Source organism: Aythya ferina (assembly GCF_964211825.1).
Source record: "Aythya ferina genome assembly, chromosome: 21".
NCBI classification, from domain to species: domain Eukaryota; kingdom Metazoa; phylum Chordata; class Aves; order Anseriformes; family Anatidae; genus Aythya; species Aythya ferina.
In genome coordinates, this window is record NC_140319.1 from 721,978 (window position 1) to 948,192 (window position 226,215).

Here is a 226,215-nt window from a genome sequence, read left to right on the forward strand (position 1 = left end):
AGATGCTTTGGGGGGGACACACAGGTGCTTTGGGGGGGACTGTGGGCGCTTGGGGGGGCACCCGGGTGCTATGGGGTGCCGCAGGGGTCTGAGGGGGTCCGGGGAGGACCGGGGTGCGGGGGGGCTGCCGTGGGGTGCGGGGGGGGGCTCGGGGGGCACGGCTGGGGGCGCTGAGGGGCTGGGTACAGGGGGCGGGGCCGTGCGGGCACAGACGCGGGCCCTGCCACCGCCCCCCCACCCGCCGCGTAATGGCGGCCGCGCGGCAGGCCCCCGCGCCGGCCCCGCCCCCCCCGCGTCTCGCGGCGCGCGGCCGGCGTCAGCGCCTCGCGCCCGCGGGCATCAGCGCGGCGCGCGCGTGACGTCAGCGGCCGTGACGGCGGCGGCGGCGGCGGCAGCGGCGGGAGGGAGGGGCCGGGGCCGGGGCCGGGGCCGGGGCCGGGGCCGGGGCCGGGGCCGGGCCGGGGGCGGCGGCGGCGGCGATGGCGCCGCGGCTGCAGCTGGAGAAGGCGGCCTGGCGCTGGACGGAGACGGTGCCGCCCGAGGCGGTGGCGCAGGAGCACATCGAGGCGGCCTACCGCGTCGGGCTGGAGCCCTGCCAGCGCGGCGCCTGCCGGTACCGCCGCGGGGCCCCGGGGTGGGCGGGCGGCCCCTCCGGCCTTCCTCCGCCACCCTCCTCCTCCTCCTCCCCCTCCCCCACCCGTCCCGCTGCTCCGCGGCCCCGAGCCCCCCCCAGCCCCCCGGCGGTTGATGGCAGCGGCCCCCAGCGCTGGGGCTGCCCCCGTAGCGCCGGGCGGTGCCGGTGGTCGCTCCCCGTGCCCCCCCCCTTCTCCCCTCCTCGCCCCCCCCCCACCCCACCCCATCCCCGCCCGCTGACGGTTGTGCCCGGTGCCGGTCCCGCAGGAGGAACTGCCGGGGGAACCCCAACTGCCTGGTGGGCATCGGGGAGCACGTCTGGCTGGGCGAGATCGACGAGAACAGCTTCCACAACATCGACGACCCCAACTGCGAGCGCCGCAAGAAGGTAACGGGCGGCCCCGCGCCCAGCTGGGGACAGGGGGAGGCGACGCCCCGTGTGCCCCCTCCCCGGGCCCGGCAGCTCGGGGTGCGGCGTCTCCCCGGTGCTCCGGCTGCCGGGCCCCCGCTCGCTCCTCGGCCGCGGCGAGTGACAAGTGTTGCTTTCTCTCTCACGCTAGAACGCGTTCGTGGGCTTAACGAACCTCGGCGCCACGTGCTACGTGAACACTTTCTTGCAGATGTGGTTTCTCAACTTGGAGCTCCGGCAAGCCCTCTACTTGTGTCCCAGTACCTGCAGCGAGCGCACGGCCGGAGAGGGCGTCCCAAAAGACAAAGGTCAGTGGGAGCGCATCGCAGTGGCCTCTCCCTGCTGCGAACAGAGGATTTGCTCCTTTTCTCCTAAAACCTTACGTGGAGGTGTTGGCTTTGGAAGAGTGTTGTCGTGGGAATCTATGGCTGGTGCTACCGTTGCCCGTACGACCTCTGTGCTGCTCTTTTTGAGTCCTTCACCCAGCTTTTAGGAACAAGTCAAGCTAAGCCATCCTTTGCCTGAGTTACTTCAAACCAAAGTGATCTGATCTGGCTGAAAGCTTGTTTTGGTTTCGTTCTTTGCTGGACTGGTTCCCAGCTTAGGGATGGTGCTGGGATGGGAACACACAGGCTGGGGCTGGCTGAGCTGTGCTGTGTCCCACAGGAGGGCAAGGGTGTAGGTGCTGGGTACAACTGAGACTTCTAGCACCTGCACAACGTCCCCGAGGGGCTCTGGTGCCACACCTTCTGTGTAGAGCGGCGCTGGAGGTGTGTTCTGAGCTGCCTGATTTCTTTGGTCCTGTTTTATGGTACTTCGGAAAGAACGTCTTGCTGTTTGGCTTCAAATAAGAAGCTGCTACTCTGTGGTAACTGGCGCATGTTGCTGAAGCTGTTGACTAGCAGCTCATGTTCGGCACTGTGGGATATTTGGCCTGTACTGGGACTTAGCTGTCATCGCTGACATTAACCGCTTCAAATCTAACTATAATTCAAAACAGGAAAAAAGTGTAATTTCTAGACATTAAATTTATCTGTACAAAGAACAAACAAATTACTTTGAACAGGTCTCTCTCCTCTTGAGAACTGGCTGTAACTTGAACTTTTTTTTTTTTTTTTTTTTAAATAGACTATGAGCCTCAAACCATTTGTGAACATCTCCAGTACTTGTTCGCCTTGCTGCAGAACAGCAAAAGACGGTACATCGATCCTTCTGGGTTCGTCAAAGCGCTGGGTTTGGATACAGGACAGCAGCAGGTAGGCTTGAGTTGGGCCTGTAATTCCCTTTTCTAAAGAAGTGTGAAACGACCTTTTTGTTGTTTTAGCACCTCTGAGCTGGGACCTGGTGCTCGGCTCTGTTTGTACGAGCACAAAGGGAGGAGCAGTGCTCAGGGCCCTTCCTGCCTGGGTGGGAGGTCAGGAGGAGCCGGGCAGCAAGGGGACGAGTGCTGTTAGCGCCTGATCAGCTACAGCACTGCACAGCAGGCTGTGGGGTGGCAGCTGGAGCTGCCACAAGGCTCTCTCGACAGGTCCTTTATGGGCTGCTCCTCCCGGGGCTGGGGAGCGCTGGGAAGGGCTTGGTGCTGCGCACTTAGGTAGGGGCTGAGGCCTGGAGGGCTCCTGCAGGAGGAGAAGCTGTTGGCAGTCTGCAGGGCAGAGAAAGCACGTTTTGGGAAGGGTGAGCGCCACAGGCAGCTCCTGCAGGACTGTCACAGAAGCTGAAGAGGGCTCAGGACAAGGGCGCTGCCTGAAAATACAGCTTGGGAAGTAAGAGGGGGCAGCTGGAGGAAGTGTGGGAGTGCTTGGCCGCCTTTCCTCAGGATGATAAGCGAGGGGAAAGTCGCTCCTTGTTCCTTGGGAAGGAAGCAGTTGTTAGCGACTGGTGACGTTACAGGACAGCAGTGTGTCCTGCTGGGCTGTGACAATGGTAGGAACTGGAGAGAGGAGCTGCAGGGCAACAGCAGAGGCACTGTCAGGCAGTGAGAGGGGAACAGGTTGGGCTTTGGTGCCAAGGCCGGACAGGAGAAGGAGCAAGGAAAACAGGGTGCTCGGAGGAGAGGGAGTCCCTGAAATGTGTGGAGAAGATTCTGGGCCTTGCAGGAGGAAGGGGGCAAAGTCAGAGAGCGGCTTCTCATTTTTTTTATCTATTTTTTTTCCTTCTCACATATGGTGCAAGCAGGGGCATGCCGAGGTTTTGAAAAATGAGTGTTAATGGGACAAAACTGTGCAGGAGTGGTAGGCTGGAGAGATTGACTCTCCCACCAGGCTGTGCTGTGGCAGAGGATGATTAATGCTCTGCAAGCTACTTCTGCATGCTCTTTGAGGTGGTGTAGACCTGTTGAACGCAGCAGTGATCAAATGAGGGCAGAGGAATGGTCTGTGTTGTCACGTCTGGGCAGCAGAAGCCGCTGTCGATGCACCAGGTGGAGTTGTGAAGGGATTTACGCGGTTAACAAGCTGCTATTTCCCATCCAGAACCCTGCGAGCAGCGGGGCAGAAGTCAAAACCACCCCAAGCTGCTGGCCGGGAGCCAGCTTCGTTCATGCTGTGGTTTCACGCTGGGGGCCTTGTGCTCCTTTTAGGCAAATTCCTCTTTTCTTTAGTTCTCCTGACTGGTCTTTTTCTATTCAGTGCACGCCAAAGTCTCCGTGCAGCCTGTGTGTAGGGCTGTGTGTAATTTGCAGTAAATTAGCAGCGAGGCTGTGATTGCGCTTTGTGCTGTGGGGTATTGTTAACCGGCTTGGCTTTCTGTTCTAGGATGCCCAGGAATTTTCAAAGCTGTTCATGTCACTGCTGGAAGATACTTTATCCAAACAAAAAAATCCAGATGTTCGAAACATCGTACAAAAGCAGTTCTGTGGAGAGTATGCGTATGTCACAGTGTAAGTATGTGGTCTTTGGGAAGAACTTTTCTGTAAATATTTAAACATTTTAGAAGAATTTGAGGGGACGAGATCTCTAACAGCTGGAGCAGGCAGGTAATCTCATGAAATGTTGTGCAAGAGGTTTTCAGTTTTTAGGTTTCCAGATTCCGTGTGCCTGTTGTTGTTGTTGTAGTTTGCCAGATGTTTTCAATCCTTTAATGAAAATTTACTAATTAAATGTGCGAGTGAGCTAGTGGAACGTTAAGTCCTCGAGACAGAAAATGGAGTGCTTGGGTGTTGTTGTACTCAATTCATTCCTGAGTTCTCAGAGCTGTGGATTTCACCTCAAAAATCACCTGATGGAGAATGGTATATAAGAGTTGTAAGCAGGTGCTCCTTTTCCAGGTAGATGTTATCCTGTGCACACCATCTTGCACAGCGTTCTGTAGATGTCTGTACCATAGTAGCTCTGACTTATGTTTTTCTCCTAGTTACATAGCTCAAGGAGTAGTTAATGATTGGGGAGTTAATGAATCAGTGAACTTGTCTCATGCATTTTTGTCTTTTTTCTTTTTTTTTTTTCCATCCTAGCTGCAACCAGTGTGGCAGGGAGTCCAAACTTGTGTCTAAATTTTATGAGCTGGAGTTAAACATCCAAGGGCACAAGCAGTTGACAGACTGTATAACAGAGTTTCTCAAGGTACAAACTTGTTGGTTTTTGAGTCCTGCTTTTCTTAGCAAGGTGTTTCAATTCCTTTCTTCAGTTAACAGCTTCTGAGGTTGGTGTTGGACCGAAGTGGGCAGCTCAAACAGTTCTATCAATGGGATGAATGCAAAAGGAAATGCTTTTCTGTGGACCCAGAAAATTAGGACTGAGTCACGCACTCAGAAGTCAGGGAGCAAGGAGTGGCTCTGAGCAGGAGTGTTCAACATGCGCATGAACAGCTTTAAAAAGCACTTGGAAGTCGCATATTTAGTCAAAATGCTTTCCCAGGAAAGTTGAGAAAAAGTGCCCAAAGCCTGACAAGAAGTCCCGGCATGCTTTGTCATGGATAGCACCGGGAGAATGGCTGCTTTTTGTGTTTTCTATATTGGTGCTCATCTGCATAGCAACAGGAGACATTCCCTGCTCTAAAATGTGCTCTCAAAAATACTAGCAAGGACCCGGAATAGCTGCAGGAACAGCTGCGAGTGCTCTTAATTCGACTTCAAAATTTGCCTAGATCTATAGTTGCTGGCATGTTAAAGGCTCAAGGTGGGGATTCAACTAAGAACATTGAGGGCAGAACTGACCTGAAATGTGACCGTACCTGGGGTGCCATCTGGCTGCTGTGCAGTGCCTTCAGTGATGTGCTCAGCAAACCGGTTGCTCTGCTCCTGGAAGGTCTGCTCTGAAAAAAGACAGGCTTGTGTATGCCCATTAACAGGCTGCATTGCTTCTGCCCTGGCACAGTGAACTTTGTCTGGTCTTCCTTCAAATGAAACAGCGGGTGACCTTGTTGAGCACAGTTGTAGTTCTCTGGCCTGATCCTGCCACTGGATCTGCATAGACTCTTCTTTTTCCCTGGTGATGTTTGTTTTGCCAAGCACAAGAGGATTGTAGTTCCCAGGTTAAAATGCCGCTGTACGTTAACTCGGTCCGTGTGATCTCGTAAAAGGGCAATTTGTTTTCTTTTTCCTTAACCCTAATGGTAGAAACCAACTCCAGGCACTTCAGTCAAGTGGAGAGCAAACTTGACAGTCCTGTAAGCAGCCTGAGAACTGGGAGCAGGGCTAAGTGCAGGCTGAAATGTTCCTTGAAGTGACAGCACCCTACCACGCTGTGCTGTAAAGCATTCCTGTTAGCCCAGAGAACTGTGAATTTTTAACCTGGAGATTATTTTGGAAAGCAGCTGGGTAGAGACTGAAATGGTTAAAATAACTTCTATACTTTTCAGTCCAGTGGGCAGCTCGGTTGGAGTGGTTGACTTTTCAGAGGTAACCTGTTCTCAAGATCTTTCTTTCTGCCCCCTGGTCAGGAAGAAAAATTAGAAGGGGACAATCGTTATTTTTGTGAAACTTGTCAGAGTAAGCAAAATGCCACAAGGAAGATCAGGCTGCTAAGTCTTCCGTGCACGCTCAACCTGCAGCTGATGCGTTTCGTGTTCGACAGGTAAGCCTCTCACTGGAGCGTGTGCTGTAAAAGCAGGAGTGCCTTGGGTTGCGTGGAAGCTCTTTGGAAAGCCATCTGCTCTGCTCTTTCTGCATTGATTTGAGATATTGAAGATTGAGTGCATGCATGAGCTTCTCTTGGGATGCTCGGTGGGTTTTGAGGGAAGTTGCTGTGAGATGTGAACAATTATCGTTGTCCCCTGAACTGAAGCTTGGCCATTTGCCTTTGTGCAGGCAAACTGGCCATAAGAAAAAGCTGAACACCTACATCGGCTTCTCTGAGCTGCTTGACATGGAACCTTTTATGGAGCAAAAGAGTGAGTTGCATGCTGTGTTTGTTAACGGTATCCTCCGCCTCTTGTCAGACAAGAGGAGGTCTTGTCTGAATCCACTTTTTGCTGGAAAGTTACACTAAGACTTGTATGAAGCCCTTGTTTCAAGTAACAGCTGTGTCCACCTATCTGAGCAGGCTGTGGAAGCTACCTAAAGCTGTGTAGGGGTCTTGGAGAGATGAAAGTTCAGGTGCAGTCTTCGTATGCTTAAAAAAAAAAATGCAAAAAACTTAAGTACTAGGAAAGAAAACGTCTGTTTCATCCAGAGAGCTAAATAACTTCCATTTCCCTTCCAGGTGGTGTCTATGTATATGAACTCAGTGCTGTCCTCATACACAGAGGTGTGAGTGCGTACTCTGGGCACTACATCGCCCATGTGAAGGATCCGCAGACGGGCGAGTGGTACAAGTTTAATGACGAAGACATAGAAAAGATGGAGGGGAAGAAACTGCAGTTGGGAATTGAGGAAGATCTAGGTAAAACCTTTAAGTTGTGAGTGCCCTTTTAAAATAACTCTTTTCACCAAAACCACAGAGGCTGAGTATGTGGAGGCCCTGATACTCTTAAAAAACAAAAGTACTCCTACGCATGCTGTCACGTCTTAAGAGTAATGTGTGAAACAGCAGTTCTGTTAATTGCAGCCAGATTTTCTTCATTTCAGCCCTGTGTGAGTGTTTACGCACACCTCGTGATCATTTCCTCTACTCTAGTATTTCTCTTGCCTGCCGCATGGCAGATAACATGCTGATAACCCAGGATGCCTATCAGGATGAAACAGGCGAGCTGCTGCTTCCTTGGCCAGTGTGCCAGATGAGGCTTAGGAGCAGATAACGAGGTTGTTTTCAGTTTCCTTAACATGTTATGTTTTCATTTCTAATGAGGTGTTTTACTTTAGGAGGCAGTAAAGAGTCTTCATAAAAATCCTGATCCCAATAATCTCTCGAAAGCCAAAACTGCCTTTTTAGTTAGCTCTTTTTACTTTTCCTTTGCAGTCTTTTGTTCTTGCCAGCTTGCCTCATGCTGATGTTCTGGTTTAGATAACCTGGGCAGTACAGGGTCTTGACGTCCCTGTGCTGGCTGGAGGGCTTAGGATGAGCTTAGGACTGTGGGTTTCTCAGCCTGCAGTACATAGGAGTGGATCAGTTTTAAATTGACAGCTTAAGTGCTCGGTTTTGCAGTTGCTTAGTGTTCCTCAGCGCACGTCAGTGCAGAACACTTTGTGGTGTCGGGAAATGGGGAAGTTAATGCCAGAAATTTCACGTAAAGTGCAACTAACCCATTTCCAGAAACACTGATCCACCATGCCACTTGTTCTTTGCTGTGTCTCCAGCACCAATAATTTGACTTTATGATATGTTGCCTTTCTTTAAAGCATCTTTAAATAACAGCTTAATGAAAAAGACACCCTCAGATTTATTTGCTCCCTAAGAGTGTTTTAAAGCCACATCAGCCTGAGCACACCCTTGAGCAGACATGGGGTGTTAGTCTGCCTTTCCTGTTTCCTCCCATGCACGCATCTGCATGATGCCACTTTATTTTCAGCTCTCTCGCTAGCAAACACCTTCTTGAATTTCATCACTACATGCATAAATGCAGGCTGCCACCGGAGCAGCTTTGTCATCCTGTTAATGTTTGACTACCGCTAGCTTTCAACCAAATTGTGAAACTGGCTAGACATCTAGTGGTGTAAGGTAGGAAAATAAGCCCTGAGAATAAATAAAAGGTTCTAAGCCTTTTCTTTCTAACCTCACGAGTTACCCAGAGTATCAAAAATCATATGCAAATAAACTGCTGTGGCCTTAATCCTGTAAAGGTTTATGCTTAACTGCAAGAAAGTATTCTTGCTGAAACACAAGGCTGCTCGAAGAATGTAAGTAAAGCATGTTCAGAAGCCTCTGCAAGCTGGAAGCCGTAATATGCTAAACAAAGTTCTGAAGTGCTGATGTTATTTGCCAACTCCAAGCAAAACTGGAGTTTGAGAGTCATCCTCTTCGTTACAAACACATGAAACAGCAGGAGAAGGTTGGTAATGTAAAGCAGAGGTCTGTTGTGGGGGGAGTCCTGAGGCCAGGCTGTGCAGATGGGAACAATTTGTAAAATATTTGGAGAAACTGCAAATAAAGACCGGCTAGGAAGTCCCTTGGATGGTGTGGTGGAAGATGCACATATTTTTTTTCCCAGAACTGGAAAAAAAAAATACACTAAAAAAAATATCAATATTCCATTCGTAGTTCAACCTACAGAGGGCTGTTCCTTTTTTTAAAATTAAAAAAAAAAAAAGTTGATTTTTGAAACTGCAGCTGTATGTAAGTGTGCTTTCCTTGCCTGGCAGTCTGGAAGGAGTCACTCTTGCAACATGAGTTTGCATCATACAGCCAGCTGCTCTGAAATCATTTCCATGTCTGTTTGCCTCATAAAAGCTGCCCAACTGGTCCATATTTTTTGCATCCGTGGTCACATGTAAATAGATTCTCTTCACTGAGGATCTGACTTTGTTCTTTGGTGTCAGGACACCAACTAACAAGAGGCAGAGGGAAGAAAGGATGTTTTTGCAAAAGCTACTTCTGGCTTGGCAAGGCGAAGCTAGGGAGAGAAGAAAGGCTCTCTTATGGAGAGTGGTTTACAGCAGGGTCCTAATTTAGTCCCTCTGAATCGTCCCGCCTCCAGAAATGCTGGAAGGATTTGGGTCTTGCTGTGGGATAAAAGTTTGGCTGATGCCAAGCCAGCGCCTGCAGAGAGGCCTGGCAGGGCACAGAACACAGGGAGTGGGAAGCCGGCTAGGTGGCAAACTCAGCCTGTTGGAGAGTCAGTAAGGGAGCTCGTGTGCTTATTGTGTTTTCCCTTTACCACAGCAGAGCCTTCTAAATCTCAGACTCGCAAACCTAAGTGTGGGAAAGGGACTCACTGTTCACGCAACGCCTACATGCTGGTGTACAGGCTGCAGACCCGGGAGAAGTCCTTGACAGTCGAAGTACCAGGTAAGGGAGACTTGACTCTCCTGGCCTCTCCGTCTCTTCTCATGATGCTCCGAGCCAGCTAGGAATCAGGGCTCTGCTCAAAGCACCTTTTGCTGCCTGGCAGGTTCAAGGGCACCATATGGCAGCTTGGTGTCACGACCTGGGTCATATGCAGAAAAACCCTTCAACTTCCGTAGCACTTGAAATAATATTAACCTGATAACACCGTCTCTGTGCCTGTTCAGGGCACCTGACCAGCGAGATCAAATGGGGAGGGGGATAGGAAGAGATAATCCCACTGGGAGCTATCATCTGCAGCATGTCCCGCTGCTGGGACGGGAGTGTTAGCGTTTGCTGGATCCCACCGGAGCTGCTCGGGTTCCCAAAGGCGAAGGAGAACAGCGTGGTTAAATGTCATTGGCAGTGCACGTACTGTGCTGCAGGTGAATAATCCTGACACATGTCAGGTTTCTTCTACAAGTGCTTAATCTCTGTCGTATCGAGAATAAACGGCATAAAAATAAGAGGATGCAAGCCCTTAACAAGAGTTTTGTACTAGCACGTTCGTGTCTTGCTTTAGAATTGCTGGGGGTGGCAGAAATCCCTGTAGGTTTGGCCTGTGGATTTAATGATGCTCAGCATTTGCATGCTACTGATTCAAACTATTAATTAGGGCTCTGGTGCTGACGGGGACGGAGGTGGGTTCCACCTTCTTCCCTTTTCTGTCAAACAGGGGCGAGAGGTGTTGGTTACCCTTTGGACCTGAGCTGTTTGTCAGTGATGGGTGTCGGTCAAGTTATCTGGATACAAAGGGTGGTGACGGGTGAATTGTACAGCTTTCTCCAATGCACAAGGACCCCCTAAACACAGCATCAAACCTTTTCCAGCCCCTCACCTCAAAAGCCCACCCTCTGAGCCGTGCAGCTCTGGGAAATGGTGCTAATTCATGCCTCGAATCTGTCTTTTCAGTCTCTTTGCTGAGCTCTTTTACGCTCCCTTCCCTCCTACCCCTCTGCCCAAAACAATACTCGGCAAAGCTTCTCCACCCAGCTTCAAATTCCTGAGCAGCCCTGCGGTTGCCTTTGTTTCACATGGAAGCGTGCCAGGTACACAGAGCAAAGGGCAGCAGTCAAGCCAGCGGTTTTGGGGAGGCTTCATGCAACTGCAAATTTGTGGCATTTTGCTTTGATGCTGTTAAAAAACAGCTTTCCAGGTCGGTGGAGAAATGTAACTTGGCTCCCTAGCCCATGACCAGGAGGGTGAATGGGTCAGGCTGCTTTTTTCTTAATACTGTATGTTCTCCCAAGGTGGATACTAGGCTCTCTGGCTGCACAGGCGTTAACCTTTCGGAAATATTTTAGCTCTTCAAAATATTGTTAAATGGGAAAAGGCTTCAGATAAGCAGCAGTGCTTTACCCACCAGCACTGCAAAGGAAGTATTTTATCTTTTTCCATGCTAAGTTTTTTTCCGATGGTGACAGCGAAAATTCCTGTTGGCCTCACCTTCCTGTCAACAGGAGGATCTGCCCCAGCTTATTTCCATGTTCATGAGGGCTTTGTGCCCTTGTGCTCAAAACGCACTTGGTCCTTCTCGTCAAGATCACGCATACCCGTGGGACTGCGCGCTGGGACTTGTGCGGCAGCATCAGGTGTACCCGTGGTGTGTGAGGCCCTCGTTTCTGCCCTGAGAACCAGAGCTCCTTGGCAGCACAAGGAGCCGCTCTCAGTGGGAGGCGGAGAAGTGGCTGGAGCGAGAGGAATAGCAGGGAGGGACTGAGGCAGGCAGCAAAGCATCCTGCTGCGCTCCGGCTCTGCAGCCTCTTGCCAAGCCCCGTTGCACTTCACACGACTGCCAGCACTCGGCGTAGGCTTATTAGCAAGCAGGGGATTTCTCTAACGCAGCAAGCATCGCTTCCCCCCCACAGCCCTGAGTAAATTATTTTCTTGGGTGCTGTTGTATCCCACAGGACAGTTGTGTTTAATCGTCTGCTGCCATAAATATTGGAGAGAGCGATATCCGTGTGTTTGGCTTTCAGAAAGACCTTGTATGTTGGTAGCTGTGGGGGGGAATTTTTAGGTTTGCTTGTTATCCCCAGATAACCGATCACAGGGATAATTACCATAATTGGCATTTTTCCTTGAAGTGACTGGTGGGTTTTGCTTTTTTCCTTTCCCAACAGCTTTCCTGCAGGAGCTGGTGGAGCGTGATAACTGCAAGTTTGAGGAGTGGTGCAATGAAATGGCCGAGATGCGCAAACAGAGTGTGGCCAGAGGCAAAATCAAGCATGAAGAGGTGAAGGAGCTCTACCAAAGGTTACCTGCTGAAGCTGGTCTGTAAGATATTGTGGTAGTATTTTGTAGTAGACCATTGTTAAGATTAGTAATGTTTTGTAACTAACCTGCAACGTGGTTCTGTGGCCAGAACACTTCACTGGAAGGCATTAGCTGTAGCCCTCTCTGAGGAAGAAAGCAATCACTGTCTGTTGTTGCTGTCTGCATGCTTAGGATTTGCTTTCCCTCTCTTGTTTATCTGCCTTAACCTATTTTTCTCCTTTTTTTCTCATTTTGATGGCCTCTGGCATCACTAATTCCCTCTTGCTCCTTCCCCATCAGTCAGTCTCCTGTGTGCTTCCATGCATTGTGACTGTTTTCTTCTGCCCGGTGAGCAGCTCATCTCGTTAGAGCTTAGTAGCATCGAGGCAGAATAACTGTCCTGTCTCAAATTGCTAGCTCACATCAAATTTCGGTGCTGTTGGTCTAAATTAATCAGCAGGTAGCAGAGTACAAGAATGCTTGGCCTCCAGCAGAAAATGATTTGATTCATCCTTGCTGAGGCTTCGAAGCCCCATGTCTAAGCTTCACAGTCCATGTGATGAGTGACTGAGGTTAATCCTTTCCTACTCCTCCTTGCGTCTTGTTGCTTTAACATGTCTGAGTACTAAGATTTTTATCCCCCTGCTGCCTCTCCTGTCTTTTCTCAGAGCAAGCATACAGGAGCTTTCTCTGTATGTCCAACACGGGGAATCTCCCTTCATTCTGCGCATCTCCTAAAAACTCCCCAAAACTGTAAAGAATTTAAAATGTTTGTGTGGCCTGTTAAACAATTCGATATTTAGCTTTTAATATCTTTTACTCACTTCTCAGAAATGAGGGTCCAAAGCTCAGAACCAGCAGCAAGATTTAAGTGGTTGAACAGCAGACTATTGCTGAGAACATAAACATCTCACGAGCCTTCCCGAGCCGTGAGAGCTTGGCTCCCGTAAATGTCTGCCTCTTCAATTTATGAACCCAGCTTTGAGAACACGGGCGCTTAACTCACGAATAGGGGGGTGTCACAGCGCGGCTTGCCGAGTCCCTGCAAGTCTGAGGGGTGTTAAAATGTCACCGTTAAATCAAAGCCACGGTGAATGGTTGTGGTGGAGATATGAATCTGCCATGAGTCACCATTAAAAAGGAGCAGCAAGCACAATCCTGGTGTGTTTTTATCCCCTTTAGCAGAAACAAAGTAGTTTGCTTTTGACATTCCTAACACGATAAAGGAATAAATCTCAAATATGTTTTTACAAGTGCAGGCACAGACAGACCCTAGCTCCTCTGCCCCCATCTGTAGGTGGCAGGGCCTGAAGCACTGCCCTGGGGGCACCCACTGCCTGCCCTTACTGCTGGGCACATCCTGGGCATAGCAGCTTGCTAGCACAGCTTGGAAGCAGCATTATCCCAGAGCTGCTGCACATCTAGTCCCTCAGGAGCTTGGGACTCTCTGCAGCTGTGCAGACACATTTTCTGCCAGCTTTGTAGAGCCTGCCCCAGAAAAAAAAAAAGTGTACTTTCCGGGGAAGGCAGCTTTCATCCCAAACTAGCAAACCATTTCTGACAGCCTTGCAATTCTCTGGAGGTCATGGCTGTGGAACTCTGATGTTGCGTAAGATGAAAATACTGCTGATTTATCCTGCAGAGGAGAGGATTTGACACCAGGTCTTGTGACGATCCAGTGCAAGTTTTAGGACAAAGTATTTTGCTGTAGCTTCTCTGTTGCTCCTTTGTATGAAACATGTTTTTGTGCTCCTTTGATAAATGTAACTAACATTACTCTTCCCCTCGGTTTCAGAACTGTCCTCCTCACATCAGCAGTATGTGTTTAATTTCCTGCCTATCCTGCTAATTTCCCAGTCATCTCCCAGAAGCTGCAGCATTTGTTTTGCTGGTATTGGCTGGGCTCTATGCGCAAAAAGAAAGCTGCTTTGTTGTTCTCACACCCTTGTTTGTTGCTCAGTGTGTCATTATGAACCTATCTAGGAACTCAGATTGCCATTAATGGAAATGGGCAAAAGCACTGAGATGAGCTGCTTTGCCATGGTTGCATTTCCATTTAATCCCCGGCAAGCAGCTTCAAAATGCACAACTGTCTTAAAACATAGTCATGCTTGTTCTTTGGATGTGTGCATCGTTTCAGGGCCTTGGTATGAAAATATGGGGATTTCATACAAAGCCATTTCACTGCTCATACTGATCTGACCTGCTTCTGAACCCAGGCTTTGTGTGATGTGCTTCACCTTCAACAAACAAGGGCGAGCCTGCTCTGCTTCAAAAAAAAAAAATAAAAAATCACACTTGCATAAAACATTTGAGCAAGTTAGTATTTGCACTGTAAATTTCACAGTGCTTCAGTCTCTCTCACCCAGAGTTGTAAGCATATTCCAGAATAACACTGAAATTTTGGGCTCTGTGGGGTACAGATGAACGCCGACCTCATCTCTTTGCTGTGGTTGTCTTTTATTTTTAAATCTACCCCAATGAGCTCACTCTGTTATGGAAAGAGCCTTTAATGTGTGATTGCAATTTAAATATTATATTTGCCCCTCAATGGATTATAGGAAGACCTTGCCTTTTCCTTGACTGCTCTGCAACAAGCCCCTAAAGGCTTTGCAGTCTGAAAATGCTCCCTTTGCTGCTCTGAGTGCTCTGCTGTTTGCTATTGATTGTTTGAATTCCCAATGACCGGTTGTTCTCACGTATCCAGTTTCATGTAGCTTCTGCTACAAGATGCCCAGCTATAAATCTGCAGTGCCAGGATGAGAAGTGGACAGGGGAGCTGTATCAAATGTTTGAAAACTTGTATTGCGGGGATTTAATCAACGGTGATAGCCTGTTAATTTTTAAAAGTACCATTGAAATCAGAGTAATTATAAAATACCATCTGCCATATCACAAACTCGCTGACGTGTATGGGCTTGTTTCTCTTCGTGTTTTTCCCTCCCAGGTTCCCCATACGACTTCATCTCTCTTGAATGGCTGCAGAAATGGCTGGATGAGTCTACTCCTCCAAAACCCATAGATAACACAGCCTGCCTGTGCTCGCATGGGAAACTCCATCCTGACAAAATCTGTATTATGAAGAGGATATCAGAGTACGTGGCTGACTTCTTCTACAGGAGATATGGAGGAGGACCCCGGCTGAATGGTAAGGTGGCAGACAGAAACCCCCCTCTCCGAGTCACTTTCTTGTGTGCTGAACACGTTAGGGCCTTGTTCTGATCCCAGCCCCTTGTTGGGTCATCCTTTGTTACCATAACTTTATTTCTGCACATAGCTTTTGTGCTGTGCTGCTATCTCTGGGTGCTTTGTTTCATTTTAAATCACTTAATTGCATTAGCATTCAAAAAAATACAGTTAGTCTGATTGCAGGTTCTGTTTCAGACCTGAATTCTGCTCTGTCTAGAAAGAGCTGTGCATGGAGTAATTTCTAAGAAAGCAATGGTGCACCTAGGTTCAAAAAAAAAACCAACAAAACTACCACCACCTTAGTGTGTGGAGTGTTTTATGAAGTTGGCTGTATGAAATAGCACAACTTGCACATGCAACCCCCCTGACTCTTCAAAACAATTTTCCATGCCTGCAGCACCTGCAGATCCTGCGTGGGCAGTGTTTTGTGTAGCATGCAGATCTGTGCTGCCTGTTGCCAGCAGCCTGCACTCTGGAGCAGCGTGGATGTGTGCAAGCCAAGGAAATCATTTACCCTCTTTCCCCTCTAGCCTGTCCTAAGCTGCCTCATTTGACAGAAGCACACACCTGTTACTGAACATGTTTGTGTTGCACACATCTGCAGTGCGTGTGATTTTTGGGGTAAGCCCTTGACCTCTGCAGTCTCTGGGTATCCCTTAATCAAGCCCCAGGCTTGCTTTCTTTTATAAAGGAGCTCAGTAACTCCCACTGAGACCAAATTAGCTCAGCTGCTGCTAGACCCTTATAGGGAAGAAATGCAACCAGCAGAAACTACTGCAATGTAGGCAGCCTCTGTAAAAGCAGGGCAACCTTTATCAGTCAACTGGAAGAATCTCCTGCAGGTTTCTTCGTTGGGTATGACTGAGAGGGAAGGATCGTGCGCTGGATGATCTCTCCGGCTCCTCTTGCTCCCATGTGGTAATGTAAGCCCAGCCCCAGGGCTTGCACTCATGTTAGTCCAGCGTAGCTTTGCAGGAGGTTTCTTTCTGGGTTTAGCTGGCTAAGTGCCATGCGGCCACATTCAGGAGCTCCCCAAGCTGAGTGACAGGGCTCTGCTCTCATCCCAGTGTACAAGAAGCAGGGATGGCCACAAGTGGTATTTTGTACCACCATTTAGATGTCTGTACAGCATCTTCCTGCCACGTAAGAGCAGCAACACAGTGGTTTTGGCTCATGCCTAGACTGTCCTGCCTTTTGACTCCTGGGTCTGTGTTGGTGTGAGCTTGCTTGCAGCTGTGGCTGCAAACTGTTGATAGCGGCTTTGCAGAGCTGTGAAGGTAGCGGAACAGATCACACCTCATCTGAAGCGTTTTATGCTTATTAAACTTCCAGCGGGGCCTGAGCTGGCAGTTACCCCAGGGACCTCATTTACATGTGAAATCTGAGGTCGTGAGACAGGATAGTTGGTGTGTACCTTACACCTGTCTAAGCACTTCTGAACAGCGGTGCATGAACCAGTGAGATGCTCAGCTGTGTGTGCTGGAGTAATTACATTTCTTTTTTCCCCCTCCCCAGTCAAAGCACTTTGCAAGGACTGTGTGGTAGAAAGGTGTCGAATCCTGCGACTGAAGAACCAGTTAAATGAAGACTACAAAACCGTTACAAACCTGCTGAAGATAACAGTAAAGGGGTACGTAAGTCCTGGTGCTTTCAAACATTGTCAGAGCAGTGCTAACAATGTTTGAATAGCTTTTTCCCAAAGATTTTACTCTTCGGTTCCTGAAGGAGAACAGAGTTGTGATCTGGGTTGCCAATGCTGTTCTCTCTCTGCAGGAATGATGGATTTTGGGTTGGAAAGGCATCCTTGCGGAGCTGGCGTCAGTTGGCTCTGGAGCAATTAAATGAGCAAGACGAAGACGCAGAGCACAGTAACGGAAAAATGAATGGAAATGCACAAAACAAAGGTAGTTCTGCTGCTGTAGAGCTCCACCAGCTCTGACTGATACCTCCTAACAAAAGACACATCAGGTGTTCTGGCGTGTGCTGTTTTGCTTCCCTTGTATGAATAGGGAGGGAAGGCACTTCAGGTGGTTTGATATAACGCAGCCTTAATTTAAGGAGCTTTTTATTTGATAAGCTTCAAAACTGCTGGGTGATCTTCATACAGAGAGAAGATGAGGTAATAAGTAGTTTTACAGAGCTGTGTAGAATTACCGCCCCAGACACATGATCTTTTTCATCTACTTTTATCTGAATGAGAGCGCGCAGGGAAGGAAGAAACAGGGAAATTATCTTGGAGAAGGAATGAAGATGTTTATTGCAAAGGCCTACAGATGAAACAGCACAGCTGGTAAAGCAGCACTGGCAAAACACAGCTTAGGAAAAAAAAACATGAATTGGGTTCTCTTCTATGCCTGTATTATATGTTTGTGAGAATGTATGGGGGTTTTTTATTTGCCTTCTGTTCTCGAACCTTTGGAAAATGGATTTTATTGAGCTTTTTGTTTCTTAACTGGGATCAAGAAGCTTATTTGAATGGAAGTGGGGATGATAAGCTAATTGCCTTGATCCTGGGTTTGAAGGCTTGGAACACCACATACACAAGAACACAGCCCTTGTGATATCTATAGGCTGGCACTGCTGATGGAGCTGGTGGCATCCATTGAGAAAAGGGCACTTCTCTGCATCAGCAGCTGAGTTACTGTCCCACTTGTGATTCCTCAGGGGTCACCTTGGTTTCAAAGCAGGTTGCACCTCCCAGAAGTACATTTTAACTGCTCACAATCCAGCTTGCTCATTAGCTGGCTTGTTGCAAACTGTTACTAACATTATTGTGTTGATAGTGCTCCCATTCGATGGGCAGTGCCTCTGCCTATAGAGCTACAGTTCTGAACTATAATTTGTAAATGTTTGTCCTGGCTGTGGGAGCACAAGCGCAGGGCAGATCACTGAGAGCCTGGCTGCAGTTGCCAGCTCACGTGCCGGAGCAGCAGTGTGCTCTTGGTGGCGCAGCCTGCCCTTCGCTGCTCACACCAGGGGAGTGAGCTCTGCTCTCACACCCGCTGCTGGAAGTGCCCGTGTTGAAAACGTAGAAATGAGCTCTGCTAGTTGGATCATCATTAATTATAGCTAATGATGTGCAGGTTGTTTAATTCTCTGCCGAATAGCTAATGGACGGGCGCAGCGCTGGCTCTCCCTTGTCTCATCAAGCACGTGCAGCTCCAGCTCGTGGCTGGCATTGCTTGGTCCCAGGCAGTGTGCAGTGAGGGAGAAGCTCAGGCTCGCTCCCAGGTTTTCCCACCAGCTTTTCCAAGCCACGCAGGTCTGGGCTCATTCATGTGATTCCCTCCCAACGCTACAAAGGGAGCATCTGGCTTAGATTAGTATCCTCAAGGCAATGAGCTGACTAATATTTTGCCAGTAAGGTTTCTGCTCGTTCTGCTCTCACCTAGAGGCTTTGGTTAACTCTGATCTGAGATCTTTGGGAGCAGCGAACCCCTGTGGTGCTTTAGCCGGAACAAATGCATCCTTTGTAATCTCACAAAGGATGGTCTTGTGCTCCACACACTTCAAAGCACTCCTACGTGTAATCCAGCCTGGCCTCTGGGCAAGCAGGCCATGCATTGAGAATAACATGCCTCCCTTGGGTTAAGAGTTTTGCTGTGATTTGAAGGGAAACCGGCCTTCAGTCCCCTAAAGATTTTGCTTTTCCTTCAGAGAGGAACTCTGCAATCTTCTTCTTTTTTTTTTTTTTTTTTTTTTTTTTTAATTAGATGAATTGAATGAAGAGAAGAGAGAGGAGGAAGAAGAGTTAAATTTTAATGAAGACATTGTTTGCCCACATGGTAAGTCTCTGCGGGGGATGGAGATGAATATGTCTGTTGTTGCCCACTGCTCAAGACATTAACCTTGTAACCTTTACTGCAGCTAAGACCAGCATAAGTAGTTACTGAAGAAGTGTACTTTATTCTCGTTTGCTTGGTCTTTCTTGACACTTAAAAACTTCGAGCTTTCATGTAATGGCACTACTGTGGTGCAGTCCACCAGATCATGTAAGTAGTGAAAAGGGTGTAAATAAACACAGACAGGCTGCAGAAGTGTGGCATCTCTTTCTCTCGCTAACAAAGCGATGTGATGGAGTGGGGGTGGCACCAAAGGTTTGCAGCCACGTTAAAGCTCTGAAAGTCTTAGGATATTCTAGAAAAAATAGATGGTGTAAATCAGTCAAGGTTGGAGCTGAGAGCGTCAGTTTGTTCTCTCAGTTTATATTAAACTCTCAGAGTACAGAATTACTGACCTAACGACTGGAGAAACTCGGGCAGATCTGAGTGGCTGGGACTCCTAAGCATATTGATTTACCCACCTGCTGTGCTTTGGTGTCTGTTTACATAAGGTTTTGACCTGATGTTGGTTGTTTTGCTAAGTGATGGTTGGTTAGCTACATCCTTGGCTACGCTGTTGTTTGAGTCTCACTTCTTAGCTTGTACGTCACTCTCAAACATAATTGTGTTCTACTGTAGGCTGCTGTTTGGAAGCATTGATTTCCCTGCCAGCTCTGCCTGGGACACTTGGTCTCATTCCTGCTAAGAGAAAAACATGCCATAAATTAGCAACACATCTCCTGTCATTAAGGCTAATCAAAGATGTAGAGTAATGGCTTGATAAAGCCTCATTGTAAAGCAGTTGAAGCACTTTGTCATGGTGTTACCTGTTTTTCACAGAGCCTTTGCACCGTATTTCCCAGTGCTGCAAGGCTGCTGCTTTTAAATAAAAACATGGTGTGGTGGTGAAACATTTAATGCAGCCAGACATCATAAAAACATTACGCTGGTAAATTGCTAGTTTATCTGTTACTTTGGGCTGTACTGGAATAAATATTAAGTATGGGGGCAACTGCCAGGTCACTTCTCATCAGCTTGAGCTAACCTTCAATTACTCATTGAAAACAACCTTTCCACCTCTACACACTTAAAATTTTCCTCTGGAGTGTATCAGCAAATCTGTAGTTTCAGTAATTCAGCCTTAATTTTGCTGTGGAGGAAGGCACTGCCTTGTTGGTACTCTCTGGAAAAGGCAGCACTTTATCTGTGAAGTCTGGCTTGCCTCCAGCCATACCATCCGGGTGTTCCCTTAAGAAGTCTCTTTACGTCTTTGCTGTGATTTTTTGCTCTCTGGTAGTTTCCCAACCCTGGCAAATGTGTATATATATATGTATATACATATATATATATTTATTTTTTTTTTACATAAGTTAAGACTTCTTTAATGTCTGTGCCCAAAACATGTCCCTGGAGAGAGACTGTAGGAGGGGGAAGCAGGGTCATCAGCGGTTAGGGTGGTCATCTTCCAGATGGCAAAGCACTTCTTCCCCACGCGTTCAGATCTGATTTTTCCACCTCTTTCACTCTGCAGCATATTAGTCTGTTTTCATTAATCACATGGTGTCAGGGCCCTTATTTGTACAAGCTCATTTTCCCATCCTTGCTGGCTCTGGAAGGCAGCCTGGTCCTGCCTCCTCATATGGTAAAGCTGGGCCACTTGGTCGTGTTTGATGAAGAACAAGGGGCCAAGCACTGCTTCGAAGCAGTCCAGCCTGACCTTTGTTTATTAGAGGAAAGGCAGGAGGGGAGCATTGCTATTTTTTCTTCGGGGGCTGGCAGAGGTCCAGGCTTAGCTAGAAGGAGGAAAGCTGCCGGTCTGTGGGGCTGAGGAGCTGCTGTAATGTTAAAGAGCTGCCAGAGGGTGGGGAGGAAGGAGCCTTTTATCCGTGTCTTCTGCCTGCTGAGCTCTCAGGCTATAGAAATGCAGAGCAGATAGTAGGACATCACCTCCTTTTCTGGACCCTTCTTGGCACCGGCACCACAACTTTGCGGTTGGTGTTTTGCCTCCCCCTTGCTGATAAGATCCCCGCTGAGGCACGAATATTCCTGTACCGCATCCGAACCTGGTTTGCTCTCATTTCTTGTGCGTGCAGCGCGGCTGAGCCTTGACTTCCCAGCAGCTGTCGTGGAGGCTGTGTTTTCCCCTTGGCAGGCATCCACCATGCGGGCGGCCGGCCGTCAGATCCCCGAGCCGTTGTGCTCTCGGGTTTTCCCAAGCCTGGCTCGGCTGCTGGAGCACGCCTGGTCACGCGTAAATGTGGTGCCCAGATGCGTTAGTGTAACCTCTCTGGTACTGCTGTCGCTAAAACGACAAGCAGAGATCCCTTGCCCTAAACCATCCTTTATTGTTCCTTGAGCATCAGTCGCCTGGATAAATGAGGCGAGGAGTCTGGGTGCTGGCTGGTAAATCTTGCTTGCTGTCCTTGCCCCCCCAGTTACTCCCTCCCAGCTGTGGGCAGCAAAGTTCTTCCCAGCTCTGCAGGTGCCCTTCAGCTATTTGCCTTTTTCTCTTGTGGTGGGTGTTACTGCAAGGAGTCTCTGCAGCTGATTGTGAACCTGGGCTGTTTGAACATCCTGGTGAGTTCCTCACACTACAGGTGTAGCTGAAATGAGGCGTCTGAGTGCAACCATGCTTTGGGAAGGGTGGCTCTCAGGTGCAGGGGGAACATGTCCTTTCAGGATTCCGAGGTGCTTGAATAGAGCATGTGAGGCAGTCTGAGGTTATATACAGTGGTAAATTTGTTTTTCATGGGCATGGAAAGCAGTTGGCTCCTGTTTCATGGGGCACAGTGTTGGTCTGCAGCTTAGAAAGTGGAATCACCATGAAATCATAGCTCCAGATAGCCAAGATCAGAAAACATCAGCCTAGTGCCCTCTCTGGCTTGTCCTTCTCCTGGCATCTGTCACTGCCTCATCCTGCTTTGTGTTTGATTGGCTGCTTGGTTCACAGGCTCTGAGACCTAAAGGACATTTATGTGAATTAAAGTCATATTATTTTTTTGCCTGTCTGAACAAGGAAACAATATAGAAGTTGAAGGTGACTTTGTGTATTAGTTGTGGTCTTTCTGCTGACATGGTGTTGCCTGATAAGTGCATGAATATCTTCCCCCACATTTATACCCTGTAATCTCTTAAATCTAGTTAGGGCTGCAAAACATTGCTGAGCACGTCAAGAGCAAAGTCCTTGTCTTGGCTCTCTCTGTGCAGGTGACCTGTGCATATCTGAAAACGAAAGGAGGGTGGTTTCGAAGGAAGCCTGGAAGAAACTCAAGCAATATTTTCCAAAGGCCCCTGAATTCCCAAATAACAAAGAGTGCTGTTCCCAGTGCAAGGTATTTGACTAGCAAATAATATTACCCTTTTGTTGACTGTAGATACGTGGTCATGTTTCTGGTTTTCACTACCTAATGCAGTGGAGAAAAGCAATATCGCCTTTTAATAGCCACAAGGAACTGAAGCACAAACTAACTGTTTCATGCAGATTTTGGAGCGTGAAGGAGAAGAAAATGAAGCTCTGCATAAGATGATGGCCAGCGAGCAGAAGACCTCCCTCCAGAACCTGTTTCATGATAAATGCAGGCCTTGCCTGGGCAGCTGGCCTCAGGTAGGGGAAAGGGAACGCTACTGGGGCCTGGGGGGAAGGCTGTCACGTGGAAGCTGGCGTTCCCTGCTGCTTTGCCTGAAATCTGCTTTTTGGGAGCTGTATCCCTGGGAGCAGCATCCCCAGCTGAGCCATCCTGCCTGCCCCGTCTGCCTGCCTGGAAGCTCGCAGGGCATGCCCTGCACAGCCTGTGCCATCTCTTTGCAGACAAGTGGTGGCAGATGGGTAGCAATTCTTTAAGTTTTTATCCCTCTCCTATGAAATTTTATTTTGACTGCAAGAGACACTGGCTGATGATCATTCTCTCAGTCTGAGTGAGACCATGCTTGCACCAGGGTTTCCTGTGCCAGTGGAGCTCACAAGTATGCTGCGCCGAGGTGTGATTTCCTCCGATTAGCTGCGCTGGCACACAGCCCTGCTGTAGATACATGAGAATTGCTCATGTGCCAATATAGCTGTCGCTGGCCTGGAGTCAGCTAGATAAGCAGGGACAATATTTCTGCAGTGGTTACATCCGTCCCTAGAAGTACCTACGCTGTGCAGCCGTGCCAGTGGAGAGAGAGGACTATCCACTGCCCTTAGTCTGCCTTCCCACTGGTCTTTTGCTGATGGTAGGACAAAATTCACATGTGCACCAGCTTCTCCAGTGTTCTTTTCTGTCTCAAGCCTGGCAGAGGGTGCAGGGGGCTGCCCTAAATGCTGAAGCCATGCAAATAGGAGCAGCAGTCACACAGGACCTGTTGCAGTGGCCTCTCTCCGGTTCAGGTGTGTGGCTGTCCAGGACCTTCTTAAGAGCTGTTGGCACGTCAGGGCTTTGAGTCAGTTTGAGAGAAATGGCACAAGCTGCTGGCCGGGCTCCATGCCTTGGCTCCTGGGTGTCTCGCAGTGCTGATTAATGATTGACTCTTAGATCCTGCCAAGCTGCTTTGGCAGGTGTCCGCCTCGGTTGCTCCTACGTGTGAGGGCAGCCTGCTGCTCCTGGTCCCTTCTCGGGGCCACCAGCAGCTCTGGCCAGGAATAAATACTGAGATCAGCATGGATCTGTGCTCCCGAACGCAGGAGGGACTAAACGGGCAATGCTCTGCTGAGTCTCCAAAGGAGAGCTGTCAGGTCCTACCAACAGTATTCAGGGCTCACAATTTTTGTGAGGTTTCTTGATCCATAACAGTTGAGGTCCAGGAAAAAAAGGAAAAAAAAGCGCCAAATTGGAGCAGTTTTAATCTAGGAAATATGAAGGGACATCAAAATTATATCTACACATGCACACATTAGGAGTTTTCCTGCGGAAAGATGGGAGTGAGCCCTTAAATCTGCATTGGGGAAAGCAGACAGGTGAGCACAGAAATCATTTTGTCACTCAGCTCTTAGGATCTCCGTGGTTTCTTGTCTGGGAGCTGCCAGCAGCAGACTATGTAATAGCAAATCACTAGGGGAAGTTAAAAAAAAAAAAAAAAAAAAAAAAAAATGGTTTGTCCCAAAAATGCTGCATTGTGAGGGTGCACATCCCTGGTTCTGAATATGTGCATGCTATTGCTGAAAGCAACCACTCGTAGATTTTGCTCAGTGAGGAAAGGGAGGACAGGATGGGGTGATCTCTCACCCTGTCCCCGTGGGAGTATGTAGATGTGTCTGCTCTAGACCCTGAGTACACGAAGGAGTACCCGGTGACAGAAACACACTGCCAGAGAGCCTTAGCTGCTCTAGGGAAAATGACCGTTTCCTGCTATGAATTAAAGGTAATTGGATCTAAAGCTAAATTAACTTTGTAATAAACACGAGATTAGTAATGTAAGTACTTAGTGCTTGATCTCAAATTATTTTACTTGGCTCTCCCAGTACGCTTGGGTGGAGTTGTCATGGTAAAATCGCTGAGGTCTTGAAAAGAATGAGTGCTGCAGAAAAAGCTGAACAGTCATTGCCTCTCTATTGTTGGATTAATTAACAGAAGATTTGTTTTATTGTTTTTTTTTCTCTTTCAGGAGACAGATGAGCTGTATATTGTTTCACAGTTCTTTGTAGAAGAATGGAGGAAATTTGTCAGGTAACCACCTTGAGGTTTTTGGTGCTTTTAATTTCTTTTTTTTTTTTTTTTTTTTGGGGGGGGGGCGTGCTGCAGATAGCAATTTCACTTTTGAATCAGCATTTGCCTGGTGTGTGTAGTTACCTATGCTTTGCCTTTGCGGAAACAAGGAAGCTGATTTTGTGGGACTTGGACTGTGTGCTCATAGCAGTTGTAATACATTGTAAGAAACTGAATTTCCTTGTTTACCGTGTCTTAACCAGATGGTCAGATTAGATAGTAACCTGATTAGTTTTTTCATCTGTCTGAAGCTGTATCCTAGGCAAAGGTCACCACTCAATCCCGTTTCCATGGGCTGCTGGTGGTACGAGATGGAAATCTCCGCTAGGTATGAGAGCAATTTTGCAGCGCACAGGAACGCAGATCTGATTGCCTTGATGGTGGTAGTTTAATATTCTCCACTGGAATGCCTTCTGTAAATACCCACCTATGATTTCCTCTTCTCAGCTGCCTGCAGACTCGTGATTTTTTTTTTCCACATGAAATAACCTGACCATGCTTACAAACCACTTACTGTTCCTTTTCTTTGCCTGAGCAGGAGGCCAACACGATGCAGCCCTGTGTCCTCGGTAGGAAACAGCGCTCTTCTCTGTCCCCATGGGGGCCTCATGTTCACCTATGCTTCCATGACCAAAGAAGACTCTAAACTGTGAGTTTCTTTTACTCATGCATCTGCCTTTGCCGGGTGCTGTTGTCTTTCATGGGCCTCAGGGAGCATTCCCAGAGGCTTGCTGAGCTGCAGCAACACGAAGAGCAAATGCTGTCCCTTGAACAAAATTAACACAGATGCTTTCTCAGGCCTACCTTCGTATAAATCTTCATATAGGTCAAGACCCAAATTGTCCAAGGATGCTGTCTCAGGAAAAAAGAGCTTACTTAAGCTTGGCTAGTTCCTAACAATAAACTACCCTGAATCTGACTGGGGCATTAGAAACATGTAGCTTCCTTTAAGATTTGCTTTCCACAAGACTTACCCCTGGAGCTCTGGACGCTGGGCTGGAGTTTATGCTCCATAGCCTTGCTTCTGCAGTGATGCAGAACTAAAAATGTAGCAGATCTTCCACTTCTCTCCTCCTCCTTCCTCCCTCTGCCTGTGCGTGCTGGGCATGACTGGAGCATAACAGTGTCACTAATAACACACTCCTCTTCCCTGTTATCTTGGGCATACAAGCCCTCTCATGTAGCTGGGGTTATGTATTGGTTTTGTTGCCCTTCTTTCACCCGCAGACTAAAATGAAAAGGAGAGGCTGTTCAGAAGCTCAACACTGTTTTCACTGCATGCTCGGGGCTTGGCTTTTCCATGTCATAAAGCATGTTCTTGTTTCTTTGCACAGTATAGCTCTAATATGGCCCAGCGAGTGGGAGAGGATTCAAAAACTGTTTGTTGTGGATCACGTCATCAAAATCACCCGAACAGAAGCTGCTGGGGCAGACCCCGAGAGTGCACTTTACACCTCTGAGCCCAGTGAGTAAATCTTTTACTGCTGTCTGTGCTCTGTTGTGTTGCTAATTGGTGCTGACTTCCTGGGAAAAGGCTCTTTTTGGATAAAGGGTCAGATCTAAGGGGATCCACGGCAGCCGCAGTAAACACTGAGCTTGGCAGATGCCCCTTGTTATGTGAGCTGCTCTGGGTTAGCAGTGAGAGGCGTTGGGCAGGTGCGTATACTCAGTGTCTCCAAGGAGCTGAAGCAATTAAATGCATTTTCCTTTGTGCCTCCCCAGAACTCTGTCCAGAATGCAGAGAAGGGCTGTTATGCCAACAGCAGCGGGACTTGCGTGAGTACACCCAAGCAACTATCTACATCCATAAAGTGGTGGATAATAAAAAGGTACGGATCTCTCCCTTGGTCCTCACTCCTCCTGGCACCATTTCATTTAACAGAAACTGCACCAATTGGGAGCCCAAACAGCTAAATAAACAGCCATCTGAACACAGTGACGAGGCAGCTATCGCAGCCTGCTGTGTCCCTACAAGGTGGAACCTGCTGGTGGGAATGGTGGTATAGTGCAGGGCGGCTTTCAGTGGGCAGAAAGCACCTGGATCTGGTTCATGAAAGCTATTGCTTTGGCAAAAATGGCAAATGGGAACACTGGATGCAGTTGCTCTAAACACTTGGCTTCCTCAAGGCTTCATTTTGCCAGTCCAAACCCTTTTGGTGGTCTTTGTGTTGTCAGGTATTTCTATGTATGCCAATTCTGATTATTTTAGGCAGCGTCGTAACCATCTCTGTCTTCATAATCGTGCTATCAGGCTCTACCTGTTCTCCTCCCCCTCCAGTATTTGTCATTTCCTTTCTTGGTTGCTAAAGTGACGTTTGTTCCTAGATAGAAATAAGCTCTTCAATCTTCAAGCTGATAAAATAGCAGTGAACACAGATGTGGTTTTAAAGATCCCTTACAAAGTTGTGAATTGTGTCGGCTTTACTGCTGTCTTAACGGGATCAGTGTGAGGTCCAGAACTGGACTGGAAGTGGCTTTACAGGTATCTGAAAGCTGGATACAGTAAGTTCCCTTTCTTAGGGTTTGCTTTAAGAGGGAAACCAAGGCTTGTGGGTAAGCTCAGGTAAAGATGCCAAAATCCAGCTAATGACAGGAGGCCGCTGAACCCAAGACAGTCACAGCAGCATAGATCTGATAGAAACATCCCCTGACAGCTTCCAGGATGGGGCAAAGTGCAATGCAGCTATGTCACAGTAGTTCCAATCTGAACTGGTGCTTAAAGGGTTTCAGAGCACTTAGACGCATGAGTAGCCGGTTGCCAGCAGCTTCCCGAAGTGCCTTCAGCTCCTCCATCCTCTAGTGATTGCACTCAGGCACACAACAGGTCTGCGAAGCTCAGCATGGTCGGATCAACTTAATTCAGGAGCATCAAGGCAAAGGCTTCCAGGCCTTCCTTGTAGAATCAAAGCTGGAGGGAGGTAAAAATCTTCCATCCACATATGCAGTGTGAGATCAGTGAGTTTTTTTTGTTTTTTTTTCCCACCCCCAGCCTTATTTTAAATGGAAGAGATGGAGCCTAGAGAACTGCAGGGTGCTGGAGGTTTCTGCCTCAGCTGTAAGACATAGAGCACAGAGCATGGTCCTGAGCCCCTGCTGCAGGTTTGCAGCCTGTCTGGAGGCTGAATCCCAAGGCTGTATCTTGGCACTAGCGCAGAGGAGGAGTTTTCCTCTTGGTGCTGGACAGGACCACACTAACACACAGGGCTGCTGAAAACAGGCAGCTATTCTTTGCCGAGCAGCTGGAGACGGTGAGAGGGGGCGAGAGCTGGCACACGAGATCCCTCATTAGCGGGGCAGCCCCAGCAAGAGGCGAAGTGGTGACGGTGCCCACAAGCAGCACGTCAGCTGCGCGGGCACCAGGCTCTCACCAGCAAGTACTGCGAATGGCGGTGCTCAGAGCCGCTGCTTCCTTCCTGCCAGCTTTGCCTCACAAAGTCAGGGAGTGTTTTCCCAGCCCCTCGCCACTGCTCATCCCTCCTCTGCAGCCCCTGAGTTTCTCCTTGGGCTGACGCTGCAGGAGGGAAGTCACGGCTCTATAAAATCGGTGCAGGGAGGTTGCGGACGGCGCCTTCTCCGAAGGGCGGCACTGCTGGAATCCAGAGGGCTCTGGGGACGCTGTGGTTGGCGCTGGATGCTTGGGAGCTGTGATTGCATCTTTAATTGCAAATACATTGATGGAGAAGTGAGCTCTCAGGCATCCGGGATGGAGAGTGCGCCAGCCTCCTGGGCTCCCTTGCAAACCCCAGCCCCAGCCGAAGTGTAGACGTGTGTACACGCCCAGCGGATCCACGCTTCCTGTAGAGTGACTTATAAATAAAAAGGATGTTCAGTTCTGTATATGTTTGTGTAAATTATTTAGATTTCATTTACTTACGAACTCCAGACCCATAAATAACGGCGGTGAGTGCCTCTTGTCGGTCTGCTGCAGGGATGGATAAGTATATAATTTACAGATAATATTCCTTTCTCTGCGTTAGGGCTTTCGTAATACACTTAGTCGAACAGAGAAGCAGCCAGCTAATGGGAAAGAAATCAGTCCAGGCCCCTGGAGACTTTCCTTTTGCCTGGAGAGGAGGGTAGGTCTTGAGCCGCAGGAAGCAGGATGTCCCCACAGTGGGGTTTTGATTTTTAGCCAACACCTGCAATTCAGCAGAGAAGCTTGACAAGCTGCGTGTGTTCTCCTGAGCTGAGTCCCCCATGGTTTGATGCAGCTGGGAGGGGGGAAGTCTGCAGAGCATGTGGAACAGATCCCTGTTTTTTTCTGCTTTACCTCGGCTCATTTGATCAAGGTGGCATCCTAGAAGTCTCTGAAAGCTGTTTGCCATGATGTGACAGTCTGGGTTAGTTACGCAGAATGATTTTTATGACTTCAGGTAATGAAGGACGCTGCTCCAGAGCTGAACGTGAGCAGCTCAGAAGCTGAAGAGGAAAGGGAGGAAAACAAACCAGAGGGGGAGCAAGACCCAGATTTTAACCAGGTAGAGATCAAAAATACAGCAAGGTTCCTCAGTTTTGCACCAACCTCTTGAGTCAGCATGATGGAACAGTTCTTTTCCTCTGTTTACATCTAGCAGGCGAAAGAGAAGGCAACTGTGTCTTAAATTGTGTTACTGTCATGGTCATACTGCACATTTTGTCTGACTTTGCATTACCAAGGCCAGTTTTGCACCCATGCTCTTTGGTTTTAAACCTAGCTGTAGGAGCAGTGCTGGCTTTCCTCTAGCTTCCTTGCCAGCGTGCTTCACGGTCGCAGCATGGAAGCATTCTCCAGGGCTCGTTCCCAATCAGTGCTTTGTAAGTTAGATATCTTTGTTAGAGATCTGCCTGCTCCCAAATGTCGGTCACTTGGTGTTCAGGCTACCTTAAATACTCTTACTCCTAATACCAAATCCCAAACAAGGGCCAGCACTGGGAAGCCGTGTCTCCTGGGAAAAGCAGCAGTACTCATCCCCTGATGTGAATGCACTAGTGTACATCTTCCTGACACGTCAAGTTCTTCCTTGCTCCCTTTTTGGAGAGCAGGGGTCACTGCTGCATCAAATACTGACAGTGACTCGTACACTTGGCTGACAGTAAGCACTGTGCTGGTGTTAGGAGCAGGGACAAAGTTTCAAGGCAAGTCCTTTTGGTCCTCTCGACCTCTTGGTGATACTTGCATGCGTCATTCACTTTCCAAGGGGCGTTTCAGTGCTTCGTGCTTTCCCTCGCATGACTGACCTGCCTGAAATGCAGTCTGGGGGAAGGGGAGGTTGTATTTTCCACAAAGGCTAGAGCTGGGCTCCTGATTTCTGACTTGTTTCCAGACCAATGGTGGTGCAAAGCGCCAGAAGATCTCGCACCAGAGCTACATCACTTACCAAAAGCAAGGCATCAGGCGGAGCACCCGGCACCGAAAAGTCCGAGGGGAAAAAGCACTGCTTGTTTCTGCTAATCAGACGCTGAAAGAGCTGAAAATACAGGTAAGGCGTTTTTGGTCCAAGGAGTGTTTGTTCATGAATAAGGAAACATGAAATGAATAGTCAAGAGAGTACAGCTGGGAGGAGATGGAGAGGGAAATGAGTATAAAATCCCAAGTGGCATCAAAAGGCATGTGTTTGTCTTCTAAACGCGGTATTTTTGCGTAGTTCAGCGGTATGTTTTTCCTCTGCACAAAATCAGCGTGTCTCATTGTGTTGGCACAGATCATGCATGCATTTTCAGTTGCTCCCTTCGACCAGAATTTGTCGATCGACGGGAAGATACTAAGTGATGACACCGCAACGCTTGGCAGCCTGGGAGTCATCCCCGAGTCTGTCATTTTATTAAAGGTAATGTGGGAGTGAGGTGGCTGCTAAAGGAAGTCGAGTAAAGCAGAGAATTGAACAAAATTTTGTACAAAGAGAAACACATTATGGTGCACATGAAAACTGCCACGCCCTGGACATGCCCACCTGTGGCTGGCCATCAGCTTAATTTAAGTAGCTCTTCCTGGAGCTCCTGCCCTTCTTGGGGAAGGAAAAGTCTTTTTTTTTTTTTTCTTTAAAGAACACTTCTTAGCTGGCCTATACTGCAAAACTCTGAGCACCAGCCCAAAGGAGAGCAAAATTACAGCAGTTCTGCCCTGTTATCCCCAGTCCATGCCAGAAGGTGTTCTGACAACAGTTCCCCGTTCCTCTCCAGAGCAGGACTGACCTGTACAGCTGATAACACTGCTAACATCCAGCGAGGTGCTCGATAACCCCTCGTCTGTTCTGTTTTCCAGGCTGATGAACCAATTGCAGATTACGCAGCGATGGACGACGTTATGCAAGGTGAGGGGGACCCCCAGGCACTGCTGGGGTAGATGAGGGATTTGGGGAAGCTGAATGCTGCTGCGCTTCTGGCAGGAATGGTGGTGGCCATATAGGGCTGTGTCGGCTTAGGGCTGAAACAGTAGAAATATGAGAGGAAAATAGAGATGTTGAAGCTTTCCTGTAACTGTCAACTGAAGATACAGCTGAGCGCTGCAGTATGCTGCTGATCAGACAAAAGATCCTTTTAGAAAATGACTGTCAGGAGACTTCTAACATGATGCCTCTTTCTTTCCATCCCCAGTTTGTATGCCTGAAGAAGGATTTAAAGGTGAGAGTCTTTTTTTTCCTTTTTTTTTTTTTTTCTTCTCCCCCTTTCATTTTAAGCCCACGCAAAGTTCAGCTCCACCTCGCAAGCTTCGTAATCTTTCGGTGGTTGTCTTCTTGCTCCTCAGGGACTGGTTTACTTGGACACTGATGGTTTTATAAGTGCTGGCAGCAAAGGAGCAACCAGAAGGGAAGAGGATTTTGACACGGTAGGGCATTAAAAGACAAGGTGGATACAGGACAGAACTCTTGACTCTTCCAGAAGGCAGAAACACATTCTGAAATGACTGCCCCCAAAATGCCTTATGTCAAAGCAGATTGCACTGAAGGACATCCTGACTTCAAAAGAACGTTCCCAATTTTATATTTAATAAAGCAACAGTAAGGTTGGAGAGTTTAGCAGCAGTAACAGTGTTATCATGTTTACAGGCAGACGTTTCTAGCAAGGGAGATGGTGGCATTCTCGTATATTCCCTGATGCAGATCCCATACCACCTTCGTCTGTCCAAAAAGGAGTTGTAATTCAGTAGATCAAAAACATCTCGATCTGTTCTCCAGTAACTCTTTAGGCATAACCTGCTTACAGATAATCCTGTCTTTGATCCACTATTATTCTTTCCGTACAGCATGGAAGTAAAGAAATTGTTAATTGTGAGGAATGTCTATCTCTTTCAAAACTTCATATATTTACCCAAAGTGTAAGCTGTGGTCTGCCTACGAAAGCCTTCCATCAGCGACTTGGAGCCCAGGGGTGCAGAGGGAACAGGGAGCTGCCTCCCTGCTGTCCCCGCAGGGCTTCCCTTGCTCAGCCACTCGCCTTCTGCAGTTTCACTTCCAAACATGATGGTCTTTAATAATCACATGGTCTTTCTCTGTGAACTGTGTTTTTAGAAATGTGGGATATTTTAATGACTTTTGATAACATCTTTCTCCAGTACGTTACTGCCAAGAGCGCTCTGCCGATCACTGGGGGAGCTTTGAATCTAGAGCACCTGAGCCAGAGCTGGCAAAGGGGCTGCGCGTGGGTGGTGTGTTTCCCATGTGGAGAGGTTTTCCCTCTGTTCTCCTCGTTTTCAGGAATGCACTAATGATTTTTTTTTTTACATCTCCTGTAGCTCCCAGAAAGGATCTCTCCCTCTCCTGATTGCGTATTCATAGCAGGAAATAGTATACCACTTCCAGACAAAAAAAAAAATAGAAAAAAAAAAAAAAGGGCACTGTCAAGGTATCTCCATAATAAAGTTAGACATTTCCTGTTCTCCTCAGAGTTTTAACTTGTTTCCACAACCCCAGTTCGTGCACTGGCGCTTGATGTGGATGCGGAGGGCTGGGTTGCTGCGTTGGCAGCTTTAGTTCTTACAGGACTGGAGGAGCTTTGCAGGTGAATGGCAGGGTTTGGGCTTCAGGGAGCAGTGGCGGAGTGTGTCCCTTCCCAGCAACCATGGTAGCCTGTTCTTTTATAAATGTACCTTCTATCTGAAGAATTACAGCTGCCCTGTGCCAAGCGCTAGGTCTTCACACTGCATCCTCCTCCCTGTCCCTTTGTCCCCAGCAGCAGAGGGGCTGGATGGCGAGTTGGCAAAGCAGCTGGCACGGGGACTGCAGAGCTGCCCCGAAGTGATTTTTTTGGTATAAGTTGGGGCTGGACCCGCATGGGGGAGCGGCGCGGCAAAGCGGGGTGATCTTTCCCAAGGTAAAGACGTCAGCAAGAATTCAGCATGCCCTCGGTCACGCTTGCCAATGCCCAAAGCGGCTCCACTCTGAAAACGGGCAGGTTTTAATTCTTCTCAGACTGAAGCACTCGCTTGTGTACATACTCCTTGGAAATTCCATATTTTTTTTCAACCTGCTGTTAATTTTTTTTTATGTTATGAGAGTCTCTTCCTTGAGCTTATAACGTTGCAAAACTAAGTCTCTAAACTCGGCTGGAAGCAGCGAGCTGGGCTGTAGCGGTGTTCCCAGCAGCAGGGTACTCCTGTACCTCAGCATCGCTGTTTCTTAGAGCCAGGTGGTGGACACAGGTACAAGATGTGATTGAAGGCACATTTACTGTTTTGTCTGTATTTGCAAACATATTGGACTAAAGTTGTCATTTGAGCTGTGGAAGCCTTATTAAAGCGCATACACGTCTGTCCGCTCATGTTTTAATGCCGCAGCGAGGGCTGGGGGCTGTCTCTGGGCCGTGCACCCCTCAGGCAGAGGTGCAGATGCTCTGAGCTCAAGATACCCACGGAGAGGCGCGAGCAGGATTGCGCCAGCGTGGGAATAGTGCAGGCGCTGGCAAAGGGGCACGTTTTCCCCGAGCGAAGCCTCGATGGCTCCCAGCGCCTTGGCTGTGCCCTGTGGTGCTTGGCAGTGGGCCCTTGGCGGAAGCAGCAATGACTGGCGCTGCCTCGTGCTGCAGCACAGAGGTGTTTCTGTCGGGGAGCCGGTGCCCACGCAGCTGCAGGGCCCAGCACTTCGGTGCCCCCATCCCCGTGCTGGCGGGTCACGTCCCCCTCATCCCCGCACTGGCACAGGGCCCCAGGAGCACTCCCCAGGGCTGTGGCTCGGTGCCAGCCCATGGCTCCTGGCACCCAGCGGCGGGGAACCCGTGCCAGCCGTTCCTCGAGCATCCCAAGTCACCGAGCCCATCCCACAGCCCCAGTGGGGAGGTGGGTGCTGGGGGGGCAGCCCTGGCCCTGGAGGGGTTCTGGGGAGCTCAGCTGGGGGCTGGTGGGGAAGGTCTGGGGTGTTTGGGTGGGGGGTGGGTGGGGGGATGGATGGATGGATGGATGGATGGATGGATGGATGGATGGATGGATGGATGGATGATGGAGCTTCTCTGGGTACCAGGGATGGGTGGGAGGATGGATGAGGGGGGAGAGCTCTGGGTGCCAGGGAGGGACAGACGGACAGACAGATGGACAGATGGGGGTACTCTGGGTGCTCAGGGCTGGCTTTGTGGTGGTACGCTGAGTACCAGGGATGGATGCAGGGGGCCCCACCAGTACATGGCTGGGGAGGATGGGGGGATGCTGGTGATGGTTGGGGGGCACCTGTGTACCAGTGAGGGGCAGCAGGAAGGAAAGGGCTCCCCGGGGACCGGGGCGGGGGCTTTAGGAGCTTCCCTGGGTCGTGGAGCGGGGGCACCAGCGATGGGTGCAGGGGGAAGCTGGGGGGGACCCGGGTGCCAGGGATGCAGGAGGGAGGGGGGGGGCCCGGTGCTGGCAGCGGTAATGGAGGGGGGCGAGGGGGGATGGAGGATCCCCGTCCTGGGGGCGCTGCCCTGCCCGGTTCCCGGTGCCAGATCCCGGTTGCCGGTGCCAGATCCCGGTTCGCAGCGCCGCTTCCTGGAGCTGCCAACCGGCTCCGGTGCCGTTTGCTCGGTTCCCGGTGCCGGGGTCGGGTCCCGGTGGCGGTGCCGGTCCCGGTGCCGGTTCCGGTGCCGGTTCCCGGTGCCGGCCGCCCCCGGTGCGGGCCCGCCCCGCCCCGCCGCACGTGACGCGGCGCGGCGGCAGCGAGCAGCGGGGCCCCGCTCCGCTCCGCTCCGGTACCGACCCCGGCTCCGCTCCGCTCCCGGCCCCGCCGCCCCCCCGGTAAGCGCCGCGCCGCGGGGCTCCGCCGCTGGGGTCCCTCCGGGTCCCCCCCCCCCCCGCCACGCCAGGGTCCCCCCTCCGGTGCTGCGCCGGCCTCGGGGACACCGGGGGGAGGCTGAGGGACGGGGGGGCCGGGGCGGGCCCGTGCGTCCGTGACCTTCAGCCGGTACCGGCAGCGGGGGGGGGATGCTCCGGGCCTGGGCAGAGGGACCCCGGCGGGCGGGCAGGCCCGGGGGGGGCCGGGGGGTGGCATCAGGCTCCGTGCGCTCTCCAACCCCCCCATAATGTATTCCCCCAATTGCCCCCTCCCCGCCCTGCCCCCCACGTCCACCGCAAAATCTGCCCCCTCCCCAAATCTGCCCCCCCTTCACCCCCGGCATCTGCCCCCCCCCCCCCCCCCCCACCTTTCCGGGCCCATTCCGGCCCCGCAATCTGCGCCCCCCCCATCCGCGTCCCTGCGATCTGCCCCCACCGTGCCCCCACCGCGGGGCTGCCCCCCCTCGGGTGCTGGCGGGGGGGGACACGAGGACGGGGCGGGGGGCGGGGGGCGGGGGGCGTGCTTGCACGGGGCCGGGGCAGGTGTGCACGAACCGGGGCGATGCCGGCACGCGGGCCGCGGTTGCACGGGGCCGGGTCACATTGTGGCGTTTGCACCAGGGGCGCGTTTGCACGGGGCCCGGTGGCGTTTGCACCGGGTTGCGCTTGCACCGGGGTGGCGTTTGCACGCGGGGCCGCTCGCACGGGGCCCGGTGGCGTCTGCCGCGGGTCCTGTTCTGCCCCGGGTCCCGTTTCTGCCCCGGGTCGCCCCCGCACGATGCCCGTGTCGCGCTGTCGCCGTCCCCGCGGTCCCCGGCGCTGTCCGTGGTGCTGCCCCGCGCCGCGCCGCCACCCGTCCGCAGAGGGCGCCCTTAGGGGAGGGGGGCACTGGGGGGGGGGTGACGGTTCGGGGGGGTCCCAGCGGCCACGCACCCCCCGTGTCCCCACCCGGCCCCGGCCGCTCCAGTCCCTCCGGCTCCCGGCGGCCGGCGCTTGGCTTGCTGCCATCAGTAGGCTTCAGGGGTAACGCCGCCAGCCGAGCGGGCAGGGGCTGCGGCGGGGGGCTCCGGGGGTGTGTGTGGGGGGGCGAAGCGGTGCCCCCCAGGCTCCTGGCCAGCCCTCCCCGCTGCAGCACCCCTCCCTCGCCCACCCTCCCCCTGGGTCCGTGCGGCGGAGGCAGCTCCCGGCCTCCCACCCCCCCCCGCTCCTCTCCCCCAGGAAGTGCCATGGGCCCCCCCGGACCCCCCCGGGCCACCTAGACGTGTCCCCAGCGGGCGCCGCCACTCCCTCGGCCACCCCACCCCGAGGTAAGGCCCCGCAGGTGCTCCCCTGCTGTGACGGGGGAGGCACGGGGGGGGCACCCAAGGGTGCCCATCCCCACCCCCGGGAAGGGGTGTGGGGCACCCACGGCCCCTGCCTCCCGCAGGGCAGCAGGATGGCCCAGCAGCGCCACGCCGCGCCCCCCCCGCTCAAGGTAGGCATCGCTGGGGTGGGTGCCCGAGCAGCACCCATAGGTGCCAGCATGCCCTTCACCCCCTCCCCATTGTCTTGCAGACAGAAGAGGATTACATCCCCTATCCCAGCGTGCACGAGGTAGTGTGGCTGTTCCCCCCCCCCCAGGGAGGGTGCCAGGGGTGGGTGAGCAGCTGGGGGGGGACATGGGAGGGGGGCTGGGGCACCCACCTCGGCTGTGGGTGCAGGTGCTGGGCCGGGAGGGGCCATTCCCCCTCATCCTGCTGCCGCAATTCGGGGGCTACTGGATCGAGGGCACCAACCACCAGCTGAGCGGGGCACCCGAGCCCCCCCTGACCCCAGCACCCGGCACCCGGGCCAGGCTGGAGGGCAACCACACGGCCAAGATCTACCGCAAGCACTTCCTCGGCAAGGTGAGCACCCAAGGGTGCTTGTGGGGAGGGTGTCAGCAGTGTGTGGGGTCCCCATGGGTGTGCATGGGCATGGAGGCCCCATAACCATGGGTGCATGTGGGTACAGATGCCCATGGACATGGGTGTCCGTGGGTGTGGGTGCTCAAGGATGGGGTTCTCCGTGGGTATGGGTGTGCACGTGGATGAGGAGCCCATAAGGATGGGTGCCTGTGTGTAGGGGTGCTCAGGAACGTGGGGGCCCCGTGCATTGGGTGTTCTGAGGTGTGGATGCCCCATGGCATGGGTGTCTGTGGGCATGGGGACCCTAGAAGGAGGGGTGCCACAGGCATAGGGAGCCACATGGGCAGGGGTGTCTGTGGGATGGGTGGCCCTGAGCATGGGTGCTTCAGGCATGGGTGCCCCATCATCACGGGTGCTCATGGGTATCGGTGCTCGTGAGCACAGGGATGGCTGGAGATGGGTGTCCTGTTGCGTGTGTGCCCATGGGTATGAGTGTCCCATGGGTGGGGGTGCCCCATAGGTGTGGGTGTTCATGAGGATGGGTGCCCAGTGGGCATGGGTGCTCCACGGGCATGGGTGCCCTGTAGGAACGGGTGCCTCCAGGCAGAGGTACCCATGGACACGGGCATCCCATGGGCATGGACGCTTGGATGTGCGGGTGCCCCGTGGGTACCGCCAGACACGGGTGCCTCACGGTGTGGGACACGAGCGCCCCTTGGTGCCCTCATGGGTGCTCGGCCCCTCCTCGCAGGAGCACTTCAACTACTACTCCCTGGACCCAGCGCTGGGCCACCTCGTCTTCTCCCTTAAGTATGACGAGCAGGAGCACCTCCACCTGCTGCTGCGGTGAGCTGGGTGCCAGGGGACCCATGGGTGCTGGCTGGGGTGTGGGCGACCACCTTGACCCCCCCACCTCACCCCGCAGCACCCGCACCCGCACCCTGCACGATGTGGTGCCCATCTCCTGCCTGGCCGAGTTCCCCAACGTGGTGCAGATGGCCAAGGTGGGTGCACCTCCCCCCCCCATTCTCCAGCAGCACCCATGGGTGCCCCCCCCCCCAGCCAGGGGCACCCGCCGCACCGCCCCTCCCTCCCGCAGCTGGTGTGCGAGGACGTCAACGTGGATCGCTTCTACCCCGTGCTCTACCCCAAGGTGAGCGGGGTGCATGGGTGGGGGGGGAGCACCCATGGGTGGGGGCACCCCAGGGTGCACCGCACCCAACCAGCACCTCCTGGCCTCGCAGGCGTCCCGCCTCATCCTTGCCTTTGATGAGCACGTGCTCAGCAACCACTTCAAATTTGGTGTCATCTACCAAAAGCTGGGGCAGGTAGGGGGCTGGGGGGGGAAGGGGGGACCAGGGGAGTGTGGGGGGTTGGTGGGAGGGGGGATGCTGGGGGGGGCACCCACGGCTGCCCCACTGCAGACCTCCGAGGAGGAGCTCTTCGGCACCACGGAGGAGAGCCCAGCCTTCGCCGAGTTCCTCGATGTCCTGGGCCAGCGGGTGCAGCTGCGCGACTTCAAGGGGTGCGTGATGGGGTGCTGGGGGTGGGGGCACCCCCATGTCCTTGTCCCTGTCCCCCTTCGTCCCCTCAGTCCTCAGCATCTCCCCCCCCTGCCCCGTGCAGGTTTCGGGGGGGGCTGGACGTGACGCATGGGCAGACGGGCAGCGAGTCGGTGTACTGCCACTTCCGCGACAAGGAGATCATGTTCCACGTCTCCACCAAGCTGCCCTACACCGAGGGTGATGCCCAGCAGGTGGGGCACCCATGGGTGCTGGGGGGATGTTTTTGGGGTGCAGGCTGATTGTGGGTGTTTGAGGGTGTATGTGGGGTGCATGGGCTCCTAGGGCACCCCTGAGTGCTGGGGGAGTATCTGGGAGGCACAAGAGCTGGTGGTGCACCCCTGGGTGCTTGTGGGGTTTCTATGGGGTGCAGGGGCTCCTGGAGCACCCCTGGGTGCTTGTGAGGCATCTGTGGGGTGCATCCACTCCAGGGGGACCTTCAGATACTGGGAAGTCATCTTTGGGATGCAGGAGCTGCCAGGGCACCCGTAGGTGTTTGGGGGTGTCCATTGGGTGCAAGGGTTCCTGAGGCATCCCTAAGCACCGGGGGAGCATCCAGGAGCCTCAGGGGTTGGCGGGGCACCCCTGGGGTCTTTTGGGGTGTCCATGGGGGCGCAGGGGGTGGCAGTGCCCAACCCCTGCCCACACCCCCGTCATGTCCCCGTATCCCCACAGCTGCAGCGGAAGCGCCACATCGGCAACGACATCGTGGCCATCGTCTTCCAGGACGAGAACACCCCTTTCGTGCCCGACATGATCGCCTCCAACTTCCTGCACGCCTTCGTGGTGGTGCAGCTGGAGCAGGGCGGCCCCCAGGGCACCCTCTACAAGGTCTCGGTCACTGCCCGTGACGACGTGCCCTTCTTTGGCCCGCCTCTGCCCGACCCCGCCATCTTCAGGAAGGTGAGCACCCATGGGTGCTGCTCCAGGGTGGGTGGGGGGATCCCACGGCCGGCACTCACCCGGGGCCACCCCTCGCCCCGGCAGGGCCCCGAGTTCCAGGAGTTCCTGCTCACCAAGCTGATCAACGCCGAGTACGCCTGCTACAAGGCCGAGAAGTTCGCCAAGCTGGAGGTAGGTTCCGGGAGGGGGCCTAAATGGGGGCGCTGTGTGTGGGTGCTGGGGATGCTGGTCCAGCAGCAGGACCAAGCCTGTGGGTGCTGCGCGTGGGGCTGTTGGCACAGGGGTGCTGCGTGGGAGGGTGCTGCACGTGGGGTGCTGCACGCACCGGGTGCTGTGCATGGGGGTGCTGCACGCAGCATCCCAGCGGTGCACGTGTGGGTGCCGGGCTTGCAGCGGGGGGGCACCCGTGGGTGCTGGGGGGGCACCCAGGGCAGCGTGCGGGTGGGTGCGCAGGAGCGGACGCGGGCGGCGCTGCTGGAGACGCTGCACGAGGAGCTGCAGGGCCGCAGCCAGGCCATGCTGGGGCTGGGCCCCGACGACGAGCGCCCCGACAACGGCTCCGCCGCCCCCGGCTTCTTCGAGTCCTTCAAGGTGGGGGGCGGGGGGGAGGGGGGAGCAGCACCGGCGGGGGGGCAGCGGGCACGGCGGGGCTCGGCCCGATACGGGCCCCCCCCGCTGCCCCCCCCCCCCCCCACCGGCCGCCGCCGCCGCCGCCGCCCCCCGACGGCGCCCCGGGGTCGGGCTGCGCGATGGCCACGCCCCCGGCCACGCCCCCTCCGTTTGCCCCGCCCCCCCAGCGCGGAGCCGCCCTTTGCTCCACGCGCTTGGCCACGCCCCCACCCCAAGCCCCGCCCCCAAGCAGGCCGTGACCACGCCCTCACCCGGTGCTGCCGCGTAAACCCCGCCCCTCCGCCAGCCTGACCACGCCCCTCGGGTGGCCCCGCCCCTCCCGGTATCTCCCCGGTAGCCCCGCCCCTCCCGGTAGCCCCGCCCCTCCCGGCGCCCCGTGACGCGGTGCCGCCCGCAGTCGCTGCTGGTGCCCGGGAGTCGCCGGGGACGCCGCGGCAGCGCCATCGGGCTGGGCTCGGTGGAAGAGGTGGGTGCCCGGCACCGGGACCACCGGGACCCCCCCCCCGGTACCGCCCCCGCCGCTGACCGCGCTCCCGCAGGCGCTGCTGGTGCCCGGGAAGAGCCCGTCCCGGCGGCGGCCCGGCCCGCTCGGCTCCCGCCGCTCCAGCGCCATCGGCATCGAGAGCATCCAGGAGGCGCCGCCCGGCAGGTGCGAGCCGACACCGGGCGCGGGGCTGCCCCCGGCCCCGGTGTCCCCTCACCGCCCGCCGCTGTCCCTTAGGGACGGCCCCGCCGCCAACACCGACGGCGCCGGCTCCGCGCACAGCTCCCCCGAGAGCCGCCGGCACCCGGACAGGTCCCGCGCGGGGCACCGGGAGAGGGGACACGGGGACACGGGACATGGGGACAGGGAACACATGGAGATGTTGGGACATGGGGACACGGGACATGGGGACACATGGACATGGGGACATGGGGACACATGGACATGGGGACACGGGGACACAGGGACACATGGACATGTTGGGACATGGGGACATGGGACATGGGGACATGGAAATATGGGGACACATGGACGGGGGACACGGGGATACTGGGACATGGGGATACAGGTGCATGGAGACATTAGGACATGGGGACACAGAGACATGGGGATATGTGGATGTGGGGACATGGAGACAGAGTGACATGGAGACATGGGAACATGGGGACACAGTTATGGGGACACAGGGTTACAGGGACATGGGGACACAGGAACATAGGGACACAGGGTCATGGATGCATATGGATGGGGTGGCACCAGCGTGGCACCAGGACAGGGCACGGGGACGGTGTGATGGGGCAGCAAGGGGCAGGACAGCAGCGGGGGGGTGGCACGGGGACAGGGTCACAGCAGCAGCCAGTGGCACAGGGATGTGGCAGCACGGGGACAAGGTGGCACACGGATGGGGTGGCACGGGGACTGGATGTCACGGGGACAGGGTGGCACGAGGACAAGGTTGGGGATGTGGTGGGGTGGGGACAGCGTGGTGCTTGGGTGGCCCAGGGATGGGGCGGCATGGGGACAGGGTGGTGTGGTGACAGTGTGGGGACAGGGTGGCCCGGGGATGGGGTGACACCGGGGCGGGGTGGCCTGGGGACAGGGTGACAGGGGGCCAGGTGTGTCCCTTGGCAGGGCGGAGAGGCCGGAGCCTCCGCGGGACTTCTCCCGCTCGTCCTCCAGCGCCAGCAGCTTCGGCAGCGTGGCCGAGGAGCCGGACGAGCACCCCGAGGCCGAGCCGGGCAGGGTACGGGGGGGCCAGGGGGGGCCTAAAGGGGGGGGTGTTGGTGGGTGCTGGGTGTTTGGGGGGGGCAGCACCCCCTCACCCACCCTGTGCCCGCAGGACAGCCGCTCGCCCTCGGGGACGCCCCGCCAGTGTGACGCCTTCGCCGACCCCCCCTGGCCGGAGGAGCCCCTCGGCACCCCCCCAGGTAGCCCAGCCCCGGGGCGTCTGGGGGGAGAGGGGGGGCACCCATGGGTGCTCACAGCCCCCCCACCGCGCCCCGGTTCCCCGCAGGCAGCGCCCGCCGCCCCGTCGAGCCCCCCTGCCCCGAGATCAAAATCCAGCTGGAGCGGCCCCCCCCGACCCCGGTGAGGCTGTGCCCCCCCCCCCCCTTTAACCTCCCCCAGCGCACCCCGATGCGGGCGCCCCCCCTGATGTCCCTCGCGCAGGGCTCGTAGCCGTGCCCACCCCTCCCAAACCCTGGGGGGCCACCGCCGGAGGAGGGTCCCCGCCGTGTCCCACCCCCGCCGTGCCGCCCGCCGCTTCGCCCCCCCCGCCCCCATCGCTCGTGTGCCAGGAGCCGAAGCCATCGTCCCCGGTGCGGGATCGGGGCCCCCCCGTGGGGTGTCCCCCCCGCCCCCCCTCCAGACAATCTCTGTCACCCCAAATGCCTCTTTTGGGGGTGACGGGCGCTGGGATGGGCCACCAAGGCCCTCCCCCAGCCGGTGTGAACGCACAACGCAACGTGGGACCCCCCCCCAAAATGCAGAGTGGGGCCAGACACAGCATCGCCGCCCCCCCCGTGTCCGTCCCCCCCCCCCCCCCCCAAAAAAAAGTGGGGGCTCAAATCTGGGGCAAAACCGAGCTGGGGCCGGACGGCTCCGTGTCGCTGCCAGCCCCCTGCTTCCACCTCGCCTCCCCCCCCCCTTTTATTTAAGGAAAAAAGCTCCGGAACGAGACGGACACTGGGGGGGGGGGGGGGGGGACATATTTTTTTTTCAGAACCCGTGTGTTTGTGTTTCCCGTGATCAATGTTTAAAATAAAGGTCTATTTATCGCTACGGCCGATGCTGCGGGGTGGGGGTGGGGGGGGCCACTGCCCGGGCGGGGCGGATTTTGGGGTCCCCCGGCAGCCGCTGGCACCAGGGGGGGCTGACGCTCCGCACGGCGGCGCCATCTCAAGGTTCAAAAAAGAAAGCAACAAACACCCAAAAAACCCCAAATGCTCCCGTTTTTGGGTCCCCACCGCAGCCCTCCTCCTGCAGGAGCGGGGCCAGGGATCGGGTGGGGGCAGCCAGGGCCCAGCTGAGATTTTTTTTTGGGCCAGCCGCGCAAAAAATTTGGGGATTTTTTTTCCAAAAAATCCCCCAAAATTCGGGGATTTTTTCCCCATGCCCGCTGCCTGCCTCCCATTCCCCTCCACATCGTGCTTTTGTGCCTACAAACCCCACATTCGCCTCGCTGCTGCCCCCCCCGAACCCCAAATACTTTTTTTTTTTTTCTTTTTTTTTTTCTTTTTTTGTTGTTGTTTTTTCCACCTCCAGCCCCTGCGGCGGGGCCTTGGCAGAGGCAGAGCTTTGGCCCTGGCCCCGGTGCCAGCGGTTCTTGGCCGGGGCCCTCGAACCCCCAAAACCGCGCGGACCCCAGGGCCGGTTAAACATAGCGCGGCGCCCGCCCGCTGCTGGGAAGCCCCAGCGCCAGGGGTGGCCACGGCTCGGGGGGGGAACCTCGGCCAAACCTCGTGCCGAAGCGACGCCAACCCCTTGCCAACTTGGGGTGTCCCCCTTGCCTCCCCCTCACCCCCCCAAGCCGATGCTGTTCGGGTCACCGCCTTCGCCCACTCCAAAGTTTGCTGCTGGGTTAATAGGAAAACGAAGCGAAGGTTTATTTAAAAGGTCGGGGGGAGGCGAGGCGGGGAGGCTGGTAAATAAATAAAGAGGCTGGCAAGAGGCTCGTGGCGCCCGCTGTGGTTTTGGGGGGCTGGGGGTGCCAATCCTGGGGTGCTCGGGGGGGGGGGTTCAGCGCCGCAACCCGCTCAGGGGCTGCATCTGCACGGCACCGCTTGCTGCAAAGCTCCGCTCGGGCGTGCGAGGGGATTTGCATGTGCACGGTTGCATATCTGAGCAAGCAGCTGCACGGGCATGGTGCTGCTCGTGCAGCCAGGGCACTGCCTTGTGCACGGTGCCATCTGCGTGTGCATGGCCCCCTTCGCTCATCCGGGACACCGTTTGCACTCGTAGGGTGGAATTTGCATGCACAAGGCTCCATTTGCACATGTAGGGTGGCATTTGCACGTGCAAGGCTGCATTTGCACATGCAAGGCCTCATCTGCATGTGCACGGCCCCCTTTGCTCACCCAGGGCAGCAGCTGCAGCGGTCAGATGTGCACACTCAGAGCACCCCTTGCACACTCAGAGCAGCTTTTGCTCACCCTGGACACAACTTGCACACACGGGGCACCATTTGCACACCCAGAGCCGCTCTCTGGGGTCTCCCCCTACTTCTCAACCCCCCGACTCCTCAACAGCCGCCCCTCAAAGTGCACCCCGAGCCCCCCCCCCCCTCTCCCAACGCGGCCCCCTCCCCAATTACCAGAGGCTAACAAGGGACGAGCAGCACCGGGTGCTGCCCCCTAAATCCATCTCGGCTCCGCTCTCCGTGCAGTGCTGAGTCCCCAAACTGCTGAGAAGGCCCCGGGCAGCAAATGGCCTCAAACCAAAGGATTTTTCAGGCCAAAAAGAGAGGAGAACAAAAAAAAAAAAAAAGCCACAAAAGAGGCAAAACAAGGCAGGGAGCGCTTGGTGAGTTGCCGCTTCCCCACCCGCGGGTGCCTTCCAGTTGCCCACTCACTCGTGCGATGAGTTGGGTGCCGGGGTTGGTCTCAGCCGTGCTGGCACCGCACGTTTCGGGGCTGACCCCGCTGCCTCTCCCCCCTCCTGCTTCAGGAGGGCTCCGGCCGCAGCGCTGAGCCCGAATCCCACGGCAGCGCTAATGACAGGGAGGAACGGTGTATTTACAGGGGCAGAGCCCAGCACGCGGTGGCCACCGAAACCGCGGGCGGCTGCTTTTGCTCTGCTGAGTCTTTCTTTTTTGCCTTTTCCCGGGCGCCGCTACCCCAGAAAAAAAAAAGGGGGGGGGTGGAGAGGAGAGAGGATTAAAAAAAAAAATCCCCCCCGTCGATGTTTTGCAAGAGATGCTCTAGCAGAGGAGGAGGAGGAGGGTGAGGAAGGGCAGGAGGAGGGGGCTAGCGGCGGCGGTGCGCCCGGCGGCGTTGCAGTGGGCTCGGTTGGGGCCAATGCAGGCAGCGTACGCCATGGCGTGGGGGATGTAGTTCTGCTCGTGCACCCCGTGCAGGAGGTGGGCCATGGGGCCACGGGCGAAGACGGCCACGTCCTCACCGCCGTGGGTCTCCTGGCGCAGTGGCACGGCTGACTGTGCCTGGTAGTTGGCGTGCGCTGGGCAGGGGTAAATAAATAAACAAAATGAAAACAACAAGTTAAAAAGCAGCAATAGTTTGAACCGCCGCCACTGTTTCTGGTTGTTTTGCCCCCGGTGCACGTACCAAAATCCACGGCTGAGACATTTTCACGCTCACCCCCCACGATTTTGTAGCCAGGGCCGTTGCCATAGAGGATGGAGGTGAAGGGCTTGCGGTCCACATCGCTCTGCATTGGTGCCAGACCTGGCAGCGGCAGCACCGTCAGCACCGCGGGCACATCCCCAGGGTGTCCCCATGCTGGGGCTGGGGGGGGAGGGAGGTGTCTCACCAAAAATGGGGTTCCCGCGGGGGGTGTAGCCGCCAAAGGTGAAGACGTGCGAGTGGTCGGCGGTGACGACGCTGAGCGTGTCCTGGGGCGAGGTGAGGCGGGCAGCCAGCCCGATGGCACGGTCCAGCTCCACCGCCTCGTGCAGCGCCTGCTTCGCCTTGCCCTCGTGGTGCCCGTGGTCGATGCGGCCGCCTGTGCCCGGCCCAGCTCCGCTCAGCACCCCTGTGCGCCCGCTGCCCTCCCTGGTCCCCCCGTGGTACCCCCAGCTCCCTCTTTATGCCCGCTTTTCGCATCCCCCATCCCATCTCTTCTCCCTTTCACCTCCCTTTTGCAATGCCCCCATCCTCCTTTCTCCCTTTACACCCCCCATTGCCTTCCTTTCTCCATTTCTGCACCTCCCCCTTGTGCTCCCTCACCCCCCTTTTTGCACCCCCCCCATTGCTCTCCCTTTCACCCCTTGCACCCCCAGTGCCCTCTTTATTTCTTTATTCCCTGCTTTGCATCCTCCTCACCCTCCTCATTCCCCTTTGGACCCCTGCGTTGCCTCCCCCCTCCCCTTTACCCCCCACCTTCAACCAGCAGGAAAAAGCCCCGGGGGTTTTTCTGGAGCATCCTGATAGCCACGGCCACCATCTCAGTGAGGGACGGGTCCGTCTCGTTGTTCCTGTCCAGCTCGTACACCATGTCGCCGGGCTCGAAGAGACCTAGGGACAGTGATGCTGGGGGTGGGAATGCCCTTTCCCAACCCTGTGCTGGGAGCTTTTTGTGCTGGCTCAAGTGTTTTGCCCAGCGCCGGATCCCCTTCCCCGGGCTGGCGATTAGATAGGAGCCGAGGGATGCTCCCGGCCCTTCCTTCCTCCCACCCAGCCGAATCCTGCATCCCCAAGGGGCTGGAAAATTGCACGGAGGAGGTAGAGACAAAAAAAATTACATGCTGGGGGCGGGGGGGGGGGGGGAGGGGGCAGAAATCCCATCCTCCCCGGGGTGCTGGGGGCCTGGGGGCACCCCGGGACTCACCCAGGAGGAAGTCGACGCGGCTGAGGTTGAGCGCCAGCAGGTCCCGCCGGTGCCACACGTACTTAGCGACCTGTGGGGGGGGGACAGAGCCCCACAGCTCGTCACCTCACATGTGGGACCAGCCCCCGTCCCCAGCCCCGCAGCCGCCTTTCACCCCCTCCCCAAAACATTTCCCGCTGAGGAGCAGCAGCAGCAGCTCTACGGGTTTGGGGGGGGTTGGGGGGGACACCCTAGCGCGGCCCCCACGTCCCCGTCACCTTCCCCGGGGGCTTGGTGTCGTGCCACGCCTGCACCAGGTCCCGGCGGTCCAGGCGGGTGCCCCGGTGCTTCTCCTCCTGCGGGTACTCCACGTCGCTGGCGTTTTTGGGGAACATGTATTTCCGCCCGCCGCCCAGGATCACCTGCGGGGAAAAACCCACTCCCAGGCTTAGAAACGCAACTACAGCCTCTTTTTAAAATTATTTTTCCCCCTACAAAATAAGAAAAAAAAAAAAAAAAGGAAGGGAGGCAAACCCTGAGGAGACGGAGCTGGGTTGGTGGGAGGCTGCTGGAGCATGATGTCCAGGAAAACCCTGGCGGTGTGCAAAGCCAGGAGAAAACACCCGAGGAATTTCACCTCGCTAGAAATAACTCTGAATCTCTTACTATTAATTACACTGAGGACAGAAATAACCATTTCCAGCAGTAGCTTTGGCTTTTTTTTCCCTCCTCGCCAGGGGCGGCGGGCAGGGATGCTCCCTGCCGGGGTCCCCGCATGAACCCGCCGGGACGGAGCCTCATCCCGTGGCTCCGGCTGTTTGCTTTGGAGCCCAAGTTATTTGGCTTCCGTTATTTATAACTAGGCAGAGATTTATTTTTTTTTTTTTATTCTCTCCCCCCCCACACCCCTCGCCCTGCAGAAGGTGAATTATAAAGCAGCAAAACAACAACACCAAAATTATTAAGGGAAGAAGAGGGAGAAAGGGAAAAAAAAATTCTTCCCCACTATATAATTATTTCCAGCCTGGGACAGAGTTGAAATTATATTAAAGGGAAAAAAAACAGAAGAAGAGGCTATTAAACAGCCAAATAACAGGCTTAGATGTTTTGCTTTGGGGCTATTTTGAAGTACAGAAGCGTATTTATTTACAGGGCTGAATTTCTGTGCAAATCCACAATGAGGGGCAGAACTGAGGGGAAAATGCAGCTTTTTGGGCATGGGAAGCATGAGAAAGGGGTTTGTGTCTCAGCGTGAGATCGGGATGCCTGCTGCGGTGCTGGCACCCTGAGCCCATGGGTGCAGCTGGGTTCTGTGGGAAGCTGGGGTTGGGCACTGGGGGGCCCGGCTCCCCATCTGCTGGGGGTCCTGCCTCTGTGCCCGTCAGTGCTCCCAACCCAACAGCTACCGGGGATGCTGGCCCCATATCTTCCTGGAGGTCCTGACTCTGCACCCAGTGGTGCTCCTGGCCCTGTATTTACCCACAGTCCTGGCCCTGGACCCTTTGGTGGTCCCAGCCCAGCACGTGCCAGGTCCCAGCCCATCACCCATGGGTGGCCCCAGCCCCTTGCCCCCTGGAGCCCCAGCCCTGTGCCCAGAGGTGGTCCCAGCCCAGCGCCTACTGGGGATCCTGGCTGCTCACCCACCTCCCAAGGGTCCCAGCCCTGTGCCCAGAGGTGGTGCTGAGCCCACACCTCTTCCCTCGGGGTGGCCCCAGCCCCGTGCCCACCTCGATGTCGGGGATGTTCTCCACCAGCTGCCGCGCGATGTCCTTGCAGCCACCCTCCAGCGCGTCCGGGGGCATCTCTCCATCCGAGTACCAGTCGCGGTTGGCAGAGTGGGCGTAAGCGGCGCTGGGCGTCGCGTGCGTGACCCGCGTGGTGGTGACGATGCCCACTGCCTTGCCTGCGCCACGAGGTTCATGGGGCAATGGTGGAAACGGCCCCAAAACCCAGCATTCCTGCCCCATCCCCACGCCCACCAGCAGCTCACCTTCATCCTTGGCCCAGCGGAGGATGGAGGTCACCTCCTGGCCCTTGGTGGTGTTGCAGCGGTCGCGGGTGACGCCGGCGCTGACACCCACCGTCCCCTCGTTGGCTTTGACACCGCAGAGGTAGGCGGTGGCCGTGCCCGCGCTGTCGGGCACCTGAGCGTTGGTGTTGTAGGTCTGGGGGGGGGTGGCAGGGAATAAAGCGACCCTCTGTTGTTATCATCATCCTCACTGTCATCATCCTCACCATCACACATCCCAGGGCTTCCCTCCTGCATTGCTCAGCCGCATCATGCCCGAGCGCCCCTTCTTTTGCCCCTCACAGCCCTTGTTGTGTGTGTGTCATCCCCTCGCTGTGTTTTGATGGTTTCAGCCCCTTTTCAGCCCATTTTTAGGCAGGGAGAGCAAAGCCAGCAACTTTTGCACTGTCACAAGAATCCCTTGCAGAGATGGGGTGAAAGGAGGCAACCGGGGCTTGCAGTTTAATAAAAAAAAAAAAACTTTTTTTCAGCAAAATAGCCCCAGGGGAAGAAGGGGGGGGGGATTCTGGCTCCCATGGCTGGGCAGCCTCGTCCTTCCCCCCCGTTCCCACAGAGCCAAGCCCTGGCACGGCGGCCGGGCATGGGGCGTGAGCCAGCTCCACTTGCCCGCCCGTGACCTAATTTCGGCTCCGGTCGATGACGGCCGCCTGCCTGCGACCTTGTGGCGTGCAGCCCCCATCCCGCAGGAGCCAGGGTCTGGCCCCGGGGGCTCACCTTGGCCAAGGCAACGTAGGGGAACTTGTCCATCTCCAGCAGGCTCTCCTCGCCCTTGCGGTTCTGCAGCTGCCCCTTGAGGATGCGGGCGGCCGTGACGGTGGAGACACCCATGCCTGCGGGGTGGGCGCCCCGTCACCGCCCCGCCAGCCACGGGCCAGGCGCCAGCTGGCGGCGTGCGCCCAGTGCAGCCCAGCGTATTGCAGCACCCGGTGTAGTGCAGTGCCCAAATTATTGCAGTACCCGATGCATCACAGCACCCAATTCGTTGAGGCACCCGGTTCATCACAGCACCCAGTTCATCGAGGCACCCAGTTCATCGAGCACCCAATTCACTGCAGCACCCAGTTTATTGCAGCACCCAACTTATCGCAACACCCAGTTCATCGCAGCACCCAAGTCATTGCAGCACACAACTTATTGCAGCACCCAATGCATTGTGGCACCCAGTTTATCACAGCACCCAGTTTATCACAGCACCCAATGCATCACAGCACTCAACACATCCCAATGCCCTGCTTGTTGCACCCGCTTTGTTGCACTGCCCCATCCTTGCAGCCCTCTGTTGCCCCACACTGCACCCCATAGCCCCCCGCTGGGGGGTCCCCATCTCACCATCGCCCAGGAAGAGGATGAGGTTTTTGGCCACGTTCTGGTTGAGGCGCTGGAGCCGCAGGGCGTCACGCAGTGTCTCCTGCGCCTGCTGCCGCCAGTACTCGGGGTCCTTCTCATTCTCTGCCAGGGTGCAGGGAGACCAACAGGGCTCAGCGGCACCCAAACGCACCCACTACCGGGGCGCAGCCCCCCCAAACCCCACCTACCGGGGACCAGCGATGCCAAGCAGAGCTGGGCCAGGAGGGTGAGGAGGAAAGCCTTCATCGTGCCCTTCAACGCTTGTCTTCCTTGCACCAACAGCAGGGGCTGGGTGAGAGAAAGCTGCGGGGGCTCAGCACCCTCCCCTCCCTGTGCCTCAGTTTCCCCGCTCTGCTCACCCAGACCTTCGCCCCCGGGATTAACCAAGCGAGGACAGAGGGGACTGTCCCCTCCCTGCACGGTCACGGCTGTGCCCCCACTGGGACAAGTCAGCCCCCTGCCGCGGGGCGTCACCTCGCTGGCACCAACCGGGTTGGGGGACGGCGGCACACCCCCTCCCTCACCCCCACAACCGGTGCCCCATTGCTGCGTGTCCATGTCCCAGCCCCGCTGCACGTGGTGTGCTCTACACATGTTGGGGTCCCCTCCACACGGCTGTGTCCCTATCGCGTGTCCCTGTCCCCATTGTGTGGCTGCGTCCCCATCACGTCTGTGTTCCCATTGCACACTGGGGTCCCCGTCTTGCGTCTGTGTCCCCACGGCATGTCCCTGTCCCCATCACACCTCCCTGTCCCATTACATGTGTCCATTCCTACACACATTGGGACCCCATCGTATGTCCCTGTCCCCACCGTGTCTGTGTCCCCCTTTGCATGTGTCCCCACCACATGCATGCCATGTCCCCACCTCATGTCCCCAGCATGTGCCCGTGTCCCATCGCATGCCTGCATCCCAGTGCACATCTTTTTCCCCATCGCGTGTCCCCACTGCACATCCACATCCCAACTGCGTATCCGTGTCCCCACTGCCCCTCCACGTCCCCACTGCACACCCCCGTCCCCATTGCACACCCAGGTCCCCATTGCACGCCCGTGTCCCCATTGCAAGTCTGTCCCCACCACATGCCCGTGTCCCCACCGTATCCCTGCATCCCCCTGGTGCCCCCGCATCCCCTCCGCACGCCCGTGTCCCCATCCCGTATCCACATCCCTGTTGCGCTCCTGTGTCCCCACCGCGCCCCCGTGTCCCCGCCACACGCCCCCGGCCCCCCGGCCCTGCCCGGGGTCTCTCCCGGTGGCCGCGGGGGTCCCTTACCGCCAGCCCGGGGACGTCCCCGCACAAACTTGGGCGCTGTCGCCCGTGTCCCTCCCGGCCGGCGGAGCGGAGGCGGGCGGGGGACAGCGAGCCCTTAAATCCCCCCGGCCCTGGCCTTCGCCTCCTCCTCCTCCTCCCCTTCCTCCACCCTCCACCCGCTGCCAGCACGGAGAGTGGTGGGGGGGGGACGCGTGTGGGGGGGTGGGAGGCAGCAAACTGGGCTTACTGGTGCCCTCTGCCGGGTTTTACTGGGAGGACTGGGAGGACTGGGGGGACTCGGGGGGGGATAAGCGCTGCTGGGGGTGCTGAGCCCCTTGTGCGCGAGGGGGCGTCGGGGGAAAGAGGGGTGCGGGGGGAGCAGATGTGTCCTGGGGGGTGCCTAATTCCTCCCCCCAAACCAGCCAGCGAGGGCAGGCGTGTTGCAACACTTTGGGGTTCCCCCCCCGCCCCCAGCTGTGGACTCTCTGGTGTCTGCTTTAGGGTTGTGCTCGGCTTCCCCCTCCCCTCGCCCCCCTCCCCTTTTGAGCAGACCCCCCCCAGCTGCCCCGCTCTGTCCCCGCTCACCCATGCACACCCTCTCCCATTTTGGGGTCGGGGTGAGGGACTCGGGGCACGCTCTCACCTCCGTGCCCCCACCGGCCGCCTGCACCCCCGCAGGGTTTTGCGGTAGGTCCTACAATAAACAGGAGGCTGTTTGCAGCCCGACACGTCCCGGCTCGCGGCTCCTCTTGCAAACGGTGCACGAGGACGGCGTGCCAAGGCCTGGCCACGCGCCCCGGCATGCCGGGACACGGCTCGGGGTCGAGGCCCGGGGCCCTGCTTTCGGCCTCGGGAGGCTGCCGGCCTCCCCGGCCTCAGTTTCCCTCTGGTGGGGATGGAGGCGGCTACGTCGTGGGGGGACCCGTGGGTGGCCGTGGAGCTCTTGGTGGTTTCCCAGAAGGTGGCGGCCTCAGCCCAAAAATCCGCTCCCTGAAGGCTTCGGGGTGCCACCGGGACTGGCCTCATGCATGCGCTGAGAGTGTGGGTGCTCAGCCCCCCGGCTGGGGCAGGGGATGGGGGCAGCAGCGCAGCCCCGTCCCCGCTGTCCCGTGGGAAGCCGTGTGGGACCGCTAACGAGGGACAGCGCGGCGGAGAGCTCGTTAGCCCTGCGCACAGAAAGCCGCACGATGGGGAACTCCTTGATGCGAGCACAAAACCAGGCTCCGAGTGTGGGTGGGAAAAAAAATACAAACCCTTCAAGGGGCTGCTAAACATATAATACAAACCCTTCAAGGACAAGGCTGCAGCCAGGGGCTGTGGGAGTGCTCAGGGTACTGTGCTCACGTCTGTGCAAAATTGAACGCTTGCACACCTGTAAGGCTGCACGCTCGCATGCACACAAAATTGCAGGCTGACATCCTTGCACCATCATGCACTTGGATGCTTGCACAACTGTGAGGTTGCATGCAACTGTGTGCTCGTGTGCTTGCACAATCGTGTGTGCACATGCCGGACCAATTGCACGCTTGCCCCCTTGCACAACTGCAAGCAACACCTGGCTGGCTGCAAAACCGCACTGCACAGCCTTCCTTGCACGGCTGCATCCTTGCACCCCTGTGCAATGGCTGCTTGCACACGCGGGTGCTCGAACAGCTGCACGCCCACGCACTCACAGCGTTGCGCGCTTGCACACTCGTTTATTTTAATTCCCAGTTCTCCCGCTAATTTCGAGTTCCCCCCATAATTTCGAGTTCCCCCCATAATTTCGAGTTCCCCCCCAGTTCCCAGTTCCCCCCCCCCGGTTCCCAGTTCCTCCCCCAGTCCCCAGTTCTCCCTCTCCCCATCCCCGCGCTGGGAGCACCCCACTTCGCAGCGTTCTCCCCGGAGGGTGCTCGTCGCCCGGCGCCCCCCCGGCGCCCCCCCGGCCCCCGAAGGAGTTAACGGCGTAGCGGAGGCGCGGCCCCGCCGCCCCATTGGCGCTGCCGGCCCAGGTGCATCCTCGCCCCGCGCCGCCCCGGGGCCGCAGCGCGCAGCAACGGGGCTCGGAGCCATGGTGAGTGCGGGGCCCCCCCGCCACAAAGTCTCCCCCCCGGACCCCCCGCTTCTCCTTCGGGCTCTGTGGGTGCCCCCCCCCAGCCTTGGCTCTCAGGGGGAGGCGCAGGGAGGTGCCCCCCCCCCCTCCCCTCCAGCAGCTGGGGGGGGGCACAGCGCGGAACGGGGCGGGTGGGGGCGGCCCCCCCGCGCTGCTGCTGCTGGTTATTTGATGGTTAATGATATTTTCCCGCTTTTCAGCCCCTTTTTGCTCCTTTTCAAAGCTTTTCAAAATTTTCTTCCCCGCACCCCCCAGCCTCAGCCAAACCCGGCGGCTCCCCCAACCCCCCCCGACTCCTCCTCGCCCCCCCTCATTAACGCAAGCAGCTGCTAATTAACCCCCCCCCACCACCCCTTCGGGCATCCCCCGTAACGGGGCCGGGCCGGCCGCAGGCCGCGGCGGCGCCGGGGGCACCCCGGGGTGCGGGGAGGGGGCGGTGCCGCCCGCGGGGGGGGGGGGGCGGCGGAGGGAGCCCGGGGGGGGCCGCTGGGGACCGGCACCGGGCCGGGGACCGGGGACCGTGGCCGGGAGCGGGGCGGGGGCGGCGCGGAGCGGAGGCGCCGGGGCCGGCGGGGGCAGCGCTGGCTCCGAAATGGCGCCCGGGAGGCGGCGGCGGCGGCGCCCCGAGGCCGCGGTGAGGGGCCCCCGGCCCCGAGCACGGGGCTGTGGGGGGGGGGATAAAAGCGAATTTTGGGGAGTGTCGGGGGTTTTTGAGGCCTTGCGGGGAGTTTGGAGGGTGTGGGGTTTAAGCTTGGTCCCCCCTACCCCCCCCATCGCCCTGCACCCACCCCCCCCCTCAGCCCGTGTGGGTTTGTGATGCGATTTCGGCAAACTTTGGAGCTGGGACATCCCCCCCCCCCAAAAAAAAAATAAATTAAAAAAAAAGACAAAATAATAAAAACACCCCTTTTTGACCAAAAAAAAAAGGGCGTTCCCCATCTCTGCAAGCAAAGGGTGGGAGCGCCTATGGGTGCTGCTTTATGCTGGGGGGGGTAATGTGGGTGCAGTAAATACCTAAAAACCCGATTTTCCACAATTTGAGGCGGGGGGGGGCGTTGTCTGGCCACCCCCTGAGGATGTGCTGTGGCAGCCCCCAGGGGGGCTCTAGGGGCTGAAGCTCGGCGTGGATTCTCTGATGGTTAATACGGGATTGAGGCAGCACGGTACAGGGAGCGATGCGGGGGGGTCGGATGTGTTTTGCCCTTTTTCCTGCTGTTTTCGGACTGGGCTGGGCTGGAGCTGCTCAGGGGGCTGCAGGGACAGGCAGGCGGGATGGGGGATTGCCGAAAAGCCTCATTTCCTCAGGAAACGGAGTGAAAGCGTTGGCTGAAGGCTCGGACTCCAGGAATTGGCCCACGCCGGTGCTTTGGAGCCCCACTGGGGATTCACAGAGCCCCGTGACCAGACCCCCCCTGCATGAGCCTGGAGCTGTGAATTCCAGCCATGTGCGAAGTGCAAAAACAAGGAGAGAAAGGGAGAGGGGAGGAATTAAAAAAAAAAAAAAAAAAAAAAAAAAGAAAGAGAGAAAACAGATTTCGCCAGCGATAAAATCCTGCAGTTGAAGCTTTTTCTCCCTGCACAGTTCTCAGGCAGAAGTGCAGCCTCGAGGCGAGTGCTCGGAGGAGAATTTGGGTCTGGAAACGGAGCTTTTTGCACAAGCCAGGAGGGAAAGGGCCTTTTGCCTTCAGCGCTTTCCCATCCCCAGGTGGGTGCTGCAGGGTGCTGCCCTCGGCCGCCCTGGTGCACGCGCTCGCCCTCGTGCCTGCGGCTAATTAAACCCAGGCTGCGATTTGGGATCCGGGCAGAGCCCTGGGCTCAATTAGTGGTTGTGCAACGGGCGGGCTGGGAAGCTTCACGGCGGCGTTGTCGTCATTGGGCGTTATTGGGGCCGGGGCATGTTTCCACCCCCGGGCCTGTTCGTCCTCTGGATAGCTGGGGACTGACGCTTTCGTTGCACTCGCCTTGCCACAAAGCACACTCCCCATCTGGGCAACCCCCAAAATGCTGATTTTTGGGTGGTTTTGTACCATTTCTGTCCAGAGCGGCCTTAGCACTTTGGCTCTCCCCAGTTCTGGCTGCTTTTGTCGCTCTCTGAGCGATGGGGAAACTGAGGCACAGCTGTGCACTTGGGTGCTGCCAGATTCATACTGGCTCCGTGTCCCTTTGGACGCAGTGGCAACGGGATGGCAATGTCCCTACCTCCACCCAAACGGGTACAGACCCCTGCTCCCACCTCCCCACCACACAGGGTTTGATGCCAGGGAGTGATGGGACCCAAGCGGCACCGCGGGGCCGGGGAAGGTTTTGGGGTGCCTGCTGTTGTCCCTGTGGGGACAATGCGGCTCAGTGCGCGGTGGCAGGGCCGTGCCAGGGGGGAAGGAAGCGGCGCCGCGATAAGGGCTGTCTGCCAGCCTGTGAGGTTTCCCCTTGTTTTTCTGCTGGGGGCTGAGATAAGAGCTGGGCCCCCCCTGCCTCGGCACGAGGTAACGCCCTGGGGACGCTGAGCCGGGAGGGAAGCGGCGCTTTGCCCGTCTGCTGAGCCTGTGCGCAGCCCAAACACAAGGTGCCATCACCTCTGAGCATCTTTGGGTGCTCAGAGGGACCCCATGGGGTGTTTTGGGGGATGCTGTGGGGCAGGGGGCATGTGGTTTGCGGGGCAGGCAGGAGGGTGCAAGCGAGCTGTTAGTCTCTGGGTGAGAGGCTGGCTCCCTGCTGCCAGCACTGCCCGAGTCCATGGTGAGCCTGGCACAGGGACCCTCTCCCAGTCCTGGGGCCGGGAGCCGATGGAGGAGGAACCAGCATTATTCCTGGCGAAGGGGAGGTTGCACAACCCATCCCTAGGGGAAGCGAGGCGGGTTCGGGTTCACTCAGCTTTTGGCTCCGGCCGCGCCGCTTTCTGTAACGTTCCTCCGGCGGCTGCTCGGCGCTTTGCTAGCCCGGAGCCATTCAGGGTCCAGCTCCCCGGAGCAGAAGGAGGAGGCTCTTAGGCTGTGTGTTCCCCTGCCGCCGTCCTTCCTCCTCCTCGGCATAGCTGGGGTGCCGGCCCCCCGCCGCTCAGCCCCTCCGTTTCCTCACCACCCTCGCAGATGTCGACCTACAAGCGGGCAACACTGGATGACGAAGACCCCCTGGACTCCATCAGTGAAGGCGATGGGTACCCCAACGGCTTCCAGGTGGGGGCTCCGTGCGAGTGCTGGGGGGGGGGGAAAGGGGAGAATTCAGGTCCTGGCAAGCAGCAGAGGGTTGCCTGGGACGGGTTGTTCTCACCGGGCTGGGCACTTTCCCTTGGGGCAAAGTCTGGCGTGGGCAGAGCTGTGCTGGCTGCCAGCCGCTGCCCTTTGCTCCTCTCGCCCCTGGCAGCCATCGGGGCTGTGCCTCGGGGCACCGGGGCTGTCCCCACAGTCCCCGTAACCCAGAGCAAGTGGTGGTGATTGTGGGAGATCCCGCGGGGATCCTGTGGGGCCGGACCCCTCTGCTGTTCACAGCGCTCGGGCGCTCAGCTTTTCTGCTGGCCGAACCCCTTCCTGGCTGGACTAGGGCTGGGCTGAGCAATTAGCACAGGATGGGAGCTTTGTCCCCGCACAAAGGGGATTAGGCTAATTCCTCACCGAGCAGCGGGGAAAGCGGCTTAAAAAGGGCTGCGGGTGGCAGGAAAAGAGCCCGTGGCCGCCAGCGTCCAGCCTCGCTGGTTAAACCGCCCTCGCAGGGAAAGATTTGGGGCTGGAGCAATGCTCTTGGTGCTCACCCTGCTGGCAGCCCCGTAATCTCTGCCCAGAACAGCGTTTTCCACACCAAAATCAGGGCTCTGCTGCTGTTTTGCTGTCCCCAGCGCGGCCGTGCCACCGCAGGGAGCTCCACTTGCCATCGTGTCGGCTCGTGCTTCCTGGGGATGTTTTTCAGCCGAGCAGGAGTATCCTGTTACGGCACTTCCCGACATCTTGTCCCCCACCCTGTCCCAACTCGAGGGGGGGGACAGGGACGGGGACCACCCGAGGTGGCGGGGGGGCTGAGGGTTTGGGTGGCACAGGCTAGCAGGTGATCCCGCTGGCCGGCCGAAGCGCTCACCCCGCTCCCTTTCCTGCCATTGTGCCGCCCTTCCTGGCGCGTTTCTGGAAGGCAGCTGCGGCTTTTCCCAGCCGAAAACGGCGTGTTTTAGCGGGCCCGATCCGTGCCACGGGCTGTAGGAAGCAAATGGATTTGTTAAGGGGGAGGATGGAGGATGTGCTGGTGGGCTTTTCCCTGCGTGCCGTCGATGGGGAAATGGCGCTGCTTTTCCCGCAGGTGAATTTTTGCGGCCCGAGGAGCAGCCTGGGGTGCTGGGCTCAGCGCACACGGCCTGAGAAACAGCTCGTGGTCCTGGTGGCCGTGCTGGCAGCCGTGCTGGCGGCGTGCCTGCTGGGCCTCATCTTCCAGTACAGAGCCCGTAAGTCCCCGCGCCGCGCAGGGACCGAGCCCCTTGGGCAGGGCAGGGTGCTCGGGTGGGGGTTGGGACGCTCGCCTGCATCCCTCACCCTAAGGTGGGAGGCTTGGGTACTGGGCAGGGAGCCTGTGGGATGCCCAGACATGGGGTGGGATGCTCACCTACATCTCTTGCCCCCAGGCAGGGTTCTGGGGCATGGGAGGGGACACTCACCTGCAGCCCTCAGCCTAGGGCATGATGCTTGAGCACCAGATGGGATGCTCGGGCACCAGACAGTGCTCGCCTGGCTCCCTTCCCCCAGGGTGAGGGGCTCGAGTGCTGGGCAGGATGCTCGTCTGCATCCCTCTCCCTGGGGTGGGATGTCTGGGCACTGGGCAGGATGCATGGGCACAGGGGGAGATTCTTGGCCACATCTTTTGCTCTGGGGGAGGATGGCTGGGTCCCAGGCAGGATGCTCTCCCACATCCATCACCCTGGGGTGGGATGCTTGGGCACAGGCTGGGATCCTTGCCCATGCTTCTTGCTCCAGGGCAGGATGTGTGCCCACATCCCTTGCCATGGGGTGGGATACCCGGGCGAGGGGCAGGATGCTCCCTTGTCGTGCTGCAGCGGCAGAGCTGAGCCTGTCGTGCCCACCCCCAGGGCCATCCGCCGTGTGCCTGTCGGAGGCCTGCATCTCCGTCACCAGCTCCATCCTCAGCTCACTGGACCGGGCTGTGAACCCCTGCGAGGACTTTTTCGGCTACGCCTGCGGAGGCTGGATTAAGGCCAACCCTCTCCCCGACGGCCACTCACGCTGGGGCACCTTCAACAACCTCTGGGAGCACAACCAGGCCATCATGAAGCATCTGCTGGGTGAGCAGCAGCAGCAGTGGGACGCGTGGTGCTGAGGAGTCCCGCTAGGTCTGGGGGTGCCAAAAATATGCCTGTAGGGATGTAAGGTTGGATTTAAAGGCCAGCATCAAACCGGTCTGCGAGGCACGCACTGCAAGGACGTTGGAAAGCAGGTCCCGGGGATGTTTGCTCTCCTGGATGCCCTTGGGATTTTTGAACGTGGTGTTGCAGCTCCTTGGTGCAGGGAGCTGAGCAGGGGAAGGGTCTTGGCTCTGCAGAACCTGTGCTGGTGTCCTTGGGAGCGTTGAAATGCAAGGTTTGTACCTCAGACTGCACACGGAGACCATAGCACCTTGATAGCACCCTGAGTAGAGGAGCTTTCCCTGCTGGTGGAGCTTTTTTTGGGTGGAGCTGGCTCCCAGTCTGGTTATTTTGGGGGCTGAAGCCCCCCAGTAGAGGGAGGGACCCCCGGGCTCAGCCTCTGCACGCAAACACCGAAGTGGGGCAGCTTATCCGAGCAGCCGGCAGGAACGGTTTGTTCAAGCTCTGAGCAAACAACTGGCTCCTTATCAGCACTTTCCACTGTGCTGGGCACTGGGGCTGATTATCTGAAAGAGAAGGCTTGGGAAGAGCGTTGTCTTTCGGGAGGGGGGTGGCGCGGGAACGGCTTCGTCCCCAGCTCTTCCCGCAGAAATCTGGCGCTCGCTGCACCGGGAGAAGGGACCGGGCCTCCAGCCAGGCGGTCGCGCTCGGCATTTCCTTGAATTCCTCGTAGCCGAGGGACCCGGTTAATAAAACCATGCAGCTGGGAAGCCAAAGGTGCAAGCTGTGTCATGAGGAAAGAAAAAAAACTCCAGGGAAGCAGGGCTGTAGGGGGGGGGATGGGGAAGAAAGGATGGTTTTGGAGGCGGAGGAGAAAAATGGGTTTATTGTTCTTTCTTGTAGAAATAAATAATACAGGCCTGGGGAGCGAGCCGGGAGTGCCAGCACAGGGGCAAGGGCAGCACAAGGGGCTGGGTGATGCTGGGAACGGCAGAGCTGCTGGAAAAGTGCTTTTTGTTTTTCTTTCTTTATCATTCTCTTCCAAAGAGCCGGAGCAGCTGCTGCTGGAGGGAGGGGAGATGGGGGCAGGAGGCCAGACGGGGCCAGGGGAACCGGCGGGGAGATCCTTTGGTGCCTCTTTGGAGCCATTACCCAAAACGGGGCTGAGCATTTCTCTGGTGGAAGGCTGGGGGCTCTGGCATCCCCTACGGGTTCCGTGAGCCCCCCGCGAGCCACCCCATGCGCCTCCTTGCAGAAAACACCACAGCCAACGTGTCGAGCGAGGCGGAGCGCAAGGCGCAGCGCTACTACCAGGCCTGCATGAACGAGAGCAAGATCGAGGAGCTGCGAGCTGCCCCACTCATGGAGCTCATCCAGAAGGTTCGGCCCTTCCCCAGTTGGCTGAGTCCTCTGCAAAATGGGGGGAAGAGCTCATTTATGGGCAGCCCCAGACTCTCTTATTTCTGGGGCAGAGCATCACGCAGGGCTGGCTCTCCCAAGGGAGGCAGTGATTTATCGGATGCATGGGCAGGTCTTTCCCTTCCTGGGCTTTTTAGCCTCATCATAAGATTCTTCCTTCCTGGATGGGCAGCGGGAGGATATTTAATCAAGGGCACGCAGTCATTCCTTACCCGAGCCCTCTCTTCCCCAGCTGGGCGGCTGGAACATCACGGGCCCCTGGGCCGAGGACAACTTCAACGCGACGCTGCAGAAGGTGACGGCGCACTACCGCACCTCGCCCTTCTTCTCCGTCTACGTCAGCGCCGACTCCAAAAACTCCAACAGCAACGTCATCCAGGTGGATCAGTCGGGGCTAGGCCTGCCGTCGCGGGATTACTACCTGAACAAGACCGAGAACGAGAAGGTAAGGGTGGCAGAGGGTTGGGGTTGTCAGAGAGGTGCCGTGGGTGGGTGACACTCCCGTCCCCCTGTAGGTGCTCGCCGGGTACCTGAACTACATGGTGCAGCTGGGCATGTTCCTGGGCGGCACCGACGAGGAGTCGACACGGCAGCAGATGCAGCAGATCTTGGATTTTGAGACTGCGCTGGCCAACATCACCATCCCCCAGGAGAAGCACCGGGACGAGGAGGTCATCTACCACAAAATGACGGCTGGAGAACTGAAGGTAGGAGCGGGGTGAGGCTTCTGGGCACCTGAGGTTGGGAAGCGGGGCTGGTGGAGGGGGTGACGCAGCTCCTCCAGGGAAGTCCTAATGCTGGCCGAAACCATCTGGGAAGTGCTTGTGCAATAGTTTGGCCCGTTCTCAGCAGCCGGGTCCCTGGTGGGGACATCCCACCCTGACCTGCTCCTCCCAGCCTCCAGACCGGGGCTGGCGGCTGTCCTGCTGAGGCGCTGACGCACTCCCAGCTCTGCTGCCCGCTGTCCAACTGCAGACGTCAGCCCAGCCACCTCCCTGTGTCCCCAAAGGGGCCATAATGTGCCCCCCCCCACCCCGTTGTCAGCGTTTTGACACCCGCTCGGCTTTCTTTTCCTTTGTGGGAGGAAATTGTTTAGTCCCCTCCGACCTTTGGAGGATGTTGCTGCTATGGGAAGTGGCCTCTTCAAAATCAGCCAAATCCATCAAACCGGGGCCGATGTGACAGCCACCAGCTTGGGAGGCGGCTGCCACCCCCGATGGCTCTTGGGTCCGTCTTTGAGCTTGTAACCGTGGCGTGGCTTTTGCAGGAGCTGGCACCGGCTGTGGACTGGATGCCCTTCCTCTCCATGGTCTTCCACCCCGTGGAGCTAAACGAGTCGGAGCCCATCGTGGTCTATGCCAAGGAGTACCTGGAGCAGGTCTCTGACCTCATCCTGGCCACAGATAAATGGTGAGAGCCCCCAGCCCACCTGGAAAGGTGCCCAGGGTGGGCCGGTGTGTCCCACTGCCCGCTCACTGCCTCTTGCCACAGCCTCCTCAACAACTACATGATCTGGAACCTGGTGCGGAAAACCAGCCCCTTCCTCGACCAGCGCTTCCAGGATGCTGAGGAGAAATTCATGGAAGTGATGTACGGGACGAAAAAGGTGAGGGGGGAGCCCCAGTGCTTCCAAATACCCAGACTCCTACATCAACGCAGCATTGGCAGTTTTTAGCAATCACATTGCATCCAAGACCAGATGTAGGGCAGGTCTGGGGCTCACATCTGTGGTGCAGAGCATTGTGCAAGCCTGATCCCGAGGCAGGGTGATGGGGTGGGAAGCGGGGAGGGTGCTGGCTGTGCCGTGCCACCGCTGACAGCCACCTCTCGCCCCGTGCAGACCTGCCTCCCACGCTGGAAGTTCTGCATCAGCGACACAGACAACAACCTGGGCTTTGCCCTGGGGGCCATGTTCGTCAAGGCCACCTTCGCCGAGGACAGCAAGCAGGTGGTACGTCTCCACTGCCCCTGCAGCACGCAAGCCCTGGTGCTGGGAAAGCTGCTGCGGTGGTGGACCTGTTGGGGCAAGCCGATGTTTCTGTGTCCACATTACTGTGTTTGCTGTGTGCTGCTGTCCGCCGGGTTTTTCACTGGTCCCTGCCCTGTGCCATCTTGGCATCCCAGCCTCTTCCTCCCCTCTGGTGCGAAGGGTTTTGAGTCGGTCCTTGAACTCGCTTGGGTGGGAAGCCAGCTCTCCAGGCCAAAATGCACCGCCTTGTTTCCTCTAGGCGGAGGAAATGATCGCAGAGATTAAAACAGCCTTCGAGGAAAGCCTGGAGACCCTGCAGTGGATGGACGAAGAGACGAGGAAATCTGCCAAGGAGAAGGTGAGGCGCTGGGAGCAGCGGCGGGGAGGCGAGCCAGTCCTCCCACCCCTGGCACCAAAAGCACCTCAGTCCTTGTCACCCCCAGGCGGACGCCATCTACAACATGATCGGCTACCCAAAGTTCATCATGGACCCCAAGGAGCTGGATAAAGTCTTTAATGATGTGAGTCGGGTGGATGATGTCCCGTGGGTCTCTTTTTTTCCCTTCCCCCCACCTCCACCAGGATGTGCAGGATGTGTGTGCCCATGACCATGGCCCAGGGGCAGCCTTGAGCCCTGCGTCTCCTCCGGAAGGGTCTCGCTTCTGTCCTTGGCCCCTCTCTGGGGACTTCCTGAAGAGCTGCAGCCAGTCCTGGGGTGGCCAGGGCCCTTGGGATCCCTGCCTGGACATGGAGTTCTGTAGCAGTGATTCATTGTCCTCCTGAGGCTCCGCAGCTGTCGGAGAGGAGGAGAAATGAGAGCGGGTGTAGCTTGGCCTCCTGCTGGCTCCAGAGGCTCAGACACGAATGCACCGGGAAGAGCGAGGCCGGGCAACCACCGTGTGCCACTCACACTTTGCTCTTCCACAGTATGAGGCCGTGTCTGACCTCTACTTCGAGAATGTCATGCAGTTTTACAACTTCTCGGCCAGGGTCACTGCTGACCAGCTCCGGAAACCACCAAACCGGGACCAGTAAGTCCTCTTCCCTGCTTGGCACAGCCAGGCTCTGTTGTGCTCAGTGGGAATATTGTGATATCCCCTGTCCACTGTGTGGAACGCTGGGGTTTGGTTTTGCTGGAAATGTGCCCGTTAGACCATGCTGGTTTGGGGGAGTTAGTTTGGGCTGACAGCTTTGTGCTACTGTAAAGGAATGGAGCTGGAGCAAACCTCGGTGCTGGGTTTTTGTTGGCCATGTCCTTGTCGCCACAGGTGGAGCATGACGCCTCCGACGGTCAACGCCTACTACTCTCCCACCAAGAATGAGATCGTCTTCCCCGCTGGGATCCTCCAGGCCCCTTTTTACACCCGCGCATCTCCCAAGTGAGAGCCTAGGGAAAAAAAGGAGGGCAGGACTCCCAAATTTCCTCCTATCCCCAAACTTGATGCTGAATTTCACGGCTGTGGGGAGCAGTGGCTGCTTGCTAAATCTCAGCATCGCCCTCCCACAGGTCGCTGAATTTCGGTGGTATTGGTGTGGTGGTGGGCCACGAGCTGACACATGCCTTCGATGACCAAGGTATGGGCAGGCCGGGTGGGCAAGCTGGTGGCAGGGAGGCTGTGGGAAAGGCAAAGGACACGACGTGTTTTTGGCAGGCCGGGAGTACGACAAGGACGGCAACCTGCGTCCCTGGTGGAAGAACTCCTCGGTGGAGGCCTTCAAGCGGCAGACAGCGTGCATGGTGGAGCAGTACAGCAACTACACCATCAACGGCGAGGCTGTCAACGGCAAGCACACCCTCGGGGAGAACATCGCCGACAACGGGGGCCTCAAGGCTGCCTACCGGGTAGGGCTGGGGGGCCGGGGCCAGGTGGCAGGGGGCGTGGGGTGGCTGGGGCCGTGCCATCCCCTGAACCCACTGTGCTCCTCGGCTTCCAGGCGTATCAGAACTGGCTGAAAAAGAATGGGGAAGAGGAAACCCTCCCGACCCTCGGCCTCACCAACCACCAGCTCTTCTTCGTTGGCTTCGCACAGGTAGGTCTCTCAGCCACAGGCAGTGAGGATGATGCTGGTTTTTGAGGTTCCTTCCACCTTTGGGGTTCCTTCCATCTGTGGAAGCACGCTTCCAGATGCTGTTGGGAGAGCACGACAGCAAGGCTGAGGTCTCTGGAGATGCTGTCTGGTGGGTGGAGAACCAAGTCAGGGTGGTGCTGGTTAAAAAGCAAGACAAAGCTGGAGCTGTGTTGGCCCCTGTCCCACCAGCGGGGAGGTCGGCTTTGGCACTGAGCAGGGTCCTGCAGTTGCAGACATCAGCACCTGTGTCTCTTGCCCCCTGCCTGCAGGTGTGGTGCTCGGTTCGCACGCCGGAGAGCTCGCACGAAGGGCTCATCACTGACCCTCACAGCCCCTCGCGCTTCCGTGTCATTGGCACCGTATCCAACTCCTGGGAGTTCGCGGAGCATTTCAGCTGCCCCCTGGGCTCCCCCATGAACCCCCCCAAGAAGTGCGAAGTGTGGTGATGGGCGAATGCCCGAGGGAACCAGCTGCTTCGTCCTCTGCTGGCAGCTGAATTTCCCTGGTCCTTTCAAGAGGCTGAAACCACTTCTCTGTGCAGCGAACTGCCCAGCTCCCCGCTGGAGCGGCGCCCCACGTCCCCGGTGTTGTCCGAGGTTCGATCCACTGTGAAAACTTCTCTTCCCCTCGCTCGCTGGTGAAATGACTTCGATTTGAGGGTTTTTCTTTCCCACCGTGACCAGGCCATGTGTCGAGGCACGTGTCCGCGGGCACTGCCTGTATTTACACACGCAGTGCTCAATCTTGATCTGCTGCCCCAGCAAATACCTCTTCCGAGGCGATAAAGGGAACGCCACGGTGCCAGCAGGTTTGGCTGTGTGTCTAAATACACCTGGCATACCTTCCTCTCTCCAAAGATGCGCACACAAGAATGGAAAGTAGATTAAGATATATTTTGGGGGGAAGTATATATATATATTTTTCATGCATTTTGGAATACACTGGAAAATTTCAGGGAAAATGCATTTTAAAGCTTTTTTTTTTCTTTTGTTTTTAGCAAAGGATTAGAATATTTATTAATTATCTTTTTTACTTAGTGCAGCTGCAGGGCACAGCACCCTGTGGGGATGGTTCCTCAGCTTGGGGAGCCAGATGTGGCTGCCCGGGCTGTGGATGGAACCAGCCGGCCCTGGAGCCCGGGTTCCTCCGGGAGGGACCATCCCCAGAAGATGCTGACGGGGTAAGGGGGACAGGGTCTGGGGACAGAATTGGTGGAGCCCCCTTAGGGACTCCTGTCAGGTCGCAGAAGGGCTCTGCTGGGATGCTGCAGCCCCTGGGATTAGCTTTAATTTCTGAGTGCAAAGGGAAAAGTTGACGTGCCAAAGATGTAACTGAGGTGGTGATGGCAGGGATGAAGGGCCCGGCTCTGCCTCTGCCCATGGGCATGGTCTGGTTCTGGCCATCCCCAGGTTCGCAGAGCCCAAGGCTGGGTGCGCAGCAGCACACAAGGACTGCACTGATCCTGTGTCCTGCCAGCGCCTTTCCCAAGGGCTGTGGCTGCATCTCGGCCAGAGAGGAAGGAAAAGGGAGCCCAGAAAGCAGGAGCATGGCAAGAGCAGCTGCAGGAAAGTCCCTGCATCCCTCCTGTCCTCACAAGGGGAGGTTGGCCCCAGCCTGGCCCAGAAGCTTCTCCAGCCAAGCACAGGCAGTTCTTGCTGCTGCTTTGCTTGCTGCCGTGCCCAGCCCCTACGCCCAGGAACTGCAAGCCTCAAAATCACCGTGTGGCCCCAAACCTCCATTCCTGTAGCGCTGGTTTGGTGCCAGTGCAGAAGCTGGCGGGGATGGGGGCGAGGTGCCTCCTCGGGGGCTTTTAATATTCTTTTTTGCGGTTTAGAAAAGAAACCACTGACAGTAACTCAGGTGCTGCGTGTTGTCTCATGGGGCACCTTCTTGCTCTAGACAGAAAGCAAAGATGTAGAGGGATTTTTAATATTTATATGTAAAAGGAGGGGTATGGGGGGATTTTTTTTGTAACTATTTTTTCACCCTACATGTGGAGCTTATCATAATTGAAATAAATACTTTTTACTGGGTCTGGAGTTGCTCATTACTTTTTTTTTCTTTTTTCTTTTTTCTTTTTTCTTTTTTCTTTTTTTTTTTTCATATAGCAGGGAATGTTTTGTGTCCCCAGCGTGCTTTTTTCTTTCCATCCCAGCTGTGGGATCTGCATGGATGGGCCCCCCTGTGCTGACAAAAGACCAAGCTGAGCAGGCTTTTCCCAGCCTGTGCTTGTGTCTTCCACCTCTCTTGGAGGCTAAAGCCAGAGTTTTGTGCCCAAAAAACTCACTCTCGCTGTGGGTGGCTATGTGCGTTCTACCTCAGTGGCACAGCCCCACACATCTCCCCAGCAGGGAAACCTTTCCCGGATGCTTTTCCTTCCTCCCGCGTGAGATTCTGGCCAGCCAGGCTGTGCTGGGATCCAGCAGCGCTGCCCTGCACAGGTTGCTCTCCAAGCAGCCTTATTTATAGCTCCGCGATGCCAGCTGGATGCTGCCAGCTCCATAGTGCAGGCCAGCACTAGCTCCCAGGCACCTTGAGCGCGTGCTCGGTGGCTTTACTGGGCTCTCCCCAACATGAAAATAAAGACCCTGGCCATGGAGAGAGGCCAGCAGAACCATAAAGCAAGCAACTGGCTGAGCACTTGTTTGCCATTTAGCCCTGGTTTGTTATCTGGGGCTGGACTCGAGCTGTGGCCACCTGGTTGTGCCCCATCAGGATGTAGCGGCAGCCAGGAGCTCGTGGAAATGCTCGCAGGGTGTTTTTGCTGCAGGCAGGTGTGGAGGCAGGATGGGCAGCTCAGCCCTGTGGGGGACATGGGTGCTGCTCTGGCTCCTGGCACTGCTCACTGCACGTCCCTGCAATCGTCACCCCTGTGGTAAGGCAGTAAAAGTTCGCTTTTGCTGTTTTTACTGTGTTGCCTGTCCCAGATTAAATAAGAATGTAATAAGAGAGCTTGCTTTCAGCTCGCGGGACTTGGTGTGAGGCCCTTGATTTCCTGCAGAGCTGCGAGACCAGCTGAGATCTCACTGGAAATGGTAGCGCAAACCCGCAGAGGGCGGTGGAGCCGAGAAAATCACTGCCTGCATGCTGCGGCTGGGCTGCAAGGAGTTAGCGATGCCTGGAGCGACACCGGGGTGAGGATGAAAATTTTTGGCCTGGATCTGGCCCCAGCTGCTGTGTGTTTAAAATGCGGTGAAATGTCGGAAAAGAGAGGAGCAGGAGTGCCATGGGTGTAAGGCAAAGAGGATTTAATCTGGGAGAGCAGGGCTGGGCGAAGGAGCCATTGCCAAGCTGCAAGAAACACAGAGGAGAGCACAGCCGTGCACCTCTGCCTTTCCCACCCTGCATGTCGCAGGGAGGATGCTGTCAGAGGCAGTTTAGCCGCCTGAAAGGGAAATAATTGGCCTCCGAGGGATGTCCGTGCTCTCTGGGGCTCTTCCCATTTATCCAGGAGTTATGGCAGCTTAGCTAGGTGGTCCCTGCCAGCCCGGCGCTGGGCACAGCGGCTCGTGGGTGCACAATCTTCCTTGTGCACCCCTAAACTCATCCCAGGAAATTATTTTCCAGTCCCCAGCCTGGTTATATCTGCTGTCTTGGCCTCCACTGAGGGGACAGCCCCAGTGCAGGAAGGATTTGAAGGGCAAGAATCAGCTTGCACCCTTGCAGGGTGAGGGCCTGGCTGGGGGGATGCTGCGGTCAGGGCCCTGGGCCCGGCGGCAGAGGCCTGCCCATCTGGGAGGCCGCCGGGGTAGGTGCAGCCGGCAGGAGGTGACTCATCCCGCTCACGTGCCGGTGCCCGGCGTGGGCTTGCCCGATCCTGGGTGGTATTTGCCTTATTTCACGCTCAGCCGTGCCCTGGAGGGCTGAGACGTTGGCCGAGGGCTGAGCCCAGGCAGGAGAAGGAACTGGCACGTGGGCCTGGCCATTCCTGAGGAAGGAGGGGAGGCTCCAAGTGTTTTTGCACTTTTTTTTTTTTTTTTTTTTTTTTCCTGGGGGATATTGGAAAGGGATCACTGGGGGGAAAGCAGGAGAAGCCCGAAAGGAGAGGTGCTGTTGTGCCATGCCGGGTGATAGCGGGTACCCAGAGCGTGCGGGAGCCTCTGGAGCAAGCTGGGAAGGGCGGCCTGCGGCAGGGCAAGTGCCGGCTTCGGTACGGCCAAGTCCCAAGATGCTGACCCCAGCTGTCTGAACTGCTCGTCTCCTTCTCTGCCTGCCCTCTCCAAGCAGGACTGAAACCCCAGCACATTGTGATAGTGCTGGGGTCACTTGCTGGGACCATCAGGTTTTGGAGCAGCGAATGGGCCAGGAGCTTCTCCTCCTGGCGCTGCTGAAGGAAGGAGGAGAGCAAGCAGGAGGTGGTGAGCAGGTTTCCAAGTCCCACCACACAGCTTGGAGCAGACCTGGGACCTGATCACACAGGTCACCATGGTGGTGGTTCTTACTAAGGGCCAAGCAATAAAGAAGTTGCTTAACTTTGCTTGCCCCCGGGGCCATTGCTTTGTTCATTATGCTCTCCCCTCCAGCAGGACCTCTGCAGAAAACCAGCCTTTTTCCAGTGATACCCCAAGCCCTACACTCTCTTTTCCCAAGCTCACCAGCAGCTCTGCAGCTCTTACACACTTTGCCACATGGGTGTGAGCACATCTGCCTCTGGCTTATTGATTTCGGCAAAGAGGTATGTAAAAGACTGGTGGGACTGAAGAAAGTGTTGGTGATGCTCTGGGGCTAGTGCTGAGCGCTGTAAATTCGAGCTGCCCGTGATGATACATCAGCTCCCAGGTGCTAATGAAGCAGCACAAAAAATAGGAGGAAAAATTCAGTGGAGAGGAACCAGAGGCAGGAGGAAGGGCATGGATCCAGCCAGCACTTGCTCAGGCTCACCAAAACTGCAGGTTTAGTTGGCCAAATAGTCCTATGCGGGGTAGTATGAAAAAGAGACAAAGTGTCTGCTGTTAGGAAAACAAAATAAAACAACAAACAAAACAAAAAACAGAAGTGTCAAAGAGATGTCCTGGGGAGGCATCAGTTCTGTAGGAGCTCTAAGGTAGAGCCAGGAACCTGGCTCCTTTGCACGGCTAGCACACTTTGGAAGACAATATGGTGAAAATTATGTTTTTTTGTTTTGTTTTGTTTTGTTTTTTTTTTGTTTGTTTGTTTTTTAATTCTAAATGGGCAAAAAGGAGTGATATATCTAAAGATACTTGAGCTAGAAGGCTCGTTCACAACTGTGTTTACAGGCAGCTGTTTCTGTAGACCAGAGGAGCAGTGCTGGGCACCAACCCCCATGGACCACATGGCTTTGCTTACACCCTGAAAATTATCACAGCAAACTCTTTGCGAATCTTCAAAAAGGTACAGAGTGGGATCTGTCCTCCCAGCTCCCTGCAGACAGGAGGGAAGTGCTGTGAGGGGGACAGCTCTCCAAGATGTCTGGAGATCTATCAGTTCTTGGGCAACCATGATAAAAATCTCTGTGTGGATTTTAAAAACAACAAAATGAATAAACAAAAACCAACCAACCAACCAACCAACAAACAAAAACAACAAGTTAACCAATAAAATGGTGAAATTACAACCTTTATCTCTGTGTGAGATTTGGGTTTGGGATCTTGGGATTTTGTGATCAGCAAGCAGTAAGCTGCAGACGAAAGCTTGGTCTGACAAAAATACCCAGAGCCCCCTCTTGTAAATAAACATTTGTTCCTTGCTGCATATGGAAACAGACAGAACTGCAAGTTTCCTTGTTCAGGACTTCTTTACAAGCTGTTTTGGTTTGTGCTTTTTGCTTAAAAAAAATTAACCAGTCTCCATTTTCCCATTCCCTGCAAAGCAGTTTGAGGTAGATGTGAGCTCAGCTCATCATGGGCATTTTTCTCTCACCGTCCCTTTTACCCTGTGCGGAGATATCAGGTGCAATTGAAAGCACAGGGCTGGGGAGGGAAAATAAATAGCGCGCTCGTCATCCTCCCTCTGCCACCAGCTCCAGTAATAACTTCTGGTGCCACGCAGCGCGCTTGTTTGGCGTGGCTGCGCTCTGTAGATAGTACCTTAGTAAGTAAGAAACTATTCCAATTGCAGAGCTACTCCTACTGGAGGCCTGCGCGGCAGCTTCAGCAGCGCGGCAGCTAGCAGGGGCTTTTCTTCCAACCCCACCTTGGAGCACTGGCCCCGGTGGAGCCTCACGGTACGCTGCAGTCCTCTCGCGTGGGTGGGCACAGATGGGTTTCCCATCCCACAGATGACATGCACAAACCACAGTGTTTTATAATTCAGAGTCTGGGTGAGATCTGACCCAAAAGGAAAAACGTAGTCAAGACCCTTTTACTCATTTTTTTGAGTAAAAATGTGCTAGTCAGGGTTTTAACCCTTACAGGCCATGGGTCAATATGATGCTGGTGCTTGTGGGAGTAACAGAGTCCAGCCTCTCTCCCTTGAGATTCAGATTAATAAATAAGACATTTCTGCTTATTCTGCTTACATATTGGGCAGTTGCAGAGTGGATAGCTGTGTGTGACTTACTGGGTAGCTTTTCTGCAGTGACCAGCCCCCCCCCCCCCGATATTTCTTGTTGCACAGCTGGCTTTCAGTCGCAGCACCAGTTACTTGCTAAGTGCCTGAATATACCACCAAGAGAGCTGTTTACTTTAATCAAAGAAGCTTTTCACTTCTAAGAGTTTATTTGTGATTGCTTTAAAGTATTATCTTCCTCCTCAGCTCGCAGCGACACAAAACACACAGCAGATGGGATGCAAACAACCCACGGAAAACTCTTCCTAAAGATCTTTCGTGGTTGGATTTTTAACCTGGCCTAAAAGGTGGGCCACGGCACACGCCCTGAGGAGTGGGAAGCCCCCCTCCTAACCCAAGGCGCCTGTGCAGGTTCAGCCCGGCGGGGCACGGGGGCGTCTCCGCTGGCAGAAGGCAGCACCCGCCCAGCACGGGCAGCGCCTTTGGGAGCGTTTCCCCCTCACAGCCGCGGCCCCGCCGCCGAGCGCTGCCGAAGCTCTCCGGAGCCGCTCGGCCGCCGAGCCGAAAGCGCCCGAAGCTGCGGCCTCGGCTCGCCCCGAGCGGCTCCGAAGAGCCCCGAGCGGCTCCGAAGAGCTCCGAGCGGCTCCCTCCTGGGCGGGGACCCCCTCCTCCGAGCCCGCCCGAAGCTTCCCGAACTCCCGCACGTCCTCGGCCTCCGGAGGGAGCCGAAGTTTCCCGAGCGCGGGGGTCACGGGAGGCGCCGGGCCGCGCGGGGCGGGGCGGGAGGCGGGCCGGGCCGGAGGGCGCGTGCGCCCCGCGAAGGCCTCCGGAAGGAGCCGAGGTTTCCCGAGCGCGCGTCGCCAGCGAGCGCCTCCGGAAACAGCCGAAGCTTGCCGAGCGCCGCCGGGCCGAGCGGCTCCGGAGCGGCCCGAAGGCGCCCGAGCGTCCGTCCTGCCGGACTGCTGGAGGCGGCCGCGGCGCCATGTTTGATGCTCCGCTGCTCCTGTGAGGAAAATCCGCCGGCATCGCCCGACAGCCGCCGCCGCGAAGGGCGCCGCTGCCCCCGGGGAGGGGCGCCGAGACCCCCCGCCGCCGGCGGCTCATGAGCAGCGCGGCCTGAGCCGCTCCCCCCCCGCTCCGCCGTGCCCTCCCCGCCGCGAGCCCTCCGGGAGGCGCGTTGTCACGGAGACCGGCGCCGGTGCCGGCCCGCCGCGCTGCCCCGGCCGCCGCCCCGGCCCCCGGCCCGCTCCCCCCCGCGCCCGCGGCCCGGCTCCCGGCCCCGCTCCCCGCCGGGGGGTGGTGGCTCCGCTTGGCGATGAGTTTACCGCAGAAGGCGGCTTTGAAACCCGGCGCGGCGGCGGCGGCGGCGGGGACCGGCCCCGGCAGCGGGGCGGCGGCGGCGGCAGCGGGGCCGCCTCCCCCCCCGGCTCCCCCTCACCCGGCGGCGGCGGCGCCCGCGCCTCACCCCACCATCAGGGCCTTGCCGCCACAGCCGCCCCAGCAGTATCCTTTCCCCGGGGGGCGAGGGCCCCCCCGGCCGGTGGGGGGGGACGGGAGGGGGGTGGGGAGGGGTTGTGGGGGGGGAGGGGGTCGGGGCGCAGCCCTTTGGGGCCCCTTTTTGTGTGTGTGGGGAGGGGGCGGGCCCGCGGCCCCCCCCCGCGCGGAGGGGGCTGCACCTGCTGGGGCAGCGCGGGGAAGGGGCCCCTGGCCCTCCTTGTCCCCCTTGTCCCCCCCTGTGCTGCCCTGTCCCTGTCCCCCCCCCCCCCGTGGGGTGCTTCCTGCGTGGGGGCTTCAGCCCCGATCTCCCCCCCCCCCCCCCCGGTGAACTTTTAATGTGAAATCGCTTGTCACTTTGTCACTTTTGCCTCCGGTCCTGCCCAGGTAAGTGCTGGGTTTTTGTTGTTTTTTTTTAAAGGCGAGTTTCAAGGCCGGCTCTCCAGCCAGGGCCGATTTTCCTGGGGTTTTACTTTGCTCGTGGAAATAAATCTAAGGTGGAATGTGGCGCTGAGCAGCTTGCCCCGCGAGGCCGTGTGTGATGGGCAGGAGAAGCTTTCCACCCAAAACCCCTCCGCCAGAACGGCCCCGCTACAAAGGGAGGCCGGCGCTCGGGGAATGTTTTTAAAGGTCTCCGGTTCTCTGCGACTAGGCCCCGAGTCAGGAGGTAAATACTGCAGGGATCAGCAGGAAAGTGGGGTGGCGAGCGAGCGTGCCTGCCTGGGTTTTGTTTCCAGCGTTGGACAGCATCCCCTGGCGAATTGGCGTTCCTCCCCCTGAAGTTTTTTTTTGGGGGTGGGGGTGTGGAGCGAAAAGACATGCTTGGTGAAATCCAGTGTTGTCCTGGAATGGTGTCGCATGCTGTGCAGGGGACAGTCAGGAGTACGCGTCGCTGTTTGTTGGTGGTAACGACTTATATTTTAACATGGAAGCAGAGGGTTTATTTATTGTTTTTGGTTAAGATCCGTTTCAGCTGTGTGATGCGTGTGTTCTTTAAGAAACGTGTTCCCTGTGTATAAGCATTTTGCTGCTCTCACTTTCAGTTTTGAGGTGGGAAAACCAAGCCCTTTTATGATCAGTTTAGGTCCATTGTTTTCTTGAGCTTCCGGCAAGAATCATTCTTTCCCTGACCACAAATAATATTGCTTAAATCATGGGACTGTTGACGTTACGGGTTTGTTTGGGTCAAGTGAAACCTCTGAAGAATGAAGAGTGCTGAGGAGGGACATACCCTCTGCTGGGTGTTTCTGGCTAGCTTGTGATACTCTGTAATTCCAGCATGTGCTTTATTTAGGAAAACAGCGCAAAGGTGCTGTCATTACCAAGTCAGCAGGGTGGTGGTGAGTAAAACTGTTGCTCAGGGGGAATTTGCTCACTTTGGAGTGTTGTGCCAAGAGTTACAGGGGGGACGCTGGCCGGCACGCACACGGGGAGTCGGTGCTCAGCCGATCCTTCCAGCAAGGTGCTGGCTTGTCTGGGAAGAGCCTTGTCCGTGCGGGATGCGATGCTGGTTGCCTTGACGGTTAAATGGCCAAACTTTGCCTGGGTCTGGGACCAGGAGTGCGCTAAGGTTTCTACAGCACTTCATTTCCAAGTCATCATTGAAAGAACCATGGAGGGATCTGAATACTTCTCCGACATCACCGAGGGCGAGCTTGGTGGTGGTTTGCCCGAGTGGCAGCACGGTCACAGCTAAGGCAGGAGAGCTGTTGCCTTTGGTGAGTTTTGTCGCTACACGCCTTGCGCGCATGAGGGAAGAAGCCTTGGCTGACCTCTGAGAGCAGCCCTGGAGGAAGAGGCGTGGGGGGAACGTGCGTTCCCTAAAGGAGCGGTGGCAGCGTGGCACCTCGCCTGGAGCCACCTGGGGGCCCAGAGCAGGAGGGGGAGAGGAACCAAGCGCTGGGTAGCGAGGACACGTCAGAGGCAGGGATGCGGGCAGGTTGGTGTGATGGGGCTGTTTTTCCTTGTAGCCGTGCCTGTTTCAGAAACACCGTGTTTGTCTGATACGGCTTCTTAACTTTTAAATAATCTGTCCATGCGGTGTATACAAACACCGTGTTCTTGGTGCCTTTTCAGCGAGCTGTGTTCAGGTGTCCTGGCTGGTTTTTCTTCTGCTGAAAGTTGTGCATGCTTCCAGGCAGCAAACAAAAGCTGTTACCTTTTGTCAGCAGTGCTGCAGAAGTGAGGCTTCGGGAGCATAGTTCATCTGCGCTTTACTGAAGTGCAGAGGGTCATCTGAGTTCAGCCTTATTTTTAGCTCTGTTTGTTTTTTTCTGTTTTGGTACGACTGTTGAGACAGCATTACCCCACAGCAGATAAACTGTAGCTGCAGGTTTCTCCTGGCAACTCAGAGTGCATGGCAAGGTCCCCGTGTCTCCTCCTCACAGCAGTGCAAGTAATGTTGATCCAAATGATTGTTGCATGTTAGTGGGTAGACTGCGGCTCAGACTTGGGCTTTTTAAACTAAGCTGCTTCCACGTGGTGAACTTTGTGTCTATGGAGACACATGGGGTTTCAGTACATCATGAAATTAAATGTACAACTGAAAAAGAATTGGGTAAGAGAAAACTGGACAGGAACGAGGACTGCTTACGTGAAGTGCATTTGTAGAAGGGGATTAACGAGGGAAAAGAAAAATTCAGGGGAAGAGATTTAAAATCAATTTTCTGAAGGAAAGCAAAGCTGGAGTGTGATGGACGTGAATAACAGGAGTGTTTTGGTGGGATGATCGTTCTGTTACGTGCTGGCTGGGAAGTTACTGGAGCTGCTATAAGACAAGAGAGCTTTGAATAATTTCCGCATCGCGGCGGCTTTGAGAAATTAAACTTTCTATGTAAGTTGGGACACCTTTGTGCCTTTGGCAGTGGCGAGTAGTCAGTCAAACCTGGTTTCGGGCAGAAGTTGTGCTCAAAGTTGTCAGTGTGAACAGAACTCCCAGCTCCGTTCTGACCCTGCCTGGGGGGGGACAGCGAGGGTGTCCGCATGCCACGCTGAGGTGCCGTGCCGGGGCTGTGATGGAGGCTAAAGCCAGACCTGCCCCCTTCCAGGCTGCCTCCGAGCAGTAAGTTGCACACGAAGCCGATTGTTCTGTAGCAGGACTTCTTCCACCAAAATGTAGAATGCTGAAGGTGCGCTGCAGGCTGCTGGCTTTCTGTGGGCCTTGGTGGTTTTAACGTGATGCTACTTCTGTGCGTTAAGTCACGCAGTGCTTCTCTGCTCTCCTTTGTGCTCCCACTTACAGGTTTCCTGAGGTATTTTTTGTGCGTGTTATAATAAGCTGTTCTTTAAAAAGTCCCCATGCTGTGAATAAATTTTGTGGATCAATATAATTAGGTCACCAGTGTCTTCCTAGCCTAGACATCAGCAAACACTGCGCTATAAAGGACAAACAGATTGATTTATGCTGAACTCGGGTAGCGTTGCATGCCTGCTGGCCCTTCAGGGTTAATTTAGCAGCGTACCTTGGAGCCAAATTAGAGCCATCTTGGCCTCTGTGCTGGTATCTGTAGGTTTTTGTTTTCTTTCCCAAACTTCCTTGCGTTTGGAGGGAGTTCAGCTTCCTGGTTTTTGATGCTCTATATGCAAGCACCGGTAAGCTTGACCTTAATACAGCGCTGTAGCTGTTGGGTTGTGGGACTGGCTCTCTCTCAGCCCGGGTATTTTTCAGGTTATTGCAGCAGGGCTTTGTGGCAGCTTCGGGGTGGGTTTTTAAACAACAGTTGTTTAAAAAATTCTTTCTCTTCCCTTACAGCTCTCCATCCCTACCCTTTGCTTCTGTTTCTGAGAAGTGGAGAGGAAGGGTCAGCATTTTTATGTGTGTGTGAAGTTCAACATTGTCGTGCACGGACACTTGGGTTTTGCTGATGTTTCCTCGGTGATTGAATGTCTGCTTTTGTCCTTGCAAGGTGCTTCAGCTGACTGTGCTGTAGCCCCTCGCAGAAAGCAGCGCACAGGCGGTACGTGGCAGCGCTCCGCATGGGAGCGGAGGTTTGCGGCGGCTTCCCTAAAGCCTGGGAGTACAGCAAGAAATACAGGATCGCTCTCAGGAACGTCAGAGATCTGTGTGAAGTCGGGGTGAGGTTCTGGCAACGCTTACCTGGTGTTCGGACGCGTGCCAGGTTGTGCCGTTGCAGTAGGCCTGCGCTGGCAATCTTCTAGTTAAATTAGGGCTGCTAACGAGGGCTTGGCTGTGTTGGCTTTTCTCTCTTCCTTGCTCATAGCGTAGTGAGCAGAGAGTTGAGCAGGTGCCGTAGGGTGGGAGGAGAAGCGGCCTGAGAACTTCCCCGGGGAGAGCATCGTCGGCGTGCCCTGCGGGAGAGCGGGCGCTGGGCGCTGGCTGCCCCTGGGAGCTCGGCGCCGGCGCCGCCTTCGCTCGCCGCGTACTTCTGTTCCGAGTGGCTTTTTTCCAGATGTGTGATGCAATGTCTTCGGGCGCTCTCTGGGGTTTATCTGTTGAGGACTTTGAAGATCAAGGTGCAGGGATTAGGCAGGCAGTGGGAGCTGCTTGGGCACACCAGTTGTTGGTGAAGGTCGTGACTGTGTGCGAAGCGCCGTGCCTCCCTGCGCCTCTGGCGGATCAGCTCCGGCTCCTGCGCTGCTTCTGTGCTGAACTGGAGCTGAAACGAGAGCAGGATCAGAAGTGCCCTCCCAAATGCCGGTCACAGATGCTTTTGAAGAATGGTGTTGGGAGCACTGCAGTCCTGAAAAGGAAGGGGTGGTGAAAGGCGGAAGAAACCAGGCTGGGATCAGAGATGTTCCCTGCTTTCTGCTTCAGGTATAAGCCCTGAGTTCAGGGCCGAGCTTTCTGAAATCTCAGCTGGGTGAAGGGACACAAGGGATTCCTGTTGCCTGAGAAATGTTTCTGTTTTAAAAATGTGTGACTCTGTGGAGCCCTTGTATCTTGGGAGGGGATGCAGCAGGAGAGAAGCTTCAGAAAAGCTTTTCACTGCTGTGGTAGTGGCTGTCCTGCAGAGGAGGAATGGGCACAAGGTTGTGAGCATATTGCCAAAAAGTAAGTGCTTTTAGACTTCTCTGCCATCTCCCTTGTTGATGATCCCCAGCCTTGGCACATCTAAGCATTCTTTTGAGCAGAAATAACTTTAATTTATTTAATGACAAAAGCTAATCATGTTATAGTGCAGATATGTCACTTTACTGGCTTACAAGAAAATCTTACAAGATTTTATGGTGAAATGTCTTGGAGAAAACCATTCTTCCAAAAGCGTGATTTGAAACAACTTCTATTCCTCTCATGTTTGGAGCCATGATTGCATATGTTCTCTGGCAGCAGCCTGCAGGAGGTTACTTTAGTCATTTACAGATACATATTTTAACGTGCAGTACTGATCTTGGAACACGGTTTGTGTTTTTATTCATGGTAGTAACTTGATTAAGTTGAGTGAGTACTAGGAGCCTTAGAACAACTAACCTCCCTTTTCAGTGTCGGGAAGTAGAAGGATTTTCATCTGTGTGTGTGGGTTTTGTCCGTCATCGTGTTAGGGCTGAAAGGCTCTTTCATGTCACTAGCTAACACGGGCTGTGTTGAGCTAGTGTGCTTGCTCCGTTGTGTCATGGGAAGAGTTAGCAGTGAAGGGCTCCCTTTGGAAGTTGTGGATAACCTGTATTTTCTTTTTCTCCCTAATGCAGCAATTTCAGGGCTAGTCCACTCTCAAGTTCAGCTGTGTGTAAATTGTCTAATATGGCTAAAGTTGCTGGAATTTTCACTCTGGGGAGTTAGAGATGGGTCCTACCATTGTTTTACAGGCGTTTCTTCAGTGGGAGCCTTCATCCATGACTTCATGTCTGTTCGCAATTGCAAAGGCTTTCCTGGAATGAATGGAGAGGAGAAAATGGGCGTTTGTTCTGGGGCACGAGGTGCAGGTGGAGGAGTGGTGTGGCCCCTGCTCTGGAGGGGCTGGTGTTTCTGTTTTTAAGCACAGTTGGTGTGAGTTTCCGTAGTTCCGTGTTGTGCACCTTGTGGTAGTTCCAGGAACTTCTCACACATGCAGCTTTCCTTTCCAGGCTGCAGACTTTGTTTTGCCTCCCAAATAGGGAAGGATGATGTGGAACAGCTGGAAGAAGAAAATAGAATGGATTCTTAAAAAAAAAAAAAAAAAGGGTCAAAGGGAGGAGAGCAGAATAAGCTTTTAGGCTAGCAAAATTTTCTAGTACATGTTATTCTTATGTTTTATTATATACATTTGGAAGATGTCCTAGAGCATGCTCTCTTCATAGTAGGTGATGGCACGTTGTTGCTGATGGGACTGGAGTCAAATTGCTGCTGGGCACATAACTAGGTTAATGGGACAGTATTTTTTCTTTTCCTGAAAGGAAAATTACACGTTTTCTATTCTTATGGTACCTTAAGAATTGTTTTTGCCTGTTTGCTGTGTAGTCACCCAAGATGAGCAGAAACAGGCTAGTTTCCTACACAGAGGAAAGCTCTAAGGCTTCCCTGGATTGTATCGTGTTTAAATCAACTCTGCTACCAAAAATAATAACTTCCTGCTGTTGGTTGTAACACCTTTGCGTATCCTTTATCTGGATGAGATCTGAAATATTTCTAGAGTTTTGAGCATGCCTGACAAAAAGCAGAGTGGCTTCTCAACTGCACATCTTGAAAGAAAGACACGTGTTTGATCCTCGACTGATACCAGTAGCATTCTCCAAAACTGTCAGGGATTTGTTGAAATGGGTTAGGACTTGCCTAGGTGCAGCTGCTCCTCTCCCAGCGGCTGGACGTGGCAGGAATGAGACTTGCTCTGGAGAAGGAGCGTCCTCGTGGGAAGAGCTGGGCGAGAGCCACCATGGGGACCACCGCCGTGCTCAGCGGGTGAGTGGGCTTCACGTGGTACCCACTCTGGGCCGTGGGGCAGGAAAAGGCACCTTGCTGCCGCTGCCCCTTGGGTGTCCTTGATGCTGTGAAAGCACTGAACAAAGAAGAGTTAATGCGGTTAAAGATCTTAATTAAGTAATACAGGTTTTCCTGAGTTTGGGAAGCCTTTGCCAGTTGGAAACTAATAAACATTGCACCGACTCTGTGTCAGGTTGCCAAATAATGATTGTGCATTTGTTTGTGTTTCAGTTTGATTTACACGTGAGAGTGACTCTGTGCGAGTTACTGAATTCCTATGGTTTAAATGCCCATGTTGCTAGTGGCTTTTGAAAATCCATTTGAACTAATGCTATGGCTGCACCAATGGTGGTCTGAAAAAGAGATTTCCCTCTCCTCTGCGTTCTTAAGGAGTCATAGAAGTTGCTGTGTCTTGAAACTGGCGTTTTTCTGAGCTTATTTTGTTCTTTCACTGAAAAGCAAAAATGACAGAAGTCTTCAGTCTTTTCAGACTAAGCAGGGGAGACTGCCTATAAGAATGAGAGATATATATATTTATTTTTTTTAGTGATACTACTTACAGCCTTGTTTTCTTAATTGGTCACTGGTTTTGAAAGGCTCCTAACTTCTTCGGAAAAGGAAATGTCTAAAAATGTGTATTCCACCTAAGCAGTGAGACCTCGCCCTTCTGACCTTGTACTACAGTAAGCTCTTCTACAGAATTGTCAAGCCTGAACTGAAATTCAGGTTGAAATCTAATCTGAAAAGTTTCTGAGAGTCTTTATTCTTGTTTGTGATGTACATCGTGCTCCAGGCTTGACACTGGGCACCTTGTCTTGCAGCATTCAGCTGGTAAATTGGGCAGGCTTGATGTGTATGTTATATTTGAAAGGGAACTTGGCAGGGTACTGTAGCTGAGGGTAGATAATCTATACCATTTATCTGGGTGGAAGTCAAGGACCAAAATCAAAAAGCACTTAAAGCATGTTTGTTGTGACTTTTAATGTGAAATTCATGGTGCTTCGTAAGCTCTGGAGTGTGCGGGGACTGCGATTTCAGGAGCTGGTGATTCATGCCCAATTTTAGCATGGTGAGGCTCATGTAGAAGGTTCTTTTGGACGTACTATTTTGTGAGCTGCTGAGACATCTGAGGAGTTCAGCTTGCTCTAGAATATATGGTTAGCTTCAGTTTGTGGCATCCTGTCTTCCCAGTGCATATGCAAATATAGATACTAGTTACTGGATGGTCGTTCTTCAAATACTCTGCTCTTCTGAGCTCTGCATTTTTTGTTCTAGATTTGTAAAATGCAAATAATTCAGCTGTCAACGTGTTTGTAACTTAGCCTTTATGTTTTCCTCCAGTAAAGGCATTTTAAAGTCAAAGTGCTTTTATGTCTGGCTCTTCAAAAGAAAAGGATGTAATTTTTGTTGATATGCAAATATTGCAAACTAAACTTTTGGGATGTTCTGTGAGCTTAAGCTGTTCAGCTTAATTGTATTGATTACGTTTCCATAAACCTTTTCTTAATTAAAAAGTTTGTCAGCACAAATAAACTCCTTAACGTTTAAATATTTGGTTCTGGGCTTGCATACCAAGTTTAGCTTGATGTGATTTCCATTCAGCCCCCCAAAATGGAATATTTGGTTGTGCTGTCTGTGGCAGCAGTACCTGGCGTTGCAGGCATTCACTGGAACAATTGTTGCTGGCGCTTGGCACGGTCCCCATCTCTTCTTGCTGAAGCCAAAGCACACTTTATCCACTCAGGCTGACGTTAAGATCATTAAATAAATGAATGAATTGTGCTGTCACCAAATTCCGATCCTGGCAGACTAAGAACATGTGAATTTTATAGCCCGAACCTCTGTCCAGAATGTCTTATTGAATGGCCTGGATGTCAGTAGTGGGAATAGTCGGCAAATGCTTTCTAGTAAAATGGGTATGCCTTAATCAGAATTATAGTGGTGAGTGGTGTAAAAGCCTGAATTTACTGGACATCTGATCATCCAAGATGAGTATTAATCAGCCTGTGACGTGCATGTAAAAAGAAACCAGAGCACTGCAATAAAACAAGCGAGTGCAGGAGAACTGAGGCGGGCAGGGCGCTGTTTCTCTGCTGGTGGTGTGGATCTGTCTCCGATTTGTTAGGGAAGCGGTGAAGGCAGAGGTAACTGCCAGCCTCCGGGGAGTTGGAGGGCTCTCTGGTCTCACTGAAGCGCTCAAAGGTTGCTCAGGTTCTGAAGGTCTCAGAGCAGGCTGCTGAGCTTCCCCCTGCAGGAGGAGAAAGCTGAAAATACTTCCTTAGGGGAGAAGAGCTCACATGCTAGGCTTGGGTTGCTCTTCTTTGTGGTCTAGCTCCATCCCTGGTTTCATGATTTTGGACTTAAGACAGTGTTCTTGCTTAGGAGTAGGGGACATAAAAGATCTGTAACTTCCCTGCCTACTGCAGGAAGGTCAAAAATGTCCCCGGATTTCACAGGAAAAAGTGTAAGTGAGGTTGGACTGAACGTATCTGCATCCTGCTGGTACTGCAGTCCCAAGGTGTCTTCTGGGTTTGGGATCTCCTAAAATCCACAGCTGGCGGGCCAGAACGGCGTGGGGTGCTGCATGAGGTGCCTCTGGGAGCAGGGGTAGCCGCTCACCGCAGCTGAGTGGCTTCGCCTGGACAAACAGCTTGGTCCCGATGGCCCCCTGGGAGCCGCGGCTGCCAACACGCGGTGCTCTGAGCAGTGCTCCACATGGGCTCTGAGATGGCAGGGCTGCTCATGGCATTTAGGGTGTCCTTTTGCTGTAGCAAGAGAAATGTTACAAACTTCAGTTCTTGCTGGGCTGGCGAGCCTCACATTACGATGAGTTTAACACAAGTTTGAGGGGCGATTCTGAAGGCTAACGGCAGTGTTTGCCTGTAGGAAACTGCTCACGTTGCTGCTTGTGGGCGTGAGTTGGATCCCTGAGTTTTACCACCGTGTCGTGTCAGTTCTCTGTTGGACCTACTAGTTATTTCAGTGTTTCTCTGTCTATCCGTTCCTTGCATGTACTTCGTGCATACGGCTGAGCCTGGGCAGTAGGTGCTGCAGGGCCTCTGGGGATCACTGCTGGGACAGAGGGGCTGTGTGCCACAGCTCTTTGTACTTCCCTGCAGTTGTCACAGGCATGTGGCTGGTGTGGGCAGTTCTTTTTTCTGTTTGGATGATTCTTTCCCTTCATCTAATCGTAGAAGCACAGAAAGGCTTGGGTTGGAAGGGACCTCAAAGCTCCCCCAGCTCCGTGGGCAGGGATGCCACCCACTAGACGAGGTTGGCCAAGGCTCCATCCAGCTGGGCCTTGAACACCTCCAGGCATGGGGCATCCACAGCTTCTCTGGGCACTTCTCTAACTTGCGGCGCTCCATCTTGCTGGAGCCCCTGTGTCTCAGGACATCAGAGATGCTCTGCACTAGGGACAACTTGAAGTATTTGATTCGGTCCCTTCTTGTTCTGATCATAGGGAAATGTCAACGTTTAACACCAAACGCAGCGCTATCAAACCGGAGGATGTCCTTTTCTTCGTCTTCTCTTCCTCCCCTCACCATGCCTGGATGTTTGACTTGATTAGGGTTAACCTGATAAAAGGCTGCTAAAGTTGCAGCAGTACCAGCATGGTCTTGGGTGCATCCCTGTTTGTGTTCTGCCAGGTGATGCCACTCGCTGCCGTGGTGACAAGGAGAGCCAAGTGGCTGGGGGCTGCTCCTAGGTGCTTGTTCAGAAGTTTGTTATCTTTGGAGACCCGCTGCAAATACAGTGCTGTAGTTCCTGTGCAGTCTGAAATCAGCAAAGCTGGACTTCTACACCAGTCAAAAAAGGAGCAACCCTGCCAGCAGAGAGGTCTGTGCAAAGGGTCCTGAGCAACCAGAAGGCAGGGATGGGTCCTGAAAGTGCCATTTGCTTCCTGATGCACAGGGGGTAGCACATCAGGTACGTACGTCTGTGCTGCCTTCCGCTGCACGTGGTTCACAGCGATACTTCGGGGGCTGCTGGGTGCTCTCAGGAGAGAGGCGTGTGCTTGGAAGTCTTCCTTGGTAGCCGTGTGTGGTGGATGCAGCTTTCCCTCTGCGTTTGTGGCCCAAAGTCAACAGCCAGAGCTACGGGCAGTAAAACTAGCTTTTAAAATGAAAAATGCTCTGAAACTAATTCACTGCTTGTCTTCAGGTTCTGCTGGGATAAATATATTGTTGCTATTGCTCTTTTTTGTCAAGCACCCTATAGAGGTGTGCTTAAAGTATGCAGCTGAGAGTCCTTATGTGGAAAAATTGAACGAGTGAAGCATTGGACCAAAGAGACTCAGAGCTCCTGCCCACCCTGTATCACTCTTTGAACTACGGCTTTTGTGGAGCAGGATAAGATTCATCACTCTGTCTTCCCTAGATGCCTGTGTTTTCAAGACTTCATTTTGTATGACATGGGATTTTAACTCTGGAGAAGTCATAAACTCTGCATGTGACAAGAGGGCGCTTATGATTTCATTTCATTTTGATAAACCGCTGAAATAACGATTATGGGGGGGAAATCGCAAGGCGTTACAAAATTGGGAGTTGAAATGAGCATTACTGCTCTCAAGGAGCACAGTTTTTGAATTCGTTGCTCAGATCACAGAAGGACAATCAGTCTGGGTGACAACACCGCTGTCACCACGATGCTTCCTGACAGATTGACCAGCCGAGCATTAAATTTTCCCATGAAGTCACAGCATGAAGTATTAGAGACACGGTAGGAAACACAGCCCAGTGAATGAGACGGTACACCACGAGGCTGCTTGGTATTCATGCTCGTCACGCAGAAGGAACGCGGGGCTGGGGATGCAGGGTGGCTGGTGGAGGGTCCCCGAGCCCCCAGGGCTGCAAGCAGTGGCCGGCCCTGTAGAGAAAAGAGGTGAGCACGTGTGGTAGCCTCGTCAGCTGGAGTGGCTTGTTTGTGCTGTTAGGGTACGAGGTTGGAGGTGAGTGGGCTGGGGACAGTTCTGTGCTCATGAAATGCATAGGAGGATAAAACTGAGTAAGCTGTGCTTCAGTAAATTACAGAAAACAGTGTTGAAAGACTCGGTTGAAATTTAGATTCTCAGGTGAAAATTGCCCTGAGTGAGCGCTGTGGTTCTTGTGTCTGGAACTTTTTTCCCCCTTCCGTGCCTGTAACAACATGCCCCCAGATGCAGATAATTGCTGTGCTGAAGGGAAGCTGGAGACGTAAGGTTTTACTTTATGAATTCAGTGACTGCAATACCTATGCTGAAGTTTGTTGCAGGCTGCAAGCTGAATAAAGGCTGAGAAACATCTTGGTCAGAGGAAGGCTTTTCTCTAGACTCTCTAGAAAACCAGAGGGACGTTTTTCTGGTTATTATTGGTTTTAATTTTCTTCTTTCTCCAGGGATATCTAATAGTCTCCCCTTGGAAAGGGAAAATTTGGTATTTCTCTCTACAGATCGATACTGCCCTTACTAGCAGAACTGTTTCTCCGTTTTGGTTGGGATGAGGCAGGTTGCCTCCTGGTCTGTGCTGGGCCAGTCGTACAGCCGTGGCACCTGGCCCTCTTCCCTTTCTCTGTTTGGACTTTGGCGTTCTTAACTAGGTATGTGTTTGCAGTACAAATTCAGTTTAGAAATAACTGTGTTAAGTAGCTGTTCTGAAGGAGGGGAAAACCAAACCAAAACAAAAAAAAACACAACACAAAGCAAACAATCCCAATCTTCTCTTGCTGGCGAGGCTGCTGGGAACAGCGGTACCTCTCTGCCAGCCCGGTGGAAGCCGTCCTCCCCAGCACGCCAACAGCGGGTCCAGGCTGCCCGGCCCGGCACACGGAGCCTGTTTACAGAGCTACCTCAGAGCAGCTCACAAACAGCGTCTAAGCAGGTCAGAGCCTCTTTGCCAGCGTGTGTGCAGCTGGTATCAGGCCAGAAACTGCTGTTTCAGCTGCTAATCGGGGGACAGAAGTGTGCTAAATTGGGGATTTTTTTTTTTTTGAAGTGTGCTTCGGTTTGCGTGAGATACTGTGTGGTTTGCATATGGTGTGAATTGTTTTATCCCCAATGATTAAGATTGAAATACAGAAGTACTTCACAATAACTAGCCCTAGTGTTATATCAGCACTTGTGGTACGGAATGGAAGAGGTAGGTGATGGGTATGGCTTCAGCTCTGCTGCCATGCCTGGGGCATTTCAGTGAAATACTTTTTTTTTTTTTTTTTTTTTCCTGCCAAACTAGGTGGATACAGGCTTCTGCTGCAGCCAAAGGTCTAGAGGACAGCTGGAGAAGTGCACTGGTTAGTTCAGGAACACACCAAAAGCTAAAGTAACTCTAGAAAGGAGTGGGCTGTATGTGTCCTAAGGCCAAAAGGGAGATCCAAACCTTGTTCTTCCATGGCTGGCTCCTTGCAATTGCTCCTGTGTGATCTTAGCCAAGCCAGCTCTCTGCGGCCTTGCTATGTGTATTTTTACAGCATTTACCAAGACATTCACTTAGTCTAACAGTTGTATAACTGCCTTTCAGCGTAAGGCTGCTACTATTATTTTCTTTTCTCTTCTCTCAAAAACGACGCGTGATGAAGGAAAACACAGCATTCGTCACGTGCTCTGGCTCCAGACGATTGCTTTGTGTCAAACTGCCCGCTGCCTCCGCCACAGCTCGGGACTTCGGTGGGCGTGAGGTTTCTCTGGGGTGAGCATCTTCCTAGGGATGGCTGCAGCCGGGGCGATCTGCAGCCTCGCTTGGTGCAGCAACCCAGGAAACTTTCTGTGCCTGTATTTTCTCCACTGAATCCTTCTGTTCGCTTCCATCTTTAAATATTTCAGACAGGGATCGCTTCTCTGAAGCTGCTTAGGGAGGAATCTGATGGTTTTTAAACTGGCAAAACAGGGGGGTGTGGTTAGCTCTGACTGGGATGGTTGTTATCAGCTGGGGCAGAAACGTCTTCAGCGAGCGGCAGCTGGAGCATTATTTTGGCAGCCTCTTCATGTCCCTCGTCTCTGGAGGGGAGTTTGCTGCGTGCAGTCGGCTCTATTGTGCATGCCTGGGGGTCCTGGGAGCTAGCATGCCATTTCCCTGCTAAACTGTTTCTCACGTAAATAAGTTTTTTTAACACTTCCCAAATGCTTGGTAGCCAGAGGCTGGTCTAGAAGAGCCTTGTTGGGAAAAGCAATGTTAGAATATCTCTCTCTTTCAGGTAATGTTTTTTTTTTTTTTTTTTTTTTTCCTCCTTCTGTTGTAGTTAATTGCAAAAATAAATGCAGTTAACAGTATCCAAAAGACTTTTTCTTGCTGCACCATGCTGAGAAATGCCTTGTTCGTGATGCTTCCTTCCCTCCAAGCTTGGTTCATTTTCAGATGCTGAAGGGCATTCTGAGACTCTGTTATAACTTCATTTCACATCATGTTTATATGAAACAGACAAAAAAAAAAATCCAGTGCTTTGCCAAATATTTTCAGAAAGAACAAGCTTTGTGGATAATCGTTTTCATGTTCTACCTGCTCCGTGGTGTGTTAAAGCTACAGAAGAATCTTCTCTACCCTGAATAAAGGCTTTGAGAGATTAGCCCTCAAGTAGTCACTTGAGGCAGGTTGATTAAGAAATATACTCAATGTTAGATTAAATCAAGATTTGAATAATGGAGTTACAATTGACTGTCACTCCTGTAATCCAGTTATTTTGAGATTGGGATCGGTATGTGCCACTCCCCAAGTTGTCTGTACCACTGCTCTGAAGGCAGACTGATCAAAATGCCGTGCGACAGCATGGAGCTTCCCCAGTTCTGTACTTGCAGCTTCATCCCATTAACGCGTGCGTTATTAAATGCGTTGTGCCTAAACCTGGCGATCTGGAGCAAAGGAACTCACCGTAGAGCACTGAGGGTTGTTGCGCAATATACAACTCAGATACGTAAGTAGAAACAACGTGCCTGTATCGATGGTGAGGCTTGAGGTCTTTTTGTGTTCAAAAAACATTTGGAATCGCATTGGGGAGGAGCTCGGTGAGTCACCGCACCTGCAATTTTAGCTCTTGGATATCTTCAAAGAAAAAAGCGCGGGTCTACCCTCAGACCTCTCCTGAAGCACAGGAAACTCACCGGACAAATTCTCCCAAGGTCTCCCTTGGACAGCACGCTGCTCAGGCCTGCCTCCTCGCCAAACGCGATGGCAAGTGTTGCAGCGTGAGTCGCCGGGTCCTGAGCTCCTTACATGTGCTGGCTCCAGCTGAGTGCCTCGGGAGTGGTATTTGTGAAACTAGATCCCAGCTCTCCCTGCTGGAAAGCCATCCCTTGGTATCTTGCAAGGGGTGTGTGTTGTAGCTGGGGTTTAGCTGTGTGTTTTCTCTTTCCGAAACGTGAGAACAGAACTATTTCTTTGCTGTAGCTATACATTACCAGCCTAGAAAAACAGGAGGTTTTATCTGCATTAAGGCCTAAATGATAGCTGTGAACCAGGAGCGATGGAGGTATTAAAGATGCAGAAGAAATGCGTACCTTGAGAGCCCAGGATCCAGGCAGCTTCTGAAGGAGTCTTCTGGTGAATTGCCGAGGATTCTGTTGCGAGGTGTTCCAGGACCAGCGACCTGAAGGCTTTCACCAGGTCGCTGTTTGCTCTGAGGTCGCCCTGGGGAAGCAGTACAGAGGAATTGCTGAGGCTGTTTGCTGCTCACCGTGACTCACGAGAAACACGGTTGCAGGGGATCAGGTGGAGGGAATGGGGTTGTCTGCACGGGAGGTAAATGAGTCTGGAGTGCCTTAAAGGAGCTTCATTGACGTGCTTGGATTCTGTAGAGAGAACCAGGACACCTGATTTGCTAAATTCCCCTTAAGAACAGGGAAACCACAGCAAAACGGTCTTTCCACGGACTGAAAAGTGGATGCCCTACAAATAAAAGTCAGCAGCACGTGTGCCTGGCAAGCACTCAGCGGTAACATCACTCTGGTTGTGTCTGGTAGTAATAGCAACTTCCCCTCAGAAACCTTTTGTGCCGATGTGGGCAGAAAAAGGGCGAAGTTTGCATGGGGTTAATAGCACAGTGCTTTAAAGCCAAGAGCTTTTTAACCATAACCTGGAACTGTGACTTTCTGTGCATTATTCACCACCTTCCCAGGCTGGGCTTCTTGCCGTGTCCACTGGTTGGTTGGCTTTGCTTTTGTTTCCTGGGCTGTCGTGTCGCTGTGACCCCACTGAATGCAGCTTCCACGGGCCCCCAGCACAGCAGGCTGAGGCGGCGCGAGCCCCTGGAGCTGAGGGCAGTCTCTTGTTTTCCCTGCCATGGGGAGAAGTGTTTTCAAGGTTTCTGGGTGGGTATTCCTGCGGGGTGCCAGGGGACAGTGTGTTATTCTAAAAGAACATCCCAATCGCAGAGCAGACCCGGGCGGCTGCAAAACACGATTGAATCTAAATGAATGAACCGATTAAAATCTCTACACCAGCAGTGTGCACAGGCTCCCTTACAGCTTATGGCTCAGTAAAAGCAAGGAACGTGAAAACAGGAAACCTCTACCGACAGTGCTTTGAAGAGACTCATTTGGTTGACACCTCTTTCAGCCGTGGTGTTTGTCCCTTGCAGCCTGTTTATGTGGGGTTTGTCTAGGCCGTATGCAGAACAGCCGGAGCGCTCATACTGAAAGCAGCGAAGAGCCCTGAGGTTGGGGCCTAAACCTACCTGGTCTGTGGCAGCCGCACTCGTAGCTCTTTTACTGGCCTTAATAAACTTAATGAGGCTCTTTGTCTCCTTTTTCTTAGGTCTTCATCTTTTTTTTCCACATGAATATTCAAGTATAAACGATGTTGAGTAGCTCTTATGTGCTGTGTAATGGAGTACATCTTCTGCTTTCTTAGTTGCTTTATTGAGTAACTTTTATTATAGATTGTTTGATTTCTAGATGCTGGCATTTCATTACTGCGTCTCAAAAAACATGTTATCTTTGATCAGGGCTTCTGGACTGTACAAAGCTGAATTAAGTGGAACAAATATTTACATCTTGATTTACCTGAAGACAGAGTGTACTTTCATGCAGACGTTATTGATGTTCTTGTGTCTATGGTGGTAATGTTAAAGCTTTGGAGTAAAGAGGCTTTATTTAAGTTGCTTGCCTGATGCATGCTGTGTTCAGGAATATAAATAAATAAAACGTACCCCGCTGCATTTTGTTCTTAATCATCAGTGCAGCAGGCCTTCACTTAGGGTGGTAGAAGAGAAGTCCTATCAACACGTCATCTCTGCCTATAATGCCAGATGTGCAAACTGAAATCCAAGTCACTGCTAATCAGAAATAGGGTGGTTTTTTTTTCTGTTGTTTTGTTTTAAAGTGCTGTGATTCTTTGTTTCTTCTCAATTTCTATGTTTCTTCAAACTTTGGTTTCATGCTTGCATATTGTAGCAGTTGCTGCCTCTGTTAGTATTTCTAGCAAGCCCAGAATTACCTGGGTTTAGGTTGAGTGACTTTCTATTGTTGCTTTTTCTGCTTTTCTGTTCTCATTGCCTTCTTTGTGGGTGTTCAGTAATTGGACAGCTGGAGTTCAGAACCTGTAGCACCCTGGCATTAAAAAAGTAGGGGGGAAGAAAAATACAAGCACATGCTATAAAATCCCACTTCTGCAGCAGCCACAGGTACTCTGCAGCTCGCAGCGTTGTGCTTTTAAGTTCCTCTTCCCCACTTCACAATGTTGTTCCTGAAGAAAGAAAGGAGGCAGAAATCTCAGCTGTGGGTCCGGTTCGTGCCGTGGATCCTCCCTCTGGAGGCATCCACACCCTGCTCGCATGTGGGATGCCCGAAGGGCCGTGACTTCTTGCCCGGGTGGCTAGTTCTACTGAGACCTTCCAGCATTTGCCAGTGAACTGGCAGATCAACTCTTCCAAAAAGATCCTTATCTTAACGGTTAAAACCGGGAGTCCTTGCTGTATTGAAAAACCTGAAAGGAAATAGCACCCTGTGCGAACTGTGGCTTTGTGCATACTTAGGTAATGGGCTATCAATCAAATTTAATTAAAACTGTGGTAACCGCAGAGTTTTACTCCCTTTTAGTTCAGCTACGACATGGGGAAAAAAGTTTTATCTTTACAAGCTGCTCTTGCAGAAGCTATTGCTGTGATTGCAATTAAGCCCTTGTCTTTAAGGCAAAGAAATTAGTTTGCTTCTTTTTATAAAGAAATTTCTTGCCCCTTGGCCAACTCCAAAAACAGCAGTAGAGTCCCCAGAAGCGAAATGCGCGCCTAAAAGCAGCAGTATCAGCGCGCTTCACGCTGCGGAAGGGCAGGATTCTGCCAACTTTGTCTTTCATGTAGTTCTCTCACATCAGCCTGCTGTAGGAAAATGGAGCCCGTGCTCAGGTTTCCTTTGAGCCTCTGCATCCTGTGCTCATGCTTGAGGCCCGCGGGCGTGCAGGAGCTCCTTCTGGAGCGGGTTCATGCAGCGGCCGCCCTGCTGCCCCCTCGCTTCCTGCGGCTAGGTGCAGGAATGGTGGAGGGGTGGAAACACAAACGTTGTTGTTTGCTTGCCTGTTTCCTTTGTATGGTTATACATGAAGCCCATGGAAGAAACTGCCGTGGTTCTGCCAGCAGCAAAATCTTTGCTCTGCAATGGTCAAGGGTTTAGCAGCAGGGAGAGTTCAGGCAGCACTCTTTCCTCCGTCGGGACCAGCATGCGGCATGTGCCCAGTGCAGGAGAGAAAAAGCAGCGAGCCTACATGCGTGTGTTCACCACTGTTGGTTTTTGCAGCAGATTTTTCCTGCTCTTCGGGGCACTCCGTTCACCAGCAGCACTGAAGGTATGTGACGGCCGCATCGTAAGCCAAGCGGAGGGCCCAATCCTGTGGTCAGGTGGGAACGGGCTCCTGGCTCCTGTGGCTGTGCAGCCAAGGCAAGGAGTCTGGGTGTGCCTGTGCCTCAGCACTGAGGGGAAGAACCCCCCCCAGCGAGTATCAGTCCCCTCAAGATAACGCTCGCCTTGATCGCTCTGTGCTCCCAACTGGTGGCCGTGTGTTAAATGGCGTGCTGGTACTGGCTTGGACCCTTCTTTGGTGTCTGCGAGGGATTTTGGCTAGCTGCAGAGTGCTGCAGAGCATTTATGGTCATGCTAAAAAAAAACGAGGAATGAGCTGTTGGGTTTGTTTGGTGAAATCAATATTAAATTTAGTTTCTTTCTAACTGTGAAAGGCGTGCGTGCTTTGTAGCGTGTTGGGTGATTATCTTGAAATGAGGAGCAGGTCTCTAAATGTAAAGGACGCGGAGAAGGAACGCAAACATTTCCTCAGTACCAGGAGTGGAACAATAGCTCATTGTTGGGAGGAAGGGATTGCAGAAAAGCAAGCAGACTTGAAGAAATCAGGGTTTATTTTCTATAGCTTCCTCTTTATATTGCGCTTCGAGGCTCTTTGGGAACTAGATGTCCAGTTCCTGGAATGTGTGTCCCTTAGTCGAGGAGGGTTCGGTGCGAGCAGAGCGTGCTCTTTCAGTTCATGTTTGTTAATAGACAATACCCGGGTTACGGGCTGCTTGGAAAGCTCGCTGTGTTCATGCGAGTCCTCTCTCCCCCTTGCAGCTTGGCAGCTGAGGAGACGTCCCCTAAAGAGACAGTACTCTTCTTCCTCCCACCCTCACTTCTTTCTGCTATATATTGGGCTGTTGAATAGGCTTGCATTGACCAGAAAGACAAAGAAGTCTTTCAGGCTCTAGCTTTAGCCACAGCCAGTGTGCTGTGGGCTTTTGTTAATACTTTCAGTCCCCCCTTTCTCTTTCAGCAGCCCTCACTCTCATTGTTAATACATTTCAGGAGCAGCAATGATATTTCTGCATTCGTTTTGTTTGCTCAGTTTGCAGGAAAAGTTGCAGAAAGCCGGGAGGGAACGCGCTATCTCGTAGTTCTCCGTGGAACATTTTCTTTCATGCCTTTCTCAAAGAAAAGTGGATCATGTAAACAGATCCTGGCAAATCCTCGCCTGAGCGGGACGTGGTTGTAGAGCGTTAACGCCTGTGCAGGCTGCGTGCATGCAGAGACTGAATGGCTTGTTCCAGTGCTCGGGAATACTAAATGGCTTTCCCCCCCGGCTGGATCCGTCTCCATGTTGTCCTGTTTAATTTTGTTCTTGCATTAGCCAGCTAAAGATGCAAGCTCTTATTAAAACAGCTGTTTTTGCTAAGTGGCAGTTATGCAGTTGGAGAGTATTGTTCAACAGTTGTAAATTCATTCAGCATCATCCGAAACTGACTTCATGTGCTGCTTATTTTCCCAGCGGAGGGGGGGTGCGCTCCCTCCTATCAAGAGGTTGAGGCAAGCGAAAGGAAAGCTACTTTTCCATTTCTGTGTTAATAAATCTGAAAGCTACTGGTAGGTGCTCTTTAATCGTTCTGAAACATCAGTAGGGGAATTAATTCCTGGAAATAAAATGTTAGGAAGCAGCTGATTGAAAGGGCTGATGTAAAGGAGGCATGCAAAAATAAATGTAAATGCTGCCAGGAGTAAGGATCAAGGTAGGGAGGTTGTTATCATGAAGCACAGATGATTGTTTGGGGGGAGTGTGCCCCAAAACCGAGTGTTTTGTTGGATGAGACTAACTGGGAGAATGGGACAGTGATGGATTTGATTATGCAAATGAGCTGCTGTCAGCAGTATTGTTGCAATCAAGAGATGGCCACAAAGGCTTAGGCTTTGGAGCATCTCAGCACACCTCTTTTTTCAGAAATAGTTGGATTTTTGGTACTCTGAAGCAGTGTTTAATGGCATGACAAGCTGCATTGTCTTCGGCCAACATCTCCTCAACTAGAGCATAAATTCTGAAGTTCAGAGAAATAAGCGAGACTGCATTTCTGCACCTCTTAAAGGATAATGTAATGGAACACCCTGTAGTGAATGTGTGACAGGCATGAAGAAAAATGGCATTCGGAGCTGTGGAGGGGCTCGAGCAAGTGGCAGAAGAAATACTTGTCACGAGAGCAAGACTTATTTTGTTCCTAATGGAGGGTGACTCTAAATTCTTATAGATGGATGCTGAGCCCACAGTTTCGAACTGGCTGGGAAGGGGAGCCCCAGACGCGGCTGTTCATCACCCCCGCAGCCAGCTCGAGCCTCCCGAGTTGGGAACGAGCGGCTGCCTAACTCTGCCCTGTGGGAAAGTGCACACGGTTGTGCAATCCTTTATTTAAGGCCTTGAGGGCTTTAAAATCCATAGTCGCTTAATAAATCAAACCAACTTCAGATAGATGCATTGATACAGGGATGTAAGGTACGAGAATGTGCCTGCGTCGGCATCTCTTTGCCACCTATCCCGAGGGGTGCATCGCTGCCCAATCGCAGTGCATTTGAGCATTTGGAGCACCTATTTTTCAGTGGTGCATTGCTATAACATTTTAGTAGCGTTTTCTAAATCAGTGTATACCCTTGTATGTGGACACCTCGACACCACTCTATGAAATGGGGAAGAAATGGATTTTGAAATACTCTGCGACCATCCAGTAAAATGTAGGTCTGCTTAAAGTCATTGCTCGTGGGGAGGAAGTTCTCAGTCATCTCAAATTTAGTTTCTCATTTGGAAGGCTTCCTTAACCATGCGACCAAAAAAAATAAATTCCAATATTCATTAATTGCTTGAAAGGGGTTCCTCTAGCCAGGGAAAGCTTCACAAGTGATCTGCCACACAATGCAAGTGCTCCGTGTGCCCTGGTAAATGTTGTCTTTAATTCTGTTATTCTTGTCAGAGGGTCTGGTTCTAGGTGTTTTTTTTTTTTTTTTTTTTTTTTTTTTAAGCTTTTGTAAGAAAATGCCTGGGGTAAAATCACTGTATAGCAGTGAAGCCCAATAGGGGGAGTCTGAACGTTAAATAAAGCCTTGTCTGAATTCCTTCCAATTTCCTGTACAAAGAGATGAGCCTCGCCGCGTGTCTAGGAGGCTAATAAATTTAGGCTCTTGCGGATCAAAGGGGAAATGAATTTGAAGGCCTAGGGGCCTTTGCTGTACTTAAAAGTATGGAATGTGATTGTGAGACAGCACTAAAATTGTCCTTTCTACTTTTTTTTTTTTTTTTTTTTTTAATTCATGCCCAAACTTTCCCAGCGAAGTAGAAATGAGTTTCACTGAGTGGGAGAGGGTTCGCACCTTGGGATCGGCCCGGTTGGGTGGATTTTTGTCCACTTGCCCCCAATCCACGTGAGGCACGTTGTTCTGAGCCGCTCTGCCCCAAAAGCTATCGAAACCGCAGCGTGCCTGCAGTGCTGGAGCAGTTGCTGAGAGTCGCTCGCTGTGAAAATCCACCGGGTCGCTTCGTCCGAGCCGTGGCAACAAAGCCCCATGCGAGTCAGCTAGCTTGGTTTTCTTTCTTTTGTGGGGGGAAATCTGCCATCTTCCTCCGCACGCCTTTCTGGAAGGCTGCTGTAATAAAAACCTTGGGCTTAGAAGCCCTCGCATACGTTTTGACCTTGGGTGCCCCTTTTACTGCTCCTTTTTCCTGTCTTTGATGTCTGAGCACTGCATATTTGTGGTGGTTTCCACAGGCATGTGCTGTGTTCAGACAGACGCGACTGCGCTTCCGGCCCTAAAAACCCCAGCGTTCGGACTCAGTTTTGATTAGTTGGAGGCCGGGGAGGATTTTAAAGCATCGCCATTGGCCCGGGACTGTCGAATGGGCCCGTTAATTACAGGGAGCGCTGTAGGAGCCTGGAGGTGGGGGGCAGCTCTTCAGTGGACCCAGGGGCATCGATGCTTTCGTCATGTAGGCAAGTTGGGAAGGAGCTTCACCGGAATCGCGTGGTGTCTTGGCCCCGTAAAGTATACCAGGGACAGCTCCTTCAGACAAGGAAGGGGACAGTCTGTGGTTTTGTGCCTTTCAGCCTTCCGTACTCAGACAACCGAAATCCAAGCGTGTGGATGTTAACGCTGGCTTCACTCAACTGGCAAAAGCAGCCGTGGAGTGCCTCTCGAGCAGAGGAATCCAGTGTATTAAATGTGTGTATTTGACTTATGTGGTTTTAAAAAAGGCCAGCAACTGCTAAAGCTTGGTCAATAGTTGCCTTCCTATTTGGGCTGATATTGGAGAAAGCTTTTCTGTTTCCCTGGCATGGCTCGAGTACAAAATGCAGGAGATGAGTCAGAACATGACCAAATGAACCGCTGCCTTTGTTTTGTTAGGGGTCTTGTACTGTGAGATGCCAGGTTTGCATACCACTGCTGGGGTAACCCCATGGGTTTTCATAGATTCACAATAATTTGATTGACTCTCCTTTTTCAGGTCCTCACATCCTCTTCCTTAGTTTCCCCTCCTATCTCTGTGTTTTCAGCTACAGCTCTTCTGCTGAGAAGTAAATCTGGACTTGCTTTCTCACATCCTCTTACTAATTCTCATAGTACTGCGTTTCATGTAAATTCTTCCATTTCAGATGTCTGTCTTCTTGAGGTCTGTTTACATTAATTTTTTAATCCCCTTTGAAAATGTGAACTTCCTTGGAAATAGATGCTTTGTGTAGGGTTGTAGGCCAGCTTGGCGTGGCCCCACACCAAAATTCAGGCTTTGCAGATCGGATTCGGGAGGCTCTGTTACTCCCTTTGCTAAGTAGCCATTGTATCTAAAAAGCTTTTCCAAGGATGAGAACTCCAAATTACTCTTTCTCTTGACAGATGTCATAGATGCCCATTTCTCATGCTCCACCATCACCCACATCTCTCAAAAGGAGCAAAGTCAGCTGTTCCTGCTCAAAGGAGTTACTGAAGCGTGTGAGTCCCGGAAGCCGTTGTGGGCTGTGTCGTGAGCCAGTTAATTTGGCGATCTGGGAGGCACCACACACTGGGGTAGGCAGGCCCAAGGGCAGACGGCTTTTCTGAGCTGTCCCTGTCAGCTGGTGTGGCCGCAAGCTCAGCGTGTTGAGCGGTGGCATCGTTCGCCCCTCTCGCTGCGGTGAATCTGGAGGTGTGCGAGCGCCAGGCTCTGCATTCCCGCTCCACTCAGGTCCTTGTGCGTGCTTTGTCCTTAGAGGTGAGCGGTGTTAGCAGCCCCTGGGCTTCAAAAGCAGGCAGCATTTCTTCAGGTGGGATGTGTGGACTGGCCCGAGGACACTCTTCCATTGGGAAGACCGGAGCAAGCTGAACGAAGTGCCGAGTTGCCCACTGCAGTCCATCAAGCGTGCCCTGCTCGGTGCAGGGCAAAGGAGGAGAGAGAAAGCTGAATCCTAAACGGAACAAACTTTAGTGCTCGCTCAGCACGTTGCTCTAACCTCCTCTCATGGCTCTTGCTGTGACGGTTTTAGGAAGTTGAGAAACGCTTTCTTCCTCTCGCCTCATCTCCTGGAAGTTACGGAGATGTGCCCGCAGCTCAGCTGCACTTGAAAAAGCGAGGCTGGGGGATGCTGGCAGCCACCACGCTCCAGGTCTGGCTGGAAGCAGAGAAGGTGATTTCCTCTGGCTGAAGCCCCAGGTGAGACCTCAGCTCTCGTGTGAATCATCTGGGCCAGTGACAGACAAACACGGTAACCGAGTGCCAGGCCTGCTGCCCTGAGCACCTGCGCCGGTTTCTGTGTTCTTAAGACGTCATGAAACAAACTGTTCTAGAATAAAGCGCTGTTCCGATGTCGTCCACAGCAGAGGGGACTAACGCCACAGAAGGAAAAAATGTGATTATTACTTTGAACTTCAATGAATATAAAAGCCTCTCCTTCTGCAGGAAGATGATGATATAGCCGGTAGTGGTAAAAACTTGCCAAAGCTGGTCATTTAGTATATATTTCGTTAACTTTTAAAATGTAGCAGATCAGGTAAATGCAAGGCAAAATAACGTGAAATTAAAGCAGTCTAAGTGGGAAGCAGATTGCATGCATAACAAAACTAATGCCTTGCAGTAATTTTTAATAGAGGCTGTATGGTGAAACGTTAACTTCTTTTGCTTGAGCTCTGCTCTGTGGCCTTAATATTTCTTTTTCCTCTTGGCTGATGGCCCTGTTTCTGTGCCTGTTGTGAAGTAAATGGCCTTGCTGTGCATGTTTCCATATCTCAGCACATCTCAAATTCCCGTCGCTGCTTGGAGGGTCCTAAAGAGTGCTCATATTTTTCCGTTCAAGAGCGCCTGCCTCCCTAGATGGCCTGAAGAGCTTTGGTGATTTCTTTCTTCCACTCGTGGGCTTTTCAGTTCCAGAGGTGTAAGGCAGGAGGGCCCTGCGGGCTGTGTTTGAACAGGAGGGGGCTTTCCTCAGGTGCAGAGCGGCTTTCTTGTCTGCTGGTGTTTGTGTTTGCCCTTCCCAAGGAGAAACAAAGCTTGACTGCACAGGTCTCTTCAAAAAGAAGTCCTAAAGGATTTTTCATCCCAGGGCTCTTTTCTGTGCAATAACTAGGACTTACTGGCTAGCGAAATGGGAAAGAAACAGCCTCCCATCACGGATCAATGTGAAATGGCAGCCTCGAGGATTTGTGCTTGTAGCTGCCAGCCGGTGGTTGTACCTCTTGTCCTTCCTAAGGTGCGGCTGCTGCCCCAGCCCGGGACCCAGGCAGTCCTGGAGGCGGTGAGGGGAGGGGAGGCTGCCCCTGCTGCTGCAGGGCTCTGCGAGCACCAGATAGCGCGCAGCTTCGCTGGCTCGCTAGAGGAGGCTGCTCCAGCAAATCTATAAATATTGCACGATACCCACCCAGTTGAGTAACCACTTTTCTTGGAAAACAGCCTTCTCTGTTCCTCTCTGCACAGATCCTTACTTGTCCTCGCAAAAGTTTTTTTTTTTTTTTTTGTCTTGATAGTTTTTTAAATGTGATTTAGTTCTAGTGGTACAGGCTTCTCTTTGGATGCTTTCTGTTGCAGTTGATTAAAAGGCCTCCTATCGGTTCATCTGGATATATTAAGAAGTATCTCCAAGCACGTTTGGTATAAGTCAGCTAAATGGCAGCGTCCATTTAAACAGCAACAAAAAGCCTTTCTACGTAGACAAGGCCAAGTACTTCAGGCTATAGCAAGTTTGATTAAATGAATCAGAATTCAAGGTCCGCAGATCCTGTTGGGGATTTCCAGCTGGGTTTCCCCTTAAAGAGAGCTGTCGGCTGTGATTGGTATATGGGCAAAGATTAATAATATGTGGTATGAAATGGAAGAAAGCCTGCGTTAGAAAAAAGAAGAGAGAACTGATGAAATAGCTGATCCTGCTAAATACTTTATCTTGGCAAAACACTCTTAAAATTTGGAGGAAAACATCACAGGATATATACACAATCACTTCTGATTCTATTTAAAATATGAATAGAGATCACACTTAATATTTCACTTAATTGGAGAAGCAGCTTCTCCAACAAACTGATCCAGTGCTGGGTGCCTAAGGATCCTTGTACCAAATCAACAGGTAGCAGGCTTGTTGTAGAAGCATTCAGAGGTAGAAATAATTAAGTAAATCTTGAAATAGTGTTTTGTTTTTGTTTTTTTCCCCTACAAATTATTCCTACTCTAGGGTATCTATTTTCAATTAATCCATTTAGTGACTGCGTGTGAAAAGTTGTGAGTAGCTTAGCTCAGCTTGGACATCTGTAAGTTTTAATTAGCTGAAATGGTCTCTGAAGAGGTTAGTTATGCTGTATCTGAACGCTTTTCCATTCTACAGAAGGTACTTCTTTTTTTCTTTTTCATAGGGAAAACTTAGTTTTCTCTGCAAAATCTTAAAATTTGCTACACTCTGGTCTGCTGGCCCTTACAAGTCATTTTTGGAAACATGGGATTAACCAAAGTGCTGTAGATTAAATGCAAGATTTACCTAGCATCAGGATAGTTTTTTTTCCCTCCTGATCATATGTTGCTAATGATCAGGTGATGGATTTGGATTGGGAAGCATGGGTCTGTGGTTGTGGCTCTGCCCATCCTCTGTGCCCATTGCAGAGAAGTACAGCTGGTGTTAAACGGGCAGGATTGCATGTTAAACCAAGGGCATGGTTAGCAAAACTGCTGGCAGATTTGATACCTAAGTGCCACACAGGTGGTGGTGGTATTTTATTTTATTTTTTTTGTGTTTTAGAAGAAAAATTACGATTTTTGGAGAAGTCATAAACTCATCCCTTTACTCTGGGTGTTGCCAATGTCTAGAAAGGACTTGGTTCAAATGGGTGCAAAGTTTGTGGATGCTCCTGAATGCTGTTTCTGTTATAGTATTTAAGGAATATATTTCAGAAGTATCTGGGGAAATTAAAAGTTAACTTGCTGGTAGCAGGCAACATAAACGCACTTGAAATGTATCCTCTTTATGTTGCTTTCTGATTCAGCGTAGCTTTTCCTCACTTGAAAAATAAGGGCTCTGTCTGTCCGTGCAGGTACGGGCTGACCTCGGAAATGCTTGGCTTATGCAACGCAGTGGTTTGAACATAAGTGGTTATTGCAGTTCTCAGTTCTTGTGCCATCAAATGACATTATTTGCGGAGAAAAATTGTGCATTGTAATCTCGTTATTTGCTGCGAGCATGGGGAAGGATGGGGAGTGAGATGACTGGGGAGGAACAGGAAGGGTGGGATACCTTTCATCTTAAAGTATTATGGAAGATTATGGAGTAAGAGCTCTTTATACGGGTAGGGATGTGACAACCGAAAGCCTCACACAGTCCTTTGGGCATCCATGGAAAACTGTTTCAAGTTAAATCTGCTTAAAAATCTATGTTTCTCTGTATTTTTGCGTTGCGACTTGGGGATGCTTTAATTGTTCCTGAATTAAAGAAGCTTTAATATTTCCCCAAAATCAGATTGAACCCGCACACTGGAGCCTTAACACTGGGTCAGATATCCCCGTGTGCAACCGCTGAGGTTCCTTGCTACGAGGACAAGTGCCTGAAAACACTTCCCTTGCTGGCACGCACCAAGCCGGTGCTGCTTGTCCCCGCTGCCTGCGGTGCCACAGGGATGCCCCTGGCACGGTCGCCCTGGGGCCACGCGGTGCCGGGCGCGGGTGCGCTGCCCGCTGGTGCCGCAGCTCCTGGCCCGAAAACTGGCTCCTGCCTCAAGAGACCTTTTCAGCTAATGAAGACTTGGGCCCGGTATCCGAGATAATACACCGTATCTCGCATAAATTTAGAACAGAGTGCAGCCAATTTCACAAGCTGCTGCTAAATTACTATTTCTCAAGCTGTGCCAGATAACTTCACACACCGAAGTAGCACACGCTGGAGCTTTCTGAGCAAGGAGTTTTTAGAATAGCTGGTGGAGACCTGCAGAGACATCTCCAGTCCCAGCACCGCTTCCTTCTGCGAGGACCTCTGTGTGAAATCACCTGTACGGTGAGAGGGAGGCAGCTGGGTAGCAGCCAGCATTAGGGGTGGTTTGGGAAAGTCCTGTCCTGTCCAGGTTCCCCATGGCTGTGGTGGAGATGAGCTTGTTGTTAGCAGGCGAGGGGCCATGGGTGCTGTGCTCAGCAGCTTCTGGGCAGGAGTCTTGTGTGGAGGATGGCTTAATGACAGCTACCTCCTGCTTTACCTCTGCAGGGATGAGAGAGCGTGAGGATTTCAGCCTTCTGTCGCCAGGCCCGCTACATTAAAATCTCTGGGAATTTTTGTTACCGAACCTGATTCAGCCGGGCGCAGGTGGCCGTCTCCTCCTCTCCCCTCCCTTCTGCTTTGAAGTCCTCCGATGACTGGAGGCAACAGCCTACGTAGAGCCCTGTGCCCCGTGGCTCCTTGCGCCAGTTGGGAATGGCAGATTTGTTGTTTGAAAACCAGTCCCCTATATTTCAGTAGTAGGTACCTTGATTTTATTTTTTTCCCCTTTGACTGTTGCCTTTTAGATGTCCTGTCCATTAGAAGTGTGCCCTGTATATAAATCAGGGCTCAGTGCTGCGTCGGTATCACATTCCTATAAATGCTTTAGCCACCACTGCACTAAACAGAGTGGGGAGAGCTACATTAATTCATCAGCACCAAGCTAAACCTTGTCTGTGGCCTGTCTTTGCTCCCTTTCCCAATGCTAATACAGGTGATTTTGGTCTCCCTTCCCAGCGCACTTAATCCTCCCACCAGAAAATGGACAATTTCACATTCCTAGGCACAGCCGCCTGCAGCTCGGTAGATAAGCTGTGAGCACAACCCGCCCGTGGGTAACCTTGGCTCACGTTGGAGCTCTCAAGCTGGCCTCCAAATGCGTCCTGTGCAGCCACATTGAAGCAGCTGCATGCCACTGCCAGGGTTTTAGTGCACGCAGCGTCGATAGACACACCTTTGGTCAGGGGGCTGGGGAGAAGCAGCCTGACCCTGAGCACAGATCGGTGCTCGGCCCGCCTGTGGGCGGTCAGGATCGGGAAGAGGCAAGGGGAGTCTTCGTCGGGAGGTGCTCTTGGATTTGGGTTGGGATCGCGTCTGCAGGGCATCCTGTGAGCGAAGGGCGCTGCTGGTGGTGGCGGCGTGCCCTCGCCAAAGCGTGTTTCCAGCAGGTGGGCAAGAGCTGGCATGCTCGAGCTGGTATGTGAAACATCTCCTGAGGGATTCGCTGTGTTGTGGAACTGGTGGCACCGAGATGAATTGCTAACTAAGGAGCTGTAAGACGTCAAATCAGAGAGTGCCAAAGAAACAACTCTTGTGGTAGGTAAAAGAAGCCATGGGAGACCTGTTCTCAGGTCAGGTGTCACTCTTCCCACATGTTTCCTTTTAGTTTTTCTGTGGCAAATACACGATAAATTTTGTACATCCGTCCTGGAGCTTGCTGGCTCACATTGCTGTGAAGCTCATGTGGTCTGCGTGGGTTCTGCCGTTCATTTGTGCCCATTTGGTCCGTAAATGAGCACCCTGAAATAATTTCTAGTCCACTTTGTTGGCACTACAGACTTGCATCTCCCAGGGCTCCTGATCATTGTTTATGCAGGACCTCTTTTCCTTCAGGCCCAATAAACCTTTCTTCTGACTTGCCTGGGTTTTGTTGACTGTGGAATTTATGCCACCTAGCAGACCGTCCCTCTCAAGACTAAGCTGTGTTGTCCTGCTACGCTTCCTTCTGGAGATTTACCTCTGGAGATTTTACCTGCTGGCTTGAGTGAAGGGACAGAAATAATCTTAGAGGATCACAGAGCTTCTTGTTACTTCAGCTGGTGTGAACATGCCTGTTGCTTTCCTTTCTCTCTTTCTGTCTCACAGCTTGCAGAATTTATTTTGACCCCTCAGGGCCGTTTTGCCTGGACCTGACACAGGCTGCAGCAGTTTGGCAGAGGTGCAGGTACAGAGGAGAAAGCATTGAGGAGCATGGTACGTACACAGCCGAACTTTGTGCTGTACCTGGTTCCTCTACTCGAACGCAGAAGAGGAAGAGCCACTGGGCGAGGCAGAGTGTTCTGCTTCAGCTGAGACAGGCGCAGGCTTCTGTTTCAAAACATCAATTTTTGGATGTCATAGGTGAAGGCAAGTGCTTCGTTGGCTGTAGTGGTTTCTCTTATCTCTTAGTAATTGTTGGGGAGGTTTTGTGGTATTCTTAACGCTGTGCTTTGCTTCATGTTTTGTAGATGAAAACACAGAGCTTACAAACACTGAATTCAGCCTCCATGCCTTGCTGCCCGGCACTGCTCCCTTCATCCAGAGACCGCGGTTCCGCGGTGGGATGAGGCAGAAGCACCCGTGAGCTGCAGCTGAGGGTGGCTCTGCTTTCTGCCTCCACGGGGCTGCCTTCCTGCTCGCTGCTCAGGGCTGGGTGTAATGGGCCTGCGAAAATCTGGCAATTTAACTAGGCTCACAATTTAAATTGACCAATTATTCCAGCCAGCCAAAAAAAAAAAAACTTTCTGTAGAACTACTGGGCAGAGCTGGGTCACCAAGCAGCAACGTGATCGTGATCGTTGGCCCTTGTGGAAGGGAGGTGGCAGAGGCGCGGCTGGGCCGGGCCGGGGATCCTGTGGCACGTGGTCCCGTCCTCGTGGTGGCAGGTGCCCTCGGTTCTCCTAGGGGCGCTGCGTGTACTCTGTGACCTGCAGTTGTTCCCTTTTGCAACTCCAATTAACAGTGCTGCCAGAAGGTTTCCAAGTGACGCTCCAGTGGAGGTGGAGAGGCAGGGGTAAATCGACTTTTAAACTATAATCTCAAGGCTCTTTGAAGTCTTTTTTCTTTTTTTTCTCCCCTGCCTGTGCACCCCACAAGAGCTGGTGGAGAAACTGCTGGATGTAGGACCAGGACTTTGTGTCGGGCTGGCAGCAGGTCCCCACCCAGTGACGTGGTGGAGGTGCAAGGATGTGTGCTGCAGGAGCCATGTGGAACAGCAAGAGCCATGAACTTCAGTCGCTTGTGCAGTAAATCTGCTTGCTACCCTGAGCTTCGTTATTGTCAGCAGGAGCTGATGTTTTGCTTGAGCTTGGCTTTGTTTTTGTTTTGTTTTCTGTTTTGTTGTAATAACGAGAAGGGCTGCATTAAGTGGTCTTGTTCTGGAGCATTTCCAGAGGTGAGTGGCAGGCAGCCTGCAGGCTGACACCAGCAGCGGTTTTGTTTGTGTCAGGGCCACAGAGAGCAGTGTTTGGGTGACAGAAACTTTTGAGCTGTGCCTCATTTTTGAGAATAGCAGGGGTGTAATAGCTGCATAAAATCTTCTAATTAGAAGAAGCAGCTGAGTTATTTTGACTTGTGAACTGCTACTAAAATGCTAATTACTTCAGTGTGAGGATGTCTGGAAGAGCCTCTTGATCAGAAATCTTGAAGGCTTCTCCTGTTTGGACAGTAACACATCCCAAGAAGTAGCTAATCCATAAACTGCTGACCCTGCAGCACTGGGGGGTAGGAAACTGGCTGTCTTCGTGAGAATGTGCAGATGTTTGGACCATTTTAGAGCACAGGAGGTGATGTAGTAGATGCTGCCAAACTGAAAGGAGAGTTTTGGGAGAAAAATGACTGCCTCTGGTCAACAAAATGTCTATTACTTACCTAATTTGGGTGATTTTTAAATTTTTTTTGTTGTTTTATATCTCCATTTATAGCTTCCAGGTTGTTAGTTGATGTGGTCAATGCTGCCAGTTAGCACGGGCAGCCTCCTAAGGTGATGAGTGCAGATGAAAGACGGCTTTTCTGTAGTGGAGCACGAAAATCATAAAGCTCTTTGTTACTACCATTAGGTTGCTGCGATCTCCTCATTCCTAGTGCTCCAAACCAAGTGAGCTGACACTACAACGGCTTCAGCCCTGAGCATCCACTTGACAACCCACACAATTGTCTTGGCTGTCTTACCTGCAGTCACCTCGCAGCTCAGCGGGAGCCAAAGCTAACGCCTCCCAGCTCAGCGCCCTGTCTCCTGAGCTGCACGGCGTGAGCTGCATTCACAATGCCTGGAGCATCTTTGTTTTCTCTGGTTGATGTCTCAATGAAGCTCTCTCGTGACCTAAAGTCAGAGTGTTACGCGTGGTGTAACTCAGCAGTACTTCACCTTGTTTCTCTTTCTTTTCTAGCCCCCTGAACCTTCATTGTTTGAATAAATCTTCCAAGGCATTTATGATTTGCAAAACTCTGTCGTGCTGTGAATTTGGTTACTGAAAGCTTAAACTATTACCATTTTTATAGGAAAATGATTTCTTTCAAGGGATCCGCTTGCATTCTCATTTGGGAGTGAAAGGGAAAAAAGCATCTGGAGAAAATGTTTTGTACGGAGGCTTAGAGTCATAATAACATTTAGGGTCACTGTGTTATGTTGAAGTTGGCTCCAGCAGCTGCCTCCGGAGCGGACACGTCCCCACGGCTTTCATCGTGTGTTAGGGATGCACCGAGGGAAGCTGCAGCAGAAGCATTTTGTGGTGCAACCTCCCCGTTCCTGTCTTCCTGCCTGGTCCCATCCGGTAGCTCATTCGTTTATGCTAGCACTCAGGTGGTACATGAAGTCGGGAAGAAAAGGGTCATTTTATTGTGAACGTGCTTGCAATGGCACCGGGCAAGCGGCAGCGAGGCCGTGACAGAGGCCAGGAGCACCTCGTGGGGCAGTGCTGCTGCTGGATGGCAGCTTAGTGCTACCTCTCGTGGCCTGGTGTCCTTCTGCCTGCAGGCACCTGCTGTTTAGATGGCACGCTCATTTCCTTTGATGCCACCTGACTTCTGGTAGATGCTATCTGTGACTTCCTTTCCCCCAAGGAGCCTCGAGCAGAGTCTTGTCTGTCCTCTCTTCCAGGTTAGCAGCTCGCTTGAAATAGCTCTGACTGCATCCAGCCACCTGAGTTGCTGTTTTTCAGAATTGACTCCTTCCCTGAAAGGAACCTAGGGCTGCATTTGGATTTCAAAAGACAAAAAGTCTGAGAGTGTTAGAGAGTGAGTATTGAGAGTTCAGATACGGAAATGCTGTGTCATTCAGAGGACAACTAAAAGCTGGGATTTCCTTACCTTCGTTGTCTTCTGCTAACCTCAGAGGTTTTCTTTGAGCATTTTCTCTCTGTTTCTTGACCTGACCTTTTGCAGTTGGCTGGCTTCACAGCCAGCTGGGAATGGGTTCCCTGGGCACGTCACCCCATTTCTGGTAGTAGGGTGATGCACGTTTACCCCAGGTCCCATGATCCGCATCAGATTTGATGTGATTTTCCACCAGCCACGTGGTTGGTTGCTGGTGGTGTACCATTCCTGCCAAACCAGTGCTGGGGAGGTGTGGGTGCTCCTCCCAGTTTCATCTTTGTATGAATCAGCTGTAAAGGTGCATGGTCATGCTGTAGGATGCTCATAAATGTACTCAAAGTTATGACTGCGTGGATCTATCAGTTCGTAAATGTAAGAAATAAGGTAGTGATGTCCTAGTGTACATCCTCTTTAGATGATGAGCAAAAATCCAGGTTTGCCTTTAGTATGCAGATGTGAAGAGCCATGTCTGTAACTGAACAAGAAGCACTGGAAAGCTTCATGATAATTGTGTGGAGTCACACAGCCCCGCACACATGGCAAATAAGCTCTGTAGTAATTTCATGTAATATTAAGCAGCAGTGCCCAGTTTGCAAGGTGCAGGCTTCCTGGCATTGCCTCATTGGGATGGTTGGGCCTGGGTTTTGATGCTCGGCTGTTCAGAGCTGCTTGAGTGTAATACATCTCTGCTTCTGGTCTCTGTGGGTGTATTTTGGAGGACAGGCTCCATCAGGCCTCTCTCCCTGGGATAGCGGCCCTCAGTTGTCCTCTGTACTGTATGGAAGAGCCTCCGGAGCTCGACCAGTTTCATGCTTGTCACTGAGCTCCTGTTGAGCATTTCTCCCGCTGTAATATTTTGGTTTCTGTGTGAGACTTGGCTTGGATTGCAGCTGGAGGATCGGGAGCAGTTGCTGTGAGCCATAGGGGCGTGGGCCAAGCAGGGTAGGACTGCTAAGACTAATGGGGCTGCGCCGTGTTCCTGAGCGTAGCCTGCTTTCTGCAGCATAATGGGGGTTATAATTAACATGGACATGCACAGTCATAAATAACACTCCTAAAATTAAATGGAATTTTAAGGCTACATCGGCACATTCCCCACGATGCCGTTGCCTCTCTGGAGAGGCAATACCATGACTTTCCAGCTGAAAGGAGCTGATGAAATCTATTGACTTTTCCATCTCTTAGGAAGGTCCATATATTGTAAGAATAAAATATGAATTAAGAAAAAAATGGCAGTGGCTGTTGTTTTATGGAGGAAAGTATACCATTACACAAATACTTCAGAGCAAGTCAGCTAGTGATGGTTTCCACGTGTGAGCACAAGCTGCTTTCTGGCCCTCTGCTCACCTTGTGTCGCCTGACCTGGCACAGATGTGATGCGGGGTGGCTTTGTGGCACCGCTTTTAAACCAGTGATTTGCAGTTTGGTCCAAACATGGATGTAGCCTTATTCAGGGTGTGCTTTGAAAAATCTTACTGCAGATGCTTCAGTAAGAATGGGCACAGGGCAAAGTTCGTGGTTACACAAATACTCAGGCACGCTGCTCGTGTCACCCACTGCTTCCAGCCCCGTCCCCCCAAACACCACACTTAAAGGAAGGCCGAGCAGGATTAACAGGGCTTAGAGGTGTTTTCTTCTACCCCAAACACACTGTCCAGGTCAAAATAAGCGATTTACTTCAGCGCTTGGGTTGCAGTTGAAAAAGACGGAGATTAAGTAACAAAATCAAGTTGCCCTTAGAAACGCGCTTGTATTGGACAAAGTAATTGATGGGGTTTTTGTCACATTTGCACTGATCTGGTACATTGGCTGACAGCTCCCCTGATAACTCCCTCCTGATGGCTTGCAGGCTGAATGAAATGCATCAGGGTGAGGTGAGGTCTACGGATGATTTACGTGCTGGTGAGCTGTCTCCATTTCTTTTTAATTTAGAGATGCAAACCTGAGCCTGAAAGTAATGAGCTCCAGATAATTAGGTGCTTGTCTGCAGGTGTAACTATTGCAGCTGCCTACAGCTGGTGCTCTTAATATTGCCAATTTTTATTTGAAAGCATTGTGGAGTGAATGAGATCCTGGAAGCACAGTTAATTTGCAACAAAGATGTTTTTTTTTTTTTTTTTTTTTGCTGTTATCTTACCCCTAGCCTCACTTGAGCGTTCCTGTTGGGCTTTGCTATGAGACCAATCCCACGTGGACCGCAGGCTGAAAGGAATGGTGGTGCTAAGCAGCCAAGCGCTGTGTTCCACGGCGGCGTTGCCTGGGCTGCATCATAGATTGACGAAAGGCTTGATGTCATTCATCATCATGAATGATCAGCCAGATGGGAAGTAGGATCTCAGATTCCTGCCTTGGTATTAAAAGGGTTGCGAAGGCATTGCTAGTGCAAAAAATACAGCGCGACGTATTGCCTGCAAGTGGTGGGGAGGTGAGTGAGAGGCACGGTGCGGCATCGGCGTGCGTAGGAAGAAAGAATTTGGGAAGAGAGATTTTGTGGAATGGGTATTTAAAAGAGCACATAAGTTGGAGGACGCGAAGATGTGCCTGGGTATAAATAGATCACGCGCTCCAATGGGGCTGCTGCAGGGGTCGGCAGCAGGAAGCGCCTCCTTCAAGCCTCGCGTGCGGTCGTTCCTTGGCCGGGGCTGCCAGCACCTCGCAGTCGGGGCAGCGCTTGGTGTTAACCTGCCAAAGAAGCAGAGGAGAAATCCGAATAGCTCGAGGAGCAGTGGCAACGCCAGGAGAAGGAAAGGGAGATCGCGCCTCTCAGGAGGCCTTTGAAGGTCAAGTTTTCTTTTCAAGCTGTAATTTTCAGAGGAGCCTTGGGAAACTTGTCTTCTGACGGCCGTCACGGTTCCTGGGGATCTGTGTGCCCGCTCCTTTTGAATCCCCTCGCTGCTGCCCTGTTCTGTTCAGTTCAGTGTAAGCCCAGATCGGGTGACATGTGGCAGGCAGAAGGGAGAGGAAGTGTTTGGGATTATTTGAAAGCAAGTACTGAGATTAATGATATGTAATTAAGTAAAAAGCTTAAGATGAATTTCAAGAAAAGTTCTGCTGAAAGGGAGGGCATTCACTGAGAGTGTGGCGTAATCTGGGGTAAGGAACGACAGCCTCATTGCTTGCAGTGCTTGGTTCTGGACACAGCTGGGGAGATGGTGCTTTGAAGAGGGACAGAGGAGCCTTATCGCTTCCCGTTATCGTCAGATAGCACGGCCGGGGAACGAGGAGAGTCCTGCAGTCAGTCATTTCAGAGGAGGCAATTGCAGCTCATAAAGGAGCCAGTGAGACTGTGCAAAGCATAAACAATATTTATGTAGGTATGTTTCTGTTACAAAAGCGAAAGACATGCTTATTTAAGGCATTTATTGCAAGTATAAAATAGTTCATAAATGAAAACTTAAAGAGATGTTGGTATTACTGTTTAATACACAAAATAACATGATGGATTAAAAAGGTAGTTTACACAAACACTTCATTGATCCACTTAAAATTTATATGTTTGACAAATCGCAATTCAGTTGTGAACATCGACTCCACATGTTGCAGTAAGGATCTTTATATTAGGCCATAAAATGTTGAAATAAGCTTAATAATGGCTTTTGCCTTCAAATCCTTCTGACTATAAGTAATTACAGAAGGCGGTGGATGTATGGTTTGCATCTATTTACAAGAATAGGGTCATTATGATGTTCCATTACAGAGCTCAGTAATTTTAGGCAGTGTCCCCACCATAAACCCTGCTGCTTCCATTTTACAAACATCTTTCTTTTATTTTTTTAAGGCATTTAACTAGTCACTAATATGTTCTTAATGTTGGAATTAAGGATTGGTGTAAAGATGACAAGGCTTTTTAAGGAATTCTTCATCTGTATCTCTTAACTTTTGACCATATTTCTGGGTGCACATGCCAGAAAAAAAGTTACTTCTGTTCTTCCCCACTAAAATAACAGTAAACGCAAAATACTGAAACAACGATCCTCCGTTCTGTTCTGACCTGTGATACACTCAGTGCTCTGAATCATACTTTATTTTGACATCTAATCGCATTGCGCAAGACAAGCTGAAGCCATCTAAGGAAACTAGAATACAACCACTGCTTGAACATGAAGACTTCTTCTGGCGTTTTGACTGATGGACGTGGTCCCCCCAGTAGGAATGTGCTAACAGAAAAACTCCCAGCCAGACAAACAAAGCCCACATCCACCGCAGAATGAGATCTGGGCAAGGCAGGGGCTGTTGCATGCCCGGCAGCCTGCGTTTCTCAGGGCTGGAAGTGCCACTGGATGCAAACAGTGGAAGGATTACAAGAGGCTGAGCATTCATTGGGTTCTTCCTAAGCCTTTAAACATTTCCCAGGGTAGTTGAACCGTGGCTGGCTTTGATTTTTGTGGTATTAATTGTCTGACACTTCTTATTAGTAAGGCTGCGTGGCTATGACGTGTATAAGGTGCTAGATTTCTGTAAGACAGCTGGAGGAGTGAGGAAGGCCGGGACAGCAGGGGAAAACCAGCGTGTGCTTGGGGAATTAAGAGTTTGATTCTGCATATACACAGGGGATTGAATTGTGGTTGCATGGGCAGCAGTGATCCTGGCTTTTCCAAAGTTTAGAATTGTTTGTGTTGCAACTTGGCTTTTCCTTGGATGAAGTCTGTTTGATTCTAAGAAGAGTTTCATTGCAGAGAGGGCGGGTGGCACTGTTTTGATCAGCATTTTTTGCTCTGTGCTTAACATGTGACACGTCGCTTGGTAGGGCTTGTTGTTTTCAAAGGCTGTAGTGGCTCTTACTGGGTTTCCTTTCCTTGGCTTCTGAAAGGCAGCCAGTCAGGAGAGGAATTTATTTTGAAGGGAAAATTGATTCATGAAGTACTCACTAAACAAACGTGTTTGTGGTGGTGCCTGTTGCTGCGTCTGGGTGTAGCAAGCAGTTACTTTGGAGCAGAAAGTGGAGAGAAATGATTTGCAAGATTTCCTAACTGAAGAGCTTGCGCTGTGATTTAATTCTCCTTCCGACAGGGAGCATCGAAGGGTTCCCAGCTCTGCAATCCCAGAACATTGCAGGGCTGTGGGATTTCTGCATGCAGCGTGCAGTAGGTGAATTTCTCTCTTTAGCTTACGCTTGCTTTCTCAAGACGCTAGCCCGCTTTGATTTTGCGCTGTGTAAGCTCACTGAGCAGAGCGTGAGGCTGGCTCCTGCTCGTCTCCGGAGCGTGCAGGGCCAGAGCAGAGGGACCCCAGCAGCGGGGCCGTGTCGGCAGGAGGCAGTGCGTCTGGCAGAGGCAGCCCCGAGCCGAGCTCACAGCAGGTAAGGGGGAGCGTGCCCCCCAAAAGGCCTCACCCTGCTCCGGGGGGAGGCAGGGAGCCAAGGAGGGGATGCTGAGGATGTGCCAGCCAGCTGCTGCTTTCCCTGTTCACCTTTTAAGTTAGGCACACGGTTTCTGAACCCGTGGAACTGGGTGCATCTGCTGCTGGCATGTTCCCCTCCAGCCTTTCAGCTGAACCTTAAATAGAGAAGGGGAGACAGGAGAGAGCTGCGGCCCCTTACCAGCTCCGTGCTGTCTGAATATCTCCCTGAATGGAGGATTTTTTATAAATTCCTTGTACCAAAATGCTGAAAGAAGTGCTGAAGGCTTGAATTTGATGTGGTTTCTTGCCCTTCCGTAATCTCGCTCGATAGCTTTATCTTGGCTTTTTCAGTTGCTTAACGCACGGTTTTGGTGCAGGCGGGAACACGCAGCGGGGTTGTGTAACCCTGGGGGGAGCGGGTGGAAGACTTGCCCTGCTTCTACGTGAGGATAAAAGTCATTAGTTCTGGAATGTTTTTGTGTACGTGTTTGCATACGTGCCCTTGGGTCCTTGCAGATATTTTTATTCATGTGAGAAGATGTGTGCTTCTAACAGTAAGCTGGAAGCGAGGGAAGAGGCTGTCAGTGAATGCTAAGGATAACATGGCTATTGGCTGCTGAAAATGAGGCTAGGTGAGAAGCACCATTTGAGGGAAAATGAATCTATTTTGGAGAAAAAACAGAATAGTGTTGTTCCCCCCTCCTCCCTTTTGGTCTTAGGAAGACCAGCGGAGCAGAGAAACTCGTGAAAGCCTGTTCTGTACCTTGTTCCCTGTTTTCAGGATGTTCATTGCCTAAATGTAGAAGTGCACAAAATCTTGCAGTATTTTGGTTTTGCGGCGTTACTAGAGCAAGTAGACGAGTGTTATACAAGGGAGAGATTTCTGCAAGAAATTCCTGCTGACTCCTGGTGAAGTGCTGTGCATTTGTCGGTGTCTCTGCATGCTCCAGCTGACAGGCACTGGGGGTTTTTAATCGTCTTACAGAGAAGCTGCACGTTCTCACTGTCCTCAGCGTGTGGTTCTGGCAGCCTAATTAAAAGATACCATCCTCCTTTTACGGAGACTTTTGGTTTCAAGAAGAATTCCGCTTCGTTTCCAAATGGCATTACGATCTTTTGCCTGCCTTCTCCCACTGGGTCTTTAATAGCTCCTGAAATTCTCCAGTTTGTAATCACTGCTGCAGCCAGATGGGGACTAGGTGGAACTCCTACTGCATCTGTGCCTGCCTTCGTGAATCTGCCAGAAGTGCCTGACTTGAGTGGATTTTCATACATGTATGTATTTCATGAGGTAATGAGCCCTGTCCAGCAACGAAGAGAATGCAGAGCCGGAGCTAACTGCTGCCTGGCGCCCTTCTGACTCTGGCGCGATGCTGACAGAGGACGGAGAGCTGTAGAGGGTCGCTCAGCCTGGCAAAAGCACAAGAGGCAGAGGCTGTAGTTCTGCTGCACTAACCTGCCCGTTGCAGATGTGGCTGAAGAGGTTCCCCCTTCTCATCCGCCTGCTTTTCAGCACTCCTGCTCGCCTGCTTTGTCGCCAGCCTTGCCTTTGCTCCCTGCAGTAACGGATCCATGAGAACGGCGTGAGGTTTGGGTTTGGCTTTGCTGTTCCACAACCCCCGTCCCACCCTCCTGGTGTGAAGCAGATCGTTCTGGAGATGCGGCGTAGAGTACGGCTGCACAAATAGTTGAATTGGAGCAGCTGAAGAGGGTGACGTGGGTGGCAAGGATCTGGGGGGGGAAGAGGAGGAGGGAAGGCGCAGGATCCTCCTGAATTGGATCTGACTGTGCCAGAATAGTAACATGAAAGAGCTGCCTGAATTATTCAACATATTCCTGTTTTATTTGTGCCGTGGTTATTTAAGCTCTGCAGCAGGGAGCCAGGCTGAGTGATACCTTAACGCCTCGACTTGACTGCACTGATGGGGGCAGCAGGGGGACAGCGTCCACGTGGGTTGCACGGCGTAGCAGGATGGAGGGGGTCTTGGCTGTGGTGAAGGGGGCTGAATTCTCCAGGTAGTGAAAGAAGATGGTGTCTCCAGAGCATGATTTCCTGCCTCCGAAGCTGCACGTAGGTGTGGATGTGACTGCTGCTGGATGAGGCTTCACTTCCCACCTGCCTGCTGTGACCCATTCACATCCCGTGGCAGAGGCTCCCATGCTGTCCCTCTTAACCCACTTCTCTGAGAAGAAAAAAAAAAAAAAAAAGCCAACAACCAAAACCCAGCCTCATTAGCACAAATCTGCTCATGATCGGTGCAGCTCCTCTGGCTTGTTTCTCCTGAAAAGGTTCCAGGACAGTAACTGTCAGTGAGTGCCCCGGGATGCAGCCCCTGAAGGGGAGGGAAGGTGGCCACGGCTGCCCCGGGGCCGCAGCGCTGTTCCGGAGGCTTGCAGGGAAGCTGGTCTCGCCCAGCTGTCTGCAGAGTGTGTGTCTGTAGGTGCCAGAGGTTAGGTGCTGGAAATAATCGCTTTCTCCACCCATCGTGTCTCATTAAGGCTTAGTGGAACTTAAGGCATTTTTGTCCCTGTTGGTCTTGTGTCCAGGTCGAGTCCTTTACCAACAGGACTTAGAGGTCTTTTTTCAATCTGTTGAGAATCAGCACCTTCCAGAAGTGATCTTAAATGGCTCTCCAAACTATGAAAATTCATCTAACTTGCTCACTCCGCAGGGCAGCTCTCTTCCTGGGTGCAAAAAGCGAGGTTACTCTGCTCAAAGAAGATTATTTTCCCCTGGCTTATATAAGTTCTAAAATAAGAAAATAAATCCCAGCCTTCTTGAGGATGAAACAAGTTTTCCAAACTCGGGAACGATCCCTTTTGAAGTAGGCATTGCTCAGTTAGTTATCAGAACTGCCTCCAGATGGGAAATCTCAGATGTGACAAAAGGGCAGCAGTTTAAAGCCATGCCTCTGCCTTTATCAGAAGGTGGTTTGCAGTTATGCTGGGTATGGCAACAGCTGGTGCACAGAAAAGTTGTGGGTTTTTGTTCTGCACCCTGCAGTGGGACACGTGGACCTGTCAGCAGGAGCTCCGTGGCTCTTCCTCCTTGTCCAGTGTCAATCTAGAAAGAAGCTTAGCCTGGCAGACAGGACATTTCTATAAATAACAAACAGTATTTGTATTTTTAATTGCTACTTTAATAGTTCTTCCTAGGCAGAGCATGGTGCGAGCTAGTATCTGTTCCTAATGTCTTTGTGGAGTTGGCGTCTCCCCAGCGCCCTCTCTTCATGCTCTCACATCGCCCTTTAGGCGTCATGGCCCTGGGGAGAGCCTGGCTGGGGCTGCTCAGGCTCACTCAGGGGCCAGCAAGTTCCTGGGTCGCAGACTGGGCTCTGATCGGAGATGTTCCTTCGTTGCTTTGGCTTGTTGTGTCTTGCGGTGGTGGGTTTCTAACCTCCCTCTCCCAAAGCTTTCCTTGAATCAGCAGTGAGTGTAAGGTCTTTGGGGTGGAGGCTAGAAGTGGCGCGTCGTCTCCATTTAAGCCTGTGACAAATCTTTCTGTCTTTTCACAGGAGTCAGGATTTTGCATGTAATTTTGTTACTGTCCATAAAGCACTGTGTAGTTCTCCGTGTAAATAGTAACTCAAAGTATTATTCATCCTCCACTCGAGAAGCTTAAATTCTAAGCAGCGCCTGCTCGTTCGGTCTTGTGATGCAAGAGCAGCTCCCACGGAAATCGGTGGGAGCCGTTTGTGTCTGCAGGGGCGGATAATCGGATCCGACGTGTCCGTGCTCAGAGGCAGCGAAGGGCCACGAAGCTGCGTTCCCCCAGCTGCAGCGAGCGGTCGCGTCTCAGCAGAAGGGAGCAGCGCGCGTTGCCCACGTGAGTGCCCCTGAGCCCTGCCCGTTCAAGGGCAGGTTTCGCTCCCACATTGGTAACCTTCCTTCTGGAGAGGCCGGTGGAGAAATGTGAGCAGCCTCCTTGCTGCTCTTGCCCTCCCATACCCCAAATGCCCGGGAGCTGCAGGGAGGAAGAGTAACAGTTTTCTCAGGGGATGGCTGTGGTTCATGGTTTTCACAAAGTCAAAGCAACTGGGATGTAAAGTCAGGAGACACACGCTGAATACGCTTGATAAAACCTCTTTATTTCATCGAATGATACCATTTATGCATGAGTTGGCAAGTCTGCAAATTGAAGAGAAGCCTCAGACACTGCAAATAAATTCTTGCACTCATTAAAAAAAAAAGAGATGTAGGCTGAGCACTGCCTTGGGAACCAGCAGTGCCAGATTCTTCTCTCTTGTTCTCTCAGTCCGGTGCTGGCCGTGGGCGTGCTGTTTTACATCTGCCGGGCTTTAACGGGGACATTACTTAACGTGCAAAAGGGCTGTGGAGGTCAGAAGGCTGCCTTTTCTGTGCGTAATCCTATAACGCAGGCTTTTCATCTCACCTGCCGTTGGAATGTTAAATTAACATGTAACAAAATTAGGATGTCTTTAAAACAAAATTTTTCAGCATGCTTATTGAGGGCTGGCCTTTATCGAGATGCATTCAGCAGTGAAATAGGGAGTTCTGGTAGCTGTTCCTGTGCTGCCTTAGCTCTGCTCTAAGAGGAGGAGACTTGGCTGGGGAGTGCTGCAAATGGCTGACAACTGCAGAGCAGCTCACACCCAAACAGTCCGGCCTTCAGCCTTAAGATTTCGTGCGTTTTAAGGAGGCGAGCAGGTGGGATTTTGATGCCTCACACACCATCGAGCCTTGTCAGCACTGGCAGTGTCGCTGCTGCTGCTGTAGTGTTGGTCCCTGCAGAGTTTTGGGCAGCAGTGTTTGTGGGGAGCTTTTTTTGGGCAGCAGTGTTTGCGGGGAGGACTCCTGCAAGACAACCTGGCTTGAAAATCTAAATAATATGCATTTTTTCTCATTTTATCTGAACTCAACAATTATGGTTTGTTTTTTTTTCTTCCCCCTTTGAGAAAGAAAGAAGTGGGAAACGTAAGGGCTATAACACTTGAGCATCCGCCGTTATACTGACATGTGATTTCTGGCTTGTGTGCAAGAAATCTATTCAATCAGACTGTTTGCATTTTCCAGGAGGCTTCATGTATAAAATGTAAACAAGAAAAAAAGTGAAATCTGATACGGCTTTTACTGGAACACTTGTTGGATAGTTGAGTGTGTCTTTCTTGTGACAGTGAGTGTCTGTTATTGAGTAAACATCTGCTGGACCTAAGGCCTCAAGGTGTTAGCTAGGTTAGGAGGCTTTTTTTATATACTTGCATCCCCTTATTTGTTTTATTCCACAATTAAAGTGGATTCTAGGTTTTTTGTTTGTTAAATAGTTGTTTTCCCTTATTTTTTTCCTGGATTCCCACAATACCTTTCCAATTTGAGAAAACAACTGCAATTTGCCTTTACATAACATCAAAACTCAAAATCTACTTGAAAACCCCTTTTAGAAGCAGTTTTGGTGGGTGGGTGAGGAAAGAAGTTGATGGTTGAAGAGAGGCAAACAAGGAAACAATTATAACACAATTCCAGCACGGTTAGCAAAACAGGCTGTGCCTTTGTCAGAAAATGCTGTGCTGGTCAGCAGGGTTTGCCTCGCTGAATGTGGAGGGTTTGCAGGTTTGTTTTTTTTCCCCTTACTCTTTCAAAAAAGAATAAATAAATAAATAAACACTACAAAAAATAATAATAATAAAAAAAAATAAACCCCAACCAACCGGAGGTGGGGGTTTCTCTTGACAGGACCGAGGCTTTGTAGATTGTTCGACGATTCGTTTGCTTGCGGCGGCTCTCGCTCTGGTTGTCGGTGACATCTGTCCTGTGGACACCCGTCCTCTCCGGGCAGGGCTGAGGGCTTGTGGCTGCCTGGCTGTGTGTGAGTGCTGGGGGGGGGTTGGGTGTCTGCCTGAGTGCGGAAGGTGCCCGGGTGCTGTGACAAACGGCAGGTTCCCTGTGTGTGTCTCCCGAAACGCGCCCCTTCCTCCGCAGTTGCTTTCCTTAACGTGCTGTGTTGCAGAATCCCCCGAGGTCCTGTTCAGCAGCCCCTCGAGGAACGGATCTTCACTCCGACCGTCTCCGCTGTGTACAGCACTGTGAGTATCTGCGTGGGGTCCTGGCTGCCTCCTGCCGCTTTGGTAGGCAGCGTGCTTTCCAAACACAACAGAATTATATGTATTTAAAAAAAAAAAACAACACATTTTTTCACCTTCTAAAATAAATGATGGTGGACAAGGACCATTTTTCTTGCATGTCAGTAGGAAAATAAAGTATCTTTAGGATTTTGGGGTCCATTCCTTCTCTGTTAAGTGTCTAGTTTTATTAAGCAGATATAAGGGTGAGGTTGCCTAAACTGAGTTGCATTTGAATGAAAATGTTACTGGATATGTTTTCAGCCTGTTGGCTCCATCTTCTCTGCCTCCTGCTTCTCGAAGACTGTCCTGTTGGAGTGTGGTAGCGGCTGCACGTTTCTAGGAGTATCTTATCAGAAAAACAATCAAGAAGAGATTTGTTTTTCACATTAAATGTTCCATTTAAAGTTACACAGAGAAAGGAATGTTTTGATAGTAGACAATATCTGGGATGGGTGCTTTTGGCTAACTGTCCTACGTGTTTGTTTGTAAAGCTTGATAATCGAGGAAATTTAGCTTAGAAATGTAGTGATGTTTATTTGTGAGCATATGATACCATTTTCCTTTTATTCATTTCTTTTTTTTTCAAATGGTAATAGCTGGAAGCCCGGTGTTATTTATAAGCTTTGCTAAATCAGCACGGCCATGGGAAAGTAGTGTTTTGCTTTTCTGGTGGGATACTGCAAATATTTTTAATGCCAAAAAAACACTTTTAAGCTGCTCTTTTAATTATTTGGAAAACAGGAAGAAAAGCTGTAGATGCGAGAAACTCCCTGTGTTTCGTGCGGTTAACATAAGCTGCTTACAGAAAAACATAAGCTGCCGCACACGGCTTTCTCCTTCCCCTCGTTCTCAGTGACCAGCGAGGGGTTCTCAGCTCTGGGTCCTCCGCGAGGACCTTTGGCCCTCTCCTCTTCGGGCTGCAGGGACGAGCTTGGTGCTGGCCTCTGCAATCTGCCTGCCACATCCCGCAGGCCACGCCGAGCTCCTCAGGGCTCAGGGGCAGCAGCTGCGGCGGAGGGCTCGGGGCTGCTCGGTTCGGGCGCTGCCAGTACCGGGTTTCCCCGCAGGTGAGCAGGAAAGGTCGGGTGCAGCTCAGAGGAGGGTTCCCGGATCTGAGGTTTGTGACCTCTCCAGCAGGCTCGAGCTGCTGCCTGCTTTTTGGTCTTGGCTAGCCCCTCGCAGGCACTCTGTGCTCAATACCAGAACCAAACCCGCGCGCCTGTGCGTGTGCGTAATGTGTGTGAAACAGCTGAAAGCACAGGCCATAAATGTGCAAACGCTGGTAATAAATCGCTCTGTATTATCCTCTATATACCCCACACAACACTTAAAAACCACTTAAAAATATCTGAATCCCATTTTGGGGAAAAAAGATATATTTTTTCAGTTCTTTCCTCTGTGAAGATATAATACAGTTGCCTGTGGGAAAATATGACTGTAAAAATTTAAATTGATGTAAAATATAAAAGTAACTGTGAAGAATGACCTAAAATAGCTTTTCAGCGTGGAAAAATATGCTACAAGAATAGAAGCCAGGGCTGGGAATATCTTGGTTTATGCTTTAAGAAAACACAAGGTTGAAAGAAAATTCCCTGTTTTAGGGAAAGAAGAGAAATTTCGCAGCTAGGTTCCGTTTGAGCTTTTATTTGCAGCCCTTGGCAGGTTGCAAATCTCGAGTAAGTCCTAGAAAAGCTGAATTAGGCTGGAGGGAGGCACATGGTCAGAGGTATTCAAGAAATTCATTCATCACAGCTCTCTGCATTTGATTTCACGAGTAACACTGTCATGAATTTCAAGTCTGGGTTTGCAACATCGGTTATTTTCAGTTGAATTTATGTATGTACATGGCATGTCACAAAAGTCACGTAACACGGAGGGATGCATGGGCAGCACCTTTTATACCCAGAAACGCTTTTTCACTTCCACGTTTTATTGGCTTGGTCACCACGTGTGGTTTCTGTGCAGTTGTCAGCACGTGGATTTGGCAGTGCACTGCTGCCTTCGGAGCCTGTCTGGTGCCCGCTGCCACGCTGTGACTCTGGGCTGACCCGGTGCTCTTCTTGCCTGTTTCGTTTATCGTGCATGGGGTGGGAGGATGAGCCATTGAAGATAAGGGCAGCCCACACACAAAACTGCCTATTTTTAGGCAGATAAAAAAAGAGAAGTAATTTAGTTATCCTTTCTGTGCCTATGTAGATTTCCCTTCCATGTGTATGTAGTACCAGGACCTCACTCCCATTCATGAGCTCTTTTTTCCAAAACTGTGCTGCTTGCCAAAAAATGGGAATGGAAAATCTCAAGGCTTTTGCTATATGCCCCAGTAATATCCCCTGAAATACTATCAGAGGAGCACGTTTACCTGGAGGGCAGAGGGCAGCGGGGAGGAGCAGGCCAGGTGAGGTTTGTCAGATGCAGTATCTGAGAACTCGGAGATGCTCAAAACTCCCAACAAAATGTTGGTAGCACCTCTTTTTCAATGAAATTGTACTGATGCTAGAAAGAAAAACACCTTATCTTGTGAGCTATTATCTTCATTTATTTTTTTTTTATAGTATAATGTAGGAGTTTCTGGTACTGGGTAGGGTTTTTGTGGTTTCTTTTCTTTTTTCTCTTGAAATCCAGCAGTAGAATTGCTTTAAAGCAAATCAACCTCAGAAATGCTTGTTTCAGTGAATTAACCTCATAGTAGTAAGTTCCCCTCATCAATAATGGAGAATGCTCCATCGTAAGAGCTACTTTTGAACCCAAAGATTTGGGTTTCTTCCTCTAAGCAGCTTCCTTCCTGGTGCTTCCTAACGCCATATGCTGCAGGGAGTTTTGGCACTTATTCCTGCCTCTGCTCTAAGGTCCCAAACCTGTGGACTCCAGAACCGGGAATGGCAGAAGATTGAAATTTAGTTTCTGTTGTAAAACATTTTCATGTCTAAATCAGGTTGTTTTGGCTTAGAGTTTTGGGGGAAACAGATTGATGTGTAACAGAAAGGGAACGTGTAGTAACGGTGATCTTAAATGTCATAGACCACCCTGTGTGGCTGCACCCAGGGTCCTGGGGACTGATTTCTGTTGGAAACAAAATGAATATGGACTAATGATCAGAAGCAGACGTGCTTTTCAAATTCAGCATGAGGCATGAGCTGGGGATGAGGTAAGAAAACAGATGAGTTACTGGGCACCCAACAAGCTGCTGGGGCAGACGATGGCGGAGGTTGGTCACTGCCTCAGTAACACGCTGAAGCTCGGTCCAAAAGTACTTCGGGATAAACTTCTGTAAGCTGACTCCTGGATGTGAGCTGATTAGAAGTAAGCGTTAGTTCGATGTGCCTGTGGCTTCGGAGAGGAGTGCCTGTCAGTTGCTTGGCTGTAGGCTTGAGCAGCTTCTGCAGCGTTGCTAGATCCAACGTTGGCTTAAGTTTTCTGTATTAACTACAGCCTCTTTGGAGCAGCATCGTGTCATTGCCCAAGGTGTGGAGGAACCAACTTGCCCCAAATTTTCCACTACAGCATGAGAATCGTGTCATCTTCTGTAGGTGGCAGCCAGCTGTACAGCAGTCTGTCTCTGCACACAAAAAAGCCCTGAATGCTGCTGTGCTCAGGGTGCGCGCTGCGTGGGGAGTGCTGCTTCCTTGAGAAGCCCAGGCTGAGTTTCCAGGTGGGTTATTCATGCCTGGTGCTAATGTGAACGCCTGCAGTTGTTGAGGAAGGCAGAAAAATCCAGCACTGTGAAGGAGGCTGAATTAAGGTTCTAGGTAAGGCTTGTCTCCCTCGCTCGGGTGCCCCTTTGGTTGCTTGTCTGCACCGAGAGCCCACTGGTGCCCCCTGCTAATTTCACACCCCACAGAGGTGCTGTGGTTCGCCCCGTGTCCTTTAAAGGGATATTCTTGCGCAGGAGAGAATCCCATAGAAAAGAGATTAGAGGATTAGCTGCTCCAGCCTCTGTGTGCCGACCTGGGCCAGGAGGCCGCCCCGTTCCCTGCCCAGCTGCGGAGGAGAGCTGCTCGGTTCCTTGGGTGCTGATAGCACTTCTTTGGGGCTGTTTGCATCGGCTCAGGCAAATAGGTTGGATGCTGGAAGTAACGAGTTTGTCTGAGTCTGAACTTTTTTTTTTTAATTTGGGGAAAAGAGCGGTTAATGATAAACGATCATGGCAAGGCAGTCCTCATAATCTAGGGGTGTCTGCGGTGTGCCCCATCCATTCTGGTCTTACCTGAGGGTTTCCTGGACGTGACAATGTACCTGAAATCATGTACACGGAGAAGAATAATCCATAACTTGTGAAAATTTGTGCTGAAAACAAAAGATTTAAACCCAAAAGGAAAAGAGACAGTTCCAGCCTGAGTTTTACTTCACATTTCATTTTTATTTCTTTTAAAACATAGGATTAAGGCTTCTGAAAAATTAAAGTTATAGATAGCCTCATATTACTCAGTAAAGGAACAGAGGAAGTGATGGCCCAGCAAATGGATACACAAAATTACATATTCATCTTTAGGAAAATAACTTCTTCTCTGGATTTAAAAAGGATATTTGCTTCCAGGCTGAGTTTGTTTTGCAGAATCTCACATGATAAACAGAAAACCGAACCCCAGGCACTGTGGTGTGAGGCACCCCAGAACAGAAGTAATGCACTCACAGTAACTTTGGTTACTGAATGAACACAGAAATTCAGCAAGTTCATTTTTTTACTACATTTCACATTTCCTACAGCTCCCTTGCTGCAGCTGGCCAGGAGGATGCTGCTCCAGCCCGCGCTGGAAGGGCAGCCCACCTTCTTTGTGGGTGCACGAAGCCAGGCCTGGTGAGGTTAGCAGTGCTCGCAGGTCAGTGGTAGCCTCCCTTCAGACACTGTCCCAGGGTGTTGTCCAAGTATCATAATGGCATGGTTTTTGATTGTTTAGTTACCGTAATCAGGCTTTCAAGCAATCTTTATAGGTCCAGACCCGTGCCTGTAGCGTATTTGCTACTTGTCTGCTGTTTGATTACGTGAGGGTGTTTCGTGGACCATCTCTCAAGCAGCTGCACAGCTTTCTTTTTGGTTCCTGCAGACTTTAATTAACCTCCAACCTCGGTTATATGCATGCAGCTGCTTTAATATGCCGAGGAGGGCTGTTGAATGCTCCCACTGTCCCAGGATGTTTACTTGCCGCTGCCCCCGTCCCCCTCATCAGACATCTGTGAGGATTTGCACTGCACGCGTTGTGACGAAGGGCCAGGTACGCGAGCTGTTGGAGATTGGAGGATTTTGGGTGACTCTGGCCTTAGGTACAGTAGCGTGAGCACTTGTAAGCGCAGGGAGATGAGAGCTGATGGTGTGTGAAGCACCACAGCTGTTGCAAAGTAAGCTTTGTTTCTTCACAAGTGCACAGCGGCGTTCAAGGAGACATCTTGGGGATGGGCTGGAGCTACCAGTGGGACCCCTTGTGTGAATGATTTCCTTACGGACTGTTGCCTTTGCTTCCATATTCCGCCCTTAACTGCATTTTTCCAATATCCGTCATGTGATGTAGTCGCTTTTAAGCACTGACTTGTGCTCTGTTGACAAGTCCTTCAAGGCTGTCTTAGGTGTCACGTAAGGGGTTTTGGTTTTCTTGGGGACAGAACATGGACGGTTTTGCGATGCTCTCTGTAGCGCTGGTTTTGATTCAGCTGACTGAGGCTGTTGCTCACGCACCTGCCAGTCTATGTCAGCCAAAACTGAGATGATTCCTCTTCCGGGGAAGGGAAGGATCCAGCTGGGGATGGAGGCCGAGGTGCTCTTCCTCGACCCTCCCTTTTCTCTGATGGGTGCAGGGCTGCTGTAAATCTCCCCCACTGAATGCTTCTGGACTGCTTCCAAGCCTCGAGAAATTGTACATTATCATTCTTGTTGATGGTGCAGCTGTTTTAGTGTTTTAGGTAATGTTAAAAAAAAAAAAAAAAAAGGCATTGATATTTGGAATATAATAGCATGGCTTGGAAAAGCATTCAGTTGAACTCTGTGACTTCAGCTCTTGTGCTGTGCTGTCTTGGAGCTTGGTGCTAACGCTCAGCAGAGATGGAGGCAGCACTTTTCTGCCTTTCCTGGTACATCTGCTGCTAGCTGAGGCTGGGCAGCATCCGTGTGTGCGAGAGATTCTCACACAATTACCCATGCAGTGTCAATATCCCTTCTTGAGCATTGCCTGTTGTGTGCTTTTACGTGCCTGTAACTAAGTGGGTGCTTTTCAACAAGAAAAGCACAGGTCTGAGAAGCCGGTGGATGAGTGAGTCGGGGACTTCCGTACCGTGAACACTAACCAAATCCACAAAAAGTTGTCTTGAACCACTGCGAGTGTGACGCCCAATGGCTATGTGATTCTTTCTTCCTTGATTCGCCCTTTCTTGCTGTAGTGACTGTCTAATCTACATATTAAATATTTCCATCGAGGAGATAGTACAGTGGAACAAGTATATGTGCCACGAACGTATTCTGCAACATCTTGCTTAGTGTGTTTCAGTTCGTAGTTTTGATCGAGATAGCAGATAAGTGTATGCAAGAGTTACTTTGGTATTGCATTCTTTGCTGGCGGCACACCCTTCAGATGATGAGGCCTCTGGGCAGTTCTTTTTAACCTTTTATAGGGAAGTATGTGGATTTTTCCCTTATTTTTTCTTTTGGGTCACTGGTAATGTGTATCGCTTTGCAAAAGCACAGTAGTGTTTGATATGGTGATGACAAAAGATCAGAAAATTGCAGGCCTGGAGTGGAAGGGATGTTGCAAAGCAAGGCCACAGCAGTAAAGCTCATGCAGTTTCTATGCATCTTCCCCAGTGACTCTAGCTGGTGCTCTTGGTTTTTGATCCTTCCTGAATCATATATAGAGTTAACTAACTTGTACAGCATTTCACTTAATAACAATAATAAAATAATAATATGCTGCTAGCTGCTTTCTTAAAAAGATTACGGTATCAAAGATTGGATTACTAATATTATGTTTTACTAACAGTTTATCTCCACACAGGTAACACAAGTAGCAAGACAGCCGGGTCCTCCTGCCCCATCCCCTTACACTGCACATGAAATAAATAAGGGACACCCAAATCTTGCTGCAACGCCACCGGGACATGCATCGTCCCCAGGGCTTTCACAGGTAAGAGCTGGCATTGGAGCAGAACGTTCCCGGCCGCCCTCTTTTCCTCTTGTCTGATTCTCAGCTTTACTGCTCAAATTTGACAAATCTGTCCTGTCTGTGACCAGTACATAAAACTTGATTGATGAACGACATCTTTGTATGGCTCAAACCTCACAGTGACCTAGGTAGCACTCCAGTTTATTAGCCATCAGTTCATTGTTGATTCTTTAACAGAAACTAGAAACAACTTGAAAAAATATAGAAAATAATCATTGATGAGGAAAGTGCATCACTGTAGAGTTTGGCTGCTTTGGGGCACGGCCTGACTTACATCTTAAACTCCATAGCAGTACTGGATGCATTCTCTGTTAGGGGTTTTCTATTTCAAACGTTCTGTACAGGTTGCCACAATTTTGTAATTCTTCTAGGAAGTAGGACAGTAAAATGAATTGCAAAAATGAATGCTAATAAAAGAAATGAGACAAAGGCTGATTACAAAATGTACAGAGGAAGAGATAAATAGAAATTACAATAAAATGGAGAAACAGTGTTTAGTAAGATATGTGAAATAAATTGGTCTCTTTGTAGTCCTTATTAGATGAATATTCTATAGGGTTGACACAGGAGTGGAAAAGCTTACTTTAAAAGGAAGGGGTGAAAAAGGCAGGTAATGGGAGCACGGAAAGAGAGGGGAGATGAAAGATAAGGGATTGTAGAAAGTGGGATGTGTAAAAGTATTAACATTTGAGGTGGAGGAAAGCCCTATGTTTCACTTGTGCTCGTTTAATTTATACCTGTTTGAGTAAATGGAGCAAAGGAGGCAGATGGGAGCAGAGCTGCATTTCTGAGCAACCAACCTGCTCAGCTCTGTTCGGAGCAAGGTGTCAGCAGGGGCCACAGCAAGGTGGTGGTAATGGCTTCAGGCATGTTGCAGCACTGGGAGAAAGCAAGCTTTCTGTTCTTCCTGCCAGCCTCTTTAATTTGGATGAAATATTAAACTCTAACTGACCTTTTAGACCATGAGAAGTGTGAAAACAAATGAGGTCACGTAAGGAACACTTCACCTTAATGCCACGCATTGTACATAAAGCTTAGCGATGCGTGTTTGATGGTGCTCAGTGGGAAAACTGGAAACCTGTGGTCATGTTTGAAAACGTGCAAATGCTCATCCTTTATGAAGTGAGAAATTAGAAGTATCTATTCCGGATCACAAGTAGCTTGCAGGCACTAGTCAGTGGTCTCTGAGCAGTTCCTTGCACTCTCACTGCATGGCTGTTGGTAATAAAATCTCTGTTTTGAGGACTGAGCCTCACCTAGCAAAGAGGGAGGATGTAGCAGCATTGCAGAGCAAACCCTAATCTGTTGTCTGGCTTGTGTCATGTATCAAGAAATTCATTCCTGGTAGGCCTTGTCAACAAAGGGAAGCTAATCATGTGGTAGATAAGAGGAGAAGAAAGAGAACGTTCTAGGCAGCCTCTTAAAAAGAAAATTCTAATCAAGGTTTTTTTCTTCCCTTAATATTTTCCTGTTGAGTCAGTGCGTACGTAGACAGCGGGCTCTGTGCCAAATCACCAGTCGAGCCAGCCGGGAAAATGCTCGTTTCCTGTTCTGCTGGCTCTTATCGTCTTGGAAATGAGCGTCAGATTGTGTCACTCTGGTGTTGCTGGTAGGAGCAGTTTGACCTTACGTCCTCCGTGTCAGCTGAGGATCCTTGAGGGCTGTGGGGGGTTATTTGTCCTCTGACAGTATGGGGCAGGCCCTGCGTGCTGAGTGAGAGGAAGCAAAAGCAAAATCAAAGTTATAGTCCAGGCCCTGCTGGTGAGTGAAGCACCCGTCATTGTGCTCTGCAGGGACTCCGGAGGAACGAGGTATTTTGATTCCATTGCCTGAGGTCTGGACAGTTTATTTCCCTAAGTGACAGGGGAAAACTATCTACAGCTACGAAGCTGGGATTTGGTAGCAAAATAGGAAAAATAGTGATTTCTGTTCATTCGCAGAATGGGATTGCCTCTGACCAGGTGTTTTCACTGTTATGGATTCCAATCAGTTGACCCTCACATTTGCAGCTGGAAGTGATGGTAAAGAATGAAAATGGAAGGCCCTATACCTGGGGCAGTTCCACCAGTAAGGCTTAAAAGGGGTTTGAGTCTCTTGAAATAAGCGGTTAAAGCATAGCCTGTTCCCAGAGAAAGTTTTGTGTACCCTTGAAGCGTTAGAGGTTTGGGTTAACTTAAGGTTGTGGTGTTAGTTTTGTTGTTGGGTGGGGTTTTTTTGTTTCCTTTTGTTTTGCTTTTAACCCTAGAATTCTGAATATTCTTACCTATACCTTACCTCACTTTGACCCCTGTTAAATGCTGAATATCAATATTATATTATGGTAACAAATTCTCCAGTTTAGCAGGGCGTTGGATGCAAGTGTTAGCTTTTTATTGCATCTATCATTTTTCTCTTGTTGGTTTCATTGAATGCCCTCTTGTGCTTGCATTAAGAAATGAGGTGAGTGGAAGTCTCCTGTTTCCAGACTGCTTTTTGGGGGAAATTCTACAATGACTTCATTTATTTGTTTTCATTTGGATAAACAATCAAAGTCCTTTAAATCTCTCATCACATGAGAGCTTTTTCCATGCTGTAATTGTTCTTTTCATCTGTTTGGCCCCCCTGAATCCGGCTATTTCCCTTTTGATATAAAGTGACTTGAGCTGACGTGGTGCTCTGATGAATGGTTTATTACTGATTTCTGTAGCAGCAATATGGCATTTCAAAGCTCTGTGTATCGTAACAACCCATGCTGTGTTCATGATAGAGCACTGAGCAAAGGTCGTCTGCGTTTGTCCAGTTGTGCCTAACGTGTGTGTTCTTGATTTGAGAGAGTAACTAAAAAGATAAGGAAGAGACCGCTCCATTTGAGTTAGAATCTGATTAAGGGGTCATTGTATTATCCCCAGAACCATGACTCAATGAATATTCTTAAAACCGAGTCTTTTCAAGGTAGGGACTGGTGTTTAGTCAGCAGTGAATGAAAATATATACATATGGTTTTGGGCTTCAGATATTGCTGTGTTCTAAAAACCATTTTGCCAGAGTGATAGCACGTGTTATTGTGTGGCCCCAGATCGCTCTGCTTGCTGACTGTCAGTGCAGTGCTCTGCAAAGAGATCAGTCCCTTGCTCGTGTCTGGTATCTCAGCATCCCTCCTCTGGGGGCTCAGAGCTCCTGCTACGTTCTTCCAGAAGCAGTAATGTGGAGGGGAATAGAAGGTTAATAAATGCTGCACTTCCACAAATTTCTACACATGGCATATGTCTGAATCTCCTTCCTCTCTTCGGCTTTGTGGCTTGAAATACTAGGCGGATGACTGGAGTTGAGGGATGGCCACAGGCATCAGAATGTGGGTATCTTCTGTTCTAGCCATCTAGATGTGAGGCGTAAGGAGCAGTCCCCTTGCTGTTCTGACGGCTGTAAAGCTGTTCCAGTAAGTCTGGGTAGTGGGAGATAGGTAATGCCTTAAAATGCTGGTAAGTGATACAAGGAGCTACTGTCCTGTACAAAAAAATCTAGGTATTGAGGCAGCGGGACCGCTCCACAGGCCTGTGACGAGGTTTCAGGATGGTACTGGGTGTTCTGTAGGAGAACTGGGAAACAAAACTAGGATAAGACGGATCAGGAGGATGTATGGGGTATTTATTGTCTTTTGGGAAGAAACGTCAGGTGCAAATGTATGTTGTACCTTTGTAGCTGGCTTTCCTTTAACTTTATTTAAATAAACAGAAACAGATGTCTTGTGTGGTGCTGTGTGCTTTGGTGTTTTTCTCACTCATTCTTCTACCTTTTCTATTTAACATACCCAAAGCAGTAGAGAGGCTTGCTGTTAGGCTTCCTCTGAAGACTTTCATAATGATCAGCCTCTGGCACTTTGCTGCCCTTCAGAATTAGTTTCTGTAGCAAAACTAGAAGAGCTTGTCAGCAATGAGACACAGTCCCACACCCCCTGTCTCCGCAGCAAGAGGCAGTGTTTCTGCTTCCCTCGACCTTCCCAGATTCCAGGGCCTTGAAATCATGCTGCTCTCTGGAATGCGTTGAACTCCGCTAGCGTTTGGGAATGCACAGCACATGTTGCCTCGGTGATGTTATGGCCAGATGTGGCCCCACGAACACAGAATTTCATATTTCTGTTCTTTGCACAGAGGGCCCCCCGTGCAGACTGGGAGAGGAGCGGCACATCTCCTCTGCCTCCTCTCTGGGCCTGCAGACTTCAGGAGGGACTCGAGACAATTCACTTTCTCGGCATGCAGAGAAAAGGAGAGATCAGTACAAAGGAGCAGATAAGTTTTTCCCTGGGCATGGCTACCGGAGCAAGTTAAGATGAGATCAGGTAGGGGAGCTCATGGGGTTGCAGAACACAGGGCGCTGCAGGGTTGCTGCTTGCCTGAGCTCTCTCATCCTGTGATGGATGTGAGGTAGTCCAGTGTGAGTAGTGCAGGCAAAGAGCATTCACACGGGCAGTTAACACAAAGCAGCTGAGAAGCTGTAAATCTGCCCCCCGCTCTGGCTTTACGTTACAGTAATTTATTGTGTAGTCGTGCCTTAAGAAGGGAGTAACGATAAAGTAGAGCTCTTCCAAAGCAACCAGACTGCTACTTGGAAGGAGTCCACAGAGAAAATGCTTCCCTCTGTCCACTGAGTGATCAAAAGAGGAAGAGGAGTTCTTCCAGTTGTAGTGTGAGCAGGAGGAGAGGGAGGACGCAGTGTGCAAAGCTCAGAGCATCAGAAGACAATTTCATCTTTCCCCCCCCAAGACCTAGGAGTGTTTTGAAGGATCCTGGGGAACAAGTGTAGCGGATTCTGGCATCCTGGAGATGAAGCAACACAAGAGGAGAATGGTTCAGAAATGCTGTTCCAAAAGACTCTTGGCTTTCTCTGCCTTAGCTTTAAAAAGTGTGGGCTCTGATGCGTGTGCAGATGGATTCCTTTAGTCTGGGACTACAGTTTGTAAGCGCTGACCAGCAACTCTTGGAACAAGGAATTTCCTCTGTAATCAGTGAAAGCTCTAGGTCTTGTTGTGATCACGCTGTGTGCTGAGCAGATCAGTGCTTTGTGCCCATGGCTACCTGTTAGGCTGAAAGGATTGAGCAACCAGTAGCAGAAGACCCTGTGACATCTAACAAGACCTTCCTCTGGAGCTGTTGTAGTTATTGACAGCTGTGTTTAATAATCTCTTATCTGTTTCTAACAATGCCAAGATACACCCATAGAAAACAAAAGTGCAAGAGAACTGAATTCTCAGGATCCTGGTATACAGAGACCTTGACTTTTAGGTGGCTGATATAAATCCAAAACAGATTGTACTAGCTGAAACTTGTTACCATCTGGTTCTTTGCCTTAAGTGAAAAGAGTTTTGTGGTCTCATTCTGGTCCTCAAAAATGTCACCATAGCTAAATTAGCGTTTGTAATAGCAGTGAGACATTCCTTAGTACCTTAAGGTCTGGGAATCTGTGCCAGGAAGCATGTCTGTATGCCATCTGTGACATGTTTATAGGCAATCCCCAAGCCCCTTTTTTTATTACCTTGGATCCTTTCTACAGGAGCTGGAATTCTGTTGTAACCATAATGTTTATTCACTATTCCCTCCCATCATTCATTGCCCAATTTAGATTTTAGGTGCTTTTAATAAAGTTACATTTATTTATGAATTGGAATGGAAGAAGGAATGTAACTTAATCCTGATCTCACCTCTTTGCACCCTGGGGTAAGTCAGGTGCCCTGGGACGAGCTGTTTGCTCCTCGCACTGGAGGCAGCGACCCTCTGTGTCTTGTAGCCTGCAGGCTGCGCCTGACGCTCCTCTTCCCCTTAACGCAACTGTTCCCTGTTATCTGCGTCCATGTGTACTTTGCCACGAAAAAGCAATTGCTGTAAGGTCAGATAATAAACTTCCACAGTCCCTGAAGAACGAGGGGCTCTCTAATTTTATCATCTTGTTTGTGCAAACACCCTGTCCTTCATTTCTCTGTTTGGAGAACGTATTTGTGGACACCTTTGTCAGAGTTGGTTCTCCAAGCTTGCTGCTGAACTCTTCGCCCCAGAGAGCTTTTCTGTACAGGAAGCTCCTCGTTTTGTGTAAGGTGGCGTTGTAGCAGATTTCATGCCAATTAAAAATGCACAGGGTCTCGTAACTTGTGGAGCAGGTATGGTTGCCAGATACTAATTAGCAATTGTCTATGCAGCCACAATGATGTGGACGTAGAATGAGAGATCAAGCTCTCCTTGCGTAAATGAAGCAGTTGAGGCTGGACCTGGTCAAGAGAGAAACCTGCATCTGCACGCTGCCCATCTTCTGCCTCTGAACAGCAGATTTCAGTGTCTTGGGTCTTCTGTCCGTACTAGATATGGAACGTACCCTATTCTGTACCAGATATAGGGTACAGAAAATATAAACAACCGGACCTGTGGTGGTGCTTTGTGTGCAGGAAACCTGCCCTCCGCACATACACATTGATGTGTTTTCTTGAGGAGCCAGCAATTCCACCTCTCGTACTTCTCCCTTCTTTCCTTGTGTATGCTTCTGTACATCTGGCTCGAGCTCCTTCACTGTGAATATTAGTAATGCAGCTCACTAATTTGGAGCTTGTAAGGAATACATGACTTCAGGTGGAGATTTGAAAATACGAGTTATTTAATAGCTGATAAATCCAGGAGAAGTGTAATCTTCTTCTGGCCTTTGTGTTAAAGACCTGCTGGAAGTAAAACTGAACTCTGTGTTTTGTAATAAGATTAGCAGTTGTTTGATTGGGCTAATAATGCTTGGAAAATTTGTTCATATAACGTCTCTCTGTGTTTTTGATTCATCGCTGTGCCTTTTGCTTCCTTAGTTTAAACCTGTGCTGGAAACTTAAAGCATGTCTGTGTCTTGGCACCTGCTGTCAGCATCTTTTGGGCTTCGGGATGCTTTTGGGTATGAAAGCTCAACGTTGTAGCTGTCTTCTAATTTGGGGAATGCAGCTGTGTGTAAGAAGAGCTGCAGGCTTTTGGGGAAGGGAGATCTGGGATAGTGGGAAAGGCCTAATACAGCTTTAAGTGCAAATTGATGCTATGAACTTCAATAATTATTTAACCTTGGAAATAGCTAACATTTCAAAGTTATGACGTAGGTGGGATGAATTGGCTTTAATATTTGTGCACTTAGGAAGAACTGGAAACAGCCTTTCATTTTTTTTTAATAAGGAAGGAGGAAAATCTGTTATGATTTTATCACATACACGTGCAAAGCGAAGATTGCAGCCCAAAAGTTGAGCCTGGTTAGGACTAGGTGTGTTTCCAGACCCACCTCTTGCTGCTACTAGTCCTTTTTACTGCTTTGAGGGTGTTCAGTGAGAACAGCATTTAATGATTTTCTGTGTAGTCTTGTGTGCCCAGCAGGTGAAGATTTGTGTTTTTCTGCTCCTTCTTGAGCTTGCTTTCTGTCAGGTGTAACCTGGCCCAGCTTTGTGTCTTCCCTGGCCTGTCCACCCTGGTGTAAATGTAGTTATTTGAATAAGAAAGCTCGCAGTTAGGTGCCTTGGCCACACAGTGCATCCAGGATGCATGATCTAGACGAAGAGTTTTCTTTTGGCTTGTGATACTTTGGTGAATCAAAAGCAGTTTAAATGTTATCATTAGCTTTTGGTGGTGGTGTTGTAAGTAGCATTTTTAGAAGATCATTGAACTCTTCTGTAGTGATTTTAAAATGTCACTGATTCCTGTTTTCAGGAGATTTCTGTGCATATTTTCTGTTATCACAGTCATGCGGACTGAGTTTTATACTGATGCTTTTCAGACTTTACTACTCATTGAAACACATTTTTATTCATAATAGAAAACAAGAAAATAATGTGAAACAACTTGCCAATTTCCTTATGTTTAGTAATTTCTACTCTCATATTCCTTCTGTAATAATACGTTCTGTTCCATACAATTTCTTGCATGCTTCAGAAAAATACATGGTTTTAAACAAACACAATGTTGTAGAAGGCAGTATGTCCTAATAAACACTGAAGTCAGCACAAGAGTCACAGCTTTACATAGTTTGCATTGGTAAACATAAAGGGCAAAAAAAAATCCCTGTGAATAGATAAAACTGGGGAGAAACAAGTTTGTTTGCTAGCTAGAAAAGCTTTTCAAGTGGTTTGACAGTACAAAGACTCTCTAACAAAACTGTATTCTTGGAATTCATGAAAACCCAGCAAGTGACTTTGTCACTCTTCCATAAAAAGTGTTTCAGAGTCGGAGCCCCTGAATGACTGGCGTCCATGGTTAGCTTGGTGCCAGCCAAGGAAAGTGTTGAGCTGTAACCTTTGGAGGTATCTGCAGCGTGAGTAAGGAGGATTGCCCCATGGGGTGAGGGTTTGGGATCGATAAACAGGTTGTCCTGCGAGCAGGACTCTTGCTGAGCTGCTTTCCACCTGTGGCAAGGAGCACGAAAGTATTCAATGATTATGGAGCAGTAATTCCACTTTTAGCTCCCTGTGGCTTCAAAGAGCTGCGTCCATGTTCTCCATAGACTGCTCCTTATGGTGCTGTTAGGCAGTTTGGTTGCTTTAAATTGTCCACATTTGCACAAGATTTTATTCTGGTACTTCTGTGCTTCAGCATAAGGCAGGAAAATTTGAATGTTTAGTCTGATTTATGCCATAGACTCGTAAAATCCAGTCCAAGTGGCTGCCGAAAGCAGGTTTAGCTAGAGCAGGTCACTGCGGGCCATGGCCACTTGGTTTGGGTATCTCCAAGGATGGAGACTCCACAACCCAAGTAGCCTCGTTTCGTTATATGTAAATGGAATTTCTTCTAGTTCAACTTGTGGCCATTTCCTCTCGTCATTTCACTAGGTATGACTCAGGAGAGTCTGACTGTCTTCTGTGCACTGTCCCATCTGGTGTCCCCTGAACCTTCTCATCTTGAAGTTAGTCCTGGCTGTCCCAGCTTCTCCTTGTATGCCAGATGCTCCACAACCTTAAAGATGGTCATGGCTCATCACTGGGCTCGCGTGTCCAAGTCCCTTTTGTACAGGGGAGCTCAGACCTGGCTCCAGCGGGGTCTCACCAGCGCTGAGCAGAGGAATCACAGAATCACAGAATTTTCTAGGTTGGAAGAGACCTCAAGGTCATCGAGTCCAACCTCTGACCTAACGCTAACAGCCCTCCACTAAACCATATCCGTAAGCTCTACATCTAAGCGTCTTTTGAAGACTTCCAGGGATGGTGACTCCAGCACTTCCCTGGGCAGCCTGTTCCAGTGCCTCACAACCCTTTCAGTGAAGAAGTTCTTCCTAACATCTAACCTAAAACTCCCCTGGCTCAACTTAAGCCCATTCCCCCTCGTCCTGTCACCAGAGGAATCTTTCTCTTGACCTGTTGGCAGTGTTTTCCCGAGGAACCAGTAACGCTGTGGCACAGACAGGTGCAGATGCAGCTTCCAGAACTGGTTGCACTGGTTAACCAGAGGGGCCGACGCTGAATTTATGGCTCATGCCCTTTCTGTCCTAGTCTCAGGTGACATCCCTACACCACATAATGCTCGTAAGATCAGCTCTAGATTTTTCTTGGGTCTTGAAAAAAAACCTAGAAGGAAAGGTATGGACTAGGGTTTGTGGTGGACTGCAGGTTGTCTTTCCAAGCAGAAGTGTTCTTCCTCAAAGTTCATATTCCAGTTAAATTGGTGCAAAATTTTACGGGACAAGTGAAGAGCACTTTGTAACTCAGGGGTTTCTGCTGAGATTCAGAGGTCTGCTTCCAACAGTGGAGGTGTTGGAATTTCTGCCCCCAACACGCATGCACACGCAGACAATATTTTTGAGTACCTTCGTTACGGGAAATACCAGTTCACTTAATTATGCAATGGTCGTTACCAGACCAACCCCGGGCTCCGAGCCATGTGCTGCAGTCTAGGTGGGGACTGGCATTTCAGTCCCTCTAAGACGCCAACTAAATCCAGACTAGTATTTACAGATGTTATGAAATGATAATCTGCTGTGGCTTTATCCTTGCCCTCGTGCCTTTGTTAGCAACAGTTTGAACTTAGGCAGATAATATTCCATGTGATGGGTTGTGATGGCCGCGATAAACAGCTGCCTGGGAGGATGACAGCTGCCTGCAGGACATCTGTCCTCCCCGATGTCACCAAATTACCCTAATTTAAATATTTCACTCTGCATCTTCAGGTGACCACAGCACTGGGGTCTTGAAATTAGGCTCCTGGTTATCAACTTGAATGTCTTGGACTTCTGCTATTAATAAATAAATAAATAAAAAGCCCAGTGATTGTTTTTCCTTCCCAAAGCTGGGTTGTGCTTACCTTAGCTCGAAGCACTGTGCCGAGGGATGCTCGCCTCCGGCGGTGCGGCTGCTGGTAACAGAACCATGAGGGTTGTGCAGCACCGGGGTTAAAAACACGGGGTGAGCCTGAACTTCTGGGAGGCAGCGCGTCAAACAGGGACACTTTGTCTTTCTTTTCCCTTTCACCATCCTCTTTTGTAACGTCCCTACAAGAATAGTAACTGCAGTGTCTTAAGCAGGAAGGAAAAGAGTGTGTATCTTGTGTCTGTGTGCCCTCTGCACAAACCGTCTTTGTCCAGGGAACAGGAAACCACATTTCCTTTGCCTTCTTCCCTCGGTGGGAATGTGATTTTTGATGTTGGAGTAGGAAAAATGCCTGTAGTTCTGTGGCTGCTACTTAGGGCCCTGTTTCCCTGCTCAGCTTTCTGCGTTTGCTTGCTTGAAAGTGTGATGCTAAATCATGTGAAGCCATAAAAAGGTTGTTAAAAATCTAGCAGGGATGGTAATGACACAGATGAGAGACCCTGAGATAAACTGCTGCAGAGGAGTAAAGATAACAAAGGTTGAGCCACGTTTGTCAGAGAAATAATTCTTCCTGGGTCAGGATATTCCCATCCTTCTAAAGGCTGAGTTTTATATTACCCAGTGCGGGGAATTCTCCTGAAGGCTGGGCTCTGGATGAAGGGAGGAGGGAGCGAGTGGCCAGGGAGGACACCGGGATGCTTGCCATGAGGACAGCTGAGGACAGCGACTGCTGCAAGCAGTGCAGGCTCTTCCTGGTCTGCAGTTTGGTGAATCCCTAAAATCCACCCCCAGAGGCCAAAACACTTGTATAGAGACACCTGGAACTGAGTACCTGGTGTTTTCAGGAAATGTTTTTGAAAAAGCCAAAATACTTCAACTCACAAAATAGACACGGTTCCTTTTACTCTTTGCTTCCCTCCAAATCATAGCCATGACCCCCCCTAGTAAATTTGCAAAGACTTTGCACCCATGTAACGAGCTTGGCCCCTTCATCAGAAACAGGGTATTTGTGCTGCCAGCTCAGTTCTGTAGATCTGTGTTAAATTCTGTTTGAAAGTGGAAACCTCTAGTCTGTGTAACCCATTCAGTGTCACAGAAGAGCGGTCGTACTTGCCTCGTTGGTTTTAATGGGACTTTAAATATTCCAAGTGATAGATAGTAACACACACAGAAAATGAGTGTTTTCAAGTTACTGATGCATCTTCGAGGCTAGGAGCACTGCCTGGGAGACAGTTGGCAGAGTAGAACTGCATTATTTTTATTTTACAGAGATGCTATGATGAGGACAAGCTGATTTCAGTGATGCTGGATAATTTGCAAATGAGCTGATTAAAATTTCAATTAAAATTGAACGTCTTGATGTGATATATGCCAAAGAATTGCATATTTGAACACGTAGCTGTGAGGGGGGTTCTGTTCGAACAGAATAACCTGATGGTGTCTGATTAGCTGCAGTTGAAGTATCACTGGAAATAACAAAAGTCAAACCACGAGCGTTTAGAGGGGAATTGCCTGTGTTTATTGCTTTAATCGTTGTGCTATTTTTAAATTTGGGATGGTTCGGCTGCCTCTTAAAGCTAAGATAGTTTACGGGAGTAGTGCAAGAATGTTTTTACGCATTCTTTGAGAGGGCAGTGTGTAGAAAAGCCTGGGAAATGACTAAATTAAATAGTTCAGGCTTCTCCATCACTGCAACGTTTGCAGATGAGCTGGTTCTGCATATTACGTACGGTCATTACAGACATTACAGACCTTTGCCTAACTCACATTATAGAAGTCACTGCAGGTATCAGCTTCATTCTTGTTTGTCGTGATCCTGCTTGGCTGACTGCAGGGCATGCCAGGAAATAAAGCAATGGGATTGGGATTATCTAGTTACAAGATAGTAATAAAAATGAGTGATGTTCAAAAGAAACATTGGGCAGGAGCCACATAGTTTGTGCTTAGGCACAGGACCTAACTCAACGTGGTTTCAGCGCAGGTTTCTAGGTGTTGTAGTGACATTGGTACACATCAGAGGGAATGTGTCAAGCACTAACACGGCTCGCTCCTGCAGGATATCTCTCAGCTGTTTGGGCACTTACTTCCCTTCTTCCACAGGACTTTATTCCTGTATGTGCTCATTGGGAGGGCTACTAAACGAATTGAGGTGCTTTGGTTTTGTTGCATGTTTGTCACCAAGTGGGGCATTTCCAGCTCGTTAATGTGGTTGACACATAGCCAAGAGCCATGCCGAAACCAGGGGGGCAGGAGGACACTGAGATGGTCTCATGTGGCTGTTGTGGCTTCTTATGTTGTTGATTTCTGAGTGCACGTGGGTTAAAACATCTGATTCTTTTCTACCTGAACTTGTCCTGTGGGTTGCTAATTCACTGGGTAGGTTGGGAGCTCAGGAACTCAGAGTTAAGAAGTGGTTTTACTTGGCTGTTGCCAATGCACCAGTTAGGTCAACAGTTGCTTCACTTCTCCTTTGGTCATCCCTGTCCCTGGGAGAACAGCCAGGGACGCTGCCAGGACCAGGAGTCCTTCAACCCTTTGCTTGAAGCTGCCGGAGTTCGTAAGTCAGCACCCCGGATGGGACAATGTGCATGTCATTTGCCTCTTGTGGGTTGTAGTGGTAGCAATTTGGGGCTGTACTCAGATGCTCTGGCCCTAGCTGTTATTTCTGCCTCGCAATAACATCAGATTAAAAATAATAATAATAATATTGCTGTAACATTCAGTCTTTGGAAGTTTTAAACAGTTTTGCAGTCACTGGAAGGCAGCACCAGCGCTGAAAGACCACAGGACCAACTGGTTTGGGTTTGGGGAAAGACAGAACGGCTTCTGGTAATGCTGAGGTCGCACCAACTTACACCTCTCCCTGAATTGAGGCCATTCAGAAAGTGAAGCTTGAGGAAAAAGGAAAGTGCCAGCTGTGTACGAGGGGCAGTCTGAAGGAATACTTCTGGCATGTGGCTGCCTGTGGGTGAATTTATTGGGCAGAGGGGTTTTAAATTACCCTCTTATTTTAAGAGCTAAATGCAGAGAAGTTGCTGTTATTGGGTGCAGTACACTTGCAGTCTTTCAGGTGGTAAAACGATTTGGGCTGTAGGTGGGCAGAGTAAAACCAACTCACCAAATACATGGTGGTTCAGGATTACAAGCCACGTCTTCTCCTTCCGCGCTTGCGAACCAAGCAATGGTTTATGCTGCTGCAGGGATTTCTTCACCTGCGTCCCTGGCCAAACTGCTGCTGTCCAGGCCAGTGACCCAGGGGAAAGCTTTCTAAGGCTTTTATGTGCTGAGAAACCTCCTCAAGGGCTGCTGCATCAACACCGCCAGGCCCACATTCCCTGCTGTTGTTTTCCTCCAGGAAAATAGTTCAGCATTTGGAGGGAGAAATGGGTGTGATTGTTAAAAGTAGGGCAAGAAAGGGAAAACCATGCTGTGAGTGATCTTACCGTTGACTCCATTGCAGTGTGTTGTCTTGTGCCTAGCTCCAGGAGCAGTTGTGCTTTGTGTCAGGCAGCTTGCATACATAAGAATTTGTAACTTTGGGGCAGGAGCCCTCAGGGTGAGGTACCCCGAGGGAGTGTAACTCTACATGCCCACCTGGAGCAACTTTAATCAATGTTTGGTGTGTAGCTGGGTCGGGGAGCACCGTGGTTATGAGACTGCTGTCCTTCAGAGACACTGGTACATCAGAGGCGTAGGCATGCATCGAGTTTTGTTCGGGGGTCTCCTGGGGCCAGGGATGGAGCTTGCAACAGTTTTATCCTCAGTGTCCAGCTGATGCATGCTTCCTTTACTTGATGTTGGCAGAAAGTGATTCAAAATCGTTCTAAATGTCCGTGCGGTGATGCTTCCAGTACGCCTTTAGCTGGGTGCCCTCTGCTTGTGGGTGCAGTGGCAGAATCTCACCTGAGATACAAATCACTGCAGCAGGTATCATTTGTCTCACCACAGAGAATCACATCCCCATCTGTTGTGTCCATGCAGGAAAAACGGCCTTTGGGGTTGCTCCAGAATAGCTGCCTTTGGCCCAGCATGCTTCATGTTGTTATAAAATGTTTTGCTTACGCTGTCATGATCCTCCCAAAGAGATTAAAGCATTTTGCTGGCATTCAGCAGAGTTTCAGCTCGCTGTGGATAGGAGCACAGTTGCTTCCTTTGTTACTGGTGAGTAACTGGAAGTCCAAAGGCTTTCGCACCCAAGGTCACAGCAGGGATCAGCGATAGAGCGGCAGGCTCCTGAGTCACGGTCATGCGTTGAAATCGCAAGACCATTTCTCCTCCTGCTATGTAACTTCAGTAAATATAGACCCATCAAGCTTCTTCCGTGAGTCAAGGGAGGACTCGAGAAGCAGTGACGGGGCTTAACCCCTGCCCATGCCAAATCTTGCTGGGCTGCTGAAGGCCTCAGGAGGCTGAGGAGCAGCACCTTTCTGCCTGGGGATTTAAGAGTTTTGTTCCAACAGGAAAAATTTCCACTGGCTGCAGGAGGCAGAGAGCTGCGTGACTCAGCTTTTTTTGAACCTGATGTGTGTACTTTGCCTGTTTATTCCCAGTACAGTCAGTACTGAGGGAGTCATGTTACGCAGCAGGCACAGTGTTTATTAACCAGCTCGGGAACTGATCTAAGAATAACTTTTTTCATTTGTTTTGTTGGTAGTGATTTTTTTTTTTTTTTGCTTAGCGCAGCTAGCAGCCCAAGGTGGGAACTCTCCACAGAAAACAGATAGAAAGGGTTTTCCCCAGCAAGTTGCAGGAATCCATAAACACAAATATTATTGCCTTCCCCCTGTGGATAGCCATGTCTGAAACATAAAATCACTAAGATGAAAGCTTAAGGAAAGCAAATTGCTCTGCCTCAAAAGTGGAGCAGCTCAGCAGCCATCCATTGTGTTCCAGCTCAGGGTGCTGCAATTATTGAACTTGAGGGATTTCAGTGTCAGCATTTCGACGCTCCTGGAGCAAAATTTGTATACTGAGCGATATTTGCTTCCCTGCATTCCTCTCTGTAGTAGTTTATTTAGGGAATTTTGGGAGTGTTTCCTTGCTGATCTCTTAATTTTTCACCCTCATCCTCAGTGTTTCAGCCACAGTGCATAAAAGCCACACATTTCCAGCATGACTGAATATGATTATAATCACCTCACATACATATTTAGGTGCTTGGCACAGAAAAAGTCCTTTTGACAGATAAATGTGTGTGATACTTTTAATCAGCCTACTTGTCTGAAAAGCAGTGGATTGCTGTGATTTATTCTGTTGGTTGTTTTGGTGGGGTTTTTGTAGGCTACCGGGTACTGCAGATACCTACAAAGCACTTTTTTTCTTTCCTTTTTATGGTGTTTGACACAAATACCAGGGAAGGCACACCTCCGGCTGGTTTGAAGCATGCCAGGCAGAAGCATTTGTTGTTTTTGTTTAAGAATTGTGAAACATGTTTATTTAGATGATGTTTGTTGTCTTCAGCAAGATTTGTCTTGCAGTCACTTCTCAAGGCTGCAGTTGCAAACCTTGCACTCAGAGCTGTCGTCTGGGTTAGGAACAGCACTGGTTGCCCAAAACATTACCTTTTTTTTTTGATGACAATAATAGCAGGAGAAACCCTTCAGTGACTGCTGTTTAAGCCTTCATGTGGTGATGTGTTGTTTTTTTTTGTATGACTCCGTGCTATACTGGCTCTGATAGGGTTTAAATACTTAAACAAATTGAATACTCTGCTGCATCATCTTGCATTTGTCTTTCAGCCCTGCAAGTGTCAGAAATGACATCTGTTATCAATGAGGTGGCTGTACTTAAATTTGGCACTGTATTTAAAAATGCCTGCTTTACAGTCATTCTGATGAAGCTCGTTTTTTTTAGGCTTAGTGATAGCTGCACTTCCTTTCCTATGCATTTCTTTGCTTGGTTGATGAAAAGAAAGCTGCGTTTCGGAGGTGGGTAGGGACGTCGGTAGTAGCATTGAAGTTGTATCTAACTCAGGCTCTATCCTGTTGTGTGCAAGTTAAGCCTCAAGAAAGCTTGGTTTTCCTGGGTCTAAAAAAGGGCAAGGATAGCTGATACCCTCCGCCCTTCTTGTTGAGAGGAGGGGCCGCTCGAACTGCCTGGGGTAAGGTCTCTGCTCTCGAGGTACAGAGCAGGAGGCACGAGGAGCTGCAGTCAGCCAGCCTGTGTGTGTGCTGGTGTCCTCCAGCACCCCCTGCCCTGCGTGCCTGCTGCCCTCCCTGAAGGGGAGCTGCAGCAGCGCGGGGACTGACCCTGAGCCACCCGTCTTCCAAGGGGAGAAGCCACCTGGATGTCAGAATGGGCAGAAAGTCGGGAACAAGGTAACAGAAAAGCAGAAGAACCTCACGGACAGAAAGACAGCAGCGTTTTCCCACGTCTCGTTAGTGCTTGATTATTCTACGCTATGGTGAGATCTTGTTGCTGTGGTGCCGTTGCCGCTGTGAGATGTGGTGCATACTGTTTATTATACAGCATTGACATGAACAGCTCAAGCAGAATCACACTTGTCAAATAAAAGGGGAAAATATTTGATGCTGCATCTGACATCTCAAAAACTAGCAGGCTTCTTGCAAATTAGTTGTTAACATGAATTAGAGATTTTGCCAGCGGTAAGACAAGAAGATTGGACTACAGAAGCTCCCGAAGAGGAGGGGCAGCAGAAAACCTGCCCTGCTTGCCTGCCAGAGGTTGCTGCTTCCATAGCAGTAGTTGATGAAAACATTGAATTGCTCTTGAACCAGTCTCTTCTTCTGCTGTGTTGATACAAACTGCTGCAGAATAACACTCTTCAGCTAAATATTCTACCAAACGTGCTTTGGTATCCTAAATCACAGCACAGATCTAATGATGTACTTGGAGACAGAGATTTTTATTCTCTCTTCAACCCAAAAAGCAATGTTGAAAATCAGGGAGGAAATAACAGAACATCCTTCTGAGTTAGCTTGTGTAGTAGGAACACTCATAAGTGGCTGTGTTTGTGCTCAAGTTTTGCTGTGCAGCAATGGGTTTGTCCCCCAGGCAGCAGTCAGGAGGTGCTGCAGCGGTTGGTGTTTGGGGTGAGACACTGCTGTGGGGTCGTGCTCAGTCCCCTTATCCTCTGCACGTTGTGTTGGAGTTCTTTATCCCAAACTGGAAAATTCCTTGGTCAGATGGTCTCTAGACGATGTTTACCTTGCATTACATGTTGATCAGCAGGAAATTAATTGGGGATTTGATGCCCAGGAATGAATCAGAACAGAAAAAAGAGTAACGCCAAGACCCCAGAGGTCTCTGTTAGGCTGTCTGCATGGCATGGGGCAGTTACGGTGTGTGCTGGGACATGCTGAGGTAACGTCTTTCAGTGGTCAGATGTGCCAAGATGCTCCTCCAATATAAGGCATACTCTTGCTCAAAGACCCATCCATATTTCCTTTGACACAAGCTGATTTTGGAAGGGCTGAGGAGTCTGAGATGTAGTAGGGTCTGTGACTTCGCTGTAGGACTCAGATTCAGCTGAGTTTCATTTCTTCCATGTTTTTCTTTGGTTAACTTATTTCTTCCTTCCTAATGCATGGGATAGCTGGAAAGTATTTCTCTCTGAGGGCTGAGAGAGTTGATGAACATCAGCACAGCGGAGCAGGCTTAGCTGAAAGAGAGGAGGAAAAAAGTAGACAAGGGGGATGTGCAGACATTTGCTCTCAGAACAGCCAGTGGGGCAGGAGGTGACATGGGGCAGGGAAGGTGATGCACATCGAGCCTGGGAGGTGAGCAGTGCGTTCCTACTCTCGGGGAGGCTTCTTCCCCTCCTGCAGTCACCCACAATTGTCCGTCAGTAACTCCTGTCCAAGGGGATGCTTTCCTTAGAACCTGACATCAGGCGCTACTTCCATCTTGTGGGAGCTGGTTGGCATTTCCTTGAAAGCCAGAATAAGTCTGTGTGTACTTGGCATGGTTTGCTAATTCAGACTCAGAAGTTTTACAGGCTTCAGCACCAAATTTTGGTACTTTGTGTCATTCCTAAACCATTCCTTGTGCTATTTGCTTGAAACAGTTCTTCAGGCTTTCTGCTGGATCACCACACTGTGTGAATCCTGTCTTGATCGCTATGAAACTACAGTTGCTTAAGTTTCTTTCTTCTTTCTTGAATACAAACAGATTTGGCCTACCAACTATAGCTTAGCTTCATTGCTTAAAATCTAATTATTGACATCAAACATAGCACAGTTCAAATCAAAGACACCTTGAAATGTGCCCGAGGGTTGGTGCAGTGAAACCTATTCTCTTGATACCACCTTATGGATTGAAAAAGTTTCCTTTTTTTCCCTTATACTTGCTTTTGAATTTTAATGCAAGGGCCATAAAATTCAAAGATGAGAAGATTCTGCAAGGCTGTGGCTTGCAGTGGGAATATATAGTACTTCTGTGTTCAGGGAGGTTTGGCAATGTTTTTAATTGTATCCTCTCCTGTAATCTGTAAAGTGAGCCCAAAGACCTTCCCCTGGAGGGGACCCAAGACCTGATGAGCTCCTTTAATGATAAGGTAAATCTGATGATATGCAGCCAGAGGGTTAGTAGCGACTGCGGCTACCCTTGGTAACGCTGACATCCAGAGCTGGCACGGCAAGGTAGTGGCCATGGCAGAGGGGCAGGAGCTGAGGAGTAGGAGAAGTGGATTGTGATGGAGTCATGCAGGAGCCACAGGGCAGCACGTAGAGCCTGGGGGAGCTCCTCTTGGAAGTGAAGGCTGGCACAGACTACAGGCTGGTTTTGGGGCCAATGCAATAATAAATTTAAAGAAAAAGTAAGCTTTTTTTGGTTTAAAAAAAAAAAAAAAGCGGGGGGGGAAAGTCCTCTGAAAGGAGGAATGTCTTGTTAAAATGTGTGATCGGCATAACTACAGCTCCAGTTTATTGTTACTCTGGGCAAATAACATGGGAGAGAGCATCTGGGAGTATAAATTGTTATAGCCCATTGAAATCAATGGAACTATGAAAATTTACACAACCAATCGTCTGTCTTACATCTGTAACAATTTCAGGCAGTTTCATTGTGTTGCAAATGCTTTAAAGCAGCAGTAGCTTGTATTAAATGCATTCAAGCTTATTGCTTGTCATTTGTCGTATTTTAGAGGATCTGCCAGCAATACCTGTGGTTCCAGCTCTCCTTGGGCTCATGTTCAAAGCAGGGTCAGGCAGCAGGGCTTCAGTGACACTGAGCTGCGTTGTTTGCTTGTTCTCATGTTTTCCACTGTGGTGCTTCTGGAGTTTAGGGTGGTGTTGGTAAATGGCTGGGTCCTCAACAGAGAAGGCTTTCGCCATTGTAATCGCCAGATCTCTTTGTGTTCTTTATCTTGATGGTAATCAACAGTCTGTCTGATAATGTGTTCACTTTCAATCTTTTGGGATGAATCATTTGATATGCTCATTTTTTATTCACTTTTTTTGTTCCCTGGCAGGCTCCGTACCCCTCAGGACAGAATGCAGCTCCAACCACGTTGGTGTACCCTCAAGCCCCTCAGACAATGAACACCCAGCCTCAGACCCGCTCGCCGGTAAGGGAGCCCATGTTTGCATCATCTTACATTCTTTCCTCCTCTTTTGCGTGTTTCTCTGTGTGTATGTGTGTGTCTATAACACTTGGCCAGTTCTCTGGAAAGTCTGTTTTACTGAACTGGAAGCACCTTCCAAATGGCAAATCTTGATTGAATTTTTAAATGTTATCATGGTAGGAGGATTGTCATTTTAAAGTGGCTTATCAGAAAAGAAGCAACAGAGGGATTCTCATCTATGTTCAAATAACGTGATTTATTTTTAGAATAGTTGCTTTCAGGTTCACTTCACGTTAGAATTTAGATTTGTTACCAGAATCTTTCTCTTTGCTTTTTTTTTTTTTCTTTTTTTTTTCTTTTTTTCTTAAAGGAAGTATTTGGTAAAGTGGTGGAACAAAGATCAGTAAATGAAAGCAACTCTGCAGCAGCACTCAGTCTCCAGTGGCCTGTGGGCTTCACTTCCGAGTCAGTGCCACTGGATCAGTTCTAACCACTTCCTGTCTAGCACAGTGTAGGTGCTCACACATTTAAAGTAGAGCTTTTGTGCACCCAGATCTTTTTGTGGTAAGCCCTTTTTCATCCAAGTTGAGCTTTGGTTGTCCTCCATGATCTTTTTTGTGTGTATTGTAATACTGCTCTGCTACCATAGGCCTTTGGTCCCCAAACCAGGCTCTTGTTGGGAAACCTCTGCTTGTAGCGCAGTTCCACATGATTCTAGGAGACGCTCCTATGGCATTGCGTGCTTAGCCCTGCTTCTGCAGGCAGGGTAGCGTGCCGTCATAATGTCTGAAGCCTCAGTTAGCCAAGGGAGCAGCAGTCCCTGCGTCTCTTGTGAATCCACATCTGCGTCGTAACACTTCAAGTTACGTATAAAACCACTGCACCATTCCCAGCACTCTTCTCTTTTTAGAGTAAGATGAATGCTGCCGAAGCATGGCAACTGAAAGCCTCTGAGACAGAAGTCTTCTTTTTGTCCACTTAACAGGTATAGTACAGGGCAAGCTTCCCCTATGGGCAGCTGCACTGATGTGCTTGCCCCACTTCTGGAGATTTCACCTCCAGGGGATTTGCAGGAGGGTTAGTTCCAAGGCCTGTTGACCTCAGTGCTGATGAGCAAGCCAATTAATGCCAGTTTTGATGATGTTTCTGTGATGTGGACAGCTGTGAGTTTGTAACCGGATCCCACCGCTTCTTTAGTCCCCTGTTCTAATCAGTAATGTGGGATACTGACGGTAAAAATCTTTTCTCAGTAAGTATATTCAGCTTCTGTATCTTTTATTGTTGAAAAGCAAAAATAAATTTATATGGTTAGAACTGGAGCAAAACCTGACTGAAGAGCTGCATCTCTAAACCAGTTTTTTTGACAGCCCAGCAGAACAGTGCCAATACATTGCACAGACAACTGGAAGAGGAGGAAGGTTTTGGAACAGAGTCCGGTTTACAGGTCCCTGGCTGGAAGAGGCTGGATAAAATACTGCATTGTAAGCAATATAACAAACTGTACTCCTTCTTGCAGGCAATTGTGCCGATGGCACTATTTTATTTCTTTATTTCTTTATTTTTTTACCACATCTTTTTGTTGGCTGATCTACAGAAATGCACTGATTTGCTTCTTTGCTAAAAGCATGAGCAACCATGGCAGTTTCTGCCAGATTAAGTGGCAACAGAACGTCCAAAGTTGGCTGGCAGTCGGGAGGATCTGACCTGGTAGGACAGAGACCAGGATGACTTCGGGTTTTCCACTCAACAGATTGTTTTCAGGAGATTTGGCTGAAAATGAGTCAAATTGTAGGGATTTAGCCCTGTTATTGAGGAGATATCAAGGAAGGATTTGTCTGCAGTTGTCAGCCATTTTTCTGCGGTCACGAACTACTTTTTTATTGTTTTTAAACTCTCCTGTATGCAGTTTTTGCCATCTGCTCTGCTAGTGACCATTTTCACCCCCATTACTAAAAGGCACACACATAACATTTCATTCCATCTCCCCACCCCAAAACAAATGCAAGACGATCTGCTCCTGAGCTACTCTTGCATTTTGTTCTGGGCTCGATTTACCTCTTTTATTTTTAATTTTTTAAATTTATTTTTAACCTTCTTTTTTTTGGTGTCAAGGGAAGGGTGAAGAGGGGCTGAGGAAGGCAACAGGATGCCTTTGCCATGCGTAGGCTCCGTAGCGTGGTCCCATCCATCACGCCGCTGGTACAGCTGGGTGTAGGGGCTGTGGCACTAACGAGGTGGCACTTGTAGAACAGCCAGAACTTGCTCCGTGCAGTTTCTGCACCAAAGGGCTATTGGCAATTGCACAGTTCGGGCTTTTCTGTTCCTCCCTGGAGAGCTGCCTTTGAAATCCAGCTGGCTCCATGGGTTGTCCCCGTTAGCTTCCTAGTGCTGCTCCGATACCAGGAATGTCGAAGTGCATTCCCAGCAGTGGGCGAGGAAACAGAATTGTTCAGCCTACTCCAAATTCCCCGTTAGGTGATTTTAACACCAACCCCCCAGCTGTAGGAGGCTTGCCAAAAACCACGGTAGACAAGGGAGTTGACCCAGAAGTGGTGGTTTTCTGCTAGGCATGCGTGTGCCAGACCAGTGCCAGCAGGTAGAGACCGTGCCCTGTCTCCAGCTGTGCACGGAGCAGTGAGCAGGACCATAAGGAGTGTGGGTGGCAGAAATGTTGGACCCAGTCTTCATAAAGTTTTCCTTTTATCTACTACCTTCATCTGACAGAAGAACAAAGTGTCTATTTTAATCCGAGCCAGCAGTGACTACAGTTTGTTCTGTTGCTTACAGCTACTAATAGGAATAAATTGTCAACCTGATTATTTTTTTTTTAAAAAAAAAGGAAAAGAAAAATTAAAAGAGAAAAAAATCAATAGCCAATGGTGACCAGTACAAAATAGATTAGGGTATTTTTCACTAACTTTGAGGTTTTGTTTTTATTTTTTCTTGTAACACATTACTTTTTTGTCCACAACGGAGTATACTTCAGCTTCTTACGATGTAAGCTTCCAGCTCTTGTTTTAAACACAGGGAGAGTTAATCTTTTCTGCAGAACAGTGATAAGAGAGGTTCTTTGGCCTTCAAACTAAGCAACACAAAGTTATTGTACCCCATGATTCTTTTTAGTGCTTTATTTTTCCTTGGTGTATAACATGGTGTGTGGCCCCACCAGAAAGGCTTTTGCCAACCCTTCCAGGGTAAGCGTTATTCCTTTTTCTCAAACACATGACATTGAAAGTGTTTTTGAGGCATTCTTCTGGAGAAAAAAAGGACTTGAAGTGCATCCCCCTCCTTAGGCTCCTCCTCCAGGTTACCATTTCTCATCGCAGCAGACTGATCAGCAGAGCCTCTGTCCTCTTCTCACTAGGAGGTTTGGGAGAAGGCCAGGAGTCTTTGAGTGCTTCTCTCCTGTGGTTGGTACTAAATTGGAAATTTTAGGTCTTTAGTCTTATGAGTTGATAATCCTTTGCATTTTCTCTTAAATGGAAGGCCGAGGGAAAGTTTTCAAGGGTGTCTGCTAGGGGTGGGGAAACTGCTTGTTGAATCAGTGCAGGTGACTCTCAACTCCTACATTAGTAATAGTCTGTGCGCATATTTTCCTTTTTCTGAAGGTTTTTTTTATGACTTTTCATCCAAATGTCACAATGAGGTGAAGGTAGAAGGAATATAAGAGCACCACTGCTGTTAGTAGGCTACTTGGAAATGTTGAATATAGGTGATTAAAATGTTTATAAGGGAGAAAATCAACCAGACCAGTGAATATTTATACGTTGCTTCTCATATTTGAAGAGATTAAAATAGCTGGGAAGTAGGGCTGTGAGTAAACCCCACTCTTTCTTCCTGAAAAAAATCTCTTATTAAGAAAATCAATAATTAGTAGACAGTTTTGATCACTCTTCTCATTAGTACTTTTCTACATTAGAATTTACGGTAGCCCTCAGGCAGAAAGTAAAGCGTACTGAGTCCCAGCACGTATATGCATGAGCAGAGGTGGGCTGGCATCGCGCGCTGCGGCGCGTGCCCTACGGTCCCAAGCAGTCCCTGGCAGCAGCAGGTAGAGGCACGTCGTGTGCTGCTGTGGCGTGTGGGAAGTCACAGCAGGATCTAGTTTTGCTTGCTCCATTTAATTATTGGAGCTATTACCGATAGGTTTATCTGCTCTCATCTTGGAGCTCTGCTGAGTACACTGAGAATTAAGAGTTTAAATACCTAACTTGGCTTCTGAATGAGGATACCTTGTCATCTTTATTTCTATTTTCCATTTCTTGCATTCATTTTTATTTCTATTTTAACAATCAGTTACTTATTGGAAAATGCTTTTAATGTTTACCGAGCATGTTAAATTCTGAATACTTTCCTCCATATGTAAACCAGGTGGGTGGGAGGTGATTTAGTGGCCTGAGCTCAGGGCTGGGAACCAGGACCTCCTGTTCTCCAGGCAAGCCCTGCCCTGCTGCATCGGGCTCCCAGGGGCATCACGAGTTAACCTGTCACCTTTGGTTTCAGAGGAGGGTGACAAATCTGACTCCTTAAGGAGAGGGGTTGGAGGATTTTATCATGATCCTTTGTGGGAAAAAAAAAAAAAGAAAAAAAGACAATGAAACCACATGATGCACGTGTAAAGAACTGCCAGTTTGCCTTGCAGAGAGCCCGCAGCCCCCAGCCTGCAGGCTGTTAGCAGCGCCCACCTGGCTCTTACCTGCTAGGCACCAGCCTCCATTCTCCGCTCCCACCAAATTTTTGGAACGGCTCTGAGTCCAGCTGCTTCAACCATTTACCTCCCCCTTAAACAGTTTAAAATCTTCACCGCTGCTTGTTTTAATTTTTTTTTTTTTCCCAGGCAGGGTAAAGAATGCCTGCATTCATGCCTAGAGCGCCTTTAAAATGAGCGGCAGCTTTGGCTGTATATCCGCCAGCTCTCGAGCAGCACACTTCCCCGTAGCGGTGTTCACTCGTTATATCTCAGTACCTGTCTGTCACTGTCCTGCAGCAAAGCTTTGACTGTTTGTGGTTTTTCTTGTGGGTTTATTTTGCATAGAGTGTGACATTTTGGTTTCGTTGTGGTGTTTCTGACTCTTTGTGCCTTTCCTTTTGTGTTTGTTTCTCCCGCCTTTCCTCAGTTTGCAGCGGGGCCTCGACCTGCCCATCATCAGGTACAGTACCCTGCCCCTTCATTACCATCCTAAACTAATTTGCTGGGGGAGGTGGGTGGTCGGAGGTTGTTCACCCACTAACTCAGAATGAAGGCTCGCTTTGGAAACCAGCCTCGTTAGTAGATACTAGCACCTGCATAACCTCGCTAACAAGCTGCCTGCAACGCAGAGTAACACTTAATTCCTGTTCGGTGTCACTGCACTCATTAACCACCTTACTTACGCTATTTCCGTAGGAAAGGAGAACATGTATAAATTATTTCCAGGTATGTGTGAGATTTGCTTGTCTGTTCAAGTCACAATAAACTTTGCCTAATATTTCCCAAAGCAGCCAGCACATTATGTTGCCTGAGCTGAAGACTTCGACAAGAACTGGGTGCTCAGGTCCATAAGAAAATCCTACTTTTCAAATGGAGAGCAAGGCAAATGATTTTCCAGTTCGTACATTTCTTGTGTGATATGCCTGGTTATCTTTTGTCATTACATTGCTTAATGTTTTCTTCTACTCGCTGTATGAAAGCCAGACGTTAGGAATCTTCATAGTATTCCTGCCACGTGACTTGAACATTGTAAGGAATCACTTAACTCAGAAGAACGAAAATAAGGAATAGCTCTGGCTCATGAAACCCAGGGGTAGCACTTGTTAATAGGGAGGCTGACATACCAAAAGGATTTGCTGTGCGGCAGGATGGATGCACACGTCTGTTTTGGCCTATTCATGGTGCCCAAAGCTGTCTTTTCCATCACCTCTGACATTCATCTTTGCCAAGGTCCTTTTTCAGAGTTCATCTGGGGACTAATTTTGCTTCCTCTTGTAGCTTTGCACGGGGCAGAGCTTGCCTGAGTGTAGATACGCAGAAAAGTGGAGGAGAGGCATGACAGTGGCAGGAAAGGTCTCCCAGATTTGGTTGTTTCCGTGTCGTTCTTCTTTCTCTTCGCTTGGAAAGAAAGAGTCTGTTTTCACAAAGTGAATGGGAGGGAAGGTAATCCCGTTAACTCCAGTGATGTTGGGACAGGGGCTTAAGTCCTGGAAGGCTTGTTCCAGGAGAACTGCGTTGTTCTCACATCGTTCCTGTTAGTCTGAGCTGTTTGATGCTGTAGAGGTGTGCGCCTTCGGGAAGGTCCTGCCCCAGGACAGCAGGTAAGTGTGGTGGTGGGCACACACACTGCCGCCACCCCCCAACTTTCCACCTCAGAGAGCAGCATGCAGGCAGGCACCCTTCCAGAGCAGGGCAGAAAAAAAAAAAAAGGCTTAAAAAGTAGAATGAGGCATTTGCTGTACTTGTTTGCTCACAGGCAAACATCACGTGAGAGAGAAAGAACTGATTTTTGTGCCCGGCAAGGGATTGCATTGACAGGCAGTGGTGGAGGAATGTTTGCAGGATTACTGTGCAGTGTGCAGGATGACAGAATTAGTATCTTGTTTAGATACTTTTGTTCTTGACCTTAACTTGAGGTCTGTGTTTATATTACGTGATACTGAAGATGCGTTGCTGTTCAGAAACTCATTAGTTCTTTCTTAGGTTGTTCCCAAGACAAAGTATGTATTCAGTGTGAACTGTTTAATAGTCTCATAAAAATTACCAAGTTCACCACAAGCAGAATCTGGAACAAGAGCCTCGAATCTGGAGGCAGCTCATCCTTGCAAGAAATGATTTCAGTGACTTACTGGTAGGGCTCTGCCACCCGTCTGTCACGGCTTGGTTTAACAATTTTGGACCCAGTTAGGGCCCTCCTAGGGGTTAAAATTTGTGATTTCCCAGTTTGTTTTCCTGAATATAACACTACATATTTAATTGCGTTCCAGTTAGATTTGGACTCCATGAGGTCTGCTTATAATTATCTGAGAGAAGCTGTCACTGTTAGAAAAACACTTCAGGCCTTATCCCAGTGATATATCTGCCATGCACCGGAACGGGACAGGCACAGCAAAACCTGGGCTTCAGATGAGCTCCTTGGTTCTTTGCATCTGAAACTCAATCTGTGCCCATAATTCCAACTGGGAATGGAGAAGGGAGTTTTTGCCACCCACCCCTGCAGAAGGGTCGTGTCTGTTGAAGTGAATTCATCACAGACACAGCACGTAGAGGATTCGTGAGTCTGACGTAAATGATTGTTCACACGAATCAGGCAGCTTTAACATGCTGGAATACCAAAAGGTTGTGTAACGCAAGCAGCAGGCTTCCAGGCTGAGGCTCTGTAACCTAAAAAAATCCAAAGTAAGTACATCGACCGTAGCGATCCTGGTATTTGTTTCAGTGACATAATGTGTTCTTCTAGGAAAGCAGCAGCAAGATGAGGTTTGCAACGATTTCCGTGTGATGCTATTAACATAGGCTTCTTATTGATTCTGTGTCTTTCTCAGTCAACTAATGGATTATTCTTTAATGTTATTTCCTGTAATTATTAGATCTCTAAAGTACTCAAATTAGCATGATTTAAGCACCTGAAGTTGACTGGCAACTTCATAAGCAATTTATTTTTGGATGGAAATGCTTGCCCTGACGGTTTCAAGACAGTAGTTGCTGTAGAAGGTGTAGTCAAAGTCTGTGTGATAGAAAATATGAAAATGAGATTTAGGATGCTAAGAAAATATTAAGATGAGATTTAGGATGCTATGCTAAGTAAATAGTGGTTGAAGTGTAACGAAAGTAGTTGTAGTGGTTCTGATTAAAAGTTCAATGTGCATAACTAATCCTTGATTCCAGTAAAGCAGCTATCGCAGAAACCACTGGGAAGTCTCACTTTCTAGGAGAAAGCAAATGGGTGTTACAGCATTTGCAGCAGTATAATTAAATATTATGTCAACCTCTGTTTTTCTTTAAATGCCAGGCTTTATGCACAACCCACAGGTTTAGCTACAAGACTTAGCTACCATCCTGTCTGGGTCTGGCATTCCATTTCCCATTTTGTGCATGGAGCATCCCTGTCTCTTCTTTATTTCTTTTTAAGCAAAGCTGTTGAGTCACTTTGTTGCTTCTGATCCTCATGAAATACAAATGAAAACAGCAGTTTTCTTTTAAGCTGAAGTCCAAAGCGTAAAATAACTTTTAGTTGAAGAAGCGACTTCAGGAGTATGAGAGATATTTTAAAATGGATGCTCAGAAGAGGCCAGTGTAATTAAAAACAGAAATAAGAACAAATAGAAACTCCAATGTCATTTTTCTCTTTCTGACTTATAATTGTATTTGAGATTAGTTTACTAGCTATGGCAGGCTAATTTAGTTTGAGGTTGCAGTTGTAGTTTATTCCAGTTTTAGCTTGGGGTTACTTGAGTTCTTCTGAGTGTAGCTTATATAACAGCAGGCTGGGTTCGCCCATGCACTGTTGTCAAAAAGCCTCACAATTTGAAGAGGTCAGAAATTTACTCCCTGAGTACATTTGGTTACTCAAGTCTAACCATTTTGTAGCTTCTTGAAATATCTCGTGTTAGAAAGCAGTTGGAAAAGGTTGCCATTATCACTTCTCCGTCTTTATCCACAAATATGGAAAGGAACTACCAGTTTAAATCCCATGGTTGACACAAAAAAGGTGTTTTCTTCCCCTATTTTTTATTTATCATTCAGTAAATAATAAGATTGGGAAAACCTGAGGTAGGGGAAGTGCTTTGTGGCCCAAGGGCTGCTGCTGAGCTGCTGGGAAGCCGAGATGCGCAGTGGGCTTTCTGCTGCAGCTCCTGCTCCTGGCACCTGCTTCTGGCTTGGGGCTGCAGCTCCTTGGCCAAGCTCTGCTGCAGGGAAAAGTGAAGTTGCATCTGATCCTTCAAGCTAACCCGGGCACTGCTCCTTCCGTCTGCAAATAGACGTCACTCCTGCTGCGCTGCCAACACCTCCTCCTCCCTCTCCCAGGCCAGATTTGGGACCGACACGTCTGCACGTGAACAACAGAGCTGTCTCGGGATGCCACAGGCTGGACTGAAGCAGAGCACTTGGCTGTGCCATTTGATTTGATCGCACTGATGACATCTTGTTGAACTTCCCGTTTGCTGTCTTTCTCTCTAACTTTTGGCAGGGCTCTGTGGACCCATCACAGTCGCCAGCCTTGATCTGGTCTAGAAATAAGGAGCCCAGCACCCTGCGCATGCTCTGGGTGAGGGTCTAGGGTTAGTGTAGATATGTCTCTGGTGCTCTTAGCAGAGAACGTTACTGCTCAGTACAGCCTTTAGAGTGCACAGCAAGTGTTTCACAGGCACTTCCCTGGAAGTGAGGACTTAAAAATCTGGAGTAAATAGAAACTCAATTAAAATGCAGCGGAGGTTTATCAGGAGGTTGGCACTCTTTGATCATTGATTTTTCTAGATGACAAACATGATGCCTCTTACTGTCTGGCCTTCAGCAGCCTTTTGACACAGGGTCATATGGGAAGAAAATTAAGTGGGAGAAGATGCCTAATAAGAGGATATTGGGATGGATATAAGGACTGATGAAAACGTAAGTGGCAGGGCAGTGCTGAGAGGGTAGGCAGGAGGTTAGTAGTTTATTTCCTTAATAATTCTGTTAATTACCCTGGCACAAATAGCAGGTATGTGTCTGCAGCACACTCAATGAGTGGGAAGATAGAAAATGGGGTTAGCAAAGGGAAGCTGTACAAGGAGGACAAGCGTGATAGAAGCAAGGCGTAATACAGCTGTGCAGAGCACAAGCCCTTACACTTCAGTGCCAAGGAGAAGGTTTTGTTAAATCAGGTATTGTCAGATGGGACCACTTGTGCAATGCACTCTTCAAATGAACAAGAAAAGTTATTTCCAGTTGAGATGGGGAGTTATTACTGTTGTGTTAACTACTGGCAAAGCCCTGTCTGGAGCATGTGTGCAATTCTTTTTTTATGTTTATTTTTCCAAAACAATTTTTTGAATCTATTTTGCATTAATTTGACCATCCTGGCTATATAGCAGGACTTAATCTTTGAAGGAAGTAGTCAAGTATTGCAGTTTTCTATCAGAAGCTTTGCTGCGGCCCAGGGTACTTTCATGGCCCTGCGTGGGAACTCTCTATGCTCCATGCTGAATCCTGCACTTTGTGGAAGAAATAGAGGCAAAATATCTCTGTTTTTAATCTCCTGGTATTCTCCTGTGGACATCATTGGCTTTACTTGAAAACATTGGCTGTGCAGGCATCCGTTTGACCTTGCAAGATGAATCTTTTAGCAGATCAAGTCAGAGTCAGAGTTGTCAACATTTCTACAAATGACTTTGAACGTTGTTAGCTTAGCTTTGGAGGGACAGGATCAGGTATATAGCATAAAAAAAGTCTGACAATGAGATGATGTTTGTTTTGAATCATAAAACCCATGTATAAATCAATGCTCCAACACCTGATTTTCTTGAGAATTGTAATTTTACTTACAGGAACTGGAATAACTACAAGTAATTCAAACTTTGCTGGAGACCCCTCTGCTTGGCTTTCCAAAAGCTTTGAATGGCTTGTTACTTGGAATGATGGATCTGCTTTTCTTCTTGCTGTGTCCTTCCCAGAAGCAATGAGATTGTCTTTGTTTTTTTTTCTTTTCTTTTTTTGGGTCATCTTCTCTGAATATGAGCTGCCTATGCAATGGCTCGGGCAGTACAGAGTGGTTTTGGAGAGGTGGTGGGCTACGTTTGTTTGTTTGTTTGTTTTAACCCAGAGTTTTCTTCTTGGAAGTTCTCTTTCTGCTGTAGAACAGCTTAGCACTACCCTGGTGTTACTTCTTACTTGATGTAAGAGCAAGCCTGTGTAACACCACCCATGTTGGTGTACAGAGCATGCTTTCGTTCCTTCTGCTGCAGCTGGAAGGAGAGCTGGCTTGCGTTCCATGAAATGGAGTTTCTTCAGCGTGTCACCCCACACATCATGTTTCACGATCTTTTAGGCAGTGGTTCCCAGTGACAGAAGCAAAAAGTTGTCTGTAAACCAGGAGTTTCCATTGCTGTAAGATTTTCCTCAGTCATTTCAGTTTCAGGGGTGTGTTACTCAGCAGGTTCCCTAGGTGCAGCTGTGTAACTTGGCTGGAGGAGGGCAGGCTTCTTGTCTGGCTCGTGCTGCAGGAGGACTCCCATCCTCTGTGGCCAAGGCTTTTCTGTGCCACCCGGACGAAGGAGTTACTGCTGCTGCAGGGGCTGCTCTCGGGGCAGTCTGCAGCCCCTCTTCGCTCTGGATAGATACAGAACGGTGGTGGCTATTGAATGTTAGCTTTTTCTTTCCCTGTAACACTTTGAGTCTCTCCACTAACAGATCAGAAGTGGTCATTATTCAGCAGTTAGTGGTGAACGAAGGAAGGACCTGATTTCATTCACTCCCAAACCTTCGGTACAGTCCCTTTCATGGCAGACTTACTGCTGATTCTGTAGTTTTATAAGTGACTCCGAAAGTAATGAAGAGAAGCAATAATGAGAGAAAATACTTTAGATTTCTTTTCGGTGATTCTGGGTATTGAAGAATTGCAAGCTGTAGTTAATCTCATCGTGAATTCAGCATCTAGCCTTATTCCATGTAACGCTCATGTAGTTGCCCTGCAGCTAGGCAGCCACATATTTTTTATTGGCACAGGAATACGGCAGCATGTTGCTCTTCTGGTTTTCTTTCTGCATCCTCACTTGCAGATTTTTACCCCCAAAACAGTTGCCTTCTCGTAATTCAGGTTACATTGTGCAGTGTGCCAGTGACAGTTCTTCATCCGGATTAACAGGGTTGGACGTCAAAGCATTGTGGTCATTGTAATTGTATCTGGACTTCTGCACCAGGGAGTTGTCATTGGCTTTTCTGGAGAAAAATTTGGTATGGGAACAACGTAGGTATCGTGGTCTTCAGGAACACCACAATGACCATTTTAATTTCATTGTCACGTCAGGTATAGAGGCATCACAGGTTCCTTCTGCCCTACCTCATTCTTTCCAAATGCCAGGACAAATAAGCCCAGCTCCTTCCTTCATTGTTTAGTGATTGCCCTCCTTCTCTCCTCTCACCGCTCGCGATGTGGTTACTCACAGACTATTTTCATTGATGTACTTCATCACTCAGCAGTCTTCAGTGTGATGTATGATGACCTAATTTATTTTTATTTTTTGCTTAGCAATTAAATACATGGCATTTCTTATCCTTCCAGTCTGGGTGCAGAAGTGGAGACCAAATCCATGATTTGAGCTTGAGTTACTGCTTTATCTGCTATCTTTGTGTTACTGAAAGAGACCGGAAAGGAAAAATGTTTAATTTAGGAACAGAGTAAGCATAAAGTCTTTCTGTAGTACCATGTTTTCTACAGTTAATCACAGATTATTTTTTTAAACTTTTATATTTCCATGTCAAACTTTTCTAGAAGAGTTTCTGACCGCTGTCCTGGGATTCTGGTAGAAGAGTCCTTGCACCATTTCAGTCTGTCATGCTGGTTCTGTAAGAGATTAGTCAAAGCAGGGTAGAAAGATGAGTGGAATTGTGTGCAGTTAGGGTGCATGTTATATCCTATTCCTTCCTATTGATCTGTAAGCTGTTCCATTGGCTTTCTTTCTGTTTCCTGCTGCTTTCTTGCTTCGTTATTGAAGGGAGGATTCAGACCTATACAGGTAATTTTAACTCCTGGTTCTGCATGGCATAAGTGTCTCTTTATCACTTGTATCATTATTCCGTTAGTGAATGCATTAATGTCTGATGCACACCTTACCAACTGAGTTTAAAGATTATTGCCAAGACTCTGGTAACTAGAGCAAGGGCTCCAGTGCCATGAGCGCTCCATACCGTGGATGCTGATGCCTTTCCCAGCGCTTACAAGCTGAGACCTGACCACGTACCACTGGGTTGCTTGGTTTCCTGGAGCTGGTCCACTTGCGTGGGGCATCACTTCATGCAAACATGGTAGAAGATTTTGGTGCCACCCTGGAAGAGGTTGCCACCCTTTTGGAAACAGAGCACAAGAGAAGTCACATGTCTCAATTGGTACAAAGAGCAGGCATGAGGCATCTCTTCATAAATCCTGGATTTAGCTGTTCTGAAGTTACACAGAAACAGTTGCCTTGATGTTTTATTTTCCTGGCATATTGATAAAGGTGGTTTTTTGGCAGTCAACCCACCTTATAAAAGCATATTTGACAGAAATAATTTTTCTGACAGTCGCTCTGAAAGCTGGGGTGTATAATTCAGTAGATACAAACTAATAGATAGACTTCAAAGTTTCACATTTACTCTTACCTTTTACTACCTGGAAAAATTTGAAGGTTATAGCATGAACTTAATTTTTACAGATAGACAGCGATTGTCCTGCAGTTTTCTGAATGTGTGGCAACCCTTTGGAAGTAGTACTGTAACTACAACATATTGTCAACCTTTGTAATTATTCTGTAATTTTCCTCCAGGAAGTTTGACCGATTCTTTGTTTTCTCTCCTCTCTCCTTCCTATGTCCCTTTCCTGCCCTAGTTTTTTCAGAGGCCTCAGATACAGCCTCCGAGAGCTACCATCCAGAACAGCAGCCCTTCCATCCGTCCTGGTGCACAAACACCGACTGCAGTGTATCAAACCAACCAACACATCATGATGGTTAATCATCTGCCAATGCCGTATCCTATGCCTCAGGGCCCCCAGTACTGTATACCACAGGTAAAAACACGTTTTCCAGACACTTAAGAAACTCAAAAGCAACCTGTGCTTCATCTGGATTTTCTCAAGACCTGCTTCAGCATTGGGAGAGGGAGAGATAAAACTGGTAGTTGCATATTTCAGTTCTGTGCTTCTTTATGAAGTATCTGTTGGTCTGAGCATGGAGGCAGTAAGAATAAATTTTTTAGGCTTGGCATCTTCTCAGAAACAGTGTGAAACTAAGCTCCTGGAAAATGCTATGAATGTATTTAAGTTGACTTAATAGCTCTACAGTTACTCTAAAACCTTGGACCTTATAAAAACATGATACTACTGAAAGCAGGGGGATGACTTGTCATTGTTAAGAAGCTTGATAATCTGATCTTTATTGATTTTTGAGGGCTCAATTACAGTTTCTGTATGTAACAGCATGTCATTGCTCAACTGTTTGTAAACTGATGGTTATTTTTTTCTTCCTAGTATCGTCACAGTGGCCCTCCGTATGTTGGGCCCCCACAGCAGTATCCTGTTCAGCCACCAGGGCCAGGCCCCTTTTATCCAGGACCAGGTCCTGGAGAATTTCCCAATGCCTATGGTAAGTTCTGGTTAGAGATTTCCTGTAAGTATTTCCTGGGCGTGGTTTTCTCTTGTCAAGTTGAAGATCTATAATACCAAACTGGATTAGCATTTGTTTGAACTTCAAATAGCTGCGTGATTTGGTTGTGTCACAGCCCTTATTATTCACTCCTGAAAAATTCACAGTAACGGAGTTTCGTTTATATAAATGCTCAAGGAAAGGCTGTAACTTGTAGAGCTACCCATAATCACATGTGAGTAAGAATAGTGGCTATTTATTATTCCCTGCTAAATCATTATTATTTATTAAGGTATTGTGAATACAACTGGCAGCCCTGGTTTCCACTGGTTTCTCTCAGTATGTGCACAGCAACAGAGCATTTAACATTTCTTGTTCCTGTGTTCCCTGTTTGGCATTTAGAAAGGGAAAAGAACAAACCATCTGGCTTAATTCACTGGTCTCATGCTGCAAAGAACAAGTTAGTCCAGTAAAAGAGTTTATAACCCATATGCAGGCTGATGTTTGCCCTTTCAGGACACGGTTCCTAGTTTCACCTCTTCTCAAGCAAAGAGCTCTACTGACAGTGGTTGCCCACAATAGCTGTGTGCTGTGGTTGTTTGTTACACTATATTCAATATATTTGACTCCCTTCCTCAGGTAATCAGGTTCAAAGCCACCACTAAAAATCGTGGGGTGATCTGTCCAGCATTGAGCATCCCTTCCATCTGCATCTTGCTGGTGGTCCTTGCCTCCTGCGGGACCTCACAACTGCCTCTCATTTGGGTTCCATTGAGTAGACCCCATGTGTCAGTGGGAGACTCTCCTTAGGTGTCCTGTGACACCTCTTCTCTTGGCAGACGTCTTTTATGTAGAAGTAATTAAGCCCTTAGTTACTTCCCTTGTGCTGCTGTGTACGATACATATCATACTTGCATCACAGTCCCCTATAAGGTTTTCTGTGGGATTTGTCGTTCAGTTGTTGTTTAAAATAAATCAGCGCCTGTAAGCTCTGTTTCAATGAGCTGTAGAAACTGGTATCTTGCAGTAATGTGCATTTTTTTCTTTTTTAATTTGTCTTGCCTTGCTCATGTGTGGGAACATTTGAAAAATCCACAGGATGATTCTAGTAATCACCCCTATGTACGTTTTTCTTTCTTTTTTTTTTTTTTTTTAAAAGGATTTTCGCTTCTCAATATCAAACTTGAGATATTTTGTTCAGTCTGACTGCTAGCCGCCCACACAAATTCTGTAATCTGTTGGGGTCGACATGTTATCAACTTTCCATGCAGCTTTAGCTGTTGGTATTTCTGAGCATTAGAAGTGAATGATTACGTTCCAGGCTGAACAATGATGACCATGTGCAGTTGGCAGAATTGCATGTTTGCTCTTCACAAATTCAGTTTTATTTTAAAGGGGAGAAGAGCTCCAGTTGCCTGCCTACTTAACATTTTGAAAGGTCATGAGTCTTTTTATTTTTTATTTTTTTGAATTTGGAGTATATAGAGCTAGTGGGACTACTTCGAAAGATATTCATGAAGTCTTCAAAGACTTCAGTTTCTGAACGAATGGAGAGACAGCAATTATGAGGCAGTTAGTTCCTGTTTGCTTACCTGGACAAATAAAGAGAAGAAATATTGCAATGGCTCTTTAAATCTGATCCACTAAATGAGGAAATATGTAGGCATATTTGTCATTTGAAGTTTTTCTTCCATTTCAGGTCTGCTTTCTTACTTTCTGCTCACTTAGTGCAGTTTGTCTTCACTTCTGTAATTTGGAAAAGGTTCCCTTCTGGTTCCTTTCTACTCTTGGAACTGCCTGGTTTCTTGCACAGCAGCTTGTAATCTGTTAGCCCCAGTTTGCTTTCAGGTTGCTGTGTCTGCAGAGCATCAGTGGGCAAAGCTGGAGGCTGGGTTTGATGTCTGGATTGCAGCCCTGCCTCACACAGAGTGTTTTCCAGGCAGGGAGGGTTTAGCCAAGGAAGAGAGGGTGATTGCAGGTTTGCTTGCACTCATCCACCTTTTCCTCCTGTTGCTCCCTTGCTATTTATATAGGGCTGAAAATATTCTGTCTCTCACCAGGTGTCTAAGCGTGGTGCTGCTCACAGCACTGGGAGACAACTAAATGCAGAGTACTGGCGTGGATGGTGCTGCTGGCAGCGGCCTTTCCCTTAAACCTCAGAACTTTGCAGCAAGTGTGTAGTGTAGCATGGTATGGAGTGGCTGCTGGGCATCAAACTCACTGCAGCATGACAGGCTGTAAAGGAAGTGATAAGGAAAAATACTGCAGAAGACTAAACGTACTAAGATGAAAAGTACTTATTTTTCCTAAACTGTATCTCAGTTTTGTAATTTATTGTTCCCTCATATCAGTGAGCTTCTGTGATACATTGGGAAGACCTTGAAATTATGAATGAAATGATTGTGTGAAATGAACACTGACCTGAAAAGGATCAATATGTGAGGCAGAGAGCAAAGAAAGTTGCACTGAAAAATGCTCTTGACTTGTTGCCACAGAAGCTGTGTTCCTTCCCAGAAGTTACTCTTCCTTTTTGGGGTTTGATTTTTCAAAGTACTTTTCATAAACAGAGTTCTTCCTTGAGTTACACTGTTGGTCTCTCTTTCACGTGGATCGTGTTACAGCTGTCTTACTAGATCTGGTTTCTAGGAAACTAGAAATGAGGAAAATTAACATACTGCAGGGCTCCCAGCCTTGCTCGTGTCCTCTCATGTTACCCAAACTCGTGTTGTACACCTGGCCAGCTTGGCCAAAGCATTACTTGGAAGAGTTTGAGGCTGCACAGCTCTTTTTCAGGAGAGAACGGGGATGCTGACAGAGGTTTTGCACCCCGAGGCCAAGGCAGATCTGAGGTCACACTGCTTGCCACAAAGTTCAAAATGAAAAGATTATCGAGTCATTTAGACTACCTTGATTGCAGTGTCTGGGAGTGAAGTAATGCGGCGGGCTGAGCTTTTAGCAGTGCAGTGTTAGTGCCTTCTAATGCTTTCTGCTTTCAACTACCTGCCTGCTATTTCAGGGGAGACAAGTCCTTGTTCTGGGCAGGGAGTGAGGAAGCCTGCTCTGAGCTTTTGCTTTCTAGCTGACAGCTTGAGGAGTGCCTCCTTTGAAGATGCAAGTCAGATTGTGCTGGGCTGGGTTCGTTCACTTTCTTGGATTTCACCATTTGCTTGAGATAGTAGTAACCTCTTTTGGTTATAATGTTCCCAAAGACATCAGCACAATACAGATTTTAATTCCTATTTAAAGGTTAGTTCAGCTGAAGAATAAATCAGATTACTTGAGAGGCAAATGAAAGCAGGCAGTCCATCTAGCATCCATGCTTAGGAAACAAACAAACAAAAAAAAGCACTCCGTTTGCCTATATCAAGTAGTACGTAGACAAGAGACAGCTCTGCTATGCTGCTTCTATTTATGTCTGGCACATCTTGAAAGAACTCAGTCATTTTGAGCCTGTCTTTCTCCATAAAGAAAAGAAAACGAAACTGTTGGATATTATGAATGTAATCAACAATGCAGTGTAATTTTGCAGTAATAACGATGGTCATGCTTTTTTGTGTTGCAGCATGAGAAGAACATTGCCTTTAATTACATTTTCTCACTGTGCTTTAAAATAAGTTGCCGTTGACCTTGCAAATTCTTTGTAACTGTTTTACTGAATTTCTCTACAAAGGGGGAAAAAAAACCCTTACCTTTTTGTCAGTCTAAGGAGTCCAAGGATGGACAACTTCTCTTTTCATGTCTTTGTGATTTCAACAGCCTCTCAGAAACTGATGCATGTGATGAGGAAAAAATGAAGTATTGACTTAATCTCTTGTCTTGCTGGAGCAGCAGATCTGTTTAAGCTGTGGAAGTGAGGAAGAGCAAGAAACAGACTGGTTTCTAGTTGGATGCTAAAAGTTCTGCTTTTTCAAAAGAAGGGAGGGAGGAGTAGGTGGACGGTTTTATTCTCATGCTTGCTTTTCTTTCATTAGCAGACTAACTGTATTTCTCTTGTTTCTGTGTTGTTCTTTCCCAGGAACACCTTTCTACCCAAGTCAGCCAGTTTATCAGTCAGCACCCATCATAGTGCCTACACAGCAGCAGCAGCCTCCACCAGCAAAAAGAGAGAAAAAAACGGTAAGGGATCTTCATTGAATGATAAGTCCTCTCTGAGAATTGTCCTGGTTGTAATTAATGAAAATTTTAGCTTAAAAGTGGGATTTATCTTCACAGAGAGGCTCTTACCTTTCAATCCTAAGTTTTATTAAACATTGCACAATGCTGCAATGATGTCTTACTTTCAGTTTTCTATGGGAACTTGCTGCTCTGTGTTTTGTAATGTCTCAGCCAGTCAGAAATGAAAATACTTTTGCTGGTTTTGTAACAAACACAAATGAAAGCAGCAGCATCTCCTTAAGCCAGAGGATCCTCATCTGCTTGTGCTGCTGTTCTACGAAAGAGCCAAGTGGGAAAGAGCAAACTCAGATCAGTTTGCGAGACTGTTGGGAATAGGTTCAAATTGACAAAACAGAAAATGTTCAATATTGTACCTTGGAAAATGTAGAAAAGAAGCACTAGCAAGCTGGGGACGGATTTACAGAGCTTGAAGGAACCTGAACGTGATGCTATGAAAGTGGGCAGAGATTTGGAGACCACATCTCCTCTCTTCCTAGTTCACTGGTCAGAATTTATGAGACAGAGACTAATGTAATGAAAACCTGTTTGTAGGTGAATGGTGGTAGGGAATAGTAAAGACATAGTGGGTGAATGTAATGTTTAAAAAGAAAAAAAAAAAAAGGGGGAGGACTTAAACTTATGAATGAATAGTTGATTCTGAATGAGTGAAAGGGAATTAATTTATTAATTTTACGTCAGTGTGTGTGTGTGTGTTGCAGTGGATTGAAAACATCTAAAGAACTGTTTCCTGGCCGGAAAAAAAAAAAAAAAAAAAAAAAGTGGGGAGAACTTGTACATCTTTCAAAAAACAGAATACTTGTATCTTGATTTTTGAAGATGAGCTGAGATGATGCTTGATCTGGAAAGCTGGAAAAGCTGAACAATGCGTTCGCTGGGCTTTCAAGAAAAGCCTTTTTTGTAGCTGCTGTCATCAAAGGGTGATGCAACTCTTTTGCTACCTCTTCACTGTCCTCTTCAGTCCTGAGGAGTCTCTTTTCAGCATCCAAAGCATGACATGGCCAGATCATTGATACTATTTGAAGTACAGAGATGTTCAGAAACACTCAGCTTGGTTAAGACAGTTTAATGCCCAGAAAGCTAAATTCTTTGAAGCAGAAAAGCAAAGGCTTTTAAAAATGCTTTTGTCTGGATGTACTTTTTCGGTTTGCTAATGTTACAACTGAAAAAATAAGAGAGAGATTAAAGAAAAATGAAGCATGTAGACATACACAAATCTACATGCACTGTTAGCTGAGTACTACAAAGTTTCAGCGAGGGAAAACATGTTTTAATGACATTGACAAGAGGAAAAGAAGGTAGGAAATCCATCCTGCCAGCTCTTAAGTCCTCATTGCTGTGATCACCTAGATGTTTTAGTGGAAGAACACAAGTCTCTTTTTAATCTATCAAAAGTAAGAGATGACCACATCTTGTCAATACGCTAAGTACCGTGTGTGTGCTCATTTGTCTTCCCAACCCAAAGAGTTGAGAATACATTGCACAGTACTGAAGCTGATAAATCACAAAGCCCTCCTGCAGCTAGCAACTTTGTCAGTTGCCAATGGAATAAAACCACCACAGTTCCCAGTGACAGTCCTGCTCTAAGAAGGATTATACCTCCAGGTTTGCCTGTGGTTAGTGTATTCTGCTTGGTACAACAGGGACTTCTGCCTGCATTTTATAGAGTGCTCAACCAAGAGGTTCTGAGGTTAACAGACAAATGATAGCGCTGTCTTGAAGTTTATGGAAATCTGCCATTTTTATACTGAAGATGACTTTCACTAAAACTCTGTTCCAAATAAATTAACCCATACAGGTTGACCAGTTCCCATGCTCAGTGACATAGGGGTTCAAGTGTTTGTTGAGGGTTCAAATGAGCATGTTCTCAAGTGTTTTATTCTCGATGATATTTTTCCTTCCATTTTTGGCACTATGAAGATGCTCAGATAATAAACTTGTTTCCTAAATGTTGATGTGCTTCATAGGACTTCAGTTTGTTCTTGCACTTTCCTTTCTTTGGCTCTTTAGTTCTGTTTGTTTTCTGTTTTACTGGTGTTATTTTTCTCAGCATGGAAGGTGAACACAAAAGAACTGATTTGCTTTCTCTCTACACCAGCAGCTGGGTTGGCAAGGTCAATGAATTTCGTATCAGGGCAGTATGTTTTTGTTTTGTTCATTTTTATCCCGCACTTTCCACTAACTGGCAAGCTTACTTTTATAGCTAGACCGTCCACTAAATTTAACAAGTTTCACTAAACTTATTTTCTAGAAGTAGAGACCACATTCTGAATTAAAGGGTCACATACTGCAAGGCACGTATTTAAAATTGTTCCACAGTTGCTTTAGATCTGAGAGAATTTGAAGAGGTGTACATTTTTAGAACTGACTGGTACAGTTGATGAGCATTTTGATTAAATTAGGTTTTAAGATTAAGGGATGACATACCATGCATTTCAAGTTGCTGGAACAAACCACGTTGCAGTGTTCCTGCAGAGCATCAGCTCAGTCCAGGGCATCTCATACTGAGCGTAATGGAAATATGTTCTGTCCATGCTTCCCCTCCATAAGCCCCACGGACAACGTGTAATGGGAGGACTTGTCTGAAATATTTCTATATTCAATTCCATAGATCCGGATCCGGGATCCAAACCAAGGGGGCAAAGATATAACAGAAGAAATAATGTCCGGAGGGGGCAGCAGGAACCCAACGCCCCCCATCATGAGACCCACTTCCACACCTACTCCACCTCAGGTAACAAAGTGGCCATGTAGCCCTCTCCCAGTGATGTCTGCTTTGCTTTGCTGTTTGTTAGAGCCAATTCCTGAGTCTTCCATCCGCACCACCAACTGCCTCACTCACCTGGATGGTCTTTTCTTTAGTTGTCCATGTTCTTCAATGATTTTTTTGTAAGTTTGATCATTTTTTATCATCCTGTAGCTTGTAAAATGTAGAACTGCGATGCTGCTACAAGTTCCCCTCCCCTGCTTTTGTATCAGCAGTAGTTTTTAAAGCTGGTGAAGGCTTTCTGAAAGAGTCAGTATGTCTGTGAGAGATGTGGTGTTTCCATTAGTGTCTTGTGCACCTGAGGAACATCCATATCATGCATGTGATTGATTATATATCTTAAATGGCATTGCTGTCCATACTAATGTCTTTCTGCTTTAGTAGTCTTGTTTTAGAGTAACCAGAATTATTGTAGCTGAGGACATTTATCAGAGAACTTCCTGATTTGGGCTCTGTGTATTCAGCCTTAAAAAGGGAAAGATAAAGGGAAAATAAAAGGCATTCTTCTAACATAAGAAAAAGCATAAATATCCCAAACTGATATTTTCCATAGTTCATAACTCTCTTCAAAAATTCTTGTCACACACCTTTGGGTTTCTGACCCTTTCTAAGCCTCTGTATCCTGCTTCACCTGAGAAGTCCACATGTGATGTCTAACAATTAAACTGAGTGGAAATCTGGGTCTGTTCTAGTCCTTTTTGACTCAGGGCCAAAAGAGCACTCAGATCTGCGGGCAAGCAGTCCTGACATGAACATAAGTCCATCTCGATGTTAACTGCTGGGTCTGAAAGGGGTTGCGTTATCTTATCAGGAAGTGATTTCTCTCCTTTGACCAACTCTTCCACACCTGCAGCAGGAGGAGATGATGTCTTCCTTGGTCTCCCCATGGCGTTGGAGATGGAGAGGAGGCACATGGCAGCTGCTGCCCTCTTCGCAGCAGCCAGCTTGGTGTAGCTGCCGCTTTTGTATGTAATCTCCCAAAAGAAGGGTTCTTCCAAGGGGAGATGGTGCTAAGCCACGAGCTGCTCAGCTTAAATGTTTGTGAACAGCTGGAGAAAAAGAAGCTGAACTCTACAGTTTGGCACAGGCCTTGGAAGTTGACAATGTTTTATTGGAGGTTATTGTCTGCTGCCCAGGGGCCTGATATAAAGACCATAAATATCAAGAAAGTTCTGCATGTGATGGGTGGGCTTTGGGTCAGAGCCTGGCTGAGGCACAGTTTCCTCTTTGTCCAAGCTCTTCCCTGTTTAATGTCAGAAACAAGTTTTTGCTATTTTTTTTTTTTTTTTTGTGCAACAATTGTTCCTGAGATCTGAGATGAAATCTTACCCCCCACATGCACATCCTGTGTCAGGATAGCTTTTCTGCTGACTGTCCTGTGCTGAGGAAAATGCATGGGCTTGTCCTGAGACACCCATTGCATGAGGATGTAAGCCTGAGGTTACAGCTGAGCCAGTGGGGATGAGGAATGGGGGATCACTGAGATGAAATAAGAGCCTGGTCTGCAGAACTGCCCTCTGAGACAAATGGAATAGCTACGGCTTTTGGCCATTTCCCCAGTTCAATCAAATCCTTTTATCATATGAAGGCATCACCATTAGCTTTGGGTCACCTGCTTTCTCTTCCTGGTCTCCATCAGGGGCAAGCAGTAGCAAGGCACCGTGCTCGAGCAATTCCCAGCTGGCTGTTTGTGCAACAAGGTCTGCAGGGCTCAACTGGAATAAGCCTTCTTCTGTCAGAGAGTGGTCTGATGATTTGTTGACTCCAGCTGGAAAGGGAGAGAGCAGAGGGCTGGTTATGTATAGAGTTGATTATAGTTCTTTCCAAGCATTTTCCATGAGAGGAGATCCCAGTGATAAAAAATGTTTGAATGGTGGTGAGACCTTCTTCCCATTACTTCATGCTAAATGATTTACCCCATTAGAAGTGTGGAAGGGTTGAAAACAGCCAAGGTTTCAATTTGTGTTTATGTGTGGTGCAGCTAATGCAGACACTTATTGGATCACTTTTGCGTTCAGAAAGCTATTTTAAGATACTATAATTAAGTCAAACAGGACAAAATAAATGCTTTTCTAGAGGAGGTTAATAAGCATGAATTTTTTATCAGCTGTAATTTGTATGCAGAGCACACCAGTGATGTCCAATCATCTGCTCTAAGTAAGGTATGCAAATATTTCATTGTTTCATATCCAGACTTTGTTTTGATTAGGTACTTGGAACCACTTTTGTTAATCACAGAAGAGCTTCGAAATAGAGCTCACCAGTAAAAGTTCATTAGTGCAGCATAACTGAAAATTTAAGCTCACTTAAGCCAGGAAATTCAAAGTTATTGTCCCAACAGTGTCTATAATTCATTTCTCTTAAGCACGTCTAGTATCTTGGATGCAATTAGATGGTGCTTAGTGCATGCCTTAATACGTATGTTCAGTGGCTGAATTCCAGTAGCTATGGATAACTTTGAACTGTCTAAAATCAGGAAACTTTAAATATTCAGCCATGACTTTGCTCAAAACTTTTTAGGGCTTTTTGTATTCCCTTTCCTCAGCTGCTAAAAGCTGTGAACAATCAATGTGAGATTCATATGAAAAAGAAATACTTGCATGTTGAAATACTCAGAATTTGCGACAGCTCCTGGAAGAGGTGCACGGGAAGTGTTGCTGCTGCCCTGTTCCCCCACGCCTTCCAACCAAACTGTGCATGAGGCGGTTTTGGATGAGATTGCATCTGGAGAACATTCAAAATGCAAACCCAGAGTCTCAGGGCTTGAATAAGTGTCATCTAATCGAAGCAGCTCCCTGCATGATGATGTTTATGGTGGTTTTTATTATTCTTATTCTTATTATAGACTCTAGTAACACTTACTTTACATTGACTGCCAGTATCTGATTCTGTAAGCTCGTTACTTAAGCACCACAGTCACAGAAAGAAAAACTTGCTCAAGAAGTGCGTGGAAGCCACTGCTGTAGACCTGTCCCTGTCAGAAATATAATACTTTTTAAAAAGAAGCCAGTTTACAATAACAAGGGCTGTTGTGTCTACAGAAACCAATGGAAATTTTAACTGACCCAAAATGTTGATAACGCAAGCAGTAGATTAAATACGGAACATCAAAAAACACTGGGTTTGTCCAAAGCATGAGCAGTGCTGACAAGACTCGCGTTGTGTGGTTTAGCCATTTCTGTCCTTTTCGTATCTCCCGCTTTTGTTTTGTAGTCAGCATCACTGACCAAGGTGTGCTTTTGCTGGAGGCATTCCAGCACCTTTGTAGTGGTTCCCCAAGCCCCTGTGCAGCACTGTATGCTGATCAGTGAGCCGTCCCCAAAAACTGTCGATTAACCTCCAACCCAGGGAAGTGGCTCTGATGAATGTGTGCAGCTGCTCTGCATTCTCTAGTCCATGAGAAGATGAATTTCCCTTTTTTTTGCCAGGATTTTTCTGAGGTTTAGTTGCTCAAATGCTTTAAACTCCTGCGTAAGAGAAATGGAGATACTATTTATACATTTCTAGCACTATGCTATTTTTCACACTATTTTTTTTTGCCATGAAGATATATAAAAACCAGGACCACATACAGAATTTGGCTACAGTATTTGCTCGTCGCTGACTCACACAGATCACCTTTTAAAGAGCAAGAAGTGCTCGTATTTTCCTGGCAAACCTCTTGCAAGTATTGGTGAGTTTGTCACATTTTGTGTTTTCTTGGTCTACGGGCCATGGTAGGATAGAATAACAGAGCCAGTCTTTTAGCACCGTAAATCACGAGAGCAATTTTGAGTGTTTTTTTTTCCTAGAAAGTCTCTAAATGCTTCATTTTGAAGCTGAGAGACCATAGGGGTCATTAATTAGGTACCATTTTTATTGCTTTGCAGTATGGCTTCCATAAAATTAGTATTTTCCAAAGTTCTTAAGCAAGCTTGTTTACTGACCCAAGGAGCTTCAAGGCTTACAGGTTTCTTGCTCACTGGTTTCGTTTGGTTCCTGCTATTCTTATAATATTCTTCTTTTTCCCCGTTGATTTTGTCCGTACATTTTCATAACATGAAACTAATGATCCTCTGAGGGTGAAGGGAAAGTGTTCTTGAAGTCCACTTGTTTGTAAAATCTGTGTTTTGTTTGCCTAACTTTGGGTTTGGCTGAAGGTACAGATGCAATTCTTCATTTGTCGTCCAGCCAATCTCATCAGGCTCATTCCTGGAAGAGGAGCAGTCCCATATAAAAGTTTCAACCCTTTGCACCACTTACTTAGGTCTTCTATTTTTTTCCAGATGTGCTTTTTGCACAGTCCTTTACCTTTCTGTTGCCTGAAATGGTGAAAAATCATGTAATGAAGATAATCCTCTTTATTGTGCACTGTTCAGATGTGATAGCTGAAAAAGATGGAAACGGGAGTCCCATGAAAAGGAGCAGATTGCCAGAGAGTTTCCTTTTGAGGGAAATAAGGCCTACATGGTTTTCTGATACCTGGTCTCAAAGAAGGAATTAGATGCCCATGACTTTGGCATTGTGCTTTATCTTGATTGTTTAGAAATCCCCATTTGTGTAAATGTTCTGCCAGCATGGGTTTGTAGCTAGATAAAGAGAACCACCTGTAAAAAGCTGTATGGCTTTTCATTTTTAGATTATAAAAGTTATCAGCTTTCTTCTTTGCATGGTCCCTGATTTAAGGGGATTTTACAAATGTAAGTAGTTGACTTCCTAGTCTGTGTTCACTGTAGTGTCACAAGTGCTTTACCTTTAAGTCTGAGTAAATTTGGTGTTGTTGCTTGGTCTTACACAAGCTCTGTGTTAGATTCTAAGATGAGACAAGGTGGGGTTTTGTGTGTTTTTTTTTTTTTTTCTTTTATCAAACCTTCATGTACAGAAGTGAAGTTGTCATTTGTCCCATTAATGCTGGGGAGACAGTTAAAATACTTGGTCTCTGCAACAGGCTGTATCTTTTTCAGTCTTGTCACTTGCTGGTCTTGCAGATTGTTTTTATTAATAGAATATATACAAAACTGGTTGGGAACCAGGTATACCTGCTCTATTTTTGATTAATGCAGAATTGTTTTTTATTTTCAGTATTACCCAGCAGGTATCATCCGTAAGTCTGTGGAAGGCATTAGGTGCTTTTTTCATACCAGCAGCACAGGTATCCTCAATCTGGGTGATGTTCCTAGTGTGACAGTAAATATTAGTATGCGAATGCATGTAGATAGATGTATATGATAAACTATTTATGCATACATACACACCTTAACTATAGATGAGCATACGCATGTGTGCGTGTATATATCTGCAGATGTTGTTGGGTATTTGAACCAGCAGTTTGTAGTCCATTAGTGTGAGCAGCTTTTGTATTCAGCAGAATCGCACCTTGTGGCAGTTGTACTAATATCTACAGTTTCAACGCGCTGTTTTCCGATGTTTCACTCAAAGAATATCAGCCTTTTGAACTAGCTGGTCAGCTGAGAATGGAGCTGAGCCCAGAAAACGCGCTGAAGCTACGGGGAGGTCCTGGAGACCCTTGGTACATACCTGACTTTTTGCAGACTGCTCAGAGGAGCATTGCTGCTGCTCTTGGAAGAAACATTAGGAGAATGAAGTGTATTAATAACCGCGCTGTCTTTTTCTTGCCATTGTTAACAGTAATCGTCTCTTTTTCCCCCTTTCCTGCTGCCTTTTCCTCCCTCCCTTTCCCATGTACTTTTTGAATCGGTCTGTGTATCTTTTTTTTTTTTTTCCCCTGCCTTTTGTTTTTCTTTTCTTATCCCACACTACTCGTCTCCCTACTTGCTTGCTTGTGTTCCATGTTGCTAGTTTTTATGTTCGCACGCTCATTATCACCCTTTTTTGTACTTCAAATCCCAGCAGCTGTCCAGCCAGGTCCCAGAGCACAGCCCTGTGGTTTATGGGCCTGTGGAGAACACCCATCTCGCTGCCAGCACCCCTGTCACTGCGGCTAGCAACCCGAAGCAAGGTTTGTTGATGGATATTTCCTCCATGCTTATTTTTAGTCATTTTTCTCCTTTCTAGTTGTAGTTGGAATATTTTTGGCATGAAGACAAGCAGGGTAGCAGTCAGCAGCAATAGGAGGGGAGGGACTTCTTTTCCTCCAGTGGAACATTTAACAATGTGTTGCTAAGGGAATTAATTGAAATTTGCCAATGTGAAACTGGTTAAAAATAATTGTATTAGAGCTTATATGTCCTAAACATTGTTTCAGAGCACTGAGAAGTGTGAACCTCCTCTAACCCACACGCCATCCTTCAGAAACAAGTGTGTTGTCAGTAAAATGCTCATAGCCAGGGAGACTTTCTATCATTTGAACAATTTATCAGCCATAGTAATGACATGTAACCAGAACATCGCATGGCTCATCCAGAGCCATTTGTATATCTTGTCCTACAGGACACAGGAGAAATTAATTAGAACAAATGTTATTGTGTAAAGTCTCTCAAAAATGGCTTACTAAATTTTGCTGACTTCAGTGGTAAACAAAAAGAAAAGAACACAGAAAAAAAATCTTTTAAGGGATTACATTGCATTCTCTTACCTAAGAATACATATGTGAAGGGAGATATTTAACTGTCTGTTTAAAGACAAGGAAGGTGTCCCAGGAGAGAAGGTTGTGTGTTCCAACTCTCCTCCTACACTAAAATTTCATAGCCATCTAAGAGCCATCAAAAAGCTTTAGTTAATGTGTATGCTGCTGTCATGTTACTGGACTTGGTGTTGTCACACAGAGTTGACATTCCTGTGTACATGTACATGCATATACGTTTCATGCAATGTGTACATGAAAGTTGAGAGGTGCCATCTTCTATTCGCAAGCGTTTCTCATAAACTTTGAGCCTGCTGAGATATTTCAGAGTGTTTGCTAGAAGGAAACTAAACTTCAGAGAAGCGTAGCTTTGAAAAGAGGAAAGAATCTAACACTTCAGATGCCGCAGACCCAAATAACAGTGTGGTCGCTGTCTGACATCGAGTGAGGGGAAGTATCCCTGAGGCTGGTCTCTGTTGGATTATAGAATTTAATGACAGTGTTGCTCTCTTACAGCCTTAGCATAGACTTCAGGGCTTTTCCTCAGTGAAAACCGCTCACATCTCTAGATTGGGGCTGTTCCTGGAAATGAATCACGGGGACACTTGGGAGATGTCTGGTCCCATCTCCCACTTGACTATCTCCAGCCATGGCTTTGGCTAGCCAAGTCCCTGTAAGTCTTCAGGGATGGGAACTTCTCAAGTTCATTCCCTCTGCTGCTGCAGATCTTTGTGCAAAAAGAAGTCTCTGTCATCTCAGAAAGGTGGAGGTACATGTAACTCCCAAAAAATGACTGCCCTAGCCAAACTCAGCTTGCAGGCGCTCTGACATGTTGCTGCTCAGCTCCAGCACAGCCATGATGCATTTACCCCTTTGAGCAAATTGACACTGAACCATAAAGTGCAGCACATTACACCAGCTCCATCACAGGATTTCAGCTCGGGGTACAAGAGCTTGTGTTTCCAGGACAAGCCAGTCCTCTCCCCATCCCACCCCCCTTCTCCTTCCATGCACTTTCGTTTAACTTAATCCAGCTGTAAGTTAACTGGAAGTAAGTGGTCTTTATTTATTTAGTTACACAGGTCTGGCTATACTGGTTTAAATATAAATCAGGACTTGAACTGGGATTTAACACTGCTGAGCTTTCCTGTGTTTATCTCCATTACATCCCAGAAAGATTCAAACATTTGTTCCAGTCCAAAAATTGCTAAAGAGCACATTTATGTAAGCATTGCAGAGAAGGAACGAGCACTAAAATAACACCATCAGAATTCGGGTGGGGGAGAGCGGTGTGAAGCAGGGGGGTCACGGGCAGCGTGTTAGAGGTGAAGGTAGTTTAGATGCCATTGCAATTACTGATTTAAATGGAGCTGGTGGCCTGCGGGACATATCAACAAATATATGCTGAGGTAATAGAATCGCTTTTTCATTCATTCACTTTGTACCCAACGTTGGATTCTTTTGTTCCAGAATCAGAACAGTCACAGATAGGGTCGCAGTGCAAAGAAATCGGGCGTTTATTAAAACCAGTATTAGTGCTTCCCATGGGCCCCCTTCACTGTGTTCACCCTGTGGATCAGACCTCCCTTGTGCCCTTCACCTTGGGTACTTGTTTGTATCAGTTGAAACTTGGTATAAAGTTGCCATTCTAATTTTGTGATATTCAGTGATCGTTTGGCAGTTATTTATAACTGTGTGCAGCACTTGGCCGATTCGCTGGCTTTGAGATCAGGAGCAGAGCACGTGTGCCGTGCAGACAGCCCCAGCCTCTGCTATTTCCTCTGCCAGTATCTGCAGTCCCTGTTATTTTTGTGTTTAAGCCATTAGCACGGCTGCTGAATTTGGGATTGTGCTACCTTTAAAATCCTTGGGTTTTCTTTAAAAAGATGAGCAGCCCACAGCCTGCATTTGTGGCTTTCGAAAGCAGTTCCTGGCTTCTTGGCCTCCCAAGTTCATAGCAGTTTGGAGGAATGCAGGAGAGGCACACCTTTGTGGCTCTAGAGTCCTGGAAGCATTGTTTGGGGGCAAGCAGTTGTCATTCCTGCAGGTGCTGGTGTGTATGCCTCGACAGGGCTGCAGCATGCAAGGAGATAGCTGGAGAAATTAGGTCAAGCTGATGGCAGAGCACAAAGGAGCCTGGCTTCAGGCCTTGGCTGGTGCCAAAGTTGTAATGGGGTATAATCCTGCATGACATCAGAGCCACCCGCTTCTGCTCAGCTTGGGGAGATAGCACAGGTTCAGTGTGGTGTTTGAAGGATTACACAGTGAGTCAGTAACATGCACTCCAAAACTGCCCGCAAAGCCAGCATCAGTGCTGCCTTGCAAGTGTTTGCATCAGGACAAAAGATGGAAAAATGGCAGGAAGACCAACAATTATTTTCAGATAAGCACCATGAAGTAGGAATGAGTTCCTGAATCCAGCAAAACCTTCTCGTCCACCAATCTCAGCAGCCTTTGCCACTGTGACCACCCGGCAACCGAGCTCCCTCTCTTGCTTTGATGTCTCTGCATGGAGGAGATTGCAAGCATCTGTCCTGCTGAGTTTTTGTTGGTTTTTTTTTTTTTTTTTTAAAGTATTTCTAAAATCTTTTCCTCTTGTGTTCATCCTGCTTTTCTGCAATTGGGATCGAACAGAACCTGCAGAGCTACAGGGACAGAGTAATTTTGCAAGATTCGTATTTATCTGAAGATTAAAAACAAACAAACCAAAAACATTGGTGCAAACTTTTCTCCTGAACTGCCTAGTATTTCCAGCATGTACTTGCTAAATATCACGTGAGGAACGATCTTGGCATATTTAGGAAAAGTAAGGGATCTGATTCAATTTCGATGAATTGCAATGATTTTTGTTTTGTCTTCCCAACTGTATGTTGTTTCATGTGACCGTTTCTGCAATAGCTGGCAGGGATGAATATTCCTTGGCCAGAACATGGAGATTTGTTCTCTGTGATGGTAGTTCAAGTTAAGATTTACTTTTCATTAGCCAAATTTGCTCATCATTCTTCTGAATTCTTCCCTCAAATTACTTCTCTCTTTGAATTTTGCACACACAGCCTGTATCTGGTAGCTAAAGTACTCCCCAGATCAGGTGTTGTTTGAAGAAGGTGTGCTTAAACCACTGTTTCTTAAATGCAGTTATATATTTTTGCTGTGTTTTTATCCCTTGGAATGTTTTTCTACACACTTCAGAAGAGGTTTTTTTTTCTTTTTGTGAGCAATCTCATTTGACTCAAGGGAGAGAATATCCAGGCAGTTGTTTATAGCGAGCTGTAAATGTCAAGAATGCTCCATGAGTTTTCTGCTAAGAAATTGGAGGTGACGCATTTTCTTCTCTAAACCAGTTCTAAGGTCCTTTTTCTTACATGGAGCCTTCAGAATCAAAATCAGCTGTTGGGATATGTCCTCCCATCTTTTTCTTTTTTCATGTCATCCTCATCCAAAGCCATCTCCCTGCATGCCTCATTATGTTGATAAACTACCACTTTGGCTGTGGTCCTGTCTGCTTCCAGCTGCTGTCAGCCCCAGCAGAGTTCCGAAGTTCTTCATGGCACCAGCTGTTCCTGAAGACAGGGCCTGGTGCTCCAAGCAGTTTTGGATGGGCTCTCCTCCAAAAGCCCTCTTCCTTCGGAGGCTCTGCTGAAAAGCCCCAAATGGGAAGCCCGCAGAGCTGGAAGAGACCAACCAAAGCTGTGCCTGTTCAGTTCTACCTCAATTTGGATGATATGGGCTTTCTTCTGGCCTTTGATTTCCTAACCTGAGGCTTTGTGCCTCCAGATTTCCCAGAATTGCTTTTTGATGTCCTGGCATTGTCCCAAAGAAGTTCCCTATCGTTTCAGTGCTCAGAAAGCCCTGGGGCACAGCTTCCTCCATGGGGGCAGGTAAAGCTGACCTTCTCCTAACCAGGGTTGGAAACAGGACCACTGGGTCCCTGCCACCTTTGACTGATAGCTGTCTTGTCTGGCTGGCTGAGTTGTAGCACTGGGACACTTTCCTAGGCAGATCTTACAATCTTTAAGAAAGATTTTACAGTCTGCATCTTGTAGTCAAATTAGCAGAGCAACTTTTAAGGTCCTGGCTTGTGCTTCCTTCAAAAGGAGTGGGGCTGCGTATTTTAAATGAAGTTGGGGCAGACTTTTGGGAGCTGCATGATGTGCATGGCAGGGACTGTATCACAACGTCTACTGCTAATTACAGGGACTTCTCTGTGCACGGTATTTTCCCATCCTTAGGGTTTGGTTTGATACAGGTGCATTTTTCACTGTGCTTTTCCAACCCTGCTTGACATCTCTAGAGCACAAACATCGAAAGGTAACTAACACTGCTGTTCTTTGGTGGCGGCTCTGCTTAAACCCCATTTTGTTTCTGCTCTCTTTGGAAAAGATAACTTTTCCCTGCTGAAATTCAGAACACAGAAAGGGGGATTGTGCCCTTTCGTCTGGTATGCTGAAGGGGGATGGAGTATAGAAATAACAAGTAAAAAATAAACTAACTGTATCTCGTGTGTTAGTATTGATGTGACACGTGGCATCCATCAGTCGTGGGGCAATTTCCCCATTTAGAAGGGAGGGCACTGCTGCAGAGAGAACTTGCAGGCTGCTGGATGCTCTCGCCAGAGCCTCTGTTTGCCTGTGTTTTGGAACATGAGTTTGCCCAGGTCTCAGTGTTATATATGGCCCTATGCTCCTTTGAGGCAGAATCCAACTGATTTTTGTCTTCTGTAATTTCTGTCAAGAAAAATTGTATTTTCAGCAGCAGAGTGTCTGCAAAAAAATCCATGCTTTGCATTGTGCTTACATGCCTTTTCTGTGAAGGACTGCCATTTACTGCAAAGCCTACATGCAGAAAAATACCAGTAGCCACTGCATTTCCAGATTTCCAAGCTGCAGGTTGCCCGGGCTCTTCCTTTAGATGCAGAGATGGGCTTCAGGTGCCTCTGGTTTCTTCCTGGAACATTCTTGAAAGCAGTCAGAAGGCAGGCAAGGGGATCCAAGGGAAGGAGGTTAGATACCATGAAGGAAAGTGGAATTGACCTGTTTGTAACACTGGCTTTTTTTTTTCTTTCCCAGAAGAGAAGCCAAAACCCGATCCAGTATTAAAACCGTCTTCTCCAGTCCTCAGACCAGAACCTACTGTGGAGAAAAAAGATCAAGCTGGCCAGACAACCGAGGCCACCCCAGTGGAAACCCCACCAGAGCTTCCTCTTGCTCCATCGCCAACCCCAGCCGCTCCCATCGCAGTGGTTCCTGCAGCTGCTGTCATCACCGTATCTAGTAAACCCGCATTCACAGCTGACTCAGAGGAGAGATGTGAACTCGCTTCCCCAAAAGAGGAGGCAATGCCTATATCTAATGCCACACCCTGCACGGACACATCAGACCCTTCGCCAGCAGAAGAGGCTGATGCTGAGGTGTGCAAGGAGCCTAGTAGTGTAGCATCTAGTGATATTCCAGTGACTGCTAGTACTAATCTAATTAATGAATTGAATGGAGTTAGTGAAAAAGTAACTGCTACAGAGAGCGTAGTAGATGTAGCCCAGCCGGAAGTTGCGCCATTGACTGCTGAGTTGGAGACACCAGAAGCACCTCCAGCAGAAGTGGAAAGTGTGCCATCTTCCAGTGCTCCTCACACCGCTCCCTCTCCTCCTCCAACCCCTCCTCCAACCCCTCCTCCTCCTTCTCCTCCTATTTCTGTTGCTGCTGCTGTTACCACTACAACTCCTTCTCCACCTCCTCTTCCATCTCCTAGTGCCCTCCCTGTTGTTCAGGGAGATTTAGAAGGAGAGGAGAGCACAAGAACTACTCTTAATGAAGAGGTAAAAGATACTGAAACGAAGGAAGAGACAGAAGCAGATGGGCAACTGGAGGAGAATACAGAGGCTCAGAGTTTAAACTCTAGCAAGAGTCCTGTCCCAGGTAAGTGTTTGGCACCATGGTTGTGTGCAGTAAACTTACAGATGAAGGAAAGGGGTCTTTGGGCTTATTTTTCTATCAGTGGATTCTGTTTGTATCTGCCCCCAAATTCTGATTATGCCACATGACCGTTGTTCTCATGTAAAATGCTGATCTTTGTTTGTAGAGGGGGAAAAAAAAAAAAAAAGAAAAAAAAAAAAAAGATAATCAAGAGGTAGCTACCTTCACACGTGCATCCTAGGGTTGACTGGGTTCACGTAAGCTTCATTTTGCTTTCATGGGGTAATAGAACAACATTCCCAAGCACTGTTAGCAGGATAATTAAAAAGATACCACTAGTGTTCTCTCCAAGATCAGCCAGTTGGTTCGATGACTTGTTGCTTCACATTTATCAGCCTGCTCCTAAACCAGCTTTAACACTCAGCCCGTGAACTCCTTTGGTTGAACCTTCTGAACCAGCAGGTTCTGGAAACCTGTGGGGTTGGTTTTATCCAACTACAAAAATGTGTCATGGTGTTACCAGAAGTAGGTAAATGAAACAGCCCACAACGCTTCAGTCATTTGAAAGAGCTTTTAAGTGTCTCACACCTACAGCTGCTCAACCTTAATTAATGGTGCATCTGTTTTTCTTCCACGAAAGTAACACGTAAGCAAAAATCTCTTCTTCTCCTAGCTAGGCTCAGCTGTTCGTCTCATTTCACGGTGCTTGAACTTCTCAGAAAAACAAGGTACTCAGGTTTGGGAGGCGTGAGGATTTGTTATGAGTTGCTAAAAAATGAAGTTTCTACAGTTGCCTTTTGAAACCTAGGCTACTTCTCTCAATGTCATTATCTGTCTTTGCTTTCAGTGTCCTGTCATGTCACTGTGTTAGCGTTAGTGGGTTAACTCAGACAACCTGTTTTTATTTGTTGCATTTCCTATAGAAAAGTGCTTTTTCTCAGGACTTCCTGGAAATGAAACTGTGGAAAAGAGGTTAAATCAATCAATTACTTGTATTTAGCTGCTTGAGAGAGTATAATGGTGGCTATTATGCATGCCAGCAGCGTTAAGCCATTTAAATGTATCGCATCTTTCACACCCTGTTCTGCAGTCCTTTCAGAGCCCTGAAGCTGAGGTTGTTTATTTAAATATCATTTGAATTTAGAACTGATGGAGTTTGGACAAGAAAGGCAGGAGAAACAGTAGCCTTTTCTTCAAAAAATGACATTTAAAATACTTTCCTGTAATTTCGTTCTTTTGAATGCTTACAACCTCACAGTTTTAGGGAGGGATTCGGTTCTCGGAGCAGGTGCAACTCCTGTGTGGACTTGGTGAGGCCGAGGCACGTCTGTGCCTTGTGATGGGTGAGCTCGGGGTGGCTTTGGTCCTTGAGGTCTTCCTCCCACACTGGCTGCTTTGGGAAGCATTTCCCCCAGATGCAGCTTCTTGCCTTCAGAAGTTCAGTCTGCATGTGTTTGTTTATACGTTTATTCTTTCATAAGCACATGGTGGAAGCATAATGGCATCGATAGCTTCTATTACTGTGCTCTTTTATGGGCTAAATTAAATGAAAAGCAGAGGCTGGCCTGGCTCCATGTTTGTGTGTAATGCTGCACAGGATCAATACGCTGGATCTTGCTGATCCAGTATCTTAAACAGAATCCAATACCTACCTAGAAAAGATCAGAAAAATCCCTTCACTATACCAAGCATAGGTTGGTGTGTTTTGTTTTTTGTTTGTTTGTTTTTCTGTTAATCTCTTTTCTCTTTTTATTTTACTCAGGTCATTTTGCTCCTCTAGCACTTACTGTTCTTCAATCTGAAATACTTCATAACCCAAATTAATTTCCTTACAAAGCAGAGAAATGGGCCTTTTTGTGTAAAAAAAGGTTTTACACAGCCAGGTTCCAGCTTGCAAGGTTATTGCTTGCTTTATAGTGTCCTGTGGTTTAAATTAAAAAAAAAAAAAAAAAAAAAAAAGGCAGCGTTTGGGGTTTTTAATTATGTAGAAGATTAATTTTAATGCTCTAATACCATTAGACCAGACAGCATGCATTAGCCAATACATTGGATTTTGCAATACGGAAACAAACATTTCTCAAGTCGCATGAAATATCACTCGAGACTGATTACTAGTAGAAGTTCCGTACTTGAAGGAAAGCAAAATACTCTCCACGTCAGGATTTTGTACTTTGCCCATCCTGTAATGAAGCATAACTGTATTGCGTTTCCCTGCCAACCTTTTTTGGGCAATAATTTTACAATTCTTTCTTGGAGAGAGGAAGAGAGATTTAAATAACATAACCTGAAGGTGACTGCTAATGCAGGCATCCTTTTAGGCAGAATGAGGAATTACACGTCTCTGCCAGTACACTGGAAAATACAGATGCTGAACTTTAGAAGCAAGGAGGAAGGGCTGTATTTTTTTTTTCCCTTGGACTAAAGACTAAGAGGCTTTTTTTATGATCTATGGAGATAAGATAGAAATTGGAATAAGGGAAACTTCTCAAACACGTGCTGGTAAGCATGAGCTCTGTGACTTTTAGCAATATTTCTTTGGGGCTTTCAACACCGTGTGGGTTTTCAGAAGTGTGTACTTATTACAGAGCAGTTTGTTAGCTACAAATCATACTGCTTTATTCCCTTTAATGGTAGCTGATCTGATTTGACTGGGACGCTACTCAGACCAGAGACCTCTAAGAATAATCCAATTGCTGCAGGAAGTGAAGGAGGCAGCACTTGTTATTGAGTGAGTATTGAACCCGTCCTGCACGGCGCAGAGGGCTCCAGGCTGCAGGAAGCACTGGCTGCTGCAGGAGGCACTAAATCAATGACCTGGCTACGGACAGTTATTAAGATACTCCTGGCATTCTGCAAAAACAAGCGTCTTAGCTGCTCTGCCCCACCAGATCTCTGCTTTTCATGCTTATAATCTGGCCTGCCGAAAAACTTGGGGGTTCCTGAACGTGAAATTAATCCACCCCCCCTCTGAAGAGTCTGGGCAGCACTGTTGAGACTTGGAAACGTATCTTGTGTTTTGTGATGGAGGTGGCAGCATTTCAGGGGTGGATGGAATTATTTGCTTGTTCAGGCACTTCACAGAAAACGCCGTTCTGCTCTCTAACCATTAGAAAAAACAATACTTTGATTTTTCTCTGTCAAGTTCTGTATATAGATACAAGCAAATATGTTCAGACCACAGAAGCATCTCTAATATCCAGAAGTTCTTTTTTACAGTCCAAGAAAACAAATTCTGTAGTGTTTGTAGCAAGAGATGAGTTGAACAAAGCTGACCCTTTTGTGATCTGAGGAAACTGTGCTCGCTCTTTTGCACTGGCTTTAGATTTCCACTGCATTTCCAAGGTCAAAGGATCTCTACAGGGGCACTGGTGGTGTGTTCATTGTACTTTGCTGAAACTAGAGTGTGCCTGGCTCTCTTTTCTATTTCACACAAAATATTCTGTCTGCTCTTAATGTCTTAAGTTGTATTAGGCTCCATCATGACAACAGCAATTTTAGGGATGTTGATACCTGACGCTGGCTGGTTCATCTGTAGACTGCTCGTCACATCTCTAGCTCCATTCCATGATGAAATCAGCAGATTCACCGAGCTGAGCCTTGAATTGTGGTTGTGCTTGCGTGACTGACAAATTCTGTAAGCCCTCTGAGCTGGTCCTGGCTCTCGGTCGTTTCACATGTTGTTGAGGCTATGGGAACTTTCTCACTGTTTCAAGCTGTTTGCAGTGTAGTAGTAATCTAGGGGTGGTGGTGAGGGTCAGTCTGCAAGGCAGAGTAGCTCATGAAACATCTTGAAACAGTAGCTTTTGAAAATCAGGGCTTGATTTTCAAAAAAAAAAAAAAATGTTGTTGTTGACCTGTTGTCATAGTTGGTCCTGCTTATCCCCTCTAAAATGGGGTTGAGCTGATGGGCGTCAGAACGTTGAACCGCTGGGCACTGCAGTTCTTTGTCCTGCGTGCACTGTGTGACACCAGGCATCGCTTCTCGCTGCTGTTCTTTTGCCGAATGTTTGGAACAACATCCACTCATCTCCATTGCCAGAAAAAAAGTCAACAGATATTATCAAGAGAGGAACACAGTTTTCAGCCTGAGATCCTTACCAAAAACATTGTTCCAGTTATAAGTCATCAATGGCATACAGTTGCTTTTGTTACTAAATTCTGTTTTTCTCAAGTAGCTTTGCTGGCTGCAGTGAGAGACCAGCGCTTCTGAGGGGGCAAAACAGGATAAAAAAATGTTGGTCGAGTAGAATTTATTAAAAAATAAAAAAAAAAATAAAAAGGAAAAGGCACTACCAGAGCTGTGGAGCCTTTAGGACATGGTATGAAAGCCTGCCTTTGATGTAATCTTTCTATCAAGACTATCATGAGAAGCAAAGAGGAAAATTGATGTCTGTCCCAGGCAGAACTCCTAGGAACATAGGAAGCTAAAAGAACTTAATATGCATTGAAATTCAAAGGACTTTCTTTTGCAGAGCTAATTTATGAGAAGGATTTCAGTATAAAATAGCCCAACTGGCTGCAAGCCCCTGTGCTTCTCAGTTGTGGAGTCTGTAACAAGCGCTGTGGGGCGGTAATTGGAAATATCTTGGAGAAATATCTCCAGCACCCAAAACTGGAGGACTGGAAATATAAATCAGGTTTTGCCTTTTCCTTGATTTTATGCCATATCCCACTGGAATATATTTTCTTTCCCATGAGCTGTAAGGAGATGGTGTGTCTCTGCTTTGTTTTTAATGGCACATTTGGCTGTAGAGAAAAAGAATAATAATAATAAAAAAAAAGACTGGTATTCATTTATGTTTAGCAGCTGGCACCCACAGCAGAGGGGCCCGGTGAGGAGCCTGCCCTGTCTCGGCTGGGGGCTGGGGACTGAGCCCCCTGCCACAGGCACTGCCCAGCACCAGGGCAGGCAGCCAGGAATGTGCAAGCGCTGCTGGGTCCAGGGGTTTTGACATGGGTAGCAATGCCCAGGACAGCCTGGAAAGAGGGATTTTGTTACTCTTGGTGATGCTGTGGCAATGGAAGGTTTCATTCGGTCGAGTTTTGGTCCCACCCATCAGTGCCAACGCTGCTGTTGAGATGGAATTGTGCTCGTTTTATAACTCAGATTATAACATCAAAGGTGAATATCGAAATATATATTTGTATATTAAAAGAACAGAAGGAATGAAGTAGGCAATACTTAGCATGCATATCAAAATGAGACAACCTCATAATTTAGATCATTTTTTTCACTCCTGCCATCTCTGATCTTGTAACCAGCAGCTAGCCAAGTGCAGCTGAAGAGCAGCAGCATGCTGGGGCTGCTGGTGGTGCTTCTCTGGGAGGAGGCTACCCACTAACACCGCAGAGCTGCCCGAGAACAAACTCGGGAAACGCGTGAGTGCTGCCAAACGGGGACCTGTGTTTGAGAAGGAATTCAGTTCTCCAAGAGAGACCAGAAATGCTTGGAGACCTTCCTGGGCAGCAGAGCTGGGCACGTGCATTTGGTGTTTCTATGGCTCAGGGAAGTGCCCTGCGGTTTGATGCCAGGCTCAGTTTCCAGGGAGCACAGATTGTGCCCTTGTCCTGTTGAGGCTTTGGGTTTGGCAGGGTTGTTTTGGGTTTTTGTGTGTGGTTTTGGTATTTTGGCATGGGCCCCTTTTGTTATCCCTGAGATTTCTGTAGGTAACTGCTCTCTTCTGTCTTTGGTTCTTAGGCACAAGAAACCTTAACTAGGATACCTTAACTAAGCATAAATTAGCATAAATTCTCCTATTGAGTCAGTTCCTGTAGCAGAAAGGACAACTTCACAGAAAAATCTGATCTGATGTCTACTGTTTTAAGAGGGGAAATACTGAGCTATGTCTGCTGCTCTCCCTTCTGTACCCCAGCCAGCTCTGAGATGTGTTTCAGCGAGGGGCTGCGAGGCTGCAGGTCTCGTCCTGGGCCGCTGCTGTGCCCCAGCATCCTGGTGTGGTGCAGCCCCAAGGCAGGAGAAGGTTTGCACAAGTTATTCAAAAAAAAAAAAAAAAAAAAGAAAAACTCAGTGATGTCTGTGCTGCCCAGTCACAGATCATGTCCTTTATACGTCTTTCTTCTGCCAAAAAAAAAAAGGTGAAAAACACGAACCACTGAGAAGCGATAATACTAACACTGACTGCCTGACAGCTGAGGAAGAAAACGCCCCAAACCTTTGCCAACTCAAAACCCATTAACTTGTGATTATTGCTGTGCATTTAAAAATGAAATGTTAGTTTGCACCCTGGGTGTTCCCTGTGCATAGTTTGAGCTTGAGTGGAGAGAAACTTTAAATGCAGAGTTTGTCAGTTGCTTGCACTCAGAGCTATGCAGCTCTGCAGTTCTCAGATCTCTTTGCATAACTGCTCAATTTTGATAATCATTATTTTAAATTACTTGCCTATAGCAACACATGATTTGTTCTGTATAGCACATATTACCAAAAACAACTTTTTTTTCCCCTTCTTTCCCCCCTTTGCCTTCAGAAACAAATCCTGTCCTGTACTTCAGACAGGGCTGCAACCATCCACATGTGTTTAGGTCACTGTTGTGCACGGTCACATCTTTCCCCTTGTCACCTGCTGCCAGCACGATAAAAACACAGGTGGATGTGGCACCCTTCTTGAAGACATTCCCCAGAACTACGGGACAGCCTTCCCGGGCAAGAAATAACTACCTTGGCACCAGCCCTGCAGCCATGGGCTGACTCTGGAAAAGCAGGGGGCTTCCTTGGCTTTCCTCCAGCTGGTTTAGTGGCCACTTTGGATTCCTGGAGCCGTGGCAGCACCTGGTCTGTGCATGGTTGAATCGCAGTGGTTCTTGCCAGTGTGGAGTCCTGTGGCTGGTGCCAGGCTCAGGTCTGCACTCCAGGTGGTGTTGGTGAGAATAACCAACATGCTGTGGTGCACACACAGTACACTTTCAATGGAAATGTGATCTTCCTGTAAAGCTAACCTCCTGTTGCACAAGGCAAACCCATTTCGCAACCCCCTGCCATTTTGGGGGGCTGGCTCTGTCTTCCCCTGGGAGCTGCAGGGAACCTGGTTGCTCGCTGGTGCCGTGTTCAGGAGGGCTGGGTTCCTTCCCACCTCCCCGCAAACCTCTGTGCAAGCGAAGCAGGTGGCTTGGTGTCTCCAACGGGATGTTTGGTCTGCTTCGTAAAGGCCCTTCGCATCCCCCATTAAAAGGAGCCTTAGAAAATGCTCCGCGTTGTCCTGGTTGTAAATAGGAACCGTGTTTCTCTTTAGTGCAGTGTTGTTAATGTTGTAAATAATGTTACTGTGAGCCTTATTGCCCAAGTTTTGTGAATGACCAGATAATGTTTGAATATTTCGATTATACTTCTGTTTTTATTAACATTCACTTATAGTGTTTAGCACTCTGATCAGTGAAGATAGCTTCTGATGCACTTTGTGTTCAGACCAGGTGCTGAGTGCATTGATTTCTCAGACCACAATGTTTCTGCAAGCCCTCAGTCACCCTCAAAACAGCGAAACCCTGTGAGCACTGAGACACGGGGTGGGTACCTGGGGCCGTGGGAAGGCAGCAGAGCCCAGTTCCTCTCTGCCCATAGGAAGCCCACGAAGAATCGCACTGCAATTCCAAACTTACTGTTAAGTGTCTCCAGTTGCTCTTTCCATTTATCCGTAGCTGAAGAGCCTTTCCAAATTCTGTTTTACGTTGATAAAATACATGCACACGGTGCTTTTCCATAGTGTCTGCTACAAACCAAAGGCTTGAGCTGCAAATCTGTTTGCAGTAAACTTCAATCATGAAATCAATTCTGTTTACACTCTGTTAAATATGCATATGTGCCTAGTATCAGAATTTAAGTCGGTAACACTGGCAACAAATTACGAGCATATTGGATTAATGGTTTTCTCTCCTCTTAATATATTGTGTGGTTTCTTTTACCCTTCAGGGGAAAAAACTGATTAGAGTAAATCACTGCTGATCTTTGAAATATTATACGGTATTTTCTTTGAATCAGTTGGCCAGGAAAATTAATGAACAGTGGAGTTGTTAACCTGCTTTTAAATTGAGATATAAATCCAGCTCAGGAGAGCTGGGTTGCTGGAGTAGAGCTGCGAGATTGGAGTTGTTCTTGTGGCTGAGACACTAGGATTTGGGGCTTGTTTATGCTTATGGCTCAGACAATAGCTAATTCTTAAAATATGTCTTGAGAGAAATATGCCGAGCACAACCTTTGCTCCGCACCAGCACCTAATCTTTAAAAAATCATCAGTTGCTGAAGGTTTTCTTTAGCTCTACATGATCCTTGTAGTGTTGGTAAACTCCTTGCTATCAGAAGTACCATTTTGAGCTTGAATGAGCAGCTTATAAAACAATTATCCTGTTTTAATGTTTCTCTAACGATTTTGTTATTACCGCATTGAAACAAAAAGTGGTTATATCAAGCTGAATCCTCCGCAAGGCTGTGGCTGCTTCATTTTCCTGTATGGTTAAAACCAGCACACAAGAGGGAAGCACATCGCCCGTGTGTTCCATACGATTTGGTGTGGTAATAGACATACACTTGTATTGCAGCCCAAACAGCTGTAACTGCACCAAAGATGTGGAAGAAACCAAAAGACCGGACCCAAGCCACTGATGAGGTGACAGAGGCAGAAACAGAGGTAAGAGGGAGCACAGTCTTCCTTTTTTCCAAATTTGACGATGATGTTGCTCTCATGGAAAGGTTGTTTTAGGCACGTTGCTTCCTCGATCTCTCACAAGGAACCAAGGCAGAATTTGGGGAGGGAGAACTGTGATATTCCCCAGCATCCTTAGATAACTGGTTTTCATCTATCCCCTGTTGAAGCCCTAAGTTTTCTTCATTCTTGCCAGAATGAACCACTTCCAACCTTCAAGAACCTGTAGTTGTAACTGCTGTCCTCAGGTAAAACGGGTTTGAATCCTTTGAAGGGCATTGTGTGGGGACCCCAAGGCCATGGTGGTGACATTTGGAAGATTCTTTTGCTGCACAGAGGTGTCATTGTGATGTCATGGCCAAAGGATGGTGTTTTCCTGATGGCCATCTGATGAAGAAGTTGGGAAAAGTTGATATTTCCTTGAAAAACCACCTCGCCAGTAGTTAGATGAATTGAGAACATCTCCTTTGCTGCCATTCTGGTAGGGATGTTTCAGGAGGAACCTCCTTGTTTAAATGTCCTGGGTAAAATTGGTGTTAGAATGTATCACAAAGGGGATAAGAGAATAAAAATTAAAAAAAAAATAAAATTAAAACAAAACAACAACAACAAAAACTAAAACTAAAAATTCAGGCTGCCCTGTATTGGTGCATGTGTGAAAACCGATGTTGGCCAGGTCGTTACTCCAGGTTTTCTTTGTTACTCGTCTGTTGTTTACTGCATAACTTTCCCTTATGACAAACACTGTGGAATCTATCTGCTACAAAAGCATGGTGCTGCAGAGTAAATCCTGAGTCTAGTGGACAGTACTTCATCCTTCTATGAGTGAGTGTTTGCAGTTTCTCCACTGAAACAGCAAATAGGCTAATTTACATGTAATGAGTGGTGTACAAGTATGTGCTTTCCACTGTATTTGGGAGAAAAGAGATGCTTAAAACACTTGCATGTGAAGTATCACAGTGCAACGGCTGGTCTGTGGTCAACAGAAGAGCTCATGGTGGGGTATTGCAAGGAAATTAAAAGCATCCCTGTGCTTGTTTTCAAGCCAGAGAGCAGAGGGTGTTGCTGGGCTGTGCCAGCAGGTTCTCTCTGTGCGTTTCCTTTGTCATTTGCTGGAGAATTTTCATCTCTTGGGCCATGTGGTGTTCGCACCAATGCTAAATGTACGTGGAAGAACATCATACCATTTTACCTTGAAAACCTGCAAAAAGCATTTTAGGATGCAGTTCTCTTAGGTAAGGGGCCAAAAGGCTCAAGAGCCTCTCCTGGAGCATCCCAGATTAATTATTTCTTTTGTTTAATGGTTAGATGTGCTGCAGTTCCTCCCAGGAGAAGGGCATTCCTGGCACCTTCCCTGTCTGAATTCAGAATAAGGCTGTGTCCCTGGAGAGCTCCAAAATTAACAGCAAGAGACACTATAGAAAATGTTGCTTTTTCTGAAGCAGCCGCAGAATTGTGGCTGCATGTTACATTACCTTCTTCATTGGGATCTGCTCCAATTAGCAGTTTACGTTTAGAGAAAGGACCCCCCCCCTCCCCAAGCATGTGCAGCATTCTCTTTAGAGCAGCTCAGGAGGGGAGAAGAGAGGTGGTCTTCCTAGGCTCAGACTGTGAGCTGTTCCTCGTGGCTGCAATGCTGCAGGGCTTACCAGCTCTGCCACTCCATCCCCGTAGCTGCTGGGCACTGGGCACTTCATGGATAACGCAAAGTCTCTTCATTTGCACTAATGATTACCAGTGGGTTATCCTGGGAGCAAATCGGTGAATGGTCTGGTTATTCTGTGTGTTGTTACAGATCTACACAGCGCTGTTTAAGAGGTATATATGTTCCCGTTAGACACAGACGTGCCATACGAACAAACAAAGAGCCGTTTTGCATGCCTCAAATTTTGGTAGGGTTTTTAATGTAACCTCTCTTTCTGTTTGTGCTTCAGTCTAAAGTAGAAGAGGAACTTTCAGGTGACAAAGTACTTGAATCTGAACAGGATAAAATGAGCCATGGGTTTCAACTGGAGAAAGACCCCTCTGAACTTAAAAAAGTGAAACCTGTGGAAGAAAACGGAGAACAGGAAGCAGAACCTGTCCGTAACGGTGCTGAGAGTGTTTCAGAGGGAGAAGGAACTGATGCAAACTCAGGCTGCACAGAGAGCTCCAGTGAAGGGCCAACGTACCAGTATAAGCCAGGTAAATCCTGCATCCTTGCTTGTTTTTGTGCCTTTCTCCTTTGAGGACTGCTCACGTGCAGTGTATCTTACCCATGGAAAGAGGGATGTTTCCAGTGGTGATGTGCAGGGTGTAGTGTTTTCATCACGTCCAGCTCTGCTGGGATTCACAAAAATACAGGCTCTGAGAGACCTTCTGGGGGAGCACAGGAGGAAAATTTTTTTCCTCGCGCTTGTCATAATGAAGAGAAGTGGAGAGCAAGGTAACAGGGCGTGACAGGAAGGGAAAATCCTCAATCTCTTGAATTTATTGTACGTGTGGATGTTGGCTGCAGTACATGGGAAATGATGGTGAACCGGTTCCCTTGTCATTACCAGCTGAGAACAATCCCTGAAGTTGTGCATAAGCAGGCACAGTTTTTAAATAAAAGCTTTGCAAGTTCTGTGTACTTAACATGTGTGTATACATCTAATTACCAGGCTAAACAGTTTTGTAAACCTTCAGATTTCTGGAAGCGTAAGAAAAAGAAAAGAAACAGTGCCTGGTTTTGGCTCTGCTCTTGAACTATGGGCATGCAGTTTTTCTGAATAAAATAATTCAAGTGAGGACTCAAAGGACACTTGTGTTTTTGTTGCTGGTTATCACTGGATATAGCCTACCTAAGGGATTTTCTTGTTATTCATTAAGATATTTAATTCAGAGGCCTGAACCTCTATAAATTCACCTCATTAAAGAGACCTTGAGACCATCTTACTTTTCAGTTGCTACCAATTTTTAAGTGATTTCTTATTCAGTTGGAGCTTCCTCAAAATAAATTAAGTCATTTTCTTAGGAGCCTTAGAAATTAGGAGTATAAAACAAAATAAGGAAAGACCTTGAAAGCCTGGCAGACAAGGTACTGGGAAGAGGCACCACCATTAAGTGATCACAGTACGGTTATTTCTGCACTGCTTTGTTCTAACAAGGACCCGAGATGCTTTTCTTTTATTAATTTTGTACTGCTGTACTGTTAGGAGAAAACACAGAGGCCTCTTGATAGTTTACCACACACTTATGATAGCTTACCTGTTCGTTAGTTAAGCACATCTTGAAGTTAATCCATAATTCATCAGCCACGGCTCTGAAACACTCGATGCAGTCGGAGTGATCTCGGTTGGGTCTGGAAGTCCTTCCACTTAGCCGAAGGGCTTGGGTTGATCCTTTGGAAAGCAGCGTGCATCAGACGTGTGTGCTGCAAAGCAGAGCTGACCACTTGATGCAATAATCCTCAATTTCAGCTCTGCTCTTTCTAAAGATTGGGATTTTGCCTTTTGGTAGGAGGACTTGTTTGTTTGATCCCAGTCTCTCCACTCACTGAATATCTCGAAAGCCTGCTCGTGACATTTCCCAGCTGCTTTTCACGTTAGAACAGCTTGTGAAGAACTTTCCAGGAGAAGGAAGCTGTACATATAAACTGTTTCTTGTTGCTGTCGGTACTTTTCCATGATAGATGGAGGGTGGTGTGGCACGGTGGATGGGCAGCTGGCCGGGAATTCAGCTGCTGGAGCATGGCTAGCCAGCCAAATCGTTTTCTGCACCCTTTAATCACAAAGCTCAGAAGAAGAAAAACAGTGCAAAGAGCTTAAAAAAATTAATTACTTTTGTGTATTTTCATTCCCAGTTAATAAAACCCACGGCTTGAAATAAGTTCCCGTTTGCAGCCTCTGCAGTGTCAAGGGTGCTGAGAACCCAGAGACCTAAAGCTGATGATCAGACACCAAAATAAAGAAACAAGAGAAAACCGTAACAGCAAACCTGAATGGCTGATTAAATGCAAAACACCACCACTTGGCATCAGTGAAATACAAAGGCAGCATCTCCTACAGATGTTTTCCTTCAGATAAAAACATGCCTCCCACTTAGGGGCCTGACTGGTCAACCTGGCTGATGAACTAGTCGATGTTTTCTTTTCTAACTTCAAACAAACTGCACAGCCAGCAAAGAAAATCCTGTCTCTAGGCTACCAGATGCTAATTTTCCTTGCACTGAAACGTAGGCTGTAGGTTTACATTTTGCATCAGGCAAGGTTCCTTCTGTCACCACACTACAGTTCTCCTTCCCAGAAGGCCCTCAGAATAAATGGGTGGAAAGTCGCAACTCTTGAATTTTATTTATTTTTTTTTCAGTTTCCACCATTATTTTCACGATGGGTTTTCAAAGGCTCAATGTTTTCAAAGGATCTTTTTGTTGTGCATGGCCCTCTCCTCAACCACATTAGTGCCATTGTTTTATTGCTCCTTTTTATACAGAAATAGCTGCTTAAATTTCCTCATTTTCACCCAGCAACTTGAATCATCCCCTTTTCTTCATGTCACAAGAGAGAGTGAAAGTTGGAGTTAAAACTGGAGTTAGTTATTAGATCCGTATGCTGCCGCTGCTGGAGCTGGCTGGGTGCTCCCCATCTTCTGTGTTCCTTTAACGTGATGTGTTCCTCTCCTCGCTGCCTAGTGGGCCTCATAGTTAAAATTTAAATTTCCTAAGCAGCGTTAGCAATCTCTTCCCTTTGGATTTAACAGAAACGTGTCTTTGAGAGCAGAGGTTTTTGTTACCTCTGAAGTTACCTCAAGCAACTTCTTTCATTATAGAGCAGTGGAAGCCTCTGGACCCGGACGGGAAGAAGCAGTACGACAGGGAGTTCTTGCTGGATTTCCAGTTCATGCCTGCCTGTATCCAAAAGCCAGAAGGGCTGCCTCCCATAAGTGATGTGGTTCTCGACAAGGTGAGAGGAGAGCCAATAAAACAGGTACGTGAAGTCTCTTTGTTAGTGAACAAAGATATCTAATGCATGCTTCCTTGCCCTTTTTGACGCAGAATTTTATCGGCAAGGGTAAATACTTGGCTCACGTTGCATCACAAAATTCTTTGAATAAAAGGTCTTGACTAATGAAGGAGCACAGATGGTTTAAAAACTGAAGCACAGATATTCTTAATGGTTTCTGTCCTGGATTAAGTTTTATGGGGTTGATAAAATTGAAAATGCTGTATTATAGCCATCAGGACCAAAGGATGTTAGCAAAGCAAGACTGAAGGGAGAGGCAGTGTATTTTATTAGATCAGTTCTACAGTTAGAAAGCATAGAAAGCTTTCAGGCAAACTCTTCTTTTGGTCTGAAACAGTTGTGTCAGTATTTGTGAGCTGATCTAATAAAAGATCATTAAAACCTCAGCTCTCAAAAACATTTGTGATCCTTTTCCAGCTTTATTACAGATGTGATTTTCTCCACTGTATATCTGTACTTATAGAAATACTTGTTATTTTGGAGGTGCTGCCACCAAGACCCTGTTCTCATCTCAGAATGGTGCAGTTCATTGATCTGAACGTAACCACCACTTTTAAGATTCAAGCACAGATCAGCATGTAGGCAATTCTCATGTGCAGAAACATTTCTACTCTGAATTTCATGCCCAGGCAAATTGTTAAACACAGCTTTGGTCCCAAAATGGTTTCATCTACCTACTAGATTTCCGTGATTGCTTCTTACTGCTCAGTCTGCTTTTGAGCTGCCTTTGCTCGGTCAGCCATCTGTCTTGCTAACACAGAAGACATTTGTTTGAGGGAAGGTGGCAGTTTTGTGATCCTGAACCAAGACCATTACATTCATATTGCAGAAGACAGGCTTGTGTTGGCATAATTTTATCTTCCATAAGTCATGTTCAGCCTTCAAATGTTTCTGAGCTCCACATATTTCCACAACAGTCACCTGTGTAGGAGATATTTTAAATTAAATGTGTATGTTAGTGTAAATGGGGATGCAAAAAACTTGCATGGTTTGTTAAAAGCATTGGTTTAGATATTGAATATGAATATTATTGTTTAGCAGAGATTGTCTGTAGGCTTGTGATGGCTGCAACGCCCTGTTTGTTCTGCTCCACGACTCAGGTCAATCAGCCAAAATTGCCATTGAGAACTCTGGACCCTCGGATATTGCCTCGAGGACCAGACTTCACGCCAGCCTTTGCCGACTTTGGGAGGCAAACCTCCGGTGGAAGAAACGTATCTGGAAGTGTGAGTTTTCCCCAGCTTGCTAATTTAAGAACTGGCCTTACTGTTGAAGCACTGATGAAGTCCATCCTCACGTTTTTGGGCGTTTTCCAATGTTCCACTGGTTCTGGTTTTGTTGGTCTGAATGCAAAGGGGATATTTCTTGGCTGTCAAAATGTAGGCAAATTAGAAAAACATTGCAGACGTTTTTCATTGGTATGTATTGGTCTTAAATGTGTTTGATCTCCTCCTTCCCTTTTCCTGCTTGAGAGGTGTGGAAACATTTCCATACTGTGGACCTGGCAATGGCACGTGTGCGAACACACGTAATTCATACAATGACATGAGCTTTGTGTCAGCATGTATCTTCACATTAGTCTGCCTCATAGAAAATGACAATAGAGCAAATAGGTTTTACTAACAAACCAAATAATAATTAAAAAAGTGGATGTTCTTGCTTTCTCTATGCTTCTACTTGTTGCTTTGCTTTGATCACTTTGTTCCTAGTTTTCCTGTCTTTTCATCTGCTTTCCTTTTACGTTCTAGTCTTTGCCCTTTGTCTGGCTTTACCCAAACTCTGTGAATTCTTACTTTCTGCCTGTGCCATCACTTGTCCTGGGTGTGTGGGTGCCCCCAGCATGGTGCCTGCCGAGAGGCTAGGTCAGCCACAGCTGGGGAACAGCAGCTGCCTCAGTTAGGTGCAATCACTTCTCATTCGTCTCTCTAGGTACATTCAATTTATCTACCTGGATACATCTAATAAAGTATCTATTATTTACCTTTCAAATTTGCTCATTTCAAAGAAGTTTGCTAAATAACCTTGACTTCCAAGTGTGCAGATTTCCAGGAGGCTCGGAGCCAAATGCAGCGATTTCGATGCAGACTTTGAGTTGATGTAATATTTCTGGTTTGAGAGTGGTCTTGTGGCCAGTGCCTCAGTTCTGGGGTGTGCGTCTGTGTCTTCAAGTAGCTTCAGTGTCACGGTTTGTCTCAGAGAACGACCCGGTCCTGAAACTTTGATGCTGTTTGAGGTCGACATCGCTTCCTATATTTAGCGACTCCACAGTGGGCTGCAGGTTGTACTCCGGCGCCTTCTGTCCTTTCATGCGCTGAATGTCCCGAGCCTCTTGGCACCTTGGTAACATCCCTATTGCTCTTTCTCTTTCCACAGGCCTGCAAAGTGCAGAGCAACCCTGGATTGCCTTCCCTGGCTCGGTGCGGTTCCCCAGCATGCCCTCTCTTGGTCTCGCCTCACCCACCATTGAGGAACCTGCCGATAGGGGTAAGCCAAATCCCCCCCCCTCCCCCCATCTTTGCACCTTTTTGTAGAGTTGTCTTTTTCCATAACGACCACTGTTGATAAAGAACGACTGGCAGAAAACTTTACAAAAAGGTGCAACATTGTTTAAAAAAAAAAAAAAAAAGAAAAAAGAAAAAAAAAAAAAAAAAGAAACAAGACTTGCATTGTACCCCTCTAGGCAGTCTTCAGTGGTGGGTGGGACATCACCAGCTGAGGGCATGCTGGGACGTTGGCCTGAGCGGGATCCACGAGGGGTCTGCACTTTGCAGACCTATGGAAAGGGGGAGAAAAGGTAAGTCCTGCTTACCCCGTTCATTTGGAGCATTCAGCACATAACATACATCTTACATTTGCGCCTTTAAAGAGTAGAGCCTTTCTTTGCATCTTCCTCGAGGAGGGGTGGAAGGTAACCTTATTAAATAAGCCTGCTGTCCTGTGATGTCAGTTGTTACAGGATGAGAGGGTTTTCAGCCCCAAACAAAATCAGATGTTATCTTCTTGTAAAGCATGGCAAAATCTGCGTGTATGCTCTCTGTCCACTTGGTCATTCCACCTCTACACAGGCCATGCTCATAAACCATTAAACCCACTGCCTATTCCTTGCCTTTGAAATAATGTCAAGCAGCTTAGTGCTAACAAGCTTTCGGCACGTGAAAATCTTTTATTTTGCTTCCTTGGCTTTGTCTTTCCTTCCTTCTTTTTCATTAAATGTGTTGTATGACTGTTTTTAGAACTAACACATGTTAACTCAAACAGCATAAGGAGTATCGTTACATAGGAAGAAAATACAACTAATAAACATGTTCTGATGTAGAGAAGAAGTTAGAGAGTTGGGTGACAAGATGCTAACAGAGAAATATGGTTGGAGAGGAGCAGTCCATTCCTGCACGCCAAGGCAGGATGTGTCTGCTTTTATCCTTCCTGACAGGTGTCTGGGATGGCTCATAAAAGTCCCTGGTGGTGGAAACTTGAGTCGCCTGGGTTCTTGTGCTTCCCTGGAAGGCAGTTGTTTCTGGCATCTAACTTCAATTTCACTTTCTGCTCTTGAAGACTGTACTTAGAGGGAGCAGCAGTTCTCTAGTTTTTTGGATGTTTTTAAAACATTACTATGGCTGTATCCTAAGAGCAGAGGCGGACCATGAGGGAGAGCACCAGGTCGTACTTTGCTGCTGTGAGTTTTTGGCTCCTCAGCAGGAGACTTGTCCGTGTCTTTCTGCTTTCCTTTTTTCCCCTGTTCATCTGGAAGACAGGTAATTCAGATTAATGTAGTAACATCTGGTAAGCACTTCTCCATGCCTTTGGTGGAAAATATTATTTCAGTGCAAGCTGTAGTGCCACAATCACAGGTGTTACAGAACTGTTATTAGTTTTTGGTCTGGGTTATGAAAAGGAGGCCAGGCATGAGCTCAAATGCCTCTTTAACTTGCTGCTTTGTAAATTTGGAAAAAAAAAAAAAAAAGCCAGGTTTTTCTGTTAAAAGTTTATGATTTGTATATTATTTTATACACATTCAGAGGAGGCTTCTGTTCGCTGCTTTTAAAACCTAACGAAACATTCAGCTAGTTTGAACCAAGTTTATTCACACAGTAAAACAAACAAACAAACAAAAAAAAGAACATAATCTTAAATAAAGCTTTTGTTTTATTAATGCATTTAAAGGTCTGGTCTCCAAGGCAGTCAGATTTGAGCAAGCCATGAGGACAATCTCCATCTCCCCCTGTAACATGCTGATGTTCAGGAGAGGTGTGAATGGTCTCTGCATCGTTCAATTTTGCAAGGCAAATAAAATCGTTGCCTTCAGGGAGGTGTTATTTGCTCAGAAAGCAAATGCTTTGGCTTTGTGTGGACCCATGCCCCACAGAAGAGTCGTGCCTCTGCCTCTCTCTCCTCATGCGTTACAGCCTGGCTGTAGTTTGAAGGTCCTTCAGACCAGTGTTACCCCTGTGCAAGAGAAATGGGGCAGCTGCAGGTTGCCCCTCTTTGGCCTTGTCCGTGTCCCTGGCAGAAATTAGCCCAAACCTTCTGAATTTCAGGGCATGTGGCCAGCCTGAGCTTTTTGCAGACAAGGAGTTGTATAATGATGTCTAGTGCATATGGCGGAAGCTGGCCACTTTTCTGTTCCTTTATTGTCTGATACTTCAGTGGGAAGGACGTTTCCTCTTTCCATGGCTGTACATTTGCTGCACGGTGTGAATCTGGGCAGCACAAGTGGCTGCAAGTTGCATAAAATTGCATTAAGACAGGGGCGATGCTCAGATGCAGGACTTCACTGCATCGCAGCGGTGTCTTTTGAGGGGCAGGTGTTCTCAGTGGAAACAAAGAGGTTGTAGGGAGTGACTGACGACTGTATGGGGAAGGTGTCCGTCTGGAGTTGTTGTGAAGGCTCGCATGACTTGCAGACTCATTGCACTGTCGATTTTTGGGGAGCGACTGACTTGGCTTTTCCTTTACCGTTGCGATGTGTACCCACAGAGGTTTGAGGCTCGTGTCTGTGTGCTCCAGCAGGGCAGGTGCCAGGGCAGCATGCTGACATGCTGCACCATGTGTCCCTTTTCCGTGCTTCGCCTCGGTGTACCAAGCGTGTCCTGGCACGAGATGGTTGTCTTCCGACAGCATTTTGTTTTGATGCTGTTACCACATAATGAAGCCCAAGAGAACTCCAGCAGCGATGGTGATTATGTTCATTAGCATTCAGCAGCAGCACACATTTACCTCATCAAAGCCCACTGTTTCAAATTGCATATATAAGCCTAAGGAGGGTGGAGTTTTGTTTTCAGATGTGCAAAGTCAGTTAAGGGATGATGCATGACATGTGAGGCACCAGCTGTGAGAGCACTTTGCCCATGTATTCAGTGAAGCTGTTTGAGTAACTGAGATGGTTTTGCCTCTCTGATGCTGGCTTGTTCACTCTGTTGAACAAATAAATGCTTTAACTGGCCCAATCTTTGACGTAGAGGTTGCCTTCTGTCCACTGAAGAGATTAATTACTTCTGTTGAAAATAACAGGCTTTGATAATGGAGTTTTATTGCGCTAATTTTTGCATTGAGGTAAGACATTTCTAATAAATTAGTTGAGAAATACGAGCACATAAGTGAAAAATAACATCAGTACAACATTTGATACGTTCAGTCCTTAATCAGAAGATCCCAGCTTATGAGGTGGGAGTTTGTGGGTGCCTTCTGCCATATCACTAGTACAACTGATGAAAAATTCCCTGGTTTCAGGAGTTTTTCAGGTCTGACTTAATTAGGAGGAGCAATACAGCATTGCAGAGAATTACTTGATGCTGTTTCAGACAAAGTACCATGTTGCCATTTCTTCTTCTGTGAAGCTACAGAGAGTTTGACCCATACCTGTCAGGATTTGCGTTTCCTTAGTGCAGGAGTAGCCCTTGATGCTCTGTTAGTGTGTTTTATGTAACTCCCATCTTAAACATCTCTGTTGTTTGAAGCAAGCTCCAGTAAAACTTAGCGTTTTTGCCAGAGCTGCTAATCAATCACTACCTGATTGCTTGGGATGGCATTTTTGAAGTAAACCTGTGAGGATTTAATCCTTAAATACTCTTTGCAATAATGTGTGAGCTGCACAGTTCCTGGCTTTCAAGAGGCTGTTTTGGTCACTTGGGTTCAGTTCCACAGCGCTTGAGTAGCATTTGGGCATCGCCAAAGTGTGGAAGCAGAGCCATGAAGGCAGTGGTCATCCCACGTCTGTGTCAGGAAAGGCTGCCTGGGAGAAACATGTTTGGTGTCTCCACGTTCCCTCTGACAAACCTGGACCAGCGGGTTGCTTTGGAGGGAGTCCTAAAAGTCATAGGATGAGTTGGTGATTGTTGATGTTGCCATCAGCATATGTTGGCTTGTGCCCCTGGAACATTTATCAAGATGTGAGTTTAAAAGGGGATATAACAAGGAATGTTTTTGTCCTAGTTGTTGAATGTTGGACCGAGGAGATCTCAGCCAGGCCAGAGGAGAGAGCCCAGGAAGATTATCACTGTGTGTGTAAAAGAGGATGTCCACCTGAAGAAGGCAGAGAACGCCTGGAAGCCGAGCCTGAAAAGAGAAAATCAAACCGAGGACCCAGAAAATGTCAAAACCCAGGTGAGAGTGTGAGCAAGCACTTCTGAGAGTACAGCGGTCTGTAACAGAGGAAAGGTGATCATTTGCCTTTGCTGTTGTGTAAGACAGTAGAAAAGGGCAATGAATTCCAGTTTGAATCGCAGCTTTCCCCTACCTGTATCTTTTTTTTTTTCATCTGTTTGTTCCTGACCCAGTGTTTAAATGGCAGTCCTGTATATTAAGACAGTCTAAATAGGGAACACCAGACAACCTACTACCTCTCCTCCAGAGCTGTTTTTTCTACTGCTGTTTTAGTAGAATATTTCAGTCTCCATTCTAAAGCAAACAACCTCAGACTTCCAGCACAGAACTTGCTTTTCATCCCCTTTTAGACTACATTTCTGTGCTGAACCTCAGCAGTACTGAGGTTCCTCTGTAAGATTCCCTCAGCTTGACCTGCCCAACCCAACCATGCTCTCTCTGAAGCTTTCTCTGTCTTTCTCCCCCTCCTTTCCTCTGTGAGGCAGCCTCTCTGGGTAGAGGTATTTGCCTGGTGGTGAAAATTCTAATTTGTAGGATAAGCTGAGGTAGTCGTGAAGGACACTAGAATTCTGTTCCCAGGGCTAACAGCAGCCTTGTTGACCTAATTATCATCAGGACAGTTTTAAAAAGAAAGCCTTAAATATAGAAAAAGTTGATTGCCCCTGGTTGAGAGAGATGATGACCACTCCCATATTAATTTATATTTCATAGCTAAATTGATACCGAGAAGAATATTTCAGTTGGGTGACAGCAAGGCTTTGTGCCTCTGTCGAGCTTGGAAAAAAAGTGCTTGGGCATTTCCAAAAATACAGCACTGCAACTGTGAACTGTGATCTGTAGCAGCCGGTAGCTGAGTTATGGTTGGAGCTGAACTGTACGCAGATGTGTGGTTATGTACCTCAGTATCCTAGTCCTACAGGACATCTTCTCTGTTCACCTGTAAAATGCCTAGCTCATTGCTCAAAGCCACCCTATGCCTCTTTGATTTGTGCTTAAACTCAGAAGTTGTCCTGTCATTCAGGAGCTGTTCCGCAAGGTACGAAGCATCTTGAACAAGCTGACACCCCAGATGTTCAATCAGCTTATGAAGCAAGTAACAGACCTGACAGTAGATACAGAAGAGAGGCTGAAAGGAGTCATCGACCTGGTCTTTGAGAAGGCTATTGATGAACCAAGCTTCTCTGTGGCGTATGCAAACATGTGCAGATGTCTTGTAACGGTAAGAGGTTTCCAAAGTTAGATAGGAAGTTCCTCAGGGAAAACGTTCTGCATCTTATCCCCGAGGACTGATAAGCAGTAATATAAACGCAGCAAGAGCAGACTTAAAGGGTAGTTTCTGAACATGAATAAAAATAATTTACATCACAGATTTTTTCCTCTACATTCATTGGCCATGGCAGGCTTTGCTTGGAGTAACGCTTTTTTTGGAGTCAAGTGCACCGAGCGCTTTGCTGTGCCTGGTCGCAAGATGCTATGAGTCACATTTGGTAGTCCAATTTCTCCCTCTCATTTCAAAGGGAAGCCTAAGGTGCAGAGCCAAGCTTTGGACAGTTAACTTTCAGATGCTTGCTTGGGACAAAACACCCCCTTCCTCCCCCAGCTGATGATTTGCTATGCCATACAATGAAGGAGCATAGCTTCGTGGTCTTCAGTGTGTAATAACAGCGTTTTTAAGCAGTGGGCCTTTTTAAAGGATTCCATGAATGGAAATGTAATCTGTCTCCAGGCAGAGGTGGCGTCAGCCAAATTTTGAGTGTGACTTTACATATGGAATCTAAAACTCCGCTGGAAATCATGACATGCTGCTTAACTGTCATGGCCTTGCAAACTTGCATTGCTGAAAATGAAGTACATAATAAAATGTAATGGATAGCTTATAACAAATCTCGCTTGTACGTAGAGTTTAGCTGTATTTCTGCTGATGTTCTTCCTTTTCCTACAGCTGAAAGTGCCCATGGCAGACAAACCTGGGAGCACAGTAAATTTCCGCAAGTTGCTGTTAAACCGCTGCCAGAAGGAATTTGAAAAGGACAAAGCTGACGACGATGTCTTTGAAAAGAAGCAGAAAGAGCTTGAAGCTGCTACCACTGTAAGTGGTATATTTCCCCATAAATTCTCAGAGCCCTCTGAAAAGGATCCCTTTTGAAGATGGCAGTCAACTGGGGGGGAATATTGAAGCTGAGTTTCATTCTGTCACTTTGGCTGAATGTAATTAAAAATACTTGCCTTGATTAGTGTATTTATAAGCTCTTTTTGGTTCTTAGGAGAAAAAGAGCAAACAGGGACACCAGTGACTAGGTCTGTAAAACCAGCTCTTTTGAAGAGTTCTGTGCTCTTTGAACATGCTCTTTAGAGCTGTTTTTCTGTTTTACAGCCAGAGGAGAAGACACGGCTCCATGACGAGCTGGAAGAAGCCAAGGACAAAGCCAGACGGAGATCCATTGGGAATATAAAATTCATTGGCGAGCTTTTCAAACTGAAAATGCTGACGGAGGCAATCATGCATGACTGCGTGGTAAAGCTGCTGAAAAACCACGATGAGGAGTCCCTTGAGTGCCTTTGCCGCCTGCTAACTACCATTGGCAAGGACCTGGACTTTGAGAAAGCAAAGGTAGGGCAGGATCAGAAAGGAGTAATGAGGCTGGCTGGGCAGGGGATGGAAAAATGGGTGTGGAGTGTTTTTATTGGAGAATTTATTTTTTCCTCGCAAATATTTGTACAGCATGAGGAAGTCATCCACTCTTCCGTGGATGTTTCATCACTACCTGGCCTTCCTCCCCCCTCTCAGTCCCTCTCTAATACTCTGTACCATTTTCAACGGTGTAATCCAATCATTACATGTTTCCAAGTATTTCATCCAAGCACATAGTCTAAACGTGCTTGACATATGCCCCGTGCTTCATTTTGCAAATAGATTTTGCTTCTTATCTGTAGTTTCTAAAACATTAAAGTGGTTTCTTTGCTGCTGAGGATTTGTATTACCCAGGAATTCTACCGCTGAATGTATTATTCCACGTTAAATCTAAAAAACACACCACCTTGTTAGCTGTCTTAAACCCCCACCTGAAATTTGGCAGATGCATTTATTTTGCATCATCTTCTCCAGCTATGCTGGAGTGAAACAGCTGTTTTGCAACTGCACTGCTCCAGCATCCTTCTCCTGACTTCCCAACAAATGTGTGTGTAACACAGAGCATTACGCACTCCCTGAGCTTCTATTGGCACAGGCGATCTGCTTCTCCTTTGCAAAAGCCAGGCATGGGATGAAAAAGCATTTGCGGATTTTGCCAGAAATCAGTTGGACTCAGCTCTGGAAACAAACGGAGCTAATTGTTTTCAGCTGCTCAGGGCAGGGAGTTCCCTTACAGTGCACTGGGTTGCAGGGATCACGGTGGATCAGTTCTGATCTGCATAGGACATCCTCAGAGAAACAGTTTCTCAAGCCATTTTGTGGAGAGTTGACCAAAAAATTGCAGTTCACCACTAATCCCCCAGGCTAAATACCCGCATCATTACGTAGTAGCATGTGCATGGTTGATGCAGGTTTGAAAGTGCCAGAAGAGGGATTTAAATCTCTCCAGATGCGTTGGGAAGAAAACAGGGTTTGACTTCTAAGCAGTAGCTGAGGTCATGTTGGATAAGTCCTGGACAATGTTTTAGTCTTTAATAGCACAGAAACAGAGGAAAAGCGAACTTTTTTGGTGCACTGGCTGCTTCCACAACCCTGAGCTGCAGCTCGGTGCAGCCAGGAGCAGTGTACAGCAAGGAGATGCTTTCAGATGTCGTGTTTCTGGGTGTGAGAAGGTGCCTGGGTCCTGTCCATCTGGGTTGTTATTTCTATTAAGATGGAGAAAATCCTTTATTTTCTATTAATGAGGGAGACACTTAATTACGTATTTGTATTGAAGCTAAAATGTTGTTAAAATTTCTGGAAAATGTCCACTTTAAATATTTTTCCCATCATTCCTAACTTTGGAAACCTTCGCTTGCTGAGCTGAAACTTTGTTTAAGTGTAAAGAAAAGGATTTAGCAGGTTCTTTATGAAGGGAGTGGGAAACATTTTATAAAACTGCCCTGAAACTTTTTAAAACAGATGAAGCTGTTTAAAAAAGCCAAAGAGGCTTTTTAGAGCCTGGCAAGTCAAATTTAGACCTGGTGAAGGCTTCTGTAATAATAGTACTTTGCGTCTTAGGGAAGATTTGTTTTCATTACATCATCACTTTTTGGAAGAAAAGGCATAAATAAGATGGTATATAGTGCTCATGGGGTTTTGTACCACAGCTGAGCCTGTTAAACAGCTGCTTGCTGACAGAGGCAGTGCATCTTCCCCCCCCCCCCTTCTTTTGCCTGACCCCAGCTGAGATGGCTCAGGGGTAAAGCAATGAAACAGTGTCTGCAGGGTTAATTTTGTGACTAGTTCCCTTAACCAGTTTTTCTTGGGCTGAGATGAGCACGTGTTGCTGGTACGAAAAGGGGGAGCTGATAGGTAGAACCAGGACTCCTCTTACTGGTGGCAGCTAGCCAGAAGGTCGGCTTCACTGTGCCACAGAAAAAATGAACATCCATTTCTTTAATGTATGGCAAATTTATTCTGTACATGCAGAGGGTGTAGATAATCTGAGTAATTAAAAATACAATGGAAGTGTGTGCTGAATGAAGGAGGTGTCTGCAGACTCATGCAGTTGAGCATTACACTCAAATCCAGCCTGTGGGTGCATACAAGACCCCAAAGCACCTTCTGCAGGGAGCAGATCTGGATCCCCAGCTGGGCTTCTGGCATGGAGGTGCTATAGTACTGAGCCCACAGACTCCCCACCTCAGGGAGTATGTTCACTGTCTTCGAAGATACACTGACAATGACATTTCTCTTGTGTAGCCTCGCATGGACCAGTATTTTAATCAGATGGAGAAGATTGTGAAAGAGAGGAAAACATCTTCAAGGATTCGGTTCATGCTTCAGGACGTAATAGACCTAAGGCTGGTAGGTACCAACTCCAGTAATAACAGAGCATGTTCCCTTGCACGTCTAGGCTAGAAGAACACTGACATAAGATCAGGGATTATGGAAGTTACAGCAACTTCCATACAGGAATGTTATTTGTCACTCCATTCCTAACAGGAATAACCATTCCTAACAGGAATGTTAGGGGGAGATTTGTGCCCTTTATCATCCCAGAAGCCTGTCTGTTTAATAAGGAGTGTCTCTTTTTCCATTTTTTTAATTATTATTATTATTTTTTTTATTAAGTTGTTAGACGGGTAAAATACTGTTGGGTGTTTCGGTTCATCTTATTGTTAGACATGCGCACACAACAGCTTCTGATAACACCAGTCCAGCCCCACTACAGCAGACATGCCTGAGCCCTTTTCCCACGACAGGCTTCGGATGTTCTTCTGCCACGGCAGCCCCTCTGCTCCCATCTGCCAGTCATACTGCCTAGCTGTCGTCATTCCTGTGCACTCTGGGGTGTAGCTGTTCCCTGCCAGCACTAACTTGTTCTGATGGGACCAAAGCACTGTGGGATGCATACCCCACAAATTGGGGGGTCAGTGTGGCTGTAAAACAAAGGAGAGCTCTTCTTCATAGCAACACGCGTTGTGTAGAGCAATAACCCCATATTAGCCTGTATTGCTGCTACAGGTAGGCATCTGCTAGGTGTTTCCTGGCCATACCATGTTAAACAAAAGTGAATGGAATCTGTGCTCTTGTCAGAGTGCGGTGATGGTGGGTCCACACCAAACTCCATAACTGATGAGTAGAAAGTACCCTGTCCACAGATGTCAAAACACACAGAGCAGGCACGGGCCTGCCCATTTTGTAATCCCACCAGGATTTTGAACAAAGCCAAGGTGTTAGACCTGGGGTCTCAGTGAAGGGTGTCTGCACGCCAGCTGAAAATGGGACTGCAGCTTGCACAAACATTCCCAAATAGCTGTAATTTCACCCTTACAACACGTACTTTGGTAGCAGCGTGGCTTTAGCAGTACTAGACTCAAGACAGCACTTGACTGAAGCCCTGAGTGGGTTTTACTCTTACCTCAAATGGCTGTTTTGGGGTTTGTACAGACTGAAATCACTGTTTCAACTACAGGGTACGCAAAGATAATGATAGCAAAAGTTGTATTGAAGTTGTAGCAAGATTAAGAGGTAGTCTGGTTAATTTGGGGGATAGATGGATCTGTGAAGTGTATGGTTGAATAGACACATCAAGCAGTAGAAATGTTTCGCAGAGACACATCTCCACCTCTCTGCTGGATTCTTTTCTTAGCCATCACAATCCCTGGAGTGACAAAGCACCATCTCCAGATAAAATGCAGTCACTTCTAAATTTCAGAGTTTCATGTTTTTCCTCAAGCTTGGAGGAAGGGTTCCAATGAACACTGTCAATAATAAACATTGAGAGTAACAGCAGCCCCCCTCTAGCTCATCTCTTCCTTGACCTAGGAAGACTGGAAAGCTGGAGATGTGCTAGGGGTTAATATGCATTTAATTCAGGCATGTCTCTCCAAAGCCAGGTCCTCACTCCAGCCTTCAATCTCCACCAATATACACACCATAGCCTACACACAGAGTATATACCTCTGACCTGTGGTGCTGCAGTAACCACGTCAGCAACATTGCCCAGCTCCACAAAGCTTTCTCCAGTCCCTCTGAGAGCACCCCACTAACACATCACAAGGGTGGCAGGGTTAGGCGTTGTTCACTGTACTTGGAATACCCCATTTCCAATGCTCCGCTCCCTGAAGTATCGCTGAGCACGTTTGTTTCTCTCCTAGTGTAACTGGGTTTCGCGGAGAGCAGACCAAGGCCCAAAGACCATCGAGCAGATTCATAAAGAAGCCAAGATTGAAGAGCAAGAAGAACAGAGGAAGGTCCAGCAACTCATGACCAAAGAGAAGAGGAGACCGGGTAAAGTAAAAGCCAAGTTGGCCGCTTGGCTTTTAAAATACCTTAAATTACTACTGGCCCTTGAAGTTGATGCTTACCTGAAGGTCAATTTGAAGTGACAGGTACTTCTTGGAGGCATAGGGCCAAACCAGGCAAATCTTCCTGGTTCCTGAGGCATGGTAGTCCATTGTGCTGGCTTAAAGCATGCTCCTTGCTTTGTCCAGCCACAGCAAGGCACTGTTTTGCAGCATGAATGATCAGAACAGTGTCTTCCCTTCCAAAAAAGCTGGAAATAATTTTGTGGAAGTGTAGAGTAGCTTCAAAACAAATTGCAACTAGGATGATGTTTAAATATCCATTAGAGTACAAATAGAAATCAGGTGGTATAAAAGTGCCAGTGAGAGCAGAAGTGCACGGAGAACTTTCAGTACGGATTCTGGGCATAAAGGCACATGTTCTAGTAAAATGGATTAGCAAGCAGGGAAAACAAAGACTGGGACTGAGGAGCGCATGGAAACGTGTCATCTTTGGAATTCCTTAATATGAAGGATTATTAAAGTTCTGTGAAAACAGGCCATAAAGAAAATACAAGAGACTTTGTTTTAGTTATTCTGAAATTGGTATCAGTAGAAGGTAAGGAACTTGTGACTACTTAGATGGGTCTTAGTTTCCTTGGATAGAAACACGCCATCTTCTTTTTCTCCTTGTGTTGAACTTGGAGTCTCCCAGGGTCCTGCTGGGGACGAGCTGAAGGTGGTTGTGTTTGTTGTCTGGCAGGTGTCCAGCGGGTCGATGAAGGTGGTTGGAACACCGTGCAGGGAGCAAAGAACAGCAGAGTGCTGGACCCCACCAAGTTCCTTAAAATCACCAAGGTAGGTGCCAGCACAGGACTCAGTCAGATGCCAAGGTCTTACCAGATTGCATCCCTCCATCTAGGAGAGACCGTTACAGTGTTCACAGGTCAAAATATGTGATTTGAAAAGGTGCACTTTATCAAATGATGAAAAGAGAATGCAAGTTGGGTAACTGTCTGATGCTGATGCAGCACATCAAAGGACTGTTACAGGAGTGTCAAACACCTGGCAGTATGAACCCTTTGCCTCAAATACTTAAGACCCATTCTGATGCTGCTTGGTAGAAAGGATTCCACGTGCAATTTGAAAACGTGTTCTTATCATATCACAGATAGCAGCACTCCAGGCTTAAAAGACTCAGGTAGTATGAGAAGAACTGTGTCCACTTTTACCATGTTTCTAGACTTGTATTCAATGCAGTTACATCTGTCAGTATGTGATCCAATTCCACATCTATGCTCCATATGAGCACCTTCCTGTTATTTGCCTTTGGAGTGATGTTTTTGCAGCATTTATCTTAGGCTGCAAGTTAGGCAAGCTAGGCGATTATTCCTATGTAAATGGTCTTCAGAACAGCCATGGGATTTTTTGCCAAGGAGAACTCAGTCTGACATAAATCAGGGTGATTCCCAGACATTCCTGTGTCCCAGTTAATGTCACTCTCCCTGAATTTTACTCTCAGTGCCCGGATGTTCAGAGAGCTGTAAAGTAGAACCTGGACAGACTGCAGCCTTTCTGCAGATCAGGCTCAGTTTGTTCCTTGTGGAAGTCATAAAACAGACTCCAGAACTTAATTACCAAGAGGGATCCAGCCTGCTTTTGTCTGGGCTTACAGCTCATCTGGGAAAAGTCCTTCTACTCCGTTTAGTGCAATTACAGTACAAATAGACCTAGCTCCACAACAGCAGCATTACTGGGAGGTAAGAAGAGCTCGTACAAAGAGATCTGCAGGGTCACAACCTCCTTGTCAATAAATTCGCCTACTGAGCATTGTAAAATCAATGTTCTCTTCTTGTCAAGAGGCTACTTTTCCCTTCAAGTTTGAAACTTACTGTTGTTCTTTGCCCTCTAAATTCTGTTTTTTACTGTGCAGATTTCCCCCAAAGCCATGACTGGTAGGTGGAGTGGACACCACAGGACCATTTTACTCACCACAAACAATCTGAATGTCTTCCGAGTACTGATACACTGGACTTTTTCCTCCTTAGTGAGCTTCATAGTTCCTGGTCATTATAAATGTCTTTCATTGACATTTCGGAAGAGGCTGTTTGTAATGACCTTTGTTGGTTGTATCCTCTGTCTTTGGCTAGAGTTCAGTCTTCCAAAAATGCATTAAAGTGTATTTTGGCTTTCACATGATGGGTATCGTTACAAAAGAAGTAGCCCGTTTGTAAATAAGATGCAAGATTTTCCCTTGTAACCACATCTCCTGATGTGTTTTACAGCCCACAATAGATGAGAAGATTCAGCTTGTGCCTAAAGCCCAGTTGGGCAGCTGGGGAAAAGGCAGCAGTGGTGGAGCAAAGGCAAGCGAGATGGGTAAGTCAGGACAAGTTCTCACCCTCTGCTTTTCTACCAGCTGTTCTTGCCAGGAGTGGGTTTGGGTGGGGATGCTCACAAATGCATTTCTTAAATCACACTGTACTGCAATGGTAACACAACAGCAAACCCTCAGTAGGAGCATCCGTTGTTTGAGGTGAGATTGAGCTGGGCGCTTAGCTCAGAAAAGAAAAACAGAAGGTGCAGTCAGGATAGATGTTGAATGGTTGTTGGTTTGGGGTGTTTTGTAAGTAATCAGTTGCACAAGGCTCCACCACCACTAATTAGCTCTAAGCAGATGTATCCTCCTGCTTTACCTGTCCTGTGGCTCACCAGGATGGGAAAGGGGGGGTGGGGGGGTAGACAGGAGAAGGCAGAGAAGTATTTTTTCCCAAAAGAGCTTTTCGTCTTGACACAACCAGCAGGTGAATCATTACAGTAATCCAGCCTCAAAATAAAAACAGCATTCATATGGAACGCTGGCATTACCGTAAATCTGGTATGTTACAGGGAAATCTGTGCTTGTGACTGCCTGACAAGTGGGGATGAAGTGGAGCAGGACCAGCCCCTTCCCAAGTGTTCTCTCCCCATCGCTCTGGAAACAGCAATTGCTTAAATGATTTTGTGATGCTGAGGTGTCAGCAGCTACTGACCTTCTTGTCCCTTTTACCTGTGTTGTCTTTACAATCCCCCAGATTCTTTACGACCAAGTGCCACTAGTTTGAACAGATTTTCTGCACTGCAGCCTCCAGTCTCATCTGTATCTGCCTCATCTGCATCCTCAGAATTAGATTCTCGCAGGGCCTTAACTAGGTAAGGTTTGGTCCCTTTGGCTGTCTGTACACTTGCGCTTTTCAGTTGCTGCTCTAGCTGCTACTAGCATGCAGAAAGAAGAGAATTTCCTTGAGTTTCCAGGAATGGCTGGGTCATTTTTCCCTCTGTGGACTTCAAATTAACTTAAAACACATTAATCTTTTATACTATCTCTCATAGGAGAGACAGGTGGTATTAATTTTTAAAGCAGTTATGGTGAATGTTTTAGTTTCCATTTCTCAGCCCCCCTTTATCTGAAGGATATATTTGTTAGTAGTTTATAACATGTTCAAAACTGTTCGGATAAAATGTAAAAAATAGGTGTGAAGGTTGAACTCAGTGGTAACGTATTAAGCCAGATAATTTGTTTTGTTTATCCAGAAAACATGCATAAAACCTTGCACAAATTTAGCAAGGCTCTTCGATTTCTATGGCTGTCTCTGACCCCTGCCCATTAGCTGCGACCAAGCCTGCCCATGCATCCACATCATGCGATGCATACATAAGGCTGCACAGTCCTCTCCCTTGCCCCGATTTCACCAGGCCTACAGCCACTCCTGCTTGTAGCATGAAACATATATTAAACCTTAATAATTTAGTAACTCAAGACATGATTTATAAATGTACAGTTTACTTAGAATGTCACTAGTTCTTCCTTCCAGTGCTCACCAGCTGCCATACTGCTTTGTCAGTCTGTCTCTCTGAAGTTTTTCTCAAGCTTATTCCTTTCTTTTTAACCTAAAACTCTGTCTTACCTAGAGATTATTCAATTTGGGTAACATTTTGCACATCTTACTCATTGACACGTTAATTAATAGGACATGTCCTTGTCACCTGTTGTTGATAGCCTTCAATATTCTGAAGATATTTTTCAATAAATGAGTAAAAATACACCACTCAGAGTATTTCACAGTAAATCAGTGCTTTTACATCATAAATGTCACCATTCTACATTTAAAACGGGTGCTATAAGGACTTCATTGCTTTTCCACATATTCTCTAGGAAGCATTGTCTCTGCCTGTCCACTCTGAATATTTGTTCTGAGTATGTTTGTGCATCTCTGAGACTTGAGTTGATTTTGATTATATTCTGTATAGCAACAGCTGTAAAAAGTAGAGATGACAGTCCTGCTGGTTTGCTGCTATTGTTTGTTTATTTGTTTTCCTGCTAATACTAGAAAGCTGTCCAGTATCTTTTCTAACATCAGAATTGTGAGCAGGGGTTACTTTTACTGTAAATTCGTGTGGTTTTGTTCTGCAGTCGCGGGAGCACGGGCCGGGAGAAGAATGACAAACCTCTCCCACCTTCCCTCTCCCGTCCCAACACCTTCCTACGGGGCAGCAGCAGTAAAGAGCTGCTGCTCGACAATCAGGCACAAGAGGAGCAGCGGAGAGAGATGCTGGAGACGGTGAAGCAGTTAACAGGCGGCATGGAGATGGACAGAAACAGCACAGAGGCAGAGAGGAACAAAGCCAAGGAATCTGGTAAGCTGCTCGTCTGTGCTTGGGGAATCTTGCTGAATGCATGAAAAGGCTTAAGGGGAGAATCTGTAAGTAAAAGTGACAGATTTCTGTGCAGTGATGTGAGTATTTGGCCCGCAGTGACACATTGTCAAGCTGTGATAGTTGAGATCTGCCTCCCAAAGGTTTGTAACACAACTGATTTATATGGGCCTTAGAGTCGTCTCCTATCGCCAACTCCTTAGGATTCACTGGAGCTGAAAGGCTGCAGATATCAGTGAAACACCAGTAAATGGCATTGTCCTTCCTACTGATACCCATTGTTACCACTGGTCTCTGGGACAGAAGTCCCCAAAATCAAGGGGCATCTTCTCAGTTCATCTCGTATCCTAAACCTTTCTCCCGTGATAAGTCAGAGAGACAAGGTTTGAAGAGAATCAGAATACAGCATGTTGGGTGCTTGGAGGGGCCTTTCTGGTTATTTAAGGGAGATTTGGGTTTGTGTCTGTTGTTTGTTAATCACCAACTGGTTACAGAAATCAGCGCAACTAGAAAATAAAATCAGGCCTAGCTCCCAGTCACCGTCTCTCTGGGGTACTGTAGCCTCCTCCCCAGGCCAGAGCAGAGGTCAGGATTGTTTTAGTGGTCCCAAGGCGTAATTCCAGAGCCAAGCATTTTCAGTGCAATGCCACATGATTTCTCCTGCACTTGCATTTCCTCCAAGTTTCTGCATGCTGCAGATCCCACTGATTTCAGCAGTGTTCATATATGCTGCAATCTACAAGGTCAAAATCCCTGATCAGTTCTGCAGTTGCCTCTTCAGTGTCCAGTAAAGCCCTGTCTACCCATCCTGAATGTGAGCAGCCATCTGGGGCAGGGACAGACCATACACGGTATCTTTTTAGCGCTGCCTTGTTGCCAGCCCTCATCCCAACAGGTCTCAGTGCTGCGTGGCGTTAGCACCCGCTGGGGTGGCTTGTCACCTCGTCAGTGCTGCAGCTCCCACTTTTTGATCCTGCCAGCTTGAGGTGATTTGTTAGTGAGAAAGTATTGAGGACATTTAAGATGACATTGCCTGTGGACACAGCTTTTGCAAAAGTTTTGATTCTTCCTTATAAAACATCTAGAAAGTGCTATTGCAGTAGAAGTGGCGAGAAATACATCTTGACCTCCATGACACAGCACACTGGTTGCTTCGGGAGGAAGGTTCATAAAAGACTTCGTGGGAAGTGAGGTTTTGGGGTTTGGGAACATGACCAGGAGGTTACCTGGGGTGGCTGCCCATCACAGTCAGCATGTTTAAAATTTGTAGCATACTGTCAAGAGCTCCTGTAACAGCTCAAAGCATAATTATTTAATATTGATAGTGCTTTGAAGGTGTTGCATCCCATATCACTGCCGTTGTTTCTACAAGAAGGTTGATTTGCAGCGTTACTGGGAGTTCATATAGGGGAAAATGTAACTAAGAAAGAAGCAATGCAGGCCTGATGATGAGTCAGAAAGCACACCCCGCGCTTGTTATTTCAGCCATCGCATTCCTGCTTGTAAATCATCTTTGTTCCAGTTATCACAGCAAAGCTTGCTATGGACTGCGGCTGGACAACCAGCAGGAACGGCTCTGACTTCTGTTTTCAAAATGTCATCTTTGCAAACAGTTCTGATTTTCCTTTTCCAAATGTTTTTTTTTTTTGTTTCTACCAGTCAAGCCAGAAGCTCCCCCAGCTCCAGTGCAAGAGAAGCCTTCGCTATCAGAAGAAGAAATAGAGAGAAAATGCAAATCTATCATTGATGAGTTCTTGCATATTAATGATTTTAAGGTAAGCAAAATGAGAACCTTTTGTAGCACAAAGATCTGCAGCTGTGGGGCTTGAGAGCATTTTCTCTCCAGGAACAGCAGAAGCACCCGGTTCTCAGAGGTAGCAGAAGCAGTGGGGCCTGTTAAAATTTGGGTGGCAGCAGTTCCGTGAGTGTTTTCTGCCCTGCTGGTAGTAGGAAAAATAGGCCAGTTTGTGCGTTTTAAGTAGGAAGATGTATGTGTTTCTGTCATGAATCACTGAGCAGCTCCATAATAACTGCAATTTTGGAAGCAGAAACGCTAGTGGGAAAATAAACTGAGGTTTTCATTTAGTTATCAAAGCATGTGCTGTTGTGATCTGGAGGCAGATAAAGCAATACTAAATATTGAACAAACCACTCTAGAGTATTTTTAATAAACATTGAAAATTACTGAGCAGCTGTCATAACTTCCTAGTTAAAGGTTGCAATTTTGTTTCCCTTGTAAATGGATTTTTAGCCTGTCCAGGGAGTTATACAAGAAGTATTACATTAGCTGCAGAGCCAAATGGTTTGATTTTTTGCTGAAATAAATTCTAGAAACGCACAAAGTTTGAAATGACAGTGCTAGGGTCAAGTTTGGCACCCTAAAAATAGTATTGCTTCTTGCAACACTATTTTGTAGTGTTTCCAGTTAAAATCAGGAAAGGGAATATTCTTATGGCTTGTTGGGGGCTCAGGTCTAGTTGTCTAGTTATCAGGAAAAGTTTGTATCAGAATTCTTTTCAGGAGAAAATTCTGATTTGGAGAAAAAATACTCTTTGATTTGCAATATCCCCAAGCTTGCTGGCTTGGCAGATCTCAGCAGGAGGAGGCAGAGGACAGCTGGGCCAGTTAACAAAGTAGTCTCCAGTCCTTTTTCAAGTAGACTTCAGAGTCTAACCCCTGGATATGCAGGGCTAAAAGAGGTTCAGTTTCTGGTTTCTGTGCTTGCAAATGTGATGACTTTTTTTTTTTATGGCTGGATGGGAATACAGTTGAATTGTGTTAGACAAGTGTCCATCTGGTTAAAAAGGACATCAGATTGAGGCAGTGCATTTGCAATAAGAAGTTACTTGATAACTTTAAAATCTCAATGCCCTTCATATGTGACAAATTTTCTGACAAACGCAGCTTAAACTCACATTAATATACCATATATGAGTGCTTATGTTAATGTAGGATATAGCAAAGGAATAGTGTTGAGTTTAGTCTTTGCTATTTAACGTGCCTGTAAATGAAAGCAGTTGAGCTGTACGTCAGCACCCAATGCCAGCAGGGCTGACCAGCGGCATGGCCACCTCTCTGTCCTGGAGAAATGGGGATCCGTCAGGCACGTCTGATCTCTGACCTGAGCATGCGGTCTGGGACTGCCGAAATCCTGACCCGCGGAAAACAGCCAGCTGGGGCCTCCAGCATTGCAGCTGGGGATGCCAGTTCTTGATAAGCAAAGGCATAGCCTAAGACAAACAGCAGATGTGTTTAGCTAGGAGACTGTTGAGATACATTGGGCTGAACCTAGACAGTCAATGGAAGATCTTTGCAGATGACAGTGGACATCTTTTGAAGTGTGACAGAGCGTTTCTCTGGAAGTCTGTATTTAAGAGCATTTTATTTGCTTAGGTTGCAAAATGCACATGCCAGAAAGTAGAAGCTTTATAAGGAGGAGGTTTTCCTTCACATGGTACCCGCGTTTTCTGCTTCTTTATATGGTGTGTTTTTTTAAGCAGGCATTCCTGTGCCAGGCCAGATATTTCGTCTTTTTGACTTGGCTTGATATTTTATGAAATGATAGGCATTTTGGTGGCATCCAGAAGACAATTCCTGTCCTTACACTTAGCAGCCAAGCTGTACCCTGGAGCATGATAGTTTATTCTAAAAATTTGGTTGCCTGCACAGTCTAAATTCTCATCTTTTTTTTTAATTCCTGATTGCCATTTCAGTGGTGATTTGTGATGAGGTTTCACAGCCTAGTTCAGCACTTTCGTCTTCAATAAATACCCATTTTCAAAAGAAAAATCAAAGCCAGGAGTCTCCTGACCTGCCATCAGAAAAATCCCCATCCCATACGCCAGCTGCTAAGCAGTGCACCCGAAGCTAGTAGTAAACATCCTTCTGCGCCACTTCTTGTTTTGTTTTGTTGATGTTTGCAGTTCAGGCAAATGATCCTGCATGTCGTTTGAACAGGAAGCAATGCAGTGCGTGGAGGAGCTCAGTGCCCAGAATCTGCTGCCTGTTTTCGTGCGAGTGGGAGTGGAGTCGACACTTGAGAGGAGTCAGATCACCAGGGATCACATGGGCCAGTTATTACATCAGTTGGTGCAGTCAGGAAAGCTGAGCAAGCAGGATTTCTTCAAGGGGTTTGTATTCTGCACACAGAAACGGATACTTTTCTTGAGTGTTCATTGCAGATGAGCACTGTTTGTGTTGGACAAGAATGATTTCCCTCTTTGCTTTCATATCCTATTCTCTCCATGCATCCTTTTTGAAGGAGCATTTCCACCTGGGTATACTGACAATTAATGTAAATTATTTAATGTAAAAGTGTATTTTTAACTATTTCAGATGCTTTAATGAAAGTAAATATTTTTGTACTAATGTAAGTATTTATTTCTAAGCAAATATGGAGGTGTATATTTAAATGCGTGTGTTTAGATTTCCATTTTGCAATGTGTTTGTCAATGTTTGGCTTTTGGCAAATCATTAAATATGATTGAAAGGGGAGGAAAAAGATAAAAATCTTCAGGTGACATTAGTGCCTGAAAGCTCCATGGTCTGAAGTCCGGAGCATCCACAGAATGGCAGTCACCCTCGCACTGGTGAAAACAGACTTCGCCCATACAGTGCCATTGCTTGGGGCAACTCAACTTCAGGGTGCAGACATGGCCTCAGGGGTCTGTGAAGGAGAACATGCACCAGATACGGTTTCAGATGGGAAAGGTGTTCATCAGAGAACTGAGTTTCAGTTGCTGGCTCATTTCAGCTCTCAGATGGTAACTGACTCTGGATGTGAGTGCTGTCCGGTTGTAAAAGGAACCCAGGGGGGATCCCTGGCACCACTCAGTCCTTGCTAGGGCTTAGAACAGGGTGGTTAAAATGGATAGCTGTGAAAAGCAGCCAGAGAACAGAGAGATGAAATAATGCTTTCAAATGCTGAGTTTCTGCATATCTTGCGCTGTCTTGCTGCTTTTATTTGAATCTTGTCTCACTGTGGTACTGCTGACAGCTCCAGTGGTGATCCCCGTGCACCCACATCTGGCAGTGAATTTCATCATGATGAAATTGAGTGGCTCACGGGAAAAGTTTAGGCAGCCTAAGTTCAAAACTGTATAGAATAGCAGTACAAAATACATCCCCAGGTAGCATGCTTGTGTGTGTCCATGCAGTTGCTGATGATTGAAGCAAGTTGTTTGAAGCGACACGTTCCCATAATGGGTTGTGATTAAAGCTGTCCCTGTGTTTCCTAAGGGGTGGACAAGTAGTTGTGATGCCAAATAAGTAGTATCATGATGAAATAGTAGGACGTGTGGTTTAAATATGGCATAAACAAAGTAAAATAAAATAGGTCCTGAAGTTGATGAAAGGGCAAGTGCCCACCATGGTTTTCAATGGGCACATGAGAAGAACACTATAAACCACTACTATTATTCATGCAAGGCAAATTACTCTGTAATTAGCGGTTACGGGATGAGTGCTGGTCCCAGCACAGGTCTGGAGAGATACACAGCAGGAAACCAAATTCTCACAAAAGTGCTCAAGCAAACTAAGTTGAACAGAGGACATAAAGAGACAAGTCAAGGTGATGGTTCCTGCTTAGAAGCTGTACCCCAGAATTTTTGAGCTTTTAAGGGAGAAATGGACAAGAATCAGGACTGGCAGGAGAGCCAGAAAAATTACCATCTTGTACCAGGTATGAAAAGTGAAGCTACCTACAAGGCTTTTATCAAAAAGAAAAATTTTGAACAATTCTGGAAACTGTATTGGTTTCCAGAGTTGGGGAGCAGTTTTGTAATTCAGCCTGCTGCATTTTCTGTTCCTGATGACCATTCTCTAACTGGTTTGAGCAAATAGCTTGTGGAGGAAGAATCCAGCCACCCTCTTGTGTATTGAACTTTCTCTTACGTTGTTTTACTTATTCATCAACATTTTGCTGATTGCCTTACACTTGGACCTATGTTATTATTAATCCCCCTTCCGTAAATGTTTGGATTTTTTAAGAAGGCTCAATTTATTAGATCTTTTAAAGACAAAAATGCTGTTTACATATACAGGTTTGTGCTGGTTAGCAAACAGCTTGTTCCTGGGATATAAGAATTACTGTATATGAAATTTTCCTGGATGTGTTGTCTCTACCTACTGGTTTTACAGAATACACTGCGTTTTCCACATGCTCTGCATTACTGCATAGAGAAATTTACTCCTAGCAGTTTTGAATCACTTGAAAGCATAACACATCAATAGTATTCTTTGTTATTCTTTGTTATCTTGGTTTGTTTTAACAAAGGATTTTTTAAATGTAGACATTTACTTTGCAGGAAAAGCCTCAATTTGAGTTGTATTTAATGCTTGACGCTTTTCTTTTTCCTAAAGGTTTTCAGATACCTTGGAGATGGCAGACGATATGGCCATAGATATACCCCATATTTGGTTGTACCTAGCTGAGTTGGTGACCCCCATGTTAAAAGAAGGAGGAATCTCTATGAGAGAACTTATACAGTAAGTACTGCTGCTCTTTTTCAGTGGCGGTTGAGCCAGAGCCATCTGCCTGGCTATGCCACAGTATTTTGACAACAAGGTTCCCATCAGCAGATAAAAAACGTATAGTATTAAGGGCTCAGCTTCTCCTATGAGTTGCTGCAGGGCTTGCTGCATACTTTTTGGGACTCTAATTTGCACCAAAAGGAAAGCTGTGATGGGAAGGGAGCTTGCTGCTCTGTAGACATGGTTCAGGGGTGAAAGTTTTATCAATAAGTATACTACAGTCCTGTTTGTTTCAGATGAGCTAAAAAATAACCTGATGTTATACAGTCAGTGTCATTCAAAAGCATGCTGAAGCTCTGAGAATTGGATTCTGTGAGAGCAAGGTATCATGCACATCTCTTTGTCTTGGAGTGTAGTAACAACTGTCTGGGTGTTGCCTTAAACACAGGCACAAAACCTTGTTGGCAAGACTGGAAACTGCTTCCAGGACCAAAGTTCCTCTATTTTGTACATGTCCTTATACATTTGGGGATTAACTAGAAGTCAACTGAATGGTTCCCTTTTCCTGTAAGTAGTGTATTAAGAAAATAATAGCCTTTTTTCCCCCCAAAGCTCCGATCTTTTAGGGTCCTCCTACCTAAATGCAACATCCCACAAAAAATGAGTGGATTTGAACTCACTAAAAATTTTTAAAAATATTGGTAATAAGCACTGTTGTAGCAAGTGCACTGCATCACTAAAGTCCATTTTATTAGCAGTGCTAGCTAGATCATATCCTTTATCCCTGCCAGAAGTTAAAGCTGTTTTCGTGCCTCAGTTTGATCACTACCCCTTGCCTTGCATTCCAGACCTGGAGCGCTGTTTAATGAGAATTTAACTGTCTTCAGAAATGATTCAAATTATAAGAAAAAATATCTGTTTTTCTTCCATTCTAGAGAATTTAGCAAACCTTTGCTTCCTGTGGGAAGAGCCGGGGTCTTGCTTGCTGAAATCTTGCACCTTCTATGCAAACAAATGGTAAGTATCCAGGTGTACTGTAGATAAGAGCTGGATGCAACAAGTGTATGTTTATGCATGAAGCCTACATGCTCACATTTCCCACAAGAAGATATTTAGGGATGGACCAGCCAGTCCAGATAACTTAGGAAACCTGCTTCTTCTTCATCCCCAGTTTCAAACCAAGCCTTGCAAGGTTCCAAAAAGTTAACTTTTTTTTTCTCATCACTTTTCCCTTTTGCAGGTACCTTTGCACCTGGCTTCTTCCAGAAGCTAGGGTGCTGAAATACTGCAAGAGGGACATTCTCAAGGTATTTCTGGGCTGACCAGAAGCAGCAAGTGCCGGAAATCTTGCGAGAGAGCTGTTCTTGCAGACCGGAGAGGTTCTGAGAGTTCGGATAAGCTCCAGATGGCCTCTCAGAATTCTGGATGCTTATCCAAACTAAACCTGCCAACTCTTAAGACTCACCCATCACTAGGGGTAGTGACACCTTTTCACCCTGTAACTTCTAGAGCTCTCTTACACATTTCACAGTCGTGTGTACAAACAGTTTGGTGATTTCCCTATAACTCTGTCTCCATTTTTGTCCTTTTTTTTTTTTTTATCCAGCAAAATACTGCACTATGGATAGTGTCTATTTTAAACCCTGTAAAATCCCTCACTTGCCTTTTTGGTTTTTTTAGCATGCATTCAAATAAGGGTGATTGTTCCAGGAGCAATTCAGGCTAGCAGTACAAATAGTGGCTTTTAATTTATTTTAGTCTTATGCTTGTTTGGACAGTCATGTTCTTTTTTGTTTGATTGCATTTTATTTTTCCTTCCTCCGTTCTGTGAGAAAAAAGCTGCTGTGCTCTGAAGATTTGAAAGACAGGCTTGGGTTTCTGGCATAGCTTTTATAACTCTGTCTTGTCCGGTCCAATACTTGGACTTGGGTATTTCAGGTTAGGTGTTCTAATGCAACAATAGTCATCTAATTCAGATCCTGATGAACTGTAGCAGGAACTATGCATGAGTAGCATTTAATAATCCACATTGTAAATTTAAGATTGTAATCTGCTTTGTAAATGGAAAATTGAGATGCTTTTATTAGTGTTTAACCTAGGCTACACAGCGATGTCCCTTGTGCAGGTGCTATGAGGTAAAAGTTTTTGCAAAGCATTTGAGGGAAAAGAGCTGGTTGTTACTAGGATTTTTATTCTTGTCAGAATTGTGCATATGTTGTGTTGGACAGGATACCAAAAGGCCAGTGCAACATAGGTTGATAGTATACGTGCTGCAAAGGAGTTTTTCCTCAAGGTTTGCAAATTCTCAAAATTGAACAGTGAACTTGGTGTTATGTACCTGAATGTGAGGTTTGATCTCTGCACAGAAAATAGTCACGTAAATAATTTTTTTTCTAAAAAATAGCTAACTTACCAACGCAGGGCAGAATGAGTTATGGAGCAAGTTAATGGCAGAGGCAGGAGAGGAATCAAAGTCATCGAACTGCCAGCTCTGTCATGGCCATGGGAAACTGTGCCTTATTCAGATGTGTCCCTTCTCATAGGTAGCCTCTGGCTGAAGCTGTTGCACACCCCATATGTCACATTATGCCTTGTTTATTACCCACCACCGTGGCATTTGACCACTTTACAAGATACGTATACGTGTGGCAGGATTATGTATATGCTTTCTCTTGCACGGGATTTCCAGACATTTTCACTTTATTGCTAGGCATCTTGTTTGGTGGCTGAACGGTTCTTTATTTCTCCCGACACAGCTGCACCACTCCAGATTTTGTGAGCTCCATGGTTGTCTCTGAAGTCTTTCAAATGACCAAACTGTTTGTGTTTCAGAGCCATAAGAAAGTGGGAGCCTTATGGAGGGAGACTGGCCTCAGTTGGAAGGACTACTTACCTGAAGGGGAGGATGTACATACCTTTCTCATGGAACAAGTGAGTTAAGAGCAAGCATCTGCTTAATGACTTTTCACGCTGACTTTTGGCTTTCCGTCCCATTTGTGCATCCTGTTCCATCCCATCCGTATGTATAGTTGGTATGGGTTGTGGGATGAAATGTCTCCTTCATTAAGGTGAGGTTAGATGATTCCAGCACCTCTGTTCTGAACTGCCAGCAGGTTTGTCCTATGTGATCCGAGGCATGCGTCTCCCATCAGCTGGCTTCCTCCAGTAGATGTATTTCTCCAGAAGGGGGGAATGAACTCAAGAATTAATGAGAATTAATGTCCTGCAAGCAGAAGGGTCAGAATAAATGATAACAATTATTTAGTTGTCCCACCTTGCAAATGTTCTCAGAGGGTTTCACAAAGCAAGGAGCCAAGCCTCATGGAGGGCACTTTGCAGCTGTTGCCAGTTGTTGCCTTCCTAAGGAGGGAGCTGGAGATCTTCTTCTGGAGCCCCCAGGCAATCCGCTGCCCTGTTTTGGCTCTTAGGAAGCACTGCGCCGCAGGAAATGAAATGGGTTACCAAGGCCTGATGATTGGTGGGGGGACTGCAGATACTCTGTCACATTTTATAAGAACTGGGGCGTTAGTTGCAATTTTTTGAGCAAATGTCAACTCTAGTAATTGCAATCCAGTTCCCTGTAGTTTTAATTGAGCAACATGGACTTTGTTTTGTGCATATGCATACTGTGCAGGGCTGGAGTTGTTCTGGGATGCCTCATTGTGTTTGCTGGATAATGCAATTCCCACATTTGTAAAATATTTTGTAGTATTTGGAACAATAAAGTATGTAAATCATTGTAATGATAGCTTAGCGTTTAAAAGATGTGGAAAACAGAATGAAGTGTAGCTTGCTGCCTCAATTTGGTATAACTCAGAGTAGGAAAGTTAATTTAACTAATTCTCATCATCACTTCTGATGTTGCAGAAGTTGGACTTCACGGAGTCTGACTGTTCCAGTTCCTCAGAAGCACTTTCAGAGAAAGAACTCTCTGCAGAAGAGCTGAACAAGCAGCTAGATAAACTCATTGTTGAGGACAAGGCGAATGATGAACAAATCTTTGACTGGGTAGAGGTATAAAAACTATTTACACCCTCCCTGCACACAGTTTATTACCTGCTTTTGTGAATGTTTTCTCATCTGAAGGAGCATCTCTGCAGTCTGTCGGGTCACTTTGCATTTGTACAGTGGCAGGCATGAGTTATCTGGGGGGAAAACTGCTGGGAGACAGCCTTCAAGACCCAGTAACTGGCAGAGTCCCTTCCTTATTGCTGCGTTAGTTCCACTGAGGTGGGAAACTCAGAGGCATTGACAGCCCTCACCTGTATTGTTACTGGTTGAGACACAGATTATCTTCATGGTGAGCTGTCTCTCATCTTTTGTTTCAAAGGATTCCATTATACTTCCACAGTGCCTCCACACTTGCCTGATTAAGTTGTGGTGTAACAAGAAACGGCACACCTAGGCATGGTCAGAACTGAGAAGTAATTGTGATGTTGATTTTTTTTTTCTTTTGTTCTCCTGTCTAGGCTTAGAACACTTAGGATAATCAGGTCTCTGCAATCAACACTTCCAAAGAATTAAATTTTATATATAGCTAATTAGTTACTACAACATAGGCTTTAGGAAGAAAGATTTTTAGTTGTATTAACGTGCAACTGTGTAACTTTCTGCTTACATCCCACAGACTGTTAGACTCCAAACACACTGCTTCTGGTTTGTGATTACTTTTTAGACTGAGTATGCTGTTACATTCTTTCTTCTCAAATAATGAAATAAAAATGTCTCATTGCTTTTTGTGATTGACCTTAGCAAATGATCCCCTGCCCAACTGCATGCCCTGCCATGCTGCAAAAATGTCCTTTGGGCAGTCATTCAGGGTACCACGTACCTTTCCCAGTGTTTTGGATCAGGCTTTGCCCTCTACCTCTGGCTGCATCCTTTAAGCCAGATTTTAAGCATTGTGCATGTAATGATACTTAGCCTGATTCATTTAGATCTGTGCTTACAGCTAAATCTCAGTCAGCTTCATTTCAGTTATTTCTGTTGCTGGAGGAATGTATTTGAAATGTCATTTTCTGTGGCTGTTAGAGAAGTAGAAAGTGGAATGAAAGAAGCACTGAAAATCTGGGGACACCCACAGGCTCTCTTTGTAGTCTTGGACAAGTTATGTAGCCATTCTGTGAATTTCTTCTACAGAGCAAACAAATCTGTATCCAAGGAGCATTCTTTAAAATTTGTCGAAAAAGCCTAAAGCTCTTAGCAAATGTATAAGGGTGCTGTAAATGCCAAATATTGTTGTTTTAGTTTTTCTTGAGACAATGACTGGTTGTGGGAGTAGTTAAATGGGGTATTGATCGCAAGAGAACTGTTGTTGCATGTTTATGTACCTGAGATATTCCCAGGGACTGAATGAGAAAGCTGAAGTTCTGCACAGGGGTGAATTGGGTTCCAACTCAAGCGGTTTACGCTGAACATGAACCTCCCCTGCTAAATTCAGCAGTGGAGTTTGGAAACAGTTGCTCTTACACACCCGCGTGTTTTTAACTGGTCCATTTACTCTTGATTTCAGGCTAATCTAGATGAAAGCCAGATGAGTTCACCTACATTCCTTAGAGCTTTAATGACAGCAGTTTGTAAAGCAGCTATTATAGGTGAGTAACTTGCCGTGTAAACACCATACAAACAAAAAATGCAAAGAGTTATTTTACAGTTTTGGGGTTTATGTCATTCCTCCCCCTCCCCAAGCTGTTTATCATCATACAGTAAGATTTTTGAACTTTGTTGAATTTTAGTGCTGAGGAGAAGGATGCCCATTCCCCCTGCGACAGCCAGGAACATTGCTGGTAGGGTGTTCTCAAGGCCCTGATGTGTCCCAGTGACCTTGCATGAGCAGATGTTTCAGACAACTGAGTAATACCAGATTGTTCATTGGTTTTTCTAGAGAAGGTGGAAATGTGCTAGACGTTATTAAGTTAATTAGCATTTCCACTCCTGTGTCAGCAAGCTTGCGTGGGCACTCTACCATCGCAGATTGCCACATGTGAGTTGGAAACGTGGGTTGCAGAATAGAAGCCAGCTTGAGTATCTGTCTTGTTAATAGTTTTATGTCCAAAGCAAGTTACATTTTTAGAAAGACAGTTTATATGAATTATTTGTATGTACAGCAGTTGGTTGGAAATGGAGGAGGTGGATTCCCAAGTCAGACATGTGAGCCTCAGACTCCCGGGGTACTTGAATAAAGCGCTGCAGACAGAAACGTCTGGTCAGTTCACATTGTTTTCTTTAATTTTACTGGTGGCATCTGGCAAGACAAAAAATTGTGCTTGTAAAGCACCCACTTCTGCTCCTAGCTGTAAGAGTCATGCTCAGAGAAAATGGTCTGAACTTCATTTTGTTGGAAGGATGTGAGGGAAAAGATGCAGGCCCGGCTCCTTTCTGCTCAGGGAACGGAACCTTTCTGATGCCACCTAGTGTTAGTGGCGAAGTGGCACAGGATTTTATGACAAATGTTGAAGGGCTTCATAATGAATCTCTGCTGGGGGTGTATCCGAAACATCTTGTTCTGTTTTACTTTTTGACCTTGCCTCTAACTGAGGGTTTTTTCTTTTTTTCAAAAATCACTTAATTATGTTGTATGATCTACTTTAAAAGCTGCTAATTTACCCATGTTGCTTACAGACTTCTAACATATTTTTGTGTTCCTGATTTCCTATGTTGTATGTAGCTGATGGTTCTGTTTCTGCCTTTACTATTTTTAGGGGGGGAAATCTAAAAACTTTCTGTATAGCTGAGATTTGAACTCCAGCCATTGCACCCACTTTGGACATGATTTGCACTGCAAAGTTAGGTTGTAATTCTTTGTATATTTCAGCTGACTGGTTAGGGCCAGGAGCACTGCAGATGTTGGTTGAATTGGGAAAGCATAAAAATCAAGACTTCCAGAAAAAGCCTTTGATCAGAAATACTTCCTATTGTTTCTCATCGTCTTTTCTCTCAAAGCTAACCTGTATCTGTAATTTCTACTTGATAAATAAAGGAGATAAAAGATCTGCTCCTGCTGCTATCTACCGAAGCTGACCCTATTTTCTTCTCTTCCCTTCAGCGGACTCTTCTAGCTTCCGTGTGGACACTGCTGTTATCAAACAGAGAGTGCCGATCTTACTGAAGTACCTAGACTCAGACACAGAGAAGGAACTACAAGCACTTTATGCACTACAAGCATCAATAGTAAAACTTGATCAGCCTCCTAGTAAGTGCACTGGGGTCTTGAACCCTGACAGCTTAAGGAAAAGTTGTTTCTATTAAAGTCCAGCAATAGAGTCTGGAAGAGGATTGTGCTCTTCTTGACAATGAAAACAAAGTTTACCTTTGTACATAGCATCTGACAGAAAATAGCATACAGTGGTTTCTGCTTCTCCAGATAACGGCTTTTAGAGAACTGCAGTTCCCCAAATGCTTTGCTGGAGGTGGACTTTGCTCCTGATTGATCCTATAAGCAGCCATGCAGAAGGAAGGACAAATGTCAGTGATGTAAAGAGAGATTTAAAAAAAACAGTTATTTGTTGAGGTTTACAATACCTGCACGTGTGAGAGCGCTGTGTGTTGTAATTGCATTATTTGCTGCATCAAAGGAGTTGGACAACTGATGTCTTGTCCCAGAAACACTGTTGACAAATGGTGTTGGAAAAGAGGCGGGGGACTGTAAGAGGAACAAGGGTACCCAGGCAGTCTGCAGCACATAATGAAAGAGTGCACAAAACCACCCAACTTGATCATACTTAGCTTTAAGGGGCTAGTCATGTTTTCTCTCTCCTGCTGAGCTACATAAAATCAGGTATTGGAGAGCAGCTGAGCTGCATGGAAAGGAGAATGGGCAGTTGTGGATTGCCAGCCGGTCCCTAAATAATATGTTCTCACGGCCACTGTCCCTTTTCTGCAGAGCATATGTTATCCCACAGCATCAGAGGGACCTGTTTTCCCTCTCAGCTGTGTCTAACCAGCCAGGAAGCAATAACTCAGTGACAGATCTTCCTTTTACTTGTGTCTGCATCCCTTGCATTAAAGGTCACATTAATCCCCTTATCCGTAACCGCGTCTTTGTCTACTGACTTAAACTGTGCAGTACTAACAGATGTTCTCTCCCATTATTCCATTACTGCAGATTTGTTACGGATGTTTTTTGATTGCCTGTATGATGAGGAGGTAATATCGGAGGATGCCTTCTACAAGTGGGAAAGCAGCAAGGACCCAGCGGAGCAGAACGGGAAAGGAGTAGCGCTAAAGTCTGTCACAGCATTCTTCACATGGCTACGGGAGGCCGAAGAGGAGTCGGAGGATAATTAAAACTTAAAAATACAGGAAAAAAAAAAAAAAAAGAAACAATTTAAGTATTTTTTTAAAAAGTTTCACGTCTTCGCCAATCACAGTGCAGCAAGGCCAATTCTCGCGCAGACCCCCCCTTCCCCCACACATGCACGAGTGGGAGAGGTAAAAATAGATAAACACAAAGGTGATCATGGAGGAAAAAAGGTACTTGAAAAAAGTAAACTTCAAACCTGAGGGCGGGAGCACTAAACCAAAATACATGTATTATTTATAGAAAATATTTTCTGTTTTAATCTTTTTTCTTTTTAAACAAGGACTCATACTTACATAAAACACAAAGCAAAACAAATCTGTTTAGCAAAAAAAAAGTTTAAAACTTTTAATTTATTATTTTAAGGACTGCAAATGCCAGTGTAATTTTTAAATTTGCAGTTTCTGTAAACAAATTGTATAATAGAACAAAAGCAGAGAAATAAATTTCCCTCCCCTTCATATGCACCTCAATTTTGTTTCAAAGCATGATAAAATAGACAAAACTTTTCAAGGGGGTTGGGGTAAGCTAGATGAGGAAGAGATCAATTTTTTTTAATTGTCATCAGATTTTTCTGCCTGCCTCTCAGCTTGCTTCAGAAATTAAAAAGAAAATAGTAATCAAAACATACATAACCTTGGAACGGAAGGAAATGCATTTGAGAAAACTGCTGCGGACCAGAGTGCTCCGAAAATAACTCATTCAAAACAGTGCTACCCTGGGGAAAAAGTACTAGTGATACTTTCAGAACCTTTAGAGCAACTTTAAGGCTTGTAAATACATAGAACAAATATTTAAAAAAAAAAAAAAAAAAAGAAAAAAAGAAATTGACTCAATACTATTTCTTTTCACTTTCAAAATATAAAGAACAAAATAAAGACAAACATTGCAAGTTTAAAAGAAAGTAAAACGACTTCTCCTTTGACAGCTGCTGAATGTGTGCACCATCTCTGAGCGGTGCTGGCTTCCTTTTCATTGTGTAGATCCTCGGTTCCAAATTGTGTACATATAGTGTGTGTATGTATGTGTGTCTACCAAAAAAAGAGGGGTGAGAGCAATTGTTTAAAAAAAAAAAAAAAAGAAAGGAAAAAAAAATAGGGGGTTGCTGCTTGGGAGACCCTTTCTGCAGAGAGAACTTAATGGCTGCTGAGCAATGAGCAGCTAGCTGGGCTGCTGCACCACGTAGGTCTGTCTGGTTCCCAGCACTGCAAGGCTGGGAGGTGATCTTGGGGCGGTCGGTACCCGATCCCAGCCTGGTTCTTCCAGCCGTATGACCACGGTGCCTCGTGTGACTTGGAACGGTGGCGTTGTCCTGGGGACTTGCGACTGCGGTGACTCCGGAGGTTGCAGCTGTCCGAGCAGAGAACCGAGAGCCCTTCTCCATGGCTTACACATCCGTTGCTGCCCAGCTTCTACCACCGCCCTTTGCATCTGCTGGTTGCCTTGCTGTGCTTAAGGAACCCAAAAGCCCACACGGGTGAAAATGAAAGCGACCTACAAGAGTCAGTGGAACAAGCAATTGCAGTGAGCAATGCGGTGCTCTTCCTGGCTCTGCCCGCCCCGTAGCAGTGTCTGAAGTCTGAGCGCAGCCCAGGCACAGATTCACAGTGGTCACTGTGCGGGTGCAGGCAGAGCGCGTGTTGTCTCCGTGCCCAGAGGGACCTCAGCTGTGCCCCAGTGCCACACAGTCCTCCAAACTGAGCTGCTGCTGAGTACATTAAGTCTCTTGTGTGTCTCTCTTCAACAACCAAAGATGACCTGCTGGCTCTCACTGTGAAGAAGCATCTACCATAATACAGTCTGCAAAGTTTGTGAAGCCCTAAAATGTAGTTTGTGAACTGTGGTCTGTGGACCGCGAGTAACCTGTGGAGCATTTGCTGGTGGTCTGTGTGGCACTAGCTGCTCACATGATGCTGTCTTTTTCTTTCCAGCTGCTAAATCACCTTTTTTTTTTTTAAAAAAAAAAAAAAAAAAAAAAGAAAAGAAAAAGAAAAAAAAGAGGGAAAACAAGAAAAAAGGCTACAAATACATTAAATACTTTCCTAATCTTCCTTTTACATGTAAACAATTGCTGTACTTGCATAAGGATGTTGTTTGATCACCACGGGGAAGGGAGGAGGGTGCCTGGTTGTGGCTGGAGGGGGAGATGTCCATGAGACATTTTCCCTGTTAATGTGTTCCACGCCATGAATCTGAGCTAGAGAATCCATGGCCTAAAACACTAGAGCATTGTTTGTTTTTTTTTTGTTTGGTTGTTTTTTTTTTTAGTAATAATAAAACACTTTTCTCTGATGTTTGTTAAAAAAAAAAAAAAAAGGAAAAGAAAAAAATCTCATCCTTAATATATGCATATGTATGTATCTGCTTGTATGACATCCAGCACTTCCTCCTCCACAGCTGCTTCCCTTCCAACCCCACACCCCCCCGGCCTTGCAGACAGGCTTACCAGTTTGTGATGGGTGCTCTCAAGATCTCCAAAAGAGATCTTGAGATCTCTCAAGATCTCATCCACATGGAAACTCCCCCCCAGAGGTTTCAAGGTGTGTGTTTTTTTCAGGTTGTGTGGGTTATGTGAGTTCTCTTCTTGCAAAAGTAAACTGAAGCCAGAACAAGGGTGGGTATGTGATGGTTCATAGCAGTTAAATAGTTGAATTAAATGGATGTGAGTTTGTATCAGAACAAATATATGCTAGGTTGTGCAGTGCTTGCACCTGATGAAGTTCCTCTCAGAGGATGGGCAGCATCAGACCCTGCTGGGAATGTCTCTCTGATACCGCAGCCACTCCACGCAAGGACTGTGATTATCGTATTGATTGCCTTGAATCAGAAAGGTAGAAATTGTGAGAGGCTTTGAACAGTCACATGAATCAAAGTGGGACAGGGCCGGGACATTCATTTGGAGAGCTTCAATCGGGAGTTGGAAAAACACTGGCTGGAGAGAATGGTGAGCACACGGGTAGAGGAGAAAAATCTCTCCCCTCCTTGTTTGAGTTTTAATGTTACTTGTTCTGGGGAGTGGGAACTTGTCCTGTTAGTGTCATGCATGTGACAGCAGGTGAGTTTTCAG

General features: G+C 48.4%; 5 protein-coding genes and 1 long non-coding RNA gene across 36 annotated transcripts; 5 read left to right on the forward strand and 1 right to left on the reverse strand.

Annotated features, from left to right (window-relative positions):
• The first annotated feature begins 455 nt into the window (after positions 1 to 455).
• Positions 456 to 33,075, forward strand: USP48 (ubiquitin specific peptidase 48). 6 transcript variants are annotated; one of them, XM_084495358.1, is made up of 27 exons: positions 456 to 613; positions 901 to 1,021; positions 1,194 to 1,350; positions 2,171 to 2,298; positions 3,799 to 3,923; positions 4,497 to 4,605; positions 5,924 to 6,057; positions 6,291 to 6,373; positions 6,685 to 6,864; positions 9,241 to 9,366; positions 11,526 to 11,675; positions 14,606 to 14,806; positions 16,363 to 16,477; positions 16,621 to 16,751; positions 18,561 to 18,632; positions 21,876 to 22,000; positions 22,150 to 22,272; positions 24,249 to 24,310; positions 24,888 to 24,998; positions 25,684 to 25,814; positions 26,072 to 26,178; positions 28,723 to 28,827; positions 29,653 to 29,808; positions 30,031 to 30,156; positions 30,591 to 30,639; positions 30,923 to 30,949; positions 31,074 to 33,075. In XM_084495358.1, the coding sequence occupies exons 1-27, from the start codon at positions 480 to 482 to the stop codon at positions 31,094 to 31,096; spliced, it is 3,111 nt and encodes a 1,036-aa protein (XP_084351484.1). In that variant the 5' UTR covers positions 456 to 479; the 3' UTR covers positions 31,097 to 33,075. The 6 variants fall into 6 exon arrangements, 4 of the variants coding, with proteins under 4 accessions (XP_084351484.1, XP_084351485.1, XP_084351486.1 ...); XM_084495359.1 differs by having other exon boundaries at positions 9,244 to 9,366; XM_084495360.1 differs by having other exon boundaries at positions 1,254 to 1,350.
• Positions 33,076 to 34,436: 1,361 nt separating this feature from the next.
• On the forward strand, positions 34,437 to 42,304 carry RAP1GAP (RAP1 GTPase activating protein). 3 transcript variants are annotated; one of them, XM_084495417.1, is made up of 21 exons: positions 34,437 to 34,523; positions 35,778 to 35,866; positions 35,986 to 36,033; positions 36,114 to 36,152; positions 36,260 to 36,445; positions 37,197 to 37,291; positions 37,371 to 37,449; positions 37,545 to 37,598; positions 37,690 to 37,773; positions 37,870 to 37,970; positions 38,072 to 38,201; positions 38,683 to 38,910; positions 38,995 to 39,081; positions 39,364 to 39,501; positions 39,938 to 40,006; positions 40,080 to 40,189; positions 40,262 to 40,336; positions 41,156 to 41,267; positions 41,364 to 41,451; positions 41,538 to 41,611; positions 41,693 to 41,829. In XM_084495417.1, the coding sequence occupies exons 3-21, from the start codon at positions 35,995 to 35,997 to the stop codon at positions 41,699 to 41,701; spliced, it is 1,797 nt and encodes a 598-aa protein (XP_084351543.1). In that variant the 5' UTR covers positions 34,437 to 34,523; positions 35,778 to 35,866; positions 35,986 to 35,994; the 3' UTR covers positions 41,702 to 41,829. The 3 variants fall into 3 exon arrangements, with proteins under 3 accessions (XP_084351543.1, XP_084351541.1, XP_084351542.1); XM_084495415.1 differs by lacking the exon at positions 41,156 to 41,267 and having other exon boundaries at positions 41,693 to 42,304; XM_084495416.1 differs by lacking the exons at positions 39,938 to 40,006; positions 41,156 to 41,267 and having other exon boundaries at positions 41,693 to 42,304.
• A 1,931-nt stretch (positions 42,305 to 44,235) lies between these two features.
• Positions 44,236 to 51,407, reverse strand: ALPL (alkaline phosphatase, biomineralization associated). Of its 3 annotated transcripts, none has more exons than XM_084494863.1 (12): positions 51,280 to 51,407; positions 49,571 to 49,670; positions 49,365 to 49,484; positions 48,750 to 48,865; positions 47,997 to 48,171; positions 47,734 to 47,909; positions 46,285 to 46,428; positions 46,028 to 46,097; positions 45,580 to 45,714; positions 45,011 to 45,202; positions 44,806 to 44,925; positions 44,236 to 44,698 (listed from the first exon to the last, which is right to left on the reverse strand). In XM_084494863.1, exons 2-12 carry the CDS (start codon positions 49,626 to 49,628, stop codon positions 44,442 to 44,444), a joined length of 1,563 nt encoding a protein of 520 aa, XP_084350989.1. In that variant the 5' UTR covers positions 49,629 to 49,670; positions 51,280 to 51,407; the 3' UTR covers positions 44,236 to 44,441. The 3 variants fall into 3 exon arrangements, with proteins under 3 accessions (XP_084350989.1, XP_084350987.1, XP_084350988.1); XM_084494861.1 differs by lacking the exon at positions 51,280 to 51,407 and adding an exon at positions 50,658 to 50,778 and having other exon boundaries at positions 49,571 to 49,685; XM_084494862.1 differs by lacking the exon at positions 51,280 to 51,407 and adding an exon at positions 50,658 to 50,771.
• Positions 51,408 to 52,627: 1,220 nt separating this feature from the next.
• ECE1 (endothelin converting enzyme 1) lies at positions 52,628 to 65,515 on the forward strand. 2 transcript variants are annotated; one of them, XM_084495362.1, is made up of 18 exons: positions 52,628 to 52,689; positions 55,815 to 55,901; positions 57,010 to 57,151; positions 57,791 to 58,003; positions 59,280 to 59,404; positions 59,676 to 59,888; positions 59,959 to 60,150; positions 60,711 to 60,853; positions 60,935 to 61,049; positions 61,284 to 61,394; positions 61,672 to 61,770; positions 61,856 to 61,933; positions 62,340 to 62,443; positions 62,681 to 62,791; positions 62,920 to 62,987; positions 63,065 to 63,255; positions 63,348 to 63,443; positions 63,752 to 65,515. In XM_084495362.1, the coding sequence occupies exons 1-18, from the start codon at positions 52,687 to 52,689 to the stop codon at positions 63,926 to 63,928; spliced, it is 2,268 nt and encodes a 755-aa protein (XP_084351488.1). In that variant the 5' UTR covers positions 52,628 to 52,686; the 3' UTR covers positions 63,929 to 65,515. The 2 variants fall into 2 exon arrangements, with proteins under 2 accessions (XP_084351488.1, XP_084351489.1); XM_084495363.1 differs by lacking the exon at positions 52,628 to 52,689 and adding an exon at positions 55,186 to 55,291.
• A 5,315-nt stretch (positions 65,516 to 70,830) lies between these two features.
• EIF4G3 (eukaryotic translation initiation factor 4 gamma 3) lies at positions 70,831 to 225,372 on the forward strand. 21 transcript variants are annotated; one of them, XM_084494678.1, is made up of 36 exons: positions 70,831 to 71,453; positions 115,835 to 115,910; positions 122,912 to 123,055; positions 142,798 to 142,893; positions 148,008 to 148,040; positions 155,554 to 155,574; positions 156,423 to 156,602; positions 157,062 to 157,176; positions 161,192 to 161,292; positions 163,961 to 164,083; positions 169,967 to 170,075; positions 175,706 to 176,551; positions 185,096 to 185,184; positions 187,134 to 187,383; positions 189,987 to 190,144; positions 191,281 to 191,406; positions 192,554 to 192,664; positions 196,610 to 196,780; positions 197,802 to 197,999; positions 198,723 to 198,869; positions 199,155 to 199,391; positions 201,657 to 201,761; positions 203,558 to 203,690; positions 204,447 to 204,541; positions 205,969 to 206,062; positions 206,758 to 206,875; positions 208,137 to 208,360; positions 210,038 to 210,153; positions 212,336 to 212,508; positions 214,739 to 214,864; positions 215,785 to 215,866; positions 217,682 to 217,780; positions 218,717 to 218,863; positions 220,362 to 220,443; positions 221,895 to 222,041; positions 222,954 to 225,372. In XM_084494678.1, the coding sequence occupies exons 1-36, from the start codon at positions 71,266 to 71,268 to the stop codon at positions 223,133 to 223,135; spliced, it is 5,442 nt and encodes a 1,813-aa protein (XP_084350804.1). In that variant the 5' UTR covers positions 70,831 to 71,265; the 3' UTR covers positions 223,136 to 225,372. The 21 variants fall into 21 exon arrangements, with proteins under 21 accessions (XP_084350804.1, XP_084350805.1, XP_084350788.1 ...); XM_084494679.1 differs by having other exon boundaries at positions 122,927 to 123,055; XM_084494662.1 differs by lacking the exon at positions 155,554 to 155,574 and having other exon boundaries at positions 122,927 to 123,055.
• LOC311422125 lies at positions 84,506 to 85,110 on the forward strand. The gene is made up of 2 exons (XR_014685196.1): positions 84,506 to 84,564; positions 84,850 to 85,110. It is a non-coding gene; the product is annotated as an uncharacterized lncRNA (long non-coding RNA).
• Positions 225,373 to 226,215: the final 843 nt, after the last annotated feature.

What these genes read in the sequence shown, in the direction of transcription:
- USP48 (XM_084495358.1), top strand. Translation starts at nt 480, where the DNA reads ATGGCGCCGCGGCTGCAGCTGGAGAAGGCGGCCTGGCGCTGGACGGAG. An exon ending in ACTTTACACCTCTGAGCCCA is followed by an intron (nt 25,815 to 26,071) that starts GTGAGTAAATCT and finishes GTGCCTCCCCAG; the next exon opens with AACTCTGTCCAGAATGCAGA. An exon ending in AAGACCCAGATTTTAACCAG is followed by an intron (nt 28,828 to 29,652) that starts GTAGAGATCAAA and finishes ACTTGTTTCCAG; the next exon opens with ACCAATGGTGGTGCAAAGCG.
- RAP1GAP (XM_084495415.1), top strand. Translation starts at nt 35,995, where the DNA reads ATGGCCCAGCAGCGCCACGCCGCGCCCCCCCCGCTCAAG. An exon ending in CAGCTGCGCGACTTCAAGGG is followed by an intron (nt 37,971 to 38,071) that starts GTGCGTGATGGG and finishes TGCCCCGTGCAG; the next exon opens with GTTTCGGGGGGGGCTGGACG. An exon ending in AGCCGCCGGCACCCGGACAG is followed by an intron (nt 40,337 to 41,363) that starts GTCCCGCGCGGG and finishes CTGTGCCCGCAG; the next exon opens with GACAGCCGCTCGCCCTCGGG.
- EIF4G3 (XM_084494678.1), top strand. Translation starts at nt 71,266, where the DNA reads ATGAGTTTACCGCAGAAGGCGGCTTTGAAACCCGGCGCGGCGGCGGCG. An exon ending in AGCCTCAGACCCGCTCGCCG is followed by an intron (nt 142,894 to 148,007) that starts GTAAGGGAGCCC and finishes GCCTTTCCTCAG; the next exon opens with TTTGCAGCGGGGCCTCGACC. An exon ending in AGCAAAGGCAAGCGAGATGG is followed by an intron (nt 206,063 to 206,757) that starts GTAAGTCAGGAC and finishes ACAATCCCCCAG; the next exon opens with ATTCTTTACGACCAAGTGCC.
- ALPL (XM_084494863.1), bottom strand. Translation starts at nt 49,628, where the DNA reads ATGAAGGCTTTCCTCCTCACCCTCCTGGCCCAGCTCTGCTTGGCATCG. An exon ending in ACACCAAGCCCCCGGGGAAG is followed by an intron (nt 46,098 to 46,284) that starts GTGACGGGGACG and finishes CCCCCCCCACAG; the next exon opens with GTCGCTAAGTACGTGTGGCA. An exon ending in TGTCTCAGCCGTGGATTTTG is followed by an intron (nt 44,699 to 44,805) that starts GTACGTGCACCG and finishes ACCCCTGCCCAG; the next exon opens with CGCACGCCAACTACCAGGCA.
- ECE1 (XM_084495362.1), top strand. An exon ending in CATCTTCCAGTACAGAGCCC is followed by an intron (nt 57,152 to 57,790) that starts GTAAGTCCCCGC and finishes GCCCACCCCCAG; the next exon opens with GGCCATCCGCCGTGTGCCTG. An exon ending in TACACCCGCGCATCTCCCAA is followed by an intron (nt 62,792 to 62,919) that starts GTGAGAGCCTAG and finishes GCCCTCCCACAG; the next exon opens with GTCGCTGAATTTCGGTGGTA.